We start from the raw sequence: 279,331 nt of genomic DNA on the forward strand, positions 1-279,331 counted from the left end.
AGGCAACAATCTAGGGTTACTTGAGTCACATGTCTGCAACTGGGTCTCTTTCTCTTACTGTAATGCATAAATTGTACTTTTCCTGAGATGTCCGTCACTTTGGAGAAAAGCGTCTGCTAAATGAATAAATGTAAATGTAACCATGATCTTATGTATAATATCACACAACATATCAGTTATGTAGCATTCACAGGCATCATTCTTTGAGTTTGTGTGGCAGCCTGGATGTTTAAGTGCTGTATAGTGGCACCAGGAGCCCATTATCAACAGTCCAGTTGTGTGACGTACCTCGCGCTTCTCATGTTTGTTCAGGTAAGCAACTCTAAAGGAGTAAATGAGATGCTGCTGCCTGTAGGCGCCGTCTCGCTATTTAAAAAAGCACAAGCTGCAGACAGTGCTGCTCATGAGGAAGGATGCAGCCAGGCACATGCTGCTGATTTGTCCGTCTTTCACACAAGTTGGACGGTTAAGTGCTATGCTTGACGCCAACCTGAAACAGCCCATTACACAGCTAACACCATACAGTGATGTGTGGTGGTGGCAGAATAATGCTTTGGTCATATTCCTCTGTGGCAGGGGCTGGAAAACTCATAAAAACAGGAAAAATGGATGGAGTTAAGTATAGAAAAGAACTGAAGGGAAATAAGTTCTGAGACCTCTCGAGGTTTTCAGCAGTTCTGGTCAGTAGAAAGTATTATTTCCACTACATGTAAGACAGCTAAGACTGAGAAACAATTGGTTTTTGATTTTGTAACTTTTCTGAGTGGGACCTTGATGCTGCCACAAGTGGAGGAGTACAGAATTCTTGTTGGGATGTAGACAGTGATCAGGACTATGTAGATATCGAGGTTACCATCAAGCATAGGTGTAATTTCATTACTAAGTGCACTTAATGAGGATTTCCAAAATCAGGAGACTTATTCTGTAACATCCTGCATCAGTGACGTATCCGTGTGCTAAACTATATACTGTATACCAGTTTGGTAATGTTCTCCAGTCTACACTTCAGTATTTGTTTCTTTTCTCAGAGAGAAAAGAGACACAGTGGAAAGAAACATATCTGAGCCTACTACTCAACCACGACTAAAAGTTACATAACATGGCAGGTGTTGTGTTTTACGGGTGTATTAATTACACTCGAACATGAATAAAGATAAGACACAATGGATTATGTTTTCTCTTTCTTTACTGAACCATGTGCAGCAACAATTCTTCTACACTTTCATGTACATATTACCTGGCCAACCAAACTCTAACCCACATTACTATTAAGAGTGGCTTATTAACACTTATCCCTGGGTTTATACAATATTCAATACACAACAGCAGGTAAGCAACTAAAGTGAAAAAGGTGAACACTGCCCAAGTGATTTGAAATAAACAAGGTTTTATTAATTATCTGTTCTAATTAAGTTGATTACACACATTTCAGAAGAAGATTCATTGAAGAGCTGATATTTCAAAGAAGAACCAGTGTCACATTAAATGATACATTACTCAAGAGTTCAGCACTACGGTGTTACGTGACTGCTTGGAGAGAAATGTTCATTCAATATGTCTTAAAGGCCAATTATTCAAAGCGAGACATCATCTGTATTGGTTTGCTGATCAGCACAACTCTTGCAACAACAGCTACGAGAACAGGAAATGTCCTTACACAAATACAGCATTGGCTGAATGCTGCTGCTAATGTCCATGAACCCAAAGGCGATGTAGTGAATATAACAGAGGAACACATCTTGGGGGAAGTACTCCTGGAAAGGGAAGAGGGCCACTGGAGGCAGGTAGTTGAAGACAATAATGGTCAGGATGAGTAGGACCGTCCTGAAGGCTTTTTTCTTGACCGGGTGCATCTCGTCCCGGGCAGGAGCAGACTTCCTCAGAGCCGAGAGGATGGAGAGGTTGCAGAACAACATGATGGCAAAGGTGGCAAGAATCATCACGGTGAAAGTCTTTGCAAAATTCAGGATGTTGCCCATGCATTTTGCTGCAGCGTAAGCCAGGGTGATGAGCCACACAACAGCGACGCAGACCGCACGATGCCAGCGATCCCTTAGTGCAGAGAAGGTGAGGGGGTGTACGACGGCTATATAGCGGTCCACGCAGATGCAGGAGAGGAAGAGTGGAGAGGAGTCCTTGATGCCATAGAAGAAGCGCAGCACGTACCAAGTGCTGCTGGTTGTTACGTACACGATGTTGACCAGCTCCAGAGGTGGTATGAGGCAGAAGAGGGTGTCCAGGATGGCGAGGTGTAAGATGAAGATGTCTGAGGTAGAGGAATCCCTCTTGTTCCGCAGAAGGAGCCAGAGCACCATCACGTTGCCCGGGATCCCCAGGAACATGTTGACAAACTGGAGGCCCAGGTAAAAGAGGATGATGGTGGGAATGTGTTTGCACTGCTCAAACACCGTCTGCTCCTGGCTCGTAATGTTAGATCCTTTCTGGATGAACATCACAGAGGAGTTGATGTAAAACACCTCCATGTTGATGCAGGAGGACGAAGAGGGGGTCCTCAGAGAGAGCTAGGAAGATACGAAAAAGAGCACACATAGGCATAAAAAGTTTTGAAAATAATTTAAAAAATTAAAACCATTTTGGTCTGGGCAGATTAATGTAGACACTGGTGTTATAATATTTGTTCATTTTTTGGTTTATGCTATAGAGTAACGGAAACTGACCACTATTAACTGTAATAACCAAACTGAGGCTTCGTTATGGCTGTTTTCAACATTGAAATTGAATTTGTATTGTACACCAGCAGATGCTAACTGGATTCTTCACATTTATTGTTTTGCACCAAATTAAAGGTAATTATAGGGACCATACCCCATTTCAACTATCTCCTTTCACAAGCTGTTCGTGAGAATAACTTTTTTAGGAGTTATTAAGTGTCTCATAAATCATTTTACTTTACTCATCAGTTGTAATAATAATTACAACACATTTTTAAAAAACAACACAAGGACACATATCACAAGTAAACTGACATTATTGTAATTTTACAAGTCCAAATACAAACACTATGATGTGTTAAATTAATTTTGTTTCAAAAGTTTGAGAAATATCTGTAAAGCTCAGGTACATTAAATAATAAAATATATAAAACAACAGTATGGTTCAATTTGAATTAAAAATCAAGTACAGGTTAGCTCCTTGTAAGATACATTTACTGCAAACAGTTACATGAATTCACTTTTTAGCTTTTTTAAATATATTGACCTGACACAAAGGGTGGAAGGGCACCCTGACAAAGAAAAAAATTATTGTATATTGAAGTCCATAAATTCAAATATATGAATAAGTAATGTATTATAACAGTCTTTTCTTTGACTTTAGCAAAAGTATGATTTCCACTATCCTACTTACAGCAGATTCTTGCTAAAGCAATGCAGACACAGGACTGCACTCTTAATTCCTCATAAATTTACTTCCTTGTTCAGAAAACACAAATAGTTATAAATGTTCATGCACATTAAAAAAAAAACTGTTTATCACACTGTTTATCATACCAGTTTTCTGTACTAGTACATAGTATATGCACTGGTTATATACCAATGGACTGATTAGAGAGTAAAAATTACATTAGTGCAGAGAACAAGTCCAACTGAACTTACCTGAGTAAAAGGTAAAATTTGCAATTGGCTGTAGCTGCCCTCTGTGTCACTTCAAGTCAGATCCTCTTTAACCCTTGTTCATAAGTGTGGATTGAGCCACAAGTGAAAACAAAGAGGATATGGGAGGAGTGCCACAATGGACAAGCCAGCACCACCGGGACTTTAAGCAGCCAATGAACACCAGTAGGAAGGGTTGGGAAAGTGGGGATTTTTCCACTGAAGGTCAAGACAGGGTTCTGCTTCGGTGCATACTGTCAATAAGTAATAAAGATTTTGCTTGGAAAAATTAACAAAGTTAAAATCATAGCAAATCATTTGATCTGGTGATGAATGTGAACCTTCAATGAAAACGAGCTGATAGAGGAAATCACTGGATTGTACATTTGGACAATGATAACTCAATAGCATTTGCACCAATCAGCAGTGACACAGCAGCAATCGGCGGCTGTCGGAAATTTGGCGTAAACAACTGATGCAACAGTTCAATGGGAGACTTCAGAAATTCAGTGTAACAAAGTGTAATGTATTACACAAGGCAAACATAATCTCTCTGTATCTCATGACAGGTGGTGGAAAGAAAAACCACAAGAGGGGAAAGGTTTTCACAGACCATGCAGACCATTTGGAATATTGGGAAGTATACTTTTGAACGTGAAGGATTTCACCAATTTCTTATACACTATAGTTTATGTTTAAAATGATTGTTAAAAACACAATATGTAAAAAAAGGAGGCATCTACCTGTGCTTAAATTTTGGGAACATTTACAAAGTACATAAACCAAGAAGAATCAAAAGACTGTAGCAAGGCAATTGAGTCAGTCCTAAAAAGACTACAGAATCTCCATTCAATGCACTATTGAAAGCATTAATCTAATTAAACAATGCAGATGTTTCTATAATTTCTTCAGTTAATAATTTATTAAATATTAAATGTTAAAATACAAATTTGGGAATTTTTCTGGAAATTGTATCTTTCCTTTGGGCATCTTTGACTCAAGAATTGTAGCGCTTTCTAGTGGAGATGTTGACCTTGAAGAAAAGATGTTGACTATGAAAAATTGTAATTTTTGCTGGGCTTTTTCTGTATATTGGTAGGGTTTATGTCTGTCTCAGCATTCTAAATTCTAAGTTTACATATTTTGCTTATTACAGTGGCTACTATATACTGTGAAAGAATTTTGCATTGCATAGTAAATCATTTGTTGACAGTATGCCTAATAAGTATGGCCCCTCATTATGAAAACTTGTTCTTTTTATGATGACAAAATGTTTAATATTCATTCTGCACTGCAACTCTACACATCAACATGAGTTCAGAGAATTTTCTTACAGAAATTTAAATCCCTTTTGGTTTGTCTTAAATTCATGAATATGTAAATAACAGTATTGTCTTGTCTATTGTCTGTGTCTGACATCAAAGAAATTTTGAAATGAATAAGAAATCATAAATACTTATTCATCATGTCCCACCTGCAATTCTAAATGTTCTTCACCTACATAAGACAAATGAGTTAAGCAAATATTTTTGATTAATGCAGCAGAGTCCATGAATCAAAGAGGTCACACAGTTCAATACTTTACATTATACAATATCTCAGTTTGGACATAGGAAGGTTTTCCATCTCCTTATGATTAAAAAGGCAGAAATTAAATTCATTGACAATGTTTTCAGTTATTAAACATGTATTAAATTCTTAAATATATAACTATTGAAAGTATATCTTTTCAACTATTATTAAAATGTATAAATGTGTGTTTTGCTGAGCTTTAACAGATTGTTCCAGAATCAGTCTTAACTACCCATGAAATTATCCTCTCTTTAGAACACACACACTGCCTGAAACCGCTTGTCCTGAGCGCTGTCGCGGTGAACCAGAACCTAACCTGGCAAGACAGGGCACAAGGCTGGAGGGGGAAGGGACACACCCAGGATGGGATGCCAGTCCATTGCAGGGCACCCCAAGCAGGACCTGAATCCCAGAGCCACCAGAGAGCAGGACCCAACCAAGCCCATTGCGCCACTGTATCACCACGCCACCATGCCCCCCCTCCTTAGATCACTTCTTTTCAAAATCACCCTAATATGAATTTTCATGTTATTGACATCAATATACCCTGTAAGCACACACACACACACACACACACACACACACACACACACACACACATTTTCGGAACCACTTGTCCCATACGGGGTCGCGGGGAACCGGAGCCTACCCAGCAACACAGGGCGTAAGGCCAGAGGGGGAGGGGACACACCCAGGACAGGACACCAGTCTGTCGCAAGGCACCCCAAGCAGGACTTGAACCCCAGCCCCACTGAAGAGCAGGACCTGGTCCAACCCACTGCACCACCGCGCCCCCCTCCCTGTAAGCATTCAAATAAAAATAAAAACGAACAGTTATTGAATTATCACAATCCATTCCAGTATACTCTTTTGGACTTTTTACTGCTTTGAATATGAACATAAGCATTGTTAAGCTCCAGTTACTTAGCTTAATATATTCTTCAACTCACTCTCCTTTCCGTACTCCATTGTTTCATTCACCTGTGGGTCCTAAATCGCAGAAGTAACATTATAGTTTAAGATAATCCTTTTCAACAGAACCTATAGTTTGAATAGGGATTGAGTTGAATGGATTAAGGGATTAAGTTGCATAATTAAGATTTTATTGATTGTGACGAGGGGGTGGATTCACAAAGAAATCAAGATACAAGCAGACTTCTTGTACTATTTGCTTTCCTAAACTGAGGTACAAGTGTATAGATATAATCCATTTACATTCCTGACATGAATTCATAGGTATAAGAAGACAACTAGGATGTTGCTGAGAAGGACAATTACATGTCCCTTGCCAGACAAAACCCTTGGAAACCATGGGAGCATTAGCAAGACCAAAAGGCATCACAAGAAATTTTTAATGGTCTTTGGTATTTTGAATGGTGGTCTTAAACTCATTTCATTGTCAGGTCATATTTCCTCTTTGCCAAATAAATTAATTATGTACTCCAGAGGTCACTGAGATCTTGGATTATTGAACTTCCTGTGTGGTAACAAGAATGAGAGCCAGAAGAGACTAGTTCATCATTTGAATGGTTTTGAAGCTATAGAAATTAATGCAGGATTGCTGGGCTTCATGTTTGTTTAACTGAAGTCTATTAACGTTGAAATCATTTCTATATAGGACTATTCTCAAAAAGGTTGCCTCAGAAAACCTATTATGATCAAGTGGAAAAAGTATTTTTGGTAATTTTTTTGTTATTATATTATGAGGTTCTTCACAGAAAAAAAACGATGGTATCCTGTTCTGATTCCTTTTGAGTCTGTCTCCTTTTTTCCAGGCACTGTCAAACCTGCGGAAAACTTCATCTTATTGAAATCTTTTCTGGACAGTCTTTTCAGGAGTTTGCATGTTCTCCCCGTGTCTGCGTGGGTTTCCCCCGGGTGCTCCGATTTCCACCCACAGTCCAAAGACATGTTGTTCAGGTTCCCCCATAGTGTGTGAGTGACAGAGAGAGTGTGCTGCACTGATTTATGGATGAGTGACCCATTGTAAGTAGTGTATCTAGCAGTGTAAGTCACCTTGGTGAATAAGGTGTGTTGGCTGATAACACTACATAAAGTGCACTGGAAGTTGCTTTGGGGAAGAGCATCTGTTAAATAACAAAAACATGCAAAGTACCAGGAGCTTGCAGAACAATGTTGGAGGCAAGGCTGCTGGACATACTGTGTGCTCATTGAGGTGAGCTGTAGGGAATTTGCAGGGCTCTCATTGTGCAAAGCCTTAATACTGCTGGGGATCACAGGGGAGACGAAGAGGAAGGCCATCAGATCATCTACCGAAGCTGCAGAGAGAGCCACTAGGTGGCTCTGGATTGAGAGGGCAGATCCGTGGTCAGTTGCTGCTGGGACACAAGTCGGGGCTTGATCAACCCTGGCTGGCTTGATCAACTGCAGGCAAAATTTAGACTCTAAATTTCCCTTTCTGTCGATTAATGAGTAAAAAAGTCTGTGATTACCCTGCAACGGACTGGCATCATATCCAGGCTGCACCATGTGTGGGGTAGAGGTGGCCACATGGGCAGGACAGATGCCACAGGGAGAAATTCTCAGCAATGAAAGGGGTTTTATTTAGACCCTCAGGCAATCGAAATGGTGGATGTGGCCCCTATAAGAGGAGTCTGAGTATAAACTATATAAGTGTAACTAACCCCAAAAAATCCTAAACAGGCAAACAGAAAGAACGCTGTTGAAAAAACTTGTTCTTTTTTTTAATAGTTAACATAACAGCAGCTCTGGCCTTCTCACTGGAACCCTTCTGGTCCCACCCAACACATTTTCAAAAAGTCACCCAAAAAGTCTCCTTCACTTCTCAGACCAGCTGCCTATATAAGACACTGCAGTTGAGGATTCAACTGACAGCATATGGTAATAGTTAATCCGGCAAAGCAGAGGCTGGCTATGGGGCACACTGTCCGGTAAGGTGAGCCCTGTCCTGTGCCATGGCTGCACTGCCCACCAGCAGGCACCTCCCTTGTGCCTTATGCTTTTGGGATAGGCTCCCAACCACCATGGCCCTGCACTGGGCAAACTATTAATGAGTAAAAAATAAGAAAGTTATACAGGGCCATAAATGTACTATAGGGGTAGCACATTGTACAGAGGTTAAGAATGTGAAAGCTGCTTGTTTAAACCCTGTTTTCTCCTATCGCTGTATTACCTTTGAGCAGCATATTTGCCATAAATTGCTCCAGTGGAAAAAAAAACAGTTGCATGAATAGGTCAGATACTGTAAGGTGCTTTGGATAAATGTGTCAGTAAAGCAAGAACTAAGTAAGTAAGTAAAGTAAGAATACATTAAAACTACTGTACATTTTGTTTAATCTTTATTCGTGAAAGTACTATCACAGTCCATGTTTTGTATGCAATAGCAACTACCTGGGGGGGGGGGGGGGGGTGCACAGAATGTCAGAAAGCTATATCACAGTTTTGACAGTGATCATGGTATCTGGGCCTTTGTTTTAACTTCTGCCCTTTCTGAATATCTCAGACATATACATATTTAAAAAAATTCAAACTATGTTCATAAAATCCACTTAAAAACCATTTCATACATATATAGAGAACTTAAATTGGTGCCATTTTCTCCACAACTCAACCGCAACAGCAGGGTACATTTGATAACCTCTCCTTAAACAAGTACAACATTGGCTGAATGCTACTGCTTACGTTCATGAACCCAAAGATGGTGTAAACAATATAACACTGAAACACAACCTCGACAAAGAAATTCTCAAATGGAATGAAGATCACTACAGGTAAGTAGTTGAAGACAATAATGGCCAGGATGATGAGGACCATCCTGAAGGCTTTTTTCTTGACTGGATGCATCTCATCCCGGCCTGGGCCAGACTGCATGAGGGCCCGGAGAATGGAAAGGTTGCAGAACACCATAATGATGAAGGCACCTAAGACCATTACCGTAAAGGCGTTTCCCGTGTCGGATGTATTTCCCACACACTGAATTATCGCATTGGCTAGGGCGATGAGCCATATGATGGTAGCGCACACGGTGCGGTGCCAGCAGTCTTTCAGCGCAGTGAACATGACAGGATGAATGACAGCCATGTAGTAATCAAAACAGATGCAGGTCAGGAATAAGCAGGATGAGTTCTTCAAGTTATAGAAGAAGGACAGGATGTACTCAATGGTGCTGGTGCTCTGGATCATTCTGGCAAGCTCCAGTGGTGGTATGAGGCAGAAGATTGCATCCATAATGGCCAGATTCCATACAAAGATGTCCGACGTGGAGGAGTCACCGTTGTTTTTGTGCATTAGCCAAAGAACCATGACATTGGCTGGAGCGCCCAAGAAAAAATTGATGAATTCCAGCACCAGATAAAAAAAGATAGCAGCAGGCATGTCTTTGCATCCAACAAACAAAGTCCATAGAGAACTAGTGGCGTTGGCCCCTATGATAATATACATATCGGAAGAATTGTTGCCAACTTCCATGACGATGCAACAGGAAGGACAGAAGGTTCCCAGAGAGTTAGTAAGCAATGCTGTTGGTGAAAGAAAACAATAAGGACACAATTGCCCCTCAAGGGTCAAAGACTTGTATAAGAATAAATTAAAATCTGACCGCATACTATATATCTAGTCCACAGATATGTCTTTAAAGGAGATAATCAAAGTTCATATTTATCATCATTTAGATCAATCATATTTAAGGCAAGGTGTTGGTATGATTTACAGCCTCGGCAAAACTTCCACGGACAGTTCCCTACTCTCATGGATAATTGAACTGGATTATCATACTGCAAGATATTTGGGGTGTCTAACAGGATCACATAATGACTGAGACATTCTCTTTTGATAGACAAACCTTCACAAGTAGTATGACAAACATAACTGTAATCACAAATAAAACAAATAGAATTTTTCAAACACAGTGCCAAAACTGTTAAAATCAGCAAATCACGTGATAGGATAGGATAGGATAGGAAAGGATCTTACTTTATTATTCCCAGCAGGGAAGTTCATAGTAAACAACAACACCATTAGTTGACAAAATGTTTCCAAAAACAGGTACTCATGGTTCAAGTAAAAATACTGTTGTTAAGATAAGAGTAAATAAAATGTTTATAATTAATTATCATTTGTCAGGAAACCAAAATGCAGCTATGTCTCCTTCTCTCAATGTAATGCATAAATTGTACTTTTGCTGAGATGTACGTCACTTTGGACAAAAGCATCTGCTAAATGAATAAATGTAAATGTAAATGTATATTTGGGTTCATCTAAACTTTATATGATTTATTAAGGGCTTCTTGCAATACTGTATCCCTGATCTTGGAATCTTATTCTGTGAGCCTTGGGTAATTGTTTCATATCTTTTTTCCTTAAGAAAAGTAAAAGCTGAATCCGTAACAAATGCAAAATACGTTTTATGTTTTCCGTCACCTTTTAACTCTTATAATGAAGTAAGGAGTTAGCCAAAGAGTGAAAGTTCTCTTTTCAAAATGGCTTAATATGCTTTGAAAAGGATTGTGCATGTTTTTGTGTACATCTAAACTATTGCATTTGACCCATCCGCATGTCATTGATGTAACGCAAGCTTCCTCACCAACACCAAGGCATAGTGCCATGAAGAGCACGGGATGTATTACCAAGTGTATATTATTACAAAAATCTGGAATCACAGCAAATTGTTTTTTGTCCATGTTACTGTTTGTTAACTTTCTGAATTCGTGGTGTCATAATGAAACATCCCCTCCGTGAACCGCCACTTTACTGTGGTGGACGGGTTTGAGTGCCTGAATGAATCCAGGAGCTATGTTGCCTGGGGCTATATGCCCCTGGTAGGGTCTCCCATGGCAAACAGGTCCTGGATGACAGACGAGACAAAGTGCGGTTCAAAAACCCCTTATGAAGAAAATAAAATCAAGGCTTTCGTTCACCCCGCCCGGTATGGGGTCACCGGGGCCCCACCCTGGAGCCAGGCCTGGAGGGGGGGGCTCGCATGCGAGAGCCTGGTGGCCAGGTCTATGCCCACGGGGCCTGGCCGGGCTCAGCCCGAAGCCATGACGTGGAGCCGCTCTTCGGTGGGCTCACCACCTGCCGGAGAGACCGTAAGGGGCCGGTGCATTGTGATTTGGGCGGTGGTCGGGGTCGAGTGCCCAGCCGACCCAAACCTCGGGCGCCAACTCTGGTTTTTGGGACTTGGAATGTCACCTCACTGGCGGGGAAGGAGCCTGAGTTGGTGCGGGAAGTTGAGAGATACCGTCTAGATATAGTCGGGCTCACTTCCACGCACTGCTTGGGTTCTGGAACCACTCTTCTCGACCAAGGGTGGACTCTCCACTATTCTGGCGTTGCCCAGGGTGAGAGGCGGCGGGCGGATGTGGGCTTATTAATAGCCCCCCAGTTTAGCCGCCATGTGTTGGAGTCTACCCCGGTGAATGAGAGGGTCATCTCCCTGCGCCTTCGGGTCAGGGAACGGTCTCTCACTGTCGTTTGTGCTTATGCGCCTAGTGGCAGTGTAGAGTACCCGGCCTTCTTGGAGTCCCTGGAGGGCGTGCTGGAAAGCGCTCCCACTGGGGACTCTGTCGTTCTACTGGGGGACTTTAATGCCCACGTGGGTAGCAACAGTGACACCTGGAGGGGCGTGATTGGGAGGAACGGCCTCCCTGATCTGAACCCGAGCGGTGAGTTGTTATTGGATTTCTGCGCTAGTCACGGTTTATCCATAACGAACACCATGTTCATGCATAAGGGTGTCCATCAGTGCACTTGGCACCAGGACACCCTAGGTCGGAGGTCGATGATCGACTTTGTAGTCGTTTCTTCTGACCTTCGGCCATATGTCTTGGACACTCGGGTGAAGAGAGGGGCTGAGCTGTCAACTGATCACCACCTGGTGGTGAGTTGGATTCGATGGCGGGGGAAAAAGCTGGACAGACCTGGCAGGCCCAAACGCATAGTGAGGGTCTGTTTGGAACGTTTGGCGGAGGCCCCTGTCAGAGAGGTCTTCAACTCCCACCTCCGACAGAGCTTCAACCAGGTCCCGAGGGAGGTGGAGGACATTGAGTCTGAATGGACTATGTTCCACGCCTCCATTGTTGGGGCGGCAGTTCGGAGCTGCAGCCATAAGGTCTCCGGCGCCTGTCACGGCGGCAATCCCTGAACACGGTGGTGGACACCGGAGGTAAGGGATGCTGTCAACCTGAAGAAGGAGTTCTATCGGGCTTGGCTGGCTCATGGGACTCCTGAAGCAGCTGACGGGTACCGACGGGCCAAACGGAGCGTGGCTCTGGCAGTCGCCGCGGCAAAAACTCGGGCTTGGGAGGAGTTCGGTGAGGCCATGGAGGAAGACTTTCGGTCGGCCTCAAAGAGATTCTGGCAAACCGTCCGGCGACTCAGAGGGGGGAAACAGTGTTCCACAAACACTGTTTACAGTGGAAGTGGTGCGCTGCTGACCTCAGCTGAGGATGTCCTCGGGCGGTGGAAGGAGTACTTTGAGGATCTCCTCAATCCCTCCGACACGCCTTCCGTAGAGGAAGCTGAGGCCGGGGACTTGGAGGGGGACTCGTCCATTACCCTGGCTGAAGTTGCTGAGGTAGTCAAAAAACTCCTCGGTGGCAAGGCTCCAGGGGTGGATGAGATCCGCCCCGAGTTTCTCAAGTCTCTGGATGTTGTGGGGCTGTCTTGGCTGACACGCCTCTGCAGCATCGCGTGGAGTTCGGGAACGGTGCCTCTGGACTGGCAGACCGGTGTGGTGGTCCCTCTTTTTAAGAAGGTGGACTGGAGATTGTGTTCCAACTACAGGGGGATCACACTCCCTAGCCTCCCTGGGAAAGTCTATGCCAGGGTACTGGAAAGGAGAATCCGACCGATAGTCAAACCTCGGATTCAGGAGGAGCAGTGTGGTTTTCGTCCTGGCCGTGGAACACTGGACCAGCTCTATACCCTCACTAGGGTGCTGGAGGGTTCGTGGGAGTTTGCCCAACCAGTCCATATGTGTTTTGTGGACCTGGAGAAGGCATTCGACCGTGTCCCTTGTGGCATCCTGTGGGAGGTACTTCGGGATTATGGGGTTCGGGGCTCGCTGCTACGGGCTGTTCGTTCCCTGTATGACCGGAGCAGGAGCTTGGTTCGCATTGTCGGCAGTAAGTCAGACCTGTTCCCGGTGCATGTTGGACTCCGCCAGGGCTGCCCTTTGTCACCGATTCTGTTCATTATCTTCATGGACAGAATTTCTAGGCGGAGCCAGGGAACGGAGGGTGTCTGTTTTGGTGGCCGCGAGATCTCGTCTCTGCTTTTTGCGGACGATGTGGTCCTGTTGGCTTCATCAAGTCAAGACTTGCAGCGTGCACTGGGGAGGTTTGCAGCCGAGTGCGAAGCGGCGGGGATGAGAATCAGCACCTCCAAATCCGAGGCCATGGTTCTCAGTCGGAAAAAGGTGGATTGTCCCCTCCGGGTTAGGGGGGAGTTGCTCCCTCAAGTGGAGGAGTTTAAGTATCTCGGGGTCTTGTTCACGAGTGAGGGAAAAATGGAGCGGCAGGTTGACAGACGGATCGGTGCGGTGTCCGCAGTAATGCGATCATTGTACCGGTCTGTTGTGGTGAAGAGGGAGCTGAGTCATAAGGCGAAGCTCTCAATTTACCGGTCGATCTACGTTCCTACCCTCACCTATGGTCATGAACTCTGGATCATGACCAAAAGAATGAGATCGCGGATACAAGCGGCAGAAATGAGTATCCTCCGCAGAGTGGCTGGGCGCACCCTTAGGGATAGGGTGAGGAGCTCGGTCACCCAGGAGGAGCTCGGAGTGGAGCCGCTGCTCCTCCGCATCGAGAGGAGCCAGTTGAGGTGGCTCGGGCATCTGTTCCGGATGCCTCCTGGACGCCTCCCTGGGGAGGTGTTCCGGGGTTGTCCCACTGGGAGGAGACCTCGGGGCAGACCCAGGACACGTTGGAGAGACTATGTCTCCCGGCTGACCTGAGAACACCTTGGGGTTTCCCCAGAGGAACTGGAGGAGGTGTGCGGGGAGAGGGAAGTCTGGAGGACTCTGCTCAGACTGCTGCCCCCGCGACCTGACCCCGGATAGCGGAGGAAGATGGATGGATGGATAATGAAACATAAGACAAATTGTGTCGTTCTGTAAATGACGGCCTGTTTATTTTAATATGCGTCAGTGAATAACGGACTCAACGTGCACATTAAATTTTAATGCAGCAGACTATCGTTGGTTGAGCTGATATGAATTTATGCGCTATATGTGTTGCAAATGTGACTTTCTCATTTGTATATTCCGTAACGACGTAGAAACATCCCTTTAAAATCTCCCCTGCAAACATACACTATAAATTAAAATCAAAATGTAAACTTAAGTAGGGCCCAAGTTTAGTTCGCTATAGGAGTAATGTTTAAAAGCCAAGCCCGGTTATGTTTAACCTTCCATAACTAAATAGTAATGTAAAAAAATCTTATATTTAGTTTTCAATATTTCAGACTTACTGTATAAGGCTTAAAAAAGTAAAACTTTTTCAGGTTTATGGCAGTTGAATAGGCTAATAAGAAAGGTCACTATATGTTTTACATCATTTTTATCAGCCTTTAGTGAAGGCAGTATTACTATTATTATTATTACTAGTATTATTACCTTACTATTCTTAATGGTTAAAAAATCGAACACGCTCGGGTTTAAGGGCTCATGTTGGTTTTATTACATCTCATGTCAGTACTCATAACTGGCAACCAACTTCCATCCACATAGTCAAAATTGAATTTATAGTACATTTCCATATTGACGGAAAACAAATAACTTTATACAGAGTTAAAATGATCTTACCTGAGAAAATAGCAGTTTGAGTTGAATTTTTTCAGCAATTATTCAGTCCCCTACAATCCCCCTTTTGCATCAGCAATTTATATGGCTATGTGTATGGATGTCCCGACACCAAGCAACAGCAGGATCATAACCATTGCCAGTGGCAAAGGGTGGAGCCCTTGTAAATTTGCACTGAAAGTCATGGCCTCACTGGCTTTGGTTTACCGGAAGCTGTTGACAAAGTTTTTCAAGAGACATTGCTCTTAAAGTATAGTAACAAGTCTAAAGAGAGAAACACAAACAGCAAAAAATAAGCGATTCAAGAAAGTCTTGGACCTTTCTTTAAAGACGTAGAGCCCCTCTAGATGATTTATTATTATTATTATTATTATGCTGCTAACTGATTCTGCTCTGCAGGAATTCGCAGTGTATTCTGTTGGTTCTTTCCAATTCACTGCATTTAGTACGTAGTATGTTATTCCGCTTATTGCATTATTTCACATATGCATTTAGAATATAGTATATTATTCTGCTTATTATTGGACGCCACTAACCTTTTGTTTTGGACTCTTGTCATTTGTGTTCAATGCTTTCTCTATTGAGGTTTTATTTGCCTCTGGAAATTTAAACACAAATTTTGCATATTTCGTGCACTGAAATGATTTTCATCTGCTGAGAAGAAATTCTCTGTTACATAATGTCTGGTGCCACTATGTTCAACAAGGTGTATTTATCAGAAGCCGGTTGTCAAACTGATTACTTTTTTCCTCAAAAAAGCATCTTTTCTGTTTGTTCTATACAAATATCTTGTGCAGTATAAACTGGTTAATGCCATCAGCCAAATCATACAAGATTTTTGCAGAAAACCCTGAAACATTCCCACCTACTGATTTTGATGAAACCTATAACAGCTTATTTGAAATATTCTGCAAGTGATGCAATGTCAGTGATGGCGACCTCATAATAACTGATGCAAAGTTATTATGTAATGTTCTGAATAATTTTGTATTGTTTGGTTGATAACTATATATATTTACATTTATATGCTTATATATATACATATATACACTATATATATATATATATATATACACATTTTATATATATGCATACGTTTTAGAGTTCTTTTGCGCAAATGTAAATCATAACAGCAAATCACAGCCAGAATTATGTACTTTTCTATAAAAACAGTATACTGTTAAACTGTTATAACAGGATATGTAAAATTATCTCTATTGCATTACTTTACATTTTCCTCCATAACTGTCACTATGAGCAGAACCACATATCCAGTTTCGTGCAGTAAACATCTGCTAAATAAAAATGTGCTCACTATAAAAACATTACTTATATTAAAATGTTTTCACTGAGGGGGTGCAGTGGAGCAGTGGGTTTGGCCGGGTCCTACTCCGTGGTGGGTCTGGGGTTCGAGCCCCGCTTGGGGTGCCTTGTGGTGGACTGGCGTCCCATCCTGGGTGCGTCCCCTCCCCCTCCAGCCCTGCTCCCTGTGTCGAAGGGTTAGGCTCCGATTTTCCGCGACCCCACTCGGGACAAGCAGCTGTAGACAGTGGGTGTTTTCACCAATACTTTACAAAGTGGGTGATTATTCTGTGCCATTTTACACAGAGCAAAGATACCTTGTTGAAAATCTCCACGAGCACAACTATATCCTACAAAAGCAGATAAATTAATTCAATACAGCAGCACACAAGCAGCAATATGACTGTCCCCACCTTGCATTACAATTACACTGCAGGGAACACAAAGCACAAGCACAGGAAGTATTTAAAAGAGTTTATTAAACACAGAAGACATCTTCCTGCTACATATCCGTTGACTTCCATGCCTTCCCATTTAGGACAGATTATATCCGCAACACGGGTCTGGCAGAATCCTTCTTTTGTTTACATCACCCTTGAAACCTTTTGAGAAATATGGTCACGATACATTCAGCAAACCAAGGGAAGACAGCCGGCCCAACACACAACCTGCCAATCCTGCCAATTTCCCCACTTTAGCATTATGGTTACTAAAGCTTTTTTTTTTTTTTTTCTGGCGCCGCATTCTAATTGAAGGAAGGACAAATCTCCGAACTTGCCGTTGACGATTGTAAACGAAACAACTGAAGTGTGACTTGACGGGGCGCCTGTGGAAAAAGAAAACTAGAAGGCGGCTTTTTAATTGCGCGCATCATGACATCTTCCGTTTAATACGTTAAAAGCGTTAGCTTTAGGGTGTCAAAGGGTAGCGTGCCAAGACAACGCTCCCATGTAAACACAAAACGAGTCTTGTAAATGACACATGGAAGGAGAGCGAGGGAGGTTGCGGAGCAGCTTGTTCACTCCTGGCACCTTTGGCAGAACCGCTCTTTGCTCACAGCCAAAGAGAGGCACAGGGTGTACTTCTCACCTGATTGGAAAAAAAAAAGTCACTTTTAATAACTACGAGCTTCGCGAATCAGGAGGATAAAGTGAAAAATGTGTGCTTGACGCAAGCCAGTAAAAGAACCAGAGAAGGGATGTAAACACCTGTGTGCAACAGATCCCCAAAGTACCTAAGCTACACCACAGGCTCTGATTTTTTTATTCAAATATTTTATTGGAGCGGCTACACACGTAGCGTAGGTTTCAAGCGCAGAGATTCACAGGTGCCCCGAGGGAGGCGGTGGGGTGAGGGCAGGGCTCTCTAACACAATCTGTTCATGAAATCCACGTCTCGAAACAGACGCGAGAAACCCTGATTTTGAAGGCGCGCAGCATCCGCGCCACGGAACTGCACCGGCTGGTGCCAAATTTTGCCCGATCAAAACTAAACGGTATGAAAACAGCGCGTCCCTACGGCCCTCCAACTTAAGTTTCCAAACAAGAGGAACGTCAAGGAAGGAATAATGGGACAGGGGCTGTCCAAAACGTCTACTTTCCTACAAACGAGAAACAGGGCTCACCGAAGGGCAACGGTGCCTGCTCGGCTGGACCGGTATCCCGGAACATTGCGGAACTCTGCGTTTGACAGGCATCCACGCCATCCCATCCCAGGTGAATATTAGTGGAGGAAAAGGAAAAAGCATAAATAATCTACCTCGCAGGGTTAGAATGTGCAATGTTCTGCTCAGATTCAGTCCAAACGGCCTTAGGCGGCGTGCGCCGAGCCACACCAGCACAGCAACCCGTACACAGGACGAGGGACATGTGACAAGAGCTGCGTCGCGTGCGTTCATCCATCACGCTCCACTTTCAGTCAGTCCTCCGAGGAAAAACACTTGCTCACTACAAACGACACACACTTTCCTTTCGGTCCAGGCACAGCCTCAACGTCCGTTTTGTTTGCCGCGCTGGACGGGGACCGGAGGACCCCCTTGAGCGCGACACGTCAAAACTTCAAATCCCTTCAACATGCTAGGCTCTTTCTCGTCTCTCTTTTCCCGTGCCACCCCAGCGGAAGCTACGGATCCCTTCATCGCTCGCACTCATTATGCCCCATCCTGAAAGTAATCCGTGCACTCTCCTTCTTCCACTCGATCCGAACGTCTCCAAATGGACCCGCGATGGTGACGCATCGAGGTCAGCTGGTGAGCGAGCACTTGCCAGCTCTCTTCGTCTTGCCAAAATAAAGGTTTGGCTTCCAACACCAATCAAGTTTTACAGCAGTAATTAGGTTGATTAAATGCATGGAGAATTAAATCAGTCAGTCTGGTGGGGGGGTTGGGGGGGGGGGGGGGCTTAAATCAAACCAAGTGTGAAAATACCCTCAAGAGTTTCTCATTAAAAATGTAACAAAACAGTCAAATAGGGATCAGTCCAACTTGGAAACTGGCTAATGGTTAATTAGCCTTCCTTCAGAGCAGCTTGTGTTGGGGCTCGCGGAAACGCACGACCGTGACCATGTAGACGGAGGCCCGCAGCACAGCAAACCGCGTGTGGGAGGAGTCGAGTAACGGCTATTGTGTCGGGGTCGTGGGATTGGTCGGCGGGAGGAGGAGCCGGGAGTTCAGCAGTCACCGGTCGAGTCGGGTGGAGGCGGAGCCTAACACTAATAGAGGTCAGACGTTCAAAGGTGCTGCTCTCATGGGAGTGTGCTCATGTAGGCGGAGCTTAGGGTGCCGCCACCGTGGGAAGAGGGCGAGGTGTCCGACGAAGGCGGAGCCTGAGATGCTAAAGGTAGGTCGGCTTACGCGGAACTTCCAACGTGCTGACACTGCCGGAGTGCTCGCATGTAGGCGGAGCTTAGGGTGTTGCCACCAGGCCGGAGGGGGTGGGATTTCAGATGAAGGTGGAGTCCAAAGCGCTGCTGTCGTGAGCGCTGCGAGCGCGAGCCTCGAACAGCTGCTTGATGAGCGCAGCCTTCTCCTGCTCCAGCTGGGTGATGCGCTCACTCTTCTCTGTCACCTCCTGATGGTGGGAGGGTGTTGGGAAAGAAATTAAGATGTAGATGTGCAGGAGGAAGTGCAGGCCAGGGAAGAGATGAAGGACGGACTCAGAAAGCAACGGTCAGGGGGACAACAGCAGCGTCTAACCTGAGTGAGCAGACGATTCTGCTCTTTCAGTCTCTGAATGGCTTTCGGTGCTACGGGTGGCGGCGGCGGCGGCTGAGGGTTCGAGGGAATAGCTGCAGGCGCAGCACCGTGTGATGCGAAGGGCTAGAAAAAACAAGATGATAGAAAAGGAAAGTTTTCCATGATTTTCAGAACTAAAAACGTTCTTTCCTCCGACCAGAACGGAAATGTCACCCCGTACATAACTAACACATTACTCTAGAATATTAAGCAAGTCGGAAGCAGTGTAACTGACCCAGCATAATGGTTCCTTCTATTATAAACATTCAAGTCACGAATTTTCAGAAGGTATCGTAATTTTCCAGTTTACTTTTACCTGTACCTTCACCAGAATTCCTTTTTCTACCACATCGTTCTGCTGCACGGCGAAATTTATGGCACAGGAAAGCGTGAAGCCGCGATGCTCTTGAGTTTTTCTTCGTCTTCAGCGGAGGCAGCATGCGATCGGAGTAGTTTTCAGGTGCCATTTTCACGCATCCTTCTCATGTGAACATACCCACATGTGCCTACTTGCTCTGGCACGCTACGCGACACGGACACGTGCGCTTTTAGATACGCCCGTAGTTTCAAACGCGCACACGGACACGCGCACTCACCATTCCAGAACTGGATATGAGGTCACCAAGGCAACGGTTCACTTCCTGCAGTTTAGGAAGGAGGATGTTCATGCGACTCTGACTGGATTCTGCAAAAAAATCCTAAAAGGCAAAGAGAATGAGAGCAGGTCCTGGCCATGTCACCTGTGACCGTAAGCGCTTTGCTGCTCAGACCCGTGTGGGATGCGTCATCTGGCTGGATACTCATGAAGCACAGGGTTTGAGGCTCACGGACAACGCGACCTAAAATGATTCTCCCATTCAGACAAGCGGCTCATTTTTACCGCGTCAGTTTCAAAGTACTTTACTCAAGGGTCCTGCAGCAGGTGTCGGACCGAACCCCCACTAACAGTACCCTTTCCACACAAGTACGCTACAGATGTGACCCGGTCCTCTGTTGCCGTCTCACCGTGCAGCGGCTGGCCTGGCCCACGTGCTTCTGTCTCTCGGCCACGCCGTGGATCTGGTTCTGGTACCATTCGCGGGCCCGCTCCACCACATCCAGCCCGGCAAGCAGGGAGTCCTTCTCCTGCTCGAGCTCCTTCATCTGTTTCAACTTGGCGGGAGCAAGAAACAAGAGACAGCCTCTCAGCGCCGATGACGACAGCGAGGAAACACGATCCCTCGCGCGTTCGCTTCGCCATCATCCCCCCCCATGAGGAACCTGTGAACTCAAAGCAGGGAAATACAAGGACGAATGTAACGGTTCAAACTTGCCGGAGAGAGAAAAGATGCATTCGCACCCTGGAATGCTGAGCTAAGAAACGGAAGAACCGATCCATCCGCGCTCATTTTAACCAAGACACCTCTGCTCCTGGAGGAAGGGCAGCGGATGGGTAAAGGGCTCGAAAACACACACACACACACACACGTTTTCAGAACCGCTTGTCCCATACGGGGTCGCGGGGAACTGGAGCCTACCCGGTAACACAGGGCGGAAGGCCAGAGGGGGAGGGGACACACCCAGGACGGGATGCCAGTCCATCGCAAGGCACCCCAAGCGGGACTTGAACCCCAGACCCACCGGAGAGCAGGACCCGGTCCAACCCACCGCGCCACCGTGCCCCCCTACAGCTCGAAAACAGCCCCGTTCAAACGAATGGTGACAGCAGCACTTCGATTAACGAAAATCCAGTGACGCGAGAACCCCAGTTGTTCTCCTGGAAGCAGAAACAGGGCAATAAATGCACAGAACTTGGACAGTGTGTGTGCGCGCGCGCCAATAACACACTGATGGGGGTGGGGGGAAGGGGAGCACCCGGGGAAGGTCAGCATCAGGGCAGCTATACAAAACAGAACAAAACCACAGGCCACTGCCTCCATTCCGCAGCCTCCTCTTTATACGTCCAGCTGCGCTTTTGTGCTTTTCCTCGCCGCTTTCATCGCGCCGTCACGACAGCGCGCACACACACACACACACACACACACACACACACACACACACACACACACACACACACACACACACACACACACACACACACACACACACACACACACTGCACAAACGCTACACGCTCACCGACGCGTTGGCACGTTCCTCCGCGCCGCGCAGACACCACGGCGCCCGGTAAAGCTCGGTTACAAAAGGTTACGCTTCGCTGCTCTCCCCGTTATTAAACGAAGGCGTTTGCACGCTTGGACTCTCCCCTTATTATTACACATCACACACACATTTAATTCCTTAATGAATGTGTTAAAATTAAAAATTAATTGACATTTTTGGCCTGTAACATGTTTTTTTTCTTTTTTTTTTGTCACGGAAACAATTTTAAATGCTTCGCCTACGACGGCGGGATCTCCCCGGGGACTTTCGTGACATCCCGAACCAGCTCACGCTGATATCCATGAGCCATGTTTTTATTTTGGAAATTAAGCCACAAGGTATAAAGGCGACAGTGTTGCTTGTTTACTCGGAATGAAAAGTTGCGCGAGCGACTCCCTCGCTCCCGAAGTCATTGATGCGCGCCACGCCTCCTGGAGGCAGCCCGAGCGCCGCTTCGCTCTAGGCCGTAACCATGACAACAGGAAGCCGCAATGTGTGGCGGCTCACAGCGCCCCGAGTCAGGGTGCAAAACAGCGCGGGGAGCCATGGAGCTCCGACTAACTTGGAGAGGAGAGGAGAAGAGAAGAGAAGAGAGGAGAAACCTGTTGCATGATGCCAACTCTGCTCAGAAATCACATTTACTCTTCGCTACACACACAGAGTGTGAAAGGCAGCTGGCAGAGTGAGAAGCGTGACCCACGGCGCCAGCGCGTGGGTTTGTGTGGTACGGTCACGGCGAGAGTAAAACCGCTCTCTGCACCACGAGCCACCCCCCATGAGGGTGAGGTTGGGGGAGATGCAGAAAGGGAAGGGAAGGGTTAATAGTTGACATAGGAGGAGATGTTGGGGGGGGGTGTGGAGATCCTTGCAATCATACTTCTCCTTACTTTTGTTCCTTTCTCCTCGAGAGTCAATTGAACATCCCAGAGAGCGCGGCTTACGGCGCCAAAGCGACACATCCTGTCACGCGAACGACCCGCGGCCGAAAAAGTGAGGCGCGGCAGGGCGGCGAGCGGCGCTCGAGAGCGAGACGACCGCAGAGGATTCACAGACCTCCCAGACCTCCCATTCTCTCCGGCACGTTGGACCCTAAAGCGCGAGCTGAGCAAACGATAACGACGACAGATCTCCGAAGTGACATCCGGTCCGAAAGAAAAGCGCATCCCCGCCGGAACGTGCGAGCGCAGCCGGGTTTCGGTGCTGCTATTTTTAACCGCGCATATCTGCACTGTTATCAGTGTAAGGGAGAACACACATGCCGCAAGTGAGCCCTGTTGACACTTGTTAATCTCACCCCGTGACCCCCTGTTGAAATATTGACAGGGCGACGACGCACACGAGCGCTCAACACTCCCCCCACCCCACCCCACCCCACTCCAACTCACCCAGAGGAAGAAGTGCAGCGCCCTGCTGCTGTACAGGCTGCTGCTCAGAGGGATGAACACGGTGGTGTACGCTGCCCAGACCGCCATCCAGGCAGGGCCGGCTCGCCCGGGAAAGTCCCCTGCGTCCAGGCCCCCCGGCGCGAGCCGGCGAGTTACCGCCGGGGGACGGACGGCCAGGGCGGGGGGTGTGTGGGGGGGCGCTCGGTACCGATTCAAAGCGACGGCGGAAAAGGGAGACGGGGTGCGGCGAGCCCGGGGATGGAGAGCCGGAGCGTGCGCTCACCGCGCGAGGAAGGAGAGAGGGAGGCGGCGGCAGAGAGAGGGGCGAGAGAAGGGGGCCGGAAAGTGGGAAAGCGAAGGGGTGGGAGGGAGGGGGACGGAGGGGCGGGGATGGGGGGGGTTGGGTGGGACAGCGGAGTACGCGCCGAACGCATGCTTTCCCGTGCAGCCCGTGAGCGCCTCTTTCCAAGCCGGACATTTTCTACTGATTTTTTACGCACGTTGCCCAAGGGTGCAGCACTGTCCTTCCTGGGGACTAAAGCTGGACACCACACACTCGGGGGGACGTCACCCTCGGTTTTAGCGCACGGGGCCGTGTTCCTTCTCGCTGCTCTCGGGACGAAGTAACTTAATAGCCAAAAACCAACTTGTTTCCTCATTACTATTTAGCTGATGCCTTTGTCTAAAGTACTTTACCATGGTACACACACACACACATTTTCAGAACCGCTTGTCCCATACGGGGTCACAGGGAACTGGAGCCAACCCGGTAACACAGGGCGTAAGGCCGGAGGGGGAGGGGACACACCCAGAACGGGACGCCAGTCCGTCGCAGGGCACCCCAAGCAGGACTTGAACCCCAGACCCACCGGAGAGCAGGACTGTGGTCCAACCCACTGCGCCACCACGCCCCCCCTTCACCATGGTAACCATGTATCATTCTCATCATCATCAGTGATGTCACAGAACCTTGAGGCGGAGTATATCAGGGGCTGGTACGTCACAGGGCAATCTCACTCACACACTCGCACAGTAATTGAGGCGCTCGAGGGGCAGCACGGTGGCACAGTGAGTAACACTGCGTCTCCCAGCGCCTGGTGGTGCGAGAGGACGTGGGTTCGATCCCCGCTCGGTCTGTCTAGAGTTTACACATTCTCCGTGGGTTTCCTCCCACAGTCCAAAGACATGCTGTTCAGGTTTCCCCCATAGTGTGTGAGTGACAGAGAGAGTGAGTTCTGCTGATGTACGGATGAGTAACCCCTTATAAGTAGTGTATGTAGCAGTGCAAGTTACTGTGGTGAATAAAGTTTGTGGGCTGATAACACTACATAGAATTCATTGGAAGTTGCTTTGGAGAAAAGTGCCTAACAAGTAAATGTAATGTGAAAACACATGTCTTTGCACTACAGGAGAAAACCAGACCTTTTTTTCCCCTCCTCTTAAGTTAAAATCAGGAAACATCCAAACTCATATTATTGTTTATTAAAAAAAATTAAGAAAAAGGGCAGGGGGGGTGTAAACTGACTGTGTTCTGGTACATGTGTGGAGGTGCATTCAGTACCATTCCATAGTCTACCCCATTAGTGATAGTGTGGCGCCTCTGCTCCTCCCGGCTCCGTGCGTGACGCCTCGTTGCGCACAGTCCCGCGGCGGCGGTTTCGCTCCGTGACCGGGGCAGGCCCGGCCCCTCGTCGGTACCTGCGGAGAGAGAGGGAAAGAGAGAGCCCTTCTGGTAAGCACGACGATACGGAAACCCTTACAACGGTTACCTTGTTGTACCATCAGGCACACAGAGCACCACGATTGATTGATTGATTGATCGATTGATTGAGAAGAAAGAACCAAATGGCCACAAAGGGAGAAGCTTTAATAAGTACCTTTCATACGAAACTACAGCTTTTTTAAATATGTAAGGAGTGACAAGAAGGAACAATTGAGGCTGCCTGTTTACATTAAGAAATACATGGGGGCCCGCAAGGGAAAAAGAAATGCGTAAAAATCAGATCAAATAAAGGCTGAGAGCACAGCCGTTCCCCGACCTACGTCCGAGTTCCGTTCCGAGGGGGCGATCGGATCTCAGAACAGACGCAAGTCGGACGCGTGATAGCAGGGCCCGTAAAAGTCGTACAGCTCTACAGCATTCTTTTATCCTGCTCGGTTTCTACCATGATTATCTTGTTTTCTATTAACCAGTTTTAACGGACATTTTATATGAGTGTAGTTTTTTTTTTTTTTTAACCTTTTAAGATTCTTTCATTTTTTTTCATTATTTATCTATTTTTTTGTGGGGGATGCTGTGGTGCAGCAGGTTTGGCCGGGTTCTGCTCTCTGGTGGGTCTGGGGTTCGAACCCCACTTGGGGTGCTCTGTGACAGTTTGGCACCCCATCCTGGGTGTGTCCCCTCCTCCTCCACCCTTGCGCCCTGTGGTGGCAGGTTAGGTTCCGGTTTGCCGCGACAAGTGGTTTCAGATTGTGTGTGTGTGTGTGTGCGCGCGCGCAGGTGCTTTTTTTTTTTTTTTTTTTTTTTTTTTTAAATATATATATATATATATATATATATATACACACACACACATACATACACATATACACACACGATGCAAGTTCTGTCATCATTATCTCATTTTAACTTAACCAGTTTTATGAATTCACATTTTAAACCACTCTATGGCTTATTAAAAAAAAGAAGATTCATTGTTTTTTTTTTTTTTTTTACCTTGTTAGTGTTTTATATATGTAAAATCAATATAAAAGCATGACACTGCATTTGGTTTATTGTGGTAAAGCATACAGTTCAGAGAAAAATAAATCTTATGCAATACAAAAAAAAAAAAACCATTTAATCAGATTTTTCCATCATGTGAATTTGATGCCGTAGGTGCACTTGTACTTGGCTGTGGGTTGTCACAGTCTTCCTCTCAGTAGGTTGAGAAGAACGCCTACATTTGTTTGTATTGTTTGCTTCCCCCAATAGATTTGAGAATAGCAATTTATAGCTTCTGGAATTTGTCGATCAACTATGGCGAATCTTGCGAAATTCCGGTCCATGCTTCCCAAATCTGCAAGGGCTTTATTCACTTGTGAAAACATTTGCCAACCCCTTTCCAGCGAACTCCTAGGGCTCCTCTTTTTTCCCCTCTTCTTCTTTCCTCCTCCGCAACTCTTTCCTCTTCTATTTCGATTAACTCTTCGTTGGTCAAACGGCTTTTTTGCTCTTGCTTGTCATCTTCTCTGGGGTTTAATACAACGATTTAATCCAGCACAAAAATTTGTTAGATTTACTTAAATAATGCGCGCTTACCGAATGGCAACAGAGCGAGAACAGGGAGATGCCGTGCTGTACACAGTTGCGGGATTTCGTCTGATGGTCATTATCGCACGCATGTGACCGTTGGCACTGGCAAATGTACGACCAAGCATAATTTTTATACTTGCGTATATATTTTTTTTTAATTTACACAGTTTTTTTTTCAGTGTATGTACAGATGTTCACAAGTCACATGGGTCATAAGTAGGGGAGAGACTATTTAACAAGAGGTGCCCCATTGGCCCCCTCTAGTGGCGACTTCGGGAACCTGCAAGGTTGTCGACTAGATTCGCTTGAGAGTCCAACGGCAGTCCCCTCAGACTCAGTCCAGTGGTGTCGGACAGGGTGCCCCATCGCCCCATTCTCTCGGTCCATTTGCGTCACTTATTAGGGACAGCTGGTACTGTAGAGTCTAGAGTTGCTGCCTTTGGACCTAAAGGTTACAGGTTCTAATGACAGTTCCAGCATAGTACTCTTGAGCAAAAGTATTTACCCTAAATTGCTCCAGCAAAATTGCAAAGGTAAATCACTGCAAGTAACTTATTATAAGTTGCTGGGGGTGGGGTCAACTAACTAAATAACTGTGAATGTATTAAACTTAGCTGTCGCTTTTCTCTAAAGCAACTTACAATGTTAAGTTACGTACACAGAGCAGGGTCATTTCTACCGGAGCAGTTTAAGGTAAGTGCATTTGTTCAAGGGCACTACAGTAGCGCATCCAGCTGAACCGACAACCTTCCGATGCAATGGCTGCAGCCCGACCCGCGGTCCTAACCGTACTCGGCCGTTTCAAACGGCACTGCTCCATCACTCCTCCATCACTCCTCCAACGGCCCCGTGCAGCGTCAAAGATGTCATTGATCTGGACAGTCGGCGCTTACAGAAGCGACAGGGACAGCAGCTGAGCTCGATTGGTTTAACAGACGAGCGATGCGGCATCGATCTTCACGTCCATAAATAAAGCATTTTAATTAACGCGTCGCCCACTCTTGTTCCTTTTAATTATTCGGGTACCCAGGCTTTACATTTCATGAGGACCATGTAGTGTAATCTGCCATCAGTAATTGTGCTCTGCCAGATACCTCTGTTGGAAGTTCTCTTACATTGACGAAGTAGAACACAGGAAGTGAGAAGTGTGTGTGAGCACCACTATGCAAGACCACGTGTTCTGATACTTTGTGCTGTTCAACATGGTCACGTTTATTCATTTATCAGAAATGCCATCGCAAAGCAGTCACCTTGTCCAATACCACTGTATACTATAGTATACTGCCGGCAAACATTACAGGAATTACTAGGGGTCATTGTGATAGATGGTGTGATGACCATTTACAAGCTGTTAGATCAAGAGAGAAGTGTCTGAAAGAGATGCATTTTGAGAGTCTTGAATATGGAAAGGGATTCAGCAGTTCTGAGGGGGTTCAGACCACCACACTGGAGCCAAAGCAGAGAAGCTGTACACTTTTGATTTTGGACCCCTTTGTGCAGCCGGAGGAAGAGGAGTTCAGTGCTCTTGCTGGGGTTTAGGCATCATCTCACGCCCACGGGTCACAAAGGGCCTTCGCCTCTTCGTCCACCAATCCAGTCGGTGAGATCACGTGACTCCGCCCTCATTTGTGCGGCCTGACCCTGAATGGCGTGAAAAGGGTTCTTCTGGAACGAGCTCATCACGGCTCAGAAGTTAATCCCGCACAGTCAGCAGGCTCCAAAGAGCTCACCTTCCCCTGCCAGCCAGCCGCTCCTCCCCCATACCAGCCTGTCCACACCGCCACCAACACGGGGGGGACGGCACATGCGAGCGACCCGGCGATCAAGAAAGTCCATTCTTAAATTATTTTCTTCACTTGAATGGTCATATTACCAGTATTGTCACTTTTCTGGAAGCAGAATGAAAAATGGACAGATGGTCTGGGTGGGAAATATGGCACACATGCACGTGTGTGAGAATTAGTGTGTCATTCAAGCAAAGAAAAACCAGAAGTTTTACATCGATCTCCACAGAGCCATGCGGCGCTGACTTCACTCCTACGCGCTGCCTCTGCACCCAAACTCATTTGGGTCAAGTGCTTCAGCATCCCATGTGAGTCTCAAACTCAGAACATAGCGGTCTGAGGACTGCACATGTCCACAGGCCGCTCGTCTATACCCCTCCACCCCAAGCAGGAAGGGAAAGAACAATAACTTTGCACCGGTGCCCTGTCGGAACTGTACCCAGCCTCGTACCCCATGTGTCTGGGATAGGCTCCAGACCACAGTGACCCTGCCACGGGCAAGGGGTTTATCAATAATGGACAGAAAATAACTCTGCAATCTTACATGGCACATTACCTGAAATCCACAGTGCACATCTGTAAAGCGAGGTGAGGCTCGAACCTGCGACCTCTAGGTCCAAAGGCAGTTGTTCTAACCATTATACCGGCTGGTAATTTTACTGGATGAATTTAGGGTAAGTACCTTGTGCTCAAGGGATTCAAACCTGCGACTTTCGAGGCCAAAGGCAGCAACTGTAGCCACTCTGCTACCAGCTGCCCCTTAAACGCAACAGCAGTGTTTTGAGGGAGAGGGTTCAAGGGGGGGGGGGGGCGATGGCACAGCGGGCTTGGATGGGTTCTACCTTCCAGTGGGTCTCAGGGTCGAGTCCTGCTTGGGGTTCCCTGCGATGGACTGGCGTCCCGTCCTGGGTGTGTCCCCTCCCCCTCCAGCCTTGCGCCCTATGTTGCCGGGTTAGGCTCCGGTTCCCTGCGACCCCGTATGGGATAAGTGGTTTAGAAAGTGTGTGTGTGTGTGTGTGTGTGTGTGTAGGGATTACTGCGCTTTCGTGCCTATGCTATCGGCATGCTGTAGTCCGCCCTAATCCACCCACAGCGCTTGCCAGGGAGATCACGCCACCGCTCTCCCGTCACCCGCCAGGTACCGGCAGCGTCGACACCACATTACACCCTCGGGGTGACTGGCGACATGGGCAGCCGCGCACAGCCCAGGTCAAAGGTCAGCAACGGTCACCCAGCGGACATGAGCTCCCAATATTTACAGCTTCAGAGGAGGGAGCTCCAGTTTAACTATCTTAGAGCCCATCGGACATCCGGATGGACGCTCGCCTTTCCTTTCCGATCTCTTACAATAACCCAATCTGTTCAGCTCGCATCCGAGCGCGAGGCTTTCGCCATCGAAGCCCGCGCAATTCCCAGCCACGCGTCAAAGCTGGAGGAAGAGAAGTGTTGGATTTTGAAATCCAGTCCGATTTCGGGCCACTGATCGCCGGACTGACCGTTTCTTTTCTTAAATATTTCAACTCGGAGTGACAACGCTCATCCCGCAACCTAAGTAACGCAAAAAAGTTATCTATGCACAGCTATTTCAATGGGCCACTAAAGAGTGCCCAAATAAATAAATAAATAAATAAATAAAAACCCCCGCAGATCCCTAAGACAACATGTAGAGCTCAAGGCCGGTCAATAACCTCCAATTGCATGATGGGAAAACGGAGACTCCCGGGAGGGGGGGTACCGGCAATAAAGCGGTAATAGAACTCGGACCGCGAGCTACAACACGACCGCAGACGCCCAACGCAAGATCACCACGATCCACGTAGGCGCACGCGTCTCGATGAGCACAGCAGTCACACGGGTGTAACCGATGCCCTTCATTTCTACGTCGTAGAAAATTCTAGGCACTAAAGCCACATAACACTCGTTCGGGTTTCAGCTATACGGCTTGTGGCGGTTTTCGCGGTTTAAAACAGACGGACAGCCCCAAAGCTCGAAAAAGGCGCAACCACCTGTGCACTTTCTTGTTAAAGCACAACCCAAATTCCTTTTCGATGAAACACGCACCTACAACTACTCTCACGTGCTTGGCGTGGAAACGTTTGAACGTTGCGGTCGACGCCTGAACTTTCATGTGGCTGAAGGGTCTATTTTGCCTGAAGGGAGGGAACCAACAACTCGAAGGAATTCCGCAATGTCTGGAACTTGTTAGAGCCCTACGCGATGACGCCCGTCAAACAGCAGAACCTTTCGGCCTCCCGCTCCAGCTCTACGCACGGGGACGCGCTCGCGGTTTCTCGGCGTACCGCCAGTCTGGACGTTGCCGCGAAGCAGCGCCGTTCGTAAAACTCACAAAAAGCATGTCGCTCCGGCGAGGTCCAGCATTTGACTTTTCTAGATTCCAATTTAGGGAAATCTGAAGCCAGGACCAGCTGCCTTTTTTTTCCTCCCCTTTATCGTGCCTCTAGCCGCCATCAGAAGGTCTTCATCACTCGGAGGAACTGACAGCACAACCTTCTTTCCACTTCTCGACAATCGTCGGGACTGCGCGCTGCACCACGTGGCGGCTCCGACCGCTACGCCGCCACAGCTGCCCATCTTGAACCTGGGTTTGAATCTCCGCTCCTGCTGCGATATCCTTGAAAACAGGATCCACCTCAAATTACTGCAGTAAAAAGACCCCTGCTTTACAAATAGTAAATCACTGCAAGTGATGTAATTTGCTTTAGAGAACACACACACACACACACATTTTCAGAACCGCTCGTCCCATACGGGGTCACGGGGAACCGGAGCCTAACCCGGCAACTCAGGGCGTAAGGCTGGAGGGGGAAGAGACACACCCAGGACGGGACGCCAGTCCGCCGCAAGGCACCCCAAGCGGGACTCGAACCGCAGACCCACCAGAGAGCAGGACTGCGGTCCAACCCACTGCGCCACCGCACCCCCTCCTGCTTTAGAGAACATCATCAGCTAAATAGGTAAGTGGTAAGCAGTACATCAGTTCTGGTGATAGAACCACAGAGTAGGATTTCAAGCTACAGACGGTAATCAAACCCGTGTGCTTCTCAAGCTCAAGTTTTGCATCGTCATTCTTCTACACAACTTGTACACAGAGGAACGAAATGTTTCTTCGGAGACCATGGCGGTGCAACACAGAACAGGAGTGCAGGACAATAAATAGAGGGCAAAATAAAAAAAGGGCTGTACCAAAGGCAGTTTGTATGGAGTTCTGCTGACATTCAGGCCACTGTGCACTGTCCCTTATTCAGGCATGACAGCATCACATTCTCGCATTTAATTTCTCTTTTCTATGATACTCCTAAAGTTACAAACGGCTAAATCGATGCTGTGATCCCTACCGGTCACCTAAAAGAAACTGACGTTTCAGCACAGTTAAATTCCAAGTCCAAAGTACGTAATGTACGAACTTGGTTTATGATAGAGACACTGCAGTGTTGGGGGGGGAAGACCTAGTGGTTTAACCTTGATCAAGGCATCAATCCACCGCCCGTGGGGGGAGGTCGTGTGCTTAAGGAGCGGACAAGGTGAGTCAAAGATGGTCACTCGTGTCTAAAAGAGGACTACAAGGACATTCCTATGTCTGTACGCCTCTCGCTGTGGTGTCGGGCAGCAAAGTGCCGCCTGCAGGCGGGTCACGCCCCCCACTGCAGCCTGGTCAGCATCATTATACAGAGAATCACACTTGATCAGATACCCCAGGAGGGGGGGAGGGAGAGGGAGAGGGAGAGGGAGAGAGAGAGAGAGAGAGAGAGAGAGAGAGAGAGAGAGAGAAAGCCACCCCGAATGGCCGACCGCACACCATCCCCACATCGAAACCGAACGCAGAGTTTTTAAATGCAAAGTTTCCAGAGGCAGCACCGGCTGGTAAGCGGGGCATAGCCCAGCGGATATAACGCAGCTTGGGCCACAGGCGCTGTGACAATCTGGATTAGTCTGCAGTTTACGGAACCTGCTGCAGGTGACCGTGCTGCCAGCATCCTGACCCGTGACCTCGGCCACGCGCACACCTGCCACGAGGGAAAGGTGGCGTTGCGGTTAAGGACGCGGACGGGATGCCAGATAATTGTTGGTTCGAGTCCCGCTCCTTCCTGCCGCAGCACCCACACAGGTATTTGGACAGGACTGCTCCAGGATTGCTCATAAATGGATCGAGTCCTGTAAGTGGCTTTGAGTAAAAGACTTCAGCAGATCACAGGGGGAAATCATGCATTCCTGCTTTCCTTCCTTCCCCCTCCTCCGCAGGGTCGCGGTGGATAGGAGCCAATCCCGGAAGCACGCAACGCATTAATGCCGCGTGGTGCATTAACCGGGAGCACTCGGTCGGCACGCGCGCCGGAGCTTGCTTACCTGCTGCTTTCTGCAGCTGCGGCGACTCGAGCGCGAGCGACTCTATGGTGCGCACGCGACCCTGCGGCACGCGCAGCGCCTTCCCGCCGAGGAGCTGCTCCCCTGCTCTGTACGGAGCGTCGTCGGGAGCCGCGGAAGGAATCCGCTCCAGGCTCCTGCCCGTCCTCTCGTACCCGGGACCGGTGTAGCGGGGGGGAGGATCCCCCGGCTTGGTGGCGGGGTACGCGGCTGACGCCGGCTCCGTGTGTCCGGCCCGGTTCGGGCGCGTGTTCATCGCGTTGCTGGGGCCCAGCGGACGCACTTTGCCGGGGGGCTGGTGGAGCTTCTGCTGGGGCTGCTGCTGCTTCTGCTGCTGGGGCTTCGGGGGAGCGCTGTCTTGGTTCAGCATAGAGAAGCGCAGCCCGGCCACAAAGCGCTCGAAGGAGAGGCAGCCGTGCGGCGGGGCGACCCTGCGGAGGCACTCGAGCACCCCGCGCGGCAGGTCACGCGTGTCGGCCCCCTGCCACCGGCTCTCTATCTCCGAGATGTGCACGTAACCCCGCTTGCCGTCGTCCAGGATGTCAAAGAGAGTCCGCAGGCTGTGCAGGAACGCCCTGGGCAGCCCGTCCGTGGAGAAGTGCGCGTCCGCGGGTTGCATGATCGTCCTCCTGCCCCCGCCGCCGCCGCCGCCGGGGCAGCCGCTCCGGCCGCTCTCCCTGCCCACACCCAGCCTGTCGAACGGAGCTCCGGGTAGTGGTAGTCTGCGCTCTCGATCCCCGGCGATCAGAGCCATGGAGCCCCGGCACCGATCGCAGCACTCCCTTGTTGGAGAACTTTCTGATCCCACTTAATAAATTAATGAAATCAATTTAAAAAGTGCCCCCCACGCGCCCGTGACACTCCCCACCTCCGGTACCCGTTCTTCGAGTTGGACTCTTCGAATCTTTTTTTCAACAGGACCGCCTTCGAACGTCACCGACCAGTTTTCCAACGCTTAACGTTGCCATTGGTTGCGTTTCGAAGTGATCGACTGCGATTGGTCAAGAGAAACAAAGCTTTAGTTAAACAGTTTTCTTGTACGTTAACTTTCCTATTGGTTGAGCTGTGATTTGCGCGATGCTGATTGGTCCAAACTCAATGCAGGCAGGAGTTTGAGTTTTTCCCTTTTGTTTTTTGAATTGCCCGGCGTCCGTCAGTTTTCACTCCTGTGTCCTGGGATTAAAGTTTTGACTTAACTCGATGTTTTCACAAATTACACACTAGTATTTAATGCTAAACTGATGTCCTTAGTTCAAAGTCGTCCTGAAATATTTATGCCAAGAAAGTAAACCCAAGTCCAATGGAAAATGGATGAAACAATGATCAACGGAGGATGGGATCAACAGGACATTCCCCTGAACTTCAGTACTTAACATTATTAAAAGATGAAGTAATATGCATTCTTTGAAACGTGTACATGCTGTTAAACCGGTTTACCGTTCCAGTACCCGTACACAACAAATCTTCTGTCACTCTGGCTGGATGCCTTGCAGTCCCGTTTATTTTTTGTGTATAGTGTCTTGCAAGCGTGCCACTTATTTGCATTATCAGATTGTTATAAAATTATATGAGAGTGTGCACATTTTTTTATCATTATTTACATTTATGTATTTAGCAGATGCTTTTCTCCAAAGAGACTTCCAATGAACTCTATGTAATGTTACTAGCCCACACACCTTATTCACCATGGTGACTTACACTGCTAGTTACACCACTTACACTGGGTCACTCATCCATACAGCAGTGGAACACACTCTCTCTGTCACTCACACGCTATGGGGGAACATGAACAGCATGTCTTTGGACTGGGAGGAAACCAGAGCACCGGGAGGAAACCCATGCAGAGATGGGGAGAACATGCAAACTCCACACAGACTGAGCAGGGATCGAACCCACATCCTCTCACACCACCCAGGTGCTACTTGTGCCACCCCAAAATTACGTGCTTTATTTATGCACTTAATTGTGTGTGTAGTACACTGTTATAAATACAATTATTCCATCCATTCCATCCATGCATTACCAGTAGCCACTTGTCTAAGGCAGGGTCACAGTGATCTGGATCCTATCCAAGAAACATAAAGCATGAGGCAGGGTACACCTTGGGTGGGATGCTAGCCCACTGCAGACCAATCTCTCTTTCTCCCTCTCTCCCTTGGCAATTTGGAGTCAGGGTTTCACCAGAAAATCCACAGCCCAGGAGCTGTGAGATTCCAGCTCCACCCGCTATGCCATAATGCTGCTCCAAAAACAATTAAATGCGAAAACTGAAAAAATGACAAAAATATATGTTGATTGCAGCTGTACAGATTTATGCTCAGAATGTAATTCTACGTAAAGTCAAAAATTAATACATGTAAAAATTGATTAATGATAAATGGCAGGGCATGGGGTGCACCTTCACATGAGCATATGCAATGTCCTGCTGTGACCCACCAGGATGGTCTTCACTGCCAGCATTGATTGTGGAGATGTTTCTGCCACCGAGCAAACTGCAGGGCTTATGAACAAACCCCGTTTCCTTTGGGAAGAGCCCGCTGTGTTTTTTTGTGAATGGAAAAGTTGGCCTCTTTCACATGACCCAACACCGAGCATGACCATCATACATTTAGGCAAGCAAGTGTCACCCCGATTTGGAAAATGGGCTTGTGACCATAATCGTTTTGAGTTTCTGGTCCATTTATAGCTGTACTTCCCAAGAGCAAGGTTCCTAACCTGAATTTACCTGAAAATGTACAGCTGTGATCACAATGCTTCTGAACTAGCAAACAAAGAGCAAAGCTCATTTAAAAGATGTGATTCTCAGTATTTGCTTTTCAGGAGAGTGAGAGGAAATCCTGCTGCTGCAGAATTTTACACAGGGCCCAGCAGTCTATCCTTTTCACCGAAGTTGGCAGAAGGATGAAAGTGCGCACTACTTAGTATGGACTGCACTCTCGCTCCTGAATGATTTCGCGCAGGGTCTCCACCTCTCGCTCAGACACACACACACACATACACACACACACTCTCTCTCTCTAGATTTCGCCACGTGGTGGGCTCAAGTATGCCGCCAAAATCGCGGTACCTCTCGTACTCAGGCGAGCTTCGTTGTTCATCAGATTTGCTGCGGACAAAGCGGATCGATCCTTTCTGCGGGCTGGTATCCGCCAACACACGCAATGCGCATACACACTTTTTTTTTCCCTTTTACGTTCTGAAATTCAAAATGTACTTTCATTAACTGGAGACTTCTAGTACTGCTCCAGCAATTTCGAGGAAGCACCATGTTGTTGAAATAACTCACATGCGCACACACACACACATCATCTGAAATCGCTTGTCCCATACAGGGTCATGGGGAGCTGGAGCCTAACCTGGCAGCACAGGGCATAAGGCTGGAGGGGACACACCCAGGACAGGACACCGGTCCATTGCAAGGCACCCCAAGCGGGGACTCGAACCCCAGACCCACCGGAGAGCAGGACCCAGTTCAACCCACTGCGCCACCACACCCCCCTTGAAATAACTCATTAGTTGAAAATAAGTATAATATAAATGAATGATTAGAAATAATTAGCAACCCTCCTTGTGTCTCTTGTGACACCCAAGCCGTCCACCTCCCCCCCACCCACAGCCACCCTGTCTTTCCCTTAAGATGTTTCACTGTGCATGTGACAAATGATTTGAGAATCAGCCCACCGCATTATCCCTTCGTGGGAAGCACTTCAAATCTTCAGATCTTAAGGGTTTTAATCAAAGCTGAGTTTACTCAGAACGTCGACTGCCAGGAGGATTGAGGCCAAGGAGGAGTCTGAAATTACTCAGGCTGCAGACAGAACATGCTTCTCCGGTCTCACGCTATCACGTTCCCCACACCATATGAAGATAATCTCCTCACATCTCCACCGGATACATCTGGAAAAGGGGAGCACCCGTACCCCACCAGCAACCGTGTCCCTACTTTTTCTGATTGTTTTTTTCTGTCTTTTCAATATCTGGTTGGTTTCTTTAATCAGTTTTCCGTGAGCTTCTCAGCTAAAATTGCCCAGTTCACGTAAAGGGAGAAAGAACAAGGCTGCTGGTTTCTGGGTTCCTGTGGAATTAATGTTATCTGCTGCGATAACATATCTGTTGGTCCTACATAGAGTGGTGGAACTATGACCATGTTTCTGAGATCAGTTTTGGATATAAGAAGAATTAACAAATATTAGTATTAGGAACACGCTAGATGTTATTTTGTTGTTGCATGTTTATTCTGCCCATTCATTTTTAGCTGTGTGTACATGCATAAGCTTCCATCATCTCAGTATTTCTCAACAATCACGCGGCTACGGTGTTTAGTGCAAAATGATGGCTACGTCTCTTGTGACAAAGGGAAGGTGCCCAGGAAGCCCCAAACCAGTACGACAAAGCTGTCCCAAGCTGCTTTCTCCTTCCAAGTGAGCTTCTCGGGGAATTCCTTGCACTCCAGGATCTTCTTCATCTGTGGGCCAACAAAGGCGCCGGCTTTGACCTTTGCCTCACACAGCTTAGGAAAGAAATCTTGACGGTGGTTGAAGGCTGATGACTCCTATCTAGAGCTGTGACAAATTGCTTCATAAGGCCCAATTTTACATGCAGCGGTGGCATCAACACCTCCCGGGGGTCCCACTTGACATTGTTCTTCCCCACAGTCCCACCTGTGGTAGTGCACCGCGGAGTCCCCGCTGACCAAAAGGCAAAGATAGCAGGGAAACTCGGTGCAAGGAATTCCCCAAGAAGCTCACTAGGAAGGAGTAAGCAGCTTGGGACAGCTTTGTCGTAGTGGTTTGGGGCTTCCTGGGCAATCGCAAGACTGAAGAGTATGTGGAGCTGGTTGACTCTGGTGAAGAACCATGGCAAAACGAGCTACAGGATGTCCCTCAAAGTCCATGTCCTTGACGCCCGTCTTGATAAATTCAAGGAGAGCATGGGTGCGTATTCAGAGGAGCAAGGCGAGCGCTTCCACCAGGATACACTGCACTTTGAACGCCACTATCAAGGAGCACATAACGAGAACATGATGGGAGGCTATATTTGGGGGCAGATTTGTGAAAGTGATTTACGGTATAATCGCAAATCTCAAAAAACTGCTCATTTCTAAATCTTTTGTGGTCATTTTTGTGTAACTTTCATATAAATACATTTTAATTTCAATTCATATGTTGTTTTTTTCTGACTTTGTGAACGAAAATGTGCAGATTTGCCCGTTTTCCCATTGGAAATAGGTACATTTCAAAATATTGTCCTGGTCACAAAAGCAAAGTTTGAAGGGAATTATAGCCAATTTCCATACTTTTTAGGCATAAGCGATTAGGAAATAACACTTACTACCCAGGAATGAAAATTGTGTTACATACTGATAATCGATGCACAGCTGGAATCATCCTTTCTACTGCAAATGTCACAGCACATTCTCTGACCCATTTTGCTCAGAGTCATTATCCACACAGAACAAATGTCAATCCAGTAAGCCCTCCAGCACCAGACAGCCCTCGCAACTGTACAATCCTTTGGTAGCGTATGTATTAATTAGCCTCTGATAATTGTACTATCTCCATAGCCTAAAGAAACAGTGGTACTATATTTTCCACACAACTCGCAATTCTGATTTGATAAACTGCTGAATTGCTCCTTTCCACAAACATTTGGGTTCCTTTATTGGTGAAACACACACACAGTCTGAAACCACTGATCCCAAACAGGGTCGCGGCAAACCGGAGCCTAGCTCGGCAAAATATGGTGCAAGGCTGGAGGGGGAGGGGACGCACACACGACGGGACACCAATCCATCGCAAGGCACCTCAACCTGGACTCGAACCCCAGACCCACCGGAGAGCAGGACCCGGCCAAACCCGCTGCACCACCGTGCCTCCTTTTATTAGTGAAACTCACTTCTTTATTAGTGTAAATTTAAAACCGGGCATTATGACTTATGAGCTGGGCCAGCAGTACTATTCAGAGCAGCTGCCGTGTGATTGAAAAACATGGGTTCAAATCCCACCTCCTGCTATACCCCTGAGTGAGGTACTTACCCTAATTGATAGAGTTAAAATTACCCTGCAGTGTAAAGAGTAAATCATTGGTAAGTAGCTTACTTTACAAGCCTAATTTGGTAATCTGCTTTGGAGAAAAGTGTCAGCTCGCAGAATAATCATAAATGTAATGTCATATATGAAATTTCTTGACATTACACTTACGTCTGTCACATTACAGTTAAATTAATCTTTGTGACATTTGCTCTGTGATAGCTCATTGCTCTATAATTATGTCAATTTCCCACCCCTCTAGTCAGTGTTGTCAAGCTGATACACTCTTTGAAACTGAAGGTCAACAATTCTCATTCAGGCAGCTGACTTTATAATGTGACCCCGGATGTCAACTGTTCATTAATGATCGTTGACTAAAAATAACTCTTCTGTATTTGCAGTACTTAATCGCTCAGATTTATTCTGCAAATAAGATCATGCAATAAGTGCATGAATGCCTGAAAATAATGTATTGTCCTTAATATTTTTACTGTATCACGTCAACGTCTACACTCTGCTACAAATACAAAAAAAATCTTTTTTTGAAGGAATTTAAAACACGCCGGTATTGAATTAATATGCCATTGTCTTTAAGAAAATGACAACCATATGAACTGCTCCCCTGTATTTCTGACCAAAATTGCAATGAATAAAATTTGGTTTCTGCCATGACATTTTGCAGGACATTCGTCGACCCAAATGGAGCATCGAGACCTTTGAATTAGAGAGCAGCGGCAGAGCCTTCCTATCCAGCAAACATAGTCTGTTGCACAGATCCTGCCAGCATCAGCAGGCTCTGCTGTCCCGAATGTGGGTGTCTTTCCTGTCACTGTCTAATCTGTAATCCTTACTCACTGCATCACATCATTTTTTTAAATCCACCCAGAATAAATACCCCAGAGCTGGGAAGCCCACAGGCCTGACTTTAATTCCTGTGGACATGAATGGCTTTGCAGATTATCTCCTGTGTATATACGGTACAAGTGCACCTCAGTGCACAATGAGAGATGTTACTTGGCTTAAAGTCTCAGACAACACTCGTACCCTCAGAATTTTAACAAAGCATTAGCCCTTGTTGCATGACACGTGAGCAAACGTCAATTCGAGATGATTTCTACTGGGGCAGGGCTCTCTTTCGTGGAAAACGCTCCCGTTCGTCAGAACCCGTCCTGCTGGAAAGCAAAAGACGCAAAAAAAATCAGGGTTTCAAACAAGACTTCGATGGACTAAGAAATAATGCAGGCAAGTCACATTCCCAATCCCCGCTGCCCACGATTTTTATGCACTACATTCACTCATCTAGCAGGCACTTTTCGCCAAAGCTGCATGCACCGATCATTAACTAGTATTCAGCCGATGCTTTCATGCAAGATGACTTACAGTGCATGAGACACACTCATACACTCATGGTGCTCTTATAGGGGAGAGGAATATCAGCTGTCAGTCAGCAGGTGTTGATGTGCCAGATGTTAGATCACAACGCTGTGTCTCAGACATGCTGACGCTGACATTTGACTTGCTAGCAAAAATGTAATGCAATCATACATTTTTTTTACAATAGGGATTTGGCACAGCAACTAAACAGAGAGCTGTATGACTGGATTTATTGTTTCATCCACATCTCTGAAAAATACTTTACAGTTATACATACACACTGTCGGAAATCGCTTGTCTCAAGGAGGGTCGTGGCAAACCGGAGCCTAAGCCGGCAAAACAGGATGTAAAAGGCTGGGGGACACCCAGGACAGGGCACCAGTCTGTCGGAGGGCACCCCAAGCAGGACTTGAACCCCAGACCTACCGGAGAGCAGGACCCGGTCAAACCCACCATGCCACCCCTATCTAATTATAATTATATTCATATTTTTTCAATCTGCAAGGTAATCAGACTGAATTGGTCCACTAAAAATTACCCAGCTATATAAAGGGGTAAATAATTCTATATCATTCATATCTATCTCTTTCATCTATTATATAAATAACTGTAATCATCACTTCATCTTTCAAAATGTTATTCAGGTACCCAGAGACCAAAAACATCGTTCAGAGCTCATTTTGTAAGTTTTGCAAAGGGCAAAAAAAAAGGCAGCACTATATGTTTATTCACATCTTTTACTTCTCATCATAGATTTGGCTCGGCAGAGAATAAGTTGTACATTTTTTGAATAATTTTGCTTACATCTGTGCGGAAATCAATGTATAAATAAATATGATCCCAAAAATGTAAATAAAAGGTAAATTATTATGCATCTACATTTCAGACAAATTTTACAAGTGTGGAAGATCCTGCAAATGGTTTGTGACATACTAGTTAAAATGTTTAGAAAGTTTATGGAGTAGTAACTGGAAAACTGTAATCTATCAGTAATTGCAATTAGGTATAAATAATTCATTCTGGCAAAAATACAGACTGCACAAATCTTTAATATGAGGAGCCAAAACTGTTGGTTTATATACTTGTATAACGACTTGTTTGTAATGGGGGTCAAAAAAGATGAATAACTCTTACAGGAGTTGTACACAAATACTGGGGGGACAAACAAAACTTGCTTGAATACAGGGTGAAGACATCCTTTTGCCCAACCCCGCCTTGTTACACCTACGGATACGCCATTTGCTGGGGATCTATTTGCTCAGAGAAACTTGAGCCCTACTGCTGTTCCAAACCCAAAGGTGCGAATCCACATCAAATCACTGTTTTTCAAAGTGACTCCTCCTGCACCAGTTGTACGGCAGTTTAAGGAGTTTCCCAGTATTACACATTCCTCCTCAAAAATTAAAAAAAGTACCATGTTCCTGTTCGTAACAAGTGATCAGATTATCGTGTAGTGTTTGCGGAGAGGAGAAAGAGCGATTTGTAGGTGCGTTAGCCGTTCATCTGCCATCACTCCATGACGTCTCCATATTGCGTTGTTTTAGGGCCAGGAGGCGAGGCGGTTGAAGGGGTTTCTTCTACGTCTGGAAGAGAAAAACTGGTGTCAGATTTGCAGTGATCCAACGAGAACCACCTCACTCGCTCCCACACGTCCCTCTCTGGTGTAAACATTTTAAAGAACTCTTCTCGGGAAATTTTTGGCTCTCAAGCTCAGAACTGGGATCCACTGATCACATTAATTGATCACCAGTCAAACGGTCAGTGACTTAGTCACGAAACTCTGCATGTTTCCAAAGTGATCCCATGACTATCTAAAATCCATCACACATTTGAGTTGTCGGACACTCCGTTGCCATAACTGCTTCATAGCTCAGAAAATTCTGCTCAGGAATTAAAGGAGCAACAACAGGGAGGTGCAGCGAGACGTACAAAACACGAGAGCATTTTACTGGTCCGGACAGGCTGCCATACGAGCAGGTTTTTCAAGCTTTCTCTAAGTCTTTAAGAAACTCATCACTAATACAGGAGGCTGATTTCTATCGTCATGTTAAGATATAATAAAAGCAGCTTGTCAGAGCCAGGCCTGGGGACTGGCAGGGCAGATTTTAAGAAACAAAAGAAATGCACAATAATTTGCGATCCCGTGTCAGAGACCGGCGGCTGGGTGCTCACTGGGTGCTGCTCTGCCTGGGTAGTTGCTCGTCTCCAGGTACACCCACAAGTCAGAGCACCTCTGGGTCTCCGAGCGCGTCACTGCATAGCTGCACAGCGAGCCAGCCACTAGAGCAGCGGGGCGGAGATGGAGAGAGAGGGAAAAAAACACGGTCAGTGCTGGAGAGCCCCGGTCTAGGCGATCACCACATGTTGAATAACACAGGAATTAATCAGTAACGTGCTGTTGGAGATCCCAAGTGTGAAAGTTAATCAGTTATTACAGTACTTGGAAACCCCACCAGAAAAATAATAATCTGAGCATCCTACTTAATTGTGGCATTTATGTAAACTTATAGGGACTTTCGACACTAAGTTTAAACACCCTTGCAGGTTGTTAAAGAATCTTCACTTTAAGAAATAACTAAAAAATAAAAAGGAAACAAAACTTGTTTAGCAGACAGGCTATTTTTAAATGAGAAAAAAAAAATTAGTTTTTTTTATTTCTTAATTGTTTACATTTTTTATTACTAAAGTAGGCAGGCTATTTAATTTATGCCCACTATCTCACCAACTGAGAGCAGCAGGTTCCACTGAAGCGGATACGGGAGCCTCTTCTGAAGCACTTTCTGCGTGGCAAAGAATCCCGCAGTGCCTGGGCAAGACGGACGGCCGAGGAGACATTGATCGTCACGTATTCGAAAAAGAGGGTGAAGAGAAGAGCGACACGAACGCCATCCAAGGCCATTCCCCCCACCGGCGGTGCTGTACCCAGCCGTGGTTGGGCAGAGCTCCACTCACCCAGGATGAAGGTGCCTGTTCCCTTCATGAAGGCTGCAGACTGACAGGCGGCATACTGCTGTAAGCCCTGACGCAGTGGGTACAGGTGGACCAGTATTTAGTGACTGGAACATGTGACACGTTACCATGGCAACAAGATGCTATGAGATTCATAAGGGAGGAAGCCACCTGATTTCATTCGTTTATAATCTGTGTCCAGTCACATCTTACAAATATTTCACAGTATAATGAATCATACACGTACAACATTACGATTTGTGTTTCCCACCAGCACTAGTTTATTTCATACTTCAACAATCCTGCAAAGCACACACATGACATGATTCGATTCAGACGTGTTTGCCTTGACAAGTGTTACTGTAGTCAAACAGTAAACAAAGAAAAAAACAGCACACTAAGCGATACACAGAAAGAAGTGTGTGCGCACCGGATGTTTGGAAGCGACAGCATCGTCGACCTTCGTCACCCCGAGATTGACCATTTTACTCTACGGAGCAACTCCGCTAAACTGCGCTCCAGTCTCAGGACTGAGAGACACCGGTCGGCTTCCGGCGACACATTGCGCAACTTCCGGCTTACTTCCTATTCGGTGGTAAGAAAGGCAGTGCGCAGGCGTGTTCAGTACCGCAGCGCCGCCTGCTGGAGGAACATTGTAGTACCTGCGAAATATTCCCGCACGGACAACTTCGAGCGAAAGTTTCATTTCATCATTTCATTGACATTTTTCTCCAAAACCGGCGTACACTGCTCTTACTTAGAATTATTTAAGCATTTTTTATAGCTGGGTAATATTTTACTGGACCAATTCAGTCTGATTACCTTTGCTATGGGCTCTAGCTGAGAGTGTAGTGTTAAAGTTGCTGCCTTTGGGCCCAAGGGTTGCAGGTTCAAATCCCACCTCTAGTTGTAGCACCCTTGCGCAAGGTACTGATCCTAAGCTGTTGTTGTGAAAATTTTCCACCTTTATAAATAATAGGAGGTAGTGTAACATTGTTTTAGAGGGGGGTGTGGTGGCGCAGCGGGTTGTCCCAGGTCCTGCTCTCCAGTGGGTTTGGGGTTCGAGTCCCGCTTGGGGTACCTTGCGATGGACGGGCATCCCGTCCTGGGTGTGTCCCCCTCTAGCCTTATGCCCTGAGTTGCCAGGTTAGGCTGTGGCCCCATATGGGACAAGCGGTTCATACTGTGTGTGTGTGTCTATATAATGTTGTTTTGCAGAAAAGCATAAACTAAACGGTGGGATTTAAACCCTTGAGTCCAAGGTGGCAGCTCTAATCACGATGCCTCCTGCTGCCAAAACTATTAAGAGCACACCTTTATCCAGGGTTAAGCAGCGTCACGTTTTAGTTTATACAATACAGAGGTGTTTAAACTTCATCAGTATGTGGCCAGTCGTGGACCAGAGGGGCGGGTTAGAGTTGAGGAACCAACAGGTTTTGTGCACACAAATTAACATTTTTATTGTCAACAAACAAAACTTGTGCCAAAGTTTCCAAACTAGTTTCCAAACTAAGGGAGAACCTAAGCAGGGCAAAAAAAAGCAAGAGAAACATCCTAAATGTGACACCCATCTGTGAGGGGGGTCATCATTGGCATTGTCAGTCATGCTGCTCCTCCTCCTTCTCCTCCATCTCCTTCTTTTCCTCCCCCTATCCATCATCATCATCATCATCATCATCATCTTCTCCCTCCCCCAGTCATCCAGCCAGCTGCCGTTAATACTGGCGCTCGACTGTCCTTTCAGTCCCCACCAGCTGGCCTTTGTTAGTGTAAAACTGGCCTGAGGCCCGCAGTGGGGCGGCTGTCCATCAGGTTCATCCCTGCCCCGCACCACGATTCCACCGCCAGCCAGCTTGCACGTCACTTTCCTTTTACCTCAGTAATATTCTTTAAAATGTGCTCAACATCAAAATCGAAACTTGACAAAATACAGTACCAAGCGTCAAGTTTGGACACACCTACTCGTAGAAGGGTTTTTGTTCATTTTTACTATTTGCTATATATTAGAATAGAGCGAAGACATCAAAACTATGAACTGACACGCATGGAATTATGTAGTGGCCGAAAGTGTTAAACAGATCAAATTTATCTTGTCTTTCAGATTCTCCAAAGCAACCAACCTTTGTCATGATGCTTTCCTCACTCTTAACACACACTCTGCATTCTGTCAACCAGCTTCACGAGGAGCCGCCCGGGATGCTGCTCCAACAGTCCTGACAGAGTTTCACATATGCTGAGCACTTGGCTGCTTTTCCTTCTCTCTCCAGTCGAGCTCATCCCAAACCAACTCTACTGGCTTTAGGTCAGTTGACAATTTCCAACTCCAAATCGCACTAAAGTCATAAATGGTCTGAAGTTCTAAACCAGGCGGCATGGTGCTGCTGTCTCACAGCGCCTGGATGGTGTGAGAGGACGTGGGTTTGATCCCCACTCAGTCTGTGTGGAGTTTGCATGTTCTCTTCATGCCTGGGTGCTCTGGTTTCCTCCCACACTCCAAAGACAGGCTGTTCAGGTTCCTCCATAGTGTGCGAGTGACACAGAGAGAGTGTGTTGCACTGATTTATGGATGAGTGACCCTTTGTAAGAGGTGTATCTAGCAGTGTAAATCACTGCAGTGAATAAGCCTTGGTGTGTGGGCTGATAACACTACATAGAGTTCGTTGGAAGTTGCTTTGGAGAAAAGCATCTGCTAAATGAAGTAACGTTTTCCTTTAATTACATCTACATTTATTTGTTCAACAGACACTTTTCTCCAAAAAGTGACCTTCAGCGACTAGTATGCAGTATTTATCTGACAACTTTTCATCCAATGAAAACTACTTGTCGGTGGGGAGGGACTAAAAAACTTTTTTTTAATTTTACATTTGGGAAGAAATTCATACACAGAAACCACCTTCGCTATTTATAGTTTTACTCGAAAGTATGCGAACTCCTTGTATCCCTTTACTTTTACCACAAAATGGGGTATTTAATGAGAAGTCTTACTCGTCTAACATAATAGGTGTGTAATGACCAATTCCATAAATTGGTTTAGAGGAAATTGTGTGTAGTACAATAACAGATGTGCAAGTGCAAAAATAAGTGAACCCTAAGTTGTATTTGTTAAACCAAGCAGGTAATCAGGTGTGTAAATTATAATCGCACACACACTGTCTGAAACCACTTGTCCTGAGCCCAACCCAGGACGGGACGCCAGTCCATCACAAGGCACACCAAGCAGGACTCGAACCCCAGACCCACTAGACAGGCCAAACCCGTTGCACCACCGCACCCCCTAAATCATAACCATTCATAAATTTATTTAAATCTATTAATTTAAATTCCTCATTCCCAGAGTTTGAAAAGTCGTTATTCAAAACTCAGTGTCTGGCAATGCAAACAATATAAGCCAAGGTGCCTTCACTGCCCTCTCTGTTTTCCAGGAGTGATGTCAGTCTATTTCGGGCCTCTCGTTATCAGGATCCTCGTTATAAAAAGTGGGATGAGGCACAAATGAGGGCAAGTTTAAAACGCAGAGGGCGATACCAAGCCTGTTTAATGTGAGCTTCATTGAAGAGTCTCAGAGATCTGCTTCCATAAACACCTCAGTATGAACAACCTCTTAAGTTGGGTTCTCAACTTACGGACACAATCCATAACCGTGTTTTCGTAACTCTGCGTGTTTTTAAATTCAACCATTGCATTTATTCTTTTAGCTGACACTTCTCTCCAAAGCAACTTAAAAGTCTTGAGGTTACAGTTATTTACCCATTTATGCAGCTGGGTAATTTTACTGGAGCAATTCAAGGTAAGTACCTTGCTCAAGGGTACTACAACCAGAGGTCAGATTCGAACCTGTGACCTTTGGGTCCAAAGACTCTAATCACTACGCTACCAGCTGTCCCAATGATTGTCATTGTGTAATAATGACCGAGGGGGGTGTAGTGGCACAGCGGGTTTGGCCGGGGCCCGCTCTCTGATGGGTCTGGGGTTCGAGTCCCGCTTGGGGTGCCTTGCAATGGACTGGCGTTCCGTCCTGGGTGTGTCCCCTCCCCCTCCCGCCTTGCACCCTGTGTTGCCGGGTTAGGCTCCGGCTTGCCGTGACCCCCCCCTTGGCACAAGCAGTTTCCGCCTGTGTGCGTCTGCGTATAAAACTTTTATTTCTTTACTCCTTTTTCACCAACGGCTCGCCCTGTGAATGGTCTCTGTGCCATGTCCTAGGAGACAGAGTGTGAGACAGGGTAGCAGGGTATACTGTGAACTGGAAGTTAGTCTGTCACAGAACTTTTTACCTTTTTCTAACTTGAAACAACAATGTTTGTGTAATATTTGTCAGCACCTGGAGAAAATGTAACTCGGGCATTCACTAAATGAGGACTCGGTGTATTATACTGTATGCGAATGCAATTAAAAACACAAAGTCGGAGATGTTCATATCTTCGAAAATTCATAACTTGGATGCTCATAATTCAGGTGCAGATGTACCTGCAATAGAACTCATCACAACACAGTTGCAACATGAGGATCTTATAGATGTGTACAATCAGTGGAATTATTCCTCTACTCCACGTCCTTTTTCTGGAAGTGCAGAACGGAGCTTTTGACATTGCATGGAGGTGTGTATTTTCCTCTGTAAGCTGATTGTCACACCTGAGCCTAGTGTGGTCCTTCAAGGTCCACGGAGGATTTTATGGCCTATATCTGGGTGTGCTTGCAGGGCTATAAAGCTACTGTCTTTCTTGGTTTGTTGTGGGATAATTCGTTTCTTGGCCCCCTTTCTGGCACGGCTCCATAGGATGGCAACATCGCAACCGCTCTTGGTTTCCGTAGCAACCTAATACAAACATACACAAAGGTGAATTCATAACTGTAAACCTAAGCCTCCTCTGAAACCTCTTTCACCATCTCCAACATTCTGTGGTGTGCCGCATACCTAGAATATTTCTGGGAAATATACGGCAGTTCATTTTTTAAAGATCCATGACAATATATATAGCCATTCATACGTAAAATATACCGTATGCACTCATTGAGCACTTTATTAGGAACACTATACTAATACTGGGAAGGGCTGCCATTTGCTCTCAAGACAACCTCAATTCTTCAGGGCATGGATTCCACAAGATGCTAGAAACATTCCTTTGACATTCTGGTCCATGTTGACATGATTGCATCACGCAATGTCAGCAGATTTGTCAGCTGTACATTCATGCTGCGAACCTCCCGTTCTACCACATCCTATTGGATTCAGATCCGCTGACTGGGAAGGCCGCCGAAGATCACTGAGCTCATTGTCATGTTCATGAAAGCAGGTTGAAATGACTTCCGCTTTGTGACATGGTGCATTGTCATGCTGGAAGTAACCATTAGAAGATGGGTAAATTGTGGCCATAAAGGGATGCACATGGTCAGCAACAATACTCAGATAGGCTGTGGCATTCAAGCAATGATTGATTGGCATTAATGGGCCAAAAGTGTGCCGGGAAAACATTCCCCACAACATTGCACCACCACCACCAGGCTGAACTGTTGACACAAGGCAGGTTGGGTCTATGGATTTATGTTGTCGATGCCACATTTTGATGCTACCATCTGTGTGCCTCAGCAGAAAGTGAGATTCATCAGACCAGGCTACGTTTTTCCAGTCTTCATCTGTCCAGTTTTAGTGAGCCTGTGCCCACTGCAGCCTCATCTTTCTGTTCTAGGCTGACAGGAGTGGAACCCGATGTGGTCTTCTGCTGTTGTAGCCCATCCGCCTCTAGGTTCAACATGTTGTGCATTCTTGAGATGCTTTTCTGCTCACCACAGTTATAAAGAGTGGATATCTGAGTTACCTTAGCCCTTCTGTCAGCTCAAACCAGTCTGACAATTCTCCTCTGACCTCTCTCATCAACAAGGTGTTCCCATCCGCAGAACTGCCGCTCCCTGGAAGTTTTTTATGTTTTTTGCACCATTCTGAGTAAACTCTTGAGACTGTTGCGCATGAAAATCCCAGGAGATCAGCAGTTACAGAGATACTCCAACCAGCTCGTCTGGCACCAACAATCAAGCCAATATCAGAATCCGTAGGCTTCCGCTGTTGGTGTTAACTGACTGGGGGTTTTGTTCTTCTGGATTAAACCGCGTCGTGAACTGAGTTTTAATGAGAGGCGGTCGGGTTGTTGTAGGACTGGCACGAAGACTGAGGCAAATGAGATAGAGAAGCATCTCGACAATTTCAATCGGGAGGAGGGCTTCAAACTATCAAGTGCCTAGACACCTCTCATTTCGAGTCTTCGCGCCAGTCCCGCAACAACCTGACCGCCTCTCATTAAAACTCAGTTTAGCCAGTTGTCCTGTAATACGAATGAAACGGCGCAAAGGGAAAACACAGCGGGGGCACCACCTATTAGGACCACCCACTCCATTTCACATCTAACCTTTACAAGATGTGGCTGCTCCCTGACGATGCTTCCAACAAGAGAAGCGAAACGTTGGAACCAACGTCCCACACGATGCGGTTTAATCCAGGAGAACAAAATCCCCAGTCAATCAAACCATGGTCAAAATCACTGAAAACACATTTCCCCCCCAATGTGGTGTTTGATGTGAACATTAAGTGAAGCTCCTGACCTGTATCTGCATGATTTTGTGCGGTGGACTGCTGTCAAATGATTGCCTGATCAGATAATTGCATGAATAAGCAGGTGTACATGTGTTCCTAATAAAGTGATCTGTGAGTGTGTATTTTATTCCAGGATAAACCAATATCTCTCTGTTTTTTATTACATCTACTATATATCTATTTACTAAAATTGTATCCGGCTGAGTATGTCTGAATTTATCTTCGCTTTTCTCCCTTGTTACATGTCTGCTCCAGCGATACCTCCAAACCCTGCGTTTGGTGACGGGCATAAAAAAATGTATCACAGGTGCAGATTTTAAAATGCCCTGTGTACTGTCTTTCACCCTAAAAGTGGAAAGCGCACAGCAATAGAGGAGACTCAGACTGCAGGGTTGGAGAGGGACATGATTGTACAACACCGTGTACCGCAGTACAGTGCCTTGTCTTTGTGCAGGAGGCTGGACATGGAAGCAAGAACAAGCGTCGCAAGGTCATCCGTTTCGTCAGAATCGCCACGATGTTCAGCGGAGACATCGTTTCTTCTCCACGCATCTACTACCCAGCTCTGTACCTGTCCCTCACCTGGAGGTGACCTCCAGTCCGCTCTCAAGTGTCGTGCCGATGGGGGAAGCAGTTTTGGGAGGTGCGCTCACTTCCCCCCTGGAGCTCTGGCCCAGCGGACCGTGTGCTGGAGAGAGGCTGGTAGAAACATGCAGGAGTAAAGCTGTAAAAAAAAATGAAAAACCAGGACTTGTTGACGTGCAAATCCATATTCTTCTGAGACCCAGCAAAAAATAAGGTTTTATAACACATTCCTAGGATGTCTAGGTAACAGGTGGCAGCATGGTTACAGCTGGCCTCCAGCTGAAAGACATGGGTTCAGATACCACCTCCTGCTGTAAACACTCGAGCAAGGTACTCACCTTTAACTTCCGGAAAAAGGAGCCTGTTGCATAAGTAGGTAAAACCATTTTAAGCTGACTTGGAGAAAAAGCATCAGCTCAATATGTAAATGTAAATAAGTAGATAGTTGCCCAAGCACCTCGAGTGCGGCATCATTTAAAATCATAGGCTGTCCTCTCCAAGGTACCATAAGTGTTAGTGCTCAGCATGTTAGAAGGTGCAGTTTGGGAGACACGCTTACCATATGTCTCCTCTACAGCGCACGGTATGAATAGATGGGCCTCAAGAGGATGTGTTATGAATTTTAATCACATTACGCACTTTCAGATCTCGACTCTTTACCGCTGTAATTTCTCTCTCATGACTGAATTTTGCACATTAGCCTCGTACTCCGAGCTCCTCTAGGGATGGTCTGCAATCTATCGACTTCTCATACTAAATATTGTTTTGTCTGGTTTTTTTTATTTTATGAGCTTCTCATGATTTACTGCTGGAATTTCCCAGTGCGAGTTTTATTTGAACCGCGATAACTCTAGAACTCTGTGGAAATGCTCCGTGTTAGCAGAAAAAACTTACAAAAAGGGGCATAGATATGAGGGCACTAATGTGGTGATAGGATAAAAAAGAAAAAGCAGAAAAAATTGCTAAAATAACAGACAAGCTCACTGGCAGCTGGTCTTGCACCAGCCCTAACCTGGGAGAGAGGGTGGAAAATGATGGTCAAAATGATGACGGCATCTTGAAGGAGAAAGGAAGTGTTTTCCAAACACTTTACACCGGTTTACCCACCGACACAGGTGGTTCGTTCGCATGGCATCAGTCGAGGATCAGGCTCAGATGTTTAAGAACTATGTGGAAAACTCGACTCGGACCAGGCCAAGTACGAACGAACATCGTATCAGAGAGCCCAGGCGCTGTGAGGCATCAGCACTACAAGGTGAAGCATCGTGTCACCCCAGCAATACACAGCAAAGTTGAAATCACCTTTGAATCCTGGAGCAGTGAACTAGAATGGGGCAGCAGTGCCCTCGATTGCCATGATGATGCTAATAAATCAAAGTCATAAATGTCACTCATTAGAACTCAATGAAACCGCTGCTGATCACACTCCTATGCCGCCCCGAGTACAAACTCATGACTCTGTTGCTATGGAGACGGGTAAACAATCCCTCAACTGGGCAACTCCAGCTTCTCGTCTCTGACGAAGTGGAGTGAAATCATTACCTTCAGCGAAGTGTACAGCTCTTTAGGCCCGACCTAACCCGAGACAGGGGTGTTGGTCACGGCTGCATGCGTGAGGAGGGGTCGGGAAGTCCGTATCTTTGGCTTTTTACGAGTGCTTCCATGGCAGCGTCCCAGTTTTACCACAACCCCAAGAGGAACGGCATGACTTGATAACTCTTTTTCCCCTGTGATTAAACTGGCCGATGATCAGTCTTATTTTCCCACAGTTAAACAAGAGTCCTGCTTGATTAACCAAAACGATAACTTTGGTTAAAAAAAGAGCGTTCTCCACGCTGTTTACATTTACATTTATTTATTTAGCAGACGCTTTTCTCCAAAGCGACTTCCAACGAACTCTATGTAGTGTTATCAACCCACACACCTTATTCACCGCGGTGACTCACACTGCTAGATACACTACTTACACTGGGTCACTCATCCATACATCAGTGGAACACACTCTCTCTCTCTGTCACTCACATAAGTTTATATGTTTACTCCTATTCTCCTCAGCACCGAGGGCATCATGGGCAGTTTGTGTTGCGAAATGTTTTCATGTTGTTTACTCTGGATGTCCAGATGTTTGTTTTCAGTAGAATGTGTCTGATCTGTCTGTACTGTAAACATAGCAGCTAGTGGAGTAAGACAACATGACAGCATAGCGCGTAACACTGTTCAAATGGCTCAAGCAGCAAGAATACGGTATTTATACAAGGTACCGAGCATGGAATAAAGTGCTTCCAAAAACACTGTCCCAGAACAAGGGCAGATCTCGAGATGGTAGAGTGTGACAATACACTTACTCCCGCCAGGAATTACAATCATCAGTGATACAGAGAGATTACAATATGGCTCACATTCGTGATTATCACAAAATCAAATGAGCCAGAAGTTGTACCTTCCAAGATTTAGAGTAATCACACACACACACACACACACATTCATTGGCTGAAACCGCTTATCCCAAGCGGGGTCACAGTGAACCGGAGCCTAACCCGGCAACACGGGGGGAAGGGGCACACCCAGAGCAGGACGCCAGTCTGCCGCAAGGTACCCCAAGCGGGACTCGAACCCCAGACCCACCAGAGAGTGGGACCCAGCCAAGCTCGCTGCGCCCCCCCCAATTTAGAGTAATTTCTACACATAAATCTGTTCTTAGCCGTCATGATATTCAATCATATGTGGCCAGACGGCACTGACTCAAACACCCACGGTCACTCCTGAGGACCCTTTCCACCAGCTCCTCCTCATTCTCCAGGATCCAGGGGCTGGGATTCTCTAGAAGTCCTGGTCATGTGGTGGTGCAGGGTATTTTGTGGAAATTCAGTTATGATTTTCCTGCAAAAAATATGCACTTACATTGTGCTGGTATATGAAAAAAACAAGAGAGTAAATCCAACAAAGGGTCATTCCTGAGCACAAGTCCTGTTTCTCTGTGTGCTGTAATTATATGTTCTACGTATCTTTTTTAACACGCACAACTTTTAATCCAACAGGCATCACCAACTGTCAGCTGACATGAAACAGGAAGCAGGACAGAGTGATTTAAGCAAAGACCCGAGGATGATGCTCTTTCTGGCTCCACATTGACTTCCATTCTAAAGTACCAGCTCATGGGGACTCATCACCATGGCGACACCTTGACTAAAGGTTATCTGTCTAGTCTCTCTATCAGTTTATGTATCTGTGTACCCATTCATTTATAGTACCAATTTTATCTCTGTCACGTCAGTTTAGCTACTTAATCCTATTAAAGTCTATCACTTCCTTTACTCTTCAATGTCGATCAGTTCCTTAATCCATTTAATCTGTCAGCTCCTTTAATGTGTCATTTAGCCAGTGTATCAGTTCCTTGACTGTACACATTTAATCTGCAGGCCGGTTGTTACTGTATCCATTTCATTTCCGAATCCATTCTCTTCCACCGGCGTTTAGACGTAGTAAATGACCCAATCTTATTTACTTAGAAGCGCCATTTATTTATGCACTTTTAAGATTTGTTATAGGTGACGAGAAGTCCTTGCAGATGAACAGGACACTGTCCCTTACATTACATTTATTCATTTAGCAGACACTTCTGTCCAAAGCGACGTACATCTCAGCAAAAGTACAATTTATGCATTACATTTAACAGAAAGAGACACGTCTGCAGACATATGACTCAAGTAACCCTAGATTGTTGCCTACTACTTGCTGCACCGAGGGTCATCCTTCAAGGAGGTGCATAAAACACAAGATAGACAAATCCTGATACCCTCTTACCAATTTTTTTTTTAATATAAGATACACAAGCAAGCAAATACAGTGCTGGAGTAGTAGCTGAATAAAGGCTATATCTGGGGATGCTCATGAAGTTACGGCGCATGAACATTTACACCCTACGTGAGCCGGAGAGCTCTCGGACGAAATGGGTCGGGAAAAGGCGAGTTTTCAGACCCTTCTTGAATGTAGACAGAGTTTCCGCAGCTCTGGGTGAGAGGGGGAGGTCATCCCACCACACCGGAGCCAGAACCGAGAACCTCCGCATTCACCTTTCGTGCGCGGGACCACCAAGCGAGCAGAAGTAGACGAGCGAAGGGGTCTGCCTGGGGTGTAGCGCTCGATCAAGTCCCGTAAGTAGCTGGGAGCAGTTATATTGATGCATTTGTAGACAATAACCAGGGTCTTGAATTTGATTTGGGCAGCTATAGGAAGCCAGCGTAGAGAAATGAGAAGATACATGGGAACGCGTTGGCAAATCAAACACAACTCGTGCAGCAGCATTCTGTATCAGCTGCAGAGGTTTGATGGCAGTAGCAGGAAGGCCACAAAGGAGAGAGTTGCAGTAGTCCAGACGGGAGATCACCATGGCCTTCACAAGCAGATGGACAGTCAGTAGTGAGGTAGTGACTAATGTGATAGTTCTTGCTTTGATCACTTGATTAGTTTGTTTTAGAAGTTCACGCCGAATTGTGAAATGGCAAGAAAATGAGTCAGTTGGCCTTGATACGTAACTTATTACAAGAGCTTGCGTGTGCTTTATACGTTACCTCAAAGACAATGGGAGCTTAGTTAAAATGTAAATATTTAATCGGTCCCACCTGTAACAAAATTGCGGAAATATTTTAATTCTAGCATTCAAACTGAACTAAGACTAAGAGGTTTTAACCAGACACCTCAGCTATACACTTCAGGTGAACCATTTGACAGCAGCACAACTTGACAAAATGCATTCCACATGGCAGTTGAAACATTTTTATTTTAACATAATTTTAACCTTTGCATTTTTACAGTGAATAGATGGTCAGGTCAACCACTTGTCCATTCATGTTTAAACTTTTCGCGAGAATTCTTTAATCCACAAATCTTCCAGTCCCTCAAATCCTCTCTCCCACTAGGTGACTAAGATCAGGATGAGGGAGTTGAAACAATTCAGTGCACAGTGTTTGAACCCGTCCAGATAAATTAAAAAGTAAAAAAAGAAAACAAAAAAAATAATCACCATGTTGCAGTTGTATGTATGCCTGCTTCTTGCATGCATGTCTGTGCATGCTTGTTTTGCTTCTGAGGGGGATACACAAGGATGAAGATAAACACACTGCTTGCATGAATTTAAAAAGGACTCCCTAGAAATAACTAAAAAATTTTTTTTCCTCTTTTTTTTTTTTTGTTTTTTTTAAATTAACTACACGTCCGGAGATGGTATAACAAAATGTTACCACACCTTTTGAAAGGATTCTATGATAATGGACAAGCCACATTAATACTCAGAATTAGCTTAGGCAGGTTTCTGCGGGACAGCCCTCGTATATGCAACGTAGGCATTTGTGTGTAAGCAGTGTACACAGGACCATGTGGTGGATCGGAGGTGGTGCGTTTGCATTGCGACACGAGAGGACGAACACGCAAGACGTCACACACACAATTTCTTAGCTGCTTGATCAGGCCTTCTCATCCACGCACACACTCCCACAATTCCCCATCGACATCGACCGCTTGATCCGCATCCTTCAGCCGGCAGTATCAGTGTAAACAGTACCGATAATGCTTCAATTAAATAATGCTCAAATGCTCTATCTGTTGTGCTTTAGTTTCAGAGCATAACAGGGAAGTGAATGTGTGAGCATGTGCTCCAGTGGTCCACCGGGGCGCAGTACAGTGTAGAGGTCCATATTTCATAGTGCCACCCACCTGGGGAGTGCCACACAATTCCAGAACATTTTGTAGTTAAGTGGGTGAAGGGGGGAGCAGGGTAGAGGGGATGGTGACAAAGGTCATTTTGTCAAATGCAGTCCAGGATAATAAACTCCTTTGCAGTGTCTTTTTATGCCCTCTTTTCTCCCAACCACACAAACCAATAGCAGCAGGGAAAGCTACATCTCTCCCTGAATTTTTTTAAAAAAAAAAAAAAAAAAGAAAAAAAAACCCTACATTTCCCATCATCTCCAGCAATGTGCCAAGCCAGCCTTGGAGAAATGTCAGTTCTGGGAAGTGTGGTATTAACTCCTCACTCAACTTGCTTCCAATGTCTTCCATATCTCAGATTCCCCTCCCCATCTCAAACTCCCAAAGTCTCAACCCCATCCCCTCCTCTGCCCTGCCCACCCCCATCCCACCCCAACCAGGTTGTGGGTCTAAAGATCATCGCTCTGGCTCTGACTCCAGTGCCAGGACTCTCTTCCGCTCACGGCACTGCTTCTTGTGGGCTGGCCAGTCTCTCTGCTGGCACTGGGAGCCACAGTAGCGTGCCACCTGGCAGCGGCCGCAGATGTTGAACTCCCGAAGCTGGGGAAAGACAGAAAGACCTCAGACTAAGGTGTACGCAAAATTGCAGATCGCCACCACTGCTCGCAGCATGTTTTTATCTATCGGAACAAAATGCTGGAAAATACAAACGGCGCAGCGTTAAATGAAACTGAAGTGGTTCTGAAAAAGGGCACCATTAGCTTTTGCACCACAGGGTATCATGAATTGATTGGCAAGAACATCTTCCGAATATATTGCTTCTTAAATAATGATGTGTGAAGGAGGAAACGGCCATCAAAGCCCCCCGTAACTTCTCATTTTGTGTTTCAGTGACAGATTACACATCCTGAAATCTCAATTTATAAATCAAAACAGTGATGAAATCATACACAATTATCCGCATCCTTAACTGTATCTAGTACACGAATTACTGAAAATCCAAACCTTCTACGCAAATCAGAATTTTTAGTCAAAGTGCAAACTTTGTGACATTTTGGAAAAAATCTCTACAGGATGAACTTGTTACTATTCATTTGGTGCATTTATTTTCCCTAATCTTTAAACATTAAGGAAAATTTAATTCAAAAGTAAACTTAGAACATAAGAACTGCTCTGGTCACATTTAAGCCGAGGCTGAAGACATGTTTAAAATCGCTCACACACACACACACACACACACACACACACACACACACACACACACACACACACCACATTTCCATGCTCCACTTACCACCCTCTTTTCCCATTTATTTTCCTCATTCATTTTTTGTTTTATTTTCTTCTTGAGTGCCATGAAGGCACAGCAAGTGCATCACTAGCATTCACTATAGTAAGACACACAAAGCAAGAAGGGATACAGGGGGTACTCACTCTCTTCTCAATGAGAGAGCAAGGAGGGTAGTGACACTCGTAGTAGGTGCAGGAACACTCTTCCTCCTCCACCAGCTCCCCGTTGGCATTGTAGTAGCGCGTGCGACTCAGCTCCAGGTACTGCTCTTCTACTGGGTCAGCTGGCACTTGTTGGATCGCCAGCCAGTACAGGGACTGCTCTCTGAGGGTGGGGGAACAAAATAGACGTTCAACTCAAAGTGGCGACACACCTGCTAATTCGTCTATGGTACATTTCTTTCACATCTCAAACTCTGTCAAACACGGATAAGGGTGGTAAACAATCATGAAGGGCAGGCTTCAGCACCTTTGCTTGCTGGACAGTTCCTCGGGTTTTGGGCTTCCGCCCGCTGGCACCAGGCACAGGTTATCCAGTCGGTTATCCACAGTTACAGAGTTGATGTGTACCACCTGGAAGTTCGGAGCGATGCCGCCCACATGCTTCTCCCTGGGGGAAAGTGCATATACGCACAGAGCATCAAAAGCTGCACTGTACACACGCTGGGTGTACACTACAAGGAAGTTCAAATATACAAAGAAAAAACCTTCACAAGAGAAAGAACACAGTATTTGGAGTGGAGACTTATGCTGAACTCAGCAAAATACTTGCTTGACCCTCAACTCCTGTCACCCAAATTGTCTGCAAATTAAGTTTCTCACTCAGAAAAACACTTACCAGAGTAGCTCGTGCAGCGGCCGGCCAGTCCAGCGCCCTTTGCTAATATCGAATGCGTAGGCAAAGATCTTTGCTCCATTCCCATCTGCATCAACCTCCATGCGTGCCTTAGAGTAGGCAGAGGGGACAAAAGTCAGCATCTACAACACTCAGGTTCACAACCTAAATTTATTAAAAACTTAATGTATTCATTTAGCACTTTTCTCCAAAGTGACATACATCTCATAGAAAATACAATGTGTGCATTACAATAGGAGAAAGACTAGGATGGAGATGCATGATTAAGTGCAGTTTTTCCATCATATGAACCAAAACCAAGTTTGACTGTTGAAATGATAAGTTGACACCACCCCCACCTTCACAAGTTGAGTACAAATTCACTTTTACTGCTACGCCGTGAGCAATAAAAACATTATACATCCCTGCTATGAAAAATACGAGTCTTGCAATAAAAAAAAAAAAAAAATTGCAGAGTTTAGCAGTTCCCACTCAGTTCCAGTTTTTGACCAATTCATCTAAAACACGTGCAGTGCGGTTCATCTTGTTATTGATCACCCACACCCAGAACACATTGCTGTAAACACCAGAAGAAATGTGTCCCACACTCATATTGCATTTTGGTACTCTATTGCCATCTATCTGTTCCACAGGTAAACAAGTTGTAGCCACTTGGCTACAAAACAAATATTAAGAAAACTGCAAGTGATGAAAAATTAATTTAAAAAGACCAAAAACTTAACATAATGAAATGAGCCAGAGTGCAACAATCCTTCAAGCTGTAGATTAATATCTCCTTAAAATGGGCGGATTACAGTAAAATAGGGGCTTCCCAAATCCATAAATTTAGCAACATCAGAACTGCGTCCCTCTCACGGCTCACCAGCGGCAGAGCAATGGGAACAGTGCAGGGGAAACGCTGACTGTTCAACGGAAAATGCCTTTTTGCATCATGTCTGCAATCTTCAAATCACCACTTTCTAAATTCACTCCTGCCCCCACAGGTGGAATACGTGATGTTTAAAAACACCACATGAATCTAGTCCATAATCTCCTTTAGATTAAAGCTTCCACACACATCAGTAAAAACATTGTGTGTGCGATCTGAGCACCGTCTGCATACCAACAGAAGGACCATGTTATTTATCCGGGCTTCTCTGTGGGGGACAGCGGGTAGCGCAGTGGTTAGAGCTACTGAGTTTGGACTCAAAGGTCGCATGTTCAAATCTCACCTCTCGCTGTAGTACCCTTGAGCAAGGTACCTACCCTGAAATTGCTCCAGTAACATTACCACACTGCATAAATGGGTAAATAACTGTAAAGCAGCTTAACGTTGTTTCAGCTAAATGTGTTGTCCAGGTGAGAAGCAATGCCAAGAGCAAAAACACAAGAGATGACAACTAGTAAAATGGGTGTTTGGTTACTAACAGACTGTTGTCGATCCAAAAAACAAGAAAGATTAAGCAAGCACGTCATTTACAACTCTACATCTGATGGACAAAAGGACCATGAAACTTTCCCAAATTCAGTGATGGTCCCTCAACAACTGGATCGTAAAGATTAACAGAACCGTCCGATGACTTTTCTTTTTAATGCCAGCCGGCAACCTTTGGTTTGGGAATTCTGTGCCGTGGGGGACGTTCTTTGTAGGACATTTTTAAAAAGCTGCATACTGATAGCGACAGCAGGCAGTGTAGCTGTTAAGGCCGAAGCCTTGTAACCCAAAATGACGACTCAGGTCTCAGGAAGAACCCTGCTGTTGTACCTTTAAGGCACTTAAAGTGTGCCCAGTAATGCATTCATAGGTTTAAATAAGTCTATTTATAAGCAACAAGACAAAATATAAACATGTGGCACATCAACAAATGGGGTAACAAAACAAATGCCAAAAGGCACACACTCATACAGTTTAAAAGATGCCATAATGATGTTCACTTAGGGAGGCATTACATTATGAGCATTTTATTCTCTGACCACCACTTACCTCAAAGGCATAGTTCTCCACCAGCGGTATGTCCTGTTCATCTATCAGCGTGTATTTTGTCTGAAAGGAAAGATCATTATTAATTTCCATGTGGGGCAAATTGAAGGACATGTGCAAAAGAACTACAGTAGTGGGGTTGGAGGGTGAAGCTTAAAACAGCAACTTTAACTTAAGGATATTGGCCCGTAACCACTGCACCACCTACTGGGCCGCACAGCACACAGTAGCCTATGGGCCCAGACCAACAGCACATTTCAGTCCGGATTTTAACCAAACTTGAGTTTTACAGGTGTCTGCTGTAAATTTAAGTTAGAAAAAAAGGTTTGTGATGTACAGGGGCTGCTAGGTCACACTCCATGGGCATGGCACGGTACAACACGTGCGCGAAACATGCCACCACGGACACAAGAGACACTTCACAGGTTCCGACGCCGAACAACAAACGCGTAAACACCTGTCGGATTGGCTCAGATCTAGAACTCAATTGGGGCCGCGAGGACCGTGGCGGGTGGGCGAGCGCGCGCGCCGCCGCCGCCGGCCCTGAGTCATCGCCACAGCGACCAGCAGCGCGGCAACCCGGACGCCGTTCCGCGGATATTCGGAAAAAACTGAATAAACCCGACCTAGAGTGTAAACTTTTGACCCCTGTTTTAGGTTTTTTTTTTTTTTTTTTATAGAAACAGTTTAACGTGTTCCCCCCCCCCCCCCCAAAACCTCACACGCCCCTCTCCTCTTCTGTGTTATTGTGCACGCGGCCCTGGATCCCCCCAGTCTGCACCGTTTAAACCGGTCAGCGGCGACTCTCACACTGAGCCGGATGTTCTTAGCGCCTCGGAAGAAACACATAACCACTATTTGTTGTTGGTCGCGGACGCGCTCGGCGCACAGACGCACATATTTTATTCTTTTTCAGTGCGTTCTCGTCGCGTCCGTCGCCCAGCGCCCCCTCGCTCCCCAGCAGCCGCGTGCCGGCGTGACACGTTTCACACAGGCGGTTACCGGCCGGGAAAACGCGTATAAACGCGCTTCACGTGAAGATAACTATCGAAGTGTTATTAAATTTAGCCGTACTTAAAGCTCGGTCTGTGTCTATCTGCAGTTTATGCTGGGTTTCTAAACAAAAATGCTCAGTCCGACGAACGCTAGCCGGTTAGCTCGCTATGCTACACGAGACGAGTGGTGGAAGAGCCAGGCTCGACCGCGTTTTCGGCGAACAAAGCGCCTCCTTCGCTACAACACAACCGGCATCTATGTTCCGACCCATCATCCGCACGTTTTCGTTCCCGCGTAGCCTGATACCTTAAAAAAAAAAAACCCGTTGTGGGATTTTGGTTTAAAGGTCTGACACACATCCACACCCCTCCTTCCCTGCACATGGCAGCCCCGGGGATCCGGCTCACCTTCCCGGCCACACGGCCCAACCGGACGATTCCCAGCTTGAAATCCGACATCGGGAGAGAAAAAAAAAAAAGAACCCAAGAAGAGAGAAAACAGGCGGGCAGATCCGCAAACCTGAACCTCGTCAGGGCGACCCCCTAACCTCCTTTCTACTCCCGGTTTAGTGTAAGAGGGTTATAAGGGGGCAATTTTTTTTCCCTCCCGCTGAAGCCTCCGCGACACACCGCTGGCTGAAACGGGAACGCCGGACTGCTCCGGAGGAAGGAGACGAATGCCACGACACCGGCCAATGGGATTATGGCAAGGAATATATTTTAGTCCAATCAGGAGCTCCGCGTCTGACTTCTCTTCTTCAATTCCAAGGCGATGACGCAACGGGGTGACGTAATGAGGCTTCATCATGTTCTCCAATTGTGTGGGAGGATTTGGTTGTATGGCCCGCCCATTCGTCGCTTGGTGCAATCACGTTTTGTACACAGTAGCTGTTTCCTGTGTACGATGATATGTCATTTTCGCGCCAAACTACAGTTCATCCGGGCGATTGAAAATATGGCGGTTTCTTATGTGCAACATGTGACTAAGTCAGATGTTCTTATGAGGGAGATTAGAGAGGTTACTGCTGAGCACTGGATAAAATCAATAATTGAGAAACTAAGTCCCATAAACGTAAATAAATGTATTAATTCAAGAAAATAAGATTTGGAGGATCGGAAAATAGCGCGTTGTACTTTTCGGAATCTACTACGATGCGATGGTAATCCAATTAAATAATGGAAACAAATTTTACACTAGTCACAGTAACATCAAACTTTAGTGCAGACTTTGATTCAGAGTCTGCACTAAAATACATACTCTTTTATCCGCAACACCAGGTCTGTTTGGCTGTTGGTTTGAATATACTGTGTGGAATTTGATGTTCTTTTGTTTGTGGGTTTCTTCTGACTGATCTGGTTTCCTCCAATAGTCCAAAGACCTCATTTGGGGAATCTAATCTAAATTGCACACAGTGTGCAAATGTATAAATGATTGTGTCTTGAGTACCTACCTTGGGATAGATTCAGTGGAATGTCCTGTCCAGGGTGTACTCCGATAAACCTTGTGCCGTGTGCTTCCAGGGTACACTCTGGTTTGCTGTGATAGTGACTTGGACAAGCAGGTAACAAGCGTGAGCGTTTCTACACTTCCATGACCATGGAATTTTTTTTTTTTTTTTTTTTTTTTAAATTTCAGAGACAGAAATTACACAGCCTCATTGCATCACTGAGCCTTAATGCCATAGAATGGTGATTCTCAGACATGTTGCCGGAGGGCCACAGCATATGTACATTTTTATCTGTCTTTAACCCGTAAAGATTACTCGGAAGGGAGACAAAGGCTAAATTAGATCATGATCGGTAATGATTACTCTGGCAGGGTGTTTGGATGTTCTGCTACATTGACAACCTGTGAACACAATGTACCATTTTGTCTTGAGGTTAGAATCATTATCATGGTGTGATAATTTCCCAGTCTGTTTTTGTTCCAAACACTGTTTGAACAGATCAGTTCCAGTTACATTGGTTTCATAATCATTGAAAGATGATGGTTAAGAAAATATAGTATGAATTGGTTCTGTTGTGGGGGGGCGCGGTGGCGCAGCGGGTTGGACTGGGTCCTGCTCTCTGGTGGGCCTGGGGTTCGAGTCCCGCTTGGGGTGTCTTGCAATGGACTGGCGTCCCATCCTGGGTGTGTCCCCTCCCCCTCCAGCCTTACGCCCTGTGTTGCCGGATTAGGCTCCGGCTTCCCGCGACCCCGTATGGGACAGGCAGTTCCGACGATGCGTATGTGATGTGGTTCTGTTTGCACCTAATTGGTACGATATCATGTATCCTCAGAGTGAACAAGGTAGTGATGGAGTGGAAGTGATATGCTTGAGTAACTAACATGGGCCAGGAAGGTCTGTGAGCTTTGAAGCTAAAAATTCTTAATTAACTGGTTTTACATATTTTCAGCGGTGGCCTAGGAGTTACACAAAAATCTCTACGTCGAGCTTGCATCTGTTGCATGTTTTCTCTGTGCTTTTGTGGGGTTTTAGTATGTCCCTGCTCGCGCTCTTAATCCAAATGCTGTTCAACAGAGTAGGAAACTTTACGTTGAAGTTTGTCTTGGCTGTTAGTGTGTGAGAGACTATTTATCGGTGAGTAAACTTTGGTGCTCAGACATTCCACCCAGGAAGTGCCCCTAGTTTAGGAAAATGAATGGATTCTTGTGCAGTGGCCCCCAAATTACGAACTCAGTTGGGGTGAAAGGCTTTTATGAACTCACCTCTAGACTACAATCAAAATCTTAATGATACAGTTGTTCCTCAATTTATCTGCAGGTCATATTATGTGAAATCCTTCGATATAGCAATAATAAGAAAAATACTTTTGTTTTCTTATTTTCATGAGCTACATTAAAGTTAAAACCCAATTAAAATGATTTCATCATTAATCACTTCTCCAAGTCATAGTCACGGTGGTCTGGAGCTTATGCTGGAAAAATATAGCACTAAGGTTGTGAGGATACACCGAGGGCAGGATGCCAGTCCATTGCAGAGTAGCTACCCATGAACTCACTCACTCTGGGCAGTTTCAAATCACCAATCAACCTGAAATACATGTCTTTGGAGTGTGGTAGGAAACCAGAGCACCTGAGGTAAACCTATGTGGAGAACACGCAAACTTCACATAGACTGAGGCGACTTTGAACCTGTGCTTCAACAATTCAGACACTGAAATAGCAACATTGCTGCTGCACCACCAAGCCAAATTTCAAATTTAAAATTAAAATGACGGATAATAAAAACATGTCACCACACGCTGTTTCATCTCTGCTGTTGACTTATTTACACTTTTCAAACAGTCACTTTTTCTCTTTTAAATTTTTTTTTTTTAATAGTGTGTTCTTCAGTGTTCGAGGCCCGCTTGGGGTGCCTTGTGACGGACTGGCGTCCTATCCTGGGTGTGTCCCCTCCCACCCTGCACCATGTGTTGCTGGGCTAGGCTCTGGCTCACCAGGACCCCACTTGGGACAAGTGGTTTCAGTGTCTGTGGAGCAAAGGTTACATGTGTTTGCCCATCGTGCCAACAGATGGCAGTCAAACAGGCACAACCACCACAGCAATGTGGGGCCACAATAATTCAGCTCACTTTCACATTGTGTTTACAGCTGGTGTTTTTGTAGTCTCTATGAAGAAGAGTTGTGCCGTTACCATTATTAAGCAACACATGAGAGTAAAGGTAATCACGAAAGCTGAAAGTGGCGCGAAGATGAAGAATGTTTTTGTGCGGTAACTCCAAGATTCGCAACTCGCATCATGTTTCCAGGATAGGCTCCGGAGCACCACTACCCTGCACCAGGATAAACTGAGAAAGTATGAATGAGGGGGTGGATATATATCGAATAGATTTTGTGAAGTCAGCACATTTAACTGATATTCTTTTGAAAGCACTTATTATTAGCGCTTTGAAAACATTTATTTTTTGTTAACATAACTGAGCAAAATTCAGTATAGAAGACGTACTTACTCATGATCTTCACCAGCATAAAAACTTTGTTTATATCTGATTTCTTTTATCTGAGGGAGGTGCAGTGGCGCAGTGGGTTTGGCCTATGCCTGCTCTCTGGTGGGTCTGGGGGTTGAGTCCCGCTTTGGGTTCCTTGTAAGAGACTGGCATCCCATCCCAGTGTGTCCCCTCCCCCTCCAGCCTTGTGCCCCGTGTTGCCGGGTTAGGCTCCGGCTCACCGTGACCCTGCTTGGGACAAGCGGTTTCAGTCAATGTGTGTGTGTGTGTGTGTGTGTTCTTTTATCTGATTACAGGACATAAACATAAAAGGGGGGCGGGGGGTCTCCTTACCTCAGATGTTGGAGCAAATCTTAATTCCTTTGCCATATTTGTGTATAACTCTATTGAGTCTAATGCTAATATCTTCTGCCTCTCCCCCAATTCTGATGAGTTGTTATGCTTCTCAGAAAAAGTACACTTAAAATCAATTACTTTCTGGTGCATCACTGAATAAATAAGTCATAACACTCTCATTCTTCCATGCAATTCCCGATGAAAAGTTCCAAGGTAAGACTCTCATGAGGTCTAGATGAGGTCTAGCTGGGTTAACCCAAGAGGTTAAAAATAAACCAGTAGAAAGTTAAGCATTAACCTGAGGTTCGTCACAAGTAATGAAAATACATAACATAGAGGTTTCCATGCGCCGTCCAGTTATTACAGTGATTTTATGCATATTTCATAGCGAACCCGTGACTGTATGTATCATGACATATGTTCATGGTTGCCAAACCCTCACTTCCCAAGATTGCGCAAATAAAAGAGAACCAAACGTGTGGAAAGTGTTTCATTTGCCCTCATCGGCTTCTTTTCCCGAACTTTTCAAGTCCTCTCGGGTTAAACTCGCTTTACAAGTCTGACCTTAACCGACCAAGTTCGCCACTTCCGCGTTGGCGTCTCTCCGCGCCACCTGTCACAGGTAAGGCGGCTGTTTGTTGACGCACCTGGCTGCCGCGAGCCGGACTCGTGCACGTAAGACTAGCGCTCCTCACTTCGCCTTCCTCGCGGACGGTTGGTTGCGCCATCATCGGGGACATGAGCTCGTCGTCTGAGGTGAGGAAATGCGACCTGGCGACCGTGTCGTCGCGGAACGGGGTCGGGGACTGCGCGAGGACGGGCGGCTCCGGCGGCGACACCGCGGCGGCCGACGACAGTCACCAGTGGCAGTGCGCGCAGCACGAGGCGCAGCTGGACCGGTACTGCAGCACGGACGGCAAGATGATCTGCGCGCACTGCGCCAGCGTGGGCACCTGCCGGGGGCACGGCGTCACGCCAGTGGCCAGTCGAGCTGCCGCGGTCCGGGTGGGTACCCCGTCTCGGCTGTGCGCGCGATCGCACTGCACTCCGCTGGAACCCGCGCGCTTGACCGTGGCGCCGTGGAGGGGGGCATCGGCCGCATGGACCCGTTCGGGAACCACGAATCGAAAATACTTACTTCGCGTTAACAGTCTTCAGTCTGTCTATGTTGACTTCATAAGAGCTTAAACGGGTTAGGGCTATATTCCTGTTGTCATAAAGGTTCCCGGTTCGAGTCCCTCCAGTCTGGTGCTCTAGTCTTGATCTTGATCCCGAATCGATCATATGGTAAAACGACCCAGGTGTGTAAATGGGTAAATCATTCTCAAGATCATTCTCTAACATATTACAGACAGTAAGATAAAGTTGTCCACGTTTGAAGGGTAATAATAATAATAATAATGATGATATATATATATATATATATATATATATATATATATAGTAATAATAATTCACGGGGACATTTCACTTAAGTAAGCAAGGATTTGCGGACGTTGTGTTAGTGAGTGGTAAGAACGTGGTACAAAGGTGTAGAAACCAAAGAAATGTTGTGTATTGAAGCTTTCCGTCTCGTGTCACGTGTGTATGTCCTGGCCTCAGGTGTGTTTCACTCACTGGATGCAAAACTGAATCAGGAGTTGGGAGTTTTCCCGGCTGCCTTTCATTTGAATGAGAATGAGAAAAAACTGGAAATTCTGGATTTCTTGCAGGAGGAGCGACGATACCACGTTTGCCCAGACAAAAGTCGAAGGGCGTGTGCCCATGAGACACATTCTTCAGTGAAACTTTTTTTTTTTAATTTAAATCAGCCAGACAATTAAATATAAACACCCAAGCCATTTCAGAATAATCTGACATTTATTTCTTAACCCCTTGGAAAATAATTTATGGAGGGGAAAAAAAAAGACATCCTACTTAGCAGCTCAGCCTTCAGCAAGAATAGATTGTTTTTTTTTCCTCCAAATAATACAATAAGTAATAGGCTTACTGTGGTAAATCCAGCAATAAGTGTGTCAGTAGCTTATCTCATACTTTGCGGTAATTCAATGTCTTTGTCTAATACTGTACCGGCAGAGGAAGTGCAGTGGAAGGTACGTTTTATTTATAGCAGGATAATCTAGATTATTGAGTTACCTTCATAGACTATACCGAGCAGCTTCATGCATTGCTGCCACCACAGTTTGAACCTCATTTTTAAGTAATGTGACAGAGATCAGTCAGTGTGTGTGAGTGTCTGATTGCATTTCCCCCGGTAGAACCAGCTGGTGGACGTGTGTGAGAAGATGCAGCTGCAGGCCCTGAGGATTGAGCGCTTTGTCAGCCACACCCTGGCAGCCAAGGAGCAGGCACTTCAGGTGAGCACAGAGCCTTCTGATACCATTCCCACACACACACGTGCACGTGCACACACGCACACTCGGGCCCAGTACAGACGTGAAGGCAAATGCACGATTCAGTAGCGCTCTCACAGCCATCTTTACAACCACTCTGTCTCATATCTGTAATTTAAAGCCTCTGCTCTTTCCTACCCACGTTTCCTTGTGAATTCATTCACACATACACTCGCACTGCAGAAAGGTTCATGCACTTGTCACATTTATTCTCAAAGTGATACATGGTGCCATAATAGCACCCTCTTGTACCTTTGTGGGGTGGTGCAGTGGATTTGGCCAGATCCTGCTCTCTAGTGGGTCTGGGTTCAAGTCCTCCTTGGGGTGCCTTGCGATGGACTGGTGTCCCGTCCTGGGTGTGTCGCCTCCCCCTCCAGCTTTGCGCCCTCTGTTGCCAGGTTAGGCTCCGGTTCGCTGCGACCCCACTTGGGACATGTAATTTCAGACGGTGTGTGTGTGTGTGTGTGTAAGTGGACAATAATAGGATTGCTAGATTTCATTTAACTCGCTTTAATTTCACATTTTTTATATCTGAACATGCTGGTGCACATGAATTTGGTCACTGTTTAGAACATCCTATTTACAGGAAAACAGTTCTATGTGCGTATCATTTTTACTGTTACAGGTGTAGTACAGGTACAAGTTTACATTTATTATGGCCTGGAGCTATACTTGATCTTTTTTTGCTTTACAGGATGTTAACGCAGTCACTCTCCTTCTCTCTCTCTGTCTCCCTCCAGGCGGAGGCAAGTGCGGCGCGTGAGCGTGTCGTGGCACGGGTGAACCTGGTGAGGGATGCCCTAGAGGAAGAGGAGCAGCGCCTCCTTGAGGCAGTGCAGAGAGAGGAGGAGCGGGTGCAGCAGTGCCTACTCACCCAGAGGGCGCACTGGGCACAGGCGCTGGCCGCGCTCACTCGCACACGGACATGCCTGGTACACACTCTCACGCACGAGGAGGACGCAAAGCTCGCGGTGAGAAAGATTCAATGCACCACATGGGCAGGCGGTGTGATGGGTAGTTCAGTGCCCTAGGTGATGTGATAGAGACCATAATGCACTGAGTATATGTAGATCATCAGCTAAATTTGGTACATGGGTGCTACGTAGAGGGGGTGCAGCGGTGCAGTGGGTTGGACCGGGTCCTGCTCTTCGGTAGGTCTGGGGTTCGAGTCCCGCTTGGGGTGCTTTGTTATAGATTGGCGTCCCGTCCTGGGTGTGTCCCCTCCCCCTTCAGCCTTACGCCCTGAGTTGCTGGGTTAGGCTCCAGTTCCCCGCGACCTTGTATGGGACGAGCGGTTCAGAAAGTGTGTGTGTGTGTGTGTGTGTGTGTGTGTGTGGGTGCTGTGTAAAATTGAGGCTGTTTCATTAAGGGTCAATCCAGGCGGGGCTGTAGAGTTATTTTGAGTTGTGGGCAGTTTTTGTTCCACAAAATAATGCAGGCTTTCCTTGTGTCAGTAAATAGTTAAACATGGTCACGTGTGGTAATTGAGTGAAAGTAATGATTGAATGAAATGCATGATTCTGAAAATAGTAAAACATAAGCAGACACTTCAGAAGCAGGGTTTTTTTCAAAAAAAAAAAAAAAAAAAAACATAAAGGAGAAGAGGATATAAGAGAAATCTCTGGAGAGCTGGAAGGTGGAAGAAACGAAAGGAATGTCCTGTGCAGAAACCGTAATGGAAATGAGGTGATATGGAGAGGGTGGCAACAGTGAACCTAAGGAGAGCCACGGAGAGAAGACAGCAGGGGGAAAGGGAGAGTAAAAGCGTGAGCAAAGTACAGTGTGAAAATGATGCCAAATTGTTAGTCCTGATGATGAAGATATTCAGTGCTGTTGGTTCGTCTCAACTTTTCTCTTGTATTGTATTGCAGAGTTCAGGCCAGGACCTGGCTGACAGGTCAGTATGGCTCATACGTAGCTCGATTCTCTTACTGCTAGGCCATCCTAGCAAGTTCCCTTTCCTGTAAACCACCTCTCCGACAGCCATCCACTTTAGTCAAGCCTGCCATCATACAGGCTTTCTGGCTCAGTGCTTTTTCCCGCTCGCTTGCATACAGTACATACATCCATACATACATACGTACATACTGTATACATGAGTGGAAATACCATGTTTTATGACATCAATTATCTTATGCTTAAACCTGTGCTATTTATGGCACCGTATGAAATTGTAAGACTCCTGCTCGTGCCTGCCAGCCACACAATTTGATATACTAGATGTTTCTGAATGACAAAGGTGTTGTGACTGACAATCTTAGTTTGACAACCAATAATCAATAATCAAAGTCCTGATCCGACCCCGCGTCTCAGGGTAGAGGAGGCTGAAGGGGTCGGCGAACCTCTCGACACGGAGCAGCTCAACCTGAACGCGAGCTGCAGCGACAGCAAGCTTTTGCTGGGACTCTGGGCCAGCGCTGTGCTGCTGGGCCCTGAAGGTATGCATACCTGCGGCATCCGGCTCCATTCCACCTTGCCTGTCTACGGAAAATCAATACCCAGTCGTATTTATAGGGGGATGTCAATAGCATTAGGTAGTACGTATTCTTTGTTATAGATTGACCTAATTTGCTTTGTTTCCATTGTACGTCTGCTCATTAGCGTTTCCTGGGGTGGCTGCACTATAAAAAGGAATGCAAATAGGACATAGCATACATTCTAGTAAGATGCATGTTAGATGCTACGTAAGACATGATGACTAATTGCATGAATAGTCACATGTAATGAGTCGCATACTTGTAACACATTGAGCAATGACACTTCTCCCACTCATCTTTCCTTTTACCTCTTCCAACATGTATGCCTCCTTCCTCTTCTGTCTCCGTCTTGGTCCTTTCATCTATTTCTCCCCTGCATTCACGCTGGCCGTCCGACTTCAATCCCTTCCAGGTCACAATCCGGTCAGTTTGACATTTGATGAGCGCACTGTCAGTCCACTGCTGTCCCTCTCGGAAGACCAGCGCACTCTGGCTTTCATACGCAAGAGGGCTCGTCAGTCCCTGCCCTATGACCCGGCACGCTTTGACAGCTGGCCCAATGCCCTGTGCGCGCAGTCGTTTTCCTCCGGGACGCACAGCTGGGTGCTGGAGGTGGGCCAGAGCAATGCCTTCAAGGTGGGGGTCTGCTACACCAGCTTGGAGCGCAAGGGGAGTGGCAACAAGTCCCGCCTGGGCTACAATGCCCAGTCCTGGGTGCTGTCCTGTTATGAGGGGGATTTCTCCTTCTGTCATGCCGGATGCCACGTGTCCCTGGCCCTGTTACGAAGGCCTAGACGCTTGGGGGTATTGCTGGACTGGCCGGGCCGCACCCTGCTCTTCTTCGACCCAGACTCTTGTGCCGTGCTGCACGTCGTCTGCCACCCCTTCACAGCCCCGTTGTTCCCTGCCTGCGCTGTGGCTGACCGCAGCATCACACTGGTCCCGCGCTAACACCCTGACTGCTCCCACTTAGTCCCACTGACTTCAGAGACGAATCAAGAACGCCCCCATCAAGTCCAAAAAGACTGACCTGTTATATCTTCGCGTTGTTAAGTTATTTTAATAGGACCATTTTACCTGTGTGCCAGTTTTGTGATTTGTATTAAAAGCCTGTGATAAATTTACCTTCCATTCATCATTTTCCAAAGCCAGAATTGTTTCTATAGAAAGAGACCTTGGTCGCAACACCATAGCGCATCGTGAGAAATACTGGCGCTGAGTCGTGCACAGTGTGTCTAGTGGGGGCAGGCAGGGACCAATCTAGTCTTTGCGGTGAAGACACACCAGTTTCTTGCTAATCCCAAACGAGAACATTCCCACACCCACACGTGCCTTTACATCATCCGCGAGCAATGGTTTATGTCTTGTTTTTAACTAACACCTCATCTCTCATACAGGTAACTATGGTGACTTCAAAATAACAACCAGTTTACAAGGAACGGGTATGATAGGTAAAGCTACTAGGGTCAGCCTTTTTCGAAATTTTTAGCTATTTTAGATGGGTTGGTGATTTCCTCTTGAAGGCATGATAGAGCATTAGCCATAGCAAGATTACACTAACAGACTAAATTCTTTCATTTGTAATGTTGACGTGAAAAACAGAGAAAATGAAATACTTTTGAATTACCCCCAAAAGGTAATTTTAGAAAGTTCTAGTTTATATTACGTTATTGTATCTTAGTAGGGGAGCGGTGGTGCAGCGGGCTTGGACGGGTACTGCTCTCCGGTGGGTCCGAGGTTCGAGTCCCGCTTGGGGTGCCTTGTAATGGACTGGCGTCCCGTCCTGGGTGCGTCCCCTCCCCCTCCGGCCTTACGCCCTGTGTTGCCGGGTTAGGCTCCGGCTCGCCACGACCCCACTTGGGACAAATGGTTTCAGACTGTATGTGTGTATGTATCTTACGTATATATTACATACACAGAAATTCAAGTATTTGTTTATTAGTAGTTGCCAGAAACGCTGAGCATAAAACACTATATCAAGACGAAGAGTGTTAAGGAGCCACCTAGTTCAAACAGTTGCACTTAATGGTACTTTTATGAGAACGTGAGCAACACTAACAACATACAGCAGTTTTCTACAGCTTAGCTAAGGATAAGCCTATTGTTTTTACACAAATTTACAGTGTTGCAAAACTGTAATATTAAATCCATAAAATCTCCTCCTGTAACCTTTTAACTGTGTTTCGTTCTTGTCAGGTTACCATTTGCACAATAAAGTGTCTGAGCTAACGTGCGGAAGCCAGCAGTTAATGTTACATGCTACACACCGCTGTACTGACAATGGACAGTGGTTACTATCCACTAAAATCAGTGGATGTCATGAATTTAGATTATGTACCCAGTATCCTCAATTTTTAATTTAATCTGAATTCATTTTTGTGTCTTATTTTGCTGAAACTAGTAATTTAATGCAATATGTACAGTTCTTTTCATTATTATTTGGCGAGCTATGGTAAAATACCTAAATTTGGTGAAACTTGGGACTATTAATGGAACTTCGAGGAGAGCGAAGTCTCTTTGGGCCATTAATTCATTTGGCAGTCACTTTTCTCTAAGTTGAAGCAGAAATCACAATAAACAAATGTGCATTTCACAAGAAAGAGTTTAAGATGTAGACATGCAGTTAGTCTTACCACCGTTTTTTACACAAGGAAACGGCTATAGAATTGAGTCTGAAAAGGAATTCAAAGGTGACTGTGACAAATGCCTTGATCCAAATATATGGAGTTGTTACACTGGGAGAGCAGCAGGTCCAAAAAACACCTCTTTCCTAAATTTTAAAAGCTTTTCAGAGTTCTGAGGAATAAGGGGGCTCCTTCTACCACATCGACCAAACCTGAGAACCTACTGACCTTTGGTTCCAGACCTATTATGAGTTTGATCACCAAGCAGCCAGAAGTGAAGTGCAGCGCTCCCGTTGGGAAGTAGAGCGTGATCAGCTCCTGCAGGTACTAGAGTTCAGATCCTTTGCCTGCCTTGTAGGTTGTAATCAGAGTCTTGAACTTGATATGGGCAGCTACAGGAAGCCAATGGAGAGAGACAAGGAGGTGAAACACATGGGAATGCTTTGGCAGGTTAAACAGGACTTGTCCAGCAGCATTTTGGATCAGCCGGAGAAACTGGATAGCAAAGGCCAGAAAACAGATGGAGTTGCAGTAGCTCAGGCAGGACACCAGCATGGTCTGGAAAGGAGCTGATCAGAAGCTGAAAGATATGGCTGTATCCTGTAGATATTATACAGGAGCTATCAGTTGGATCATGTTATTACGTTAGTGTGGTGAGAGAAGAAGAGACTCAAGTCAATCCTTGTTCCCAGGCTCTTGACTGATAAAGCAGGTAAAATGAGAAGTATTACCCAGTTTGAGAGATAATCCTCAATGAGGGGATGGACCTGCTGGTAAATGTATGATCTTGACCATGAAGAGACTGTTGTAGACAAGCAGAGATGTACCAGAGCATGAAAAATGATAAACTTAAGGTCAGGTGGGTCATATGTCACAAGAGGGCTGAAGATATTTTTCTCTTTGGCAGCTGTACAATTTACATTTGTTCCTTTAGCAGAGGGTTTTCTTCAAATAGATGTACATCTCAGAGAAAAATACAAGCAGTGCATTAGAAAAACAGGTATCACTTTGAAAACTTCTTGAGCCAAAGAGCAACAGAAAATGATGCTGCCTCTTTCCACCCCCGTGAGAAGGAAACAGAGTGTTGAACACATTAAAGATCTGCCACCATTATGGTATGTCTCCTGTTCTGACCTTTGAAAAGTAAATTTATGTTTATTCATTTAGCAGATGCTTTTTGCAAAGTCATATACATCTCAGAGAACAACACAAACAGTGCATTACATCAACAGAAAGAGAGATTTGAATGCAGACACAGGATTCTTAAATACAGCCCATTTGTCACATACCGTTATACAAACCAATATACATTACAAGGTAGCTGCATATAGGCATTTCCATTACTAAACAAATTAATACAAATTAATATACATAAACACATACACAAGATTCAAATCATATTTAAATTCAATTTTTTTTCACATACACAACCATACTTAGTACGACGTGCAGTGTAATGCTTTTCCGACTGTCCGTAATACATACTAATAGTAGAGATAATAAAAATAAGGCAATACAAATAAAGTAGAAATTAGAAACATACTAAATATGAGGAATATATAATGATAAAAATAGGACAAAGTAAAGTAAGATAAAAACTTAGTGGTTAAATAACAATATAGTGATCTAAAAATGTGGAATATCATAGAAATATAATAAAAAGAAAAATACAAACATGTACTCCAAGGAGATGGAGGCTGTTCTAGCCAACTGGAGAACATCTGATACCATGAGAAGAGCTGTCTCGGCGGACAGTCCCCTGAATCCAGACCGATACCCATCAAGAAGATCATTCTGGATAAGGAATGCAGACAGCTGGTCACAGGTTGTCTGTTGTAAAGTTTTTGACAGAAAAAGGCAGTAGGGAAACTGGCCTGTAGTTCTGGATTAAGTCTGGATCCAGAGAGGGTTTCTTTAACAGCAGTGAAATAAGGGCAATTTTGTAGGCAAGTGGGAAGCAGCCCGAGAAGAATGAGGAGTTGATGATCTTGGAGATAAAGGAGATAAGTTGCTGGAAAATGTCCTGTACGAAAAGCGAAGGGATAAGGTCGAGAGAGCAGGTGATGGCTCTGTTGCAACAGGAAATTGGATATTTCAGTTTCTAACAGGGGTTGAAATGCAGAGAACATCTCTTCGCAGGAAGATCCAGCATGATCGGGGCAAATGGATGATGAGAACCGTGATAGAGTTGACTTTGTATCCGAAGAACAAGGCAAAATTGTCAGTGGTGAGAGAGCAAGGAGGAGGTGGAGGCCAGAATAGGTGTGAAAAGGTGGAGAAAAGTCAGTGTGAATTAATTGCAGGCTGTTGTTTACTGGCGAAGAAGGTGTTTTTAGCCAAGGAAACAGCGGAGTGGAACGTTGCTAGGAGTTCCTTGTAAACTTCCATGTCTTCTTCGTTCTGCAGCCTGGAGTTTGGTCCTGCTGGCACCTAGTACATCTGATAGCTATGGAGTGAAACTGGCATGTGCTGGTTTGGAAGTTAGGGGACAGAGAGAGTCTAGAGAGGATAAGGCTGAGAGGAAGACAATGGTAGCATTGTCTGTGGACAGCCCAGAGCACTGTGCAGCAGAAGGGAGTGACGATAGTGCAACAGAGGAGAGGGAAGAGGGTGAGAGAGATTTCAGGTTGTGGCGGAAAGTGACAGAGGATACAGAAGCAGGAGAGGGTTAGTGGTGATGCAGGGTTGGAAGGCGATGAAGAAATGATCACAGAGGTGCAGTGGAGTAACAGAAAGGACAGCACAGCCACAGTATCGGTAGAAGATAAGGCTGAGGTGATTGTGGGCCTTGTGAGTAGCAGAGAGCTGGGACATAGAAAGGTCAGAGGACTGTGGGCTGCTTGCATGAATGTCCCTGACACGCAGGTTGAAATCACCCGGGAGAATAAACAGAGTGTTGTCCCCTGGAAGAGAGCTCAACAAGGTGTCAAGGTCATCCAGAAAGCAGCCTAGAGGGCCAAGGGGTCAACAGAGGGCAACCACCACCAGTGCGGTCGGGGCACTGATAGAGACAGCATGGAATTTAAAGGGGGAGGGGGGAACAGAATAAAAATGTAGTACTCAGACCACAATTTATGTCTTTTAACTGCACTGCAAATGCATTTACTTCACAGAGAATTTTACCATGGAAATTAACCTCTCTGGGAAATGTCATTATTAAAAGTGGAATTGGTTTGCAGATAAATAGCCTGAAGTCTGCACAAATACAAAAAAAAATAAAGTTAAAAAAATTATGTGCTAAAGTTTTTTTTTTAAACCCATTTTTAGTTAAATACAAAAATTTATTATATATATTAAAGAAACGTATTAACGGTACCACCATGCAGCCCAATTAGCGCTGATGGAGTAATTAAAACTGAAATCACTGCAGTGAGTTTCTTATCGGAAAATATACGGTATGTCTACAAACACACTGAAGTCTACTGACAGCTGCTGTCTTATGAAGGCACAAAAATTTCAAGAGCGCTATGGGGGGGGGGGGCAGTGGGTTGGACCAGGTCCTGCTCTTCGGTGGGTCTTGAGTTCAAGTCCCGCTTGGAGTGCACTGCGACGGACTGGCGTCCCGTCCTGGGTGTGTCCCCTCCCCCTCTAGCCCCTCGCTCTGTGTTGCCGGGATAGGCTCCGGCTCCCCGCGACCCCGTATGGGACAAGCGGCTTCAGATGATATGTGTATGTGTGTGTGTTATAGATGGGCGCTGCGTAAGAGAGCCGACACGGCATTAGCGAAAGGAGAACTATAACCACTAGAGGGAGAGCACGGACTTGAAGGGTGTCTCGAGGCGAACTTCAAGTGCGCGACGTCGTGCGTCTCGCGGTAAAGCGGTGCCTTTGAAGTGTTCGTAAGGGCTCCTGTACCGACAACTGCGCGCGACGGACGGGCGGAACTTTATCAACAGCGGGGTGGCATGATAAAAAAACAAGTGAAGCTTTTATTCCAAGGAAGAAAACAAACTTTCACGCCAGGTGTTTCGCGAGGACGCGTAACTTTTTTTCACATGTTTGACGAAATACAACTGCAAGTGAAGTGGGAGGAAGATGGCAGACGATGCGTCCGGAGGACTGGAGGAGCTGAGCTGAGAGCTCCTGGTGTTCAAGTCAAGACCTCCAGTGGGATGCACAGTTAGTGAATACAGGCTGAGGCGATATTTTTCTATAAATTTTATGCGGCGTCCACCTGTGCACCGCCTAGCAGGAGCATGATGGAGCCGATGCCGCATGGGAGGTCTTCCGCGGGCGAAGTGTCCGAGAACGAGGTCGAAGGACCGGCGACGAGAGGCCGTCGCCGCGTCCTCGCTCCTTGGTTCTGTGCGCAACGAGGACGTCAGCTGTGTGCTTTGGCGCCTCAACTCAAGGTGAGCCTCCTCGCGCGCGCCGCCGCCCTGCTGTGTTCCCGGATGTTCGGTGGTCTGGACACGACTCCCAAGGGAGGCTGCAGTGCTGCTGCTGCTGGTGGTGTCGTGGTTGGAACGGCTGTGTGTCTTTGGTTCCAGAGTTGCCAGTTCGATCCCCGGCTCGGGCGGTAGTAGTACCCTCGAGCAAGCTGCAAGGTACTTGCCCTGCAATTGCTCAAGTACCTTCCTCCTCAGCTGTCTGTCTGGTATAATCTATTATCTAGCTGTGGCCCTGCGATGGACTGGTGTCCTGTCCAGGGTGTGCCCTCCACTGTCCAGGGGTAGGCCCTGGACTGGTTTGCCATGACCCTGGCCCAGTGGCCTATCCGGGACAAGCGGTTCTTGAAATTGGTTGGGAAAACCACAATGAGTTCTCCTTTTTTTTTTTTTTTGTGTTTCTTTTATGGATCATGGGAAGTCCTTGGGTGCGGTGGGTCGTCTCAGTACCTCCCAACTCCAGGGTTATGGGTTCGAATCAGACTCGGCCTGTGTTCTTTTCCCTGTACTCTCTGGAGATGTGCGTTTCATGCGAGTCAGTAATTCCCAACTGCCGTTAGTCCTGTGCGCGTGTGGGTTGCGATGAAGCGGTGCCGCGTCCAGGCCGTACCCCGCCTCGCTCTCCCCAGGATTGGCTCCGGACCGCCATGAATTTGTGTAACATTGGCACTTTGCGAAAATGGATGGATGAAGACATTGTCTTTAAAATGACTACTTTTGTTGCACACGTCCCTTTGGTGTTGGACTCTGTGTCTGTCTGAACGGGGTTTCAACAAATCTGGTGAAGGTGCAGCATCCGTGCCGCTGCTCGGCATAAAGCTGAGGGATCTGGGATCGGAATATGATGCATTTTAAACTCGTGGTGATGGTGCGCTGCCATGTATTATTCATGTCTTCACTGCAGAAGACTTTTTTCCTCAGCATTACGTGCAGTTTGTACAACTTGATGGTTATTAGAGCCATTCAGCTGCTAAACTAAAACCCACTGCGTGACCATCATTGAAAAAAATTAGGCCACTTTGCTGCCTTCTAACATTCTGTGAGCATAAGTTTGGATGTTAGTTATGCAAAATCAAATGAACACTAATCAGTTTTCAAGGATGTGCAAACACATATTATATGCACTGACAGTTAATGACGTCTCGACGCTAGTAGAGAAGACACGTCCGCTCCCGAACACGCTTACTGTATGTGTCTGACATTTGCATGTTTTCATTTAGCTGAGGGTTTTTTCCAAATAGATGTACATCTCAGAGAAAAATACAATCAGTGCATTACATCAACAGGTATCACTTTGAAAACTTCCTGAGCTAAAGACCAACAGAGTGTTGGAACACGTGGAGGATCTGCCACCATTATGGCATGTCTCCTGTTCTAACATTTGAAAACTGAATTTGCATTTACATTTATTCATTTAGCGGACGCTTGTTTACAAAGTCACATCTCGGAGGGCAACGCAAACTGTGCATTACATCAGCTGAAGGAGAGTTTTGGGTGCAGACATGTGATTCTTAAATACAGTCATTTGTCACATCCCACCATATGAAACGGTATACATCACACAAGTAGTTGTATAAAGGCTTTTCCATTATTAAACAAATTATTAAAAACTACACATTTGTCATATGTGTTTAAGGGGCATCAGGTGGTGTACTGTTTAGATCCGTTGCCTAGTAATCAAAGGACCTGAGTATGAATCCCTGCTCCTCCTGTGATACCCTTGAGTGTGGCACATACCATGAATGAATACAGTGAAAATTATTCAGCTGTAGATGAATGGGTGAATAATTGTAAGTAGCTCTGTGTTAAAACCTAACATTGTAAGTTGCTTTGAAGAAACTCATACTCTAAGTGAATAATGAGGGGAGAAGGGAGCGTGAGATCGGCTGCAGACTGGGAGCAGCGGCAGCAGTAATGCGGTCGCTGTACCAGTCTGTAGTGGTGAAGGGGGAGCTGAGCCATGAGGCGAAGCTCTCCATTTACCGGTCGATCTACGTCCCTACCCTCATCTATGGTCATCATCTCTGGGTGATGACCGAAAGAATAAGATCGCAGATACAAGCGGCTGAAATGAGTTTTCTCCGCAGGGTGTTGGGATTCACTCTCCCTGATAGGGGGAGTTGTTCGGACATCCGGGAGGAACTCGGAGTAGAGCCGCTACTCCTCCACATTGAGAGGAGACAGTTGAGGTGGTTTGGGAATCTGATAAGGATGCCCCCTGGGTGCCTTCCTTTGGAGGTATACCGGACACGGCCAACTGGGACGTGAAAATGGATGGGTGGATGAATTAATAATAATAATAATAATAATAACTTATGTGTGAGCCAAGTGCAGTTGATAGCATTTCCTGAGACGAGATTAAGTTCCACCGTAAAGACAGTTCAGCTTTCTAAAGTCCATGCAAAGAATGTACAAAAAGGATGGTTTTGTGAAGAGTCATTTTGCGGTGGAGGTAGATGAGGATGAATGAACGGGAGCTGAACAGTAGGGGGCAGTATGAGCTCATCAGTCACTGCTATCATCACCAGTAACGCATCAAGAGAAGTGAGGAAGAAGCCGTTCATCCTTCAGACGTGCTTGTTCACTTCGGGGTTGCCGAGGTCCTGGAAGCATGGGGTGTGAGGCAGGATATACCCTGGATGGGACGGCAGTCTACTGCAGGACGACCGCACGCACCTGTGCATTAAGGGCCGTTTACAGTCACCTGTTCACCTGAAAAGGCGTCTTTGGACAGTAGGAGGAAACTGGAGTGCCCGAAGAAAACTCACGTGGACATGCAGGAACATACGGTCTCTGCACAGACTGAGTGTGACTCAAACCGATGTCCAAACCCACTGGTTTGGGGAACTCGCTGCTTATGGTGGTGATCACCCTTCCTGAGAACTGGGATGCAGAGTCAGCAGATGGGCTGTAGGGATGTGCTCAGTTTTGTTCTGTTTCAAAAGTTAAAGTAAGGGCTGTTTCACATCTCGTTACCTTATTGTGCCCTTAGTCTTGGTTTCGTTGCTTTGTTTGACATTATACTTATAGTCTGTCTCCTGCCGCCCATACTTGGGTGTGTATAACCTCCACTGCGCCGCTGGCTCATTCAGGGGGAAGCAAGAAAAAAAAATCATTGGTTTTTGTGAAGTTTTATAAATTGTGGGTTTCTTTTACTGTGCTGCTAGTTCTTCTTCAGCACGTATTTGTTACCGCAGTCGGTGTCTCCTTCGCTATTGTATGTTTCGTCTCTCTGGGTATGGAACTTGTCAGGGATGAGATGCTAGTTTTGGTGGTGATTCTGCTGCCTTTTCATAACTTCGGGAAGGAAATGAATAACTAGATAATTCCCGGATATGTTAGCGATGAAACAGAAAAGGGAATAACAGGATAACGGCAGCAGACAGTGTAATTGCAGGATATTTCCTCAATTAGATAAATTTGGTTAGAAAAGTTTTGTAAGTGGCGCAGAGGGTTGAGCCGGTGCCCGCTGTGTAGCAGATCTGAGGTTCGAGTCCTGCTTGGGGTGCCTTGCGACGGACTGGCTTCCCGTCCTGGGTGTGTCCCCTCCCCCTTCGGCCTTGCGCCCGTGAGGCTCCGGTTCGCTGTGATCCCACTCAGGACAAGTGGTTGTTGACGATGGATGGATGGAAGTTTCCTAAGCGCAGTCCTCCCAAGAGGATCCCTCAACCAAAAGTAATTTGGTTTTAAATTCTGTAAAAATTTTGTGAAACGTAATCTGTTTTGCCCTGGAATTTTGGATTGGTTTGGTTTATTTCCTCTACCCCTTCAAGTCCAACTCGGGAGTTCCCCCATAGGAACGTCTGAAAAAGGGGGGAAAAAAAAAATTTAAGCAAAACACCTTTGTGGGTGTGTTGTCTGCAGGGACTGTTGCTGATCCGGAAAATGATATCGGGTACAAAAAAATTTGGGCAAAATAATTTGACTTTAAACTGCGGTCGATCCAGATCCTAAGAGGGGAAACTTAAGTTTCCTTTTCCCAAGTAACTATATTGCATCTCGTGACATACTTCAGATTTGTTGCAATACCTGGAGGAAACATCTGGACATACCAAACTATAAAGTCAACTTCATTGTTGTATGGGATTTCCATATTTGAGGAGTGATGTTGCAACAAAATTGCACAATTTTTTTTTTTTATTTCTAGATAAATATACAAAACTATGAGTTGCTGAGCTCACTGTGACAGTGAATTCAGCTCTTTGAAATAAGGTTCAATTACTATCCATTGGTGAGGGCTTGAATCCTTAGTGATTTATCCCTTTAGACGGGATAGACGGCCGTTGGTATTTCTCACTCTAATACATTGTGCCGTTTGCAAAGAAGCTATGTGGAAGATCGCAGTTTATGTTGGCGTCAGTTTGCCTGTGGTCTATCTCAGCAACTTAAGTGGAAACCCTGCCCTGAAAAATACCTAAAATTTCTGTTGCCATCATAAACACAATAAATGTAAATATCAATCATGAAGCCCATGTTTACTTGGTATAGTCCCCTGGATAAGTACTCTCCGTAGTATGGAGCATACAAACAGAATACCACGCGTTAGCTGAGTCATGACTGCGACAGGGTGGAGGTGCTGAGTGTTGGTGAGATGAAGAGAAATGACTCCGTCAGGGTGGATAGTTTGTGAACAAACACAAATTTTCTGTCATTGTTTAATATCTGTGCAGACAATTTAAAAGCCCAGGAGGGAACGCCTGAAACGGAAGGATAACCTTCAGCTCTTTTAAAAAGTTGACCTGGAAGGGCAGGTGTCAGTCAAATCTCTCTGAAGCCATGCTGGAAAGTTTCCTATAATTCGCATGTACTGCTGCGCCTATTTGTAAAGGAAATGGTGTATATTTGCACGTCGGAACAAACTCGGTGCTTACGTATACTGGCCGGTGCAGTGCGATGCTATTCATGGAAAGCCGATAATTCTTTTCTCGAGCTTCGCACTTGGGTGTGGGTTTGAATCCGGATCAGGGTGTGTTGTTTACACAGCAGAGCAAAGACATACGTAGTAGAAGGTTAAAGCACTTCCGTACCCTCCCTTGCCATGAAAACTGTGTGAGTGGACTCCAAGTTACATTATTCATTATAATTAATAATAATATATAAGTTACATTATTCATTATACATTATTCTATTATGGATTATTCTTTGATTATTTATGCCATGTATTTATTTAGCTGACACCTTTCTCCAAAGCAATTTATAGCGATAGGGTCGTACATTAAGCGACATTTACATGTATCGATTTAGCAGATTCTTTTCTCCAAAGCGACGTACATCTCACGGAAAAATACGAGTGCACTACATCAACATTCATCCATGTATACAGCAGGGTAACTGCAGTGGAGTGGCATCCTGTCCATGGTGTACCCCTCCTAGCCTAGCGCCCAGCGATTCTGGGATAGGCTCTGTACCGCTGACACTCTGACAAGGAGAAGCAGTTATGGAACGTGAACGAGTGGCTAATTTTCAGCAGGATAATTTTAATTGGGGCGTTTGGTCAGAAGTGCTACAGCAGGAGGGGATTTGAACCAGTGGGTCCTTCCAATTGAAGGGCGAGAGTTGTAACCACTACGCCACCTGCTGGCTCCCTCTCTACCCCCATTATATAGTACACAAAGCATCCGGTTAAATGGAAGCCTGGAAAATGAACTTTGCAGCATCATTGTCTTTATTGGCGCCTGTGCTAGAACATTCCCAGGTGTTTTATTGCCTCTACCGCTCTGTGCAATGTCATCTTATCTTTAGTGTTTGTCATTTAAGGCAAAGTTTATGGCTGGCCTTGGCAAAGGCAAGCCTTGCTCTTTTTTTAAAAAAAAAAAAAAAAAACCTTATTTGTTTCTGTGTTAAACGTGACTGATGAATAACCGTTATCATGCCGTGAACATGCGCGCTCTTAGCCCTACGGAGAACTTGGTGAATCCCTCCCTGTGTCGCCGCCAGTTGTGTGTCGCGCTTCGCTTAATTAATGAAGTGTTTTACTTAACTGGCTGCAAAGGTCATTGTTTTCGTCCTCGTGAAAGCAATGAAAGTGTAACTCACTGTAAGCGGCCGTCGCCACTTGTCTCAGCAGCTCAGCATCATCCAAGTTACGCGAATGGCAGAGATGTAAGGGGTCACGTAACGATCGGTAAACGCAAATGAAAGGGTGAGGTGGAGCTCAAAACGAAAACGACGTTAAAACCGTAAACAGTCGCGCGGGGAACCGCTGGGGTTCACCGGACTAGCGCTCGGCTTGGTGTCGGTTTCGCCAACAGCCTGGGGAGTTCCACTTTTGGTATTTTCTGGTCTTTTTTGGACAATAAATTTAATAGCTGAACTAAGTGGCTAAATCGCCGTGTGTGGGGTGAAATCCACTAGTCGTAGTCAGCGGGCCTTCGCTGAGTTCAAATTGCGTTTGTTTCGGGTTAGAACCGAACAGTGCCAGTGGCTTCGCACAACATTTTAAGTTGCCCTATGACAAGTTATGACCAATTAGAAAAACATTTTTGTGACTTTTCGGTCGTTAGGCAGGAGTCACGTTTTCAAGTTCCCGTTCTATAAATGTAGGGACTTTCCAGTTCGGGCATTAGTGACACCCGAGTCGTATCAAGGAGACGAATGAAGAACAACCTGCTTCAAGGACTTCCGGTCATCAGGCGCACTGACATGCGCACTCGGCTCTCTAAAGGGTGACGGGTGCTGTAGTGATTGGATCGTGTTATACGTGTCACGCTGCTGTGCGCTGTCTGGACTCCGCCAGTTACTTGAAAAGAAACGTAGCTACTTCGGCAGGATGGTTATAGTTTTTTGCATTATTATTTTTGTTGGTTTGCCTGATGTCTTTGTCCAAGGCGATTTACAGTGTTATAATAATGCAGTGTGTTATGTATTTCATAAATTTTAATTTTCAGTACATTTACATTAATATAGCAGACACTTTTCTCCGAACTTCCAATGAACTCTATCATGTCTATGTAGTGTTATCTGCCCACACACCTTATTCACCAAGGTGACTTACACTGCTAGATACACTTCTTACAATGGGTCACTCATCCATACATCAGTGGAATACACACATACTCTGGAGGAACCTGAACAGCATGTCTTTGGACTGTGGGAGGAAACCGGAGGAAACCCACGCAGAGACGGGGAAAACATGCAACCTCCACACAGACTGAGCAGGGATCGAACCCACGTCCTCTCGCACCAACTAGGCGCAGAGAGATGGCAGCGCTTCTCGCTGTGTCACCGCCCCGTCCGTTTATTCCTTCATACACAAGTGCTGAAAACCGACGCTTGTACCGCAAATTGTTGAAAGAATCACCCTCTTCGATCATAAATATGTTTGATGTAAAATGTTTATTGCAGAAATGTAGGCGAGTGTATCAGTTAATATGTAAATGATCTGAGGCCACGCGCGGTCAGAAAGACTCGTTTCACAGCGGCGCTGTTACTTTGTATTGAGGAATATAGTATAGTTTGAGGCAGCGGGAAGCCTGGTGTTTCCTGACCTAAGTGATGCCGTTTGATGACACTCCAGTGGAAAAAATACCATGCTGTATAAATGTCTACATTGACTTATGTCGCTCTCGCCTTGGATCAGTCAAATGTAATGTTAAGGCTTGCGCTCGCAACGACTGCACCTGGACGGGCGGTTTTCCATAGTGGCTTCCGCTTACACACACCATCTGAAACCGCTCGTCCCATACGGGGTCGCGGGGAGCCGGAGCCTAACCCGGCAACACAGGACGTAAAGCTGGAGGGGGCGGACACACCCAGGATGGGACGCCAGTCCATCACAAGGCACCCCAAGCGGGACTCGAACCTCAGACTCACCGGAGAGCAGGAACCGGTACAACCCGCTGCACCACCGCGCCCCCCTACTTCTGCTTATATACATATTTAATACATTGGTTGACGTATTATTATATGAATTTAATATATATAAGCAGAATTATATTTATAGATCCTGATGGCCATCTAGTTGAGCTAGTTGACTTTGACCGTCATCATCTTGAGCGTATTCTCCAACATCCTTGTGAACTGTACCGTAGAAATCTGACAGTGTTGCACCATCTTGCGAAAAAGCCTCGAAACAAATAGACAGATAAATGCATTTAAGAGAAGTAGTTGCCCTGGCTGGAAAAGAGACATATATTGTGTAGCTGAACCCTGAACTGGCTGAAGAGCTCTGTTACCCAATCGCTCGTAGCACGCGCTACGGCCACGCGCCCACTGACGTGCGCGTCGCGACGTCCGTACGTAAAATACGCCGTGGAGTGTTGTTGCTGTGTGTGCGCGCGTGTGTGGGGAGTACCGTCCCGAGGTGGTTCTTAATTGATAATTTCTGAGGATTATTCGAAATGACTATATTCATAGCACATTCAAATGTTTAGGGGAAATGTCTGTTATGGAGTACAAGAAGCCTTTATAAAGGGTGGAGCTAGAGCTCCGTACAAGAGGTGGACTGGAGCACAGCGCTTCCGTTGCAGCATTGTCTAGTAAGTAACAGGCGCGCGCGCACACACAGACAGACAGAGACACGTACAGGCAGAGACTCGCAAGCTTCTTCTCGCGGCATTCAGGGACGTGTGTGTGTGTGTGTGTGAGAGAGAAAAAAAAAAATACTTTTTAAAATCCGCTTCTATGAAGTGAAGGTCCACTGAGGCGTGGTGTGAATGGAGAGTGTTTTTCTCTGGCGTTCTGCTGTACAAAACAAAAGTTATTACTCTGTGGTAGTTAAAAATGATCCTCTTTGTGTTGGTCTGTTTGCATAAAACAGTATTGTAGAGAAAGGAGGGATTGTTGTTTAGATGGGAACGTGAAGTATAGATGCATTGAAATTTGCCTCTTTTTTTTTTTGGTGATATGTTGTGTATTTTTAGTACTTTGTCTACCACCTTTAAGGTTCCTCTAGTCTATGGGACTTTTTTTTTTTTTTTTTTTTTTGGTCTGTAGGCCTTTCTGTTACTAATCTTTCTTCTTGTTTGTTCAGGAAAGTACTGCATTATGGTACAGATATTGATGGTTTTAATCACATCACCTTATTTTCTCTCAATGTTGACTGTTTCTGCTATTAGCTTGTGCTGTTTTGAGGCCCCATGAGCTAATTTAGCTATTGACATCTATAATACACTAGCATTAGAAAGCCACAGGGAGTGGTGCCATCTACAGCATTTCTGTTGGTCTTTGACCACATGGGCTCCATTTCTGCATTGTATCAAGAAATTGGTCACAAATTTTCCAGCCTTCAGTGAAACTTGAATTACTAAAGGTTAACAAATTACTGTAGCTAGCTTTCGTGCCATAATTCTCTCACAGTAAGTGAAATATTGTCTATCAGGCAAAACACAAAGCAAAGTAGCTTGCTAAGCTTTAGTTAAAGTGCCAACTATGCACTGAAGAGATAACCGAGAGTAAGTGGAACATTTGGGCTGAATGTGCAGTTTGTGTTTTTCTTGAGATGCTTAATTGTAGTAATGTTCCTATAACATGGTGACTGGTGTTTTTTGAAGCTGCACCCACAAATGGCTGTTGTTACAGTCATTAAAGCATAATGCTGGGCTTCTCCGTGAAAATAGCATGGTAACCCTTTCCTTCATTGTAAGAAGTAAACAATGGATATGGTATTGTAAGTGACTGGTCATCTCTGTGGTTTGTTCACTGGCTGATTGGGGCTGTGGTGTTGTTTTCTGCCTGCATCTTCAGGTTTAAGTCTATTAGGTCATTTTACTTTGCGGGTGCGTATGTGGCATCCACTGAGTTGTCAGATACTGGCAGTCCAAGGTATACATTCAGAATAAATATGCCTTATTTAGTCAGTGCTGCTCCTTCTGAGCAGCTTCATGTGACAAGCAGTGTGTAAAGGAGTCAGGCTAGCGTGACTGCGATTCATTGTCCTGCTTGTGCAGGCTCTGCAGCCACTATAGACAATGGGTATTACATGAACTTTAAAAGGATTACTGCAGAGTGGATGTTTCATTGTTAGTTCTTATTTTAGTTAATTGTCTTCCAAGACTTGACAGTTTTTGTGTTACAACTTGATAAAACTGTGTGCAATTTTTCATTCTGCCCAACACTTAGAGTAAAGGTCTTAAAAAAATTTTGATATAAGGTTGTAATATTATCTCCATCAGTGCATATGGTGACAGGTCAGTAAATAGCCTGTTGCTTGAATCTGAGTGTTCAGAGAGGTCTCATGTAACAGGTTAACAGCAATAAGCTGTTCTGTCAGGTAGAGCTCTCCATTTAAAAATGACCGTGCAAATAAGACGGGGATGGTTTATTACGTTCATGTTTCGTAAGTCAATTAATCTTAAGTCTTTGACCTGAATCCAGGACTTGCCCTTCGGAAAGTAGTCAGGTTGGCAACTGTGAAGGTCACTGTGTGACACGGTAGGATTTGGCTTGTTGAAGGTAGGCAGAAGTAATTAATTAATTATTAAGCCTTTGTCAAGATATAACACTGCGATTCACATAAAATAGAGATAAGGTATTTGTTATTCATATGGGTACCATGTAATAGCTTGCTTGGGACTTGCAACCTGGGGCACAACAACATGCATTAGTTAAGCAAGTGTTTAGTATTGCATTACCCTGGAATACAAGAAATCTGAGAAGAGCCAAACCCTGAATTCTCTACCTTTACTGTCACAAGAGGGGGTGCAGTTGCACAGCAGGCTTGGCCGGGTCCTGCTCTCTGGCGGGTCTGGGGTTCGAGTCCCACTTGGGGTGCCTTGTGATGGAGTGGCGTCCCATCCTGCGTGTGTACCCTCCCTCTCCAGCCTTATGCTCTGTGTTGCTGGGTTAGGCTCCAGTTCACCACGACCCCACTCAGGACAAGCGGCTTCAGACAGTGTGTGTGTGTGTGTGTGTGTGTGTGTGTGTGTGTACTGTCACAAGTGGATCACCACATGCTGTACCCATGATCTGAATATTTTACATTAGTCTGCAAGATTTGGGTTTCTTAAAATAAACATTTTTCTTCAGTTCAGTGCAGTGGCCCCTCCTAGCGTTTATGTTAGTAACTCATCACAATTTGTCAAATTATGTCTTAACAAGGACATGAATGAATAACAACACAATGCAAATCTCATTCTTTTTGAGTTCATCCAAACCAGCTACCCTGTAGTGCTTGCACAAATTAGTAGGTTTGTGTAAAGCATTGGCAAAAATAACTTGCCTCCCCATTTTGCTTGTCACCTACTGCTGGGAAAAATACATTTATACCATATGTTACAAACATTGAAGATATGTATTTTTGAACATATAAACATTTAGTACTTTTCATTTTCATCATTTAATTTTCAGAATTTTTCTTAGTTTCCAATCTAATATGGCCTGCAAATCTGTTTTTTGACATTAGAGGGCAAAAGCGCAATCATAGAATATAAAGCCAATTGGTGCTGTGGGCAGTGCTGCATCTCAACTGTACAGCTGCAAATTAACCTGGTGTATTTTTTTTTTTTTAATTTAAGTATTATTATTACATCCAAGACTTTTACAGAAACACACCAGTGAATACGTAGAGGCATGTGTCTATTATTACTCCTTTTTAACTGGAAACTTAAAATTACAGGGTACTGAATAGATGATGTGTTTAGGTGACCCATTAGTCGTTTCCTCGTGGCCACTTTTTGTAGAAGTTTATCGTTAGACGTGTGATCGGCATTTAAGGTGAAACACTTTTTAGTTAATTTTTCCCAAGAGATGCTCATTACCCTGCAACTCGCTCACCTTTGGTTCATGCTGCTGAGCTGCCTGATGTCTCGTGTGTAAAGAGGAGCAACACACTGAACAGGAGGTTGTGTAGATGATGTATTTGTTATATTCAGTTATTTTAAAGTACACTTAGTTTTTTTTTTTTTTTCATGCTAATGAAAGATTAAGATGTTAAGATTTTTTTTTCCCCCCTCTCGTAGCTGCTGGATTTACAAAGAGTTACAAACATACTTCTGGTCACAGAAGTGTAGGTTCCTGAAATGATTGTACTCAAAAAGTCACATACAGGGAATTTACGCATTGACATTGTTTCTTAATGGGTCCATTACTGTAAATGTTGCAGGAAACAAAAAGAAAAAAAGCCCATAACAAAGAAAGCAGAAATGGGTAAAATGAGGAAAGTGCAGACAGGGATGTTAGAGTAACTAGCTTTTTAATTTCTTTTCTAACTTTTCTCTTGATTGTTAGTTTATCTATAATGCTGTAGATGAGAGGATTGTGGGTTGTTTTTATGTAAAATGGAGTTAGAAACATTTTCTGTGTTTTAGTCACTGTGTTCGATCCCTTGTGAAATCTTAAATTGACTAACCAGCTTTCTTGTGAGTCATGTCATGCTACTTTGACCTGCTTTCAGGTCATCCAAGTCATTAGTTTGAATATGCAAGAAAAAATTTATTTGTAGATTAGTGTAGTTCAGTTCACTTTTACAGAAACAGAAGTGACGCTAAAGGAACTAATTGAACTGAGATGAACATGGCTTTATTTTTTGTGCAATATAGAAAAGATATTTTTTAAAATTTGTTTCTAATTTTATCAATTAATTTAATAAACCCAAAGAAAAATTAAAGTAAAAATAAGGAAACCAGTATTTTTATGTTTTAGCTGTTTGCTGCAAGCTGTACATTTTGAAGACATTAAATTTACATTTATTCATTTAGCCGAGACTTCTCTGAAGTGACATCTCACAGAAAAATGCAATGAGTGCGTTACACTAACAGAAAGAGGGGCTCAAAATGCAGACGTGTGCTTCTAAAGCACAGTTAATTTGTTACTTTCCACATCACACGAGTAGCTGCCTAAAGGTTTATCCATTAATGGACGATTTCTAACTACAAAATTGTAACAGACATAGTGCATAAAAGTTTATCCACTATTCAGCAGTTGTGATCACAAAGTTATTGAGCATAAATATTTAACGTGCACTTAAGAGATCATGGGAGAAGTAAGTCCAGTAGAGATGAGACGTGTGATTTCCGCCATCTTTCAGCTTATTGGCTAGTTTGAAAAATGCTCTTCCCGAGTTTCAGGATGTTTACTTCCTAGTACATTGGATTGCGCAAAATGAAGAAGTCCTTTTTTTTTTTTTTTTCTTTCTTTACTAGTGACTGAAAGTCTTGCAACAATGTTGCAAAAAATGTTATTTTTTTTTCCTTTCAAATGAATTACCATACCTATTGATTTACTTGCTTTTTGACATTTTACACCATCTGTTGTTCATCTTAAAATATGTCTTGCAGTGTGGCCTTCAAGGTTATGTAAATTAATGGTGTTTTTCCATTCAGTTTGTTCTTCACGTTGACACTGGCTCCTCATCTTACAGGCACAGTTGGGACCGGATGCCTGTTTGTAATTGTATTTTGTTTGTAACTACAAAGTCACTTTTACCAAGTCAGTTAAATAAGTAAAAATAATATAATCTTAATACCGACACTTATCTGCTTATTTTTTTATTCTATTATCTCTAGCTACCTTAAAGTTAACAAATTTTGAAATACTGGAAACAAATACATTATTTCCACAGTCTTTCATTTAATCCTGATTGCTGATTCATGCATGTGCAGCATTTATCTTATTACCATTTTCAGCTGTCTTTATTACCTCCATTTTGGTCTTTGTGACAGCTATAAACCATTGTCATTAGTCTCCAACACTCAGGAACATTATAAACACTGCTGAAGTTTGCTGAATTAAGTTGTTCTCCAACTATTCTGTTTCGGTGTGCTTGACTGCCAACTGCCGGCTTGGTGGGTAATCACAGATCACATTTGCTCTGCTGAAAACAGACATTCTGAAATATAGATATACAAATATCTATTTGCATTTTTGAAAAATTGGTATCTTGTAAAAGTCCTAAGTTGACCATTAATAACCCAAAAATAAAGTCTGAGTACTTTTAGTTGGAGAATACAATGATGTGAGTGTGAATGGAAGTAGGAGTACTGGCAATCCCTTTTCTTGCTTTTTTTTTTGGTCACTTTAAGAGTTGTGTAGTCCTTGCTTCAGGTTTGTTTAATCTTCAGATATTTATTCTGAAACTTCTCAGAATTCTTTTACTTTGTTCCGTTTTTGTCAGCTCTCACATTCACTTTGTCTTTTCGACTAAGCTACTGTTCTAGAGATGAGCATGGGTTTTATTCCATAAAGCCAATGACAAACAAAATGTTGTTCATTTTGCTTGTTTGTAATAATTTTTTTATTCAGTAATGTATTTATTTCTGAATGGTTAATTGAAAAGTACTAATGAAAACATTTATTTCAATATATATCCTTGATTTCATCTTAATTTCTTCCAACCTAACATGACTTACAGTATATACATATGTAATGTTAGTTCAAATGTCATATTACAGTTAATCTCCTAGTTGTACTCCCATTTTTGCTCAGCATACAAAGCATCATTGACTCAGCTATGTTAATGGTTAGCTGAGATTACGTGTTGCCCAGTTTCATTAGTTTTCCCTCACTAAGTCTTCCGAAATGCAGACATTTCTCAGTATTGATCATGAACATGTTGTGCCTGATATTCACAACAAAACTTTCTCTTTATGTTCCTTTGCTGTTCTGTTCGTTCCCACTCGCTCCCTTTTCTAGGTGAGTCACAGTGTACTTTTCTCTGATAATATAAATTCAAGGAACTAGATTTTAGAGCTGCTGATTGTTGCTTTTTAATAAAATGGAGCTACAGTGTCACTTCTGGATGAAAAGGAGATAAAATGTGCTGCAAATTCGACAGAACTAATCAAAATACACAGTCCTGTAACAATTCAACTGAATTTTACTGTCTTTTATTAATTGAAAATAGTTAACATTTTTGTGTTATCAACACAGAGGAGCATTCAGATGTTAATGATTGCAGGCAGGAAAACATCAGCAGTGAATCTCTCATATCAGCTTATTAGTCTTACTGATTGCTTGCTCTTTTACTTGATTATACACCTGAAAGTATTTACTAGAATAACATTAAATGACGGTAGGCTGCCCTTGTGATTTTAACCAGCAGATTTTAGGGTTTGAAAGAGCAGCCTGTGTGCTGGTGTATGTAGTTTCTAAGATGCGTGCTTTTTCCCAGCAGGACGACTGCGTGGCGCCTGCTGATGGAAGGCCATGGCCCGCGTGTCCCCAGCCCCAGACCCAGATCCCGCCCCAGTGGGAATGCCGCAGCAGATCCTTGCTGTTCCCATGCAGAGCAAATACCAGTGCCAGCAATGCCACGAACTGCTGAGGAGGCCTGTCCAGGCCTTGTGTGGCCATCGATTCTGTGTGCGCTGCCTAGCGCAGCTCACCAGGTACCTTTTACCTCCTCCTGCCCATGTCCATGCCCATTTCTATGCCCTGACCACTTCCCATGTTTTTTTTCCTGGCCCCCGCATACACCCACTCTCACAAGCTGAGTTGAGCTCAGCCTGGACAGGTCCAGCTTGCGTCTCTCTCTTCTTTACCTGAGAAACATGGCTTCTTCCTGCTGGATGCAAAGTTGTTAACGCAGGATGTGTGTCACTGGAGATCAGCTTGGGCCACACTGTTTCAGTAGCACAATGCGGAGCTAAGGAACACTGTAGATGATTTCCAAAGAGGATTATGGATGACTCACCAGCAAGACAACGCAACTTTTTTGGATGCTTTGCTGCCCCTGGCTCTATACGTGTGACCTTTGTCTTGCGTGTGGTCTTCCAAGCCCAAGGAAGATATAATACAAATGTTGATATTTTTCTTTTCATATTTTACATTAGCTGCTAGTACCAAATTAAAGAAAAAGAAAGAAAAATAAAACTGAAACTCCATTTGTTGTTGAGTATTGCTTACCAATTTTTGCAGTATAATTGTAATGCTGTTTTTTCGCTGTGTGGATACCTAACACTCGCACATTTTCTGTCATTTGCACACTGACTCCTCAACTGATAACGTTTCTCTGTGTCATCAGACATTAGGTTACAACTTAGGATTCTCTCATGGTTGAGTTGCTGAAACCCAGTACTTTACTGAAACAGTTTATCTGCACAAAGCAAGTAAAACAGCTGAGTAAGTTCATTTCTGCTTCTCTAGTGTTTGAGAGTTCAAATGAATGCAGTACAACTCCTAACTTGGATGTAATTGGTGATCTTAACCAGAAGAAGCACACCTACTCTTTCGTTTGGTTTAGCGTTGTTGCAAAACTCTGTTTTTACTCCTTTGCTATCTCTAAATGTTGCACAGTTGAGCAAATGGTTTTTAGATGTGGTGGCGGTTGGCTGTGTTTGGGAACACCTACACGGCTCAACTGAAAAAGCAAGATGTACAGATGCATAGCTATTGAGGAAGCTACGTGTTGCAGCAAAGAAGAAAAACGTGTAGAACATGTTCAGGATGGATTACTGCAAATGTGTTTGTGAGAGATCAGCAACTAAGCTGTCGCATAGTGAATCTGACATCTTGAAGCAATGCGATTAGCATTGTGGTTTTGGTTAACTCGGCTACTCCCCCAGTTCAACAGAAGATGCCACAAGTGATTTTCAGTAAAGCACAATCAACAGATTAAAGCTGTGTCAGCTTGCTTTTTATTATTGCTGTTTTCCTGGTGATTTTATTTCAGTTTTGTTTCAGCCAGGTCCTGGCTCAAGGCCATTACAGTTATGTCGTATTATCATAACTGAAACAGGTTTGCCGTTTTACAAATGCTGTCAGTGGTGCAGGACCCCTGTAAGTTTCTCTGCAAGTCGGTGAAAACGGTGGCTTGCCGTGCATTGAGCACAACTGTGGTCCGTTTGTTCGTCACCAAGCAGACGCTGCCATTTCGCCTTCAGTAGTAAGGGGGCCACCTGCTTCTAAAAATGTCCAGTATTTCCACCCGTAGGGTGTTTTCTTTCCACAAGTGAGACTTTTCTGATGAACGGTACTGAAAAGGAAGCGTAGGGGTATTCGGCGCTCTTTGAAATCGCGCTGCCAACAAGGATGCCATTGAACTGGAAACTGGAAGTGGGGATTGTGCTTCTAAAATGCAGAGGTTTGGGGATTTCCATTGCGGGCACCTGTCAGTAAGCAGGCCTTTTTATTTTACCCACCATGTTTACTTGTGCATTTGAATTCAGTATTTAAACAGGAAAACGGGTTCACCAGGTGTGCCTGCAAAACACATGGTTGTGATCTGGAAATCTGGCCACTGTGCAGCTTGCAAATGGGAATTCACCTGACGGTAAAGCAGAAGTTGCTTGTGCGGCTTGACCAAGGTTTTTGTTGCCTAGTTTGCAGTTTGTTTAAGGCTTACTGCTGTAAAAATTGTCAGCAAACACGAAAGTGCCATTTCTCAGCTTACATTGACGTTTAGTCATTTAGCAGATGCTTTTCTCCAAAGTGATACACGTATCGGAGAAAATACAATGCGTGCATTACATCAGCAGAAACAGACCTTTGCAGATGCATGATTCTTAAATACAGTTTGTTTCTTTCCACCATATGAACCAATAGCATATATCACACGAGTAGCTGCATAAAGGTTTACCAGAATATCGACAATACCTAATCACATTCCTAATAATTTTTTTTCTTTTTTTTTTCTTTTTCTGATCTTATGAACTGCCAACCCTTTCCTGATGTAGCGTAAACATAATTCATTCCTTCTTCAGGGCATTTAAGAATATTTTTGCAGACTTTGTAACGCTGCTATCTAATTCACTCACTATTGTTACCTGCTTGAAAAGCGCTCTAATTATATGGAAATAAAAGATCTCACATTCCAGCTCTCCTTAAATACAATAGTCTTTCTGCTTTTTGAATTAAAAGCTCAGGTATCTTATTTCTTCAGTTCTTGCTTACGTTTAACAGACGCTTTTCTCCAAAGCGGCTTACAGTGTTAAGCTACTTACAAATATTTTTCCACTTATACACCTGGGTAATTTTTGCTGAAGCAGTTCAGGGTAAGTAGCTTACTCAAGGGTATTGCAGCTGGTGGTGGGATTTGAATCTATGATCTTTGATTCTGAAAGCAGAAGCTCTAACCACTACACTATCAGCTGCCCCCAAAAACTGAAATCTGATGTTTTATATTCTGTGCATCCAGCTTGTTCACATCAGAGTGCGTATCTGTGATGTTTTTATTCTTTAGTTGTTACTGTCATATTGTGGGAGGATGGCAAGACTTCTGAACAAAATTAATGTTAGTCTGAAAAAATATGACAATCCATTATTGTTAACATCTGTCGTCTGTGTGTGTGTCGCCTATCGAATCTGCCAAGGATGTTTGTGGGAATGTGGGGGGTCCTCCTTGCTCAGAAGGTCTTTCAGTTTCCTGACCGGTGCAGTTAAAAGCACACCGTGCGTATGCCTCTCTCCTTTGCCAGCTCAGGACCCAAGCCCTGCGAAGCCTGCAGAATCGAGGAGATATTCGAAGAGCCCCTCTCCATTCTCAACAGCAGCGATGTAAGTTTAGTTAGTTGGAAAACACAACTCTTTGGCCTTGTATTTGCTGAAATGCAGATGTGGAGAAAAAGGGGGAGCTCAGAGTTTTCAGTTTCTTATTTTTACAGTTGAGTGAGAATAGTGGCAATATAAATTCAGCAGGGAAACTGAGCTAAATCAAAAAAGCTGAACTGGGGACAGACGGGGACATTTTTATAATTTTTTTTTTTCTCTCTTTCTGGAATTACAGGGTGGGGCTGTCTCTTGTGGTTCCCACCCTGCTAGTTGTTTTTGTTGAAATGAGAACCTGCTCATCAGTGCTCCAATTATCTTCTTTGTCTAAGATAGGCTAAATAGAGAGGCTGTCCAGGGGTCTACTCATGGTTTCATTGCAGGCAAGAACAGTGCAGAATTTCTATGCCACGCCCTCTTTAATCCATTGGGGTTTAAGTATGATGGTTTGATCTTTGTGGGATTTCAAAACCGTAGATTAGAGGACAGCTGCACCCTTTGCTTTGAATTATATGAATAGTCTCTGTGCTCTGCTTCCCACCCAGGCATTCCCAGACAATGCTGCAAGAAGAGAGATCGAAAGCCTCCCTGCCAACTGCCCCAATGAGGGCTGCTCCTGGAAAGGACTTGTTAAGGAATATGAGGTATATTTGTGTATGCATGTGTGTTTATACCTCCATAGGACTATTGTTCCTATTGGAATAATCACAAGAATAATGGATGCTGCTTGCTGTTTCTGTTTCATCTTCATAGTTGACTAAGACTCATTCAAAGCATATATTTTTGTCTCATTTATACAGCTGCCTGTTTTCTTGGGGTGAATAAAGTCCTTTGTTTGAGACTTTAGTGTAAGAGCTTAATTGATAGGCTTCAACATATCCCCTCTATCTTCAAAGTTCATTTCAAAAGGAAGGGAACAAACATTCAAAATATTTTAGATTACTATTCATCCGAAGTAGTTCATTCAGATCACAGACGCTGTGAGTAGGAGGATGCGGTCAGGACACATTACTCAGAAATCCCCTGTCTGCCTGCCAGCTGGAAGCTGGAAAGTACCAAGAACTCATAGCAGTTTTTTTTTTTTTTTTTTATTTTTATTTTTATAACCAGTACTCTGTTATTCTTTCAGTTCGCGGTTATTCGTGGCATCGGCATTGTGTGTTCTTTATTTTTAATTGGGCCACATAATTAAATTTTGACCATTGTGTTAGGAGCAAGTGAGAAGAATGGCGTTGCTGGGGCCATTAAGCTGGCTAAACCTTTAAAATATCTGGAAACCCCCACTAGTAAGTTTTTATGACTCAGCTGTGGTGTCTACAGGCACGGTAGTAATCATGCATGTTTGTGATCAGCATCACTGCCTGTTTGATCTCAGCATTGCTCATGATTTCCCCCCCCATAATTGCGACCGCAAACTGCATGACCTCTATCTTTAGTGATGGGATACGGTATGGTTATGGCCTGCAGCGAGAAGATAATGATAGCTAACTAACTGCAGGTAACAAATGTGGACATGGCAGCATAACAACATTCTTAATCAGTGCCTTTGCACGAAACCCTACACACCTCCAACCGCTTAAGAAAACTCTAGTTACTTTTAGACAGTTTTAGAGTACAGGCGCGCCCTGATTTACGATGACTCGACTTGCGATTTTTTCGACTTTACGATGGTGGGCTGGCAATAGACATTCAGTAAAAACCGTACTTCAGTTTTTGAGTTTAGATTTTTTTTTTTTTCCCCGGGCAAGCAATACGCAGAATGATACACGCTCACAATGCTGGGCAGCGACAGCGATCCGCATCTCCCATTCTGTCACGCGGAAGGTGTATTGAATGTATCTTCAACTTACGATGGGTTTTGGGGAACGTTACCCCATCGTAAACCGGGGACCACTTGTATTACGTGTGTGTCTTCTGTACTCATCAAATTTAAGAATTCAAATATTTGAGCCTTTTGTAAAAGTAATACTTATAAAAGTGACTTTATAAGTAAAAACATGCGAGCTGTGTAATTATTTCAATGTGTCTGCATACGCACTCAGTAACCAAATCTTCTTGTTAGATGTTTATCCTCCTGAAATGAGTGCAGCCATTCATTTTCATGCACTGTAGAGGACACACGCTTTCAGGTGTAATTCTCATGAGCTGTACATTCTCCAAAAGTAATAATGCATGTTATAGAGAACAGTCTATGCTTTTAAATGATACATGTTTTCGGGGGGGGTGTCTAGGACAGCTTCCTAGAAATCCTGGATTATATCCAGTAACTTTTTTGTTTGTTGGGTTTCAAGAAGTTAAATATTTTATGAAAAGCTCAGGTTTTCTCCTTGTCAATAAGTGGTTAGGGTATTCTTTAAAAACAGTTCAGGGAAAGTTGCTGCTCATCGTGCCCACGTTTACAGAAAGGCAGTATTCAGGTGTTAAAAACAAATTTCTTGATTACATTGAGGCAAAAGCTTTGAAGGTCACACATTTTGACGTAGGACATTTTTCGTATGCCACATACCAGCGCCAGGCGGGTGTATCCAGCAAAGACTGGAAATGTCACATGCAAGACACGGGGGAAAAGCACGTGCTCATGGACATGTTGTTTTCTTCATCAGGCTCAACACGAGGGCAAGTGTATGTTTGATCGGGTGCCGTGCAAGGCGTGCCGCCTGCTGATCCTGCGCAGCGAGCAGGAGAAGCACAGCGAGAGGGAGTGTGAGGAAAGGACCCTCAACTGCAAGTACTGCAAAGCTTCGTTCAACTTCAAGGACATCAAGGTGACAACAGCATGTCCAGCACGTTCACTGTGGAAAGCTAACAACGTGTTCTATGCTGGCGGCGTGAGGTTGAACGTGGCTCCGTCTTGTTTCTCAGAAGGCTGGTTCAAAATACGCTCCTACTGTATGGAAAAAGTAGCTCTAATCATAACCCTGTAAACAAATCTGTGTAAAGTGAACACATGGAGGCTGTAGGCAGCACACACAGTTAACCTGAAAACCTTTAATAAGGTAGCGTGGCGAATACTCTCCTTGTACCACGTTTCAGTTTCTGCGGGCATAAAGTACGTATGGAAATATATATATTTTTTTCCCTTTCCGCTTATTCACACAGAAGTGTCGCCCCCGTTTCCCTCTGAATTTGTCATTCCGCTGTGTCCCCCCCCCCCCCCCCAGGCTCATGACGAAGTTTGTCAGAAGTTTCCGATGCAGTGTAAAGACTGTGGGAAGAAAAAGATCCCACGTGAAAAGGTCAGTGGCTAACCTGTAGCTTGACCTTCAAGGACACTGCCTTCGTTTCTTACACTATCCTACCGCCCACAAACGAGATTAACTGGTTTGTGGCACGGCGTGCTTGAACAAGTTGGCATTTTTCTGTTATACAAGTAATGTTTTGTAACCTTTGTTTTCCTTGCAAAAAAAATATGTTGGCGGATATCCTGGGAAGACAGGCTTTGTTGCCACACAGAAGGTCATCTGTCAGTGCCGTCTCTGTTGCGTTGCAGGGTTTTTTTTTTTTTTTTTTAAAATTTCACCTAGACATTTACAGCACAATGGGAACAGTTGCACATTTCCTTGTGGGTCTGAAAAAAAATCCTTCCTCTCTTTCTCATTTTCACAATCAGTCTGCATGGTGAAATCTGAACTAAGATCACCTTCTGTGAAAGAGCATTGTAAAGTCAGTCATACTTATCTCACTGGGTGGTTAGCTTCGAATGATCTTGTTCTCATCCATTGTCTCACGTTTCTCTTTCAGTTTGGTTTTTACCCACACGCTTTTATGTCTGACTGGCTATTAGTTTTGCTTTTAAGTTGAAGCCATTTGAAGATTATTTACCTGGTTAGAAAGAGAGTTCATTTATTTCTTTGGGGAGGAACACGGAGGAGGGCCCTTGAGCCAAGGTACTTGTGCAGTAAAAAGAGAAAAATGCCCAACTATAAATCATGGGTAAATAATTATAAGCTGCTTTGGAGAGAAAACAACAGGCAAATATGTAAACTGACGGTTTAGCAAGTGTCAGTATGGAATCTCTGAAGTGGGAGCTATGCAGCGTAATGTATGTGAACTGTGCATATTTGTACTGGCCCAGAAGGGGTTATTTTCATAACTTGACACTTATGAACTTCTCTATCCTGTCCCCATCCCATTACTTCCACCAGTTCCCTGAGCACAGTAAGTCCTGTGTGAAGTCCAAGGTGGCCTGTCCATTCACCGCGGTGGGCTGCAGAGCGTTGGTGAGTATGTCCACGTTTTTCAGTCACTTAACGCTTTAAGATTTCAACTAAGACAGCCATATATATATAGGTGGTTTGTAAAAATGTTGTCATTGCCGTGGATATGACAAATCTGCTACTGGGTAAAATAAATGTTAAAAATGGGATTATATAGTGATGCTTGCTGAAATATTCATAAATATCTGCTTGTAAGTAAAGCTCCATTCTGTAATAAGGCTAGTGACAGTGTTAATGGCAGCTAGGTAACAATGTAATAACCCTTCGAAAGTAGTGCTCACAGAATTATACACATTTTCCTTATTACTCATTCAAGTGTAAATGTAGTGCAGGACATTAGAGCAGTGCTCTTGAGCCCTGTTAGGGCTTGTCTGTGTGGCGGCATGCTTGCTATTTAATCTATTTAATGAATGTGAAGTTTGTGGCAGGAGGGTGTGGTGGTGCACTAGGTTTGGCTGGGTCCTGGTCTCTGGTGGTTCTGGGGTTGGTGTCCCGTTTGGGGTGCCTTGCACTGGACTGGTGTCCCATCCTGGGTGTGTCCCCTCCCCCTCCAGCCTTATGCCCTGAGTTGCCGGGTTAGGCTCCGGCTCCCCGTGACCCCGTATGGGACAAGCAGCATCAGTGTGTGTGTGTGTGTGTGTGTGTGTGTGTGTGTGTGTGTGTGTGTGAGAGAGAGATGTTTCTGGCAATATCGATCTTACTCAGCTTCCTGTAGAGTGTAGGACTGCAGAATGGAGGAGGGGAGGGATTGACGCCCCTGTCGGCTCCGCAGTGGAATAAGAAACTGTGTCAACAGTATGCCGATTTAGTTATGAGTGCTGTGTAGATGCTGAGAAAGTAAGAGCTGTATTTAAATGTGGGGTAGCAGTGTAGTGGTTCTCAGTAGCCTCACCCATGTGGTAAGCCACTTAATGACTTCTGTTCTTACTTATCAGCTATATATTTTCACAGTCCAGAATCCCCGCTGTACCAAAGGTTTCACATTAAATTTGACTGTGTGGTTAGTTTCGCCCTGCTGACACACCCTCCCATAAAACATGTTCTCAGTTATTTTCCTGTGTACCATTTTGTCATGATGAAATTACTCTTCAAAGAGAGAATTGTTATGACATTTGTACATGTGGGAGTAAATGTCATGAAAAGTCAATTTTCTGCATTTCTACCCTAGATCTCAAATTCGAACTACAGAGCATTGCTTTCATTGGCCAGTTTCTTGGTGTCACACATCCAACCACAGTAGATGTTTGGACTCATGGCAGTGCTAGTAGACTGCCTGTAGACACACACACTCATTTATCATTCGCAGACTTAACCATTCATTTTTTTGTCCTCTCTAAAGGAAGTTTTAAGCATATTTCCCAAACTGTACATGTTACACTGCTGAGTCCTAGTGCACCTTATGGAGGATATTCTGTTTTTTGATATTCTAATTTCAGATGATACTACATGTTCAGATTCGTTCAGATGAATCTGAACATGTAGTATCATCTGATCATTTCACTTTCCTAGAAATCCAAGATGTGTATCCAGAATACTTCTTTTTGCTGGGACTCAGCAGGATACAGCCAGTATTAAAGTATGATTGAATGCTGTTTTCAGTGTTTCTCATTAGTGCTCTTTGGGATTTTTATTTAACAATTTATATACATTATGCACAGTGAGATAATATTGGAATGAATGAATGAATGAATGAATGAATGAACATTTGAACTGCCCCTGAATGACAAGTTATTCTTGTTCTCACCAGCGGCACCCAGTGGGGGGAATAGTGGTGCAGTGTTCAGAGACAGGGGCCTCCCGGGATGTGTCTTTGCTGAGCTGCGCACTTGTGCAATGTGCCGCAGGTTGAACATGAGAAACAAGCGGAGCATGAGCAGGCAAGCGCTCAGGAGCACCTGCGTCTCCTGTTGGATTGCCTGTGCCAGCTGCGGCGCCAGGGGGATGGTCCTGGCGAGTGGCAGGAGGACTCGGGCCCTGGACTGTACTGCGCTCCAGAGGAGCGGCCCACAGCCACTGCTGCCAGTGCCAAGCTGACCGCCACCCTGGAGCAAAAAACAACGGCACTGGAGAACATTGTTTGCGTGCTGAACCGGGAGGTAGAGAGGAGCTCTCTCACTTTGGAGGCGTTCGCCCGGCAGCACCGCTTGGACCAGGAGAAGATTGAGAACCTGACCAACAAGGTGCGAAAGTGCAGCCGGTCTCGCTCCAGGGCCGCGATGCAGACACTAGTGTTTCATTTCCGCTATTTATTGGTTTACTTTCTGAAATAAAATTGACTTATTTCTGGCTATTAAACATTTTATTATACAGTTCTTATCAACATTATTGGCACCCTTGCATTTTAGGTATATCATGTACAATACATCCTGAAAAATACAGTGAAATAGCTTGGGTCTCTCTAGAGAGCAGCTCAAGTTAAACGAGTAACAAAACAAAAAAAAAAAGGACGTATGTGAAATTAGTATAAAAACTGAGTTACCGTGGCACAATTCAGTGCTCTGTTTTTTGAACAAAGAACTGGATTCTCATTGCAGTAAAATTAGATCAATCTGTAATAAATTTCCAGTACTCGGATGATAACGATTGACCAATGAATGCAGCGCTTCCAAAAGGTCGCTTTCATTCCTTGTTCCTTTTTGGCAATGGGGAAGACGAGAGCTGTCCAAAACTATCAGAAGAACCTATCGCCAAGCATAAAAATTCTAAAGGATACAGCAACATTGGCATCCCTGTTTCCAAAGTTCCCAATGCATTCAGTTAAGAATTGAGTTTGCTTCTTGTGGAACTGTCAAGAACCTCCAAGAACATGGCGGGAAGAGGAAAAGTGATCAAAGAAGAGACGGAAGGTTGATGAGAACTCCAAAGAGCTTAAAGCTGATCTGGAGCGATCTAGAGTGATGGTTTCAACCTGAACCATACGGCGCACCGAGAAGGGCTCTATGGGCGAAGGCCAAGGAGGACCCACCGTTGAAAGAGAAACATAAAAGGCCCAACTGATCTTTGCCCAAACCAACCGAGAGAAACCCAACATTCTTGTGGGAAAATGTTCTGTGGACTGATGAAACCAAAACACAGCTCTTTGGCAATGCAAAACACCTGGTATTGGGGTCCTTGAATGTATTCAGGGAATTATTAAATGAGAGGCTTATCAGGGCATTTTAGAGTCAGAAAACTAGGTATCAGTTGAACATCATGGGCCCTCCAGCAGGACAATGATCCAAAAGTGCAAAAGAATGGTTAAAAATAAAAAACGGCCAGTGTTAACACTGGCCAGCAATGAGTCCTGATCGCAGTCTGACTGGGAACATTTGGGAAAGAGCTGAAATCAGCTATTGGCAAAAGGAATCCAGCAAACATTCAAGAGCAAGAACAAATTGCAACTGAAGAGTGGGAGAAACTACCAGCAGAAAGGTGTAAGAAGCTTACAGATGGCAACAAGAAATGGTTGGAGACTCATTACATTATTCACTTAGCAGATGCTTTTCTCCAAAGCGACTTCCAACGAACTCTATATAGTTGTAGCAGCCCACACACCTTATTCACTGCAGTGACTCACACTGCTAGATACACCACTTACACTGGCTCACTCATCTATACATCAGTGGAACACATGCAAACTCCACACAGACCAAGTGGGGATCAAACCCACATCCTCTCGCACCACACAGGCGTTGTGAGACAAAGGTGCTACTCACTGTGCCCCCTGCTGCTGCTGCTGCTGCTGCTGTCATTATTGCCAAGAGTTGTGCAACAAAGTCTTACAGAAAGGTGCCTTTAATGCTGTCTAGGTCACTTTTTTTTTTTCCTTCTCTGCAAAAAAAAAAAAAAAAAAAAAAAAATATGTGTAAGTTGAGGAGACATTTTTATTGTATAACTTAGAATATTTCTATTAAATATGCTGCTGATCAAAAGTTGGTTAATTTCCAGTTATTTCTGAAGATATTGCACATTATAAACCTAAAATACAAGGCTGCCAGTAATGTTGATCAGAAATGCACCTTTAAATATAATTGCTCTGCAAAGGATTGGTGTCTCCTCCAGGGTGTACTGTCTTGTGCCCTTGGCTTCTGGGATAGGCTCCAGACCACTGCTACCTTGCACTGGGCACATGCTTATAATAATGGATGAATAGAAGTATTTTATAATGCTCTGTGGTAACATGTTTCTTTTCTCTGGGTCAGTTGCCGCTGTCACGCACCTATCATTGATGAGTCAGCAGCTTTAAATTTCATCAGCAGTCTTGCTGAGTAACTGACAGCGTCCAATGGATCAGGGTCCCATTGCTGCGGTCTAAGGGTGTGCGATTTGTCTCCGTCATCCGTGCAGGTGCGGCAGCTGGAGCGCTCCCTGACGCTGCGGGACATGCAGCTGTCTGAGACGGAGCAGAAGCTGCGTGAGCTGGAGTACTGCACCCATGACGGCGTGTTTGTTTGGAAGATCACGGAGTTCTCACGGCGGCGACAGGAAGCTCTTGCTGGACGGGCGCCGGCCATGTTCTCCCCAGGTCAGGCTCCCGATCCTACGGTCTTCTCCAGGAGTCCTGCACAAGCATGTCTTTGTGCGGAGTCCAGTGTTTGCATGGGAATACGAAGCTGTCATTTCCACTGGCTGTTTCATAGCCACATTTGCAGTCTTTGCCCATAAACAAATAGTGTTTACCTGTGGTCTCCAGGACAAGGGATCTGCTGTTTCTTTGCTGTGTGAAAGAAAGAGCAGAGCCCTGATCCTGGAGAGCAACCATCCTCATGTTCCACTGTACTGATGTGTGAAACATAAGGATCGTTGCCTCCATACCTATAGGACATGATGGCTTCCTACACCCCGGCTAAAGAGCTGCGCTCCTCCACCTCCACTTGGTCCCATTCACAAGAGGTCCACAACTGAAACTCCATGTGATGTGGTGTAATGAGCTCCCTCTGACCCTCAGAACTGCTGAATCCCAGCTACAGTATTCAAGAAGGGTCTCAAAACACCTCTTTCAAGTTCATTTTTTCTCCCCATCTCTTCACATAGACCTGCATCGCACCACAGTGACAATCTTCATAATTCCTATTGTACTATCAATTCTGTAGACAGCTGTTTGAGTAATGCACACCAGCAAAAACACATCACATCGTTCAGAGAGACGGGTACTTGTCTTAAGGCGTTGTGAAATGCACTTTTTTTTTTTTTTTTTTTTATCGAAAGTGACAAGTCGCTTTGGAGAAAGACTTCTGTTAAATGAATAATTGTAAACATGGTTGTGTGGTTCCCTGGAGGGTGATGCTCCCTGGTCTCCAGTGAACCTGATATTTAGGGTCTCTAAAGGGCTTTAAGGACCACACTGCCTGCACTGTGTGAATGTGGTCACTGCTCTGTCCCCGGCAGCTTTCTTCTCCAGTAAATATGGCTACAAGATGTGTTTGCGGCTGTACCTGAACGGCGATGGGACGGGCCGCGGGACGCACCTTTCTCTCTTCTTCGTGGTGATGAAGGGTCGATTCGACGCTCTGCTCAAGTGGCCCTTCAGTCAGAAGGTACCCGAGCAGTGTCACCTGCTCCCATGTTTTGCCTCTTGCCCATTTCCAGCAGGAGAGGAGACCCATGTCAGTCCCTTCTTATCTTCATCCAGCTCTCTCCCTCCATGTTCCCGTTCTCCTTCCTTGCCTTGGTGTTTACAGGGCCAGCTGACATTACCAATCCGGTGCAAATTTTGAAAAAAACAGTTCTGTTAATCTGTTAAACTGCTAATAAGCAACTGGTCGTGTAGCGGTCAGAGCTGCTGTCTTTGCACCCAAAGGTTGCGGGTTTGAATCTCTTCTCCGGCTGTAGTACCCTTGAGCAATGTACTTACGCTGAATTGCTCCAGTATAATTATCCAGCTGTACAAATGGGTCAGTAATTGTATGTAGATCAACATTGTAAGTCGCTTTGCATGAAAGCATCAGCTAAATGAAGAAATGTAAATATAAATGTTAAACTAAATATAATGCTTCTTAGAGCTCTTCTATAGTTTTAAAAAAAATCTCTCTTCTGACCACATCGTCCTTCTCTTTCTTTGCGCTCAGGTGACTCTGATGCTGTTGGACCAGAACAACCGAGAGCACATCATCGACGCCTTCCGGCCGGACATCACCTCCAGCTCCTTCCAGCGGCCCGTCAGCGAGATGAACATCGCCAGCGGCTGTCCTCTCTTTTGCCCGCTGTCCAAACTGGCCGGAAAGAGCTCCTACCTGAGAGATGACACCATATTCATCAAGGCCATTGTAGATCTCTCGGGCCTCTAGCAAATACGGAACTAGCAGAACTTTAAAGCCGTGCCGCAATGGAGAGGTTCCTGTAGACGAGGGCAGAGAAGATAGTCATAGGCGTGCTGCTGCACGAGGCGATTCCACCCACCGCTAACCGTAAGTTCGTACAAAGGTTCCCTAAATGTTGGCATTTGTGGGACGCTGCAGGACGCACATCAGGGACAGCAGGTGAAGGAGTGGATAAATCGTGTACTCTGGTCTTCAAGTCCCATTAAAATTTCCAGCTGTGTTTGTCAGTAGAACTGTAAACCGTAATAACTGTAGAGGTTGTTATTATTATTATTATTAATATTGTTCTGCAGCGGATGTCCTGTGTGAAACGGGACAAGACATGTTCTGTGTGCAACGGAACATGTAAAACAACCTGCTTGAACATCTGTAGTTAAAATGGGATAGTTTCATTCAGACCTGCAGCTGGCAAATTATTTTCTCTTGCTTAAGCTACTTTGTAAAAGTAATTTTACTTATATATAATTTTATAAATATATTTTTAAATTCATATATAAATATCTTATTGATATATTGAAAACATATTAACCATACGCATAGCATAATGCTTCGTATCATGAAACATTATAATGATGCTAATAGTAATTACAATTATAATAATTGTTTAACAGGGTGGCAGTCGTGATTGTAAGTGAGGTCTGGTGTGAACCACTGGAAAACTGTACTAAACATTCAGCCTTGATCATTTCCCAAAAGTATGGCGGAATTATGACAAAGCATCATTTACATGAAAATGGGGGTAGCTGGTAGCGTAGTGGGTGGAGGTGCTGCCTTTGGACTCAAAGGTTGCAGATTTGAACCCTGCAGTTATAGCGCCCTTGAGCAAGGTACTTACCCTGAATTATTCTAGTAAAAATTCCCCAGCTGTATAAACAGCTCAATAATTGGAAGTAACTTAACACTAAGTTGCTTTGGAGAAACGTGTCCGCTGTGTAATTGGAATTCTGTCATGGTTTTGAGAAGTGGTCCTATGAATGGATGATGTAGCAACTGGGACCAGAATTTCAGGTGGATACATTCATTCAAATGGCAACACGTAGTATAATGGTTAATCTTTGCTTTGAAGTCCTGGGTTCGAAACCCACTACCCACCCCAGATTGCTCTAGTAAGAATACCCTGCTGTATAAAAGGCAGGATCACTGTCAGTTTGCCAGTTTACATACCTCACCTTTATAATAATAAAGTTTATTCACATGGAACACTGTCAGTTTGAGAAAATGTTACTAATGATAACTCTCATTTTCTCCATTCTGTCTGTCTACAGCTTATGGGTTTTGATCTCATAATGTGAATTTCTGAAAGACAATTTATTGTGTCCCAAGAGGGGATACGTATTCTTTGTTTGTAATTTGAAGACTCCCACCCTGTGTGGAGGTTTAGTCAAAAAGTCATCTGAATATATATGGGGGGCATGGTGGTGCAGCGGGTTTGGCCGGGTCCTGCTGGGTCTGGGGGGTCAAGTCCTGCTTGGGGTGCCTTGTGATGGATTGGTGTTCCATCCTGGGTGCATGCCCTCCCCCTCTAGCTTTGCGCCCTGTGTTACTGGGTTAGGCTCCGACTCACTGCAACCCCATATGGGGCAAGCGGCTTCAGCGTGTGTGTGTGTGTCTGTCTGTCTGTCTGTCTGTATTCTGAAGATATTTTACATAATTTGTTAGGACGCCGAAGGAAGGGAATTCAATGCAGAAACGTCAGGTGCGTGAGCTGCAAGTAGTGTAATAAATAATCATTGCCTTTCATGGAACAGTTTGGGTTTGAATCCCACTTGTTGCTGCAGTACCCTTGAGCAGGGAAAGTACCCTAAATTGCTCCGAACTTCCCCGCTGTATAAATGAGTATTTATTTGTAAGTTGCTTTGGAGAAAATGATCAGGTAAATGTGAGATTCCAGTGAATGAATGCTAGATGTTATCTTGTTTTTTCAGCTTCTCTCTATATTTACATTTGCATTCATTCATTTAGCAGGTGCTTTGCTCCAAAGCGATGTTCAACTGATGTACAAACCAAAAGCGTATTTCTCCGTAGGACAGAGCTGCAGATACGTGATTGACAAAGTAGTCGCTTCGTCCAAACCGCTGTTTGACCGTCATACATTACACATTATGAATAGCTGTACGTACTTTTGATTTTAACACTGTAAATGTAGCTGAAGTTTGTGGAGTGGATGGCAGATGAGAAGTGAGATTGAAAGAGATGTTTTGAGACCTTTCTTAGATGTTAACAGATCCAGCAGTTCTGAGGTGCATCTGAGGTCATAAAACGTTGAAGCAAGAACTGAGAACCTTTGGCGTTTTGATTTTGGACCTCCTGTGTGTGGAACTAACAAGGGACTGTAGTTGGAAGAGCATGACAGTCTGGTTGGTGTGTAGCAAGAGACCAGGTGCTGTTGGGGAGCAGTTTGTTTTACCATCTTGTATTCCATAACCGGAATCTTTGAGTATGATGTGAGCAGCTACAGGCAGCCAAAGGAGAGAGACAAGGAGGGGGATACATGGGAAAGCTTTGGCAGGTCAAGCACAACTCATCCAGCAGTGTTCTGTATCACCTGGAGAGGTTTGATGGTGGAAGCTGCAAGGCCACACAGTTCTCCAGGTGGGACATCACCATGGCCCGGAGCAGAAGGTTCGTAGAGTCTGTTGTGTGATACGGGTAGATCCTTCAGGTGTCACGTATGACATATCTCCAGGAGCGGGTTATGGCTTTAGCGTGTAACATGCATGTATATCTATATACAGTGCACTCAGCTATAAAAACCATGAGTATTTGAGACTGAGGAAGAAAGTCGGGAAATTATATTTGAAAAGTTTTGCTGGGGGAGGTGTTCACTAGAGGGCATGTAGACGGATTGCAATTTTCATTTGTACGTAAGTGCGGCAGAAGTAACTTCATGTGCCCATAAGTGCATGATATCACTGCAAACCCTGCAGAGTACTATTGGAATTTTGATGTGCAATTGATGCTTTTGTCCAGATGCCTCTGTTCTGACCTTATTTTTTTTCTCTTGCACTGGTATTAAAATTATCTATGATTTACTGCACATGAAACGTAAAGTGAAACAGGGGCGTGCGGTGGCACAGTGGGTTTGGCCGGGTCCCACTCTGGTGGGTCTGGGGTTCGAGTCCTGGTTGGGGTCCCTTGCAATGGACTGGCGTCCTGTCCTGGGTGTGTCCCCTCCCCCACTGGCCTTGCGCCCTGTGTTACCGGGTTAGGCTCAGACTTACCGCGACCCCACTTGGGATCAGCAGTTTCAGCCTCTCTCTGTGTGTGTGTGTGTGTGTGTGTGTGTGTGTGTGTGTGTGTGTGTGTGTGAGAGAGACGTATAGCAAAACTTTGACTGCATTAATTGTAATAACAACATACAGGTTCAGAATAGTGGTTGTTTATAGTACTCAAACATGCTAATACTTTCTGTAAATTTTTTGTGTCATGGGGCTGCTTTGGGCTTGCAGTAGCACTGTATTTTTCAAATTTTCTTAAGTTTTTGGTTTTTCTCACGTGTGAAATATAATCTTTTGACCTTCAGCAATGCTCTCTTCAGGAAGAGATGATGGAATACAGAGCAACTGCTGTTTCTGCCTGTGTGTTGCTGTAACCCAGTGCTGTGCATAAAGGTAATAAAAGTTACTTTACCTACAAGATGTTTTCTTTGTTTTGCTGCACAACAAAGCCCTTCATCTTTGTACTGCTTACAACGAACACACAAAGGTTTTGGAGCCGCTTCGCGGGATTCTTTATCGCACTGAAGGGCTGTGACAACGGCGAGACTAAGGTGAACCGGGGTGATCCGATAACCATGATGAGGCCACCTGCGGTTGCCCGCCAGCGGTCTGGTGCTCCAGATAGGTTTGAGCACGGGGGGGGGCCAGAAGCGAGCGGATGGAGATCAGCAGCAGTGTGCCGAGAGCTGGTGGACCTGCTATGCTTGCTAACAGCAGGTTGCGTCCCAGCTGGGAAGCAGGCCTACAGGTAGGATGTTGTGCTGCTTGAGGTCAATACGCTCCCCCCGTGTTCTGCCGTGTTGGCACATACGACTCATGCGCAGTGCTGTCGCCACTGGTTAAATATGGTAACTCACTGGTGCACTGGTCCACCGTCACTGCTGTTCCATTTGTCTGCACTCTTGTATCTTGTGCAGCTTTTCCTCCTAGATCAAAAGTTCATCTAATAAAGTTCACCTTGCATCCATTGGTCCTTTTTAATGAAAAGGAAGAAGTCAGGTGTCTCAGTCCAAAAAAAAGTTTATTTCAATGAAATGTACGACTGGTGAACAGCCACCCTCACAACACGCAAAGTAGTGTAACGAAAAACAACGGCAGAGACTGGCTGTGATTCAGAACGGGTGTGCGAAGAAAGGGCGCGATCACAATCAGGACATCCTCCAGACGCTGTCTTCACCTGGTGAAGACACCCAGCCTCCTGTCCTGCAGGCAACTGGCAGGAAGCAACAGGAGATCCTATATATAGTCTCCCTGTTAATGCAGCTGCCAGAAGGGAGAGTCCCCGACACACACGGTGGATGAAGGACTTCACCGCAAACCCCGCTGTGTGTGGAAGCTTTTTGTGTTGACATTTGGGCCAGGGGCGTGGTCACTGTCCTAGAGCCATGTGTTTATAACGGGGGGGGGAAGTACTGCAGGAAGGGAACACAAATGATTGTGAACCATTTGAAATTTGCACTAAGTGCATTTTAAACATTGTAACATCCAGAATGTGAAATTAATGGGAGAACTCTTCAAAGATCCACCATAACAGCTAATCTTTATGATAAATTATCAAATGGCAACATCAACTCAGTGTCAGATAAGCTTAGGTGCTGGAATCCCAAAATATACAGTAAAATAGAGAAAACAGGAGAGCACTATACACCTTGTTCATGGACAAGAAACATGAATTTTTTTTCAGTACAGTCTTGAGCCAAAATAAAGGAGCAATATTTGCTCCTTTGACTCATCACTGTACTCCGTTTAAGTAAATTCCATGAAATACATAAATTTCAAATATATAAAGTATATAATGAAATAGACTTGTATAGACTTACAATACACTTTTTCATCTTTCTGTAACATTTCCTTTTTCAGTCATTGCTTACATTACTTTGACATATCACTGTACCCAGGAAAAAGTTTCTGCTACTTTTCCATGTTACTGGTCCATGAACAGTATCACAATCTGTCATGTTCATACATGTCATTCAGTGTGTAACACACACACACACAGTACGCTAAGCAAAGCAGTTAGCAAAACATCTGTGCTGCAGATATGATTCATTTCACTGAGCTTGTGATGTTCTCCCATGTGTTTTCTCTACCTTACCATAAATGAGCAATCATCTTCAGATCTAAGACCTTCACTAGCAACAGTCCACATGAAGTCCAAAATATATACAAGATTATACCTACAACTATTTCCAACTTGCACTTCTTTCACACATCAAATGTAGCCCTATTGGACAGCCATCGAAGTGAAAAATGTTTATGAAAGCTGCTGACGACTATTTCTGGTGACAGCAGTGCCCTCTGCTGTCTGAGGCCACTAACAGCAAAGGCGCTAAAACGCCTCATTTCTGCTACAGCAGCAGCAGCAGCATTGCAGAGGGGCAGACCGAAATAGATACTGATGAAAATGTGTCATTTTTTGCACATTATTTCATCATTACTTTAATCTTCATGAATTTGTTCACTGTAACCCAACTGAGGATCAGTGGCACCCCGTGTCTTAAGATAAATGCTCCAAAGGACGGATTACCAGAACATTAAAGCCTGGAACCAAAACGCGCAGAGTGGATGACACTGTTGTGCCGAACAAGTCGAACTGTCACTCTTACTGACAGCTCAAGTTGTCCACCCACACACAGCTACCCACAGTAACAGCGTGCATTAGGAGTGGGATCCATTTTAGCCCTCGTAGTGAAGTGCAGACAGCCTAAAAACGTTGGTCGCCCCTTATTCACCTCGAACTGTGTCAAACGGGACACCTTTTGTGGCGATCCGTCATGAGCCCCCTTGACATTTAATATGTTTCTATACACACGCATGCATTATATACGTGCTGTGGCGTCACATCTTGTTAAAAGACTTTAAAACTTCGGAAAAGACGCAGGTAGGAAACGAAGCGGACAGTTAACTAGGGAAGGTAGGACACATCGACGTGGCTGTTCCACCCTGCTCGCTACTTGACTCCCTCTTGACCCATCCAAACGGTGTCCTTTCCTTCGTCTGCCTGCTTCATCCCAGTCTCTTCCTCTCCATTTTCCCCCCACCTCATTCCTCAAGACACGTTACGAATAACCTCTGAATAAAATTACAAGGACAGCCACACACATTGTCTCTGCTCTACTACCTAATCAGAAGTTCTCAGAGTGTGCAGGGGCTCCTCTGGGAGTGGTCCAAAACCACGTGAAGTGGCGCTTCCACACAGATCGAACACAGCTGGTTATAACAGCGTCAGCTTAAAAACGAGAGGGCAGGACATAGACTAAAGTGTCTCAATGGCGCCTTTGTGTCTTCGACTTGGCGCCTCCCTGTTTAGGATGCTCAAAAAGCTGACTGTTCCCAGCATGGAACAATATATTAAAAACAAAAATGTTGGCAGAGGGTGGACACAGAAGGTCAACCGGAGGTGAATAAACTTGTTTCTCAAACAAAATAAAAAGGCTCCCTTGCTTCCCTCAGCATATTAGTTAGGGTTTGCCATTGAGGAACGTAGAGTCGGTGTTCCTTCGCCCGAGCCAGGAGGGGAGCAGTTTCCGATGACGGGGAGGCCGTGGAGGGGCTTGGGCAAGGCGCACTATGCGGGGTGAGCGCCACACCTTGATGGTGGAGTCATCGCTGGCCGACAGCAGGAGCTCCTGGTCGGCGGGACTAAAGGCAACCGAGTTCACTACGTCGTCGTGTCGCAGCCGTGCCAGGCAAATATTGTAATGGCGATCCCAGATATAACCGTGCTTGTCCTCCGCACCACTAGGGGGCGAAAGAGCACGAGTGTGAAATCGACTTGAAAAAAGGAGACATTAAAGAACTGTGTACCAAACGACCTTCCACAAATTTATTCTCTGTTAATCTATTACAAAAGTTCAGCATTATTGCAAATATTGCTCTTAATTTAGTTGATGTCTTTGTCCATGGTGACTTAACCTTAGGTGTCTACAATAATCAAAGTGCTCACAAACATTTCTGTAGCTCAGTAAAATTACCATTCCACTTCATGACATCATGCTCAGAAGTGACATCTTCAGCCGACTGAAACTCTCAAACGCTTGAGGATTTTTTTCGTTACCTGGCCACAAAATCACGGCTGACGTCCAAGAAGATGAAGAAGCACTCATCATTAGGTGTGAAGGCTCGATGGGCTCTTAGGCTCCGCCTCTCCTCTCGAAGACTCTTCAAGTCGATCACGTGCATGTCAATCTCTTCAGCAATGGGTGGTGGCAGCATAGGATCTGTTATCACACAGTCTGCTGGCCACGCCCGGCTGTTTACGTACAGATACCTGGACCATGGGACAGAAAGACGCAGGTATTACCCAACTGATGGGTGTGTCTGCAGATCAACAGACCAGCTATTTTCAACTGTCAGTACAGAGGTGTATTATTTCCTGGTTTAAAAATGAGGACTGCTGAAAACCTAGTGGCCAGAATGCAGCTCTGCACTGACCGATGGTCAGGAGACAGGCCCATGCCGATGATGTGACCATGAATGTCGATCACGTAATCCAGCGAGTCGAAGAACTCCTCCGAGCTGCGCTCCTCACCCAGAACTGGCCCGCACGTGGTCATCTGATCTGGCATGATCCGCTTGATCCCTATTGGAGGGGAGGACTCATACAGCTGTAAAAAACTAAGCTGTTTGCAAACACCAGCAGCTGCCACAATCTAATGGTCATCATTTCATTTGGTTACTGTGGGATTTACAACAAAACCATACATGATGGAATGTGAACATAAAGTATATGGTGATCAAAAAAAAAAAAGACACTGGAAAGGCTGAAAAACCTTTGGTGAACTGAACTGCCATGCTGAGGTGCAGCTGCACACCACATTAGGTATGAATCCCCACTCCTGCAGTAGTAGTACCTTTTAGCAAGGCACTAACCCTTAGTAGCTCCAGTAAAAATGACCCAGCTGTTGAAACGGGTAAATCATTGTGTGTTTCGTTCACCAAGTTCCTTACAAACACTTTTTTGGAGAAAAGCATCAGCTAAATAAGCAAATGTAAAAGTACAAATCTGGGTTGGGGCTCAGTGGAAGGTAATAAGTCCATGACGAGTTCAGCTGAAGTGCACTAGGCCATTCTGGGAATGTAATAACCCACAATGGAGTGCTGCTTGGCTCAGTTGGGCCATGCTAAGGTCAGCAGATTCCACTGCTCTACCACATACCAATCTGGTGAGGGGAGTAGGTAAGGCTGCCTGTTGTGAACAACAAGTACGTCTTGTCCTCGCCCTCCTCCGGGGTGGATGGGGACATCAGGTCAGGATCAGGGGCCCGAGTGCGAGATCTACCCAGAATTCGTGCCACCTCAGCCTCAAGCTCCCGCTCCTGCTCTGTGCTGGGCTTACCCTGTTAGACACAGGAGAACACATGACTGGTGGGTTAATATGCAGAGGAACAGTATGGAACAGGTACCTGGTCCATTGAGCACAAATAAGGTGACTGTTATTCCAGAGCTGTGCTGCCATCCCGCTACTAGTTATACACTCAGATAAAGCCAATGACATTTATTTTAAAAGTCATGCCCAAAATTAAAACATGAAAGTGAGAAAAAGTGAGTGATGGGGGCAAACCAGAAATGTAACTGCTTTAGATGCACTGACCACCCTGACCTGCATCACTGTGCGATTGTGAGGCCTGTGCAGATCATATCTCAAGGGGGGGGCCTGAGGCAGCTCCTCATCACTCTCCTCCTCACTTTCACTGCCCAAGTCGAAAAACATTGGGTGGTGGGTCTGCCGTTGGTGCTGTCCGTCACCCTCCTCCCGGGCTCGCGACTGGGCCTCGTAGTCCAGGAGCAGGTCAGGCGAGTCGTGCCGCCGGCAGTGAGCCACCATCACTGTGCGGATGCTGCTGGCATTAAGGTTCTGGATCTTGAAGAGGCGCTTGACCACGTTTACATTCTCTGACTCCACATCCTGAAAACGAGGAGGCTTTTCAGTATGCCGAGGGATGACTCTGAATGAGTTTGAGTAATGAGAGCTGTGGATACGGGAGGGGAAAGGTGTTACTACACCAGCTGTTCAAGGACATGGGGCCATACCTGGAAGGCCTTGTTGAGCCACAGCACAGAGCAGGAAGTCATGTTTCCAATCCAGTGGAGGTTTCCGGAAATAAGATGAGTCTCATTCAGCCAGCAGCCAAACACATCATAGGGTTTGTTTCGCACACGGGAGAGCAGCGTGTAGTTATCTGGGACATGGATAGGAAAGGAGTCACAGCTTCATTAGAGAAGTTTGTAGATTTCATTTTTTTTTTTTTTTTTTTTTAACCCAGTAAAGCCAGTATTATGGTATGGCACTATGCTGATAAGGCCTGACCAGCCTGTTACTGGCTGCATGTTAAGATATCTTCTCAAACATATGTAACATGCAAAACTATGGAAATCCTGCTTTGCATTAAGACTTCCTCAGCTTCAATTACCAGGTAAAGTCAGATGACGTAATGGAAAACAGAGATATAGGTAACAAACAACAAAACATCTTAACATATAAGATAGACAGACATGCACCTTAGGGGATATGGGGTAAGAATCGGGTATTGGATAAATAGGGCCTAACGTAGGGCAAGGGGCACAGATGCATTAGTGTTTTGCTGCAGTCACACCACAATTAGGTAAGATTCCATTTCACTTTGTGTACTGGGATAAAATCATCAAGCTCTACTTTGATAACCATGGATCTGTATTGATCTGATAAGCCGGATCTGCAATGCTCTTCATATGTTGTAAAATATAGTTCTGGAAGCCTTGAACTGCATGTTGCTTTGGAGAAAAGCATTTTTTAAATGTATAAATATAAATGGAAGTAGCTGTAAGGAAGAGAGCATGACAAGGTGAGAGAGGCATGGGTGCTCGTACCGAGGCTAATGACGGCGATCTCCCCGGAGGAGGAGTGGTGTGGGCCCAGGTACACCCCCGAAACCAGCAGGAGGCTGTCGTCGGCATTGAACTGGGAGAACTGAGTGTATCCCCAGTTGTACGCCCGCATGCTGGAGCTGTGTAGCAGGGCGATGGAGCCATCCGGCTGCTCTGTGTCCCAGATCTGGGCAGTGACACGGTGCAGAGAGGAGGTCCGGGGAGTGGAGCGCAGGATGTGGTGGGGTTTTAACATGAGGGAAACGACACAGACCATGCATGACACCACACCACACCACACCACTTTGTTCACCACCAGTAACGGCTACTTTTCCTGCTTGACAACATGCAGCACTGAAAGCAACACAAAGTGATTATGATTGGTGCAGGTTTCTGGTTGCCAGGGAGATAACATGCAACTCCTCCAGTTAACGCTAGCAATACTGTACGTGTGATCTGAAGAATGTAAAGAAAGCAATCTACTCAGCAAATTGTGTAACATAAGGAGCAGATTCATAAAAATTACCACCAAATTGGGGACCCAACCCAAGAGAAATGCACCACTGGTGGCCGCAAGCCTATATACTTTGCCAGTAAGGGCAGGGAAGAGAATTGTGCAAAAAGGGTCCCGCCCTACTCTCCCAGATGCTTTGTGCCCTACCTTCACCGTGCAGTCCTTGGAACAGGAAGAGAAGCGGTGGCCGCGATGCGAGAAGGCCAGGTGCAGGACCTGGTCATGGTGCTCCTTCAGGGTCTGAACCTCCACACATGGGATGCAGTCAAAGAGCCGCCTGAATTCCCCATACCAGGACACAGCCGCTGCATGAGAACACACAAGGCTTCTAAGTCAGAAACGCATTAAGCCAGATCACACGGGCTGCGGAACACCCTTCTGCGATGCACATGCATGCTAAAGGAAGTGAAAGTCACTAACACGATCCTGACCTTACAAGATAAAAACGGTAAGGGCTGAAGTTCACAGTTTGTCCAACCAAACCCTTTGACCTTTCATTAGTCACTGTTCAGTATCACCATTCATTTCATTCTTGTTATTTATTAATTTAGCTTCATTAATGACATTTTTTCTCTAAAGCGACTTACAGGGTAAGGTTTTGCAGACTAGACTTTCTACAATTTCCTACATATTTATGCAGCTTGGTAAATCTGTTTTTAATGCAGCATTCAGGATAAGTTCTTTGCTCAAAGGTACTACAGCAGGAGGTAAGATTTGAACCTGGCGCCTTAGGGTGCAAGGCAAACACTAACCACTACATCACCTACTGGTTTTGTTTCTCCTTTTAGTAGCACAAATGTTTCTTCTTATTCAGCTGCGGTACAGTTTATCATCTTCACATCTGAGCTTAAGCACACATGAAGGAACTAATTTTCAAGGGTGTTTCCCTCTGTCCTGTTTGTTTTGCAAGGAAAAACTGTTCCTCTGTACCTGGGTGTCGAGGCACTGAGCGGGGGATACGGTAGTAGCTGTAAAAGAGCTCCCTCCAGAGAAACTCATCTCGGGACACAGCCAGCCACTGGCGACAGGTGAGGCCAGCATTTAGCACCGCGTTGTGGGGCAGGTGCAGGAAGATCTCAAGCACCAGGCTGTCCGGCAGAGCTGGACAACTTGCCATCCTGACATCCTGTCTGAGGGTGCAACAAAAAAAAGAAGGCCGGAATAAGCACAAGCAAATTTGCTGAATCTGCACTGCAATGATGGGCATATGATGATGATGATTATGATAAGGTTAATATAACAAGATGATGACTGCTTGAAATTTCCACTAAACTTTATAATGTGTCCTACTGGTTCTGTTCTTCTAAGATTGTTCCAGTACAGTGGGTCCTCACCTCACAAACAAAATAAATCCCTGCTCATAAATCCCTTTACATTTACTAAGTCACAGTTAATAAACACTTAATAATAAACACCTGATTTGATATATTCATTAGTTAGGTTCTGTAAGATCACAAGATAAAGCAATAATTCACTTTAAAAATTTCACTGTAAGACTTATGTCATTATTGTAAATACCTACAAACACTGAGAATGAAATTACTGGAATAAAAATCTTTCCCAAAATCTTTGATTCAATTCCAACCAATCAATTGCTGGCTGATTCATGTGCATATGAAATGTTTGTCAGCTCCTGGCAACTTTCAACTTTATTATCTACTATAAATAAAAGTTTAATATGGTTATCCCTTGAATTATTCCTGGGGAAGGTTCTCTATAAGTCTTGGTTTTACATACAAATTTTTGTGTGTGTGTACACATATATATTATATATTAGACTTAATATTGAATTTTAAGATAATTAATCCCAAAAACATGTGCAATATGTTATTCATGACCAACACTCAGGAACACGAGACACAATTTCTAAGCTTTGTCCTATATTCCTGTCCCGCTTGGGCCCATTTTACAGCAGAAAAAGGCAGGTGACTTTCACTCCACAAATTTTAGAAAATAGGTAAAGAAAGAAATGCAACTAAAAAAAACAGAAATATTTTACCTTCAAAAATCTGTAGATCAAATGTTTGAAACAGGAGGTGTGTATGATTCCTCACTCGTGATTAACTCAGCAAATTAATGTCACAGAGGGTGAATTATTGCTCTACTGCCTTGTCAATTGCTTTATCCAAAGTAAATGCTGTACCATACCAACTATGACACACAAAAAAAAAATTACTGAAACTATTTCACTAAAGGAGGGGCGCGATGGCGCAACGGGTTTGGCCGGGTCCTGCTCTCTGGTGGGTCTGGGGTTCGAGTCCCGCTTGGGGTGCCTTGAGGTGGACTGGCGTCCCGTCCTGGGTGTGTGTCCTCCCCCTCCAGCCTTGCGCCCTGTGTTGCCAGGTTAGGCTCTGGTTTTCTGCGACCCCGCTTCGGACAAGCGGTTTCAGACAGCGTGTGTGTGTGTGTTTCTATTTCACTAAAAGAAATCTTGAAGGATAAAAATGCATTTATGTTTGGTCCAAAGTGCAATATGTTAACTGTGGCCTTTTAAATCAATTCACACTTACAAATAACAACAAAGTCAAAAAAGTAAGTACTTGAAACACGATAAATATGACTAACATTTGCACTATTTTTAGTATACTGTATAGTCTTTCAATTAAGCTAATTTAGCTAAGACGAACATGCAAAATAACCATATAAAAAGCCTGTAAAGTTTCTGCTTCAATGTTAGCTTCACAGTTCAAGCAAGAGCCTTTCCCTCCCACTCGCTAAGTCTAAATTAAGCCACAACAGCTGAAGTTTTCTAACTTGTCTGTGGGGCATGTGGTCAAAACACACAGCTTACCAGTGTTAACTATGTAATAATAAGATTTCCAGAGGAGGCCGATTTTGGACATTACAGACATGCTTTAAGCACTCTAGTATAGAATGAGACTGTTCATTTAAAATTGCATACACTGCAGTCCTTTGGTACCCCTGGTAAGATAATATCTTCACTAATTGATTATTTTTACTTCACATTATCATTACTCCTAATGTTATCTTTGAATAAAAACAAAGATAACCAAAACAACAAGCAAATGGACTATCAAATTTCTAATGACTGCATACATTTACAAACATAAAGCACCGGCTTCTCAATTTATGAACAAATCCGGTCCCTGATGTTTGTTTCTAACACTTTTTGTTTGTAGTTCCCACGTCGCATTTCCCATGAATTCACAATCAATAAAAATTATACCAAAGTCACTGTTTATTCATGGGTAAGGTTCTGTAAAAATGTTTGCTAGAGCTATAATAAAATAATACCTTGTAAGACTTATTTTAATGTTTTCACCAACTTTGGGCTCCATTAAGATAACAATATGCCATCTCCACAAACTCATATTTAGCCCTGATGGCTTGACAGATTCATCCTGAAAACATGCAACATTTCTCATAATGCTACTGATCAGAGACATGAGCTGCAAACACTGGAAGTGAGATGAATCAATGTTCTGCTATCATGCTCTGCATCACACAAATTTTAGAAAAGAGACAAGAAAAAGGAATTAAAAATAAACATGTTAAAAAAATCCACAAATACTCAAAGTGAGAAGCCTGTGTACAATTTGATCGATATAAACATACATGAGAGTCAATTCAGCACAGTATCAGTATGTTCAATTTTGGTACAAGAGAAGCACCCGTGACACAAACCTAATTTTAACACACAAAAACAGTCAGGAATCCTGCATGTACAACCCCTGCTGTTAAGCTATAATGTGCTATGTTTCCATCTGTATTTGATACTAGTGAATCACAGATTGAATAACGTGTAACCAATCACTATTTATTTAACAAATAAATTCAAATAAATCAGAAGCTGGCTTTTTTTTTTTTAATAAAAACAGCCAGTGTCTTTACTTTAGCATGCAAAAATGTAGCAACGTGCTATAACAACAGCATTACTGGATTTAAATGGCTCCATAAAAGGCAGAGTGAGACAGTGTTGTTTACATTTCTTATCCCCGTAAACAAAGTAAACAAACTGTGTAACAAAAGGTGTGAACGGCTGGAGGATTTAGAACAGTAACTAACGGCGCACGATTCGAGCTGCACTAAAAGAAATCGGCGTTTTAAGCGGACAGAGCAACAGCGTATAACTAGTTAGTCTTCTTGTGGTTAATAGTCATAGTGAGTGAATTGATTATAACGACAACTCGTCACATCATCATGTTACCATCGATCTGTGGCACTCGGTCGGTCGGTGCAGACTGCTGTGGCTTCGACAACTTTAAGTAACGGTTAAATAACCGACAAGGCAAGGTGTGTAATCTTAAACAGCTGGCAGAAAATAAGGAAAGATGAGAAAAGTTCTATCACAGGTGTGTTTCTCGTTTCGTGTTTGTTTGTGTGAGGAGCTCTTACGTCTTAGCACTTAGCTAACCCGCCGGATAGACACAATTTTACCGGTTTATTTCTCTTATTTACCTCAGAAATTCCGAGATACCGCTGTAACTTACCTGCAATGTGGCTGTTCGCAATATATCTACGTTTTTAAATCGATGTTAAGGTGCAGAAACAAAACAATTATTAAACGATTACGCTCTTCCTACTCTGTCGTTTTGCCGTCTGCTAGGAACTAGAGTCAGACTCGAGCAGTCGATTTCAGATGTACTGTTTTTTTTTGTGTTAAGGCAAAACTAATCGATGTAATCTCTGTGGATTATTCTGGAAGAAAGATGTGATCCTGAAATGATAATATTTTGTAGGCGCGAAGAAGCAATGTGTTTTAATTATCATAAATGTAATACTTAATTTATAAGCAGCCAAAATACAAATTAAACTATACCTGTGGTAGTAAATGAAACAGCTTCTCCAGCAGGTTGCAGACCATCCGCCTTCGGTACACACATATGATAGGGAAAAAAATCTGCATACACACTTTCTTTGAGTCTTGCCATATTTTTGGAGGATATGTTTTCACCCAGGTGAAAAGGAATTTTTGCCAGAGATATAAACAGAGGCCTTGGCCCATCAGCACTCATCCCTCACCCAAGGCCATGGCATGTGTTGTTGTAACCCACATCTGCCAGGCACTTGTTGTAATTTTATTGTCCAAGATAATTCTGCCTTTCAAGTGGACCTTGCAGACCTAAACAGCATAATCACTAATAAAGAAAAGATACAAGTTTGCAGCTCTTTTACAGTTACTACCATATACCCCACTTGGTGCCCTACTACCCAGAAACATGAGTTCACTGTTTTACATGAGACAGACAGACAATCCAAACCACTTGTCCCAAGTGGGCTCGCGGCAAGCTGGAGCCTAACCCGCCAACACAGGGCACAAGGGTGGAGGGGACACATCCAGGAGGGGATGCCAGTCCATCACAAGGCACCCCAAGTGGGACTCGAACCCCAGACCCACCAAACAGCAGGACCTAGTCAAACTCACCGTTTTACACGATTTTAATGTAAAACATCTCACACTAAAATGTCTTGATGCTTTTTGGTAGCTGCTTCACTTGACCCAGAGATGCAACAACTTGTCAGGTAATGGTGGGACCAAAAAAAAAAAAAATTAGCAAAAAAGTACTGTGTAATATACAATATTATATTGTGTATACAAGTTATACACAAATATTTAGGGGGCTAAATTAAGCTTATTTAAACATTGTTATACCTATGACTTGACACATTATTTTACCCATTCAGACTTGATTTTGACTGGTGGCACAAAGAAACCAAGGCCATTGACAGTCAACCATGTCTCCCAAAATTATCTTGCAATTTTTAGCCTTTGGAAGAAAACAAAAATGGTTTGAGGACAATATACTGTAAGTATTGTGTGTTGCATTTCAATATCATTCACCCCATACACATTTGCACAATAAATAATTTCAACCAGGATAATAATACACTCACTGATATTCAGTGAAAAGAGTACATTTCACTTCTTAGAGTGAAAACACAGGATACTTGTGCTTATAGGTGTTTAACTGAAAAATCAATTTGCCACTGTTAACTAGTGTTTACTTGTACTTCATATCGTTGCAAATTAGTAAAGACGTTAACTTTACACACATTAGCATATGACATTACACAAATGTATCAATATCAAAGATTTTAAATACATTACACTGCTGAGACAGATTGAGAGTGATGCACAGAGAAAGGAAAAGGATGTCAGGAATACAGAGGTAGGATAGTGAACTGGAATAGTAAGTGAGACAAAGGAAATGAAATTCAGGCCTACAGAGAAGGTGGAAATCCGATAATGGGAGAAACACGATCTCTGCTCCTTTGTCAGATGGTGTTCTTAACATTGTGACTGTGATGTAAGCTGCTGATAGTAGTGATAGTATGGTCTATGCAGCAATGTTTAAGCTTTATCCTCGGACACAAAGGAAAAAGTATGTTAAAAAAAATAAACTAGACAACATTATATGAAGTCAAAAAGTAGTCTCAGACTATAAATTAGCCAGCTGGGAAACAATACATGTATTTTTAAAAAAAAAAAAAAAACCAACCAACAACAGTGGTCCAGAGTCTATTGCAGAGGTACAGGTTGTGAGGTAGGTGCACTCTGGATGCAACACCAGTCTGTTACAAGTATAATCAAAAACACAATTTCGCCAATTTAAATTCACCAGTACATCTAAAACAGGTCTTCGGGCTGTGGGAGGAAACCTACCTGGACATGGGTAAAACTTCAAAATGCCACAGTTACTGAGCCCAATTCAAACACGCAACACAAAAGCTTTGAGGTACCAGTGCCACCCTGTGCACCACTGTAACATCCAATGGGATGTATGTTCAAGGAGAGTGATGTGCCGTCCTTGCGTTTCAGCCCCTCGTGTTCCCTTTGCGTCAGTGCTGCCCTCCGTGATTGACAGTATAGTGGCCTACTATAGTCCCTCCAGGGAGATACAGTCATCTGCTGAGTTACACTATCAGCAGGACAGTATGTACATGGTTATACCGCTCATGAGTGTAACCTTCTCAAGTATACAGAGCAGTGCTGGGGCATGCTGTTTCTGTTCCCAGAAACACTGGTGTTCCAGGTATGGTTTTCAGTATACATCACTAACAATAATACAGTTTTGATCTAGGGAGCAAACATACAAATACAGGATTTTGTGTGTTATACAGTTTAAAAAGCAATATAAGGCAACTGCTCTATTACCCACTCAGGGGAAGGAGCAGCTGTAAATGAAAGCAGCACTATCACAGCTATGGCCACCCATGGTTCCCTTTTCTTCAGCGTCTCCAGGGAGCACTAAAACCAATCAGTTTCCTTAGGCTAACGCCACAATTCCTTAAAATGCCATTTCAGAATGCAGAGATCATGAATTAGCTCCTGAAGAGCCATGAATATACTGCTTTTATTCCAACACATTCCGAGTCTGCACTCATTCCAACTGTCTCAGTAATAGCCAACTACCACTATTACCTACATCAACATTCTGCCCTGCAAAAATATTTTGCATTTACAGTATAGAACATCCAGCCTATGGGATAAAACAACAAAGATTTACTCCATACAAAAATTAAACAGAAGAAACAAATGAAACCCAGTGTACAGATGGCCTTTCTGCAAATTGTTGTATTTTCTGTGTTACAATTCTTTAACAGCCTACATTGTGCCCTAACTGTGCTGTTAACAATGATGGCATGGAGATATAAAAAGAGAAAAAATATTAAAAAAATATTGGTTAATATCCAGATGAATTAGGCACATACTACATTGAATTGCTTTATATTATTTGTGTATTTCGTGTAAGTCAGTGCATTACACAATATACCACATTTAGTACATGTAAAAACTTGGGCTCATTTAAACAACTTTTCCCATAACAAGCCTCAAACCTATTTTGATCTTTTTACTGGATCAAGCACTTTTTAGAAAGATACATTCAAGTGTGTTTTGTCAAGAAGAAGTTTACATAAGATTGATTTAAATCAACACAGAAATCAGCTGCAAATGTCATCATGAACCTGACTGCAGTGATCATTGGTTTCAGAGACACATGGAAATAAGTAGATGATCATTTCTCTTTTGAAACAAAAGCAGCTTTTGTTATCCAAAATGCCCAGAAAACAGCAGACAGGTGACAATGCTGAAACATTAGCTTCCTGATTATGCTGTCGTTATATGATGCATGTGAAACAGTACTCGATGAGCCTAAATTAATTTGTAATATGACAGTTTCATCAACAGCTGATAGCATGATTGTCGATCTATACTGATTGCCTTTCTGGAAAGTTCTGGTCCCCTTTGGTTAGAAACATTTAGCTTTGATGACCAGGATATAAAGTTTATAATTACTGTTCAGACTAAGTATTGCTTTACCCCTTTACTGGCTACTCCTTCAGCCAGGTAAGCAGCTGAGGGGCATAGTAGGTAATGATGATGTCAGCACCTGCAGGAACAGAGAATTAAATTTTAACATTAAAAAGCAGGAAATCGATTTCAACAATTACCATCTACTGCAAGCCAGGGTTTGGTTGAATATCATTAAATATTTTTCTCCCCCCCCTTCCCATTCAAATCCACAGTATAATAGCCCTGTATTGCTGGGTTAGGCTCCGGCTTACCGCGACCCCACTTGGGACAAGCGGTTTCACTCAATGCGTGTGCGTGGATCATTCAACAATGGTAAATGTTGTCAAAAATCTGAGATGGATTTGAAAAATATATATATTAAAAAGTATTCAGGACTCAGAACTTCCTGAGAAACTGCTGGGTAAAGAAAATAATACAGCCAATACATTTATAGCAACTTAACATTATCGTCTTCCCCCTGCCCCATCTCACCAGCACGGCGAAAGGCAGTCATAGACTCCAATACAGCTGCACGCAGGTCGAAGGCCCCGGCCTGAGCGCCGTGCCACAGCATGGCAAACTCCCCCGACACATTGTACACAGCTAAGGGGTGAGCGGGATGCTGGGGAGGAAAGAATCAGATTGGAGAAGATGGTTAGTGATGTCAGAAAGGAGGAACATCCATTTCAAGGCAGGAGAATACTGGAGATGGTCAGGCAACCCATTTTACAATCTAACCATTTGGGCTGTGTCATGTGAATGTATTTAAGCACTGCGGTAATGCTTGAAAAAGTAGTGTTATTGGAGTAAATTACCAATTAAGCATGTGCAACAGGTGGCATAGCAGAACCGCTGCCTTGCTTTCAAAGTAATTATGTTCAAAACCCCCATTCTGCAGCAGTACCCCAGCAAGATACTAACCCTGAACTGAAACAGTAAAAATTATACAGCTGTATAAATGACCAAATCATTGTGAGCAGCTTAACAATGCAAGATGGGGGAAAAATAAATTAAAAAAAGTAAATAAATAAAATAGTAACAGTGAAAAGTACTACTGGATTGAAAGGTGAAAGCTGATGGAATTGTATGCAGACAGTACAAACCTTGTCCTTAACCTCTCTCACTATGTCAAGATACGGCAATCCTGGCTTCACCATCAGCATGTCAGCACCCTCCTTAACATCTCGATCCTGCAGGCCAACGAGAAGGAAGTTAAAACCTGTTCCTGCAACTTCAGTGAACCATACGCACGCACGCACGCACGCACCACAGCCCGAAGTGCGAGCCCCCTCGCCCCTGGGGGGAGCTGATAACACCGGCGGTCTCCAAACGCTGGCTTGGACTGGGCCGCATCTCTAGACACAGAAGACAGTCACTGTTTTACGACAACACAGCCAACAGCATGCAAGTAATAAACTGCTATAGGGTGCCCATCATCTTGAAAATAAATACAAATTTAAGTCAAAATGTACTCCAGTGTACAAAGAAAACATGTAAATGCTGTCCTTTTACAAGGCATGTGTTTATCATCGGTGAGCCAAGGGCACCTAATCCTTATTCGAAGAGTTGAAATTTACCTGAAGGGGCCGTAATAACAGGAGGCAAACTTAGCACTGTAGCTCAAAACAGACACCTAAGGGGGACAGAAGATTTCAGTGGATTCTCCAACCCCCCCAGGATTTCCTTTTGGGTAGAAATTTTTGTTCCTCTATCAATTTTTCCAAAGTAATTCAGGCTACCAGGTTAACTCAAGTTTATACTGAACTGAGAAGTACAATTATATTCACATATTTTGCACATACATGTCTTAACACTGCAATGTTTTGATTCATTAAGAGAATGGTTGGCATAAGTGCAGTCCCATCTTCTGTACCTTGTTGCCCATATCATTGGCCATCAGTGCTTGCTTGATGGCCCACACTCGACCATCCATCATATCTGATGGGGCAATAATGTGGCAGCCTGGGAGAAGAAAAATCGATTTAAAAAAAAGTTTATTATATGCACTCCCATTACAGAAGTAGATTAGTGGTATCTGGAAACACTGATTGGGACACAGCATTTTTCCCCATCCCATCATGCTGTGTATATCAGATAATTTTTTCTACTTTTGGAACAGCCAAAAAGGGATGGGTGATAAAACAGGCATGTTGGGACAGGACAGGACAGGAAAGCAAGACAGATTAAGAGAGGAAGGGAATCAGACTTGCCTGCTCGGGCATAGGCCAGGGCCACCTCTGCCAGGCGCATGCAGCTTGCTGCATTGTCCAGGGTGCCATCTTCACGCAGGATTCCTGTGCAACAGAACACAAATGCATTCCCATTAACAGAATCCAACAGCATTCTTCAGCGTGGGTAACGTTCCTTCCTAAGTGGGAAACTGTCCACCCATCCATCGATTACCCTTAACCACTTGTCCAATACAGGATGGCAGTGGGCCAGAGTACATCTTGGAAGTACAGGGTGTGAGAGAGTACAACCTGGATGTGACACCAGTCCATCATAGCATAATCTCACCTCACACAGTGCAATTTAGAGTAACCAGTTCCCATGAAACAAGACTTTTGAGAAAACCCACGTGAACATAGGAAGAACATGTACGCTCCATTCAGACTGAGCTCTTTTCAAACCCACAGGGAAGGGGCTATGAGACACTAGCATTAGATGCTATGCTACCCTGCTACCTAGTGTGAAATGGGCACATACACATTAGGTGGACTAGAGGTGGCCACAGGGGCATACACTGGTCATGGATCATGTGTGTAACAGAAGAAACGCCAAAGAAAGATCATGAAATCAGAAGAGAAACTGACCGCAATGACCATGTGAGGTGTAAGGGCACAAGCAGACGTCGCAGGCTATGAGCAGCTCAGGAAAGGTGGAACGCAGCTCCTTCACAGCCAAGACCGCAGGAGTATCATCTGCATCAGCTGCAGAGCCTCGCTCATCCTAGAGGGTTAAAAGCAGTCATTCCATACAACTGGTGAACAAACCAAAGTCAGAGAGAAAGTATAATTGCTGCATAGTTTTTCTAACTATTCAAAGCAACACTCCACAGCTAGAAGAATGTTCACGACACACATAACCTTACGTACTCTCTTCAATAATAACTGCCTGTAACCTACCTTAGGTACTTTCGCAGGGACCCCAAAAATCAGCACACACTTCAAGCCATTTTCCACATGGGGTCGTAACATGTTCTCCAATTTATTCACTCCATATCTAAGCAGAGAGTTTTCGTGAAGGTATCACACAGAGGGTCACAGTTTATGTAGATGCCTTTACAGAAGAACACAAATGAGAACAGGGCCTAAGGCAAGTCACAGTCAACATGGTGAGCAATTCAGGGCACATCCTGGGTTTTCGTGCGCGCGCGTGTGCGCGCGCACGCACACGCACACACACACACAGTTTTTCTTCACTTAAACGGAAATTTACTTCATCCGCAGAAACCCTGAACCTAGGTGGGTGTACACATCTTGATTCATCAGACCTCCCATCGATGGGGATTAGTGAGCCAGTAAGCTGCTCTTTAATTACATGAATGTATATTTTTGGATGGATCTGGTAGCAAAAATTTTTGAAAATTGATTCTGTGGCCCCGCTTCCTGCAGTGCTTACATCTGTATTATGCTTACAGGATATTCGGTAACTGACACCTGAGGCCCCACTAAAAACTGCTCCTGACCTAGCTCAGCTCAAAAAAAAAAAAAAAAAAAGCATCATTTTACCTTGTACATGTGTTATAACCCTGTGGTATCTGACAGTAACAGAGGGCAGGCTTGGAACGGGAGGTCGGCAGGAGAACAAAGAGCTATCGCACCCTTATCTCGACAAGGCCTGGTTTTGGTTCTGCCCAGCAAGACTGCATTTATCAGGGAGGAACACACCATCGCAAAGACTCCAACACCACCCCTTAAGACTGCAAATGACAGCCTTTACCATCTTCACCAGGACACAGTAATGTACTCCAGGACAGTGGTCATTGTTCCATTGTGAAATGCTTTTGGATCCTGCTACCGGAACAACTCAGCTTCCAAGGCTTAGACACTGAAAAACCACAAAACCCACTTCTCTTTCCACTTATGTCCTTTATTACCGTTGACTTACATGATGCCCTCTTCCCGAGACGTTGTGTGGAATCAGCACGTCTCCAGGAAGTCGTTTCTAGAGGAGACGAAATTAACTCCCAAGAAAACTGGTTTCTCACTTCACCACGTTACCCGTTACTCACATGGCCACCGAACAACCAGCCGAGGAAGCTCAATCCACTGAAACCAGGCACTATTGACCCATCTGCAAAATTAAATGCTCCAGACTTATGTAATGACATGGACATGGAAGGGTGAGAAAGACTGATCTCCTACCTGGCCTGCCCTGGGAGACTGGCAATGGGCTCCACCGCATCAGGAATGTCCCTGCAGTGAGATGGGGTTAAAATGTGGCAATTACCACCCGATTGCCTCCTCATACACGAAAAGCTGACTGGGAATGATGGGTTAATTGCAGAAATAAGGGAAACATGGTTCAAGAAACCCTACCTTTTCATTATCAATCCCTTTAATTGGTGGAAATAAAGTATCTCATAAGCTCAGCAAAATGGAGGAAAATATTTAAAAAAAAAAAAAAAAAAAAAAAAAAAAAAAAAAAAAAAAGGCAAGCAACTGTTCCAGCTTGCTTTCGTTCCATAAACAAGACTACAGACACACACAGGCTGAAGCCGCTTGTCCTGAGCAGGGTTGCGACAAGCCAGAGCCTAACCCAGCAACACAGGGTGCAGGGCTGGAGGGGAAGGGGACACACCCAGGACGGGACGCCAGTCCGTCGCAAGGCACCCCAAGTGCGACTCGAACCCCAGACCCACCAGAGAGCAGGACCCAGCCGAATCCACTGCGCCACCCCCCCCCAGACTGCAAAAATTCAACTCTAAATACAGAGACACACACACACACACACACAGGGCCAGAAATATTACGTGATGAAGATGGGGTAGATGAGGTTCTCCGGTCGCAGGTCCGAGGCACAGCTTTGCCAGTATCGGAGAGAGGGGTGGAAGTACCCGCTGTGCAGGACAGACTCGACAGACTGCATCGTGTCCCTACGAAGGCAAGAGCGGGAGACTGAACTGCACCAAGGACAAAGACAAAGCAGAACATTTCACACGCACAAACAACGCTATTCACGCAAACTTTGTTTCCAGCAGCAAAGTAATAACCCCTCTTTCATTCCCCACATGGGAAGGCCATCAAATAGCACCAGCAAGGAAATGCCAGCCATCTATGCAGCAAGGCATCTAAGCCCCTTTAAATGCGGTGTCATTTTTATTGCCATTATTTATTCTTAGCCGACGGCTTTCTCACAGGCAACTTCCTACGCGAGCTCTGTAAACTAAGCTACTTACGGTGATTTAGCCATTTGTACAGCCGGGAAACTTTCACTGCCTCAGTTTTCAGAAGTACCACCTCAAATCGAGGGCACTACAGCAGGAGCAGGGATTGAAACCCACTTTTCTTGTTTCCAAGGCAACAGCTCAAACCACTATGTCACCAGCTGCCCTGCAATACATCATGTGATGCTTGGTTTTGTTGAATTTTATCTTAGTTCTATAGTACAGAAAATGAATGAAACGAAATAAAAATCTCAGTCTCCATTAGTTCTTCCTGAACTGGTGAAACGAAGCTGCCCGAAAAGGGTGAGAAAGCCCGAGATGAAGAGCAGCCCCGGGGACAGAAGGGCCGGGGGGCAAGCATGCGTGTGCACTCCACGGATTAAGCGGGCCGATGATCGATTTTTTACGCCCACCTGTCAGGAAGAATAGGAGACGATGAGCAAAACGCAAGACCCGAAACCCACTTCCGCAGGGAGAAAGTGGAAAACGGCCAACTTTTCAGAGACGCTCCGAAACAGAAGGACCCGATGGAAGCCGTGCAGCAAGCAAATTAACTGAAAAATCTGCGTATTATTATGACAGTTACACACAGTGAATTAAGTTAACAAGCTCCTTCGGTACATGTGCAGTAGTGGTCGTCTACTTCTACTTGATATTTTTTACATATTAAAACGTTATGCCAGTAACGAGAGCGAATCATATTTTACAGCATACTCTCTGACGAGTAAGAAGCTCATTGTTCAGTTTGTGGAATTTACACTTCAAAAACAAAAACAAAAAATGGACCCAAAGAGCTGCGATGCATTATTCCGTATCAGAGAAAAGAGAAACCCATCCCAAGCAATAACCGCACAAGTTATTAATCAAAAAGGAAATTAAAAGAAAGGATTCGTTAACTTAAGTTTAAGCTGCACGCGCGCAAAGCACGCGAGCCAACGGATTCGAAGCGACCCGCTCAGGTCACGACTTCGCGGTCGGTGGAGTCAGCGGAGTAATTATAAGTGCAAGTTGTTACACTTACTGGACAGACAATACGGTTCCCAAAAGTGAGCTGTGCAATGCAACATGGAGAATAGCAACTACCTAAACGGTTACTCATTAATTAACTGCTACTGAACTCACCTTCTTTACAGCTCTACGCACTGCAACAAACCTTCTCGGCTACCGTACCCCCAGCATAGCCTCTTATACGACGCAGAACCCGGAAGCGGAACTCTCGCGATAACTGGACGCTGCGCGAAGACACAGCGACGGGAGCGGAGCAAATGTCCAAAAAGAGGAGCTCTCTTTGGACCCTCAAGCAGGTAACTCACGAAACCAGTTGTGTAGGAGCTTCACAGACTTAATGTGGATTGGTTTTAATTTCAATCTGAAGGTTAATCTCGTTAACTCCAGCCTGAATCTGGGCAGTTTATAATAATGTTTTCCCTTTTAGCTACTACTACGCTATGCTCAATGCTGTGTAGAATCAGAATGAGAATGGAGATGCTACAGCAGAGCTAGCCTGTTTGTTTTATGATTTTGTGGTGTTGATTTTTGTCCGGCCACAGAATTATTTCACCTGTTTTTGGAGTAACTTATTTTAACAAACGTTTGTTTGTTTTATATATATATAGTATGGAACATTTTCTGATTTCCTGGTTTGATGATCATTCATCAGTAACATTGCCAGGGCCTCACCTTTGTTTTAATAATGCCATGGTCATCATGTGACTGCTAGTAAATATGTAGATATGTGCTCTCCAGTGACCTTCTGCTCTCATGTTCTTCGTTTTGCCTTCTTTTCTCTCCCTCACAGGCTGAATGATCACCTCTGTCACGCTCTCTGTTAAGGTCCTGACTGTAAGCCAAGTGCTGAATACATTGCGTGTCAGTTAACAGCTGCCCCGGTCCTGTTCCCTTCATGGCAGCATTGTCTGCATTTCCAGGATTCCGGCTTTTAGAACTGCTTTCTGATAGTCCTCCATATAAGCCACTGCCCCTCATTTTCATTGACTCGGCTTAGTATTATCGTGCTTTGCTCCTGGACTGTCAGCCCTGGAGGAGCTCTGGACACCTTGCCAATATTTGTAGTGCAGCCTCCTGACCATCCATCCCATCAGCTATGCTGTTCTCCCTACGGGAGTTGGTTCAATGGCTGGGCTTTGCCACTTTCGAGCTCTTCCTGCACTTGGGTGCACTGCTAGTCTTCAGCCTGCTGGTAGCGCTGCAAGTCGACCTGTTTGCATCTGGGATGAGCTGGTGGCTGGTCTTCGTGCCACTTTTTGCCGCAGATGGCCTCAGCACCTACTTCACAGCCATCGTGTCAATCCGCCTATACCAGGAGGGTGAGCGGCGGCTGGCTGTACTGCGGCTGCTCTGGGTACTCACTGTGCTCAGTCTGAAGCTGGTGTGCGAGGTTCTCCTGTGCCAGAAGTTGGCTGAGGAGGAGCAGGCACGTGACCTGTGGTTCGGCCTCATCGTCTCGCCGCTCTTTATCCTCCTGCAGCTCCTCATGATCCGTGCCTGCCGTGTCAACTGAGCATCCTGCCCAAACCTAACCTCTGACAACAGGGGGGATGGAACACAAGCAAAGCTGCGCAGAGCCAACGTGTCAGACTGACCGCTGCAAGACCTGCCCCGATGGACTTGCTAGCTTATTTGCTGCCGTCCTGAGAGTGGAAGCGTTCGGAAGCGAACGTGGAATTCATATACGGCTAATGATGTAATAACCAAACGTCTGGACACTCAAGGTTTCAGCTTGCAGACGTGTCTTCTGCTGAGAGTCAAGTGGCTGGTTATAACTGTCTTCCCCTCCAGGACTGTTGGGACTCCTGTACCCATGTTTCTCCGCCCCATCTTTTGATGTTGAAAGCCTTGTCCTAAGCCCGATTTATGATGTCTGTTCTGACATTTTACATGTTCACAAACTGACACCGGAGATGTGTTCTCTTCCCAGATGCTGTATACCTTGTAATATCTGGTTGGTGCAGTCAATTCAGAAACATACATATTGCATTAGACATCTGTGGCAGTGTTTGTCTTCTTGATTATGCCTGTGCGTAGAATTTTGAAAAATCCGTATGTTCACTTACAGTGAAACTGTAAAATCGATCCATTTTATTTGGTTCTGCCTCCATCATTTGTCGTCTTACTTGTCGGCTGCCTACATTTTTTTTTTTTTTTTTTTTTTTTTTTATTTGTCATACATGTACAAATTGTAAATAAACATTGGTATTTAAGCCTACATATCTGTGCAGAAGTTGTGCAGTCATTTTTATCATTCTCTTTATTATTAGCTAATAATCTTTAAATCGGAAGCAAATGTCAGTTTTTGCTGATTTATATTGTTGGTGTTTCACTGGAGCAATTTAGGATGCCTCCTTCGAGGGTACTACAACAGTGCCTGTGTGGTACTTAAGTTAGATATGAGTTTTATACTTAGGTTCTTTGAGTCTTTTCAGACTAGTCATATTCAGATTTTTCTAGTACTGTATATTAATGCATGAAGGGAAGTAAATATTTCAATGACAAAACACATAATATTCTGTTTGGAATTGAGTTTCTGTCTGGATTTTTCATTACGTGTAACTAGGTGCTGTCAAAAGTAACAATTTGAGACCTTAAAAAGTGTGACAACTGATTTGGAATATTTATTAGAGCTGGTTAATGTCTTTTTCTGAAACTGACTTGATTGTGACAGCTTGCAGGAAATGGCAACCAAAACCTAAAGGTCTTTCCTTCTCTGATATGGATATTTTCACATACTGAACTCCACCGATTTCTTAAATATCTTTCATACAAAAACACTAACACTGAGTATTTCTATTATGTTTAAAGAAGCATAAAGCAGCAGGCAGCCCAGTGGCACAGCAAGTAGTGCTGTTGTCTCACCTGGGTGGTGCGAGAGGACGTGGGTTCGATGCCTGCTCAGTCTGTGTGGAGTTTGCATGTTCTCCCCGTGTCTGTCTGGATTTCCTCTGGGTGCTCTGGTTTCCTCCCACAGTCCAAAGACATGCTGTTCAGGTCCCCCATAGTGTGTGAGTGACAGAGAGAGTGTGTTCCACTGATGTATGGATGAGTGACCCACTGTAAGTAGTGTATCTAGCAGTATAAGTTACCTTGCTGAATAAGGTGTGTGGGCTGGTAACACTATATAGTTCATTGGAAGTCACTTTGGAGAAAAGCATCTGCTAAATTAATGTAAATGCAGTTCATTGCTTTTGTTTGTCAATCTGCAGACATTTTACGCAAAAATGCATACTTAACTCGCAGTTTTAAATTTAAAAAAAACCCCAAAAAATCAGATTAACGGTTTTTTGAAAGAGGAGAAAACGCTTGTTTTGAAGTCTTTTAGAAATCCACTTTCTTCACCACACCAATCAAAACCCGAATCGTTCCGTGCGTTAATACTGGACTCCCAACAGTGCGTGTGCGTGTGCGTGTGCGTGTGCGAGACTGTATTAGACTGCCCCTCCCCCCTCGCTTGGTCCCTCCTGCATTAGACTGAGTCTCGATCGCCATATAAAAAAGTAAGGGAGGAAAAAAAAAAAAAGAAAAAAAAAACCTTGTGCTTCCCGGCATCCACTGCGAATCATCGAAACCCTGATTGGTCAGGTGATTCGTGGGACACGGAGTGATTCACGGCGTCTCTGTGTCCTGTTTCACACAGAAAATGCAGAAAACTGACACGATTCCGGAAAACTGCACTGTCCGATATAACTTCAGTATTTATACAGCGGTCTACTTTGAACGTTTTAATAATTTATTTGGTTCTCCGCTGAAAATTGTACTAATTTTAAAGAGAAAAACAGAGTTGCCAAAACACGTTGGTCACGGAGAAAAGTGAAAGGCGGCATTTTTCTCCCAGAACTGGGGCAGCCCGTGTGTCTGTGGAGAAAGTAAACTTGGGACCGAACAGCAGCAGAAAGTGCTGTAGGCACACCAAAGCCCATTTCTACGCTAAATGCTATATTTATGCTTAATATTAATTTCTTTCAAGTGTGAGCAGGAGAAATAAGAACAACAAGCGTTATGGGCTTGGAATATAAACGAATAAAAAAAGAACGGTTTGACATCCTCACGTTTTTCGTAGCTAGAGTCGCACTGAGTTGGAGTAATTAATAAATTTATATTATACAGCATGTTAGAGAGGAACTCTTTTACACATTTTTGCTGGTTTCGTCCTTTCATTTCGTTAAAGCTGCCCTGTAACATGCGGTTGATATCCTTCAGTAGTATTACACTCTGTTTTACTACGACCCCATACACACCAGTAACTGGGGGAGGGGCAGGGGGGGCTAGTACGCAGATAAAATCACAATTCATATTCTTGACGGAATTTCAATAAACATATTTCCCTACAAATTACTTATCTCCTGTTCTACGTCACGCTGTTTTGTGTGATTCGACGTTAAAAAAAAAAAAAAAAAAAAAACTGTGTAATCTGAGGTAAACGGGAGGAAAAGGAGAGAGGAGAAGAATGATCCGTTCAGAGCGCAGAGCTCATATTCTCCACCACACTTCCTTCGTCCGCTTCGCGAACAAGATTTATTTCGACTTATTTCTCTCCTGGCCTCAGAGTGCGCGCGATTAGCATATCAAAGGCGCGGAGATATTTTATCGAAGGCTTCGTGAATATAATAAGGAAGGGACGGTGATGACGAAGCTGTGCCCCGAAAGCGGGCTCTTTCGACGGAGCGCTACGTTCAGTGAGCGCGCGGTCCTCCGCGCTGCGCGTGCAGCTCTCAGCAGCTCCTTATAATTTGCCCAGCAGTGACAGCGCGCTGATAAATCTTTGATGACGAACAGTTGTAATCCTCTCGCTGCGGGGTGCAAATGTGTTCCCGAGGCAGGGTTAAAAACAGCACGCACGAAGGGAAGCTGTTTGTTTATTCATCTGACATGGAAGCGCCTGAAACATACCTAATAACGGTGACACAGATCTACCAGATCATGTGATCTGGTAGGTGAAAGTCTCTGTTGTACCTCTCTTTTGTGCCTGCCTTTTTTTTCGTTCTATGGCGCCAAAGGAAAGGAGCGCACCGACCAACAAAACACACCATACCAAGACACATGACAGAAAACGCTATTGCCGAGGAGGGACAATACTCCTCCCTGCGAAGGCTCGCTCCTTCCACTCTGCCCTGTCTGTTCTTTGTGTTCAACCCCAAATGCATGATTCGTTCTTCTCGTTTTTCGCTATTTATCTTGATATAAACATAACAACGGTGACTTGAAACAATATACTAATAATTTGTATTAGATTTGTGCAGACGGCTTGTAAATAAAATTGGTTCAGTAGCGCTATTTAGGGTTAAAAAAAGTCTAAGGGGGTGGTGCTTCGTAGGTTTGATTGACAGTCTCTCTTTGCCTTCTCAACAATAGAAAAGGGAGGGCTTTGTTAAGTGGGCGGGATATAATGCAAATTAAGGGCGGGGTTAAAAGTGGTTTTACCAATTGCGGCGCGCTTCGAGGGTGACGTTGTACGATTACAGGTGCAGGGAGGCGGGGTCACAGCAGAAGAGAGGCAGACCGAAAGGGGATCGCCGGAGAGACGCGAGACGGGATGCGAGAGCGCGCGTAGGTGTCGGCGCCGCGGGTACAGCGAGAGACGGCGGATCGAGCGTCAAATTCCAGCCGTGGCTCATCAGATCCCGAGTTCCGGAGACACCGCGCTCTCCCCCGAGATGTCTAGCGGCGACGTGCGCGTGCTCCGCCGTGAGCCCGGCCAGGAGAGCCCGAGGATGCCGGCCTGGAAGAGGGAGATTCTGGAGCGGCGGAAGGCGAAAGGCAGCGGGGCTGCAGCAGCAGGTGCGTCGGATGCTGCTCCGTCTCCGAGTGGAGCCGCATCCCGGCTGAACGGCGAAGTTGAAGTAGCGCCGGGCGAAAACGGCGCCTCGGCGAGCAAAGAGGCCGCCGGCGCAGCCAGGAACTACACCGTCACCACGGCCGGCCAGCACTTCGCCGTGAAGCGGGGCAGCAGCAGCGCCGCCGCCTCGCCGGAGCTCTCCCCGGTGAAGACAAAGAAAGAGCCGTGGACGGAGGAGCGGGAGCGGCTCGTGCTGCAGGACAGCCTGGGCCCCCTGCAGGAGAACCCGTTCATCAAGCTGGAGAGGGAGCGCAGGCGGCGCCAGGAGCGCGAGGGCGCCGCGCGGCCCGTGCAGCACATCCTGGAGCTGTACGGCAGCGTGCCCGGCATCCGCACCATCCGCGCGGACAACATCATCATCATCGAGTCGGACCCGGATTACTTCCCGGAGGGCGGCGGCGGCGGCGGCGGGGGCAAAGCGGGGAGCAGGGGGCAGCAGAATGGCACGGTGAGCTCGTACAGCTCCCTCAACGACCTGATAGACCGCCGGGGCAGCGGCGTGACCGAGATTCGCGCCAAGGAAGTGGTCATCTACGACTCGTCCCTGAGCAAGAGCGAGGAGAACCTGAGCACGCTGGGGCGGCCCGGGCCCGACGGCTCGGGGGGTCCGGTCGAGGGCCAGGGCAGGGTGAGCCGCATGCTGCAGAAATTCGACCGCAACTTCGGCAAGCTGCAGCCCAAGTCCCGCAGCACGGAGAACCTGCTGGACCTGGACGGCGGCCCCATCCGGCCGAGACCCTGGGCCCCGCAGCAGCGGTCGCACCCGGTGCCAAAACCTGCCGGGAGCCCGGAGCGTTCGCGGTCCGCCGCGGTCTTCCAGAGCTCCGGGTCTTCCGAGGCAGATGAGCTGGGGAGAGGCAGCCCCCAGCCCGCCGGCTCCCCCCAGTCCGTGTCTTCCTTCCGGCGGCGCTTTGAGGTGTGCGGGGGGCCCGGCCCGGAGGAGGCAGACGGGCCCCGGGCCGGGACCCCGCGAGAGAGGGACGCGGAGGGCCCCTCCAAGCCCAAGGTGCCATGCTCCCCGGAGAAACGCTGCTACCGTGCCGAGTCTCCTGCCTCCTGCTCCCCCCCTGACTCGCCTCCCTCGCCCGGCTTCGAGTTCCGCCCGTCGCCACGGCCCGACCTTTCGGCCCTCCCGGCCGGAGACATCCAGGCCCGAGCGCTTGCCAACCTGCGTCTCCAGTCTCGCAACTCCTTCATGGTGATTCCCCGGCGCCGTGGGCCTGTGGCCTCCCCGGGCAACACGGCTCCCTCAAGCCCCGTGCGCTCGCCACCCTCCCCCACCCCGCTTCTGAGCATGGAGGAGGTGACCCCTGTGCCAATCCCAGCCACCCCTCCGCCCACACCGCCCGTCTCCAAGAAGCTGGAGGGCGAGAGAGCCATCAGGCAGGCCAAAGTAGAGCCCCCGGAAGCGGACCCTCCTGCCGGCGTCGAGCCGCCCGCCTCCCCGCTGCCACCCTTGCGGGGCATGCCAGAGTCCCCGGCGACCGAGCACCTACCCGTCACCAACATCGACGACGTCGAGGTGGGACCTCCTCGTCCTGCCCTAAGCCCCGTGGTGCAACGGCGATCGGGCAACACCTTCACGGTGGTTCCGAAGCGCAAACAGGAGCCGCAGCCTAACTCTCCAGAGCCCCAAGAGCCCACCTCCGGAACCCCAGGCACCTCCACACCCCCTGGGGCCCCGTACAGCCAGCTGGGGTCCCTCTTGAAGAAACGGTACCCTGCCGTGGAGGAGATCGAGGTCATCGGGGGCTACCTCTCCCTCGGCCGCTCGTGCCTCTCAAAGACCGGATCCACTGGCAAGAAGGTGAGGCTGGGTGACGCGCTCGCGCCCCACGGTGTCGGGCATCGTACCACGCTAATGCGCCGTGTCCTTGTGCGTCGTCTCCGGTCGGCCAATTAGCTTAATTTGCCCAAGGGGGCTCCGATGTGTTTTCACGGTGCGTATCGACCGCACGATTAGTACATCAAATGACGCGCGAGTGCAGTCGCGTTCCTCCCGGTCGAACCCATCCCACCCGTCACGTCCACTTTATTGCAGGTTTTATCGTTTCTGGGACAAAGTTGTTTCCTGTTAGGGAAGTGGACTGCGGCGGGTGACGTGTGGCCTCCCACTCCACGTAGGGGTGCGTACACTCCGGCACGTGTGCGACGCGATTCCGCCAAAGTGTAGAACGGCGCGGTGTTTTATTGGCCTGGGCCACGCTCGTCGATTATTGACCTGGCGGTCGCATCCACCTGTGGCTTTCTTTTTGAACCTCGCGGTTGAAAAGGAACGCGAAGGTCTCAACGCTCTGTGCGTGCGCGCGAGTCTGTTTCTCTTCAGTCCGGTGTCCATTCGGGGACACGCACCGATATTTTCCGTTCGAGATGGAGGACGTCGGTGACATCGGAGGTCATTACCCAAAAAAATCAAAAACACCTGCAAGTGCATTCAAATTTATACCAGTTTGACATTCCTTACAAAAGTGTAGTGAGAATGATATGTATAGATATTAATGTATGGAATGATGTCAGCCACGTTGCCTTGTTAGTCTGTCTTTGAAAGTAGTACAATGATCCTTCCCCCCCTCCACCAGTAATCCTTTTAATGACCCATCAGTGTATTAAACTTTGAACCTAACCGCAGTCCCGCTCTGCATCCCGGCTTCTTTTCCATTCCTTGGAAAGGATCTAAATGATCTTTCCGCTCACAGATTTCATACTCAATTCAGGCGGTCTTAAGGGCGGGAAAAGCGGACGTGAAATGAAAGCGAGGCCCTTGCTTCCTGGTCGTTCGAAATTACGACTCAAAGACACGACCGCTGGCTCCGTTTCCCAGGTGATCCCAAGGAGGCGCGAGTGACTTTAACGCCAAGCAGAAGACTCGAGAGTGTTGAAATCCTCGCTCGCAGGGCAAACGCTTGGGTCGCCCAGATGCGCGCCGGAAGTCAGAAGCGCGCGTTGCCGACGTGGACGTGTTGGAGGCGTCTATATATAGGTGCTGACTCGCCCTCAAAAGGACGAGCTTAATGTTCATAACCGTTGTGAGACAAAATGAAGATCGCGTTCAAACATTGCGGTCTGCGCCGGAGATGATGGTGATACATTTAGGAGCGCGGGTCACACGTGAAGACGCGAGGCAAGACGCGTTCCTGAAACGTATCTCGATGCCACCATCGCGTTTCCGCTGTCTCTCGCTCACGTTTCTCATGTCTTTCCCGCAGTCCCAAGCTGGCAACCCAAAAGGTAGGAGGACATATTGGGTGATGCGGGACTTGATGAAGGTTGCTGTTGTCCTTCCTCCCACGTACACTCTGTTCACGCTGCCGCCACCGTCGACACATCGCTTCCCTGCGGTCTTCCCTTTCACTTCCAAATGGTCCGTACTTGCAGCAGGTGGTGCGGTGGCTAGAGCTGCCACCTTGGACTCCGGGGGCATAGGTTCAAATCCCACATTCTGCCGTCATCCTCGAGCAAGGTACTTACCGCAGACCGATGCACTCAAAATTACCCTGCTGTATAAATACTCGACGTTCAAGTGTCCGAACTCGGTAATTCGCTTCGGATGAAAAGCAGCGGTGAACAAATGGTCATTTGCATCAAGTGGAAACGGCTTATTTTATGCAGTGTGACGGCGATGGGGGAATGTTCCGGAGCGGGGCTGGGATTAACGGATCTCCGCGCTTGTTTGGGGTCTTACGGTTATGAGGAAATGGTAGCGGGTAATTATGGGCTGCCGCTCTATCAATACAGCTTGAGCAGTGTGGTATCAAAGGCTTATCGTATCTTTTTTCGTACTTGGCAGCCTTGTGTTCCACCCTTGAACAGGATACTGATTATAAGCTTTTTTTAGGCCCGGATTTATTTTTGTATTCTTTCATTGTTTCGTTGCTCGGCTGCCGCTTTCATCCGAAGCAGCTCGTAGTTTTAGTCATTTATAGAGCCGCGTCTTTATTTTTACTCAGGGGTGACGCAGCAGGCCGTGCTGGGACTTTAACCGTCTTCCTTCAGGGTATGACAGGAAGCCGTGCAGCTCGGATGTAATTTTGGGTTGGCGGCGGAGACCGCAGGGGGCATTGCGGGAGAGTGGAGGGTTTCTGTCTAAACCGGGTAAAAATGCGGCTCCGTTGCATCTGATGAGTAGATTTGGATTTGATCTGGGTTTCGGTCCCTGTATCTTTAACCTTCCGAGACCCAACCGATACTTTTGTCCACTCCAGAGGACAACTTTTTGATGCGAATCTCTCAAACTATATATGCTACAATGGTGAGTCCTAATACATATTATAGAGAGGAATACATGCTTTTAAATGGTACCATATTTTGGAGGGGTGAGGCTTGGACAGCACCTTACTGATATCGCCAGTGATTTATTTTTGCTGGTTTTTTTGAGGGCGGTGAAGGTACTTACCCTGAATTGCTGCAGTAAAAATGCCACAGTTGTGTAAGTGGGTAAATCACTAAGTCGTTTTGAAGAAAAGCATGAGCTTAAAAATAATAATCAATCATCGAGGTGGGGATGGACCATTCAGGGAGAGGATGGAGAAGATTGACCACTCCTGCTGAACTTGTCCAACCTGTGTACAAGAAAGGCAAAATGTTTCGATGTTTAAAAAAAAACATAAACTGCAGTGGGCTCAGCTGCAGCCCTGCAGGTTCTCTTGTTTTCATGTCGCTCTGAGCACAGGCCGCACGCGCGGTCAGTCTCCCTTCCCATTGGTCATCCTCATTCCTTTCAGCGCTGCTGGGAGCGAACGGCCTTTTGCGTCAAACCCAACGGAGGTTTCGCCATTCCGCGTGACATCCGCACGGACCCGTTTAGCAGCAGCGCTGCGGCCGTAGGGGACGCATCCAGGGTTGGGAATGTTTGCCTTCGAGGTGGGTGTGTCCACCGAGCCGCTCGTACGCCGACGAGCATCTCCGCGTTCTGGGGGAATCGGCGGCCTGCGCATCATTATGTTTGCGCTCTTTATTTTCGTTTTCCTCCCTTCTGCTTGTCTCACGCAGCCGGGGGGGGGGCGGATATTATGGTCTCTGTCATGGTGATGCTACAAAATCTGACAAGTGTGTCCCTCTTGATAACACACAGTAGGGATAATCCTCTGTTGCATCAACACTAGACTAAATGCAGGACGTGCAGTGTGATGTAGGGCACAGCCCTCGAGTAAATTAATAGGCGAAGTAACTAACGGCACGTCCGTTTTTCCGCTTGCTTTTACTACGGTGAGAAATGAGTACGCAAAGGTTAGTATTGTTGGGGGGGGGGGCTGGGACGTTCAGTCGTCGGATCCGTAATCCACAGTCGCGGTAAATCCGCCGCTCCCGTGTTATTTTGGAAATCTGTTATGGGAAATTGTTAATGAATGAACCTAATAAATCTCGGTTTAATCGTTTCAGGTGTGGAAGCGACCCCTCCGCGTGAGCGTTCGCGCCGTCGGTGGCGTGGCGTGGTGTCGGTCGAATGAGGCGTCGGTCCCAGGAACGGATTATCCGAGCAGCAGCCTGTATACGCAGGACAAGCAGCCTAATCAGCTAATACTGCGTTTAACCCTAATCCCCATTAAATTCCACTCCGCTGCTTGTGCACTGACAGGCAGCCCTCGCTGTGTGTACCGCTGCTATACCACAGTGCACCTGTAACCCCTCTCGCTAGATGGATAGATCAGTTTCCATATTCTTGATAGAAATAGCATCCAGAGACTGTGTCTGGCTATTGGGGACGGACGGACGGACATGTTTAACGTTGCTCCCTCTCGTTTGCATTAGAGACCTCGTCTCGTATCGCTTCTTGTAGTAAACGGAGTTCCTGGTTCAGAATTGGTTTTTGGATGTTGCCCCGCCGCCCTGTCCAGCTCATATCTGCAGTACAAAAGTACAAGTTTCGGTTTCTCGGCAGAGGGACCGTGCGGGTGTCGTAAGGAACCGCATTCTCTGACAGCTGCCGGTGATGTCACTTGTTGGAGCCACAATTCGGGTAGTGAAAAAAAAAAACGCCGTGCTTTCAGAGTTGTCTCTGCTTCCTACCCTCCCCGGCTGGTTTTCTAGCCTCGGTGTTCGACTGATCCTCCTCATCGGACTTTTTTTGGGTTCCGTGGAACCCGAGTTCCGGAGGAGTGGCTGCCGTCTCACAGCGGAGCAACATAGTGAATGCTGTTAGATTTAAGCACCAGTAACATAATGGTAGTGAATTTTATCATTGCTTTTTTTTTTTTTTTTTTTTTTTGTTTATCATTGTTCAAACATCATTTAGCTGGTGCCTTTGTTCAAAGCAGCTTTCAAAGTTAGGCAGTACAACACACACATTGTCTGAACTGCTTGTCCCATACGGGGTCGCGGGGAGCCGGAGCCCAACCCGGCAACATAGGGCTGGAGGGGGAGGGGACACACCCAGGACGGGACGCCAGTCCATCGCAAGGCACCCCGAGCGGGACTTGAACCCCAGAGCCACCGGAGAGCAGAACCCGGTCCAACCCACTTGCGCCACCGCGGCAGTACAAAAATTTACCCATTTATACAGCATGATGGATTTTAATATAATTCAGGGATTCGAACCTGAGACTTTTGAATCTTAAGGCGATGGCTTTAACCACTGACCCATTATAACCACATAGATTCATTCAGCTCCGCTGTCGTAAAGAACGGTTCAGGAAGTCACTCCTACCGTTCGCAATAACTTTGTACAACAGCTCACCTCTGTGTGACAGATGAATTATTCAGCACTATTGTTAGTTCACTTTGTTACTACTTCATAATGATTTTATTGCCATTCTGCACTACTTGCACTACATACTGTTTTGATTTATTTATTTAAATATACTTGTTTACTATTCCTCCATCTGTATATTTAATTGTACATATTTTTATCTTGTATTTTTCTACTTGTTTTTATAATTTTTTTTTTTATATTGCAAGTATTTTCAGACTTGTGTTCTGCTGCTGTAACAATTTCCCTTGTGGATCAATAATTATCTATCTATCTATCTATCTGTAATGAGTTAAGTGAGCCACTTTTTTGGCAAAGTGAGGCTGTTTTGAATCTGAACCAGCTGCCACTTTTACAGCCATGTGTAGGGAAAAAGCGGCTCAATACCGGCCCGGTGAGAAGACCGTTGCAAACGCGGCGCGTGAGATGCGGAGAGCGAGGGTGACGCCCCTGAGCCATCCGGTTTCAGTAGCGGTAGGTGAGGCTGCGGTCGAGGTGCGGGCTCTCGGCCGGGGAGCAGCAGGGCAGAGTGAGAAAAGCGAGAAGAACGAGCGCTTTGTGTCTCGATCGGCGGCGACAATGCACGCGAGGAGAGAAAAACCAGTTTCCGTGCGTATAAATGCGCGTACAGCTGCGGTCACGACCACGCCAGGTTGAGAAGAGCGACAAGGTGCAAGCTCATCCAGTTCTGAAAAAAGGTTCGATGCCGTCGCCTCTCTATTGTGCGTGATGATTCACGTCTCGCAGACGCCCCTCTGCTGTTCCGTCCCGGTGATACTTATAACGGCCGTGACCACACCCCTCCTACCGTTGCTGTGTCACAGCTCTCTCCCGCGAGTCCTCGCCCCATCCCTGTCTCCCAAGTCTCTCCCACGTGTCCTTGCTCTCCAAGCCCCCCCAGAATTCATCAATATACACCTCCCTCCCCACCCCCCCCATGTGAAAGGCGGTGCTCTGCCAGCCGTCGTCTGTTAGGAATGCTAGGTTTACTGTGCTGCTGTCATCATGTGCAGTTTTCCCTTTCAGGTTGTGAAATCAGCAGGGTGTCGCAGTACGGTATGAGATGTGCTCCTGTCCTCTGGGTGGAGAACAGAGAAGCGAGTGAGCCTCCTCCACCCGAGTCCCACCGTTTGCGCGGTGGCCCGCGAGAGCCGCGAAGGACGGGATGTAGGGGAAGGGACTTGACTACAGTGAATGTGTTCCTTTTAATGCAGCGTTTCTTTCCGGTTCCATCCCTGTGACGGCGGTCACTCCGGCAAGGGCCCTGTCCCGGTGAGCCAGTGTAATTAGGATTCAGACAGCAAAGCGCAGCTGTCACCGTCATGTTTAATTCAGGCTGATCCCAGGGTCTGGGACACACGTGTGCGCGTGTGTGTGTGTGTGTGTCTGGGGTTCTATTGGCCAGGCAATGTATTCTTTTTAGTCTCTTTACTCAAAGGAAGTATGTAACAGGGAGTGTGTGTGTCAGCTCTGATTGTTTATTGTCATGCGGCTATTATTGGGTTCTGGGATGGATGTGTATGTGGCACAGCAAACTCCTTTGCGTTTCTGTCCAAGGACGTACCTACAGGTTTGTTACTGCGGTGTAAGTGCGACGCGTTGGGCGTCGCTCCAGGAGGGAGAGTAACGTGTAGGCGGGGCGGGGTTGCTGTTATTAAGATGTACTCTGCGTCGATCCGAGCGTTCACCTGGGCACGAAACGAATGCTATTCAAATAACCTTCTATAAAAAAAGCAGATGTAAATCAAATCCTTTAAGTAGCGTGACAAAGGAAAATGAAACGAGCTTCTTTAGCCGAGTGTGAATTTTGCGCCGCTTCTCGATCTCAGCTGTGTCCGGTGGGGTTGGATCTCCTTCCTTCGCAGGAAGTTGCAGATGGGAGCACGAGCTGTGCGGCTGTTGGGGTCGGGGGGAACGGACGGTGAGCCGCCTCCCCCGGGCCCGCTCCTATTTACGTGTGTGTCCCGCCTCGGCTCTTGTGCCCCCCGCTCTCTCACCCCCCGGCTATATCCGTGGCGTCTGTCGCCAAGCAACGCCAACACCAGCCATTCTATCCTGTCATTAGAATTCCTGGAAACACAGACTGACAAACTCTCACTCGAACACACACACACACACACACACACACACACACACACACACACACAACAGGCACAGTTACAAATAACCATGTTTACAGTTGTTATCACACATTTAGGAATGTCAATGAAGGCACGTGCCTCACATGTGAGCACACGCCCTAATTATGCAGCACACAATATACAAACACATCGCAAGGGCTGGATTAGATTCGGCGGATGGATTCGCGTCGTGTCCTGAACGCACGCACCCGCAGACCGAGCGCACAGCAGCGAGCCACTGCGTCCAGTGTGAAAAATGTATATAGTGCATTGTGGGTTGGGACCAAACCATCCCCTTTCACTCGCTGTGTTGTTCTGTTTTACTGATTTCTCCGTACCGCCATAGGACGGTCCCTTTCGTTCTTCTTCGGTTGCTCTGCTGTCCACCGAGGACCTGGAAGCGGTGGCTCTCGGTGGTGGGAGTGGAATAAAAATCGCCACGACTCTCCACCAGAAAAACGGCACCCCTTGCTTTCCTAGTTTCCTCAATTTCTCTCCGAGCAATTCCGCAAACGAGAAACCTGCGATTTTCCGGAATTCTACGGATTATATGACTTTGTCCATGATAGTTAGCAGCCTGTGATGTTTTCTGTTTGGTCCAAACTGCCGGGATTTAAACAATTTCAGCACTTTTTCCAGTCTATCGCAAGACACTCCAAGCAGGATTCGAACCCCAGACCCACCAGAGAGCAGGACCCGGCCAAACCCACTGCGCCCCCGCGCCCCCCTTCCTTATAATTATTTATCCATTTAAGCAGCTGGGTAATTTCACCGGTGCTATTTAGGGCAAGTGCCTTGCTCAAGGGTACTGCAACTGGAGGTGGGATTCGAACCTGCGACCTTTGGACACCGTACGAGTGTGTATTAGCATTCTTTTGTACATTAGAGCGTGCTGTATTTCACAAATTGCACCTGATGAGTTTATTGTACAGAAAAGAACCTGCTGCTTTAGTTACACAGTGACACAAAAGGGGTTTCCACTTGCGATACGGAGCTGAGATTCGCGTGACCTTTGCGCGTGTGGAATTGCTGGTTTTATGGGCTTCCTGGTCAGACAGACGGCGACGTCGGACGGCAGCGTCCCGCTGCACGGCAGGAAGGAATGGCGGCCGCTCGCTTTGCGTTCGCTCGTTCCTCGGTTACCGTTATCGGCCGCTGCGCGTTCCCAGATGAGTGTGCGACAATGAGGTCCACGCCCCACGTTTATGGCCGACACAAAGAACTTGAACATAACAGGAAGGAGAAAAGCCTGGAAAATGGAAACCGGAGGTTGGCTGACGCACTTTGTGAAGAGCGAGAGAGATTATGCGCTCGAGTCCTGGTTCGACCCGTGATGCTAATAGTAAACCGATCAGCTACGGATTACCTGTAATTGGGCATCTCGCCGGACAGGCCTGTGTCTTCACCGTAGCGGGAGCCCCTTAAGCGCTTCCTACGGCGGCCCAAGTTCGCATACACGCACGTGGCACTTGATCGCGGACGTGCCGAATGCCTGCCAAGCGTTGACCCTCCATCGCCAAGCTGTGACCGCCTCTCGCTGTTCGTGGGTCGAGCTAACGGAGCAGTCCGCCGTGCACCGCCCTTGATTGTCCCCCTCCGTTAACATGACTAATGTAAACCCACCGGAAATTGGACCTGCTCTCCACGCTGATTTAACGCGGAAAATCTGCGATTGTCACGGATCGGGTGTTTCCGGATCCTGTTCCCCCACTTTGAGTGGGGGGGGCAAGAGGGAGATTTAAAAAAAAAAAGTCCCTCTTCTATGTTTTATTAATACAGCTCAGTCGGAGTGTGCGCCGCTGAATGAGAGAGGAGCCGGGAGGCCTGAATTGACCCACTGTTTATTCCTCGGAGCAGAGCGACGATCCCACTTCTGACACCATAATGCGGGCTTTCACGTCCGCTGGCGAGGGAGGAAGTGCGGGAAAGAGAAGCGAAACCCTGCAGCTTGTCGGAAAGAAGCCCTCATACCTCCCGCCTCCTCCGAGGGAAGCGTGGAAAAAAAATAGCTCATCAATGCGTTCACTGTGTGCGAGTTTGCTCTTACGCAGGCTCGCAGCCTTAGGCGACACTACGGGACAATTAAGAGAATGCCGTAGGATTCGAGTAAAACTTCCAAATCCGGTTAATGCGTGCAAATGCCGTTGGAGGCAGACGAACGTTGGCGGTCTCCAAGATCCAGCGCGGGGTCTTAGTTTGCGGCGCCAAACAGCAGTCGGCCGAGCCACGGAATTGGCTGAGCGGCTTTTTAAGCTTTGACCTCAGAATGGTTCTCCTTTTTGTCCCGGTTCAAATAATTCAGTTAGCTATGGTTCTGGAAACTGCAACGAAAGCTTTTTCAATAATAAATGCAGAATTCTCTCATTTCAGGGAGGGCTTGGAAATTGTTCTTCTATTTAAATTAGATGTGAGAGGAAGGATGGCTGAGAATAATTTAGAGATTAAGAAGAGTAACCCTTCTGTATTTTAGGGTTACTCCTTTTTTGTAACAGTTCTTTGGTTTCGTTTCCTTAGTTTCTTGCATGCTTTGGGCATTTGGAAGTTCTGTTTGTGTCGTAAGAATAGGCGTATGACTTTGTGTGAACACAGTCCACTGAGCGTAGCGGACTGTGTTCACACAAAGTGGGGTGGCACAGCGAGTAGAGCTGCTGTCTCGCAGCGCCTGGGTGGTGCAAGAGGACGTGGGTTCGATCCCCGCTCAGTCTGTGTGGAGTTTGCATGTTCTCCCCGTGTCTGCGTGGGGTTCCTCCGGGTGCTCTGGTTTCCTCCCACACTCCAAAGACATGCTGTTCAGGTTCACTCAGTGCGTGAGTGACACAGAGAGAGCGTGTTTCACCGATGTATGGATGAGTGACCCTTTGTAAGTAGAGCATCTAGCAGTGAAAGTCACCCTGGTGAATAAGGTGTGTGGCCTAGTAACACTACGTAGTATCCATTGTAAGTCTCTTTAGATAAAAGCATCTGCTAAGTGAATAAATGTAAATGTAGTTGTATCGGAAAGCTTAATTGTATAAAGACAGGTTATCAGAATTCCTTTTCGCTTTCATGTTGTATGAGAGGGTTGCCGCGGATTCTCAATTGTGTCTCAGATGTTGTCCTACGACTGCAAGGTGTGTTAAGAGTTTCCAGCAATTAAAACTATTTTAATTTACCAAGATAGATTCACCTACTTGGCAGCCGATCAGCTCTCTGCTGTTAATTTAAAATGAGGAAGCTCCCCGATACCCGAATAGTCAAAAAGTGAGAAATGAGATTTAGAGACCAAATTGTAGAAATAGCATTCCGTTTCTGTACCGTGTTCTTGTTCCAGGGTTACAGGGATGTTCCCAGGAGGTTTGCCCTCCGTGCTCCTACAATGTTAACTTCTCCTGGAGGGCTGTGTGGTGGAGATATTGGAGGTTTTGGGGTGGGAGTCTCAGGAAGGGAGCAAAGGCTGAGTGACGCTGGAACAGGTGGAATCGACCTCTGTAGAACCCTGCTGACCCCTGACGCTGGCCAACGGATCGGCCGTACAGAGGGCCGCTTCCTATGAGTCAGAGTTCCCCATGGAGAGGCACTGGGGAGTGGGGGAGACCTGGTCTCCTGCTTTCAGGGCCTTCTGTGTTTTTTTTTTGGCAGCTCGCTTCCCTTTCGCCACGTCGTCGCCCGTCACGTGGCTGCCGGACCCTCGCGGATCCGTGTTCCCCGCAAACTCGATGCGATATCTTCAAAACCGCGTGCATAGTAATCCCTGCGAGAAGAAGAAGTAGGAGGAGTAGTCGGGCTGATCGGGGTGGCAAGTTTGAGATCTGAGAGCATGTGGGCGGGGGGTGTGTGTGTGTGTGTGTTCGGTTGCTAAGGGCATTCTGCGGTAAACTACTCTTTCAATGGCGCGCTTCCAGCAGTTGGTCCCGGAGGGTTAATAAAACAAACCGATGCATAAAGTATGGTTCAGCGCAAATAATATCCTATCGCGCTGGTATAAATAACCTGGCAGAATTATGACCCGAACGGCCTCTGTGGGGAATGCAAATAATCCGGACAAAAGCGGAGGAGAACGAGGGACCGAGTCCCTCCTCTGGATCCCTCGGGTTGCTGAATGGCCACGGGCTGGGCGCCTGACCGTGGTAAAGCGCAGCGAGCGACAGAGACCAGGAAAAAGCCGTTGGGGCTTAATGTTTAACCTGGAAGTGCTCGCTTTTAGATAGGACCCAGGGAGAGGGCTTGTGACCTTCATTTGCGTTATACGCGAAAGAGAAGAAATGCCAAATGGAAAGTTTGTGCGTGGGGTTAGTGCTTTCGGTCTCGCGGTACCACAACTCTTCCAAGTCCATCCTATTATTTCTGAACGTCATTCTCTGGCTGCTGTGTATAATAATCCGAATCGCATGGAAGTCACGATTTTATGACCTCCGGGTATCGGTGACGAGGAAATATGATATTGCTTACACGTCACCCTTTTGCATTACCCTTCGTTTTATTTATATTCTGACCTGTAGTTCAGAATGCAGATAAAATATTGCTGAGAAGTCTTTAAAACGGCAAGAAAATCAATAATGTCAATCAGTAAATGTGTGCGATTCATAGTCTGGGAATGGGGTGTGTTTTTATTGCCCTGTGGTCTTGCTTAAGTAGGTGAAGCAGAGAGAGGGAGTGAAAACCAGGACAATGCAGGAGGACGGTTCCTGTTCAGGCTGGCGGCTTCCCGGAAGGTTTGGACCCCAGGGCAGAACGGAGCCGGGCTCTCGGTCCCCCCCGGCAGACCCAACACATGGGCCGTTGGCAGGGCCGAGGACCCCGTAGGAGCCGCTTTGCTGCAGGGCTCGCTTATCAGAGCGTGGAGCAGGAGATGGGCCCCTGGCAAATTAAAAATAAAAAATCTGCGCTAATATGGGCTGGTATGGGTGACCAAGTTTTGCTGACTTTTTCCATTGCACGCAAAGTGGGGCACAGGGGTTTACTGAGCTAGTAACGGGTCGGGTGAGAAGCTAAAAATGAGCTGGGCTGCACACCTTCGACTCCGGGGTGGGAGAACCGTGATCTACAGTGTTGTCCTTGTCATCCCCGTAATTGATTGACTTTTTAACTTTTCCATCCGCAAAGCTTTCGTTTCACGCTTTGCAGGCTTTTGCATTGTTTTTGGAAGTGGACGTCTCAAAGAAGTCTAAACCGGACCAAATGCCATCGTTCGACAAGCGCGTTGGACTTGCTTAGAAAATGTTCAGGGCGCAACGACTGAACCTCTCCTTACCTGACCTTGTCTCAGCAGCTGAAGATCTCCTTCAACGAGACGAGCCTGTCCAGCACCTTCGAGTATCCCTCGGAGAGCAGCCTGTGGGGCGACGAGGACGACGAGGACGACGAGGAGGAAGGAGAGGAGGCCAAGGTGGAGCACGCTGCCGTTCCGCGATCCAGTTACACGAGCTCCCCTACGCAGACCACCAGCAGCGGCACTGGTGAGGAGCTAACGCAGGAACGGAGGTCAAAAAAAGGAGTTGTGACATGGTGAAACTGGAACATTTACGCTTTTTAGGAACAGAAATGTCTGTGCTTCACTGTAGAGATGGTTTGAATAAATAAGACGTAAGCAAGAATGTAACAGTGAACCACTAGTAGCTTGAGGGAGGTGGAGACACCTCGTGGTGGAAGCTGGGAGTCCACGTGGTTTTTACTCGACGGATACAGGTACGGTCCAGAAGGGGTTTTATTGTTTATGAGAAGATGGCGATGTTCCTTCATCTGCTTTTTTCGGTCATGCTCTCTCCTTTTCACCTGCCATCCCCGTTCACAGATCTGTCAAACTACACTCCGAAACACTCTGTAGACTTCAGCGTCTGGCAGGAACGCAAGATGGATGAAGCCGTTTTCCCCGGGGACTCGGATTCCAGGCAGACAGAGTCGTCCACAGAGGATGTGATGGTGAGACTTTGAGAGCGAATCTGGGCTCCGAGTCTTCCTTCTGTGTTCCGTGAAGGCGGTGTCATTTTCTGCGGATCTTAGCTCGGAAGAATGATTTGCGAACCAGGCTGCTGAGGGATGGTCACTGTTCCTGTCTCCTCTTGTCTTTTACTCGCTCAGCTCACTCCAGCAGACAGCGCGTCCCTCTCTGACTTCAGCAGCGAACCTGCTCTTTACTTCTGAAGCGAACGGCACCGCGGAGCTCCAGCCACTTCCTGCCAGCGGCAGCCCACGCGGCAGACGCGATGCCACGGGGGGAAGACCCGGACGAACCGGGACCACGGCTCGACTGCAAGGTGACCTCGAGTTAGCCGCGAAGGAAAGCACAGCTGTTCTGCAGTCCAGACCCTACCGACCCCTCCATCACTTCCCAACCTCAACGAGAGATGGAACTTTTCTTGGCCTTTGTGAACAGAGCAGTATGGTCTCCTAACAGTTGGACAGTTCAAAACGAACCCATCCATTTGAGCTGTCGTCATTACCTGACTTCCCACTGGCAGGGAAGGTTCCACCAGGATCCAGCTGTGATTTTTAGAGTCTCCCATCCAAACCTTTAATTACCTCTTTATGCAACCATGCGTGTTCTGGAAGTTCTGGCTGAAAGACTTACAAAAGGCAGCTGGTCTCCTTTGACAATGCAGAGGAGATGTGCTTTCAGACACCAACGCGGGGAATATGTAGCAGCCAAGTTCCTCAAGCAGAGCCAGAGGTGAGCACCTGGAGGTTTGCGCGGTCTGCGAATGTAAAGCAAACATTCCACGTCAAGAACGGATCAAGGGGGAAAGAGAGGAACAAACAGAAAAGCGAAGACGAAAACAGAGGACTTCAATGCTGAAACGGTGCCACAATACTAGCTGTGTTGTTTTTGTATATGCATGCTCTGATTTCTGTTCACCCCACAGCCCTACTGTACACCCTCCCGTGAGGATCTCATTTAAAAAAAAAAAAAAAAAAAACACGAATATCTATGCCGTATTTGGGAAGCTGGTGTGCCGCCCAAGGACCCAGACCCAGCCACTCTCCACCGTATCTCTGGGGTGAAGGGGGTTCCACTCCCCTCCTCAGTTTTCAGGCAGCTAAGCTAAACGTGGGCTTGCACTGACCTTGGGTTCAACCTTAAGGTGCCATTAAGACCTCGAAGATGGGTTTCGATGGCATCTGGGCTAGCGTGGGTTATGCCTATGAGTGGACACCAAGCTGTGGTATTTTTATGCTGATATTTTATGCCTGGCTGATGATGATGATGATCTCCATGTCAGAGACTTAGTTTATGAACTAGAGGTGGTCTGGGATGTTTGACCAGCCTGAAGCTATTAATGGTTTTTTTTTTTTTTTTTTTTTTTTTTTTTTGAATGTCAGAATACTGTAAAGCATACATGCAAACTCCATGGTAAAATAAGCCAAATAATAGGCAATAAATAATATAATTGTGATATATTCAAAGTTGTTAGGAGCTTCAGCCCACAACTGTAAGCATTTGTCGGAATACGCGTGAGCATTTAAAAGTGAATTGCATATTGACCTGTTCTAGGAGATAATCTCAATTTGTGCTGTTAATTACAACTCGGCTCATTTTTTTTCTCTTTTTTTTTTTTTAATCTGTGGTCCAAAGTTTGGGGAGGGGGGGACGTTAAATATTCTATCTGTAATATATAAATGTGTTTAAATCTCTTAAGTCTGACAAGGCCTGTCCCAGACCCAGACTTATGTGCTGTTGTGCCGCTAATTCCTGGTTGGTATCATGTAGTCCATTCGCCGAGGGCTCTGCTCAAACAAGTGCAGTTTGAAGTGTGACCCTTATAAAGCGAAAATAGGCCCAGCCACGGAAATAAATCAGCATGCGGGACTGAAATGGATCAAACCGATGGGGAAAGTAGATTGCCGAAGGTGTAACCCAGTTTGCGTCCACGCTCGAGTCGCAGAACCGTCAACCGTACTGTGGGGATTCTGGGAAAACTGGACTGCGCCGTTTTGACGGAGATGGGAACGTCGACGGAAAATGCTTATTAGATCGTGCGTAGGAACGAGGCCGGCGGTGATGACGGACGCCGGTTCTACCCGCAGTTGGCGGAGCCTTCGGACGCAAAGCCAAGTGACTGTCGTGTATGTTGAGCACCCCCACCTTTCGTCGTCACGCTCTTCCTCGGATGTCCGCATACGGCCAGTATTGCTGTATAGTCTGTATGCTGTGGGACAGTGTTTCTCCAAGTACTGGATCAAAGGATGAGTTCAGCAGCTCTTTTTTTTGTATATTATTATTATTTTTCATACTTTAAAGCCAACAAATGATTTTAAATGTCTCCTGTGGAAAAGGAAAAAAAAAAAAAAAAACCTTCCAACTGCTGTGCGATGGGGGACGGGGCAATTTATGGTGAAACATCAAAGGGACTTGGATTTAACACCAGAGTGGGCTTGAGAGTCTTAGTGTAGTTTTTTTTAATGGTTTTATTTCCATTTGCACTTCATTTTTGTCTCGTTGCTTTGTTTGCACTTCATGTGGGTCGTGCCCAGACTGACATGTGGGCGATGTGAGGAACATGTGGGCAGGGTTGGGGGATAAAAGCAGGAGCCCTTGGCCTTTTGGAGGATGGACTGATGATAAACACCATCCTAGAAGCCCTCTGCACACCATAGTTCTCTGCCCTTGAAAAGGGGGATATTAATTTGCAGTGAGCCCAGTGCGATGACTGTTCGCATCTTCACTTCCAGCCCTTGATCAGATGCAGAAGGCGAGGCAGAGGCATTAGGATTAGGCTGCAGATCATCGTGAGTCATAGGAGGCAGTCGGGAAAAAGAAGCTATCTGGAGGAAAATGGCACCTCTGGCAAAAGCCTTCATCCTTTGTCTTGTCCCTTGAGACTGGTGAGTCCTCCAGCAGCTGTGTCTGAGCTGTCCTCTATTGATCTGTTGCAAGAGCGGTCATGTGCAAAAGGGGTATTTGACATGCTCTCTGAAGCACCAATCACTGCTGAGCTTCATGACAGCGGCTGGAGCTTAAGTAAAGTAGAGCCAACCCAGCACTGGCCAAATGTCTGGCATGTCAAGTCAGTGTCAATTACTAGACTGTCAGTCCTTCACTGTGTTAATGGCTTTCTCAAAAGGATTCATCCCAAGGGGCGTAATGAAGTAAGTCCCATCTTTGAAATCCAGGTTCCAATCCAGCCGTTAGACAGCCAAGGCTTTTGGTATGAGGGTTCAGTCATTAGGGTTAACACACCTGATTGGCTCAGTTTAACCATAGAAAACGACGGTTCCTTCATCCTTCCTCATGCTTTCATCCCCTGCTTTACCATGTTGTCTTTACATATGTAAACCTTTTTCAGATGGCATTTTTTACTGTATTGTCTATTGTCAGTATCTGATAAATGTACTAATTCAATAATTTATACTTGTAAAAGATTTCAGGAAAAAAGGAAATAAATAGATGAATTCTAGAATTTAAATGTGTTTTTCCTAGAGATGGGGGAGTAAGGGGCAAATGACGCTTGGTATCTTGCACACTGTCAGTGGGACCACTTCAAGCCTGACGGATGAGCATCCTGCGCTCTTCTCTAGAAGCAGTCTTTTGTAATTCAGCCGTCCCACTGGGACAGAAATGTGCAGCCCCGCTACTTTGATGTCGTTCCTGTCTGAGATATCATTTATTAATCAGGCTGCTTTCTCCAGGGCAACAGAGAACTTCCTTAGACAAGTTGGAGGCATTTGCACAATATATGCAAAAGTGTGACTAAATTACTGTGCCAGTAGTAATCCAGGAATGGCTTTTCAGGAACTTAGTTTCGAAGATGTCTGGCCACTGGTAACAGTGGTTAATGGGGGGGGAGAGAGAGAGAAATGCTGGTCTCCACGCAACCCGAGGTAAACAAAAGTGCATTTCACCAGAGAGCTTTAAACAGACACCATTGAATGTGTGCTGGAGAAAATGGAGGAAAAACTTCAAGTAGCTGCCTAGAAGCTTGTCAGATAATACAGCATATAGCTCATCATGACGGATGTGTAAAAAAAAAAAAAATTTATGGAGCTGTTGGATCAGGATAGAAACAGATGTTGACTGCAGATCGGCAGTTCATATGTATTACTCCCAAGCAGCCGAAAGAGTTCCAGCTGGGGTGGATGGATCAGCTGAAAGTTTTGATACTGAATAAGTTTATTAAAATATTTCTATGTATAAAAAGATTTGAATAAAGCTTGAACAGTACACATAGGTGAGACATATATACATTTTCTGATATGGACAATCCATTTCACTCAGGTGGGAGGAAGAAAGGTGTAACACAGGCTGGGGGGGGGGGGTCCATGGACATAAGGAAGGGGGGCCTAGTGGTCCTTGTGGACCCCTCGGGGGTCGGTGGCCCTGGCAAGGTTGCCTGTCTCCTTCTTGAGTACGCTGAGTAGGGCCTGAGAGCTCTCCAGGATCTGAAACAAGTGAAACATTCTTGTAAATGGTAGAGACCAACAAAGTTGTGCAGTGTTCTAGTTCAGCCTACATCAGGGGTATCCCACCTTTTTTTGGACAAATACCACAATCATTGTGAACGACTTCAAGATACACAAAAGAAAGTGAAAAACCATGTTAAATGTCTAAACTGAAAATTGGATTATACAAATCATCAGTACTAGTTACATGAGTTGCTTTAGCAAAGGATTACACCATTTGTGATACACTGATGGATATAGGATACTTTTCTTGCAAGACAGTCTTTTCAAAAGTCCAAGAAAACTTTTCAAGTAGACACAGAAAATTAATGCACTTCACTAATGCTGCTTCAAATTTCAACTTATTTTGTGTTAATGTTTTAACATATTTCTTAAGAACTGAAACCTCACTATATGAATGAAACGGGCTTGTTCTTCATTTCGGGTTTGTCTGCCTCTGTCAAAATGCCCCACATTCACCAGAAATGTTCCTCCTCTTCTCTAGCACTTGAATTCAAATAGATGTAAATATTAAAGAGTGACTGTTGCCACTGAGGATGACAGAGGCAGCCAAACATCAGCACTCAGGCCCCAGCAGTTTTGACTGATGACAGCAGGTCCGCCACTGTCCATTACCTGCTAAGCCACACTGTGTCTGTCATGTAATTCAATAAGATTTATAGAATGTATGGTAGATACACTATGTACTCATGTGCACTTTTTTTATGGTTCATATTACATGAAATGTTGGGCTGGTGGACACATTGACCTACATATTTACAAAAAAATTCCTGACAATTTTACCCACTCATATGGCATTTAGACATTATTTCTCCAAAAGTTGGGGGGGGGGGGCTTGTCGCTAATCTTAACATGCAACCTTCGCCTCCCCTTCTGCGTATTACCAGTCACGACTGTTTTCTTTAACAAGAATGAAGAGTTTGTCTGCTGTCTCCTTTTCTCCCCATGGGCTTTCTGATTTCCACAAAACATCACGGTCGACTACCCAACACAGATTAGTGTGTTTCCAATTACCATTACTTACCACCTCCTATCCGCTCATTATGTTATCAAGTTTGACAGTTATTTCTTGTAGCTTTATCAGTTCCAGTAGTGTTGTACTGATCGGTGAAGCTGGAGTGCAACACAAAGAAGTTGTTTAGAATGCGACTGCTTGGCTACAGCCAGACTCTAACCTTCATGTAGGCGGCTTCAGTCTCTGCGATGGTGCGGTCAAGTTCGGCACGGGAGGCCAGGCGCCGGGCCAGACTCTCGTTGACCCGGCTCAGCTTTTCAGTCAGGATGCGGATGTCATGCTGCAGTCTGGCCTTCTCCTCCTCCTCCTGTTGGACCTGCCGGTTCACCTCGTCCCGTTTAGAGCACAGCTCCTCAATGCCTGCAGAGACGGGGGCAGGACAGTTATGAATCAGGGAACTGCGTGTAATAAACAAAATGTGGCATGGAGTACGTGCGAGAGAGAAGTGACAGCAGGTGAGGGTGTTAGAAAGAGATTGTGAGACAGCAGGTGAGAGTGTGTGAGAGAGAGAGAACGAGCCAGAGCAAGTGTGTGTAGCAGTGGAAGCGTGTGAGTGTGGGAGAATGAGACTGCAAGGCAGTGCGAGTGGTCCTGTGTGAGACCCAGCTGATTTGGTTCACTCCTATGTGTGATATCTTCTGAAGGCATCTGTATGCAGAAGGCTTAACACACAGTAATGGCACCCAAAAAAACATCAGAGGTCTTTGTCCAGGGTCCAGTCTCATCTACAGACTAAAATGAGTGGAAACCCACTGGACACCTGAGATCCTTTCTTCCAGCACAGTATCTGATGTGCAGCTTCTCAGTACCTTCATTACACTTCATCTCCCAGCTATTTCACATTTTTGCTTTCATCTTGGTTAAACACCCATCAGTGCCTGGAGCACACAGGTAGGAGATGGCAGCAAATTAAAACTATAACTGAGCTGAAGGCCTCATCTTGATTTAAACTTATTTAATGAAGGTTTTCCTTTGGGTCCACACTCCCCCACCAAGCTGGATGGAAACACCGCAGCCATAGTGTGTCTGCATGAGGTGTTGGCACTATCCTCGGCACGAGCAAGAGGAACCTACAAGTCCGCACAATACCGGTCTTGGATCTGCAGGTTCCGATGAACAAAAACACATGAAATATAAATTCACACTGACTCTTTGTGTTACGAATGAAACAAGTGACCTGCGTTTCTGTATCCAGCCATTAGCTGAAATCCAAACAGAAGTGAGATTACTTCCACAACATTTACACTTTGTGTCTCGTGTTCCTGAGTATTGGTAATTATAAGATGACAAATGCTGCAGATGGTTATGAGGTGATTTGAACAACTGAAATTGAATTGTGGAAATTTAAAATGGCTAAAAATTAAACTTTACAGTAGTCTGAGGTTACTAAAAAGTGTTATAGAGCTACAGACTGGCAGAACTGTGGGGTCCACTACATGTATTGGTGCACCCTGGACTGGACATCAGTCCATCGGAGGGCAGTAACACTCCATCACTCACAGATACATTAATTTAAGGTAGTTTGTGTCACCTATTCGTTTGAAACACCTCTTTGGACTGTGAGAGGAAACCGGTGCACCTGACGGAAACCCATGTGAACACGGAGAATATGCAAACTCTGCAAAATGAGGCACATATAAAGCCACAGCACAGGAACTGGAGGGCAAAACAAAATACATCTCCCAAAATTCATCCAAGATATTTTCACCAATGAAGTGGCATTTTTGTTTACACTGCTGCTAGGAATGACAGGATATAAATATATAACTAGAAATAGTCTCAAACTGAGGAGCTTTGAAATTGGGTTGTCAAAGTGTTAAATGACAAAAAGGAAAAAAAAAGTTCCTTGATCAAAAGGTGACACCTGCAGCAAATGAACAGCTACTGAAAAGGAAACATCGAAAGACGGTATACAGTCCTTCAATGTGCTGAAGTGGGTGAACTCAGTTCATCATCAGCTACCTTCTTATAGGACCATTAACTCCGATATCTGGTGACAGGTGTTTTAATTGACTGTCAGAGGTTACTGATGCTCAAAAGATTAATTTGTGTATTTGGCTGCCACTTTTCTCCAAAATAACTTTACAGCGTTAAGCTACTTACAAGGATGTATATCCATTTATACATCTAGGTATTTTTTTTATTATTATTATTATTTTTTTTTTTTTTTTTACCAGTGCAGGGTACCTTGAAGCACTTTGCACAAGGATACTACAGCAGGGAATCAAGCCCAGGTCCTTTGAGTGTAAAACAACGAACCACCACTTGTCCCCCTAACATCATGCACATCTGTGACAGTATTTGATGTGAGGTCCATGTACTGAAATCTGTAGTTGTGTTAGGAAAATCTTCACCAATTTCAATCTTAGCATGAACTAAGTATTGTCAAAATCAGAATATTCTTGACAATATACTCTCAATTTAAAGCGTAATACAACGCCAACGTGTCCTCGAACATCAAGTAGGATGAGGGGCAACAAGCTCACTCTAGACCTTTAAATATATGACTTATAGTTTAACAGCTCAAGTTCAACCGCACAAGACAACTTTAACCTAGCAAACGTTCCTAAAACATACTAGTCAACCATGTTGCTGAATAGACAAAGTAGACCAGGATCCCATGTACTCCCCAAAACACACAGATAATGAGGAGGCAGACTCAACTCTTTGTTTATTGACTTTGGACATTCTTTAGGCCGGAGGTTCTTTTCTAAGTCATGCAGACCTTTAAAAGTCTGAAGAAATTTAAGGAGATGAACTAGGAAAATGTCCATAAAGAAAGAAAACACAGCAACTGATTTCATGAAAACTTGATAAACTTTACACACAATTAAATCATTTGTAGTAATAATATAGTAATATTTTAACATTTTATTTAGTGCTATTCTCAGTATAAGCCCACACTTTGCAGACCACCTGAATCCATCCATGAACCACCAACTAGTCCAAAAGACCATAGTTTAAGAGGATATTTAGACAGAACATTAACACTGGGCTCCTCTTCCCCTCTGTTGGTCCGCCGTTTCCTTGTTATAAGATATAAAACTGATCAGGGCACAGAAGATGGCAGAGTTGTTAGCGCAGCCACCTTGCTGTTGAGAAATCCAGGTTTCAATACTGCTGTAACAGCCTTGAGAAAGGTACTCACCTGAATTGAAGTAAATCACTACACAAAACTAAGTTGTTTTTCGAAAAAAACATGTATGATAAAATAAATAATAACCTAAGGAAAACATGTAAAAAGCAGTCTTTCACCAGTCACTTGGGCACAGCAAGCCATCTGAAGATGGCAAAATTTAATTTTTACTGGAAGGCCCTTCCTAATGAGCAGCACGTTGACAGTACAGGGACGGGGCAACACAGCAAGTAGCACTGCTGTCTCACAGCGCCTGGGCGGTGCGAAACGATGTGGGTTCGATCCCCGCTCGGTCTCAGAAGAGTTTGCATGTTCTCCCCGTGTCTGTGTGGGCTTCCTCCCATGGCTGAAAGAAATGCTGTTCAGGTGGAGCGGTGACTCTAAAAATCATCCATAGTGTGTGTGTGAGAGAGCATAACAAACGGGGGGATGTTTCATTCATTGGTGTATGGATCAGTGACCAACTGTAAATTGTGTATCTAACAGTGTTAGTCACCTTGAGTAAATAAGGTGTGGGCTGATAACACTGGTGTTCATTGGAAGTCACTTTGAGAAAAGCATCATTAATGTATATACAAGTTGAACAGTCAGTCAGGGCACAAAAAATCAGGAGCCCAACACTATAAATAGAGCTGCCCAGTCTTGTGGAGTTAATCAGATCACAGCAATTCACCACCTCAGATTAACACACACACACACACACACACCTAGTAGCCACCAGAAATTAACTACCAGATTAATTACTGGATTAATACCAAAACTAAGTTTTCAGAGCCGAGACCCCCCCAACAACACAAATTTGTATTCACTACTACAAAATTAATTCACCTTCTTTTTACTCGCAAAGTTAAAGTAACGAAATCATGTCACACGTCTAGCTAGTCTTTGCAGCTGGCCATTGTTGTTTAGCTTTAGTAAGAATAAGTTACTTAGTTCGAAAATAATCTTCAGTTGCACTATATATATATATATATAAATATAAATCCTCTGTCTGTGGAATTCAGACTACTTCTGGGATACAGACTAATATTATAATTGACTACTGGTTCATTTAAAACACCACACTAGTAGCTCGGAGTTGGGGAGACCGGGAGAGTAGCTCATAAGCAAACACTGAAGCGAAGGTTCCCGAAGTCACTCACACTTGACGAGCTCGTTGTTGTAGGTCTGAAGAGCGGCGCCTTGCTTGCTCATCATGCCGAGGGACCAAAACCGCGCAGCGTTCTCTACCCCGAGCTCTCGAAGACTCTACGACGAAGACACCTAAATTCCTACACAAACACTGTAAACTTTGTCTAACAATCCACGTTCCCCGTCAGGAAAGGCAAAGAAGCAGCATTTCGACGACGTCCAACAAACGGCGATTACGCGCCTCCCGCTTAGCTCGACCCCCGGTAACTAGGATAACTAATGTGGCACACGTCATAATCTAGCGACAAGTTTACGCGCAGGCGTCATCATACCGCGCCACTATCGAAGAATACGCGCCATTGCATTTGGCTGGGTTTTGAATGCGAGTTTGTATTCGTTTAGCAGACGCGCTTTTTTTATTTTTTTTAAATGAATTCGGTTTTTAGGCTGTATCTTATGGCCGTTTCCAGCATCGGATTAGCACGCTTTTGCAGCTGATACCTTCACCTACGGAGGTTTTTCTGCGCGGTTCTGTTGTGTTAGACATGATGATGATGGACTCGCTTCCTGCAGCTTGGGATTCTGTCACGTCGGCGCTGGTGCGAATTTAGTTTTGCTCACTGACTCGACTTCAGGGCGTTAAACAGCTAAGGGCCACTGCAGTTATCATTTTTCCACTACATAATCGGTCGTCTATTGAATAATTTATAAATTTTGACCTGACACTGAGCCTCAGTGAGTGACTGCTGTCACTAGTCTGTTTGACAGAGAGAGAGAGGAGGTGGACTTGGAAGATCACATTTTTAGGATGAGTTTAATAACTTGTTTTAACTTTTAACTCGTGTCATGATGAACATTTGATGTTTGCACTGAGTATATCATAGTATATGTATTGCCTTATTGGGTTTAAAAACAACATGAAAATACAAAATATGTACGTTACTATTTGTGGTTGTTTACCATAACTTTTTCTTTATTGCCTACAGCTTTCAGCATTTCTTCACACTTTGTGTCTACTTACGCACTTAAACCCATGCGAAGAACCTTGCTGAAAAGCACAACGGTGCATCAGTACATTTTGTGAGACATCATAGGGACAGGTGGCTCAGTGGGTTGGACCGGGTCCTGCTCTCTGGTGGGTCTGGGGTTCGAGTCCCGCTTGTGGTGCCTTGTGATGAACTGGCGTCCCATCCTGGGTGTGTCCCCTCCCCCTCCAGCCTTACGCCCTGTGTTGCCAGGTAGGCTCCGGTTCCCCGCGACCCTGTATGGGACAAGCGGTTCAGAAAAAGGGAAAAAAAAAAAAAATCATAGGGACAGCTGGTGAGGTAGTGGTTGCAGGCTCGAATCTTACCTCAGGCTGTGGTACCCTTGAGCAAGGTACTTGTCCTCAGAACTGCTCCAGTAAAATTACCCAGCTAAATTAGCAAATAACTGTAGGTAGGTTAATATTGTAAGTGTAAGCTAAATGAATAAAGGTACACGGAAACCTCACCTTCCGTCCTGCAGATACTGCACATTGTCCTGCATCACGTAGGTAACAACAGGTTTCCTCAAACTCTTGTCTCCAGATGTCCCCGATGTCCTCCTGCACTCTTTCAGAGGAGGCTCTCTCAGAGGCGCTGGACCTGCTCTCGGGTCACAGCCTAGCACAGTGTGTGGAGGGCTGGCTCCTGGAGACCATGCAGGTGCGACTGACTGCTGCCGTGGCCCCCGAATTCTGGGCAGGTTTGGAGCAGCCGGAGAATGAGGTGGAGGAGAGGGACCGGGCTAGGGTGCTCCTCAGGGCATTTCGAACCCTCCTGGTCCGGCTGGAGCCTTTCCTAGGTACTGCATGGGTCTGTCACTTGTATCTCGCACTGCAATGCACACATTATAGATGTGGTCAAGCGGTGTGTGGAATTACCTCTTTTCATGTTAGTCCGAGGCATTTTTTTGGTTATTATTTGAATTTTACTGCTTTGCTCGTTGGAATGTTTTTCTTTGCATGAGATCTTTAGTTAGGAGAATTAAATTAAAAAAGGAGCTGAGACTCAGAGGAGCACTTCTCTGCACTGTAAGCAGTCACAGTTGTGCTTCTGTGTATGTAATTGAACTTTACCTGCATGAAAATCTACTCTGCCACGAATGCTGTACACAGGAGGGCTGGAGCGACTGGGGACTTGGCAGGAAGAAGGCCGGGGGGGACTGAGTGGCCCCGGGTCTCGTGGCCTCCGGGAGAGGGCCCTGTCCGTCATCCGTGCAGTCCTGCTCTTCTCACCTCCAGCTGTGCTTCAGGATCGAGTGTTGGAATTTTACAGCCGCACGTTTGCTGTGCACATGAGCCGGGAGGGTGAAACAGAAGGGGAGACCGAGGAGAGAGCCCACCCCTCAGATGGAGGCCTCTGTTCAGGGTGTGCTGTGCCAGTGGAAGAATGCTGGTGTCAGGAGGCCCTGGAACAGCTGGAGGAGCTAAGCCACATACTGTAAGTGTTCTGTATGTACCTGTGCTGAGTGCTTTATGATCATTGTAAAGTATTTCTCAGGCAATCTGTATCTATGTAGGTAAGCAGAAAGCATTCTTTCAGATCTGAAAGACAGTAAAATTTTAACTGTCAAGTTTGCCTTATTACATTGTTTGACTAGTACAAACCTATCCTAAAATGAGTTCATATACTTTAGTTTGCCCAGTTTATACATAGTAGATAAAATCTGTCTTGGTAATGGCTGTTACTCTTTGCCAATTGGTCTGTCTTCCACTTGTCCTCTGCTGTATCTCCTTCATCCTGCAGTGACATTTTTCTGTCCTGCTTTTGACCGTTTCCTTATGTGTCTGTATGTTGACTATCTGCACTGTATGTGTGATCTCCTGATGCGGAGTGATCCTTCCTTCCCTCAGCTCCAGACTGCAACTCCTGGAGAGAGTGAGCTCAGAGGCAGTCACTAATATCCTCCACCGGCTCATCGAGCAGAGGATGGAGCAGCGCTGCAGGGGAGAGTACGAGAATTCCTTCCTGTCTGACTTCCAGGAGGTATAAGAAGTTTTCTGCAGACCCGTGTTACGTTATGAGAATATTATCACATTGTGATATAAACCCCCACCATTCCTTGTGTGAAATGGAGTTTGTGTGCCAGTACATTACGTTTGTAATAGAAAAGAAAACAGAAGTGAAATAAGGACAGTGTGTCAACATTTTGCGTCCATCCCAACACCCCCTCCTCTCAGACCAAAATTCATTTCATACAGATAAATGAGCTTCAGTATTTTGAGAGGGAAAAAAGAGTTGTGCTCATGCTTTTATCTGCGTTTTTGGCCCCTCCAGTGGTTGGAACATGTGCTGGGCTGGCTGAGCAGGGTATTTGTGAGTGAGGCAGGAGGTTCAAGTGTCAGAGCTGCATTAGGCAGTCCAACAGGCCAGCCAGGCAACACGGTCCTGCAACGCTGGAGATGCCACATGCACCAGTTCTTCTGCAGGATCTATGTCAACATGCGGATCGAGGAGCTCTTCAGCATCATCCGTGGTGAGCGGACATAAGATAAGGCTCCATCCTCCGGAAGCAGTGGAGAAAAGTCCAAACTCAGTGAATGAAGTCTGACTTTGGATCTCACCTTTGAACTAATACTCTGTTGTGCAGCAGATTGATTGCTGCACAGCAAACAAAACTGTTGAAAAGAGGGGTAGAATACTGAATCCACTCTGCTTGTGTATGTGCGTGTGTGCTCATATTATGTTGGCACATATAGACAGTACTTACCGGTTCGTGAGTTCATTCAGTACAGATGTTTTTTTTTCCCCCCTTTCCATTTTTGTAATTGTAGTGTGTCTCCAACAGATTTCCCTGAATCCAAGCCCGCCATTGAAGATCTAAAGTTCTGTTTAGAACGAACCAATCAGAGACAGCAGTTGCTTACCTCTTTGAAATCCGCCTTCGAGACGCGTCTCCTTCACCCAGGTCTGTAAGTGAGGATCAAGGAACAGCAGCAGCAGAGCACAAGTATACGTAACTAACTGCTCGGATGTGTAGTTCATAAAAGGCAGTGGAACCTTCAGGACTGTGACAGTGATATGGGAAATGATTGTAGTGGAGCATCTAACTTTGGCTCTCTTTGTCCCACTTTCTGCGGCAGGGGTGCACACATCTGACATCATCACTGTGTACATCTCAGCCATCAAGGCCCTGCGGGAGCTTGACCCTTCGATGGTCATCTTGCAGGTGGCGTGTCAGCCAATCCGCAAGTACCTCAGGTACGCTTTTTAGCATCCATTCACTGATCGTGGGTGGGCCTCAATTTACAATTATTTATACACTTATACAGCTGGGTAATTGTTACTTTAATTCAAAGTAAATACCTGGTTCAAGGGTACTATAGCTGCAGTGCCATTCCAGTCCAGGCATGCCTGTGTCTTGGTCAGTATGTTATTTTGCTGGCCTGCTTTAGGAAAAATGTAGTCTGACCTGGTGGTGAGTGTCAGCAGATTTGCCCCCCACCTTCTTCCCATTTCATATTGTTGTGTCCCCGTACCATCGGCAGGACACGGGAGGACACTGTGCGCCAAATTGTGGCGAGCCTTACAGGGGACACAGAAGGGTGCAGCGACCTTGCTAACGAGCTCTCCCGCACCGATCCCGTCACCCTGGAGACGCAGGACAGCGAGGACGAAGGGAGTGACCCCGAGGAGTGGACCCCTGACCCGACAGATGCTATCACAGGTGAGCAATGGGGTTGGTTCGATACACCTGATCCTGTCAGGTCATGCCACACTAGCTCCACCCAGCCTGTCATTCCCTCTCCCTTAAGACAAAACAGGCTCAAAGCGCCGCTCGTCTGACATCATCAGTCTCCTTGTCAGCATCTATGGCAGTAAAGAGATCTTTATAGATGAATACCGGACCGTTCTGGCAGACCGGCTTCTCCATCAGCTGAACTACAACACAGCCAGGTATTTTTCAGTTTTGTACTCACCCTGGTCTTAAATTCTCATGCTTTATTTACTCGAAACAATATCAATACTCACACAAAATAGCCAATATGATGAAGATTTTGGTTCCTCTATAGTCTTGTGACATGTTTATGTGCTCCTGTTTTGATTTTCATTCTCATTTCATTCAAGAACTTTGTTCATGTTCTTGTCAGGCTAAAGTCAAATATTAGAAAGCCTACATGCACTTTAGAACTTCCCACATTTTCTGCATGCAGTCTTTACATGCAATTTAAAGTATTTACCCTATTGCGCTCAGTGGTCAGGAGGTGGCAAAGTGGTCCTGTGTTTGAATTCCAACTCTTGCTGTAGTACCCTTGAGTAAGGTACTTACCATGAGCTGAGTAAAAGTAAAAATTGCACATGAATCGGCTGTATAAATGGGTAAATCATTGTAAGTAGCATGATACTGTAAATCGCCTTAAAGCAGAGCATCAGCTCAACTAATAATTATTCAATCTTGACAACATCAGTTGCTAGATCTCAGTTTAGTTTTCACAGTGTATCACAACACCAGAGCTTTCGCTCTGTGCAAATGATTGTTTTTGTTGTAATTGCAGGTTTTTTGAATGTGCTGAGTAGAAAATGTGGCACACGTTGCCTGTTTTTTTTAGCCTCGTCTCTGTGCTCCTGTTGCCAGGGAGATCCGTAATGTGGAGCTGCTGAAGCTCAGGTTTGGCGAGTCACACATGCACTACTGCGAGGTCATGCTGAAGGTAAGATATCCCTCCATCACCCCTAAACCCCTGACACAAGTGTTTACTGGCAGCTAATCATCTGTCACCCTCGCCCATTTAGGATGTGGCAGACTCAAGGAGGATCAATGCCAACATCCGTGAGGAGGAGTCACGCCTCCCAGAGGAGGAGCAGCCACCCTTGGCCCTGTCAGCCATGATCCTCTCCTCCGAGTTCTGGCCCACGCTGAAGGAGGAGAAACTGGAACTCCCCCCACTGGCCTCAAAAGCCATGGAAGTGTACACTCACCGCTACGAGAAACTGAAGGCAGGCATGGGTGCAAACAGGAGACTGGGGTCAGGATTTTTATTTAGAGGGCAGAGAGTGAAGCCAGGAAAATGCATGGAAATGGAAAAATAATTGTTTCATCATGTTCCAAGGCTTTTGTTCAAAGTGAATTACAACCTTCCATATTTCATAGTTTTCTAACTTACTGGATCAAACTGAAGTTCCACTGCGGTGTTAGCATCTCTATATGTTAATGTGCTTTGCCTTACCCCCTCAAGGCCATGCGGACCCTCAGCTGGAAGCCTCATCTCGGATCAGTCACGCTGGACATAGAACTGGAGGACCGCACCCTAACAAATCTGTCTGTGTCGCCCATCCATGCGGCCATCATCCTACACTTTCAGGACAAGAGTGAGTTGGTTGGCCTCTTTCCCCTGTCCCAGTCCTCATGCCTCGTTTCTCTTAGTTTTCCTTCCTCTGCCTCTGCTTTATGCCCTTTCTGTCTTGCTGTGACAGTATTTGTTCCCCTTTTTTTGGTTTCCACATCCTACTAGGAATGTGATTTGATTCTGCTTTTGGGTTTCAGTCTGAACAGTGATGGCTCTTGTCATGCTTTATTGGTCAGGGTTATGTGGACAACTTGTCATTTTTTTTGTGGCACTGGCATCCCCTTGTGGCGGCTAGGCGTTATTTTTAATATGATTGTGAAGACTGCAGTGGTTCTGAACCAAGTTTTTGTGGACATTTGCAGATCATCAGAGATAACATTTTGAAATACACAACATCTGTTGGGTGTAAACAGAATATTACACAAAGATATGTGAAGGTGAGGGTACGCTATTATAGATTATTTAAAAACTGGGTGTGGCTTTGATGCAAAATGTCACCAAAGTGACAGATTGAAGCCAGTTTGTTTCATGTGACGCAATCAAGGAGTGTTTGTTTTGTGTTGTCGATAAATTTTGGGTTTCCGTTGTACATGTTTGTGCCAACATGTAGAATGGCCGTCCCTCAGTTTTAGAGACCATTCCGAGCCAGTGGTGTCGTAAGACTGACCTAGACACCACGTCTCTCTCTGCTTTGACAGGCTCCTGGTCCCTGGAGGAGCTCAGCACAGTGCTTGGTGTGCCCCAGGAAATGGTGCGCAGAAAACTGACCCTATGGCAGCAGCAAGGGGTGTTGCGGGAAGAGGCAGGGGGTCGGTACACCGTTGTCGAGACTTGTGCCTCGAGAGAGCGACCTGAGAGGAGCGTGCTGCTGATCGACAGCGATGAGGAGGGCGACTCGAACACCACCACACAATCAGAGCAGAGAGAGGAGAAGCTCCAGGTACGAGTCACTTCTAGTAACACACGATCACGGACGTATCTACTACTTCTCAGCATGTTGTTGATGCACATTGATCACCTGAGCATCTTGTATAGCCAGTGATGTCACCAGTACATCTGTTGTTTAGCGCTATGCCTCAGGCTGCTGAGAAAAGCACTCTGTAGAAATAAATTGAATCTGTGTTGAACATCAGTATTTGAGCATTAAGAACTGAAATTCCATTAATGAGAGGTGTATATCTATTTTTTTCTTGCTAATTACATTTTACATTTATTTATTTAGATGCTTTTCTCCAAAGCGACTTCCAATGAACTCTATGTAGTGTTGTCATGCCACACACCTTATTCACCAAGGTTACTTACACTGATAGATACACTACTTACACTGGGTCACTCATCCATACATGAGTGGAACACACTCTCTCTGTCGCTCACATACTATGGGTGAACCTGAAAAGCAAGTCTTTGGATTGTGGGAGGAAACCGGAGCATCCGGAGGAAACCCACGCAGACACAGGGAGAACATGCAAACTCCACACAGACTGAGCAGGGATCGAACCCATGTCCTCTCGCACCACCCAGGCACTGTGAGACAGCAGCGCTACTCGAAATACAGCAATTCTTCTTCACTCTGTAGTGGTGACTCATTACAGCGTTTTAATATGTTCTCAAGTCAAATATTAGTTTTAGTGGGATCTGAACTAATACAAATTGAAGCTTGTCCCTGCTCATCCTTCCCTGTGTGATTGTGGTGCATTCTGTCTCTGGCCTTTCACAGCTCTTCTGGGCTTACATCCAGGCCATGCTAACCAACCTGGAAACCATGACTCTGGAGCGGATCCACTCCATGCTGCGCATGTTTGTAGCCACAGGGCCTGTGGTGACTGAAATGGACGTCAATGAGCTACAGGCCTTTCTGCAGAAAAAAGTGCGAGATCACCAGCTCATTGTGTCTGGGGGTGTCTATAGGCTACCAAAGTCATCACACTGAGGGAGGAAAGATAGTAAGGTGGGAGGTTTGTGGTCAGAAATAGAAAGAATGTCAATCAAAATTTTTTGTATTCATCTGGAATTAGCATTTGGTATGTTTGCATTCTGCTGGGATCGTAACAGACATAAGGTACAGAGAAAGGGATTTTGAAGGAAATAAATAAATGTTTAAGCAGAAATTAGGACTGAAAGAAATCAGCAAATTTTTACTTGAGAATGTGGATGTTGCACAGTTGGCCAAGATGTGAGGTTTGTTTTATATGGCACTCATTTATGGCTTCATCATCCTTGTTAACAGAAAAGCCTTTTTATTTGGTCTTCAGGAATTATCCTGCGTTTCCTTTACACTGTGCCATGGTACACTGACAACACAAAGCATGTATAAAGTGGGCTTATATAAGGAATATATTAGAACATTTCCTCCTATTTTTTTCTTTGTCCAATAGTGCATCGTAGCAATGGCAAGGGTAGCCTGGAGTATTAAAACTATGTTTTTCTGCACCAGAAGATGCACTAACTAAACTACCCAACTTACTGAAGTAGATAACTGGACCAGTGTTTCTGCATTTCACCAACCAATGTTATAAATGTGAAGTACGTTGAGTGTAACTGTGGGACTGAAATCAAGTACAAGTTCAGGCAGTGCAATGGACTAATTATAAACATTTTCACTGCACAAAAGTTATACAGATGCCTTCATTTTTTATACACACACAAACTGTCTGAACCGCTTGTCCCATATGGGGTCGCGGGGAGCCAGAGCTTAACCTGGCAACACAGGGCATAAGGCTGGAGGGGGAGAGGACACACCCAGGACGGGATGCCAGTCCGCCACAAGGCACCCCAAGCGGGACTTGACCCCCAGACCCATCAGAGAGCAGGACCCAGTCCAACCCACTGCACTACCACATCCCCCCTCATTTTTTCTAATCTTATTTAATTCTGCTTTGCATATATCTTTGCATCTGAGGAGCAGTAGGTGCCTGGGCTGTGGCAAAATCTTCATTAACTGCTTCTTTGAAATTATTGCTGTTATGCCTTGCATTATATGTTATGTAAGAGATAAAGCTTTGTTCATAGGCTGTAGGTGACTTAAAATTCAGTGGTACCTGCATTAAAACCCCTTTTAATTTTATTCCCTTGCAGTCTTGACATCCTGTAAATACTGATTATATGCAATCTTTTGTTACATTGTAGTGACTAGATTTAGACATTAAACTGAGTAAACAGAAATGTATAAACACATGGATGTCTTGACTGGATAATGTTAAAAATGACAATGTTTGTAAGTATACATTTATTCATTTAGCTGACACTTTTCTCAAAACCAGTTTACAATGTCATACAGCTGGGTAATTTAATGACTTGAGGTATTACCTTGCTCAAGGGCACTACAGCTAGAGGTGGGATTTGAACCTGCAACCTTTGGGTACGAAAATGCAGGAATTCTAACCAGTACGCTACCAGCTCTCACCTTGAAGTGTGTGGCTGTTGGTTCAAGTATACGTGTTACATTTTAATTTCAGTGCTTGGTCAACTAATGATAAAACGTAGAGCTTTAGAGAAAGAAAAAATAAGAAAAGGAGGACGTGTCACACGCAGAGAAGTGGCTAGACACCCCCCGCCCCTTTTACCCAGCGTGATGACGTCAGTGGATGTCACGTGGTGCGTCAGTCAGCTGACAACGAGCTCCCGGTTGTTAGTCTCCGCCGAACGACCTCCGCTAAAGCCCGTACGGACCTGCAGAGGTACGACGGTAATTTGTCGCTTCATCCGGCCATGGCGAGTCAGTCCCAGGGAATCCAGCAGCTGCTGCAAGCCGAAAAGCGAGCGGCCGAGAAGGTGGCGGAGGCCCGTAAACGTAAGTGTAAAAAAACCAAAAAAAGTGTTTGATCATGATGATGTGACGTGTGTGAGTCGATGCCGATGGGTGTCCTGAGGCCTGCTGAAAAAGCAGAACGAACGGTGAGTCCGGTGGTGTTACAATTATAATTACATCTAATATTAATAATCACCAACCGCGGCTAGTATTTTACACTTGTCTTTACTAGCGCTACATGTTAACTACTAGGTATCTCTATACACACACAACTAATAACTGACGAACTGTCTCTCGCTCCAGTTTCGCAAATTATCATCATCATCATGCCTCCGTGTCTACATGCTAAATTTATATGAATCATGTAAGATTAAATTCGAGATGGGGGGGGGAAAAACTTCTTTCGCCCGGAAAATGAATATTGGAGGGTTTGCCCTGAAGCCTTGTCTTTCCTGACCTCGGGCACAGTTACCTACACAAAAATAATATAAATATGATCACCATAGCATGTACAATTTATAATCATAATGTAAGTCCTGACTTTTTTTTTATTTTTATTTTTTTAAAATACACTCTGTGGGGGGTGGTGTCGTGTTTGTTACCGCATTCCAGCTGCTGAAAAATCATAATATCATAAAACACATAAAAATCATAAATTATCACAACATGTCAACCGTTGGTTTTATTTCTGGGTCACTGATAGTAAGTTTGTGGATAAATAAATAACTGCGACCTGTTTCATTGTATTAACTGTGTCACAGCTGTCGTCTGTTAGATGTGTGCATCTCCGCGGGGGGGGGTGACTACATTTTCCCCTCCTGTCGAAGGCTGTGAGTAAGGTGGTGATGTTGACTCAGTGTATATATATATAAACACACACACACACACACACACACCCCCCTCCCTTTACCATCCTTTCATCTTGTTCTCTGCAGAGAGCATCTTCTTCAGATTGCTTCCATTTTCCCTTCTGCAAACATGATGCTGTTTCCCCACTTCCTCTTTTTGTTGTGCCGATATAAAAAAAAAAAAAAGGGATATATGATGGACGCTTTTTCTTTTCCTCTTCAACAGCAACAGGCCTTTGCTTACAGCAGCTTGTGTCTCGCAGGTAAGAACCGGCGTTTGAAACAGGCCAAGGAAGAGGCACAGGCTGAGATCGAGCAGTATCGTTTGCAGAGGGAGAAGGAGTTCAAGACAAAAGAGGCTGCGGTGAGTCAGATGGTGGTATTACCTGGCGCTTAGAGCCAGCGTAGTGTGTTTAACATTCATTCGCACTCCAGTCTGTCAAGTTTCTCTTTGGAAGTTCGCTCCTCGACTGGGTTGTGTTCTCGCTCTCCTTTAGGCCCTCGGTTCCCATGGTAACTCAGCAGTGGAAGTGGACAAGGACACCCATGACAAGATGAGCCGCATCCAGAAGAGCTACCAGCAGAACCGTGAGGCGGTGCTGGGAAATCTGTTGCAGATGGTGTGTGACATCAAGCCAGAGATCCACGCCAACTACCGCGTGGCTGGATAAATCAAGCCTGTAGCTCCCAACAGACACTTCTGGAAGCGCTGGAATAAAGACTCCCATTACACAGGAATCAGGGACACTGATAGCTTTATTAATCTGCACATATCCATCGCGGTCACCTGTAGCTTTTTCAAGTTTGTTTCTGTTTTCCTTGCCATCGTATGCTATTTCTTGCAATACAATATGTGCACTGATGTTAAGTTTTCCCACAACAGACAGAACTTTTATCATGAAAAGGGACCTCTTTTGTTTGAAAAATTGTGGAAAGTAGCGGTACCTGTAGTATGATTACTGAAAGGCATGTGCCTAATAAAAGGCAAACGTTTTGCCTGTTAAATAGTTTGCGTATGTATTTGAAGTTCAGTCTGAGCTGAGAAGACCATTTTGATCTGGGTAAAAGAACATTGTTGGATCTGTCATTGCCTCTATTCAGTGAATTGGGAGTCTCTGTCTGTGCTGCTTGTATAACTGTCTAGGATCGTGAAGAGTGTTATTGTGGGGGTTGTTCCGATATGTGTGTGTCTTGCTATGCAATGTCCTGTTTTTTCATTTGCATTCAGAAATTTTGGTTATATTGTTGAAAAGAACTGCAGTAGCTCCCTAATGCAATATTTCTCTGTATTGTTAGGAAACCATGAGAAGTCCCTTTTGTTGTTATAATCTAGTTTAAATGTGGTCATATTTCCACTAACATTCACTCCTCTTCAGTGTCTGGGATTATGGGTAGCTGACATTCCACTGTAGAAAACTACTGTATCCAGAAAGTAGAAAAAGTATAAATATGTAGTGGTTTGTTTTTGGAATAAATTATTGTAAACCATTGCTACATCCTCTTCACTTAAAATGAACCTCGCTCTCCTGTTGCAGTGGTGATACATATGCTGTCACGTGGTTACTTCTATGCTCACATAAAGCATTTGAGTGCATGCTAGCTCAAAATTCCATACATTTCTAAAATTCCACAAAGTCAGCTATGTCCCCCTGTCTGGTTTTGTACAGATATATAACAACAATGAGAACTGTAATTAAAAATACCCTGTACCTTATACCTTATTGGTTACAGTTCCTCATTCATGTAGTGCAGGCTTTGGCTATGCCTATCATTCTTTACATTAAGATTTGATAAGTAACTGAAATGTAAATGTTAATTCCAGTTTTTGGGTCCAAAAGGGCAGTTGATAGTGCAGTGGTTAGAGCTGCTCCCTTTGGACCCAAAAGTCACAGGTTTAAATTCCATCTCCAACCCTAAAGTAAAATTGCCCAGCTACATGAATGGGTAAATGATTGTAAGCTGCCTTGAAGAAAAGTGTGAGCTAAATCAATGATCTTGGGTAGAATTAACTGGCCTCATCATTTGCAGGCCCATAATTGCACTTATCAGTGCAGAGTATTGCCATAGCTGCATTCACCATATTCTTCATGTTCCCTGTATTACATATTTCTTGTTTTCCCATATTTGCCAAATTCACCATATTGTAAAAAATTCCCAACATCACTCTGCGTTCCCAATGTTCACCATATCCCACCCATAATAGTCACAATGTTCCCCATATTGCCATATTCCCTGTATTCCTTCCCTATTGGCCCCTATTCGCCGTATTCCCCCTATTCCCTCTAGAGGTCGCTGTAATCCTTGTACATTGTATACAAATCTCATCGTGTACATTTGTTACAATTATGCACATATAATGTACTTATTTAGAAGACGTTTTTCTCCAAAGCGACTTACAGTGTAATGTACTTACAATTATTTACCTATTATACAGGTGGGTCATTTTACTGGCGCAAGTGGTAAGTAGCTTGCACAAGGGTTCCTACAGCTGGAATACCCCTACCGCTCTATACACTGCGTTGTTTTTGGCTATTAAATAACACATTTTAATCCGCACTTAAACCTCACATTTTATATTTTCCTGCTACTGATCGATGATATTCCAATGTCATCGCAACAACTGTTTTTTTTTTTTTTTTTCTTTTAACCACATGTGCTTGGATCCAGCATCCACACAAGACGCAGTGCACGAGGTGGCACGGTGGCGCAGCGGGTGGCCCACGTGCCTCGATGTTACTGGGCTGTGCAGCCGGGCACAGATTTTCAGATCCACGTTCAGTCTGTGCAGGTTTTGCGTATTCAGTCTGCGTGCTCCGGTTTCCACCCACACTTCAAATACGTGCTTCAGGCGAACTGGCGATTCTTAGTGCAAGTGTGTGACTTTGCACCTCGGATAAAGGTGTCAGCTAAATACTTTTTAATAATCAGACGTGTGTGTGACACTTTAACGAAAAAGTGTCTGCTAATGTATAAATATAAGCAGGACAATTCAACTTTGTCAACTTTGATTTTCATCACACCAGTTAATAATTCACAATAGAAATTCTTTAAAAGGAAGAAAAAAATCACAGATTTCGGTGCGTGTTCAACTAACATTCGTACACGTTGATCCACGAGGTCCCTGCAGCAATATGACATTGTTCGTTCAATACCCATTTTTACTTGTTTTCTCCATGTTCTTCACTCGCTGAAGGAGGTTTTGGGCTGAAACGGACCTGGGTCATAATATCATTTATTTATATGCTATTATTAAATTTATCCGGCGCGTTTACAAAATGTTGTACGGTAATATTTGGCAATGTGGTCCGTTTAAATTGCACAGAAGCTCGCTGATGAGTTCCTTGGGTTCAATGGCATTACAGAACCGACGGGGAGCGCAGTTTGAACCTTCAAAGCAGCGGACCACCTGCTGCCCGACACAATGCATCGTTTATCTGTATTATTTCACACAGGACGCACACGTAGACCGGACACCGTTTTCCGTAAACTCAGACCACTCGTCTTTCCTGAATTTCGTCATTTCAGCGCTATGCCACGTGACACCGGAATGGGAGCCTCGCCAGCGCGTGGCCTTCATGCCCATTGGCCGAGGCGCTCGTCACATGGATTCTACGTCATACCTTCGGCTCCGGCCGCCTCGACTGTGTGGTACTTCACCCCACGGCTCCAAGCAAAAGTGGCGGAACGGCGGAGGACCTGCAGCAGCGTTTCTTTCTTGTCTTCTCCATCAGCCGTTATTAAAGATCGCTGGTGAAAGAGTGAAAAGGTGAAAAAGTGAAGAAATCTGCGCGGGGTCGTTGCTGTTTGCGGGGTACGTGTCAGTGCTACGCGAGCTGATGATGGCGAGAGAGAGAGAGAAGTGCGGTGGTTTGACCTCTGCGCGCCCAGCGGAGCGCCTGCCTGCCTGCCTTCCTCGGGTCGGTGTGCTCGCGCGCAGGGCCGGGCACGCGGGGTGCGCGGCGGTGGGGGGTGAACCACGTGTTACGGTAGAGATCTACGAGACAGAGTAATAAATAAACTGCTGCTTGGCTCCCCACTCTGGCCCGGGCAGTTTATTGCGGTTTGCTGGGAAACTTCTGACTGTCTGGGCTCCATAACTCGAGAGTGTGTGGATTTCATTTTCTGTGCGTTTTTTTTTTTTTTTTTTTTCTTCCCCCCTCCAGGTTTTCCCACCAAACTAACATGCAGAAGTGAATTTTCCTCCTGCTGCTGCTGCTGGGGGTGTTTTGTGTATGATGGTTGACTGGACAGTTGGTGGACTGTTGACTGTTGGGGGATGGTTGACTGGACAGGTGAGGGAGGCTTGATAGACAAGTTGGGTGGTTGACGGACCCTTGACCGGACGGTCGACGGACCTTTGATTGCAGTCAGCATGATGATGCGTCTGGGGGCTCACTTGTGTCCGTTGCCGCCCAGTTTGCTTTTTTTCTGGCACCGGGCACTTGTGAATATATATTTATTTGGTGCCACTTGCAGAAGTGTTCCCAGTGTGGACAAGCACATGGATACATGGAGAGGATGAAAGTGGGGAAAGTGCTTAAAGCTACTGCCTCTGGATCCAAAGGTCGCGGGTTCGATCGGACCCCACCCCCGTTGTAGTACTTGAGCAAGGTGCTTACCTTAAATCGCTCCAGTAAAAACTCCATAGCTGTACAAATGGGCAAATAACTGTAAGGTTGTAATAACTGTAACCTTAACGTTGTAAGTCACTTTAAAAGCTAAATGAATAAATGTAAGTTTATCAGATTGATCTCGTGAACAAACAAAAGCGGTTGAAGAGGTGACCTGGCTGGCTAGACCTGTGTATGTGTGCTGGACTTCAACCCTAATTCCATTGCTGGAGTTGCCGTTCTGGGTGGGACCGGGGTCCGTGGGTTCTTGGGTGCTATTGTCTTGCGATGGTGAGACGTCCATCGATACGGTTTACGCAGCGGAGCGAATCATGTTCAACACGACCCTGTCGTTTCTCTGCAGTAGGGAGCTCACCATTTTTCTTCTAGTATTTTTTTATTTAAATGCTACAGTTTGACTTAACAAGAATGAGACTGATATATTGAATTGTTTGTTCCGCACCGATCGTGAGTGCAAACTTTGGAGTGGGGTCTGTTTGCCTCTCTACAGGAAAGGACAAATTTGCCAGTGGAAAAAGCTTTGGCAAAAATAAGTGCACCTTGATCCTGCTCTGAACACACCAAAAATTAAATCAGTGTTTGCAGAAGGGTGCGTGTTTGCCGTACCTCTTTCATTGTTGGAGGTCAGTCGCAGCGTCCTCCACTTATGACAATTAAATTTAAAAAAAAAAAAATAATAATAAATTGCATGATTTACTTGCTTTTCTCCTTTGCTTCAAACTATTACAAAAGTACTACATTTTTTTCCACTAATCAATCAAGAGCTATAAAAATGATTCTGTTCTGTGTCTATCCAGGCACCCATTTCTCTTAACCATTTGTCCCATGTAGGGTTGCGGGGATCACTTTTCTTTTATGCTGTCTATGCATAAAGCGAAGTAGGCGACTCGGTCGTAAACATTGATACTTCCGTGTAGTCTGGCAGCAGCTGTAAATACAAAGCCTTAAAGCTTGCCAAAAACAGACTGTCAGAACAGTAGACTAATTTCATTCTCATTTAATAGTTTAAATATAGAAAAGTGCAAAGAGTTGGAGTGAGTGTTCATTGATTGATTTTGCGTTACGTAAGTATTTTGCGCCTTATTTTTATTTAGACTGGGTAATTTGAAAAGTAATTTTTTTTTTTTTTTCTCCCCATTGAAGGTTTACAGCCAAATGTGTTGATTGCCTGATTTTGCTTCCAAAGTGAGTGGACCGTTTGCATAATGGATTTTCTGATGACTGTTGCTCACATAATGGGTGTGTTTCTATGCGTCTCTATGCTCTATTTTGTCGTAGGCTTCCCTTGTAAGGAATCACTAGACTTTATAGGTCCCATTAAACAGATGTGCACTGTTGGACCTACTAACTGCTGGGGGGGGGAGAAAAACGTGCTGTTCTCTTCGCATTCATGTTCACGGGATATTTTATGGCAGCTCTTCGTGAAGGTCTTCCTACCTTGGGGATTCCTACCTACATGAGGAATAATGATTAGCATTCTTTAAGTAGATATTAAAGTCTGTCATCGAGTTCTGCTTTGGCACCATATATTGTACTGGTAAAGAAATGAGCACACCTGGGGCAATATTCGTGCGAGATGAACTAGAGGGGGAGAATGAAAGCAGACCGACATGTGAGAACTGCTGCGAGAGAGCTGGAAAGACAATGCACTTCATTTCATCGTGAAAACTGTGACCCAAATACTTTGGGCAAAAAAAGAAAAGCTTAGAGCCCTGCAAGTGTATAAAAAAAATTGGACTGGTACTGTGTGATACTCTGATGGTGCTGGAGAAGGACTCCAGACACCTTTGGAAGTCAGCAAAGTGGCACAACAGACCGAAGGTCACGGAGGTCCTAATGCCCAACGAAAGTTGTCTCACTGGGAAGAAATGCCAATTTATGGGAGCTGGGGGGGGCATAGAAAGAAGGAACGGTGGGAGAGGGGTCCGAGCCTCAGGCGATGTCATGGGCTGGATGGGGGCAGGGAATTGGAGGCGAGAGATGGATCATGCGGAGTGTGTAGTCATGAGGGAGCAGGTGACCCTGCATGGAGTCGCTGTCTTTCTCTCTCACGCATCGAAGTAAAGTATGTTCAGTGTGGTGTCTTGTCATACGCGGTATTCCATAGGCGGTCACTTTCTACCAGCTTTATGAGCGCAAGTGAAGGAAATTGACAATTGTGAGCATTCCCTTGTGCCATGGTAATCTTGTGTACTTTATGAGTGTTAAAAGGGCACGTGCACTGTGCCATATTGTACCACCGGAACATCTTATTGTTAGTTTGGTACTCATGCTATGAATATATACACACACACACCATCTGAAACCGCTTGTCCCATGCAGGATTGTGGGGGGCCGGAGCCTAACCCGGCAACTCATGGCGTGAGGGGGAGGGGACACACCCAGGACGGGATGCCAGTCCGTCACAAGGTACCCCAAGCGGGACTCGAACCCCAGACCCGCCTAAGAGCAGGACCCGGTCCAACCCACTGCGCCCCCTTGCTATGAATACAGTTATCCATTATTATGTAGTAATTATTTCTGAATATAGTGGCTACTGTGGTCACGTGTGATTTTGCTGGTTATGCTGATGAAAAGGGCTTTATTCTTTATTTATACATTCAAACTTTAAAAAAAAAAAAATATATGGCCCTTATAAGGTGGGATACAAAAGTCCAGTTAGATAAGGCACAGAGCGAGCTAATAGAATACTCCCATGTACTGTCCCACTAGAGGGATTGTCCTCTCACTGTGTTCCCCTATATATTGCTCTGCGTCCTCAGACCAGCTGCCTTAAATGTCCACATTCATTGCGCTTCAGTTGCGTGCAGCTGGACACCGTTACCTTGACTCTGTCCATCAAGATCATCCCCGCCCCATACCTTTCCTCCAACTGCTGCCAGTTCACAGGATAGTAATAATAAAAAAAAAAAAAAAAAAAATTAGGTGTCGCCTTTGTGAGTTAAATACATATGCAGTGTGAAACACACACACGCTGGCTGAAACCGCTTGTCCCGAGCGGGGTCGCGGCGAACCGGAGCCTAACCCGGCAACACGGGGCGCGAGGGGACACACCCAGGACGGGATGACAGTCCACCGCAAGGCACCCCAAGCGGGACTCGAACCCCAGACTCGCCGGAGAGCGGGACCCGGCTAAACCCACCGTGCCACCCATGTGCGAAACGCACTGATATAAAGTCTGGAGTTCAGACAGTTGAATAGGAAACTGGCATACATTTTCATATATTTCTTCATTTAATGTCTGCATCCTCGTGCCTGTGCCTCATCCTTTTCTGTTCCTTTATCCGGTTCAGGCGCCAGCCAGCAGGCCGCCTAAGGCCCTTGTCTTTAAATACGCCATTTTTGCGCCAACTTACGGGAGTAATTGCCTAATGACGGTCTGTGTTGGATTACTGCCCTCTGCATGTGGCCCGAGGACAGCATGGCATTAGATTAGCCCGGGTCTCTAAAAAACACTCACCTGGCCGCAGCTCTGGCAAGTCGCGGTGCGCTTGTTTGGTATCAAAGGTCCGATCTGCCCGTCAGGGCTCTGCCGGGTGTGTTGTGTTCTGCTTTGCCAGGGTATCGGGAGCTGTTGTCGCTTTCCAGCAGGCTTCCCCCCCCCCAGTGCTGTTTTGGCACCGTGACCTGTTTGTTTCAAATAATTGCAGGGAGGAAGGAAAGCAAGACGACCCCAAGTTCTCTAATTTGTTGTAACCCAGGGCTCTTAAGGACTGTCAGAAGACTGTAACAGGGAATAAATTTCTTTTTATATAGTTTCTTTTATTTGATGTATCTACCGCTTGCTTTACCAAAAGCTGCCTGCGGTGATTTAGCCTTGTTGTATAGATGAATAATATTTACTGCATCGATTTAGGGTACTACAGCATGAGGCGGGATTCAAACCTGGGTCCTCCAAGTTCGAGGCGCCAGCTGTAACCACTGCGTCACCTGCTGTCCCCGTTACATTTTTGTACAGCACACAAACCTTTGAAGGGCTAAGATTTGCATTCCCGAATAGAGTTTTAAAAAGACGTTTTTATACAATGGTCATACAGAGCGACCTCATTACCATATCCTGCACTGTTGTACAAGTGGAGATTAAAAAAGACAAATGCTTTAATGTGCATTTAAAATAATGTTTTAAATGAACAGTTTCCCAGTGAAAGCCCTTGCAAAATTTGAACTCGGATCTGGATAGGATCACTGAGGAGGAGGAGGAGGCAGGCCACTCGTGGTGGTGTCCTTACATGTCCACACTAATTCAGCTTGCTGGATTACCAAGGCGTTCTACCTCACCTTGCTGTGATTCTTTCAGATGAGGAAGGATGAACCTGTCCGAGTGCTGTCCCCTTCAAGGGCATTAGCATTTATTTTTTGGCAATAAGCATGATAAATTGATCCCTAATAGTATTCCTGGGGTGTCCAATTTATTGGGGGGTGGGGTGCGGTGGCACAGCAAGTTTGGCTTGTGCCTGCTCTCTGGTCAGTCTGGGGTTCGAGTCCCGCTTGGGGTGCCTTGTGATGGACTGGCGTCCCGTCCTGGTTGTGTCCCCTCCCCTTCCAGCCTTGCGCCCTGTGTTGCCGGGTAGGCTTCGGTTCCCCACGACCCCACTTGGGACAAGCTGTTTCAGACACTGTGCGTGTAATTGGTATTGTAAGGAATTTGTGTGACCAAGGCTGCTTGGATCACATGGCTGTAATGTCCCCGGTCCCTCCTCCACCCACATCTGTAAGAAAATGAGATAATACTGCCTTTTTCCATTATAATAATGGGTGCTGTATGTATCGGTTGTTTTTTGAAACATAGTATAATTAGGTTACATTGTCTTTCTCAGGTACGCAGTAAGATATGTCAGATCACCATGGCCACCACCACGACCACATGGCCACTATGGATCCTTCCATCACCAGCTCCCACGGAGGGGACCACGGAGGGGACCACAATATGGGGGGTAGTGGTGAACAACACATGATGATGGTGAGTGCGCCTGAGAGTTCACTGTCCACACTGTTTCGGGGAGAGGTTCTGCGTCACCTCTTTCCATAGACGGAGCGCATCGGAGCCGAGAACCTGAGCTCCTCAGCTTTCAGTACCACCACTTTGAAACCCTGTTCCAGTTTTTGCATTTGTTGCACTCTGGCTCCTCAACTTACAAACACAGCTGGGAGCTGGAATCTGATCGTATGTCCAAAATCACTTTTTTCCACTGGGTTGCGATCAATGAAAGCTTAACAGTGCAGATGTCTTTGCTTATTTATGAGTTAAGTTGTGTAAAAGTCTCACATTTTGCTATAATAAATGACACACACACACACACACTGTCTAAAACTGCTGTTCCTGAGTGGGGTTGCGGTGAACCGGAGCCCAACCCGGCAACACAGGGCGCAAGGCTGGAGGAGGAGGGGTCACACCCAAGACAGGACGCCAGTCCATTGCAAGGCACCCCAAGTGGGACTTGAACCCCAGACTCACCAGAGAGCAGGACCCAGCCGAATCCACTGCGCCACCGCGCCTCCCTCTAATAAGACATTTTTTGCAAAATGTTTTTATTGTAATATTTCTAAAAAGAAAAAAAAACCCAGAAACATTAAAAGGTTTTAAAATGACTCGAGAAGAGTTAGATTCCTATTCTCAGTGTGTTCACTGCCAACTAATAGCGCTGCCCTCCCCCCAAGAAAAATAAACACAGCTCATGTTCGCTCTGCAACGGGCAGGTATTTCAGAAAACAGATTAATGAAGGAAATGCAACTGAAAATGAAAATGTCCATGTCTCTGAAAATTATATTTCTGACGTTACTAGTTATCACTAATAGTCTAGGGTTCAGGAATGAGTTTTAAGGACAACGAGCAATTTCTAGTATTTCCCCGACTAGATGCGACAGCAGGGCTTCGGTGAGCAAGATTGCGCTCATATCTATTTGTTAACCGCACGTTATCTGCTGCCTCTAGTTAGATTTGGAGAAACACAATGACATTTTTCAACGCAGATCTATAACTGCTGCCTGATTTCTCCTCCGCGGTGTAACTCGACAGAAGCGTTCGCGTTCCCTGCTTTGAAACTTGTGCTTTTTCTTTGCAGCAAATGACGTTTTACTTCGGAACAAACGTAGAGCTCCTCTTCTCTGGACTTGTCATCGAGACCCCTCTAGGTGAGCGAGCTTTCGAGGGCGCGTTGGCGGATGCGCTCGAGCGCGTCTGCGTGCTTTGCCGATGAACGGGAACCCCGACGTTCCGGGATTTTGTCGCTGAAATCAGCTTTTCGTACGTTTTCGCTTTTGGTGGGCTTGGGGTTAATGAATCTTCTTTTTGCACCCGTGCAACACGCGGGGCTGAGACCAAAAAACAAAATCCGCTGTTTTATTTCTCTCTATTCTTTGTACATATCGTACATACATAGTTTGTTTTTCATTCATTCATTTATGTTTCTGTTGTATATTTTGCGAATACAATTTGTACATATACTGTGTTTTAACGTAACTTATGACATACTCTCAACACCGCATTTTCTGGAGCTGCACCGAAGATTTTCACTCTTCTCTACATGTTATGTTGACGGTGATGTGACGACAGAGCCCGGTTATGTCGATTGTGTCCGCATGGATCGCCGACCGAAACGCGCGTTCAAAAAGCGTTGCGTTTCGAAGGGGGAGTTCGCCGCCTTGCCTGCGAAGACACCGAGAGCGGTGTGGTGTGATGTTCCCGCATGTGACGGGAGGGACCCTTTCTGTGAATCTTCCCCAGAAATGGTGGGCGCCTGCTTCGTCATTTTCCTCCTAGCGGTCTTCTACGAGGGTCTGAAAATCGGCCGGGAGGTCCTGCTGCGTCGGAACCAGGTCAACGTGCGCTACAACTCTATGCCTGTGCCCGGCAATGACGGCACCATGCTCATGGAAACGCACAAGACTGTGGGGTGAGTGTGTGTGTGTGTGTGCCTGGAGGCCTGGGTAGAACCCGGGGTAGCTAGTGGTGGTACCAAATGTGCCACTCGTCGGTGATCTCCGTTAAAGAGGATCTTAGGAAATTTGGATGTATAACACTAATTGTAATTCAGCGCGTTAACCTTTTTAGAACCCATCAGATTAAGCCTTTAACGGGCGGACGTTTTAAAGATCTCGTCTAACGCTCTTCTTGTCATTTAATTTGGAGTAGAGCTCAGTGAACAGCAGACATCCTGGTCATTCGCGGGAGCCGTAGCCTGCGGACGTATCAATTGCGTGTCCCTGTATTTAATTTCTTCCCGGGCGGATGTCGGCTAAGCGGATTAAAGTAAACTTTTTCAGCCCGAACCCAATAAGTGTGTCCGTCTGCAGCGAAGAATTGCTTCGGGATCGAATGCTAACCTTTTTTTCTGAAGAGAGTTAATAGGAAAAAAAATGTACGTTGATGCGTTTTCTAGCTGGATTCTCCATGGTTTTCTGCGGGTGTGTGACGAGAGCCAGGTACGCAACCGTGTGTGTTCCACGTGTCTCCATGTGTCTCCCTCTGCCCTCCCAGCCAGCGGATGCTGAGCCTGCCCCACCTGTTTCAGACGGTGCTGCACATCATCCAAGTGGTGGTCAGCTACTTCCTCATGCTGGTCTTCATGACCTTCAACGGCTACCTGTGCATCGCCGTGGCTGCTGGGGCGGGTGTCGGCTACTTCCTGTTCAGCTGGAAGAAGGCAGTGGTTGTGGACATTACGGAGCATTGTCACTGACCCTCTCCAGAGGCGGTACACGTGTGTATGTATATATACACACACACACACACACACACACCCCTAGTCAGAGACAATGCTTCGTCTGTTTATTCCCCCACATGCAAAGCTGGAGCTTTGCATAAGCACCCCTCAATATAAAATTAGCCCCAGTCTTAACTGGGACTAATGAAAAACGATTTTATCGCAAAGATGCTCAGATACGATGCAGTATATCTTCTGCATGGCCATGGTGAAGAACTCTGGCTTGTGTTGTTTTAATGAAGTCACCAGTGCTATAGCGTTCTGCCCGTAATTTCAAATGTCCTGATGTCACTTTGAGAATGGGGGCCAAACTTTCTGAACACCCTGTCCTCCTTCCGCAGGATGCAGCTCTCGATTTATGTCCTCGAGCCTCTCTTCTGTTGCCCTCTGCCTCTTTTTCAGTTCTATCTACATGTCCCCGGAGCCAAACTTTAGTCTTTTGTAAGCCTACTGTGCCATCCCTGGCCTCTTGACTTATTTTTAATTTTTTTATTTAATTTTATTATTGCAACATAGTGCCATTGTACATCAAATGTATATTCTATCATTGAATTAAATGTTTTTTTACGTACACTAAAGTACATTACTCACAAGTGTGGCAGCTGCCGACTGCTTACAGGTGAGCATCCTGTGCCCATCACCGTCGTCTCGCATTTTCGGCGTGTTCCGCTGTCTATAGGGTCTCAAAGGGGACGGGGTTAGTCGACGTTGCGCCTTACTGAATCCTTTGCCTTAAATAAGGGAGCACCTTGGCCAAGTGTAGTGTTGAAGACCTCGCTTTTCAATCAATGCGAATATGTCATCGCTAAGGAAATATAACTGTTTATCGTCGTAATTATGATTATCTATGGGTGGGCCGGTAGTCCAAAATATGATTTTAAGAGCATTATTTTCACCAGCGGTTCTACGTTTGTACGACGCCGCGCAGCAAACATGAGAAGTTGAGTAAAGAAAGGTGGCTTTTTGAAAGTGTTGCTTGTGGTTTAGAGCAATTCTTCCATAGGTTTGCGAATAGTCCCGAAGAAGTGTAAACGGCAGAGAGGCTCTGGATCGATCAGTGTTCGTCAGCTTAATATTATGCTTCAAAAGCATAAGGGAACATCTAGATCACTGTTGGCCCATCTTGATGAAGTAAAAGTCTCTCTACAGTCTGCTCTTTGGTGCTGAGGTCATGTAACTCCAAAATAGCTGACACACTTATACAAAGGCATTTATACTACGCATGCACTCGGACAGTGTGAGGTGTGTAAGACACCTGTATTATCCCGATTTTGACTAACTGGAGAATTGTTCAAGGTGGAATGTGCGGGTTCTTAAATATATTTTGAAATTGTTGTTGTGCCCAGCAGAGCAAATTCATATCTGTAATTAGGAGAAAAAGTTTGATTGGGGACAGTTTGATTTAAAAAAAAAAAAAAAAAAAAGTCAGTAAGGGCAGTACTGCTGAACAGAAGTATTAAAAGTAAAAGTGGCAGAGGTAATGGATCAGTATCTCACACTTGAGGGTGGATGCATGGGTGGTGATGAGATTCGCAGCATGTATCTTCAGTCTGGATACTTAAGAATGGAGTCTGCACCTCTTTTGTCACAGGACTGGGAGTTAGAAGGTAAATTTTTGTCTAAGTTGAACTCGGACAAAAGGTGTTCTTTTTAGCTTTGCTCTTTTAGTTTAGCCGTAATACATATTTTAAATTTGGTAAATATCTCAGCTGATTTTTTTTTTTTTTTTTTTCCTCCCCTTCCCCCCCCACATGCTGGAGTAGAACTCAGTTCCCATTCAGATAATTGTAGTTTCATTTTTATCATTAAAAAGTAGCTGTTGTATTAAAGTGTTCATAACATGAGTCTAGTAGGGAAAGGACATTGTAAGACTGGATCAGAAGGAAAAATTAAGGCCCGAAGTAACTCCTACCTCCGAGTACATTCGCAGTTGAGGCAAACGGCCTGAACTGCCAAGAGAAGCTCACCACTCAAGCTACTGGTCAGTGTGAGAGGGCTGAGGAATTGTTTACAGCTAATACTGATGTTTGTGTACTTACTTCAGATTCAGAATGTTGTCCTCAAATGTATAATAAATAAGATGTAACATTTCTGTGGTTTTTCCTTCTAAGCGCAGCCTCATTGCAATCGGCCATCTAAGCATTCTGCGCCTTCCTAAATGGGATGTCATCTTTTGTGTATATTAAGTGAGCCTAATAATTGACCTAAATGCATAATTGGATGCAGTGAAGCAGAGAGTGTGTTTTTGGGTCAAACCTGACACCTCTGTGGATAACAGTTTATGCAGGTCCCGTAGTTAGTACGCACTACAGAATCATGGATCATTTCAAATTGACAAGCCGTGTCTATTGCAGTTATTCTAAACAAATCATGAAACCTGTATTCAGAACAGTTTGGCTAGGAAATAAACATTGGCACTGCTAAATTAAGTTTGATCAGAGATTAGTAGTACATTATAAAATAGGAATATGGCTGGGTGATTGATGGGAACAATTGAGGGTAATTACATTTATCAAGGGTACTAGAGCAAGATGTTAGTTTTGAACCCTAGTCATTTTGATTGCAAGGGTGCTATACTGACTACTGTAACCTACTGCAAACAACAGGCAACAGAGCCTCACAGTAAAGTGCAAAATGAGAAGGCAAAGCACTTGTTTTGTTTTAATAATTTAAAAACATGAAAGTCTGACATATGTACATTCACTGTGCATTGCTGGGTTTTGTGACAATCCAGAACACCCAGACTCTTGGTCAATTCTAACTACTCACACTGACAAGAAAAACAGGATTAAAACAGAGGAAGTTGACATTCAAATACCACCCCAGCGCTGCTCCCACATCCTGCTTGTTTTGTTGGCAATAGAACAGAAGAGTCCAGGCTATGTGCCCAAAGAAAGGGAAAGGCTGCTGCTGTTCAACGCTGTCCATAAAGCACCTAAAACTGCAGATTTCCGAAGAGCGACGGCAAGGTGTTTGGCTTTGGGTGTGGTTTGTAACCAATGCGCTCATTGATCATCTGCTCTCGAGTTTTCGCATCGCTGCCTCCACCTGTGGCCCCTCCCATTTCACCTGCTGTTGCCACACCCACAACGTCCACCTCGTCTCGCTGTTTTTTTCGGCTCTGATGTCCACCAGAAACGGAAAAAGAAATGATCACACACTGCCCAACTATATAACGAGGCAAATGAAGCCACGTCCTTTAATGTGATTAAAATTCTTCCAAAAATGCAGCTTCCACAACAGTATTCAAATATTTAAATGAATCTTTACACTCCTTCCAGAGCCAAATTATGGCACTGAAGGGAGTATAATGCAAAAGTGCAGCAAAAAGCAGATGTGCTATGATTTGTCCTACCTCAAGCTCCTTCCTGACACTTTCAAACTCATCAATGTCATCGAGCTTCAGCTCCAGGCGGGTCGGCTTGCGACGCAGCATTGTAACTCGGGCCCTCGGCGATGTTCTTATGGCACCTGGCACAGCTTAGCAGTTGATTGACAGCTGTCAAATTGCAACAGCAGCAATTGCATTCAAGCCAAGGGGATGCATTTCTCCAAAGTGACTTATAATGCAAAGGTAATTATTACAAGCTAAAAAGTTATTTACCCATTATACAGCTGGGTAATTTCACTGCAGCAATTTTTATGTCAGCAGCTACAAACTTGTTTCTCACAGTCAAATGAAGAGCAAAGTACAAACTGATACTCACCTTCACCTCTACTGTTTTTAAAAAAAGTTTTTGAAACTACAGAAGTACTCTGAAGATGATTAATAAAAGAAATTGCTCCACACAATAACACGTTCCAGTTTCTACTCCCCGACTGCCACCGTAAATAAAGTAATTTTATGGTGTCCACCACCCCCCCCCCATGGTGGTTTTATAGTATTTACAAACACAATTTGTATTTGTAAAAACCGTGCATCGTCCTGTTTGTGTGTGTAGTTCTCCTTGGTACGATTATTTATTCATTGAATACTGGATCTAACTACATACTTAATATTTTACACTGAAATTGAAAACAATTGAATGAACATGATGATGAATCATGATCACAGTGAGTGAGTGGGTCTACATACTAGGACCCGTTTGCAGACAGCTGGACTAATAATAGCCAATGAACCAGAAGGTTGCTCCCAAATACTTACTTTAACAGTATTCTGAGAGTAAAATTACAACAGTTGTAGATACAAGGAACACTCAAAAACACAGGTTTCAAGAGAAACGACGACGTCACGTGCACGGGGATGGTCCACACATTTAATGTGACATTATTAATTTACACAACAACAGGCGCAGCGAACGCAAGGCACGGTTAATGCGAGACACTTAGTAAACTATGTTCTTTCTGCTACCGTCTACATCTGTCGTCAGAAACAGATATCATATGCACCATGCATTTACATTCAAGAAGATATCGCCTCACCTTTCGAAAACCGCTGCCAGCGAAGCGCCATGAAACGAACTCCTCCCCTTGCATTGTGGGAAATGAGGTTCGACGTTTCGGGCATTCTGGCATATGTAGTTTTTTAATTTAAGCGGCATTTCGGGGAGGGAAATGTAGTTTACAGTGAATGGCATTCTGGGAAAGGCACTTTGGAACGAAGCGCGAGTGCCAGTTTGTGTGACCTATAGAAACTTCTGTTCGGTTTACCGGCCATATATACTACATGTTTATTTGCAAAACAACTAAATGCTTCTTTAAGATAGCTAGTATCACACATCACACGGAACCTGTTGGTTAGAGCTTTGTAAGCTTTGCAATTTGTTACGTGGTTTAAACGCACCTTGTTGTGCAATAAGCTTAACTTAACCAGCTAGCCAAACTTTAAACCGACCTCCTGTACAATAGGGGGCGATATTTGGGCTTGCGGCGGTCCTCCGAGCCGGCAGGGGGAAGCAGTAAACCTGCAGGACGTACATTTTCAATTCAGTCCAGAAAAGAGCACGAGTGCGGCATCGATTTCATACTAGCGGTATGTTTCAATAACTCATATTTTTGTTACGTGTGCTCTGTTGAGCAGTTGCGTCTAAGAGTTGACCTGGTCACGTCGAACGTTACCTTTGGCTCCTGGCTGGGTTTATTATTTGTTTTGAACGTAAACGTAAAGAGAGTTTTTTTTTTTGGCTTTATCCGTTGCTCGCGCGGCGGCTCGCGGCGCCAGGCACAGGCAGCCTAATCAACTGTCGAATGAACAGCGGAGTCCAGATTCGCTTCGACACTCGTAACTCGATGTTTTTTTTTTTAGCAGTAAAAGTCACAGCTTATCCCAGTTAGTAGTGGAACCACCGAATGAATAGTTTAGATACGCCGGTGTGTGAGAAGGTATGGCCGTTACGTACGCTTCAGTAGTCGGGAATTCGTGTATTTTTAATACGTCTACACAGCGATGGATTGAGTGAGGCGAAACTAGGGCCTCTGAGAGACTCTAACCACAGCGCCACCTGCTGCTGCCCACATCTAGTAAACGTGTCCCATGATGAGTCGTGGCTGGGGATGAAACTTGGATGTAATATTGTTATAATGTTTCTTCTGTAAAGGTTTAGTGTCACTTGTTTCTCCACATCTAATCATGCTCCACTCTGCACTGAGTTGTGTTTTAAGGGATCAGGGTGGGGCGAATTCAGCTCCCTGACATTGAAAGTGATCTCCTGATCCGTTTTAGGCCTTTCCGTTACGGGTGAGGTGAACGACGACGACGACGAAGATGTCTGACGAAGAGGAGCCCCCCATGGTGAAGAAGCCCCGGATTTTCTATGGCAGCCTGGAGGAGAAGGAGCGTGAGCGACTGGCCCAGGATGGAAGCGCTACCTCCATGAAGGATGCGGTGAAGGCGGGCATCGAGGCCGGCAACATCAACATCTCCAGTGGTTGGTGTCCCGCTTGTAACTAACTAGGGTTTTGAAGCATTTTATAAAATGTCCTTAAAGATATATGTTGGAAACAAGAGGTTTCAAAACTTTAATCTTGAGCTTCATGTGGGTTTGTAATAGTTTCCAGCCCACCAGTTAACTCCACCTGATTCGCTGTGAGGGTGGGTGAATTTTACGTTTCTACGTTACGTTACTTCTTTTAGCAGACGCTCTTCTCCAAAGCAACTTCCAATGAACTCTGTGTAGTGTTATGAGCCCACACACCTTATTCACCACGGTGACTTACACTGCTAGATACACAACTTACAATGGGTCACTCATCCATACATCAGTGGAACACACTCTCTGTGTCACTCGTCTATCAGGTTTGGATAATGGCCTAGGTGTATCTCTTGATATATGGTAATACCTTTCAGCAGCCCTTTTCTCTGATCTGTGATGGATTTACTGTTGTCTTTCACTGTTGATCTGCTCTCAAAATTCCCATGATGCCCCTCTCCCAGGGGAATCGATGGAGCTGGAGGATAGAGTGAGTGAACGACAGGCAGAGGTGCTGGCAGAGTTTGAGCGCAGGAAGAGGGCGCGTCAGATTACCGTGTCCACTGATGATGCGGAGGTGAAAGCCTCCCTGCGGGCTCTTGGAGAGCCGATCACTCTGTTTGGGGAGGGACCCGCTGAGAGGCGGGAGAGGTGTGTGTCACTCAGTCTTCACCGTTTTATCCATCGTTTGTCTCCTCTGTTCTGCCAAACCCTTCAAAGAGATGTGGAGAATTTTATCTCGACTTTGACATTTTAATTTCCTATTCTGAAATTTATGCTTAGTACAGTATAATCACTTAGGTTCCCAAAATAGTCTTATGAAATATTTAATGACCATGTTTCTGTTGACACTTTTTTTTTTTTTAAAAAAACCTTTGTAAGAAGGAAAATTGGCTGTTTGAGAGACAATTGTTTGTACTCCAGGTTTTAATTACTCATAGCTTTTTTCTTTTCTTTAAGAGGGTTAATACTTTCTTTTGCTTCCCAAATCAGGCTACGGAACATCCTGTCGGTGGTGGGCCCAGATGCTTTGAAAAAGTCCAAAAAAGAGGATGAGAAGGCTAAACGCTCCCAGGAAGAAGTAAGGTGACATTCTTCGTTTGCGTTTCTTCAGCACAAATTCAGAACAGAGATGTTATATGTGCCTTTGCGCTCTCTCTCTCTGTCTTTCTAGTACCAACAGACTTGGTACCACGAGGGTCCAGCCTTGCTCAAAGATGCCCGTCTGTGGTTAGCCCGCTACTCCCTGCCTAGGTAAAGCGTGATCCAGAACTTTGCCCCCAGTTCTGTTAATGCCAGTTGCCTGGGACCAGTTGGAACTTTGCAGTGTGGTTTGTTGGTGGTTTGTCATATTTTGTGTTTATGACAAACTAGATGTCACAACTACAATGGTGCTTGAGAGCAGTTTTCATTAATAGAACAATGCATGGCATGTGTTTAACTGAGCTTTGCTCCTGAACCTGGCTCTGTTTGCATACCTGTAGTGCCTCTGAAACTTAAATTTTGTGATGCGTGTTGTGCTCAATCAGGGCTGTGAAGAGGTTAGACAATGCGCGAGTTTACAAGGAAATCCCAGAATCCACACGCACAGTACGACAGCAGGAGCTGCACAAGACGCTGAGGGTGAGCAGATCACCACAGGCCACCAGGAGATGCTCATGGCTTCTTTGCAGTATATTCTGTTTGCCCTGTTGGAGTAAGGCAACTTGTGAGCATGCATGTTTCTCTTTCCGCTTAGAATCTGAATAACTTCTGCAGCCAGATTGGAGATGACCGGCCAATATCATACTGCCAATTCAGCCCCAACTCTAAACTGCTGGTAACCGCATCCTGGTTAGTAACATCAGACACAGCTGGTTGTCATAATTTAATCAGTTAGACTGTTCATCTCACAATGTGTCTGTTGCCCTACCAATCAGGAGCGGTTTATGTAAACTGTGGGCAGTCCCCGACTGCAGCCTCATCCGCACTTTGAGGGGTACGTGTCATTGCACCAGTTTTCACATTAAAATTTGGATTCCTCTAATCCAGGAGGATTTGAGTTTACTTCTGAGGAGTACACTATAGAGATAGTGTTAGTGCTTCTGAACCAAACACAAAATTCTAGGTATTCAAAGGTCAGTTTAGATTTGTAATGATGGTAAATGTGCAAAGAATTAAAAACATTAATTCTGATTTTTTAAATGAAATGTTCTTTAAATTATTTAAAATTTATAGTAAAAGTTGGTTTTGTTTTCAGTTAATGTGTTTCTCATTTCTGTTTACTTGGATACATATCAGGTATGGTGTGTCACTCTAAAAGACTGATTTATCAGAACAGTCATCCTGTTTTCCTCAGGCCACAACACCAATGTGGGAGCCATCAGTTTCCATCCACAAGCGACATTGTCTTTGGAAGAATCAGACGTCAACCTGGCTTCCTGTGCCGCCGATGGATCCGTCAAGCTTTGGAGCCTAGAAAGGTAATTGTGCGCAGGGTGTGTCCTGCCGTTTTTGCATTTATCCTGGGAACACGACTGTGTCTGGTGTGTATTCTTTTGTAACCACTGCCCCTTACAACTCGCCATCTGTAGTGATGAGCCCGTTGCAGACATCGAAGGGCACTCCATGCGGGTGGCTCGTGTGGCTTGGCACCCTTCCGGACGCTTTCTGGGGACCACCTGGTGAGTGAGCGCAAAGTCTGGGAGGCTAGGAAACAGTGGTGTGGTTCCCAGCATGTTCAGCTGTTTGGTTTTTCCAGGATTCCATGTAAACTTTTCTTTTTCATGATGGGCCCTCTGTAGCATGACAGAAACTTCATGTGATTTCTTTAATAATTTTAACATTGAAATAATAATTTTGTATTACAGACGGTAAATAGCATAAGACCATCACATGGCCATAAAACCAACAGAAGGGTAGATGGTCAGGTAAATATCACGGGTTTCTCTTTCTCCCCGAGCAGCTATGACCACTCGTGGCGTCTGTGGGACCTCGAGGCCCAGGAGGAGATCCTGCACCAGGAGGGCCACAGCAAGGGGGTGCACGACCTCCACTTCCACCCTGACGGCTCTCTTGCAGGAACAGGGTATGAGGCTATCCCTCTTGCCCATAGTGCCATTGCCACTGCTTTCACAGCCGACTCACATATGGTCACTGTAGTTTAACAGACATACCTCTTCACAGCTCGGGCTTTGAAGGTGCACTTGCCTCATCCTGCTTTCATTGCCATCTTTAGGGTTCTGTAGTTTATGCATTAAATGTTTCAATGAATTTTCACAGGGACATCAAACGTATAGTTGTACTGAAAGTTAATGCTAACTAAGAAGGTGATGGAATTTTTGTTTCCGTTAAGTTTTGATGGTACATTGCAGGCTTGGTTTGGAATTAAGCCATTGATGGAGAAACGGTGAGCTGTTTGTCTAGGGTTTCAATGGGAGGCCATGTGGAAATGCCTTTATTAGCAAAGCAGCACGTGGTGGCCGAATTTAGTTTTCTTTAGCATGCAGTGAGCAGTGTTTGTTGTTTGATGTCTCCAGACTTCTGAATATGCGCTTTTCTCCCTACTGTTGTTTCGTGTGTGAGAATGACATTCTGAGACTTCGATATGCGTTTGTTAACTTGGAAAAAAAACATACACACTTCTGACAGTGTCCTGTATTTAAAGTACAGTGATGTGCTCTGCAGGAAGGGCTTTCCAGTGAGAGTTGTCTGTCCTGCTCTCATCAGGTTCTCCTCTCTCCTCTAGGGGACTAGATGCATTTGGTCGAGTGTGGGATCTCCGCACTGGACGCTGTGTCATGTTCCTGGAGGGCCACCTCAAGGAGATCTACGGCATCAACTTCTCTCCTAATGGGTAAAAAGCATTTGAGGGCTGGTGTAGAGAATATTTGGAGCATTTGTGGGATTTTTTTTTTTTAAGGAACTTCCTCTGGGAGAGAAAAAAAAATGATTTTCCTTCCAAACATTCTATTCTGTAGTTATCACGTGGCAACAGGTAGTGGAGACAACACATGCAAGGTGTGGGATTTGCGTCAGAGGAAGTGCATCTACACAATCCCCGCCCACCAGAACCTGCTGTCTTCAGTCAAGTTCCAGCGTAAGTACTTCCAGTTCCCACCTTGTGTGTAGGGATGCTACACAGAGAACATTCAGGCAGGCGAAACACCTATGCGGTAATGCACAGCACAACCCCTTCATGTTGATGTTTTCACCCACCAGCTACGGATGGGCACTACTTATTGACGGGGGCTTACGACAACACGGCCAAAGTGTGGACACACCCTGGATGGTCTCCTCTCAAGACTCTAGCTGGCCATGAGGGCAAAGTGATGGGGCTGGACATCTCGGCGGATGGGCTGCTCATCGCCACCTGCTCCTATGATCGTACCTTCAAGCTCTGGATATCTGAATGAGGGGGCGTTGCTGAGTAAGCGCCTCTGCTGGCCCACCCATCACACTGGTTGCTCTGTGACTGGCTGATGCTCGTGAACTAAGATGTTTGCAGAAATTCTGGATGGTCAGCTTGTGCCGCTTAACATCGTGGTACCTTTAATGGTCGGTTTAAATTCAAAAAACCCGTCAAAATGAATAAAATGGGACAAATCTCGCAGAATACTCGTCTAAGGAATCAGAATTGAGCAGGACACAATGAAGATGGTGATGGTATTTGAATGCTTGCAGAAAAATTTAGTTTCTTTTTAAGTGCTCTGGATTAACCTTCCACCCATGTTGTGCTGCCTTTGTTTACCAACAATGTCAGGTATCTTGTTTTTATACCATGCCATTGGAATTAAAAAGGAAAAATATTTCTTATGAGCCACGTTGCAGAGTTCCTTATCTTCTTGTTTAAAAATCTTATCCATCTTCATTTCTTGAATGACACAGTGATGTAGCAAGTAGAGGTGGAGCCACCTTAGTGTGTGTGCGAGTGCATGCCGTTCAATGGACTGGTGTCCCATCTGGCTGTTCCTGTGCTTCCAAGACAGGCTCTGGACCACTGCAGTCTTTCAAGTTATTGATAATGGATGTATAAAAAGTTAATTTCTTGCATTAACATATCCCTATTGGTACCTCATGCATCTCACTGTTTTATTTGAAAACTGGTTTAAAAAGTACATAATATATACACAGCCAGTCATATACAACAACATGAATGCAGCAAGTGTGTGAAAAGAGCAAGTCTGAGTTAAATTCCACTAATTTGGTGGTAGTTTGTCCATCTCGTCATATGTTGGAAAATGTAGTCCAACTGGAGCAAACTCACAGGAAGAAACGGAGTTAAAACACTCAAGTTCTGAAACAAAACATTTCTGAGAATCAGTTCACACTAATCTGTCCCTCATTGTTTCACGCTGGCCCAAGACTGATGTGGCACCTTCTAGTCTCGGCCATTCCGGTGTTGTGAAGCTGACTCGGCCACCCCAGCCCGGCTAAATTTTTCAGATCGGCTACTCGGATTTTGGGCACCGCGGTGGCACAGTGCGTATTGCTGTTCCTGAGCTGTGCATTTGGAGGAGGGTTCGAATCCTTCTCTGTGTGTGTAGTTTGTGTGTTCTCCACGTGTTGTTCTGGGTTTCCTCCCACAGTCTAAAGAAATGTTCCAGGGAACTGGTGAACAAATTGCCCTCGGTGTGTGAATGAGTGTTTGCGTTTGCCTGTAGTTGACGTGCGTCCCACCCTGGGTGTACCCTACCTCACATCCTGTGCTCCCAGGATAAGTTGCGGACCACTGCGACAAAGCATGGGACCAGTGGTTGATGGATGGATGGTCAAATGTAGGAAAAGAAATGTGCAACAAATCATGTTGGAAAAGCATCAGTGATCATGTGGTCTTTCAAACAACATGGAACTGAAAGCATGTCTATATATAAAAAAAGCATCTCTCTATGTCTATAAAGCATCCAACTTTGAGAACTCATGCACTGACAGATGTCAACAGTTCCAGGTCCCTCCCCATTGGTTGTTGAAGCTGCTGACGCCTTTGCAGGATGGCGACTGTCGCCCGCCGCACCTTCTCAAGTGGGAGGAGCGGGAGGCAACTAACAGCAGCAGCGGAACATGCACCACCGGCAGCACGGACTCAAGCGGAAAGGCTGCTCCCCCAGCATGCCGTGTGCCCAGGCGGACGCAGGCTGTTCCACGATTGGCTGCTTTCCGAAGGAGGGCGTGTGCTCCGCTTGGGCTCCGCCCCCATGCAGCGTGCTGATTCGCTGGTTGTCAGCTTCCGCTTTGACGCCCAGGAAGGCGGCCAAGTCCAGGTCCAGCACAGTGGCGCCTCCCCGCGGCAGGGGTGTGTTCTGTCGGCACTGCGGGCAGGGAATCCACAGCTGCTGGGAACGGGTGGGAACAGGGACAGGAAGGCTACTCAACATCACCTGGAATTGGTTTGTACCTTAAACTTATCTCAGCTACCGAGTACGATGGGTTTCCATCAGTGCAAATTTACTCAGTCATTCATCGCTCACGTGGTGAATGCTTCGAATTTTAACAGCAAATTTCAAAACACGTCAAGCATATGTATTAGAGACCTCCGATATTTATTTTCTAAATATTTGTTTGATAGAATAAAACTCGCTCTCTCTTCTGTCTCTTGATAGAATGTTTGGGCTTCTCCTTTACTGTGACCCATACATGCTGCAGTGTGATTGGTTCACGTGTCGCTAGGGGTGTGGCAGTGCAGAAACTAATTTGCCTGTTGCTAGGAGGCCATGGCTGACCCACCTGCTCGTTGATGACAATGTGGAGCCGGCGGAGGCAGGCCTGGCAGAAGGTGTGTCCGCAGTAGAGCTTCCGTGGCAGCCTCTCGCTCAGGTTGTAGGCGCAGTAGCAGATGATGCAGTCCAGCTTGCGGCTGTCCCTGGATGGCTGCTCCCCTGGCTCTGCGGCGCCTCCTGCTGGTGTCTTCCCCGCTTGCACTTCCTCCTTCCACATTTTGCCCGATGTGGGAAGCGCTCAGATTACCACATGGACATCTCACCCACAGCAGGGAACACGTTTGTGAGCGTTCCAGCTCCAGTGGATCCCTCGCAGAAACCCACAGGAGATGCCAAGGGTCCGAGTAGAGGCATGGCTAAGGCTACCATAGACAGACAGCAATTCTTACTGTCACTTACTCTCAAACACAGAACTCAAGCTGTATTGCAGGGCCATCTTGTGGCTGGTCTCACACACAAAGGGCTTGGAAAAAAAAGTGTAGTGTGACCCTGTAAGTGGAGACAACGGTGTCCGTTTTCTACCAAGAACCGCGCTTATAGGGGAAAGGGCAGATGGCCATCAAACCCACGTTCGCAGGGTTCAGCGCCTCCCTGCAGCCGTCACAACAATGCTGCATTGTTCTTGCGTGCAGCACGGGGCGAACCGTGAAATTTACTGTAAGATTCAATATTTATAATCCTCCAGTTACGTCACCCTGTGTGAATTATTAATGTGAAGCAACGCTGGATCAGATTAATATTGAGTTTGGCTCGACTGACGTGGAAACACGCAGTTTAAAAAAAATAGCCCTTAAACTCGAAAGCCCTCATTAAAAATGCTAAATAGCTGAATATTTCTGAGAGTTGGAGCAGCTATTTCACAGGCATGCTCTAAGGAATTCCACGCATTTGAACATAATGAGCAGCGCTCTGTTCCGAAAACAGTGTTTCATTTACCAGTTCTGCAGAACTTCAGATGAATAACTGCAACGCTATTCCTGGCAGGGTCTACACAAAATGTAAATGTGAATATAAGCTACATTTTTATTGTACTTGTAGAAACATTAAATTAATGTTACTGTAAATGCACAGTGCATTGATTATTATGTGCAAGAAATGAGTCATTAATATAGTACAGCACAGTATGAGAGGTGTAATATAAAAATTTCTTTCCGAAAATCAGACTGTCGAAGTTACCCACCTTTGCTGCGGAAATGTACAGTGTTTACGCTGCAGACGTTATGTTCTGAGAAGGAGGGAAAACCAAGCCATGGGGGCAGCAGGTAAAGTAGCAGTTAGCCCTCTCTCTTTGTAATTAAAGGACCTGGGTTCAAATCCCACCTTCTGCTGCAGCACCCTTGGACAAGGTACGTACCCTGACCCGATGCAGTAAAAATTAGCCAGCAGCGTAGTGAAGTAGTGTACAAGCCTCATGTTGTAAGCTGCTTTGGAGAAACGCGTCAGATAAATGAATAGCTAATAATAATGTTAGACTAATAACTAATGTCAGCACAGATGGCATGCAGGTGTTTCTGTACCCTGTGGTCTCCTGTGGAATTGTTCTCAGTGCTCCTGCGGTTCAGCTCTGGCTCCTGTTCTCAAGACGACACCCATCCCGGTGTCAGGGAGACGCCGTCGGTGCCGGTACTCCGAGTGTCAGCGCGTCATCGTTCAGCAGAGCTCCCGCCACGCACGGCCTGCTTGCCCTGTGAAACTCCTAGACCATCCCCCGCAGGCGAGCATGAGAGCTCGGTCCAGTCTGATCCGGGACAGCACCGAAAACCACTTTTTTGTCTGGTGCAGCCGCTGGTCCCTCCCAGTACCTCGCCCCCTACGCCCCTCCCCAACCCAACACTTCTGACGCCCAAGATTCCTCCTCCCCCTGCTAATCCACCGCAATACTGTTGTGTACTAGGCTGCCAGAGATGAAGGTGGCCGTCCGACCGTTTGAAAAGCGAGACCGGCTCACGTTCCTTTTGTAAGAGGTCGGGCAGCGGGGATATCGATTTTCCGCGTACACAAAGAGCCCGGGAAACCCAAGCACCCGCACACCCCAAGAGGCTTGCTACAAGCACAAGCTGGCTGTCAACACTGAAGACCAGCTGGACGGAGCCAAGGGACCTCTCTGCTGCACCTGGGAACATACTGCTTACCTTCTGTTGTGTTTTTTTTTTATTGTTGTTTTGCTTACTGGGCATTTTTATATAGGGAGGATAACGCAGCTTAAAGTTACACGGCCGGAAAAATTTCAGCCTCGGTGTCCGGCTCTGAGGATTCAATGCCGTGTCTTTTTTAGGGCCTTGGATGCGGAACCTTTCGGTTACCACACCGGTTCCTTATCTGGCTGCACCCCGTACTGCTCCGCATGGCTGTTTTCACACATCCACTTTCTACTGCCTTCAAATATTCAGGAACAAAAAAAGAAGTCTTTTTCCTAGAATGCAAACCGACCCAGGCCAGTGCTGTCGGCAATCATTTATTTCGCTCCACGATCCGCACTTGAGGTCGCATAGCAGCCGCAGCGTTCTTGACGCGCAGCATTTCAAATCCGGGTACAGAATACGGACAACTGTGCGCCTGTGGGCAGTGCGTGAATTCGGCTGCTCTGGGGCATCACGCATGGTAGCGCTGAGTCTTTTTCTCCTTCATCACTGTGGCCTGCTGAAGAGATCTAAAGGCACAGATTGCCTGGCAAAGAGGTGAAAGGTCAGCTATACTGACAGCTTCTCTACTGGGCTCGGCAATTGTGTGCTTGTAATAACTGCTCTTGGCCACAAGGTGGCAGTAAAGAGCTAAAGACTCGGTGATGCTTCTACAGAAACTGTTGTGGTCGGAACTGAATTGTTTGTACAAAAGTCAAGAAGTATAAAGAGGGTCTTTGATCGCCGCAGTTTATTGATCACTATAAATATGTACTGCAGCATTTCCATGGAAACTGCTACTTGTGGCAACTATACCCCGCAGAGGACTTCTGATCAGAGAGTAGTGAACAGTGAGATGTAGTTAAGGCACCGCACCCTTACATTTACATTTATATTCATTTATTTAGCAGACACTTGGCAAGCTCCCGAAGTGTGTTGTGATAGTCGTGCTGGTTGACGTTTCCATGGACTTGCTAAAGATCTCCAGCCGTGTCCCGAGCAAAGCAGCCCCACAGCATCACACTGCCACCTCCATGCTGGAAAGTGGGAACGACAGAGACGGAATTCACACCCTCACCTCATCTGTGCCCTACAAATACTGTCCCACAAATACCAAATATTTCAAGTTTGGACTTGGCCGTGCATAAGACTGCCTTCCGATCCTTGGAAAGTCCAGTTTTTTGTGTTTTTCTTTCCCAAGGAGGTGTACTTGAAACAGAGGAGTACTTTAACGACAAAAATCACAAAGCCCTGCAATTCAGCAGGACGGGAGGAAGAAGAAAGCGGTAAAGATAATCTTTCAGACCAGTTCTGCGCCTGCAAATATCGGAATGTTAATATATCGACACGTGATAATGAACCAAGAATGACTCCGATTCACATGAGCAGCACTTTGATCGGCTGACAAGGAAATTCCAGCAGCACATCCTTTTGTGTGAACTGGTTGTTTTGAAAAGCGCTGAAATAAATAAACAACGAGCTATGATTCAGCAAAGTATGTATGACCAGAGAAGGCGGATTGGAACCGACAGATTTTAGAGATTTCTTTTTTGATCACCTTTTCTGGTGACAGAACAGAACACAACTTTGCTTGACAGAACTAAGGCATGTGTTCACCTTTGTTTACTCTCAGGTCTCCATGTCCTAATTCACCCACATCTCCTTGCTTTTCATTGTATCAACTAAAAGCTGATTTCTTCTCGCTCAAAATTTTGCTGCAATTTTACCACAACCATTTAATCAGGAATTATGTTCTCCACAACAGAGCCCTTAAAAAGTTAATTGGCAGTGATTTTACAGTTACTGGTTTCCTGCTTCCTTAGCAGCACTGAGATTTTTGAAACCGAGTCTCACCTTACTGCTTGTGTGAATTCAGATGAAAGTCTGTTTACGTCACATGTTCGGAAAGGCCTCCGGAAGAAGATGCCGTGATGCAGGTGGATAAGCGGGCGCCCTAGGAACCAGAGGCTGAGTGTACGTGCAACCATTGCTGGCACAGTGAAATGATGGCTATGGTGCCGGGAAGCACATGGCAACAGGAATGCTGTTCTGCCACTATGTCCATCGTCGTGGCAACGCCGTCCATTCCCTCGGGGAAATGGTGCTCGGATAAAGACATTAGCAACATACGAGCAAAAAGCTCCACAGTCCTCAGAACGCGAGCGTCCGGCCCCCAGCGTGTATCCCTGCCGTAGCGAGTTTGCCGCTGCAGGATCGGTTTCTCATTTTGCGTAAATGGCAAAGGGGCACTTCTGGTACTCATAATCTCTAGATTTTATATACTGATATAACTTGTTTATGTCTTGGTGGAGCACAAGGATCATTTGCAGTGCCATTCTCTGAAGGAGGTGTGGTGTGGTGACACACATGTCCAAACACACCTGTTGTCTGGGACTGAAATAGGACACTTATTATCTGTATGCAAAAAAGGTCACGTGTCCGTGTGAAATGAGTTCCCGCTGTCGCTCGTGAGTCGCCGCCTCGTGTGCGACACGCAACCGCTGCCTGCGTGTGAAATATGTCATTATTGACCGCGCCCGTGTCAGATGTGTTCCTGCTGTCATTTACGAGGACAGCCACCACCGCAGGCGTGTCGAACAAGCCACCCGCGTTCGTGTGCGAGACGAGTCCCTGCTTCACGTGTGCGAAAGCACTCACTTTTGATGAATTAATGAAATAAATCATGCTTTTAAATGTTATATAGTGCTTTGCTGGAGAGGAGGGGAACGCGAGTGACGTTGGGCCTCGGGAAAGACATTCGGGCCCGAATTCAGCCAAAGGGGCTCGACAACAGGCTGCAGGGTTTAAACTGGCAGTGCCTCCACGAAAGACTACCCGTAATGGAGAAACTTTATAGGTACGGGTTGACCGGACGTCCCGACTGCCCGCGACCCCATTGTTTGGGTGCGGAAACGATGAAATACGTTTTTTGAGATTGCGGTTATGCCAGGACGGTCTGGTCGCCGGTCGAGCCCTTGTGCGGGGAGTTAGACGGCGAGATGGCATTGACTTTTGATGATATCGTGAAGCGACTGTCCCCTAAGGTTAACAAAGCAACCTCCGGTAGGATTTGGTCGATTGTGAGTTTGACAGAGAGAATTGCGGAACGCACGCATTAACCTTGTCCGAAAGGGGTTGAAAACGGGAGCCTATGGTGTTTTTTTTGAAAATTCCGAGCTGAACTGAAGTTCGGGATAAAGGGGGATGTGGTCGCCTGCGGCTGCCGCGAGGCAAAGGACAGATGGAAAGGCCTCGTGGAAAAATGTGCCTGAAGCTCTGAGGACGGACGTCTGCTCGATGGAACCGCATCTTTTCAAAACATATTGTATCCCCTTGTGTATCTATATTTCCCTTTTATATTTATTTTTTTAATTCGTGTGGATTTTATCTGTATAGTATTTCATTCACAGTTTTCAGTCGTCCGTACCGCTCACAGTGGCTTTGTTTTATTAGGTTACTTTGTGTGCTTTAAACTGTTTTATATTGATGACTAATTTATCATATGTGTATGTCTGCTTTTGATTTATTAGTCTGATTTTAGGTTTTAGGAGGTGTGGTAAATGGGGGGGGGGGCGCAGTGGGTTGGACCAGGGTCCTGCTCTCTGGTGGTTCTGGGGTTCGAGTCCCACTTGGGGTGCCTTGTGATGGACTGGCGTCCCGTCCGGGGTGTGTCCCCTCCCCCTCCAGCCTTGTGCCCTGTGTTGGCGGGTTAGGCTCCAGCTTGCTGCGAGCCCACTTGGGACAAGTGGTTTGGATGATGTGTGTGTGTGGGGTACAGTTTTATGTTGTAATTTATAAGTATTTTGTGTGTTTTGGAAGATGCATGTATGTGATATAGGGGGTGCGGTGGCGCAGTGGGTTGGACCGCAGTCCTGCTCTCCGGTGGGTCTGAGGTTCAAGTCCCGCTTGGGGTGCCTTGCGACGGACTGGCGTCCCGTCCTGGGTGTGTCCCCTCCCCCTCTGGCCTTACGCCCTGTGTTGCCGGGTTAGGCTCCGGTTCCCCGTGACCCCGTATGGGACAAGCGGTTCAGAAAGTGTGTGTGTGTGTGTGTGTGTGTGTGTGTGTGTGTGTGTGTGTGATATGATGACACAGGTTCGACTGCTATTGGGGGACAGTCAGTCCTTTCGTGGGTATGTTGGTGTGGGGAAGATGTAGGTCAGTTATATATTTTGAAGCCACAAAGGGGGATTGTTTTTTTTTTATGGGTTTTGAATATGTTACTGGAGAGAGACTTTGCAACTGTATTGACAATGGTTTTTTAGTAGGCTTTGTTCACCAACTGTAGGGAATGGAATTTTTTAAAAATTTGTATGGTTGTAAATTTGATAATTGTTTCTGATTGTGTATTATATTAATAACTTTTTTAAAGAAAAAAATCATGCTTTTCTGTGCGGCCACTGTTGGGTTTTCTTTTTTTGCGACAACCCAGTCACTACCCCCCACCCCCACCCCCGCTGTGGAACAATGCACCGAGGGTTGGTCACGACCGTCTGTGTGAGAAATAGGCCACGTTTATTCGCTTGCAATATGGGTCACTGCTGTCTGCGAAGCAGGATCGGATTCGGATGGTTCTGTCGGGCGGTCCGTGTGTCTGGCCGGCGTGCAAGTAAGTGCGTGATTCCATATCTCACGAAGACCTTCGAAGGTATTCGAAGCAAACGCTTTTGCGGTCACCATGAATTACTGCGCTGAGCAGTGACCGACCCCGGTTACAAATGTCGCCGTGTGGATTCTGTGCCCATCTTGTGTCAACATCGCTAAGGAGCGGAGCCCTTCCGCTCGATTCGGATCCGTGGGAGGGCCGTTTCGTGAAACGCGGACTTCGGTACGGCGCACTGGGTTAGTCGACCTGGATAAGGGTGTTTGGTCAGCAAACACATCGATAATGACGAGGAGAGCAACAAAAGCCAACCTCGACCGCTGCTTTGTTCACATACACGCCCTCCATTTGGCGGTATGTTTTAGAAAAAAGCACAGGATGTACAAATACACACACGCATTGTCTGAAACCGCTTGTCCCCTGCGGGGTTGCAGCCTAACCCAGGGCGTAAGGCCGGAGGGGGGAGGGGACACACCCAGGACGGGACGCCAGCCCATCGCAAGGCAGCCCTAGCGGGACTCGAACCCCGGACCCACCGGAGAGTAGAACTTGGCCAAACCCACTGCGCCACCCCACCCCCATACAAACACCCCCTCGTAGTTCATCAGTGCAACTCTGAGTTTATACAGTGTATCTGTGCTCAGATGAATGGAGATTTGTGCTTTTCGCCGATCCCCACAGGGATAACCTGCTTTGTGCAAACGGCTGTTTTCTCACAGCGCGACACCTCACGTGGCCTTTTAGTTTAAATCGGGAATGAATCCTGCGATAGCAGGAGCAGGGCGGGCCCCCTCTCATGTAAAACGTGGTGGTTAAGGCTGAGCGGAGTGCACCGCAGCCTAACTAGCTCTCGTTTGCATCTCTATTCCTTTTCTGGGTAACGATTGACGACGCTATGTCACCGCCGGGTTTCTGCGGGGACGCGGGCCGCTCTCGGCGTCCTCGGGCGTTCCGCAAGGACGCCTTCCGGTCGCTTCGCCGAGCGTGTCGAGCGGCCCCGGCGGCTCTAATGGCGGGCAGGGCGGGTCGCTTTTCCGAGTTCCCGTCCGACGAGAACGCCGCGGTGGCCTCCCCCTCCCCGGGAGAGAAACCGGACTGCCCCCGCGCCGCAGCCCAGCCTGTCGAACCGGACGGCGGAGCGACGCCGCCCCGCAAGGCCGTGTCTCTCGCGCTGCTCTTCTGCTCCTAAAAGAGGAACCACTGGTGCCATTATTGCTCCTGCCGTCTCCAGCTAATATTGACTTCGGACTTGCTTTCACTCTCCTGGATGTTTTTTAGTGCTACACTTTTACACCCATTTCATTATGATCAAGTAGTAATCAGTGACTTTGAAACCAGGGAAATCACGGTGTAGGCTGATGTATGTCCTTACATACTGCTAAGTAGCCTATGAAATTTTACCTATGCAAGTGTGTCGGAGGCTTTAGTTTAAGGTTGACATAAAATATGGCTGATGTTAGCACACAATTTGCAGTAATAATGTGGTAATATTTATAAGGGCAAATACATGTGTTGGTGTCATGTATCGCATCCACCCAACCAATGTCTATAACCACTCATCCCAAGCGGGGGTCACGGCAAACCGGAGCCTAACCCGGCAACACAGGGCGCGGGGCTGGAGGGGGAGGGGACGCACCCAGGACGGGACGCCAGTCCATCTCAAGGCACCCCAAGCAGGACTCGAACCCCGGACCCGCCTCACGGCGGGCAAAGGCCAAACACACCGATGTATCATATCCATCAATTCATTATCGATAACTACCTGTCCAGTACAGGGTCACGGTTGTTCGGAGACTATCCTGGAAGCGCAGGGCACCCTGGATGGGAGCCCAGTGTCGTGATAAAGTTTTTAACAAATTTAGAGAACTGAAAAACGATAAATTGGTAAAGAGGCGAGTTTATTCAGAGTAATTATTAGACTATTTTAGATTGGACAGTGTTGCTTGAAAGTACGCGAACCCTATAGGGATGGTAATTATTCTTACACAGAATATTAAAATAAACGTATAAAATCTCAATCTTAGATCTTAAACATAAAACGAATAGATAATTATGATTTACACATCCAATTCCACTTACCTACTTGGTTTAACCAAGGCAGCTCGGGGTTCACATTTTTGCACTACCCATGATTTCCTCTAGACCAACATATGGAATCGGTCATAACGCACCTATTGCGTCAGATGAGAAAGACCGGTTCTCATTAAATAGTGATTGTGTGGTAAAAGTAAGGGACACGGGGGTTCACATGCTTCCGAGCAGCTGCACGGTACATATCCTTTGAGTAAAAAAACTGCGCAACGACTGCGCTTTAACCCAGGAGTCGTGCAGTGACTCACAAAGAAGCAGGAGTGGCCACTGAAACTCGGCGACCGGCAGCGGAACCTGTTCGTCTCCACGCCGTGCGTCGGCGCGTCGGCTGCCCACTTCCGTCCCTGAAACCAGTCTGCCGTCCCCGGGTACCCGCGCCGTTCGCCCCGGAGCCGCGAGCGGCCGTCCAGACCGCGAAAGTGCGTTTTTGGAGCCGTGTCCCTTTTTCACGACGGTGACCCCGCGATGACAAGGAAGCCCGACACTTCAGTGCATTTGAAACACGCTCCTTTTATTTTTGACAAAGCCTGTTACACATCTGGGACAACGATACTTGAATGATACTTGAACTAAATGCCAGCTGCTTGCAGTCCTTCTCCAGTTGCTCCCGCGATCCGGGATCGGCCGCGGACACTTGTGCTCTTCCGTTCGATCTTACGACCAAGCGCCTCGATACCGACGGTTCCGTTCCAGTGAACATCTTGTGTACTTTGAGGTGAGACCATGGAACCCAAAGCAGATCCCCAACGATCTCTCCAATGCAAGAGACCTCTTTGAGGGCTGCAGGATGTTTCGGTTTCCACTCAGCGCTCCGTGGCTCCGATGATGGATATTTTAGATACTATCATCACCATCCGGAGCGGTTTATATGTCAGCGGTACGTTTATTAAAACGATAAATGCGTCGCTCTGCTCCTTGGAGACGAAGGCCTTTGGGGGGTGGGGTTATGACACCCGAAGGGGAAGCGGACACCATCCCCAGCATTCCAGGACACAAGAGCGGCGGCTATTATAGAAGAATGCTTTTCATAATAAACCACACTGGTGTTTACTGTCCCCACCCTGGGCTTTAGCCAGAGAATACCGCACCCCCCTCGACACCCTAAGCAATGCGATGCTCCGCGCGGATGAAACGCAGCGCTCGGTGGCGACTTCCCGCCGGCTGTACCGATGCCCGCTTTGGGCCGTTCCCCCGCCGAGTCGAGAAACACCGTCACGTTCGGCCTGTTATCGGACACGGCGGCGGAGCCCGGCGTCGCGACCCAGTTCGGACCTCTCGCAACAACGCGGAGGGTGCGGTTTCAGGCGACGGCCAGCAGCTGCGGTCCGCAGAAACTCCCCATGGTGATGCTTGTTAACCCTCCCGAGATCTCACCTCCAGCCTTTCGTCCGCAGCCGATAAGGCGCCTTTTCTGATGCGCTGACAGGCAAATGATGCAGGGAAAAAATATGAGCGCCTAATGTGGTCGAACGCAGATAGCGGTGGGGTTACGACTCCGGGCCTCGTGAGTCGGCGGGCTGTTACTATGGCAACAATATGGTCCATCTCTGCGGTCCCACCCAGTCATGTAAAACGTCACTTTTAGTTTACAAGGCAAACATGGAGCGATTTTTGTAAAAAAGACCGCGAAAGGGCCTTGCTGTTGCCCTCCCCCGCAAAAGGCAGAGCGGAACTGTCCGGCTGCGCAGCTGGACAACGTTGCAGGTCAGTTTTTGCGTAAAAGCATCCACCGAACAACGAAGGGAAAACGAAAACAGTAGCGATAGTAAAACAGCCTGCGGTCGAAGGATCCAGTACCGAATGGTTCTGTGTGTCATTTGCTGGGACGGAGCTGGCACGAGACGGACCGTCACGCTTTCTGCCTTGGGTCCTTGGATCGTCCCAGGACGAAGAGCAACCGTTCAGCTCACTTCTTCTTCCTCCGACAGCGGCAGCAGCACGCGTAGCAGCGGCTCACCTCCTCCTCCGATTCCTTGACGGCGTAGGCGCTCTGGACCTGGTAGGGTGCCGAGTTCTGGCCGACGGGGACCCGGGACGCCCCCTGCCCCTGCTCGCCTTGCGTCTTGAAGCTGCTGTAGGGGTTGAGGGAGGAGGCGCGGCCCTGCTCCGTGCCGCCGATGGCCAGCGGGTTGATGATGACCGTGCCGCTGTCTTCAGCGGAGCGGAGCTTGGCACGCGGGATGCTCACGTTGCTGTACGGATTTTCCAGGGAAAGGTTCAGGGTGTTGCTCATGGTGGCGATCGGGTGTGCGGAACAGGGTAAGGCGGAGAAAAGCGGGACGAGCACGACCTGTGGAAACAAGCGGCAGGAGAGCCGTGACGTCAGGTTAGTTCGCGCTGGAGTCGCTCTGAACGTCATCGGGTCGCCATTCTGAGCGTGAAGAACCTCTTCCCTCAGAGCTACGTTCGGTCACATCTATAAATAGTGTTCTTCTCAAGAACACCCTGACAGACTAAAATAGAGCACTGTAGACCCCGTCACCACTCTCATTAAAGACTTTAAAATGTACACTTCCTCAGAAGAGCACCATGGAAAGGAGGATCTCGACTCAGCTCAAGAATGACTTCAGGATCCTGGTTTTTTGTTGGTTTTGTTACTGTATTGAGCTGCAGCAGCTTACGGTCTTCAAGTATGACACTTATTCGGGAAACGCTGTCGTTCACAGTGAAGCTCTTACACGATTTGTGTTTCAGCAGTCTGTAAATCAGTGTTACCTCACTTCCTCAGTTTGGAAAACCCAAAATGAGGATGTCCTTGAAAAATGATCTCGCGATCTAACGAGGACTCTTCCCTCACGTCAGGAGTTTAGCGCTTACCTTGGCACGGGTTGGATAATTTCTCCCCGGCTGAGAAATCGGGCACTTTGCATTCCAGGGATCAGCGGGCGTTTCGAGGCATCGCTCCGCACCCTCGGCCTTCTCGCACGTCCTCGCTTCTGCTGGATCGGCAGGATTGTGAGGTGGAGGCGAGCCGCACCTGCGAGCCCTGTGTCGGAGCTGGATTCCAGCACACGTGAGGGACGCCTGGCCCCGCCTCCTGCACGCACCTGAGCGCAAGGCTCCACCCCCCAAGCGCAAATTCCAGCCCCGAACAGGGCACGGCAGGCAGGAGGCCAGCTCTGGAATGCAGTGCCTTTTGTCACCGAACACCAGCGCTCTCACTACCCTTCGGCGCCTCACTCTGCCACGTACAAGTCCCCCAGAAGGCGAATGCGAGCAGGCTGTCCGGATGGAAAGTCCCAGGTTCGACCGCTTCAGAAGTGGATTTGCGTGCTCTCGACAGACAGGCGCGAGCGCTATGACTGTAAAATGTATCGTTCCGCATTTTGAAAGAACATAACCATAGAGACGTACTGTTCTTATTAGTGCTACACTACACTGCAATAATAATTAACCACATTTTTATTGACATTTCCAAAGGTCACAGCTATAGGCACTACAGGATCGTGTTTTTTCTCCCTTTGATGTAACACCCTCTCGATTTTTGGAAGCGGCCAGCCACATGGCCAGTTTGCTCAGATCGTTCACGGCGAAACGGTTGATGCATTGAATAAAACGCTCAGCTGGTTCTAATAGCTGGGGGAAAATGCACTCGGGCTCTACGATGCCTAACGAAGCCCGATTGATTAGTCGATCACCAGGAGCAGGACGACCCGCATAGCTTCAGGTGACGAAGAGAGACGGTATCGCAAAGGAGCCAGATTCCTGACCCCTTGCAATGTGCACCGGTGAGTCCTCCTCGCCACCGAGTTACCTATTGTTTAGACATGCGAAACTACCCAGCCTCCCCACAGCCGCCTTCGCCATCTCATAGTGAAGGAATGCAACCCGAGGTGCAGCGATGGAGGACCTGCATTCCTCGCAGAGATCCCTTAGGCTCCTTTAATGATTGAGCGTAAATAAAGTGCGGAAAAATACAAGGTGCTGTGCAAATTACGAAGGGAAAATCACATCCAGGAAAAAATAATCATGGGTACAAGGTGCCGGCACTCTTTTTTTGTTTTTTCTGGAGTCGGTTCAAGATCTGGGATATAGATCAAAGTAATGATATCCGGTCATAACTTTATAAGCAAACGATGAAACTGCCCCCGTGACTGGAATGTTCATGCCCATCAAGGAAAATCTTGGGTGTAGAGAGTTACTATAGTATTATTACTTTTTACATTATGTATTATGCATTTACAAGATAGTTGTGTGAACTCGGTACTAATATTAATTCCAACATTCCTCGCGGAGAAATCGCAGTTTGAAAAATTGTTATTGCACTGTACTTATGGCACTGAGCAGCAGGTAGTGCTGTAGTTCTGGGCGCGGGTGTGGAGCCTGAAGGTTTCTGCTTCGATCTCGCTTCCCGCTGCTGTACGTTTACATTTACAGTACGTTTATGCATATGGCGGACACTTTCTTCAAAAGCAATGTACAGCTTAGTGGGTTTCAGAAAGAGCTTGACAACGAGCTTGATGTTCCAACACACAGCTGTTGAAATACAGCCTGTTTGATTGCTAATGCTACCAATTTCCTTTTTCCCCTCATTTTTTCCTTTTTTGCACATAGAAATGGCTTGTCAGATAGCAAATCCATATATAAAAGGTGGGGGGAAGAACTCATTTACAAGGCTGTCACAAGATCGGGAGAAAATTAGCCCAATAGAGGATTGTTTTGGAGGGATTCAGCAGTTCTGAGACGGAGGTAGGTGGTCTGTACCACCGCACTGAAGCCAAAAACCGAGAACCTACTGGCTTTAGACATCTTCTGCATGGGACCATCAAGCAGCCAGGTGTGGGCGAGTGTAGAATTAGGTGATCAGGTTCTCTAGATATCAGGATGCAGATCCTTTGATGGCTTTATAGCCCATTACCAGTCTTGAACTTGATACGGGCAGCTACGGGAAGCCGACTGAGAAAAATGAGGAGGGGAGGCCCGTGGGAACACTTTGGCAGCTTGATGGTCGAGGCCCCAAGACCAGAAAGGAGGGTCTTGTAGTAGTCCAGGCAGGATATCATCACAACCTGGAGCAGAAGCTGCATGGTGTGTGGTGTGAGGTACTTCTGGCTGACTGTTCAGGAAATATCTGCAAGACTAGGGTATGGCTCTAATGTTTTACAAGAAGCAGGAATTTGTGTTGTTACTCAGATGTTTTTGACTGACAGCATAGAGTAGATAAGCAAGTTGCTCACATACACTGAAACCGCTTGTCCCAAGGAGGGTTGCAGCAAACCAGAGTCTAACCTGGCAACACAGAGTGCAAGGCTGGAGGGGGAGGGGACACACCCAGGACAGGATGCTAGTCCACCACAAGACACCACAAGCAGGACTTGAACCCCAGACCCACCAGAGAGCAGGCACAGGCCAAACTGCTGCACCACTGCACCAGCACACCCCTTGCAAATTGTTCAGTGAGATACAAAGCTCTCAAAAGGTGGAAGGACCAGCAAGAAAACAGACAATCTGATCTTGGAGAGGCTGAATTGTAGTAGTTGATGGTGATCAGTGATCGTAGTAGAGATGTAGGAAAACAAGCTGTGATGCGTGAGGATATGTGTTGGCTGAGGGAAAAGACATGAAGAGCTGTGTCATCTGCATAGCAATGATAGGAACAGCTGTGATAGGTAATAACAGAACCAAGGGAAGCAGTATGATGAAAAAGAGTAGGGGGCTAAGTACCAAGTCCTGTGGAACACCTCATGAGAAAGGCTGAAAGGTAGAGAGGAATCCATGCCAAACTCCCTAGTAAGAGCTACCTCGGTCTACGATTCAAACCTCTTCTAGCAGAGTAAGGAGTGGTTGACAGTGTCAAATGTTGTGGAGAAGTCAAGGGGAACAAGGACTGTGGAAGGGAAGGGCACTTGACCAGACTGAGGGAGCTTTGGACACTGCGAGAAGGAGTCTCGGAAGTGACCGATCTTGAATACAGACCGATATCTATCGAGGAGATCATTCTGGGCACGAAATGTGGATAATTACCGCAATCAGCGTAGTGAAGGGGTTTGGGAAGGAAACAAAGGAAGGCGACCAGTCTATAACTCTGTAGTAAATTTCGGTGGAGAGGGTTCTTTAACAATTGTGAGCAGTTTTCAAGATGAATGACAAGCAACCAGAGGAAGAAACTGAACAGATAGATGAAGATAAGCAAATTAAAAGGAAGTAGTTACAAGGAAGGAGGGTGTGGTGGTGCAGTGGGTTTTGCTGTGGCCTGTCATGTGGAAGGTCTAAGCTTCAAGTCCTACTTGGGGTGCCTTGTGGCAGACTAGTGTCCCCACCAGCCTTCTGCCCTGTATTTCTGGGATAGGCTCTGGTTTGCGGCGACCCTGCTTGGGACAAGCGGTTGTTGATATTAGACAGTAGTTGCAAGGAGGTGGTCTGTAAAGGCAGCAGGGAACAGGCTCATGATGGCAGGTGGGGCTTGGTGTCACTGCAGGTCTGAGATGTTGGTTTTAGACAGAAGTTATGTGGGGAACATGTCCTTGCTCTGGGTCTTGGCATGGAGGGAGGAGGAGAAGGAAGCAGGGGATGGCATTGGTTTTTGTCTCTAAAGTTTGAGTAAAGAGGAGCAAGAACAGAAGAAAAAAAATGCAAAAAGGTTGCAGGGGTTATTTCATGCTAAATGGCATGAAAAGATTGTTTACATGTCCTGCAAAATCATTCAACTCTGAAAAGAGAAAAAAAAAAAAAAACTACTAGGAAGGCGATTAGGAATCGGCGATATTCCGGTAGTTCTATGCAACTACTTGTGTGATGAACGTTGGTGCATATGGTGAAGGAAATAAACTCACTGTACTTAAGAATCACACATCTACAGCTATGTCTCGTTCTCGTAATGTAATACACACACTGTATTTTCTATGAGATGTACGTCGCTTTGGAAAAAAGCGTCTGCTAAATGAATACATGTAAATGTAACGTAAATGAAATGCCGGCGGCTAAAGCCACTTTCAGTGTAACGTGCTCTGGTCACCACTAGAGGGAAGAGTCACCTGAGACATGCTACAGAAGGGCAGGTTTACGCACATCCTGTTAACTACTTGCCCCATTTGTCCTTCATGTACTCCTGTAAAAACATAGAACTGTATGAGACGGCTGGCGAGACCAGTTTAGCGGTAAATTCTCTCAGCGAAATGGCAACAACTGCTCGAAAAAGGAGAAATGGAACAAAAACCTGCCCCTATCACCCTGAACCGGGTGGTGCAACGGTTAAAATCAACTTGTCAAAAGGAGGGAACAAAACTATGCAGTGCCAGCAAATACCCAGCTGTGTAAATGCACTGCTGATGCATTTTTTCTGGTTCATAAACAAAGATGCATAACTGCATATAACTTATGAGAGTCATTTATAGAAGTACTAGCTAAGCAAATTGGGGGGAAAAAATTATAAATACATAAAAACATATAGAGGGGCACGGCAGCAGACCGTAGTGCTCAAAGCTCAGGGGTTTGGTATCAGCTGAATCCAGCTCTCCATGTTCATGTGGGTTTCCTCCAAGCGTACCAGTCTCATCACACGGTCCTCGGGTGAACTGGTGACTCTAAATTGCTCTTACATTTACGTGTTCATTCACCAGATGCTTTTCTCCAAAGCGATGCACATCTCATGGAAAATACGACGAGAGCATTACGTCAACAGAAAGAGAGACTTGGATGCAGACTCTTAGCGTGTGTGAGACTGCCTGCAACAAACCGGTGTCTTGTCCACAGTGACCCGTCTCACAACCTGTTTCTGGGACAAGCTCCACACCACCGTGACCCAGTAGAGCGATAGTTAATAATGAATGGAACTATACATTTTTCCATATATTTCTATTCCTTACGCCGTACTTCATTAAAACATGTCTTTACCAAAGCACAATTCCCAAAGATGAAGGGGAGCTGGACTCACAAATCTGACACTATTATTTAAAGAATAGGCAAAAATTTATTAATGACATTTTCATTGGTTTCTTTTTTTTTCCTCTGCAGCTTTAAAATTAATAGTCTATGCAGTGTTAAATGGGTCAAATGATTCAAGTATCTTATCTATAAAAACAAGTGCAGCTCTCTCTGGTCAGGGAAGACAGCCCACCTCCCGTCCTCATAGTTTGAATTCTGTGTATAACACCTTGGGCAGTGACCCCCCCCCCCTCCACTATTGTCCAGCACCCAATCACTGCCCTCCAATGGACACAACTGAGTTTCCCGCTGTTTCGCAGAATGACACGGCCTGCTTTACATGTACACACAGTAATGCAGTTACCTTTGCAACAGTGCATAATACAAAAGGAAGGAACCAAAATGACGGCTTCCATTTGTTTGGCACTACGATAGAAAAAGAAAACATACAGTTATAAAATATCTGCATGTACAGGCTCAGTCCATGGGTATTCGCACCTCTATCCTAACTCATAATTTATCATCGTCGACATTTACATCAATATTACAGTGATATCAGGGGGCTTTGTTTTCACTGAAAACAACCATTGCCACCACGAACGTATAGTGAACAAGTTTGAGACTCAGCTGCACATCAAAGTATCCCTCACTGAAACACTTTATAACAAACAAACAAACAAACAAACAAAGAAGAAAGTGAAAGGTTAGTTGTGACTGTCCAGTTATGGTCGGGATGTCATATGGACGGACTCACACACGCTCACTACACACCTTTGCAAATGACAAACCAGGAAAAAATATATAGTTCTCAAAAACAAAATGTTAATTGGCACTGATTTCTTGTACAGCTGAACTGTAATTGTTTAGTACTGCAGTAAACAACTGGTAATATCCACAATCTACCGCGCTTGCAGTGAAAGGTGCGCACTGGGAGTCATGGCAATTCCATCTATGATATCCTCTCTTTGAGAGCAAAAACCCAGGTTCTAATAAGTCACGCGACTGAACTTGCAGCGGCCACCAATGAGGGTGACACAGAACGTGAAGCAGACAACCAGGACTGTTGCATGTATCTGCAGGAGCACCTGCAGTGTTAGCTGATGCCAGCACACCTCTGAGTCTATGACGAAAAGGTCTAACGTGACCAAGACAACAATATTAAAGCTAATAGTACATGGCAGTGATGTGATGGTAACATGTTTTTTTTTTTTTTTAACAACACAGGTTTGTTCTGTTACGCATTACTGTGATTTACCGCACCAGGGGAGGAGTGACTTCTGCTTTGTCCTGGTTCTTTACTGGCTGCTCAGTCCAACACAAAGAAGCCGGGAAGTCAGTGCTTGAGCGAGAAGCAAGTGGAGAGAACCAGACTGGACTGGGGGAAGAAAAAAAAAAAAAAAAAAAAAAACATAGAAATCCCACACAGTGAAGAGAAGGCGGAGAGAAGTAGAAGTGCAGCATAGCATGAAGTTTGGTGGTACATTCATCCCTTGCTTCTGGACCCCGAAAGCTCCCCATCGTGGGCATGCCAGGGATCACCGTACACACGCCGGGGGGAACGTGTGCGAGTCTACGGGCGCACCACAGTTCTGCGCGTGTTCATGTCTGGGTCCCATAGAGTCTCACCAAAGACAGAGTAATCTCGACAAAGGCATTGTGGATTTAAAAAACAAAAACAAAAACCCGACACCAACGACAAACACTGACAAAAATCAATAACGGCTATTATGGCATTTTGTGCTAAGTCTGTGTAAAAAGACGACTCCTACTGTTAATGTACTGGACTGGTACAGGGTGATTAAGGAAACAACACTGAACATAAAACCTTCAGGAAACGGTGGGAAGTTCCAGGTGATAATGCAGCAGTGGCAAAGCGTTTTGGAAATCGGTTAGCCGGGTACTGCCGTAACTGCGTCGGTGTGCGCGTGCGCCCGCTCTCCGGGGCGCCCGGGTTTCCGCACCGTGCGCGTTTCGGTCTGCGCGCGTCAGCCGGACGCCTCCCCCCCCCAGCCCCCCGGGGCGTCAGTCCGCGTCTTTCCCCGAGCACCCCCCTCATATGGTGCCCAGCGCCTCGCCGAAACGGATCTTCTGGCCCGGCTTCAGGCTGAAGTTGAAGTCACGCGGGGCTTCGAAGAGCAGCACAATGGTGGAGCCCAGGTTGAACTCGCCCAGGTGCTCGCCCTTGCGCATGTTCACGCCCTCCTGGTTGAGGGTGGAGACATAGCTGAAGTCGTTGTAGGAGCCTTTGCTGTAGCGGGGGCTGTTGGTGTGCAGCTCCTGCGAAAAGAGGGGCGAAATAAAATAACCGAAAGGTCGTTCCTCCGGCAGTCTGCGTCAATCTCTACCTCGCAGCCCAGGATCATGCGATTTGGCAGCGAAGCCCTCACGGCAGAGCGCGCGCTCATAAGCGTCCGCTAGACCCGCTCGCGATATGACCTGAAAATGGTCCCCGGCGGGCCGGGGTTCAGACACTAAGCTCTGCCATTACATTATGAGCAGCGGCTGCGGAATGAGGTCAGACGACCCTGCAGGAAACGCTGCTGGGGGACCGAGAGCCGACCAGGCCGAGGAAGACAAGTCGGGCCGGGCGGGGCGGGGGGAGGGGGGGGGGTGTTTCCTAACCAACCGTTTCTCCAAAATACACAAACACAAGCGCACACAGGCAGACGTGCACACCTGTTGATGTCGATCCCTCCAAACGTGCTCGCATTTACACTCAGCTCCTGCATATTTTTGTCCACAAAGAGCAGTATCGTTTTGCCATGACACGTGCTACCTGAAACTGACAGAATGCAACATTTTGCTTATAGATTTCTCACTTCGAATGGTCACTTTACCGGTATTCTCTGCACTGAGGGCCCGTCCAATCTACACGTTTCGGGTAGCACGCATAACACCGTTCTCTCAGCTTTACAGAGCATATTCATGAACCTCGTTCTTTCTCTCTGCTGTCCGTGGAGACCGAAAGACCCTGTCGCACATAAACTGGCTCCGTGATGCAAGATTATAGCAATCTGGGGCATGTTTCACTCCTCGGCTGAACAATTTCACTGCCCACACTTGGCAGAGAAGGAAACGACGAGCTTGCAGTTGTCCCTCGACAACCCAGGCATCTCTCTGACTCCTGCAAACTTGTTCTTGGGGTTCTTCGATGGGAAGTATGCTGTTAGAGCCATAACCTTGCAACAGGAGGATCTGGATTCAAATCCCCGCTCCTGCTGTAGTACCTTCGATGAAGATATTTACCAGAATCGGTATAGTAAAAATTATTCTGCTGTAAAGAGGGTAAATCATTGTAAGCGCCTTCGTGTACAAAGCTAACATTGTAAGTTGCCTTGGACACAGGCATCAACACAATTACGGTTAGTACTGACGAGTAAGGATTGGTCAACTGGAAACGCAAGGCAGGATTATTCCTGTTGCACAAACTTCACCTTTGTCAACACCTTCAGGGAAGTCTCGAAGAAAGACAGGGATCACGGTACACACGCCAGGGGAACGTGCGCGAGTCTATGGGCGCACCAGAGTTCTGTGTGTGTTCATCTTTGGGTCCCATAAAGTCTCACCAAAGACAGAGTAATCTCGACAAAGGCATTGTGAATTCAAAAAAAAACCTCTTTTTTAAAAAAAGCACTCATTACTCATACCTGATCATACGCAGATTTTTAAGGAAAACTCAGAATGCACAAGAAGAGGAAGAAGGGGACGGACCTTGTCGAAGTAGATGCGGATGGAGCCCACGTTGGTGGCTCCAACAGCTGTTAGGGAGAAGAAGCCGTAGGTCCACTCGCCACTCAGAACTACGCGCTCGTTGTGACAGAAGAGCTCCTTAATCCATCGAGCCACGCCTGGGTTCACAGACATCAAGGAACCTGGGAGGGCGGACACAAGTAAATACACACGCACACACACACACACACACGTGTGTCTATACAGACCTGGAAAAAAGACCGGAAAGGCAAACTGCTGCTGTAACCTCGAGATAACCGGTTAACGTTGACCGGCTCAGAAAAGACCCAGTTATTTAATTCGGTTAGAGTTACAAAACTGTAAGACATGTGAGAGCTACAAACAAGGAAGTTCTGGTCTCTGTTTCAAGCGTGATACCACTGCAGATTGAATGGTGACTGAGAGGAAGAGGTGTAACAGGAAGCACTGTTTATTCTACACAATTCTTCACATCAAGTCGAAAAGCAGCAGACCGCTTCAATATCATCTTTCCGTCTCGACTAAAATTAGACTATTCTCTGCACAGGATGTGGTTACTGAATGGAGCGTGCTAAATTATTAGTGAGAGGTGCGGAATAATGAGTTAGAGGGAGAAAATGGAGAGTGGGAGAGATTGTGCAAGTGAGTAAATGAGGGAGAGATTAAGTGACGGAATGAGATTAGGAGAGAGAACAGGACAGAGTCAAACAGAGGGATAGAGAGCAGCTTAGAAAAAGGCCAAGAGGAGAAAGCAACACAGGCACTTGGCGCGGGAATGACCTGGGAAGTGGCGTCGGTGGGCCACCCTCCAGTCAGTGGGCGAGTGGAAGCAGTGGTAGTCCCCAGGCGCCAAGTAGACCACGCAGTGAAAGAGCTCATTCCCCTCTTTGGTCACCAGCAGATCCTGGAAGGACGTCAGGTCCTCCTCTTCTAGAAACAGGGTAAAAGGGGGTAGACCACGTATCAGTGTCACACAGGCACGGTGAGAGAAATGGAGAACTACCACATCCCCACCACGATCCCAGATAAACGCAGAGCCTTACTCTTCTTGGGGGCCAGTCTTTCCGTCCACGTCTGTGGGCCCAGGAAGGTCTCCAGGGAGTAGGTCACACCCTTCACCTGCTCCACTTCACAGTTGCGCACCTTCCCAAAGTGGAGGATCTTCCCATCGGCTGGGCTGATCTGAGCAAACAGAGACACGCCCGGAATTACCTCTGCAAACATCATACACATCCACCCAGAGAAACAAACATCATCATCTTGATCTTGAGCTACCAGTCCAATGGGACAAACAACATTCATACACCCCACCTCTTACATTTATCCATTTAGCCAACACTTTCCTCCAATGTGGCCTGCAATGTCACGCTACTTACAGCAATTCATCCATTTGTGCAGCTGACTACATTTTACTGTATCAGTGTAGGATAAGTACCTTGATCAAGAGAGTATTACAGCAAAAGGTGGGATTCACACATGGTCCTTCACATCCAAGGGTGGCGGCTCTAACCAATAAGCTAGCTGCTTCTAGAAATTTTTCCCACTATTGCAGGAACAACGAAGTGATCATCTCAGCTCACAATGACCTAATGAGCTACTACCGTGTGGGGTGGGATGGAGGGCCTGCAGGATGTGCAATGAGGCGCACGCAGTCTCACACGCGCATACACGCAAACTGACCACGCAGTGCGAGTCGCAGACGGGCCGGGCCTGGGGCTTCAGCTTACGCCGGAAGAATTCGTTGAGATTCCTGTAGTGATGAAGGTCTTCTACGGCCGCCTCCTTCATGTTCACCCCGAAGGTCCAGATGTAGAGGCTGTAGATGGGCTTTCGCAGCCAAGTGGGCAGGTCCACCTGGTTGAGGCGGCCCCAGGCGCGCGACAGCAGCCGTGTTGGGATGGACTTATACAGAGCGACCTGCGTGCGTGGGCGAGGGGAGAGGCCTTTGATTGCTGGGCCTGGCGAAGAACCACAGCTCCCTGGTGCTGACATCTTACATAAAAGCATATCGCAAAGTAACAGTTGGTGCAGGTAGGGTTTCTTAACGCACAGGTTTGGAAACAACCCAAGGCATCAAATAAGACTGAGTCACTTCTCAGGATCTAGCCACTCATTGGAAGGAAGGAAGAGAAAATTACACACAACACGAGGAGAAAGCGTGCAGGCTCGTTCTTCGTGCGAGCCACTCTTTCTTCATCTCAAACCAGACGTCTCAGCTTTTACCACACGAATCCGCTCGGAATTTGGGGATGTTGACTAACCGAACCAACAGTCTACGGCAATGCAACCCCAACATGTTTACACTTCTGAGGTTCAAACTGTAATAATTACAAAGCTGAAAATACTGTGGAGACAGAAAAATTACACATCCAGAATTCTACCGATACATAAATAACTAAACTTTTCTACGGAGCAGGAAACCGGAATGTCACCCGTGGATCGAAATTTGAACTGAGAAAAACGTAGAGCATTCATGAGGGCTGAGGGAGGACCGTGCTATGAGACGGGGGAGCAGAAGCGCTGGAACACTGTATGATAGTGCCCTCTTCACTGCACCACTGTTCTCATACAACGAACTCGGTCACCCCAGCTTGGACACAAAGAGCTTTTTAATGGGGCTTCTACCGGGGCGTGGGTTGGCAGCCATCCTGTTTGTACAGAACATGCTGTCAGTGCCAGAGGGTTCATCTTGCCCATGTCAATGCTTCCTGATCGAGACGGCAGAGATGACCCTGGCTACGCACAATAGGAAGTGGCTCGCTTACCCCGTCTGCGTAAAACCTGCATTACCCTGACGACCCTGGATGCTGAGATCACAGAAGCGCACGGAACATCCTTCGCTCGCTCGCTCACACCCACGCACAGAATGTATCCTGCGGCACAACAATGACGTTCGCCACTACCGAGGCCCCGCACAAAAGCACAAGACTCCGGCTCCTTCGTGAGGCCGTGTTCTCCGGTACTCACCCTGCTGGTTGGCCTCCAACCCGCCTTGGCCAGAGGCTTGAGGGCACCGAAGGGCAGGAAGTAGTAGAGGAAGGAGAGCGGCCATGAGCGCAGCCGCAAGGCCGGCCGGGACATGCAGCTCAGCTGACCGAGACGCCGTCGCAAGGCCAGCTGGGGGAACTGCAACCTACACACGTGTGTAGGCACACACACACACACACACACATATACATGCACACAGACACAGATCGCATGCACACAAGGAGAGAGGTGTGCACAGGTAGGAAGGACAGACGTATAAGCAGCGGTTAAAGAGCGGAGACGTACATTGATTAACATAAAATGACAGGTTAACACACAAACACACACACGAGCACAGACAGAGAAAGAGAAATAGAGGCATTTAGATCCAAGCCTTTTTCCACTCTTCACCTAAATTCTCCTGCACTGCCCACCCCTCCCTCTCCAGCTGTCTATACAGGGACGGACACACAAAGATGCCCCGGGCTGCAGAGACGCTTGACTTAGAACGGCAGCACTTTGCTTTTTCAGAAGTGCCACGTGCAGTAAAAGGCACGGTGGACAAACGTCCACGCAAGACAAAACTAGATCTCAAGCGACCGCATCGACATGCCCTAGATATCAGGAGAGGTCACTTGAGGATCTCTTTTCCAGCACGTTTTGCGTTTAGTTGCTTGAAACTGCAGCGGTCAGGCCATGGGCTGGCCTTTCTGAGTACAAGTGCTTCCATCGCGATTGGTGGGACGGAGGAGAAATCATTCACAACGTATTAATATTAGTCCCAGCGATTTGCTTTGAGAAGCTGCCGTCTTACTGCGCTGATTTTCTGTGCAATGAGATATCCGGTTTACTGCTCGGATGACTGGTGATGTTTTTACTGCTTTACCGCGCACAGTGCACTATAGAGCAATGGCTAAAAATTAAAGAATAAAAAAAATTCCTCCCATTTTTAAAAGCAAAGACAGTCGATCCTGCTTTGCAATGTGCCGAAAGCAAAACAAGCTCAAATGCCTTCACACCCGTAATGTCAACAGGTGCAATGAAACAATGTCCCAAATGTGTCTTAAAATAATAGCCGCAAGCAATTAAGGCACACAATATGATTAGGGCGCAATCCAATCGCTTCGCTCGCTGGCGACACTCTTATGTCCTCTACGGGAGACAACATCCGGTAAGGCCACGCGGTCAAGTTGCGCACCCCGGCTCTTCACGCGCAAAGCACGTTCCGCATCCGACACGAGGGAAACTTCTGGAAAGGCCCTCAAAAGGGACAACAGCAGAACGCGGAAAAATGAGGGCGGCGTACCCCACGACAATTACACAACATTACGCGCTGTCAGCCTTGGCCCTGTCATCAGAATTGCTGCTGACAAGAGCGCCGCAAATCCAGCGGATTTGAGCGTACCCACACAAGGTGATACTGCATCCTGCCAAAGCTGGATTAGCTTTTGTGTGTCAGGGAAGTGGGTCATATTTGCCCCTGAAAACGCTAAGCCAGCGGACGGGGGGGCTGGCTGGTCGTGCTGCGCTGGTCAAGGCTATCTTTAGGAAGAGGAAGAAAAAAGGGCTGGGACACAACCTAGCGAAGCCTGCTCGGGAAGGGGGGTGGGCTTTGATGAGGTCGGGTCAACCTGTCCGCACGAGGAGGTATCTCAATGAACTGAGGTGATGATGAAAAAGGGCTGTCCGCTACTCAAGCGCAGTCATCGCGTGACGGCGGAAGGAGGCGACAATGCAGGGGTAACTCCTGCCCTGCGTCCAGAAGCAGCCAGAGAGGCTGTACTTTCCACAACTACTATTGCATTAAAGCATGCACACGATACACAGAAATACGGCAAACGCTTCCAGGGGTAAACGCCCTACACCTCAGTAACAGCTCTGTGCTAGTCCACCTCCGGCTGCTCGGCAGTCGGTCTCCGGAGAGGTCCGGAATCGAAATTCTGCCGGTTTTCGGATTTGATTCCGATGGAGTCGATGAGCCCCCGCTGTCCCTCGGAACGGCTGAATCCCTTTCAGCATGCAAGAAGGATCTCAAAACACATCTCATCCATTCCAAATCCCAATTCTCTCCCGATCTACTGGTAGCTCCACAAATTTGCATCACGCCACCTATCACGACCGCCTGTGTGCTTTTCATCAGTCTCAATTCTATAACCAGCTACTCACGTAACGCGTGCCAGTAAAAACAGAGGTATTGGACATTCCCGAACTGTGCTTTCACAACCTCGTTTGTATCTAAAGTTCTTCAACTGCTGCGAAACACATTTTTTTTTAACTCTGATTTCCGCAACAATTTGGAGAAAAGAAGAAGCCAAACGCACGAATGCAAAACCGTAGGAACGAGACAAACCGCCCAAATGCTACACTTGTTCCACGGAAAAGGCCGTTTTATCCCTTTGAAATCAAACGGAACATCTTGCCATTTGTTTTCAGTCAATGAGAAAACATCGCCGTTGCTATGTGACAATGTTAATGTTTGGCCTTTCGAGTTAGCGCTCTTCCCGTTTGAAGGGGAAGCGTCTCTGGCGTGCCTTTCGGTCATCCCGGGAGAGCGGCAGCGACAACTCCGCGTGACGCTCGACGGGTCACAGCAAAGCGCGACGCCTGCAAGTTCTCTTAACGGCTTCTGTCAGGCTGCAACAGCAGCTTAAGTCACTTATCTGTACCTTAAGCTGTTTGGAAGGAGAAAACGGTCAGCCGGCTCGTAGCGATGTTGTCAACGCGGCTTTTTTTCCCCCATGCCGTTCCCGCTTTATCGCCCAAAGTAAACAAAATCTGGCGATAACCCTAACCAAGGTACCGCTCATGTGGCGGAGACAAAATGACACGTCCATCCATCGAAGTATAGCAAGCAAGTTAACGTAGAGAAACTTCGTTTCCTGTTTGCAGCTCTGACCCTCCATCAATTTGCGCAGCGTTGAAATACTACAAATTGCTCGGTTTGAATGTAACTTAAATTTCAGCATTTGAGAGATGCTAAACGGACAGAGGTGCCTTTCGGTCTCCCATCTACCCGTTCGAACGTGTTAAAACACGGTGGAGATGTGGAAGAAAATCCTTTCACGTGACGTACCTTAATAATGAAATTTAGTCCAGATTTTTTCCCCCAATTCTCTTTCCTCAGTTTTAAAAGTGTTGAAAACTTAATACACTTGATTAAGATTTATTTGACATACAGTGCTGCTCGGAAGTAACGGAACCCCTTGCGTCCCTTACGTTCACCGCAAAATTAGAATTTAATGAAAAGAGGCCTTTCTCATCTGAAATAATGTGTCGGATTAGAAGAAATCGTGCGTGTGGTAGAAAAACAGAAGTAGTATCATGCGTAAAAATAAATGAAGCCCAAATTCCATCAGTTAAACCAAGTGGGTATGTAGAGTCAGGTGTTTTAATCATAATCACTTATTCCGAAGTTTAAATTTTAGATAAGTTTATTTTAATATTTCATACAAGAGCAATGACCATCCCTATAGGGTTCACATAGGTTCAAGCTGCACTGTGTGTGTAGACACACACGTATTCACACAATAAATAAGTGTTTTAAAACGAAAACACCAAACTCAGACTATTAATGACTACACGTAGGAGGTTACGGAATAAATTCTGCCTTTAATGATGCGATCGATACAAAAGCAGGCAAATGATACGGGAAAGGCCCAAGCCGAGCGAAACCTGTATCAAGAAGGAAAAAGACAATCTAACCACAAAAGGAAGCGGATGATGCTAATTATAGAGCGGTGTGACTCAGTGCTGCTCGACTACATGGATGCAACCCAAACGTACGACGCCGAAAGCGCCTTCGGCCCGACGTCGCACGGTGGTCTCCTCGTCACCGGTGTGCCGGCCCGCCGCGGCGGTGCCGCGAGCCGGCACGCGTCGGACTGCTGTCTCACCCTTGTTTCAAAGAACGTGGCTGTTTTTCCACTGGAGCAAAGCCAGCCAGCATCATGACGATGACACCCCGCGGGATGAAAACCGCTCAGCTAAGCCTCCCTTTTGCCGTGTCCTTGCTGCCCTAGTTGCATTACCGTGCTGTGCCCTCCCAGACGCCAGACCCCCTGTCTCTGGTCCCAACGCGCCCTTCGAGGGGGTACACGCAGGCTGACTGAACAGCGATGCTCAGAACGGACCTGTTTTACTTGTTGAAAGTGCTCAGATTTTACGAAGACCTACATCCCAGGGTTCTGAAAGATGCGTTATCAAAATCCCTGCAATTCCTTGCCGGGGGTATGAATCGATCCGAAGAGCAATGTCACCCTCAAAAACGTAAGACGGAGATAAATGGCACAAACACAAAGCAAATCTTGTTCTTATTCTACACTGAGGTCTGTCCTTTTCTCCATCTCTCTCTCGCTCGCTCTCTATCTCGACCACTCTCCCTCATATCCAACCCCCCCTTACACTTTCAATGCAGGCAAACACTGGCCAATCAGTGGCTGTTAAAGAACTCTTTCTTGGTTGTCCCTCTCCCGTACCGTCCAGCATCCAAGCGATGTCCAACACGAAGCAGTCTGCACGCACCGTGTTGACCGGACAGTCTGGGAGTCAGCGTTTTCACTTTTGACCGTTTTCGCAGGCCCGGTGGCCCTTGTTCCCCTTGTTCCCCTAGGATGCCGGCCTAGCGGGGTCTTAAACGGCACTGTGCCGCAGCTACGGCAGGCAGCGGGGATTCGAGGCACGGAGCACGGTAAAGCCCTACGATTCTCTCTGCAACCCCCTTCTCCTGTCCCAGCAACTATAAGAAAACACATCAAAGCTGTGCGGGAGAATGGAGATGGCAGGCAGTGCAGCTAACAATTACGCGCGCACGCACGCACGCACACCGAAATGCTCCCCTCTCCTTCCTCACATTAACCCTTGCTAACCTGACGTCCTCCTCTCTGTATCGCACTCCTTTGCTTGCTTAGCTCCTAGCTGCTTTTTGCCTCCTTAGCAGAGTATCCCCCCCCCCCCCTCGCTCTCCCCCCCTTGGCGCCCCGAGACCCGCCGTACCTGAATCGGGTCCTCTGGCTGAGCACGGGGGCCCCCGGGGCGCCTCGGCCGGGCCCAGCGGTGCCGCTGTCGGCCCCCTGCTCCCCAGCAGCCCTGCGGCCCTGCAGCCGCAGTCTACGCACATCAACTCTCACTCTGTGCAGATTGTAGCAAGACGAAGGGCTGTGCAAAGACCTGCAGCATCTCACCATTTCCCCGAGCTCCACGGAGGCCGCTGCAGGCTCGACTGACACATGATCACTGGGCTTAAGCACGAGGAGCTGCCTCTCTATCTCGCTCGGTTTCGCCCCGCCTGGTTCGCTCGCTCGCTCTCTCTCTCTCTCTCTCTCTCTCTCTCTTCAGGGGCTGCTCCGCTCTTCTTCTCAGACTCCACCCCCTTCAGCAGCAGCGGGAAGTGACGCCGGGACCGAGTTCTTCACTAGGCTCGTCGTGTTGCCTCGGCTCCTCCTCCTCAGTCCACGCCGTCGGGACTCTTTTGTCCAACTGGCCGTGCGGCAGCTGCGAGATGCGGGTAACGAGAGTATCCTCCGCCTTGGCTCGGTCTGAGGCCCAGCGCAGCTGGATGGGGGAGGTGCTGGGACTGGCCTTTGTGGAGAGAAAGAATCCTATCAAGCAGACTGTCCGGGCAGATCACCGGCGCGGCGTAGCGGCACAAGAGGAGTGCCGGACAAAACGACAGCGACAAGAAACGGCAGAGGAATTTCCATCAAACTTCCGCATTAATCCCACCCCGACGCTTTATAGCCGTTTTATCAGTATATCAACATCCAGCAGAGTCACCTGTCAAAAGGTCAAAGTCTGTTCTTACCGAATACATTTTGGAGAGTTCGCAATCACATCTTTATTGCATCTACAGTCATTTAATGTTTTGCAACATCCTCACAACATTAGTGCTACTAATTGAAAATGCAACAATGGTCAACTAATCTGAGCGCACCTTGGTTTTAGTTTTTTTTTTTTTTTGAGTCTGTTGATGTATCAGTAAGCTTCTGATGTCAAACTGCTTTGTAAGAATTTAGGATTTTTTTTAAATCATTTTAAACTTGATACCACAGGCAGTGATGGTAGAATGTAAAGTTCTACGTTTTTTGTAAAAAACCTTCCGTTACCATACTATTTTCCTAATTGCGGCCGAACGGAATTGTAGATAAACAAAGAATATTCAAAAACAACACCGACCGTTTTCACCTACTTTTACTACATCGCATATGCGGCTCCCGGCAGCATTCGGATTAGACAGCCAGCCGTCAAAACGGGAACAAAGGATATTAAATTTCGCTTAATCCAGAATAATGGTCTGCAGGACATTAGAGTTCCAAAAAATAAAAAAAAAAGCGAGCGTATTAACTGTATTCGTATGTGGTGTTGTCAAATAAAACGAAAAAAAAGCAGTTTGAGGAGCACCGTAACGTCTGGCCCACCACTCACAATTTTGCACCAACAGGAAACTGAAAGCGACAGGAAACACAATGTGAATATGTAACATGTAATGGCAATATTAAATTAGGACAACTTGGCTGTTGGCTATGTGCACCATGGAGAGCGCAGAGATGACGTTTGGCTGTTTTCCCTCCCCGCGATCGGGGTTTGGCCGGCCAGCTCTCCGCCGAACTCTTACGTAACGACACATGTGGGACGTTACTCGCTGGCTTGAAGTAAGAGCAGGGAAATCGCATCCTCGGATCGTGCCGCTTTCCCACAGCCCAAAATTCAACATCATCGCACCATCCCACTCACACTTCCCTCGTACGACAGGGAAAGTTCTAGAACGCACATCGTGTCAAGCCCACCCAATGAATGGAGGCATACGGGAGGGGTGAGGAAACAGGCGGTTATCTCAGGTCCGTCGGAGCCACATCCAGAGGATGGATTTCGGTGGCAATGACATCAAGAGGACAAAGTGATTTCATTCGTGTACTATAACATAATTTACTTAGCGAACTATAAACTTTCATTTCAAACTTACTGATGACCCCAAAAGAGATTTTCAGCAGAGCTTGGGGTTAGGGTGTAAAACGAGAAAAAAAAAAAAAAATCACTCACCTTTAGCCTTTGATCGGTAAAACAGAACACAGAAACAAATCACTCTAGGAGACAGTGACACGAAAACTGAGAAAACGTTCTTCCTCACGTCTCTCAGACAAAGTGAAGGGGTAACGGAACTAACTGGAACTTTTTTAATCTTTCAAAAAGGCTTTTAAAGGTGCAGGCGCCACGCCGCCCTTTGTCTGAAAGGGAAGTCCATAGGAGGGACGCGCAGCCCCTTTAAGAGGGTGGGGCAGCCGATGGCACAATACGGAGACAAAGCCCCCCGGCGGCGAAGGCGTACGGCGCCACAGTGGTGTGTTTCTGGGAAACTGATCAACCCCCCACCTCAGACTCATAAACGCATACACACGTCTAATTCAACTCCCTCGATTGCAGATCGCTTATCATTTTGAGCTCTTTCTGCAGGGGAAAAGACCATCTTCACGATTCATAAAGCGCTGCACGCTATTTAACTCAAGCTTGCCTATTAAAAATGAATGCAAAACAAAAATACAAATGCACTGATATTTACATGTGTATGCGGACTGTATGCTTGTCTACACACTACATACAACAAGTACATTTTTAAGTTGTGTACATAGAAGAATACCTACATTTTTAAGCCAAATGTCAGAAACTGAAATGAAGGCTTTTTTTGAGAGACATCAGAGCACTATAACAAACATCCCTCCTACATCTGTTATTTATCTTTTAAATTATGAATTAAGCAATTATTTTCCCACCGAGTGATGTGCAAATGTCCAAAAAGACTTGCAACGCTAGACATGCAGTATTGGAGTACTTACACACTCACACAATGGGAAATGCAGGGTCGCAAAGTGACCCCAAACACACAATGGATGAAATGCCAGTCCATCGCAGTTTAATGTCACACACACACTTGTTCAGTTACACATACACACACGGAACATCGTTAATTTCCATCTGCAAATCTAAAACTAATCTCATGGAAGTCTACCCAGATTTGCCCTTGTCGCAAACTCGCTGCCTTCGCGAGGCTGTATGTGTATCGTACTCCCTTTAAAACAGCTCGTCCGGTGAAGGCTCCAGAGCCCGTCCCTGAAGCTTAGCGCACTGTATGGGTACGTGGACAGTATGCCAGTCCATTGCGAGGCTTTTACCCAGACCCACATACATACACACGTTGAAGGCAATTTACGGTCATCAATTCACCTGAAACACATGTGCATGGACCATGGGAAGACACTCACCAAGAGACAACATGCAGCCCCCTCAAAGGCTAAGCCAGAATCAACCCCATATCTCAACCACCAGTCCTGACAATGTCACGCACCCAGAACTGCCTGCTATAACACCACGACACAGAGTCGTAAGAATCAACACCATCACCCCACACTCAATGACACGGGTCAGAGGTCAGTGCCACGTCGACAAGCACACACAGGCTACACAGTCACGGTGACCACCCCCGCTGTACGCAACTTTCTGCTGAACACGATGAGTGTGACCACCAGGACACTAACAAATCATAAAGGTTCCTCAGTGGACTTTGACACGTTCATGGTGGAATGTCGCTACTCTACAAGCAGAGGTTGAAACTGTGGGTCAAGGTTCAAGATGACATTTCTAACAAAGAGCCAGCAGACCTGCTGGAACCAGCAACCACCTCCCCTAATAACAGGTCTATCCACCATCGTCAGCATAGGTGGTGCTGCAGCAGGTGAGAAAAAAAATACAAGAAACCACAGGCACTGGTGCCTTTTCATACTGCAGCATCACTTTCTATACGCCCCTCCCTCCCCCCTTTCTGCTGATCGCATCAGGATATAACAAACAGACCACTGCAACACCACACACAAGCAAAAGCTCAGAAAGGTCCTCAACAGCTAAATATGCGTCACTGGGAAATATTAATACAAATTCAGACATACGTGTATGTAGGTGCGGACGCATAGGTGCAGCAAGAAGACACAGAAACGGACAGACACAGCAACCATAAGAGCACCGTTACAGCCCAGGACACACAAGGTCAGTTACACGCAGACACGCACACACGACTTCCTGTGTCCTCAGCTTCCAGGTCCTCAATCCGCATCACACTTTCCGTGTCAGCATCCAGGGTTTTTCAGTCCCTTCTTTCTAAGCTGCCTTCCCACACCCTACGAGCGACGTTTCAAACGATTTTCTTTTTATTACAGGTACAAACACATTTCCATTTTTCGCAATACAAGCCGTTAATGGTGCCTGGATGGAGGAACAGGTCAGGCAGGGAAAACGGGGAGTGGCCACCCACACACGGTACCTTGCAGGGCGCTTCCTTCTCTCTGCAGCCGTAGCCCTACCTGGTACTCGTTGGCGAGGCGCGGGGGCACCTCAATACCCAGTTTCTCCAGCTGTCGGTCTTTGTACCGGCCGTATTGGTCGTAGCCCAAGTAGCCACCACCGGTGGCCAGCAGGAGGGGCAGCGGGCGTACCCGAGCCCCGAAGCCAAGGGAGGCTGCGCTCAGGAACCGACGCCCTGTGGCACATAAGCAGAAAACCGGCAGCGCTCCAAATTACACCAATTCCAAACCAGGAGAAACCCTTCAGTGTGTATTAAAAAAAAAAAAAAAAAAAAAGCAGAGCCTGTATATACATATTATACATGGAAACAGCCTCAAGCATCCTAACAGTTAATTACAGACAATCAATGCTTTTCAGGAGGCACGAAAACACAAAAACACCTACAGTGTGTAAATAAAATTTTATGCAAATGTTTGTGCACCCCTGGCCAAATTATATATTTAGTTAATTTTGAAAGTGAGAACTAGTAAACAACCGCTGCAGGAAACAGTGTGTTAAAAAACAACATATTTGCAAATTTTAAAGCTCATGAAACAAGTAACTGTGGATTAACAACTGCAAAGATGCTGTTCCTTAACACTTTCCTGCAGCAGCTGTTTACTACTTTTCACTAACAAAATTAACTAAGATCAATTAAAATTAAACAGAGCAACAGCATATTTATATCACGGTTTGTTCAGAAACCTTGTGTGCAAATAAAGTTCTCTCCATCAATGCCATTTTTTCCCAAAAACAGTTAAAAGCTGTGTGCTGCTACAGTAAATATGAAGTGTTCCTATTAATTCACTGCAAAGGGTGGTACGTAAACATTACATATGACAGCATGGGGGGGTGCGGTGGCACAGCGGGTTTGACTGGGTCCTGCTCTCCGGTGGGTCTGTGGTTCGAGTCCCGCTTGGGGTGCCCTGCGACGGACTGGCATCCCGTCCTGGGTGCGTCCCCTCTGGCCTTGCGCCCTGCGTTGCCGGGTTAGGCTCCGGTCGGCCGCGACCCCACTCGGGGCAGGCGGTTTCAGACAATGCGTGCGTGTATGATAGCATATTGGCAACATAGAGTACCAGTGAAAAATGCGAGTACGCTCACTGGGAACGAATTTGTTTTAACGAGACGTTTCGTTAACATCTTTGATCAAGAAACGAGGTGCCATCCCTTCCCAGCTCTTCGGCAGCAGGTCCCAGAGATGCGGGACGCTGGCGGATTTCACTCTTCTGCCCAGATCTTCCCACACAGGTGTTCCCCAGGTATACTCATAGTTTCCCACCAGTAGTGCAAGTCTCCCCACGAACAGAGGGGAGGTGCACTGTCTGCTGCTGGTCACATGTGCTGAATATCATAGTCGCACTTTGAATGCACTAATGATGTCAGCAAAAGTTAGTTGACATGATGAAACAGGGCATCTGGCAGAGGATAAATTAATGAGGACAACGAACCCGTGAACAGCAGAACACAAGGGTCTCACTCACCACCCGATAAGGCTCGCCATGACCCAGCGTGTCCTAGTGGGACCCTCTGGTGTCCAGCAACAAACAAGGTGCTGAGGAGAAGACAAGCGATGAGTTAATCAATCACACAAAAATATCACGATATCTTAAAGAATAACAAAAGCCACTTCTAACAAACTGATGTTGTTTGCATCGCTGAAATATAAATGAACCTTTTGCACAAATAGAAATCTATGTGGCAGTTCATTGAAAATCAGTCATTGCTGGGGTCACCAGGAAGTGGACTGCTGGCCTGGAACATCACCTTGCTGTAGTACCCTAGATCGAGGTACTTCACCCGAACTGATACGGGAACAGAACCCTGCTGCATGAAGGGGGAAACTGCGGTATGATGCCTGGGCAGCAGCTAAATACCGTACGCTCATTTCTTTTAAAACGGCATCCCGCACAACGAGTTACCATTGCTTAAAAAAAACATACTTTAAATACCCTTTTTCGTACAACAAACCGATTACATGTACAACTCACTGTAAATGTACCACCTGCTCCTTTAAGAGCCTTTGTGAAAGATTAAAAATATTTTGCCTGTTGCCCGGTCCTCCACAACAGGTATTTTACTTTGTAAAACAGCTTGTATAAGATGCTTTGGGACAGAAATACAAAGCGTGGTGTCAATCTAGCTAAATATTCATCTCGACATTACCCTGGAACCAATGATTCTTCGGGAGTAAAGCCAATATTTTGCAATAAAATAAAGAATCTAACAATCGTTCACGCGTAAGACAACTGAGCACCTTTCACGGAATGCAGAGTCCACAGGACGCACGGAATTTGCTTTGTAGAGGTGAGGAATACATCATGTAAAGCTTACATTAAAAGGTAAGCAAGAAAAAAAAATTTTTATTGTAAATATAAAATGTTGGTGTCATTGTCATGCATGGAAACACCAACCTTTTTTTTTCCCCCCCCACAAGGAAAACCCAACGGGGAATGGCTGTAGCGTATAACACCTTAGGACAGAAGACGTGCTCGGGCCGGGGCTGGCATGGCTGGTTACGGGGGGTGTCCGGCCTTATAGCTCTGGACTAAACACGGTAGAGAGCAGGACATCACTGTGACTGGAGTCGTCTCCATTTCTGACTGCTTTACGTTCATTTCTTGTCCAGTACGTCCCCAACCCTGCCACTGCCAGTTCATGACACAGCACTGCCGGGGATTCCTGCCGTATCACATCAGAGAAACAATCCTCATGGACACGGGAAAAAAAAAAAAAAAAAAAAAAAAAAAAAAAAAAAAAAAAAAAGACACTGGTGCACCTGAAGAACATGTCTGTGGGAGGAAACCGCCGCAAACACGTGGTGCTGCTGCTGCTGGTGGAAAAACATGATGATGCAGACTCCACACACAGGAGGAAGAGCGGGCATCGAACCTACGCCCCTCGCGCCGCACCTGTGTGATTGACTGTGCGCGTATTACCGGTTACCCTGCCATGTACTGCCGTCTCATGATCTGAGGTGTGCCCTGCCTGCCTAGCTTAGGCCCTACGCTTTTGGGACAGTCACCGGACTCACGAAAACACATTTTTGCTGTTCCGTCACAGTCCCTAGCTCCTCCAAAAAAAAAAAAAAATTACCTGCCACTGCGTCCCGCTGTCACTGACAGGCGAGACACGCACACCTTCAGCAGGATCGCCGACATCTTGGATGCGCGAGTCACCCTTTCCGACAGCCAATCAACGAGCGAGCTTTGTGTTGCCTTTAGAAAAGCCAATCGGGGTGCAGCGAGCGCTGGTTTCGTCCTCGACGTAAACTGGAAGCAAACGGCGTAGCCACACCCACAAGAGCGTGCCGAGCGCGTGCTTCAGCGGACCGCGATCGCTGAAATTTTTCCAAAAAAAGACTCAAATCCTTCAGGGAACTTCCGGTATTGCAGTCAGATTGCTATGAGGTCATTGTTAGACTTCTGATGCAACTTGCGGTCAGAGACGTCGACACAAACCTCGGAAGCCTTTCCGCTGTCGGACCCTTGAGGTAGATAAATTTTTATAAAAAAAAAAAAAAAAAAAAAAGTTGAATGATTTGGGAAATAATGAAAACTTCACTCTGACGCTACTGTATTAATTTCTGGGAGTAATAAAAACATTCATATAGAAAAAACAGCTATGAGACTTTTACATTTTAGTGTTGTAGAATTACACATAACATGCAATTTCAAGGCCTTCTTACCACTTTTTCCCACAAATCCAACTGAGAACAGAATCATCGGAACATTTAGTTCTCACTGCTATTTTATTGGTAAAATATATTAAAATTAAAATCACAATTATTAACAATACTAATATTTAATGTAGCTCTGTGTCAATTAAAAAAAATGTTCAGATGTCAATTTAAAGCGCAGAACTAAAAGAAATACAAAAAAAACAGCAATTCAAAAATCAAAATTCATATAAAATGTCCAATTCAGGTCTTTTTCCCCCCCAAATATGTCACTAGGTCATATATATTCTGTCTCTCACACAACACATTCCACTCATTATTACAACAAAGTACAATAATATATCATCAATATACAACAACTAAAACCCGAAGTGGCATTCACATCACATGTACATCATTGCATCCTGAACCCTGTCCTGCCATCAGAGGACGACGACAGCACTGGGGTTTACTGCAGGATCTGGGATCTTTGGGAACAGTGTGGCTGCACAGTACTGACAACTGCAATCCACAGGGTTGCTTCAAACAACTTCTGCACAAAAAAAGTGACTTGATTCAGGACCATAGCATCTGAGAGTGAACATAGTTAACCTGTAACTTGGACTAAAGGTAAATAGTACTCGACTCCTCTGTAAACTGTGGCACAGATGTATTATGGAGGCTAAAACTATTTTTTTTATAATATATATTATAAAAAGACATTTCTGTCCCAAGTTGTTTGAAATACACTAATTACTATGTTAATCCAACTCTCTTCATGCAGACTTATGTGGCAAGTACTCAGAACTTAAATCTGAATCTTGCTCATACTTTTCTCTTGGCATATACTCTTGATTAATTTTTCAAAACACACACCTAGTTCACATTGCAAGCACCAAACAAACAAATATACCAGAACAGTCTCCCCCTTTTTATACCACATTTGTATCGTACAACCATGTTCGTTGCACATAAACACAGGAATCCAAAGGGTCCATCTTGTAAAAGAACCAGGTCTTTCTTGTACAGACTTCATGCTCAATATGTCAATGAGAAGATTTATCAGGGTCTCTGTGTGCCCATAGTCAATGTTTGCAGACATAACCCACAACACAGTCATATAACACAACAAGGATGGTGGTAGCAGCATAAGTAAGGTAGCTATGGGTGACCATTCTCATAGAAACAGATCAAACACTGTTCTGCAAGCAGGGGATCACAGTCTAATTAGCTTTCTATGACATTTGGGATCTTCTTGCAGGAGGTTGGCAGGAACTAATGATGAGAAGAGTGCAGATAATCACATTATAACAACCTCCACATATTGTCATATCTGCCTTTCAGCTTTGTAAGGGCAGGCAGTGACACACTGTGTACAACCTAATATTTTGACACTTATATAAGACTAGTTACCATGACAACTCAGATCAAAACATTATTTAGAGGCTGGGCAAATCAGAGTCCACTTTTTCCTAAACTACACTGCTGGGAAAAGAGAATTCACATTGTGTTGTCTAAAATCCTTGGTAGCTACAAGTCAATTATTCCATAATTTGCTGGATTTCTTTCAGACATTACTGGGAATCTGAAAACCTGTCCTAAGCCTGGTTGCCATCCACAAGAGAAGCTAACCTGATACTACACATTGCTGAGAGTCAAAAAATATCTGCACTAGCACCAACTCCAGTTTTTCTTCATTTGTAAACAAAACTGCATTGGCAAGAAAGGCACATGTGTATCCCCTGCTGGCAAACAGAAGTATCTGCAACACCACAAACAGATCTACATATAGCACACTTCATGTTTCAAGGGGGGGGATACCATAATGGGGGGGGGGGGGCAACAAAAAAAAAATAATTTTAACAGCATGAATGTGGCTTTCCAAAGGGGTAGCTTTTACAGCTGTCATAGGCATAAGTTTGTGGATTGAGCTCATTTGTTTGTACACCTTAAGGATCTTCATTATCACCATAATCAATAGGCAGTGGCTCAGAAATAGCACAGAACTACAGACTGGAATAAATTAAGATCACACTTCTGTACTAACAGAGAAGCTCTAAAAATAAATACCCTTCCTTCTGCCTTTTGGACTTTTCTGAGATCATGCTTGTGTGATGTGCAGCTCAATAAAGACCTCCACTAAAAAGGCAGAGTGTTAAGGCAGATGCTCAAGACAGTGTCTCTTTTTAAATTTGCACTCTGCTAGAACAGAGCCAAAGTCTAGTTAGTGAAGAGATGTGCAACACAACCACCAAACGATTGCTATGTTCCTCAGGACTCCTCAGATGTGGCTATGTAGAAAGTAGGTTCTAGCACACATCTGTGTCAACCGGTGTAATCTAACATTCTCAGGGCTCATGGAAACACTAGCAAAATACTTTGTGAAATGTCCCATTCCAAATAAGTATGTCAAGGATAATATACAAGACAAGCTAAATGAAGGAAAGTGCACAGATAAGATACTCTGTTGTCCTTCCTGTGCTTGTCATGTAACAGTGGTGTTCATAAACGCAAATCTGAAGATTGAACAGCATATCTGTATATTCTTTCTCAGCTCCAGTTTCAGCTGATAAAATTCTTGATTTCAAACTGAGAATTAAAAAAAGATTCACAGGTTCCCTAATGTTTAGGATAACAGTGTGATAAAGTCCTTTTTTTAGCCTCACACAGAGATCCTCCTGCAGTCCCAAAGTGTGCAATTATTCAGCGTAACGAGTTAGTGTTAAAAAAAAAAAAAAAAAAAAAAGTACCCTTTGTGCTGCCAAGTAAATACTGCAATATTTGTATACTTTTTTCACTGAATATGAAGTGCTTGTGTAGTATTTCAAAAAACCAACATACACACATAGATTCAGCAGCACACAAACAGATTTTTATGCAAAATGATAAAATGCCACTGTATTTCTCCTCTTTCAAACCAGATTTGGGAGTTGAAATCTAAAAGCCTTCTTCCTTGTGCCAGGCAGTGGCTCTCAGTCCTCTAGACCTTCACGGGAAAAGTAGTCCTCAAGTTCACTTAGTCTCTCAATCAGCATGACATCAAGATCAGCGTCATCTGGTTGACCCCTGCGACCTCGCACACGGGGCCCCTTGACGCGCACCTGCCCGACACCAGCCCGTGCCCTCCGTTTCCGCGGCAATGTGAAGTCAGGAAAATCCAGCACGCGCTTGCGCTTTTGTTGCCCAATGCACACCAGGGCTCCATTCTTCTCCTTGGGCTCCTCAAATATAGTCTCTAGGCTCCTGATGAAGACAGGTCACACATGAGGCAACATCAATATATCAAGCAATACAGGAGTCAGGTGCACAGAGAAGGAAATCTATTAGTACCTTACTTTTGGGTACTTTTAGTGTAACGCAGCAATTAAAAGCTTTCGGCTTTCAACGGAAACACCTGCATTAGAAAGATCCCACTCCTGGTGTAGTACCCTTGATTAAGGGACTCATCCTTAACTGATACAGTAAAAACTACCAACACTGTATGTAGGTCACAATACAAAGCTAACACTAAGCCACTTTTGAGAAAGGCATCAAGTAAATGTCAATGTATGATGGCTAAATTATGGTTAAACCACAAGCTATCACAATTCAATATATTCAATGTTCAAAACTAAACTCATCAGTTCCATTCTCTAACCTATGGTTCTGGAACAGACTCTGGACCATCACTACACTGATTTAGACAAACTGTTAATCATAGGGACTGATTATGTTCTGTTTTTAAAGAACGTAGTACGTGAATAAATTGAGAGACATCCATATTATGATGCTTTTACTGACTATGATATAGCAGTTACATTTACAAATGAATCAAGTTACCAACAGCCACCCAGTCCCTATTGCGTTTGTAAGGTGAGGACCCAGCATAAACTGAATATATCCGAAAAGCAATACAATACTCTGTTAAAATTCTCTTTGAACAAAGCACAGAACACAAACCTGTTGGGAGTTGGTGAGCGGTAATTTTTGTTGGTATAAATCTCTTCCAAGCTGAACTCCTTCTTCTTTAATCTGTATGAAAAACAGTAATACTTTGAAAGGAATATACAGTAATGTTACATTTTCCAAAAATGGGCATATAACTGATGACTTGATTATAAATAATTTTTAAACCATTTGGCTGACAATCTTGTCCAAAGTAACTGAACTCTTACTTGACAGAATACTGGAGACAGACGGGATGGATGGATCTGTCTTGTGTCTTTTCTGGTTTCCACAAATATATGAAACTCACCTCTTTGGTTTAGGGAGCCCCATGGGGGTGAGGTTATTGTCTGGTCTGGGAACGGTCTTGCGGATGCGAATTTGAGAGACCCTTTTAGAATGCTGGCCTGGCTGAGCCCCCACATTCTTCTCAAACAGCTCCCCCTGACAAATACAATGCCATAAAGTCATGAAGTACAAAGCCATGTATATGAAACTTAATTTCCCCTATAGTGATACCAAGAAAACAGCATGTAAGGACAAGACTTAAGCAGTGTGGGGACAGTTTGTAAGGAGCAGGAGAACTAAAAAGCAGCAAGTTTAGAGGCTCACCTCTCTGTGCAGTCCAGGGTATTTTACATTAGCATTGGTGATGGCAAAGCTGGGCGCTGCCTGGCTGGTATTGCTGTCCAGATGACTTGACTCGGAGGTGGAACTGGCAGGTGGGTCTAGAACAGCAGGAGGTGTGGACTGCTCAGTCAAGAGCCTGGCTTTGGATGTGCACTGAGAAGGGGGGACGGGACCACTAGCAATAAAGGAGACAAAATGCATAGTTCAGGAGCATCCAAACACCACACGTTCCAGAAAGCAGTCATCTAAACCTAACAAAAGTTGTCACAATCCTATCAACTGACCCTAATTGAGAACTGACAATTGTCAATTGACACTGACAATTTTTAAAAATTCTAATCACCTCGGCTACATTATGTTAAAGTGAATTTGTATCGGGGGGGGGGGGGAATTAAGAAATTGTCCTTGGTCCATTTTTTCCATATGATGTTAGTTATTTAATAATTTCTGAAACAACAAAAATAAATCTGCAGCCTATTAAACTAGGAGGTATGGTGGGTTTGGCCAGTGCCCGCTGTGTGGCGGGTCTGGGGTTTGAGCCCTGCTTGAGGTGCCTTGCAGTGGACTGGCGTCCTGTTCTGGGTGTGTTCACTCCCCCTTCGGCCTTGCACCTCGCGTTGCCGCGTAGTCTCCGGCTCACCGCGACCCCATTCAGGACAAGCAGTTGTGGACATTGGTTGGCTATTGAACTAAATGTTCACATTTTCAAGACAAAAGTAAACATTTACACTTGTTTTTCTATGAAGCTTTTTTTTTTTTTTTTTTTTTAAAAAGTTGACAAGAAAAAGGATGGGGAAACCCCAATTTATAGCAAACATAGGACACTCTCAATGTAGCTAAATTCCACACACAAACAGAATAACTGAAAGCTAAAGCCAGAGAAAAATCCAACACACTACCCTAATGAATAAAAGTATAAAATACCATAATAAGAAAAACTAAAAATAAAAGCTAGACATTATCTTATGTAGTGAACACAACATTGCTCAGTCTTCACAGATGAAAATTAGCTGCTGCCAACTGCCAGATAGGCAGGACTAATGAGATACAGCAGTGGAGAACAGTCAGATGTTTTGTGGAGTCTATGTCTGCTCACCTGGATGATGAGGCTACTGTGCTGGTGCTGCCATCTTGACTGGACTGCTGAGCATAGCTACAGGTGGAAAAAACAGAATAAGAAGCCAGACAAACTAGGGAGGAAGATCTACGACAGAGTGAAAAAGTAGTGCAACACGGGTGTTCAGCTCATCTCCTAGATCTGTTCAACTGAAACCAAGAGAAAAACTTGACATACATTTTATCGCCGCAGTTAAAAATGATTATGTCTTTATTTAGACAATGCCTTTGCTTAAGATGACTGACAATAGGTTTATACAAGGTAGGAGTAATTACATGGATGCAAAATAAATCAGCTGATGACAGTCAATAGTGAGATACTGTATCTTAACTACCAATCAACCAAGCACAGAAAGTCATTTAACATTACAGGTTTCATAATTCTCTGTTCAAAAGTGTTAACTGCATGTGCTGGGTCAATGTAATAGGAAGAAAAGTAGACCTAGATGATGACCTGTATATTTGCAATGTTAATTTCAATGAGAATCTGATAACATAAGACATCCATTAGTGCCAAGGTTGCATAGCCCTGTGCACATATGTTAGGAGCAAGGACACCTACCTGTGATCATTTCCCAGGCCAGGAGGGGCTGTGTGGTCAGGAAGTGGCACAAGAGGAGGAAGCTTGCTCTGGGAGGCCAAAATCTGGCCCAGCATGCAGTGCAGGGCAGAGTACTCAAGGGGTGTGACAGAGGGAAGCCTCCAGTGCCGTGCCCCCAGGCACAGAGCGGATGGTGAGGACAGTGCCATCTCTGTGTGCATGCCGGTTTTTGGGAAGCTACCCTTGCCCAGCAGGGGCACTGGAGATAAGGCAGAGGGAATAGCAGTGGCAGCTCGGAACAACTGACACAGGCTTGGGGGAAGATGAACCTCAATATCTAACAGCTGGCTCAAGGGGGCACTATGTGGGATGAGTGGGGCATGGGGTCCAAGTTCCAGGGGTGCAAGGGGCAGCAGGGGGCTTCCAAGCACCAAGAGTGGCTTCCATAGACGAGACACTCCACCCTCAAGCTCGGGGAGAGCCCCCACTTGAGTCTGATTGGCCCCTTTCAGTTGGGGCCTCTTGGGGGCTTGCAAGTCTTTTGCCCAGCGCTGCTTCATCTTGAAGCTAGAGGGCTGTGGCAAATTGCCTGGCTTTCGGGAAATGTTCCGGAATGACGCAAACAGTCCATCTGACACCTGGGCAAAGGGCATCAGCCGGGCAGCCACCTCAGACAGCTGCCTTAGGAGCAGTTGGCTCTCAAGTGGGACGGTCTTGAGGGCGAGACGGAGGTGCCTGGACAAGCCATTGGCAGGAGTGGTAACTTTGGTAAGCGGCAGGTTAGAGCATGACAACCAGTCGAGCACAGAGACTCCTGTTGCACCAACTGGTTGCACACGTAGCAAAGGGGAAGATGAACCGTACTTCAGTGTGGAAATGCAGGATGACTCAGCACTACTGGGTTTTAGTGACCAGTTGGTTTGCATGGGTTGACGAACAAGATCGGCCCTAGAAGACAACAGCCTGCTACCATGATCACTGCAATGTGCTTTTGGACTGCTGAGAATGTCTGTGCATAGCAGAATTTCTCTACCAATTTTCATCCTCTCCACATCCTCTTCTTCCTTGCAGCTAGACTGAGAGGTGCTTTCATGTTCCTCTCTCCATTGTGGGTCTCTTGTTTCGGTTGTCCTGTAGTCCCTCTTGGTGGGGGGTGACTGGGAAAGGTGGCTGGCGATTGATGGGGTCCAACAAGGGGCCAGAGATAGCTCCAAGGGCAGGATGGGGTCTTCCATGGAAACAGAGTTGGACATATCACTCCATGAACTTCCATTCTCTCCGGTATGAACAGAAAGCGGATGCAATCCGGGGCTGTCAGGTGCTTTCTCTGAATAAACAGATGATGAACATGAAAGACCCATGCCACTTGATAGGCTTCCCTTGTTAGTGAAAGGCTCAGTATAGGTGGAGCTCTCAGGAGCCTCAGTGTTGGAGGAAACCTGGAATTCTGGTGAAAAAGCATGTGAATCCAGTTTCTCCATACAGAGCTTGGGCTGTCCTGTAGAAGTCTCTCCCTCAGGACCACCCTGGGGCTGAAGACAGCTGCTGGCTTCTGTGATCTCAGTCCTAGGGCTCGCTGTCCATCCCACAGAATCCTGTACCTCCAGGCTTCCCATCTCAACATCGAGGTCCTCAAAATCTGATACTGGAGAGTAATTTCCTGGCAGGCATGTCTCAGTTTCTCCCATCACTAAATCCTTGCTGCCACAGCCCTCATGCTCAGTCTCTTCAGCAACACTTGTCTTGACTGAAAAATGGGTGACGGGAGCAAGAGTTTGCCAAGGGTGCTCACAAATGCCTTGCTCATCCGTGCCTGTTTCCACAGCAACTGGATTGCCAGAGGGATGTGATCTCCATGATGATAGCTCAGCACTGACCATCTTTTCACCCTCCCACACACCTGCAGATAGATGTGGAGGGGTGTCTGAAACGTACACTGTTCAAACATTCACATTAAAACAGTTTAAGCAATGAGTTCAATGGCTAAACCTTTTTACTGAGGTAGCGTGCAACGACTATTTAAGTGTAAAAGTATTTAAACGAAACATTAAAGAGAAAAAACTAAAGTCAAGGAGAACGCATTACAGAATTTCAATATTCAAGAGGAATTAGACATCAGACTGAGCATGAGGGCAATATAAAATTGAAAAATACTGGATAATCCTTGATTAGAAACTTCAGATAATACTTCTTAAACAATTACTGTATTGAATCTAGGTTACTTGTGAATTCCAAACAACTGTTCATTAATCACTAAACACTGCATTTTCTATAGACTTTCAGTTATCCACATTTCAATATTTTACAATAATTACCATAGATAAAAGTGCAAGCATTTAAAAACGTGGCATTATTAAGTAAAGGGTAATCTGTACCCTGACCACTGGTGTTCCACATAACACAGAAGAAATTCCGAACAGGGACTAGATGTATGTATCAAGGAAGGAACACAACGTGGCCTTACAGTGACTTTTTTCTGCCACACAAGTACAGGAAATAGTTGGATACCTGCAGACTCACCTTTACTCAGTTCAGGTGACACCGTGGAGTCTACAGGGATGCTAGTACCACCTGCACTGCTAGCCTCCACCTGGCCACTCAGCTTCTGGTACAAAACCTCTACCTGGCTGCTCATCATGGCCAGGCTGCTTCCATGGGCAGCGCTCTGCTCGCAGAGCTGCCCTACCCGCCGCTCCACTGCCTCCAGCCGCTGGCAGAGTGGGCCAAGGCCCCCTGTCAGCAGACTTCTCAGCTCTGCTTGGTGGGTTGACAAGAGTCGCTCCAGCAGCCCAAACTGTGCTCCTGTTGCGCCCGTAGGGGGTTGCAAGGAGTCCTTGACAGAGGGTGCTTGGTGTGGGCTGAGGAGCATGCTCTCTGGAGGTATGACATCAAAAACCCGATACTTGTGAAAAGCTAGCAGTTTAGTCATCTGCACAGTACTAACTGTGACATGAATCTGGGAATCAGAACCCTGTTTAGACTCTTTTTCAGCTTTACCAATTTGCTACCCCATGGGGCGGGGGGACCATCTGATCTCAGTATGATTCCTTACCTTGGCAGTTCTTCTGCATGCCGTGACACTCTATGCCAACAACCTGGAAGGAAAGAAGCTGTCAGCTCAGGTTGCCACTCTTGACCTTAGAGCACAAAACGAAAAACCACAAAAGGGGGGGGGGGGGGGGGGGGGGGGCAGGAAATCCGATATCCAGATTTCCAGCTCGTACCTGAGCCTCTGGTATCTCTCTGGTTGTTGGTCCAGTTGCTCCAATACTGGTGTTTAAGCAGAGGGCCTGAGGTAGTCTACCTGGCTTCCCAGTGCTCATGACCGCAGGCAGAGGGCCAGCCATAGTTGCTCTTAGTCCACTCTCCAGACTGGGGGAACCTCTCCCATCCACTGTCCTGCAGGACTCTGCACCCAGGCTCCCACCATCCATTTGGCCCTCCCCCCAGTGGGGCTCTTTAAGGCCCCTGGGTATGCAGTCCTGGTAAAGCAGTGGCAGGGGCAGTGGCTGGGCCCCCCTGAGGTCAGCTGGGGCAGCAGTCAACATCACACAGGCCTGCAGACCTGGAGCAGAGATCCAGTTAGTCTTTCTTCAATGTCTGGCATTTAAAAAAAATAAATAAAATAAATAAGCAAAACAGTCCAGTCCCTTTTCCACTGAGCCCTTACTAGAAAACATTATTTTCAAGTAGTTAAATATTAGTGTTTTGTACAGCTGACATAAGTTTAACAGCAGGTGATATAGGAGTACAGGAATCCATAGATTCACAAACTTTCGTCATCTGAAATTTCAGTGTAATGCCTCCTGGCATTTAATACCCTATTTCAGTTTCTGTAACAAAAAAAATCTGTTCAATGTAATTTAAGTCAAGCGCGTCCAAAAAAAATTTGACAGTTGCACAAGTGAAACAAAAGTGCAGTAATGTACTATAGTTGGCACTAGTATGCCATCACCTGCTTCCTCTTGGTTGTCCGTGTCGTGTTTGCTATGGTTTGACGGGTTTGTGCAGCGGCAAAGCACCAATGAGTGCCAAGCCTCCACAACTTACAATCAACTGTTCTCTTCTCTCTGTGAGCACAGTAACAGTAAATTGCCTTGTTTATTTTAAAACTGTCTGCACTGAAGATACATTTCCACTGGATATGAGGAAGACCATTTGTTTCCAAAATGTACTGCCTACAAATATACAGATCAATGACCTTAAGTGTTGAACAAGACAGTCATGAATCATACTGAAATCAAATACTGACAGTTAAATGGGTGTTTTGTGTTTAGATATATAGACCTATTACAGTGTTTTAGTGATCTGAGAAAATTTGAGGTTTTCCTAATGCACTGGGAATGCATTTATTATTATTTACTTTTCTTGTTAAAAATAATGGGAAACAGGCTTTTGGTATCTGCAGTTTTCAGGACTGGATTAATTTAATAAATCTAGTATTTGCAGTAATAAGAAAAACGTGAGATTTGTAGAGTCTTTGTTTTAAAAAGAGTTTGTTGCAATTACAGACTGGGTGAAAATTAGATAGGTAAACTGTGGACCATAAGTGAAGATTAATATAATAGTGAGGTATTCCTTTTTAAAAGTTTGATACTTTCAAGTACATTTAAAAAAGAAAAAAGTAAAGCTTATATCTGAACACTACTCATATACCAAGAGAACATAAGAATTTAAAATAGCTACATATGGTGTGTATAATGAATGCAAATAATTCAAGTGCAAACTAAGCTACACTTAGGAAAACTGCCTTTTTATGTTGTTTACAGAACTAAATCAAGTATGAGTTTTTGTTTTAAAATACTTAATGTTATGTATTTATACAATGAACATTGTGCATTTTAAGCTGTAAATAATAGTATGTTGCACTAATTTTCTTTATTGGAAAAATCACAAAGTAATTTGTTTTTGAATTCTTATTTGACCCACTTCCTTTGCAGTACCACTCCAAGGTGTGATCCATTTATTTTTTACTACGCTACAAACCTTCCCTCAAAAGAATGGTATCAGCCGTAAGCAAGCAAGCCATCTGTTCCACCAAGAAACTTTTGGCAGAATCTGCACACAAACTCACTTTTGTGATACCACATAATTCCTTGCATTTCAAAGCAAAAAACAGTAAACCAAGCTCCTGCAAAGTGCAAAGCAAAAAGCAAAGCAAAAAGCATGGGGTAATTATGAATAGTTCACAGCGTCAGTAAAATCAAGTCAAGGCATTTCAAAGCTTCGTATGTTATTTAAATGTTCTAATAAAAACAATGAGCAGCCAGCTGGCTTTGACTTACATATATTCACATCACACTAATAAATCAGCCCATTTTCCCACACCATTATGAAAAAAAGAGAATGTGAAACACCTTGCCAACTGGTGATCACACTGCATAGAGAAAACTCAAAACTCAATTACCACAACCACAGAAAAACCAAGCTTCTCAGTGAGTGAGAGGGAGAGACAGAGTCCACCGCTCTACTCCTGTCCAATATGCAGAGCTATGATGTTGCTGACATTTACATTACATTTTCTCCAAAGCGACATACAACTCGAGAGTAAACAGTGCATTTCACCAACAAATAGAGATACACAGATCTCCAAGGTCGCTCAGTACACCACCACCATTTTTCACCTGGTCGTAATACATGAATAGTTGCACATGCAATTAGTACAGAAAATAATTACAGAATTTATTAGAAGCCCTTGGACCACTCCAAGTAACAATCTAAAATCTTGGTCCCGATTAAGTTGAGAAAATTAAAAATAAACAAAATTAAAAAAAAAAATAAAAAAATTTAAAGAAGCTTTTTTTGGGGGGGGGGGGTTATTGGGTTAGAGTAACAGGAAGTTGTGGAAATGTCATTCATGAAGGGTCTCAAGTATATAAAATGAAAAAATAATGAGTAAACTTACCATGATAGCATGCATGGACTGGCTTGAGTACAATGAAGGCCATGTGTCACATATAAAAATATGAATAATTAGGAAATTAAATCAAAACACAAGTACGATAGAGACTGTAGAGGGCCAGACCACAACTGAGATTGTGAGAGCATGGGTACCCAGTTACAATGTCACTTGGTTCAATTTTCAAATGCAGTCTCGGTTTATTGCGCTACACCAATTGTCATGGGCACAGCCCCGATGCTGCAGATTGTATCAAGTCCCACTGTTCGCCGTAGTACCCTTCTGCCCTATACTTGCAACAAAATGACACAGTATAATAAAAATTTTAGACTCACTTCTCCCCTGATCTCTTAAGTGAATGATAAATGTATAAGTGTTTATGTTTAATAATTTCTGGATAAGAAATGTTGAATAATGGATAAACCTTTACGCAGCTACTCGTGTGATGTATACCGGTTCATATGGTGGAATGTGACAAATAGACTGTATTTAAGAATCATGTGTCTGCATTCAAATCTCTTTAACAGCTGATGTAATGCACTCTTCTTTTCTCTGAGATATACATCCCTTTCGGTGGTGCAGTGGGTTAGACCACAGTCCTGCTCTCCGGTGGGTCTGGGGTTCGAGTCCCGCTTGGGGTGCCTTGCGGCGGACTGGCGTCCCGCCCTAGGTGTGTCCCCTCCCCCTCTGGCCTTACGCCCTGTGTTACCGGGATGGCTCCGGTTCCCTGCGACCCCGTATGGGACGAGCGGTTCTGAAAATGTGCGTGTGTGAATCGACGCCTTATGAACGAGCAACTCATAGTAAAATGGCTTAAGTGTACAAACCTAAGGATCATGTTAGTCACTGTGGGAAAGGAATTAGTTTAATAAAGTTTAACTAATGTAGATGTATTTTGTTCAGAAGATGGCTCAAAACAGTGGGAACACTGAATGCAACACCTGCTTCTATAATAAAATGTGACCGATGCTGCTGTTCCATGGAAATATATTTATGTATATTCATTTAGCAGATGCTTTTCTCCAAAAGCAACATACATCTCATGGAAAATACAATTTGTGCATGATTAAATGCACGTTAAGGACAAGGCTGTCTGTAAGGGTAACCCAAAGTGACACTGCTCAGTGGTGAAACCTGGGGAAAAACAAAAAAAAAAAAAAAAAAAAAAAATCCTCTGCATGGAAATGTGTCAAATCACCTGGGGCGTCACTCATTCTCTCTCTGTGGTTCATCTATTCAACACCTACCCACACCGGTCCGGAGGCACGGACAGCAGGCTCATTTAACATTTTTAAAAGACGAGCCACAAGAAGCTGTTATGTGTTGTTTTTTTTTTGTGGGGGGGGGTTCGCTGCCTTAACTTTTCCATGAATGATCTTAGTTACCATCATCATCACCATCATCGTCGTCGTCGTCGTCGTCGTCGTCATTACCCACCCGCCGCACACGCCACAGCAGAGAGAGTCTAAGACGTGTCATTAGCTAAAAGAGACACCAATTGGCAATATATTTAGCTGAACTAATATTAGATAGTTAGCAGAAGTTTAGTAAGGAGACGGAAATTGAAGTATTTTAGAGAAAAAGATCCAGTTGGCGGGTGTATGCCTACTAGTATGCGCGAGCAGAATCCCGAGACGAAGTGTGCCAGCAGTGCTGCACTCACTTGAGCGGCAATCTCTGGTAGCTACTCTCCGACTCGGTACCGGCCCCCTCCCCCCGCGTCCACAAATTATCTGCAGCCCAGGTTTTTTTTTTTTTCCACCCAAATACAAAATATACTACCTTTGTCTCCAGTCCGAAGTCTTGATTATGAGCCAGTCTGTCCGCGCTTCTACTCAACGGCTCAGCACCACCCGCAATTTCATTCCGTCGTCAGATGAGGTCCTCAGACGTGCGACTGCCGCTTCCGGTACGTAATAGGCTCTTGCGAAGGAGGTGGAGTGTTATGATTGACAGGCAGATCTACCTATTAACCCATTGAAGGTTTTGCTCCATCCAATCGAAAGTGTACAGGCCTACGACCGGAAACAGCTTCCTTCGCTTGGTGTGTGACTGACAGAGATATTTGCATATTAGGATTCGCTACACTTCTGTCTCAGCCAATCGATTACGAGGAAACGTCCCCATTTTTCTCCGGTCGAATGTGTCGATAATCCGGTATTAATAATAGCGCCCACTTTTTAACAGATAGTTACTTCTCACTTTTAAAAAAGTGTTCTGATGCTGTGCTCTCTCTCTCATAAGTGGCACAACCTTTAAAATAGTTTAGTAGATGAAAGCACATACATAGATACCCTCTTTCGGGCTAGATTGCAAACCGGTTTCATGCTCTCGAATTTGCGACAATTAAATAAAACTTTTTTGGAAAAGTGGATTAAATATGGAATGCGAATGGAGTTTGTTCCATTTCCAGTATATAATTTGCAAAAGAGCCATTAATTTTTTTATGTTTATTAATTTTTTTAGTTTTATTAATTACAGTGTAGGTAACAAACTTGTAAAATACAGCGAAACCCGTTATAACCATTATTCCTCTCCTCAGATGTCTCACATCTTATTTTTTTTTACTAAAAATGTTTTGCATTCCTTAAAATGCCATAAAGCTTTCCAGACCCCAGAAGCAAATTGTCCTTGACATGTTTTTTATTCTTGCAGAATGAAAACGTAAAAACGTGTGATACATTGACATTAACTCACTCTGCGACATTCAATTCAAGGTATAGAAGACGATTGTTACAATCTTTCTGTTAAACTTAAGACGAGGCTGTTCAACAAACTTCACATACTTATATTGTAAGGTTTTAGGCCAGAGCCCTTGAAGAGTGCTCCCCGAAAGCTTACGAAAGAGCCTGAAAATACTCACACGCACACTTCTTCTGACCCCTTGCATGTGCTAAACAGCAAATACCCGGCGATGCCTTCAAACTAACGGTATAAAACCCCAAGGTGTGGACTCAGCAGGGTAAAGAGCTCTTTTATTCCGCAATCAAATCCACTTCTCCATCAGGACAGTGGGCCACATTAGCGAGTGCCTTTGCAGTCCCATGTGCAATAAAAACTGCTCATGAAAGGACAACAAGTGAAACACACACACGCGCACACACAGTCTGAAACCACTTGTCCCAAGCAGGGTCATGGCAAGCCGGAGCCTATCCCAGTAACACAGGGCGCAAGGCTGGAGAGGTGTAGGGAACGCACCCAGGATGGGAGGGCAGTCTGCCACAAGGCACCTCAAGCAGGACTCAAACCCCCCACCCACCAGAGAGCAGGACCTGGCTAAACCTGCTTCGCCACCGCACTCCCGCACGAGTGAAATAGCTGCGCAACATTCTGTGAAACATGTGTCCTGTTCTTTGCAAAAGGTTTGTGTTTATCTGCTCTTTTTCCCCCTTATATCTGTGTGTTTTTACTTTCGATGTGTAAATTTCATTGTCCTTGAAGGATAGACCTGCTATGATGCAAAGCAAATTTCGGAGAAACCCGACAATGAAGTTCAATCATATTGTATTTATAATAACATCCTTTTCCGCCATTGCTTAACGTGGGTCAGGCCATGGTGCTTTTTTTTCCTTAAAGAGGGAGCCAGCAGGTTCTAAAAGGATAACACTAGTATGTTGAACCCAGATATAAATATAATAGTTTTATCAGGATGAAGGGAGTATTTTAACTGTGTAATACATTCATAACTAGGCCATCATCTGTACAGGATATTTTTTTATTGAATTTATTTTGCAGAGGTAACAGGATCCAGCTGGAGACAGCTGACAGTGCATTGGTTAGTGCTGCTGCTTTTAGCCCCAAAAGCTGCAGGTTTGAATCCTGTCCCCAGCTGTAGTACTCTAGCAATGTGCTTATCTTAGTATTATTCTAGGAAATATTACCCAGCTGTATAAATGGGTGAATAATTGTAAATTTCTTTTTAGAAAAGTGTGAGCTCAATGAATAAATATTGTATTTTTCCTCCAAAAAACACTTCCCTACATTAAGAGTTGGTAACTAGGTGACAGTGGCATGGGAGTCAGTCACTATCCTCAGAATGATGCTCATGATTACATACACACCATCTGAAACCGCTGGTCCCATACGGGGTCGCGGGGAACCGGAGCCGACCCGGCAACACAGGGCATAAGGCCAGAGGGGGAAGGGGACACACCCAGGACGGGACACCAGTCCGCTGCAAGGCACCCCAAGCGGGACTCGAACCCCAGACCCACCAGAGAGCAGAACTGTGGTCCAACCTACTGTGCCACCACACCACCTTCTTATGATTACATATTTACCTGCATATGTATTAATAATCAGGGGGTGCGGTGGAGCAGTGGGAATGGCTGGGTCTTGCTCTCTGGTGGGTCTGGGGTTCGAGTCCCGCTTGGGGTGCCCTGCGATGGACTGGCATCCCTTCCTGGGTGTGTCCTCTCCCCCTCGGGCCTTACGCCCTGTGTTGCCGGGTTAGGCTCCGGCTCCCCGCGACCCCGTATGGGACAAGCGGTTCAGATAGTGTGTGTGTGTGTGTGTGTGTGTGTGTGTGTGTGTGTGTCTTAATAATCTGTATTCTGTTACGATATCATATGGGAAGAGAAGATGCACACTACGACTACCGGATCCGAATGAGTCAAATCTTAGTAGTCCTACAGAAACGAGTACTATATACAGACGTACACAAATTCCGAATTTACTGGATCTAAAACTGCAGTAATTAATTATGGTTCAGTAAATAATGTCATGAGCAAAAAATTGGCAGCGCGGTGGTAGTGGTTCGAACTGCTGCCTGGACTTGGGGTCGCGGGTTTTGATCGCATCTCCGTCTGTAGTACCTTGAGCAAGGTACTTATTTGCTCCAGTAAAAATTACCCAGCAGTGTAAATCAGTAAATGACTCTAAGTGCGTCAGTGTTGTAAGTCTCTTTGGAGAAAAGGGCCAGCTAAGTAAATAAATGTAAAACACGCCGCCGACTTTTAAAGACACCGAGGGCACTGCGCCCCCTATCGGCCACGTATTGTCAGCTGACAGCCGCGCGGAGTTAAAGCCACTTGTTCGGGTGACGCGGTTAAGGTGACAGGAGGGACTTAAATCAGAGCACAAGACACAATGGTAAGTACTTCAAAACAGGGCAAATGTGTCATTAGAGTTCAACATTCCGCTCACTTTATACTAAGTCCAGTCAAACTGTATAGACCGGTGTGTGTTTTAAATCTGGACGGAATCATGGTTTCATCCAGCCGTTTTGTACGCAGAACTTAACAGTTTACTTTCACTATCTCACCTCCTCCTCCTGGTGTGTGTGTGTGTGTGTTTTCGAGCTGTTTGGCGTGCGAAACGTAGTTTGGATTCAGTGACGAAATGTCACTGTCTGTCACTGGCCCTCCAGACCCGCCAGCACATGTTGCAGCGCAGCTCCTCTCTCTTTTCAGGCCCGAAATGACTCATGAGAATCTTCTTGGCATTCACTGTCCCTTCTTTGTACTGCAGGGTCTTGGGGGGGGTCGTGTTCGTGCCTACTGCCATCACAAGTGGCTCTGAATCTGACCCCGCGTTTGCATTTACGTTCGTTCATTTAGCTGACACTTTTCTCCGAATCGACTTACAATGTTAAGGTACCTACAGTTTTTTTTTACCCATTAGGTAATTTTACTGGAACAATTTTAGGGCGAGTACCTTGCTCTAGGGTACTACAGTTGGGATTCGAAGAGGTCGGTTATTTATCTGGTATTTAGCAGACACGTTTCTCAGAAGACAGTACAAAAGTTCAAACTACAGGTGGGATTTGAACCAGCAACCCATGGGTCTAAAGGCCAGAGCATTAATCACTATGCAGCCAACTGCTCTAAGGAACTAGTACTATTTAGTAATAGCTCATTTGGTATTTTGCAGACACTTTTTCTCAGGAAACGATACAAAAGTACATTACACTAGCAAGGAGAGATACAGATACTTGATTCTTGAGTGAGCCAATATAGAGCAGTATACGTTTCACACACACACCATCTGAAACCGCTCGTCCCGTACGGGGTCGCGGGGAAACGGAGCCGAACCCGGCAACACAGGGCGTAAGGCTGGAGGGGAGAGGACACACCCAGGACGGGATCCCAGTGTGTCACAAGGCACCCCAAGCGGGACTCGAACCCCAGACCCACCAGACAGCAGGACCCAGCCAAACCCCCAGCACCCCCCGCACTCCCCTCTACACATTACACAAGTGGCTGTATATAGGGGTTCTTTTAAAGTGGTTAATGTAGACACTTATGGAGGAGATTAGCTGGATTAATGACACCGAAAGAGTCGTTTTGAGACCCTTCTTGAATGTTGAGAGAAAGGCGTGTTTCAAGCAGTTTGCTGATTCTAAATTGCCCCCAGTATGTGTTTGTGAGGACAAATGAGTGTGTGTGAGACTGCCCTGGAGTCATGGACTGGCATCCCATTCAGTGTGCTCCCTGATAGACCACTACAACAATCAGTTACTTTTCATGGATGGATGATGGAGGGATGGATGACCTTTAGTATGCATTTGTTAATTTTAACATGTTAAAAGTGTGTTGCAGATGATGCACCTAGGTCACATACAGTAAACTCCAGAGTAAAAGACCCCACTATAACATCACTACATGCTTGTGTGGTTTTCATTCCACAGTCTGGCTGCCCTCTAACACCCAGCTGTACAACATTCTGTATCCAGAAATCTGGCTGTGAACATCTCTTACTTACCTCTACTTTAGTCATGCTTTACCTTTTTCTCAACACGCATTTGGTGTTCTTTGCATCGGGAAGCGTGGAGGTTACGTACGTGGACTTACAAGCGGAATGCGATGAGTGTATATAACCGCATTGCTCCTTTGCTGCCAGGCGAGTGGAAGCAGCCGTTTGGAGCAGGCAAAGTGTGGGGCAGAGGAAGTGATGCACATCATGCTGAAGAACATCGACAGGAGTCAGGAGCGGTCAGAAAATCTGGACGACCTGATGGATCGCGCAAACAATCTAAGGAACACGGTGGGACTCAGCCGTCGTGAGATCACACTAAACAGTCAAACAACTTGATGTCTCTAGAGATGGCACGATAAAGCACGTAGAGCTGTACTGTTTCTTCAACCGTAGGATGGATGTTTGTGTGAATATTACTGTGTCTTACAGGTGTTTATAGGAGTATTTTGATCTATACTATTATTTACCCATTTATAAAGCTGGGTAATTTTTAATACTGTTAGAAAAGGGGAGTGTGAAGAAAATACTGTACAATTAAAAATAAATAAGCTCCATCTTAAAAAAACACAGTTTGTATAATGTAAAATTAATGAATTGCACATTAGCTCTACTGTGTCGAGGTCCAAACAAGTGGGCGATGTGCAAAGATCATTGTCACAATTATGAATATGCTTGTACGATCGTTTAATTGCTTGCAGTCTCTGGTTTTCAGGTTGATTTTTAGGTCCATGACTGCATTATTTTTTTAAATTAAAAAAATTATTGTACTAGGTTGATCCCCGTAAAACATTTTCCAGCTCGCAAGGTTGTTTTTCACTTTGTCTCACCAGAGCGATATCTTCAGAAGGACTTCGGTGAAGGTTACGCAGAAGACCCAACCTAAGACCAGGAAGAGGAAGATCCTGCTTATCACCATCGTGGTGGGGGTCATCGCGCTGATGCTCACTGTTGTAGGGATTGCCCTGCTGAGCAGCGGCAGCTCTGACTCTGAGAAGGACACCTCGGATGGAGCACTTGCTCTCACCACCACAGCACCTACTAAGAACTAGTGAACACAGTGTGGGAGAAGTGCTTCTACCACTGTAGGCGAGAGACACGGTACTTTTGGATGAACACAAGGGTGGCTTTGGGGGCTCTTCATATTTTTTCTCTCCGGAGGAATGAGGGAGAGATGCGTCCCTTGTTCAAGGACGAAATAGTACAGTTGCCTTGATGGCTCTACCGACAATCATTCTGCCCTCTTCCTGTTTTCTTACTTTTATTTTTGACTCTGCCAGTCAGACGTCCAATGAGGTCCAGAAGAAAGGGCAGAAATATTTTCTTTAGTCTTAACAATCTTAATTTCAGCTGGTGAAAAACTTCAGTGCAAATTTTCTTTTGTGTCACTTGAATTGGCATGGGGGATAGGGTGGTGCAGTGGGTTTAACCAGGTCCTCTTCTCTGGTGGGTCTGGGGTTTGAGTCCCGCTTGGGGTGCCTCGCAATGGACTGGCGTCCCGTCCTGGGTGTGTCCCCTCCCCCTCCAGCCTTGTGCTCTGTGTTGCTGAGTTAGGCTCCGGTTTGCTGCAACCTCGCTGAGGACAAGTGGTTTCAGACAGTGTGTGTGTGTGTGTGTGTGTGTGTGTGTCTGAATTGGTATGGAGTGTGAAAGTGTGTGTGAATGACAGTAACTGTTTCCCTGGTGTACAGATGAGTGATTCATTCTAAAGAGTGTATCTAGCAGTACAAGTCATCTTGGGGAGTAAGGTGTGGGGTGATAACACTAATTAGTGTTCATTGGAAGTCACTTTTTGAGAAAAAGTGTCTGCTGAATGGTTAAACATAAATGTTCCCCTGCGTAAAAAATGTTAATCTTATGTAAGTGTATGTAAATATTTCATGTAACACCTGTGTCTGAATGAGCAGATCTGTTTTACCCAGTATAAAATGTTCTCATTATGTTTGGACCTAAAGGTGGGTCAGGTTAGGATGCTTCATTTTTGTGGGCTACCAGGAGATTTTTCATGCGTTCTAAAATAATGTCTATTGTACATTGGATGGGGGGGTGCGGTAGCGCAGTGGGTTGAACTGGGTCCTGCTCTCCGGTGGGTCCATGGTTCGAGTCCTGCTAGGGGTGCCTTGCGGTGGACTGGCGTCCTGTCCTGGGTGTGTCCCTCCCACCCTGTGTTGCCAGGTTAGGCTCTGGCTCCCTGCGACCCTGTATGGGACAAGCGGTTCAGAAAATGTGTATGTTGGACCTCAGTTGTAATACAACTTAATAAAAATATGAAAATTTTATCTTGTATTAATTATCTGTCTGGGATAATTTTTCAGAAATACTTGCTTTGGAGTGGTGGGGTGTGATTTGGAGGTCGGAGCTCTAGAGTATTTTTAAATAACTAGGGGATCTCCCACCTGCAGAAAACTGCTTCCCTTCATCAAGTGTGGACCAACATCTCAGAACAGGGCTTCGACACAGATCCTTTTCCTTCTGTTACTGGTAACTTGTTTACTTGTCTGCTTAATGATTGTGCTGTAATTGATATGCATTAGGAAATACCATTTGATAATGTATCTTGAAGGTTAAAATGTGCCAGATTTGATATCCTAGAGCATTCCCGCACACAGAAAAGATATGGAATTCAAGAGTCAAGAGAGGCTTTATTGTCATTTCAACGTATACGACAGTACGCAGTGAAACGAAACAACGTTCCCCCAGGACCATCATGGTGCCACATAAAACAACACAGTTAGTGACGCAGACTACATAAAGTGCATGCGTGCAAGACTTGTGCAGACAGTGCTAGACACTGCAACAATTACTAGAACAGGACAATAATTACTAAACCAGGACAACAGTTGCAGTGTCAGTCCTGAGTGTTGAGGAGTCTGATGGTTTTGGGGAAGAAACTGTTACACGGTATGGTCGTGAGGCCCGAATGCTTCGGTACCTTTCGCCAGATGAAAGGAGGGTGAAGAGTTTGTATGAGGGGTGTGTGGGGTCATCCACAATGCTGGTGGCTTTGCAGATGCAGGGTGTGGTGTAAATGTCTATGATGGAGGGAAGAGAGACGCCGATGATCTTCTCCGCTGTCCTCGCTATCCGCTGCAAGGTCTTGCGATCTGAAACGATGCAATTTCCAAACCAGGCAATGATGCAGCTGCTCGGGATGCTCTCGATAGACCCTCTGTACAATGTGGTGAGGATAGGGGTGGGAGATGGGCTTTTCTCAACCTTCACAGAAAGCAGAGACGTTGCTGGGCTTTCTTGGCTATGGAGCCAGTGTTGAGGGACCAGGTGAGGTTTTCCGCCAGGTGAACACCAAGGAATTTGGTGCTCTTGACGATCTCCACGGAAGAGCCGTTGATGTTCAGCGGAGAGTGGTCGCTCTATGCTTTCTTGAAGTCAACAACCATCTCTTTTGTTTTGTCCACTTTCAGGGACAGGTTGTTGGCTCTGCACCAGTCCGTTAGCCGCCGCACCTCCTCGCTGTATGCTGACTCGTCGTTCTTGCCGATGAGGCCCACCACGGTCGTGTCATCGGCGAACTCGATGATGTGGTTCGAGCTGTGCATTGCTACACAGTCATGAGTCAGCAGAGTGAACAACAGTGGACTGAGCACGCAGCCCTGGGGGCCCCAGTCCTCAGTGTGGTGGTGTTGGAGATGTTGTTCCCGATCCAGACTGACTGAGATCTCCCAGTCAGGAAGTCTAGGATCCAGTTGCAGAGGGAGGTGTTCAGGACTAGCAGGCTCAGCTTTCCAATTAGGTGCTGAGGAATGATTGTATTGAATGCTGAACTGAAGTCTATTCGAACGTACGTGTCCTTTTTGTCCAGGTGTGTGAGGGCCAGATGGTGGCGATGATGTCATCATTTGAACATTTGGGACGATACGCAAACTGCAGGGGGTTCAGTGAGAGGGGCAGCAGAGTCTTGATGTGCTTCATGATGAGCCTCTCGAAGCACTTTATGACGACGGGTGTGAGTGCGACAAGATGGTATAGTCGTTGAGGCAGGACACCGAAGACATCTTCAGCACGGGGACGATAGTGGTGCCCTTGAAGCATGTTGGAACAACGGTGCTACTCAGGGAGATGTTGAAGCTGTCAGTGAGAACATCTGCCAGCTGGTCTGCACATCTTCTGAGCACTTTGCCAGGAAGGTTGTCTGGTCCAGCAGCCTTCCGTGGGTCGACTCTACGTGGAGTTTTCCTCACGCCGGCCATGGTAAGACGCAGAACCTGGTCGCTGAGAGGAGGGGTGGTCTTCCTTGCCGCCTCGTCATTCTGCGCCTCAAACCCGGCGTAGAAGTCGTTCAGCGCATCTGGAAGGGAGGGATCACTGTCGCAGACAGGTGGTGTGGTCCTGTAGTTGGTGATGGCCTGAATGCCCGTCCGCATTCACCTTGTGTCACCGCCGTTCAGGAAATGGTTGTGGATTCTCTGGCCGTGTGCGCTTTGCCTCTCTGATGGCCCGGGACAGTTTGGCCCTCGCTGCTCTTAGGGCCGCCTTGCCGCCTGCTCTGAAGGCGGACTCTCGGGTCTTCAGCAGCGTACGCACCTCCGTGATCATCCAGGGTTTCCGATCGGGGCGTGTGATGATAGACTTGGAGACAGTGATGTCATTGATGCATGAATTTCACATCTCATTACCTCGGAAGAACTAATGTCATCTCTTAACATCATTTTCAGTGTTTCACTAATATGGAACATGAACATAATTGTAAATGCATCACTGCAGTGTTTCATTAATAGCGCAGTTCCGTACTTTTTTCAAAGGCGGTTGGAAGCAGTGCGCCCCCTATCGTCAGTGCGCTGTAATTACAGCGAGTCAAATCCGAGTCACTCGCTCAGGTGAAGTGGTTAAGGTGACATCTGGGGAAGGACGCGACTCGGAGCGCAGGACACAATGGTAAGCAAGTTGAAAAACGGACAATGTGTGATTAAAGCGAGACGTTTCGCTCAGTCGGCAGCATAACTACCATTTTACGGGTCCGGCCGTCTGTGTTTAGAACCTGAATTTGGGATTTTTCTACCTGAGCGCCCGACTGACGCATGATCATGATTTACTTTCACTATCACCTGTGTGTTTGGGTGTCTATTGTTTAGGGTTTGAAACATGTTTAGGAGCTTTTCTGTCTGAACTGACTGTATAGTTTAACTTTTCGTCAAGGCCGTTGGGCTTAATTTGGCCATAATTATATAGCCAGGATTATGAATGTGCAAATAGGGGAAAATAACATTATAGCACGTTTTTCTCACACACATGTGACATGCCATGACAAGAAGTATTCCACAAACACGATTCGGAATGATGATTAGACTTTTGCATAAGCGGATATGTACACGCATATTTTCATAAACTTACCAAATTCATTGAAATAAAACTTAATTTTTTGTTTAATATACTGTAGTTCTAAGAAAATAATTCATACTAGCTCAATCAGTGTCTCTTGCGGGAGTATAAATTAAATCACATTTCGGAAGTTTTGATAACGTGCATGCCAGTTTGAGTTTCTTCACTTATTCACACAATTCATGAATATATTATTTGTGTTCAGACATTTGATTTGTCTATGTATTTAAAACTCGTGAAGTTCTAATCAGCGGTAGTACAAAACTAGTAATTTATTATCGCTAATATTTATATTTGGTTAATTCATTTTACTTATATGGCTTTTACATTTTCCGTTTTCCAGGGTGTCATGTGAGTCAGCTTGTTTCATTGATTTAATCAAAAGTAATTTACGGTTTTAAACGCGAATCTGAACGCTGCGCTCAACCAGTTTAAGACCTCGCAGCCAAGGGTACAGAAGTTGGACGCCGTTCGCGCATGCGCCTCATTTCTGACTAGCAGCGTTGGGGAACCTTGTGCGCATGCGCCCTTTTCCAGGCTAGTAACTATAGGTATACATAGATAGGCCCTTCGCAATGATAAGTTCTGCGCTGCAACGGGAACGTCGTGCGCCATATTTGGAAAACGACTCACGCTTGTAAACAAAAGCACGAGGCTTTGGATGGATGCCGCAAAGAGTTTTTTATCTTGGGCAATTCTCAACCGATTTCCATTAAATATATTTTATTTTAAAGCTAAATACATTTTTTTTTTATCAGTTCAAACCAGGCATGTAATGTAAACTGGACAAAAACCTGAATGACACCAGGAAGTTTAGTGATACTGATAGTACTTTTGCAGAAGTCTTAGGCACTTAGGTGTCTCACAAAAATATTTGTTTTAAACGGTTATTTAATATCTTTTGCATTAGTGTTAATGGGAAAGAGTACATTATAGATTTCCAAGCATTCCTTTTGCAAAAAGTTACAGTATTACAGTAAGGGTTTTGTATGTCGTTGAAAAAAGAAAGTCCACACACTCACACTCACACACACACACACACACTAAAACCACTTGTCCCAAGCAGGGTCGCAGTGAACCGGAGCCAAATCCGGCAACACAGGGCAAAAAACTGGAAGGGGAGAGAATGCACCCAGGACGGGACGCCAGTCCATTGCAAGGCACCCCAAGCGGGACTCAAACCTAAGACCCACTGGAGAGCAGGACCCAACCAAACCCCCTACAATCCCACTCGGAACAAGTGGTTTTTGACGATGGATGGCTACTAAGCTTTGTAGGAAGTTTATTAATTAAGAGCATTATTTTTGGAAGCATTCTCAAAAGACTCATTCTCCTTCTCAAAAAAAAACAGCCTTATGACCGGCAACCGTGTAACATGGTATGTTCATCTTCAATGATATTTATAAATGTATTGTTCTTGCTGATTTTATAGATCTAAATGTAGCCACCTTCATATCACACAAGTAAAGTTATGAAAAATACAAATGTCCTGTCATGTATATTAACACCATTATCAAAAGTCTCGGAAACAATGTCTAAATTATAACATTTGAACGGAATGGCATAAAATTTCAGGAAAACTGTTCCGTTCTTAAACTCAGTCCAGTCAGGCAAAATTGTTTCAGTAACATTGATTTCAGTTTGAGCATTTGTATTATCTACATATGAATGCAGTGTCCTTCCTTTGATTCCATATAAGCTTAATTTGACATTTGTATCGTACGCATATATAAATAAATGGAACTGAACCATTTCCCTAAAATTTTACTATTTATTGGTACAAGTCTGGGAGGTGCGGTGACGCAGTGGGTTAGACCGGGTCCTGCTCTCTGGTGGGTCTGGGGTTCGAGTCCCGCTTGGGGTGCCTTGCGATGGACTGGCGTCCCGTCCTGGGTGCGTCCCGTCCTGGGTGTGTCCCCTCCGGCCTTGCCCCCTGTGTTGCCGGGTAGGCTCTGGTTCCCCGCGACCCCGTATGGGACAAGCGGTTCAGAAAATGTGTGTGTGTGTGTGGTACAAGTCTTTTTTGCCTCATTACATTATTGTCCTTTAAACTTTGCAGCCTTTGCATAATTATGTCCAACAATGCGTCTCTTCAGCACAGTTTTCCCTCCTGAAGATCAGCTTACTTAAATATTTTAACATTTGTTTGCTAATCCACACTGTACAAACTCGTGACACAAACAATATCTGCATAAAATATTCATTCTTGCAGTGGATTCAGTTGCGGCACGGATGTACAACCTCATTTAGTTGCTTTAAAATGAGACTTAAGATATCTGAGATCGCGTGCCGAAAGGCCGAACCTGTTTCCCATGGAAGGAGCAGCTGAGTTCCACAGATTCCCCAGAGGTCTAGAATAAACCACTAGCAGTCCACTTCAGTGACCCTGTTGTAAAAGCGCAGGAGCGACATCCGAATAAGGTTGCTGCCGGCAGCTCACCTGAGCGCTGTTACGGCAATGAAATAATGCCCCTAATTCTTCCGTTCTCTCACTTTCCTTAACTGCATGTTGTTCTCAGGGTCGTGGCACCTAGTGCTTCCACTCAAGGACTTTATTCCGTGCTCATCCATTTCAATGTCTCTTTCACTAGTTGTTGTTAGCAGCAAGAAGTGTGTAGGTTAACTGCACTGGCTCGTGAGCTCAGTTTTTTGAGTTTAATAAATAACTGCATTGTTCTGTTGCTGCTAGACGAGTGGAAACAGCCGTTTGGAGAAGGTACACCAGGAGGTGGATGAGGTGAAGACCATCATGCTGGACAACATCAACAAGAATGAGGAGCGGTCTGGAAAGCTGAAAGAGCTGGAGGACCGGGCTGACCAAGTGTGTGTTAAGGTGAGGGTCAATCATTGTGACTAGGTCAGGTAAAGACGAAAAATAAAAAAGTATTTGTACAGCGGGAGCAATACACCACATAATGCTCTACTGTCTGTTCAACCATGGTTTTCCGTTTTGTTCTTTTGGGTTTGGTTCAGTGTGCATTTACATTTATTCACTTAGCAGACGCTTTTCTCCAAAGCGACTTCCAGTGAACTCAATGTAGTGTTATGAGCCCACACACCTTATTCACCAAGGTGACTTACAGTGCTAAATACACTACTTACACTGGGTCACTCATCCATACATCAGTGAAACATACTCTCTCTGTGGCACTCACACACTACAGGGGAACCTGAACAGCATGTCTTTGGACTGTGGGAGGAAACCCACTCAGACATGGGGAGAACATGCAAACTCCAACTTACACTGCTAGATACACTACTTACAATGGGTCACTCATGTAAAAGATGAAATGATTGTTTGCATACTGATACTACTGTACAGGTGTAGGATTGGAAAAATATTTTAGTGCAAGATGAACAAGATAGCCATGCATGAGTTCATATAACGAGGGGGTGTGGTGGCGCAGTGGGTTGGCCCACAGTCCTGCTCTCCGGTGGGTCTGGGGTTCGAGTCCCGCTTGGGGCGCCTTGCGGCGGACTGGTGTCCCGTCCTGGGTGTGTCCCCTCCCCTTCTGGCCTTACGCCCTGTGTTACCGGGATGGCTCCAGTTCCCCGCGACCTTGTGTGGGACAAGTGGTTCTGAAAATGTGTGTGTGTGTGAGTTCATATAACTTGTCTAAAACTCATTCTAAAATTGAGAGAGACAAAACCATGGTTTCAAAAGCACAAATGGAATGTTTTTTGTTAGTGCTGTTTGTAAGGGGGCCAGTTTCATGGAGCGAGGTGATCTCATGTGCATTTAATCATTTATACCTAAAAACATTAGGGACAGAACGACGGTTTAGCACAAACATAGCACTAAAGGATGAGCCCAGGTCTAAGGTCTATGGTGTTGGGGGGGACTTGGTGACATCACATGACATGTGAACAACCTTCATTACTTCCAAAAGTAAAAGAGATGATGCAGTTTGAATGACACAAACGTAGCACAAACTAATGAGCCCGTATCTGAGCATCTATGCCGCTGTAGGGGGGGGGCTGGGTGATGTCACATCCCGGAAAAAATAAACATTAATATCTCAAAAACAACAATCGCACAAATTCTCATGGCATAAAACAGCACAAATGTGGAGCACTAATGACTCATGGGATTTTTTTCATTTGTGCTGTTTTGGGGGCGGGGGGAGGGGGCAGCTTCATGGAGTTCAACAGTGTTGTACCTACAAGAAAAATCTTGTATAGTATTTGTACTCAAATATTTTATTTCTATAATTCCCCTGAGACTGACTTGAAACAAAAATATAACCTACAACATAAAGATCTATGGGCCAGCCTGGGTCTTCTCTCTTTCATTGTTCAGGCCACTGCTACTTTCTGTATCTCTAAGTACATTTACATTTATTCATTTAACAGATGCTTTTCTCCAAAGCGACGTACATCTCGTAGAAAATGCAATGTGTACATTAGGAGAAAGACTTAGATGCAGACATGATTCTCAAGTGCAGTTAGTTACTTTCCACCATATGAACCAACGTTCCTCGCATGAGTAGCTGCGTAAAACTTCATCCTAATATCCATGATTCCAAATCACCTTCCTAGTAATATATATTTTTTTGAAATATAAACATTAACATAACATTACAGGAGTAGCTGTGTAAAGGTTTATCCAGGCATGATCTTAAAGTCACAATCTTAAAAAAAAATTCTTAAAACGATCTCAATCTAAAGTGATCTTGATCTTAAGGTAAACAATATTTTAATAACCACAACAGCTAAGACGAGCAACATCTAACATGAATCTTTATGTATGCAACATGTGCATGCATTTGTGTAAGAGAAGACTTCAGGTTCTTATTTCTGTAATAACAGGTCAACAGACTGTTTGTATACAGGATTGGCATGTTGACCACTGAAGGTTGAATTACAAGGTGTCACTTTTCCCCCACCAGAGCAAGTCTTTCAGGCGGACTACAGTGAGGGTGAAGCAGCAGAGCCAGTGGAAGAACAGGAAGATGAAGATCCTGCTCATTGCTATCGTAGCAGGGGTGGTACTGGTTTTCATTATTATAGTGATTGTATTTCTGAGTGGGAGCAAGAGCTCCAGCTCTGAGGTGGCCATCTCAGACCCAGCGATTGCTCTCACTACCACACCACCCAGAGGCAACTAGTGCAAGACTAGCTAAATACAAAATGAGGGAGACATCTGGATGAAGACATAGGTTTGAAGGCCATTATCTGCCATTAATATGTCCTCCAAGGGCCAGTGAAAAGGACAATATTATGATCTTCCGTCTAAACTGGTGTGAACTTCAGTTCAAGCTGTCAGCTGTGTGATTTTAATTAGCATGGCATCAAATTAAAAGTTCCCATGTACAAAGTAGTTCTAAAGTATGTACATATTTCTTGTAGCATTCTAAAAGCATATACTTATTTTCTTTGACAGACAAGTTTTGTTCAGTTTTCTTCCATAACTTTGAGTCAAATATTGTTTTGAACATTAACATTTGTATCTCTAAATAATGATTCTGTTCAATAAATGTGTCTTAACTTATCTTAAAGTGCAGTTATCGCTTGGCATTTAAGTGCAATGAAGGTAATTACATTCAACAATAAGTACATTTTTATACAAGCATGGGTCATTTATATATTTGTACCCAAAAATGCTGTCAGTTCTGCCATCTCATTGATCTGTGATCACACAGATATTGTATTTCAAGATGTACGAGAGTAGTTGGGAACATGCAACCAGTTTTAAAATTTAACAGAAGTTAATGAAAGCCTGACGAGTCATCTTTTGTTTGGCAGAGAAATGAAAAGCTACACCTCACCCAGATGCTTTCTTAAAAAAACAGGACATAAGACAGGAGCATGTGCAGATCAACCTCTCTCCACACTCAGTGATATGTTGAAGCAGACTCCTTACAATCAGCTAGCAGATATTGAAATGAGGATACTCATATAAAAAAACATGAGTATTTACTGTACATACAACATTGGTATGATAAGCTAACACTCGGGAATCTTGCGCAGTCATGTCTACAAAGGAATTCAGTGTCAGCTGATGTCATTGTTTGTACATGTAAAGGTAAAAACTCAGACATCTGAATTAATGTTCATCTCTTTATATTTGAATAGAAATTTGACAACAGAAATATTACTAAAATACATAAATCATACTTAGAAGTGATTATAAAAGCATAGTTCTCTGAACCGAAAAAAAATCCCAGCATATATGTACTCGTATGTTTTACATTTGGTACATGACTGAACTCTACACCAAAACCAGCTTAGGAGATAAAGTTTAAAAGACCAAAAAAAAAAAAAAAAAAAGTACTTTTAAAATCTTGATTAAGGTACAAATTCATGAGGTACAGGCAGAAATTGCATTTGAGATACAAGGGGTGGGGTTTTTTTCTAAAAAAAAAAAAAAAAGGCAGTAATTCAAAAGGACAGTCCTTCACTCAATATTAGTGGCAATCATCTTCAACAGCAGCAACACCTCTTCACTTTATTCTCCATGTGCATGCATACATCCTCAAAAGAGCTCAAAATGCAGCATATGGTCTTCAGCTGTGACAACTAATGCACAGTTTTCCTCACAATCAGGTGGAAATATGGGCTTCTGAACTACGATTAAAAGTGTTTTTCAGCAAAAGGGAGGAAAAAAAAAAAAAAAAAAAAAAAACTGGCAGGACACCTCAAAACATAAAATATACCACACCTTAGCAGTCAATATTGCTTATTCTGTGTCACCTGTTCATACAGCTGCCAATTTTCTTGGAGCAATTCAGATTAAGAGTTTTGCTCTCGGGTACTATCATGCAACTAATCTGTGCCCTTGACACAATCAGGTGCATGAACATGAAATGTGACTGGCTGAGACAATCTTAGGTCAAATAACCACTCAGAATGCCTGCTACTAATACCCTTTTCCAACAGTGTGGAGAACAACCTTGAAGGGCCTGTCACAGTGGACAGCCTGGCGTTAACTAAAATACGACTGTTGGTGCAAAAAAAAAAAAAAAAAGCTACACTGCAACTGAAGACATGACACAGGCTCATCTCCACAGTGAACGATGCCAAGACATTTCAGTCCAAGAGAAATACACTGTCAACGGCAGAAAAAAAAATTTAGGGTTAAATTTTACCAAGCAGAAGATCTTTTGCTTAAGATTTATTACATGCAAGAGATGTTCAAGGAAGTCAGCCAACAGGGTTGTTCTGCTTGTTGAATTACCCTTCCCTAGCTGGGTAATCTGAATCTGAACACTCCCCGCTTTCCAAAGGAGAGGGAAGGGGGGGGGGGGAGTCAGAAACTCATTTCATACCCAACTGAATGAAATGGCCATCCAAGCTAATGGACTATGTTTTATTATCCAATCACAGAAAAACCAAAGCAGTGTCACTGCCACCAACTGGCAAATGTACAGGGAGGAATTTTGAGCCTACAGAAAAACAAACATTGAGTCAGTCAATACTTTAGCACTGTATGGTAGATCTTAGACCGTAACAATGCATATAAATAGCTTAATCTTTAACTGACGGGAGTCAATGTCAATTTCAGTGAAAATAAACTTGGGGCAATGGAAAACAAAAACAAAAAAAACCCACAAATCAATGACGACTTCATCCAAACGCGGAGGTAGACCGAACTCCAAGACATTGACAATTGACTGATACTATTTTGCATTTATTTATTATATATGCATTTTGTGACATCCAGAAATTTTATGAATGAACATGACCTCCTGACTCTCAACCAGCTGGCAAAGGAACTTGCAGTGAAATAATCCCCACCCCCTCCACCTAGCCTGAAGGGCACTTGGCCTTCCTCTTATTGGCAAACGGGAACCTCAGGGTGGCACTAAAATGGTGCAAAGGCCTGCACTGTTAATTCTACATCACCCTTCACAGCCTCACTGCACCTCCAGTCACAGTGGATGAGGTCTATAAAAATGGTCAGTTAATACCACAAAATAAAGTCCCAAACTATACTCTTCCAAGGAACCAGCCTTGGGTTTGAAAGTTTCTGCAACTAATGATTAATGTGTGAAATTTTTCTGACGAGTAGAACAGGTAGTAAATATTGCTGATTCAAGAGGTACAAATACAGTTATGGCCCAAACACACAGAAGCCTGGTTAGTTCCCTTGTGTTACCCATGACAGTTGTAATAAATGTAGTTCTTCAGAAATGTTTTACTAGCAGACCTCTTACTGAGTCATGGCACTAAAAATTCAATGCATGAATACATGGTAGAGCTGGCAGTTTCCTGGATTAGGATGGTGCACCAAACACTCAAGTGAGAATAACTAAATTTATATATATATTTTTTTTTAAAAAAAACTGAATTAGGTTACGCATTAAGCACCCAGTGAAAGAAAATTAGTGGTAATGAACATTTCAAAACAATCCCCAACCATTCAACATGCAATGCATACAATATCCATTCTGTATTTGAGAGCAGAGGGGAGGAGGAGAAAAAGAAGAAAAAAAAAAAAAAAAAAAAAAGTGTTCCAGCAGAAGATGTGACCCACAATGATCCCCATGTGGCATTCTGACATTTTTAGCTGTAACATCCAAATGTTCTGGCTGATAAGAGACCAAAACACTCAACATGTATCCTATCTAAATGGTTGAGCACAGAAAGTTTTTCTCAACACAATGGCTGTCCTGCATGACTCAAACAGGAATTGCCCATCAATAATGGCATTACAATACATTCAGCTACATGGATTACTTACAGGAGCTCTGCTTCTGGAAATGTGGAGAAACACTGAAACACTTCAGATCGCCCCATATTAATTATGCTAGGGATTTAAAAAACACTTTTCCTTTCTGCAACTGCAGTTTAGCAGGAAATATTTCCAAACAGTATAAAAGTCTGCATTTCATGAACTGCTTATTGGAGTGATAGTGATTTTAAAACACGTAAATTTGAAGAAAAAAGAAGAAACTTTAAAACAAATTCTTAAACCGGACTGTTTCAACATCTAACTCTAAATGATTACATGTAACTATGAAATGAAGCAGTTTCCATTTCCCTCCAGAAGGCCAGTGACTATAATCATAAATACTCCTTATGTAACCCTAACTTCTGCTTGCTTGAGAAGCAAACTATACTGCTCTGTGTATGCAAAACATGAAAAAAATATAAGATGCACAAAACGGGACTGCAGCTACTATCCAGTGTCATTTGTAACCTGTGCCTACCATAAGAACACACCATACTGTGCCACCCAGGGGGTTGCCTGCTGCCCCATCCACCTAACAGGGCCTCAGCCCATGTGGTAACCAGGGGACAGTCCTACAGCATGGCAATGCTCTCTGGGTTGCAGTTGAGGTGGGTGGATGTACTGCTGCCGCCAGGGGACTTGAGGGCCTTGGCTCCACCCAGGGAGCTGCCGCTCAGCGCCCCACCCCTGCTGCCAGCCCCAATGATGACACCAGAGCTTCGATGGCGAGAGCTCTGCAGCGCAGCCACCATCGTATCATTGTTGACAGCACCAAACTCGTAGGTGAATGTGCCATAGAAGACCAGAATGTCCACCGTGAAGACCCACTCACAGATGGCGGCTGCGTGCTGCAGAACAAAACTCTCATGTATGAAGAAGATGCCACCTTAGAGGAGAGTGTTAAGTACAACAATCCAAAGCAGTACAAACAAGGAAATCATAATAAGCAGAAAAGCATAGAGCTGCAAATAAGACCAGCTGCCAAAAATGGTATTAGCTGCATGTGACCAGAAGACAATTTTTCCCTCAACTTGAAACAGCCTGAAGTAGCTTCAGACGGCTGGAGGTAGATCTTAGAGTAGGTGTTATTCCTACAGACATGACAGAGTGGAATATATATTTAACTTACAAATGATCTACGTTTAATAATTTACCTAATAAAACAGAACCCAGACACGACAGCAATAGATGCTAATCATGTTTTTTCCAGGAAATGAATTAAGCCAGTTCCACAGATTTTCGCTGTGAAGACTTCATACTGTAGATACAGTTAATTTTACTGAGTAAAGCAGAGAATGCTGGCGGCCTGTGCCACATCCAACACTATTACATCCCCCATCTCCCTTTGAAACCCACCTCAAAACAGCTGTTCTATGAGCAGTCATAAATAGCTACATGCTCCTGTCCACTGAACCCAACCCCATAAAATTTAACTTGGCATTCTCACTGAAGTAGGACAGTCCCTCGCTCTCCAGAGTATACGAACACCCACTTCACTGAAGGCTCGCATAAGGCTATGTAAGAGCTCTCACAGGCTGTCTCTCTGGAGTGGGACTAATTATAGACATGTGACACAAGCGAATATCATTATGCATCATGCCTGGCCAAACCACACAAAGCAAAGCCTTGTGATTCCTCCCCTTGCATTTACATCACTTGCATTTATTGCTAATCTCTTTAAGCAATACAATAACAAATCATGTAGCCGAGTAAAACACAGACAGAGCAAAGGATACTAAGTACAAGAGACACCAGGGCACCAGCAGCAAGGGCCACCCGCACATGAGCCATCCAGTAGTCAAGTGCGGTGACTGCCACGCGATACGTCAACACGCACTGCAGGCACACAAAGAGCAAGCCAGCAGGGAAGGCCACACCTGCACCCACATAGTGCAGAGACCTTGCATGGTCCACCTATGGGAAGAAGCAAAAACTATTGTTAGTTGTGTCTCCAGTTGTTCGTGAACATTGCTTTGAAACCGAGACTATACTCCAACTATACACACACACAAACATAAACCCTGTATGTGACCTACAGTGACACTGCAGAAACATGCAGTGTATACTTGCACACATTCAGACCAATGACAAGCCGTAGACATACCACCCTCATGAACAGTACAACCCACTGCTTAAGGCCATGATGATCTTTGGAAAGGGGGGGGGGGGGGGTGTATATAACAATGTTCGCTGCTGCAAGCGATGCAATATTTTTTGTCACGTCACAGAATCATTTTCAACTGTGAACCAGACATCTGGGAAGAGGGCATTTCAGCGGCTAAAGAATTTCTGGAGAAAACAGCAGGCATTTTGTCATTTTCAAAGACATACAAAAAACAAGAGAGGCTCTTGGGAGGGAAAGAATGTAAGACTGCAAAACTGAGTCTCAGTTTGCTCCCTTGTTAGAAAACTCCTACAGGACATTCAGCTGATTTGAATGTTCATAGAAGCCATTTCCCCCTGCAGCTGTCTCAAGCAGGCCATGGTAAAAGAACAGATACATTATTACCTCATCAGTTCACACACCTTGAAAACACCAGTGTTTACACCATACAGGTCACTTAACCCCACTTACATGTATTCATTTAGCAGATGCTTTTCTCCAAAGCAACGTACATCTCATAGAAAATATGACTTGTGTATTACATTAGGAGAAAGACATCGTTACAGATGTGTGATTCTTATATACAGTTAGTTTCTTTCCACCATACGCGCTTCCTTGTGAGATCGTTCCTTGCTGCATGCACACACCTGAAAGTTTCCCACCATGACCAGGCCAAGAGCGTTGGTGCACCCGGACACGAGGGCACTAGTGTTGACCCAGCAGCGATGACTGTGTTCGATCACCTGGGCATAGCGGAGCAGGCACACCATGACCACTGCAGGAGATTTGAGCAGAAAACCATTAGTGATGACAAATGTTTTACAAAGAGTCCCGGGAGGATTTCTGCAATTAAGCGAGTTTTTAGTTTAGCTCTAGAGAAGGCAAAAATAGAATAAGATTTAATACACATCAATTCCTCGTTTGGGCCAATTCTTAAGCGCTTTAACAGTACCAGAAATATCTCCAAATGATTACAGGACTTTTGGGAATTTATTTCAGTAAAGGACAGAGCCACATTAACATCTGTCTAGTAACAGTCTGACATGAAAGAACCAATCTGGCAAAAACAGCCCTGTCACTAACTTTTTAAAACTACAGGTTGCATATTGGGAGCTGCCTTCAGTGCAGGTTTTCCTTGCAAGTAGGGTGTGTGAAGAGAAAGTGAGTAAATCATACCCATGAATGCTCCCACATTGCCTATGAGGCTGAAGAGGCAGCTCTCAGGGGGGAATGAACCACACTTACTGCATGAGAACAAAGACAAAAAAAGGGAACTGAATTTCAAAACCAGAACAAACAAAAACAGTGGAATCTTCCGTCTCTGAAGTTCCTCACCTAAATGACACTAGCTCTGTCATCCTTTTTACTCCTATCCCGGCTGATGTAGAACGGTATTAATGAGCAAAAGCATTCACAAGTATTATCCAAACTGAAAATATGGCAGCATCTGAACTACACCAGCATCAAACGCTGATACTCCTGTTTGTGTTCATAATTAGCTTCTCTAAACAGCATTTCATTCCACAGTTACTTACTTGATATATTTGGATGGACCACTGACACACATTTGCTGACTGTCATACATTTAAACTGATTTTTTTCCCCCCTCCTTGCTCGTTTAGCAATACAATCTTGTTTGCGCATCCCGGCATAATGCTGCACATGACCAAAGCAAGAGACATTCTGCAATCAAATGCAAACAAGATAAAATCTAAATCTGATTTTTTCAGTCCTGCCTATCAGTTTGTTCCCTCACACCATCCCTTGCTATACCTTCTTCCTCATTTTAGTGATAGGCTTCACATCACCACACTCCTGCACTGGGAAAGCAGCTATGACTATTGAATGGATGAAATAAAGAAACCATATACAAAACGGCAGACCTGATGAGAGGGACATCCTCCAGAGTACAGCAGGTTTTGGGGAAGCCCTGCTTGGCTGTCTCCTCTGTGCAGGTCACATTGTAAGTCCTGGATGCAGCAAAGGCAAACATGTAAAAATGCCGATTTCACAACTGCAGTGTCACATCTGTTACATGCATATTTAACAAATGCCCTTTAGCTATATTTTAAATAGTTCTCTTCATGGATGCAATAACAGCAAAACACAAACATACCAGTTCTCTACAGGGCAGACATGATGATTCATAACTGCCATTGCGTAGCTGCGAAGACCACAAAATACATATTACGGACATACAATTACACACGTGTTGGAGAATGTATTATATCCTAGCAAAAAATTTCATATTACTGTTTTTTTTTCTACTCTGCAGTACAAACAGAACTGGTTTACTCAGTAATGTAGCTCTTTAAACAAGCCATACTCATTTACTTATAACTAAGGACTGGGAAACTAGCTTACATACAAGCAGGTCTGACAGTGCCCTACAGATGCTCTAACACAAAGTGTACCACGCTCACTACCCATCATACTCACACGATCCATATTCCCGTGATGGAGAAGGCTGAGAGACTGACAGGGAGGACAATCCAGGCAGTCATTGGGCGGCTGGTGAGGGATTGTTGTCCAAAGCATGGGGGAGCAAAGATCTTGAGGGCAGGGAGGCAGGGCAGGAAGGTGCGACAGGGACACAAGTTGCCCAGGACTCGCAGGGAGGAGACATGAAAGAATGGGAAGGGACAGCGGGGGAGGGGGGCGCGTCTGCTCTATCCTACTGCCGGCACCATCGGACACCTGCCACTTCCCAACCTGGAGAGAGAGAGAGAGAGAGAGAGAGAGAGAGAGAGAGGGGGAAGATTCATGGAAGAGGTCAGGGGGTGATGGTGAAAGAGGTGTAACGAAAGCAATGGAGAAATGAAAGAGGAAAAAATAAACATAAAAAAAAAAATTCACGTATCATGGACCATATCATGGCATATGGCATAAGTTATTTCTAATTTATTAAACACAGCAGACACACAATAATTGAATAACTGAAATAAACTTTGAACCTGAGAAAAATAGAAAAACAAATGCATTAAAAAAAAATGCTTGTTGTTGTTGGAGTCTGTCCTGAAAAACTGAGAGAACAATTTCAGAATGATTCGGAGCTTAATGATAGTGTTTGCAAACACTCAGAAAGGTTTTATGATCATAATAAGTTACGCTTATGTAGTGTAGAAAGTTATGACTCGCCTGCCGAACGGCTACCTGTGCACACGTGTTAGTCACCAAAATCACGTAAAATACATTTAAAAATGTCAGCAAGAGCACCGGAGAGTTAAGGTACAAAAAAAGAATAATTACAACAGAGCTCGTTACCAACGCATTACATGACAGGAAGTAACATTTTTTTACCACCACCAGTTTAGCAATGAGGCTAAATTACGAATTAACGTAACATACACCACATAAACCTGTAGACTGTTAGTCTAATATCAGCTTTTTAAAAAAAAAAAAATACGAGAGAAAGCTAGTAACTTGGCAACAAAGATGAAAGCGCGGACTGTTTGCATACAACATACCCCCAAATCCTGCTTTTCCTTCTCCAAACCTGAACAACCTTGATATTCCCGTTTAAAAAAAATCCCTTAGATGAAGGGACCGCTGCCACTGACCTCTTGCACAGCCTGGCGGTACATGTAGTTTTTGCCGTGTGTCGCAACACCACAGAGAGAACTGACTAGAGTGCGCGGAAATCTTAAAGTTGAACTACATTTCCCAGCAGCTTTTGAACAGAAGAGGGTTGACAAAGCGATAGATAATTGTGACGTTAACCAATGAAAAGTTGATTAATACATTACAGGATATGAGAGAACCGGCAAGCGCCGTTTATTTGTAGCAGGAACGCTGCCAATTGGAGGTCGCCTATAAACGGATAAGTCTATCTGAAGTACCTTACATTCGAAATATCGTTAAATAAATTTTCAATTAAGTGAATGCAATGTTATTTCCGTTGAAATTAAAGTTGTAGTAGACTAATTTGTCTGATTTAAGTTGTGAGTTTCCATTTTACTAGTACTAGCAGGCGCGTTTTCTAGACTAGTCTTAGTCTAAGTTGTATCATATTCACCTCATCCCATAAAACCTGCTATTTTAGTTGTTTTTACAACTTACAATATTTAAATAATCGCTATGAATTATGAATCATTAATATAATTATGTGCACATGCGTGTGACATTTTCAAATGGAGACGAACACGTTACTTAGGTTTTGACGAAGTCCAGTTCCATCATCCGGGCGCAAAGATGTTTTGACGTCAGGAACGACCAGCTGAGCGCCGCCAGATCAAGGCTGGAACCCTTGTTTGGAATCCACGCAGGCAACATTTTTCTTCAGATGAGATGAGCCCTACAGTGTAATGATGCAGGATGGCAGGGCACACGTTTTGGTAGTGCTACAGTGCCACCTGATGCTCATAGTCAGCACCAACAACTGAAATCTGACCTTAAGCCACATGAAGAAATGATCTTCCATGTAAAATCTGTAGGAAGCCAGTGCAGAGAAATCATCTAAGATCATTTCTTAGATGATTTCTCTGCACTGACTTCCTATAGCTGCCCGGATCAAATTTAAGACCCTGTTTATGGCCTGCAAATGTATGAACAGAACTGCTCCCAGCTATTTACAGGACTTGATCAACTGCTACACCCCAGCCAGACCCCTTTGCTCATCTACTTCTGCTCGCTTGGTAGTCCCGCGCACGAAAGGTGAAGTGCGGAGGTTCTCGGTTCTGACTCCGTTGTGGTGGAATGACCTCCCCCTCTCACTCAGAACTGCTGAAACTCTGTCCACGTTTAAAAAGGGTCCGAAAACTCACCTTTTCCAGACTCGCTTCGCCAATGATCTCTTAGGCTCATGTGAGGTGTAAATGTTCGTGCGCCCTAACTTTATGATCATGCCCGAATAAGCATTTACACAGCCGCTACTCCTGTATTGTACGTAAATGTTTGCGTATCTCCAAAAATAACTGTAGGAAGGTGATCAGGAATCATCTATTTTGAGTTTTCTGCGGCTACTCGTGTGATAAACATTGGTGCATATGATGGAAAGAAACAAATTAACTGTACTTAAGAACCACATGTCTGCAACTATGTTTCTCACACATACACATTGCCTGAAACCGCTTGTCCCAAGCAAGGTCATGGTGAACCGAAGCCTAGCTCAGCAACACAGGGCGCAAGGCTGGAGGGGACACACCCAGGACAGGATGCCACTCTGTCACAGGGCACCCCAAGCAGGACTTGAACCCCAGACCCACCAGGGAGCAGGATGGGGTCAAGCCCACCGCACCGCCATGCCACCACACCCCATTGTTTCTCTTTCTCCTAATGTAATGCATGAATTTTATTGTCTGAGATGTACGTCGCTTTGGAGAGAAGCATCTGCTGAATGAAGACGTGTAAATGTAAACGTAAACATTTTATTCTGCCACACCGAGCACAGAAAAAAGGTTTTGTACATTTTTCTAGTTTCTCTAGATTGTACTGCTTTAAGTGTTTTGTGGAGCTGTGTATGTGGTGTTTTTTAAACACTATATCAAAATGTTAGAAAATTACTGGGGAAAAATGTCTAGGAAGTTGTCCAAGCCCCACCCTGGGAAACATGGTGTCATTTAAAAACAAGGAATTTCCCATATTAGGTACAGGAGCTACTTATGCAATTCTACTCTGCATTCATCCAGTCTGTCCTCTGCACTTCTATAACTGTCTGGTTCGGCTCAGCTACGAAATCAGACATCAGAAGACTACAGCAGATAGTTCGGACTGCTGGAAGAATCTTCGGCGCACCCCCCCCAGCTCTCCAAGAACTGCACTCGTCCAGAGTCAATAAAAGGGCTAGCAAAATCATTCTAGACCCCTCACATCCAGGCCACTTCCTCTTCGAACCTTTGCCATCTGGCCGGCGCTACAGAGCACCGAGCACCAGGACATCCAGGCACAAGAAAAGTTTCTTTCCTCAGGCCATCTACCTCATGAACAGCTAAATCCCCCTTAGAGAGTAAACCAGCGCAATACACAACACTATTTATATGTTTATCTATTTATCACATCATATGTCTTACTCACATTCCCTTGCATTTGTATAGAACATACCTGTACATACATATAATGTCTAGTGACTGTTTTTGTATATTGGGTACTTTATATTTGTATATATTTTTTATCCTTCATTCACATATTCTATCTTCTCATCTGTGTCTTGTCACTGTCATTCTGTCTGCGCTGTGGAAGTTTCTGTCACCAAGACAAATTCCTTGTATGTGTGAACATACTTGGCAATAAAGCTGATTCTGATTCTGATATAAGTGCTCAGCACTGTAGCATGCAGTTTGGGAGATAAACTTGTACTCTTTCTGAAGTGGGCTTCAATGAATCATGGCATCTGAGGCTCTACATATGAAAATATACTTGTTAATAGAACACAGTCAACGTTCACACAAGGCTTTCATCGTGTTAACTTAAAGGCATTAACATTACCAGCAATCTGATTCTAAGCACTGTGTCTCATTTTTATTTCTGCATTCGAAATTGTTCCATTCGTTGGGATACCAGGATTAAAAGAGGGAGTTTAGGGGTAGACATTGGATGGCACATACATATTTTCCCAGAAGGATGGTGTGGTAGTGCAGTGGGTTTGGCCTGTGCCCGATGTCTGGTGGGTCTGGGATTCGAGCCCTGCTTGGGGTGCCCTGTGATGGAGCGGCGTCCCATCCTGGGCATGTCCCCTCCCCCTGTGCCCTGTGCTGCCGGGTTTGGCTCTGGCTTGCCGCAACCCTGCTCAGGACAAGTGGTTTTAGACTGTGCGTATGCATTTTCACATGATCGCTACCTGCAAAGAAACATTCTGCGATCACCGTTCCTCCTTCAAAAGGGACAGAGTAGAACTTTCTTTGTGTTAAACAACGAATATCTGTTTCCCCCTCTTTCTACCAGTGCGTTCCTAATCCCCGGAGTGGTTTGAAGAAATAAGAACAGACATGAGCCGTCACGCCACCGTTATCCATGCGTGACTAAACTCCTATGCAGCCTGTTCCTGCACACATCCTCTCCGAGCTCCTCTCCCTTCCCGCCCACTCTCTCCTTGTCCATTTCCAGCTGCAGCACAGGACAGTGGAGCAGCATGGCCCCGCATGTCCCCGCCTGGCCCCGCACGGACACTCACGTACCCACAATGCCCCTCGACAGGACCAAGCACAGTACCTGTGGTAATGTAGTTTGGGCTTCTTAACTCGGGCGCCGTGGGAAGGGCATCCGGAATTACGTGAAGCCCAGGGCTGCGTAAAACAAAACTGCCTGTGTCTGATTTAATGTTAATAAGAAATTATATGATGACACAGTTCTGTGTGATGGTAATTAAATTGCCACGTTTTCTCCGGGTTTATTTGCGGACTTTGCTGTAGGGGTTATTATCTTATCTTAGCCAAGAGAAATTTGCCCATTTCCAGCAGGTCTTTGTAACAACTACTTGAACCACACATTTTGTTTTCTCCCCAGCTAAAACTCCGATCACAGTGTATTGAAATACATTTGCATAGAATTAAAATTGCATTTGATACACCTAAGGTGTAAAGACGAGATTAAACGTCTTCCATATGTACTACAAAACTTTTGCGCTCATTCACTATAGAAACTGAAGGAGGATTACGTGTATCAGCGCCGCTGGTGTAGTGGTATCATGCAAGATTCCCATTCTTGCGACCCGGGTTCGATTCCCGGGCGGCGCACGATGTTTTTACAGAGTCATCTCTTTACAGCTGACGTATTTGTGGTATGAGCGAACATCTCTCGTCACAAATTCACGTTTTAGTATGCCAAATTGGAACGACAACAGCCCAACCCCCCCCCGGCCTCCGAATACCGAGAAACTGAAACCGCTTCACTTTTTTTTAATTTCCAAAAGCCCTGCGCAAGCCCATTGCGCACGCGCAGTCGCATATCCGCTCTGATTCCTCCGCCATCTTATGTCGCCTTTCCATTGTTCGGAAACGGAGCAGGCGAACGAAGGTGGTGGGACTTGAACCGTGCGCTTTTGACCAACTATTTCGAAGACGACAGTTCGACGAACGGTACAGGAGGCGTCGCGGCGCGCGAGCAGCCCCACGAGGACGGGAACGGAGCGGAACGGCACGCGACGGTCACTGGAGGAATTCGAGTCGCGCGGATTTCTCTCTCTCTCAGGGTTCGATTTCTCGCACGGTCGGAGCAACACGATGGAAGACGAACAGCCCAAAACCTTGTACGTTTCTGCCTAAAAAAACAAAAAAACTTGATTAATGTTATCTTTGGTTTATCCTGAATTCTTACCGTCCCTGAATGGTTTGATTTTTCTGTGGTAGTAAAATTCTCGACGCGGTGGTGGCCGTAATTTTGCCGTGCCGCTGAGAGGGGGGGATAACGCCAGATTCAGATTGACGTGTCCATTTTTAACCAGAAACCAGCAAGCGGCTTTCTGACGGGATCCGAGAATTTTCTGTGTGGAATATATTGAAATTGTGTGTAAACCCGGCTTAGTACTTCACGAAATGTCTTTTAATCTTGTTTCTGTTTCGGTCGGAGTGCGAAAGAGGCCGTGTTCCGGCCACTGGGCCCGACCGACGGCCCGCATGACTCCTCCGCTCTCTCTGAGTTTTGTTCCGCGGCCCATTTTCGAAGTGGCTTCGCGGAGTGTGGCAGTGTGTATATGCGCGTTCGGATCGCCCGTTTCTCTCATCGTAATGGCCGCATACCCGCACTTTGGGCCTCCAGTCAACCAGGGGGGTATTTCGAGCCAGCAGCGGGCCACACGTTACACCACTTCCTCAGCGGCCTCGCTGCAAACGTGGCACCACCATTTCGGCGGAAAGTGAAGAATACACACAAATACACAGCTCTCGCACTCAGTTTCGGTGTTTGCGCTCCGTTGACGTGCCTCCCTTGTTATTAAAACTTATGTTGTGGTTCCCTGAACGCTTTTTTTTTTTTTCTACGTAGTATATAATTTATTATCGTTTAATAACAGCAACTTTGTTTTCATGTTCTCATTCTGCGCTTTTTAACGCTCTGGAGTTGTTGCCGCGCGCAGAACGTGTGGTGTGACGTCTCGCGCCGATGAATGCCGCTCCGAACTCCCGGGTAACCACGTAAACAGTGCGTACGCCCGTGTGGCCTCGGGGCGCCCCTCGCGCCCAGGCCGACGCCATCGGCGGCTTTTCCGGGTTCCTGAGAGTGCTGCGGGCAGTCATTTACGGTCCTCACAGCGCCCCCCTCCCCGTTTGTCTTTCTCGACTACGTAAAAATCTGAAGTTGTTTCAGTATCTTTTGAATAGGATAATGAGATTTCGACCCGTTGCGTAGGACTCAACAATGGAACCCGCCACACACATAATATTGATTCTGCATAATAATCCATTTTGAAAATTGAGTTTTTTTTTTTTTGTACTTTTGGGAGATATAACCCAGGAAACTCTCATCTGATGTTGATCATGGTAGTGCATGTGTGTTTGTACGTCACCTGACCAACTTCTCTCCTGATATGCCAGGTACGTGGGTAACCTGTCCCGCGATGTGACGGAGGCCCTCATCCTTCAGCTCTTCAGCCAGATTGGGCCTTGCAAGAGCTGCAAAATGATTGTAGATGTGAGTAGTATTTTATTTACTATGAAGTTCTTCCACCACAGGTGTTGTGAATTTCCTGGATAGGGTCCTGCAGAGACCCTTGAACCAAAGGACTTCTTTGCTACTCTTATTCTTCATACAGAAGAATTGATACAATTAAGTTCCTTTTGGTAATAGTGTAAACTTAGTAAACGATACGATGGACACCAATTAATATCTGACCTTACGCGTCACCATTTCTACACAAATAAATATATCTTGAAAGTGGTGCAGTTTCTTCATTTGGGAGCTGTGTAAATTCACGCCTGGCTGCGGGTCTTAACTCTCTTTCCTCTCTCAGACGGCAGGCAATGACCCTTACTGCTTTGTGGAGTTCTATGAGCACAGGCACGCTGCAGCGTCTTTAGCTGCCATGAATGGACGTAAAATAATGGGTAAGGTAAGCTATCGTATCTAAAGGGTGAGTCGCGTCGAGTGGGGAGAACTATCAATGCAGTGGAAAATTCTTAAGTGGCTTAAGACTCCAATTTATGGTAACATTACTTTTCTTTGTATGTGTGATATTTGGGAACGTTTCTCTCCATTGCATGTGGCCAAATGACACTGGTGGTAAATTGAAACATTCTGAATCTGTTCGTAAACCAGATGAAATCAATAATTTGAATGGTGTTTTTCAAAGTTGTTAGAAGTGAAATATACCTTTTAATTGAAAAGTATCAAAACAATGTCCAAATAAGCCGAAAGGACATAGAAACATGAGAATCAACTGTAGCGTGTACGGAACCTATGTTTAATTTTTAAATATTTGAATTCACATACAATACCTGACTAAAATTGGATTGAAATGGTAAGTAGAGCAAAAGTAATGGTTAAGTTTTGTATTTTTCAAAATGATTTCTTCCATTTTTAAGTAGGTTTTTTTTTTTTTTTTTTTTTTTTGTGCAAAGCTTCTCTGTTTACTTTAAAGAATAAATGCATGACTTTTTATTGTTGGGTTTAAGTGAACTAGCACAATGTAAATTTTGTAATTCATAGGAAATTTTGTCATGCCAGCTGTATAGTATGTTATTCAGCACATTTGTACCCTATGGAAGTCGTGGGACACCTGTGATTTATTTCCTTATAACTAGTTGTAATCGTCTGTACTTCTGAGTCACAGTCTGATCAGGAATGACTGAAGTCTTTGACTCAAACACTAGGTCATTCAAACCCTTGGTGCCTTTTTTTAAAAAGGGGTTGGGGGGGGCAGTGTTCTTTGATTTGCAGAACTCCAAATTTTTGGGATTTTGAGGAATT

General features: G+C 45.5%; 24 protein-coding genes and 1 non-coding gene across 46 annotated transcripts in view; 12 read left to right on the top strand and 13 right to left on the bottom strand.

The window, feature by feature from the left end:
- Positions 1-1,574: 1,574 nt before the first annotated feature.
- LOC108929885 (uracil nucleotide/cysteinyl leukotriene receptor-like) lies at positions 1,575-2,483 on the bottom strand. Its single transcript, XM_018744718.2, has one exon. It carries the CDS (start codon positions 2,481-2,483, stop codon positions 1,575-1,577), a length of 909 nt encoding a protein of 302 aa, XP_018600234.2.
- Positions 2,484-8,771: 6,288 nt separating this feature from the next.
- LOC108929884 (proteinase-activated receptor 3-like) lies at positions 8,772-9,632 on the bottom strand. Its single transcript, XM_018744716.2, has one exon. It carries the CDS (start codon positions 9,630-9,632, stop codon positions 8,772-8,774), a length of 861 nt encoding a protein of 286 aa, XP_018600232.1.
- A 7,134-nt stretch (positions 9,633-16,766) lies between these two features.
- Positions 16,767-33,851, bottom strand: sapcd2 (suppressor APC domain containing 2). The gene is made up of 6 exons (XM_018744715.2): positions 32,476-33,851; positions 24,593-24,729; positions 20,510-20,656; positions 20,101-20,202; positions 19,466-19,588; positions 16,767-19,340 (listed from the first exon to the last, which is right to left on the bottom strand). The coding sequence occupies exons 1-6, from the start codon at positions 33,245-33,247 to the stop codon at positions 19,212-19,214; spliced, it is 1,410 nt and encodes a 469-aa protein (XP_018600231.2). The 5' UTR covers positions 33,248-33,851; the 3' UTR covers positions 16,767-19,211.
- Positions 33,852-40,828: 6,977 nt separating this feature from the next.
- On the bottom strand, positions 40,829-43,393 carry tmem141 (transmembrane protein 141). The gene is made up of 5 exons (XM_018744736.2): positions 43,276-43,393; positions 42,849-42,915; positions 42,619-42,702; positions 42,069-42,176; positions 40,829-41,479 (listed from the first exon to the last, which is right to left on the bottom strand). Exons 1-5 carry the CDS (start codon positions 43,327-43,329, stop codon positions 41,406-41,408), a joined length of 387 nt encoding a protein of 128 aa, XP_018600252.2. The 5' UTR covers positions 43,330-43,393; the 3' UTR covers positions 40,829-41,405.
- An 11,401-nt stretch (positions 43,394-54,794) lies between these two features.
- Positions 54,795-61,581, bottom strand: zmynd19 (zinc finger, MYND-type containing 19). Its single transcript, XM_018744695.2, has 6 exons — positions 61,229-61,581; positions 59,829-59,888; positions 57,848-57,954; positions 57,479-57,619; positions 57,154-57,334; positions 54,795-56,319 (listed from the first exon to the last, which is right to left on the bottom strand). The coding sequence occupies exons 1-6, from the start codon at positions 61,277-61,279 to the stop codon at positions 56,176-56,178; spliced, it is 684 nt and encodes a 227-aa protein (XP_018600211.1). The 5' UTR covers positions 61,280-61,581; the 3' UTR covers positions 54,795-56,175.
- Positions 61,582-65,577: 3,996 nt separating this feature from the next.
- bspry (B-box and SPRY domain containing) lies at positions 65,578-71,720 on the top strand. Its single transcript, XM_029252652.1, has 6 exons — positions 65,578-66,112; positions 67,366-67,464; positions 68,241-68,471; positions 69,372-69,397; positions 69,814-69,938; positions 70,390-71,720. The coding sequence occupies exons 1-6, from the start codon at positions 65,846-65,848 to the stop codon at positions 70,926-70,928; spliced, it is 1,287 nt and encodes a 428-aa protein (XP_029108485.1). The 5' UTR covers positions 65,578-65,845; the 3' UTR covers positions 70,929-71,720.
- Positions 71,721-76,272: 4,552 nt separating this feature from the next.
- Positions 76,273-106,271, top strand: traf2b (Tnf receptor-associated factor 2b). 9 transcript variants are annotated; one of them, XM_018744831.2, is made up of 11 exons: positions 76,273-76,953; positions 92,036-92,252; positions 95,280-95,358; positions 95,895-95,993; positions 97,953-98,114; positions 98,511-98,585; positions 99,495-99,569; positions 101,411-101,746; positions 103,893-104,070; positions 104,934-105,082; positions 105,614-106,271. In XM_018744831.2, exons 2-11 carry the CDS (start codon positions 92,071-92,073, stop codon positions 105,830-105,832), a joined length of 1,554 nt encoding a protein of 517 aa, XP_018600347.1. In that variant the 5' UTR covers positions 76,273-76,953; positions 92,036-92,070; the 3' UTR covers positions 105,833-106,271. The 9 variants fall into 9 exon arrangements, with proteins under 9 accessions (XP_018600347.1, XP_018600350.1, XP_018600351.1 ...); XM_018744834.2 differs by having other exon boundaries at positions 92,039-92,252; XM_018744835.2 differs by lacking the exon at positions 76,273-76,953 and adding an exon at positions 84,962-85,223 and having other exon boundaries at positions 92,039-92,252.
- A 5,099-nt stretch (positions 106,272-111,370) lies between these two features.
- fbxw5 (F-box and WD repeat domain containing 5) lies at positions 111,371-121,013 on the bottom strand. The gene is made up of 10 exons (XM_018744936.2): positions 120,895-121,013; positions 117,374-117,573; positions 116,591-116,748; positions 115,933-116,116; positions 115,117-115,265; positions 114,686-114,991; positions 114,242-114,422; positions 113,518-113,665; positions 113,141-113,353; positions 111,371-112,824 (listed from the first exon to the last, which is right to left on the bottom strand). The coding sequence occupies exons 2-10, from the start codon at positions 117,558-117,560 to the stop codon at positions 112,545-112,547; spliced, it is 1,806 nt and encodes a 601-aa protein (XP_018600452.1). The 5' UTR covers positions 117,561-117,573; positions 120,895-121,013; the 3' UTR covers positions 111,371-112,544.
- A 1,873-nt stretch (positions 121,014-122,886) lies between these two features.
- alad (aminolevulinate dehydratase) lies at positions 122,887-131,285 on the bottom strand. 6 transcript variants are annotated; one of them, XM_018744664.2, is made up of 12 exons: positions 131,212-131,285; positions 129,676-129,798; positions 129,068-129,118; positions 127,826-127,922; positions 127,514-127,649; positions 126,911-126,994; positions 126,574-126,662; positions 126,278-126,333; positions 125,968-126,055; positions 125,804-125,890; positions 125,193-125,322; positions 122,887-124,797 (listed from the first exon to the last, which is right to left on the bottom strand). In XM_018744664.2, the coding sequence occupies exons 2-12, from the start codon at positions 129,789-129,791 to the stop codon at positions 124,739-124,741; spliced, it is 993 nt and encodes a 330-aa protein (XP_018600180.1). In that variant the 5' UTR covers positions 129,792-129,798; positions 131,212-131,285; the 3' UTR covers positions 122,887-124,738. The 6 variants fall into 6 exon arrangements, with proteins under 6 accessions (XP_018600180.1, XP_018600181.1, XP_018600184.1 ...); XM_018744665.2 differs by having other exon boundaries at positions 129,676-129,825; positions 131,212-131,253; XM_018744668.2 differs by lacking the exon at positions 131,212-131,285 and adding an exon at positions 131,111-131,205.
- Positions 131,286-131,318: 33 nt separating this feature from the next.
- On the top strand, positions 131,319-133,228 carry tmem203 (transmembrane protein 203). Its single transcript, XM_018744732.2, has 2 exons — positions 131,319-131,393; positions 131,888-133,228. The coding sequence occupies exon 2, from the start codon at positions 132,194-132,196 to the stop codon at positions 132,608-132,610; it is 417 nt and encodes a 138-aa protein (XP_018600248.1). The 5' UTR covers positions 131,319-131,393; positions 131,888-132,193; the 3' UTR covers positions 132,611-133,228.
- Positions 133,229-136,609: 3,381 nt separating this feature from the next.
- Positions 136,610-152,637, top strand: tprn (taperin). Of its 2 annotated transcripts, none has more exons than XM_029252718.1 (4): positions 136,610-138,746; positions 150,990-151,179; positions 151,515-151,642; positions 151,802-152,637. In XM_029252718.1, exons 1-4 carry the CDS (start codon positions 136,758-136,760, stop codon positions 151,862-151,864), a joined length of 2,370 nt encoding a protein of 789 aa, XP_029108551.1. In that variant the 5' UTR covers positions 136,610-136,757; the 3' UTR covers positions 151,865-152,637. The 2 variants fall into 2 exon arrangements, with proteins under 2 accessions (XP_029108551.1, XP_029108552.1); XM_029252719.1 differs by having other exon boundaries at positions 150,993-151,179.
- Positions 152,638-155,873: 3,236 nt separating this feature from the next.
- Positions 155,874-161,672, bottom strand: ssna1 (Sjogren syndrome nuclear autoantigen 1). The gene is made up of 3 exons (XM_018744729.2): positions 161,412-161,672; positions 157,294-157,493; positions 155,874-156,097 (listed from the first exon to the last, which is right to left on the bottom strand). The coding sequence occupies exons 1-3, from the start codon at positions 161,464-161,466 to the stop codon at positions 155,999-156,001; spliced, it is 354 nt and encodes a 117-aa protein (XP_018600245.1). The 5' UTR covers positions 161,467-161,672; the 3' UTR covers positions 155,874-155,998.
- A 75-nt stretch (positions 161,673-161,747) lies between these two features.
- Positions 161,748-169,818, top strand: anapc2 (anaphase promoting complex subunit 2). The gene is made up of 14 exons (XM_018744693.2): positions 161,748-161,999; positions 162,969-163,224; positions 163,538-163,862; positions 164,276-164,408; positions 164,700-164,898; positions 165,211-165,330; positions 165,506-165,623; positions 165,911-166,089; positions 166,178-166,319; positions 166,999-167,074; positions 167,157-167,360; positions 167,600-167,732; positions 168,409-168,650; positions 169,428-169,818. Exons 1-14 carry the CDS (start codon positions 161,946-161,948, stop codon positions 169,638-169,640), a joined length of 2,394 nt encoding a protein of 797 aa, XP_018600209.1. The 5' UTR covers positions 161,748-161,945; the 3' UTR covers positions 169,641-169,818.
- A 1,478-nt stretch (positions 169,819-171,296) lies between these two features.
- On the top strand, positions 171,297-174,032 carry atp6v1g1 (ATPase H+ transporting V1 subunit G1). The gene is made up of 3 exons (XM_018744721.2): positions 171,297-171,500; positions 172,570-172,670; positions 172,804-174,032. Exons 1-3 carry the CDS (start codon positions 171,419-171,421, stop codon positions 172,975-172,977), a joined length of 357 nt encoding a protein of 118 aa, XP_018600237.1. The 5' UTR covers positions 171,297-171,418; the 3' UTR covers positions 172,978-174,032.
- A 1,901-nt stretch (positions 174,033-175,933) lies between these two features.
- Positions 175,934-185,151, top strand: slc31a1 (solute carrier family 31 member 1). Of its 2 annotated transcripts, none has more exons than XM_018744680.2 (5): positions 175,934-176,117; positions 181,755-181,897; positions 183,001-183,070; positions 183,663-183,831; positions 184,416-185,151. In XM_018744680.2, exons 2-5 carry the CDS (start codon positions 181,769-181,771, stop codon positions 184,615-184,617), a joined length of 570 nt encoding a protein of 189 aa, XP_018600196.1. In that variant the 5' UTR covers positions 175,934-176,117; positions 181,755-181,768; the 3' UTR covers positions 184,618-185,151. The 2 variants fall into 2 exon arrangements, with proteins under 2 accessions (XP_018600196.1, XP_018600198.1); XM_018744682.2 differs by having other exon boundaries at positions 175,934-176,072.
- A 2,145-nt stretch (positions 185,152-187,296) lies between these two features.
- On the bottom strand, positions 187,297-189,115 carry cdc26 (cell division cycle 26 homolog). Its single transcript, XM_018744691.1, has 3 exons — positions 189,064-189,115; positions 187,997-188,140; positions 187,297-187,762 (listed from the first exon to the last, which is right to left on the bottom strand). Exons 2-3 carry the CDS (start codon positions 188,075-188,077, stop codon positions 187,577-187,579), a joined length of 267 nt encoding a protein of 88 aa, XP_018600207.1. The 5' UTR covers positions 188,078-188,140; positions 189,064-189,115; the 3' UTR covers positions 187,297-187,576.
- A 217-nt stretch (positions 189,116-189,332) lies between these two features.
- Positions 189,333-195,346, top strand: prpf4 (pre-mRNA splicing tri-snRNP complex factor PRPF4). Of its 2 annotated transcripts, none has more exons than XM_018744688.2 (14): positions 189,333-189,613; positions 190,304-190,508; positions 191,015-191,201; positions 191,544-191,631; positions 191,725-191,804; positions 192,080-192,173; positions 192,289-192,383; positions 192,470-192,528; positions 192,889-193,012; positions 193,124-193,213; positions 193,495-193,617; positions 194,278-194,385; positions 194,510-194,628; positions 194,751-195,346. In XM_018744688.2, exons 2-14 carry the CDS (start codon positions 190,346-190,348, stop codon positions 194,942-194,944), a joined length of 1,524 nt encoding a protein of 507 aa, XP_018600204.1. In that variant the 5' UTR covers positions 189,333-189,613; positions 190,304-190,345; the 3' UTR covers positions 194,945-195,346. The 2 variants fall into 2 exon arrangements, with proteins under 2 accessions (XP_018600204.1, XP_018600205.1); XM_018744689.2 differs by lacking the exon at positions 189,333-189,613 and adding an exon at positions 189,831-189,963.
- A 1,102-nt stretch (positions 195,347-196,448) lies between these two features.
- On the bottom strand, positions 196,449-197,591 carry rnf224 (ring finger protein 224). 2 transcript variants are annotated; one of them, XM_018744727.2, is made up of 2 exons: positions 197,253-197,591; positions 196,449-196,858 (listed from the first exon to the last, which is right to left on the bottom strand). In XM_018744727.2, exons 1-2 carry the CDS (start codon positions 197,460-197,462, stop codon positions 196,571-196,573), a joined length of 498 nt encoding a protein of 165 aa, XP_018600243.2. In that variant the 5' UTR covers positions 197,463-197,591; the 3' UTR covers positions 196,449-196,570. The 2 variants fall into 2 exon arrangements, with proteins under 2 accessions (XP_018600243.2, XP_018600242.2); XM_018744726.2 differs by having other exon boundaries at positions 196,449-196,861.
- A 16,137-nt stretch (positions 197,592-213,728) lies between these two features.
- Positions 213,729-233,086, bottom strand: pisd (phosphatidylserine decarboxylase). 4 transcript variants are annotated; one of them, XM_018744797.2, is made up of 8 exons: positions 233,016-233,086; positions 231,404-231,474; positions 229,940-230,115; positions 219,309-219,545; positions 218,672-218,810; positions 218,409-218,558; positions 217,632-217,792; positions 213,729-216,197 (listed from the first exon to the last, which is right to left on the bottom strand). In XM_018744797.2, the coding sequence occupies exons 1-8, from the start codon at positions 233,078-233,080 to the stop codon at positions 215,973-215,975; spliced, it is 1,224 nt and encodes a 407-aa protein (XP_018600313.1). In that variant the 5' UTR covers positions 233,081-233,086; the 3' UTR covers positions 213,729-215,972. The 4 variants fall into 4 exon arrangements, with proteins under 4 accessions (XP_018600313.1, XP_029108440.1, XP_018600314.1 ...); XM_029252607.1 differs by lacking the exons at positions 229,940-230,115; positions 231,404-231,474; positions 233,016-233,086 and adding exons at positions 220,596-220,761; positions 225,588-226,172; positions 227,631-228,544 and having other exon boundaries at positions 213,731-216,197; XM_018744798.2 differs by lacking the exons at positions 229,940-230,115; positions 231,404-231,474; positions 233,016-233,086 and adding exons at positions 220,596-220,761; positions 225,776-226,172; positions 227,631-228,541 and having other exon boundaries at positions 213,733-216,197.
- Positions 233,087-236,329: 3,243 nt separating this feature from the next.
- On the bottom strand, positions 236,330-247,575 carry LOC108929956 (uncharacterized). Its single transcript, XM_018744911.2, has 10 exons — positions 247,470-247,575; positions 243,013-243,353; positions 242,841-242,883; positions 242,309-242,662; positions 239,810-241,688; positions 239,228-239,284; positions 238,114-238,306; positions 237,812-237,945; positions 237,517-237,588; positions 236,330-236,820 (listed from the first exon to the last, which is right to left on the bottom strand). Exons 2-10 carry the CDS (start codon positions 243,334-243,336, stop codon positions 236,550-236,552), a joined length of 3,327 nt encoding a protein of 1,108 aa, XP_018600427.2. The 5' UTR covers positions 243,337-243,353; positions 247,470-247,575; the 3' UTR covers positions 236,330-236,549.
- A 3,131-nt stretch (positions 247,576-250,706) lies between these two features.
- On the top strand, positions 250,707-253,722 carry LOC108929905 (vesicle-associated membrane protein 721-like). Its single transcript, XM_018744740.2, has 3 exons — positions 250,707-250,778; positions 252,528-252,671; positions 253,214-253,722. Exons 1-3 carry the CDS (start codon positions 250,776-250,778, stop codon positions 253,430-253,432), a joined length of 366 nt encoding a protein of 121 aa, XP_018600256.2. The 5' UTR covers positions 250,707-250,775; the 3' UTR covers positions 253,433-253,722.
- Positions 253,723-257,198: 3,476 nt separating this feature from the next.
- LOC108929902 (vesicle-associated membrane protein 5-like) lies at positions 257,199-263,076 on the top strand. The gene is made up of 3 exons (XM_018744737.1): positions 257,199-257,273; positions 260,407-260,550; positions 262,607-263,076. The coding sequence occupies exons 1-3, from the start codon at positions 257,271-257,273 to the stop codon at positions 262,823-262,825; spliced, it is 366 nt and encodes a 121-aa protein (XP_018600253.1). The 5' UTR covers positions 257,199-257,270; the 3' UTR covers positions 262,826-263,076.
- A 3,056-nt stretch (positions 263,077-266,132) lies between these two features.
- Positions 266,133-272,038, bottom strand: LOC108929887 (transmembrane protein 150A-like). Its single transcript, XM_018744720.2, has 8 exons — positions 271,963-272,038; positions 270,935-271,207; positions 270,612-270,659; positions 270,379-270,465; positions 269,672-269,739; positions 269,143-269,270; positions 268,128-268,305; positions 266,133-267,277 (listed from the first exon to the last, which is right to left on the bottom strand). The coding sequence occupies exons 2-8, from the start codon at positions 270,997-270,999 to the stop codon at positions 266,964-266,966; spliced, it is 888 nt and encodes a 295-aa protein (XP_018600236.1). The 5' UTR covers positions 271,000-271,207; positions 271,963-272,038; the 3' UTR covers positions 266,133-266,963.
- Positions 272,039-276,094: 4,056 nt separating this feature from the next.
- trnag-ccc (transfer RNA glycine (anticodon CCC)) lies at positions 276,095-276,165 on the top strand. Its single transcript has one exon. It is a non-coding gene; the product is annotated as a tRNA-Gly (tRNA).
- A 212-nt stretch (positions 276,166-276,377) lies between these two features.
- The window catches only part of tia1 (TIA1 cytotoxic granule-associated RNA binding protein), an 8,172-nt gene continuing 5,218 nt past the window's right edge, over positions 276,378-279,331 (top strand). For both annotated transcript variants that reach the window (XM_018744915.2, XM_018744916.2), the window contains exons 1-3: positions 276,378-276,677; positions 277,960-278,056; positions 278,376-278,474. In XM_018744915.2, coding sequence (XP_018600431.1) covers positions 276,652-276,677; positions 277,960-278,056; positions 278,376-278,474 — 222 coding nt within the window. In that variant the 5' untranslated portion in view covers positions 276,378-276,651. The remainder of the gene's footprint in view (positions 276,678-277,959; positions 278,057-278,375; positions 278,475-279,331) is intronic.

The sequence above is a fragment of the Scleropages formosus genome, chromosome 6, assembly GCF_900964775.1.
Source record: "Scleropages formosus chromosome 6, fSclFor1.1, whole genome shotgun sequence".
Classification (NCBI taxonomy): Eukaryota; Metazoa; Chordata; class Actinopteri; order Osteoglossiformes; family Osteoglossidae; genus Scleropages; species Scleropages formosus.

Bases quoted from the DNA above. Each gene is read 5' to 3' on its own strand.
- anapc2 (XM_018744693.2), top strand. From the start codon at position 161,946: ATGATGATGATGGACTCGCTTCCTGCAGCTTGGGATTCTGTCACGTCG. The intron at 163,225-163,537 runs GTACTGCATGGG...TGCTGTACACAG, and splicing joins CCGGCTGGAGCCTTTCCTAG to GAGGGCTGGAGCGACTGGGG. The intron at 167,075-167,156 runs GTAAGATATCCC...TCGCCCATTTAG, and splicing joins ACTGCGAGGTCATGCTGAAG to GATGTGGCAGACTCAAGGAG.
- LOC108929885 (XM_018744718.2), bottom strand. From the start codon at position 2,483: ATGGAGGTGTTTTACATCAACTCCTCTGTGATGTTCATCCAGAAAGGA.
- tmem141 (XM_018744736.2), bottom strand. From the start codon at position 43,329: ATGGTCAATCTCGGGGTGACGAAGGTCGACGATGCTGTCGCTTCCAAA. The intron at 42,703-42,848 runs GTGAGTGGAGCT...CGTCTTGCCCAG, and splicing joins AACAGGCACCTTCATCCTGG to GCACTGCGGGATTCTTTGCC. The intron at 41,480-42,068 runs GTGAGCACCCAG...TTTCTCTTCCAG, and splicing joins CCCAGGCAGAGCAGCACCCA to ACGTAGAAGAAACCCCTTCA.
- cdc26 (XM_018744691.1), bottom strand. From the start codon at position 188,077: ATGCTGCGTCGCAAGCCGACCCGCCTGGAGCTGAAGCTCGATGACATT. The intron at 187,763-187,996 runs GTAGGACAAATC...GGTGGACATCAG, and splicing joins GTGTCAGGAAGGAGCTTGAG to AGCCGAAAAAAACAGCGAGA.
- bspry (XM_029252652.1), top strand. From the start codon at position 65,846: ATGAGCTCGTCGTCTGAGGTGAGGAAATGCGACCTGGCGACCGTGTCG. The intron at 67,465-68,240 runs GTGAGCACAGAG...GTCTCCCTCCAG, and splicing joins CCAAGGAGCAGGCACTTCAG to GCGGAGGCAAGTGCGGCGCG. The intron at 69,398-69,813 runs GTCAGTATGGCT...CCCGCGTCTCAG, and splicing joins GGCCAGGACCTGGCTGACAG to GGTAGAGGAGGCTGAAGGGG.
- traf2b (XM_018744831.2), top strand. From the start codon at position 92,071: ATGGCCCGCGTGTCCCCAGCCCCAGACCCAGATCCCGCCCCAGTGGGA. The intron at 98,586-99,494 runs GTCAGTGGCTAA...TACTTCCACCAG, and splicing joins AAAAGATCCCACGTGAAAAG to TTCCCTGAGCACAGTAAGTC. The intron at 105,083-105,613 runs GTACCCGAGCAG...CTTTGCGCTCAG, and splicing joins AGTGGCCCTTCAGTCAGAAG to GTGACTCTGATGCTGTTGGA.
- prpf4 (XM_018744688.2), top strand. From the start codon at position 190,346: ATGTCTGACGAAGAGGAGCCCCCCATGGTGAAGAAGCCCCGGATTTTC. The intron at 191,202-191,543 runs GTGTGTGTCACT...TTCCCAAATCAG, and splicing joins CCCGCTGAGAGGCGGGAGAG to GCTACGGAACATCCTGTCGG. The intron at 192,174-192,288 runs GTGAGCAGATCA...CTTTCCGCTTAG, and splicing joins AGCTGCACAAGACGCTGAGG to AATCTGAATAACTTCTGCAG.
- atp6v1g1 (XM_018744721.2), top strand. From the start codon at position 171,419: ATGGCGAGTCAGTCCCAGGGAATCCAGCAGCTGCTGCAAGCCGAAAAG. The intron at 171,501-172,569 runs GTAAGTGTAAAA...TGTGTCTCGCAG, and splicing joins GGTGGCGGAGGCCCGTAAAC to GTAAGAACCGGCGTTTGAAA. The intron at 172,671-172,803 runs GTGAGTCAGATG...GCTCTCCTTTAG, and splicing joins TCAAGACAAAAGAGGCTGCG to GCCCTCGGTTCCCATGGTAA.
- LOC108929887 (XM_018744720.2), bottom strand. From the start codon at position 270,999: ATGACTGCCTGGATTGTCCTCCCTGTCAGTCTCTCAGCCTTCTCCATC. The intron at 268,306-269,142 runs GTGTGTGCATGC...TTCTTCCCATAG, and splicing joins TCATGGTGGGAAACTTTCAG to GTGGACCATGCAAGGTCTCT. The intron at 267,278-268,127 runs GTATCCTTTGCT...CTCTCCTCTAAG, and splicing joins CCTGGTGTCTCTTGTACTTA to GTGGCATCTTCTTCATACAT.
- LOC108929956 (XM_018744911.2), bottom strand. From the start codon at position 243,336: ATGTTGACTGCTGCCCCAGCTGACCTCAGGGGGGCCCAGCCACTGCCC. The intron at 238,307-239,227 runs GTGAGCAGACAT...CTTTATTGCTAG, and splicing joins ACAGTAGCCTCATCATCCAG to TGGTCCCGTCCCCCCTTCTC. The intron at 236,821-237,516 runs GTTTGTGTTCTG...TGTCTTCATCAG, and splicing joins CGCTCACCAACTCCCAACAG to GAGCCTAGAGACTATATTTG.
- zmynd19 (XM_018744695.2), bottom strand. From the start codon at position 61,279: ATGTCGGATTTCAAGCTGGGAATCGTCCGGTTGGGCCGTGTGGCCGGG. The intron at 57,955-59,828 runs GTAAGTGGTGGT...GCCTACTCTAAG, and splicing joins TGGAGAACTATGCCTTTGAG to GCACGCATGGAGGTTGATGC. The intron at 57,335-57,478 runs GTGCTGAAGCCT...CCCCACCCTCAG, and splicing joins GAACTGTCCAGCAAGCAAAG to AGAGCAGTCCCTGTACTGGC.
- sapcd2 (XM_018744715.2), bottom strand. From the start codon at position 33,247: ATGGCTCTGATCGCCGGGGATCGAGAGCGCAGACTACCACTACCCGGA. The intron at 20,203-20,509 runs GTGAGACGGCAA...TTTGCCTTTTAG, and splicing joins GCCAGGCCAGCCGCTGCACG to GATTTTTTTGCAGAATCCAG. The intron at 19,589-20,100 runs GTGAGTGCGCGT...TGTTTTTTCTAG, and splicing joins TCATATCCAGTTCTGGAATG to CCCTTCGCATCACACGGTGC.
- LOC108929884 (XM_018744716.2), bottom strand. From the start codon at position 9,632: ATGGAAGTTGGCAACAATTCTTCCGATATGTATATTATCATAGGGGCC.
- pisd (XM_029252607.1), bottom strand. From the start codon at position 225,778: ATGGTGAGATGCTGCAGGTCTTTGCACAGCCCTTCGTCTTGCTACAAT. The intron at 218,559-218,671 runs GTAAGGCTCTGC...CCCTGTTTCTAG, and splicing joins AAGACTGGCCCCCAAGAAGA to AAGAGGAGGACCTGACGTCC. The intron at 216,198-217,631 runs GTCCGTCCCCTT...CTCTTTTCGCAG, and splicing joins TCCGCATCTACTTCGACAAG to GAGCTGCACACCAACAGCCC.
- tprn (XM_029252718.1), top strand. From the start codon at position 136,758: ATGTCTAGCGGCGACGTGCGCGTGCTCCGCCGTGAGCCCGGCCAGGAG. The intron at 151,180-151,514 runs GTGAGGAGCTAA...CCCCGTTCACAG, and splicing joins GACCACCAGCAGCGGCACTG to ATCTGTCAAACTACACTCCG. The intron at 151,643-151,801 runs GTGAGACTTTGA...TTACTCGCTCAG, and splicing joins CGTCCACAGAGGATGTGATG to CTCACTCCAGCAGACAGCGC.
- tmem203 (XM_018744732.2), top strand. From the start codon at position 132,194: ATGCTGTTCTCCCTACGGGAGTTGGTTCAATGGCTGGGCTTTGCCACT.
- alad (XM_018744662.2), bottom strand. The intron at 127,650-127,825 runs GTAGGTTACAGG...TTAACCCTCTAG, and splicing joins TCCCTGCGAAAGTACCTAAG to GATGAGCGAGGCTCTGCAGC. The intron at 126,056-126,277 runs GTAAATTTCAAC...TTCTGTGTCTAG, and splicing joins TGTTATTACGGCCCCTTCAG to AGATGCGGCCCAGTCCAAGC.
- LOC108929902 (XM_018744737.1), top strand. The intron at 260,551-262,606 runs GTGAGGGTCAAT...TTCCCCCACCAG, and splicing joins CTGACCAAGTGTGTGTTAAG to AGCAAGTCTTTCAGGCGGAC.
- rnf224 (XM_018744726.2), bottom strand. From the start codon at position 197,462: ATGTGGAAGGAGGAAGTGCAAGCGGGGAAGACACCAGCAGGAGGCGCC. The intron at 196,862-197,252 runs GTGGGTCAGCCA...ACCCGTTCCCAG, and splicing joins ACATTGTCATCAACGAGCAG to CAGCTGTGGATTCCCTGCCC.
- slc31a1 (XM_018744680.2), top strand. From the start codon at position 181,769: ATGTCAGATCACCATGGCCACCACCACGACCACATGGCCACTATGGAT. The intron at 181,898-183,000 runs GTGAGTGCGCCT...TTTTCTTTGCAG, and splicing joins GTGAACAACACATGATGATG to CAAATGACGTTTTACTTCGG. The intron at 183,832-184,415 runs GTGAGTGTGTGT...CTGCCCTCCCAG, and splicing joins GAAACGCACAAGACTGTGGG to CCAGCGGATGCTGAGCCTGC.
- ssna1 (XM_018744729.2), bottom strand. From the start codon at position 161,466: ATGATGAGCAAGCAAGGCGCCGCTCTTCAGACCTACAACAACGAGCTC. The intron at 157,494-161,411 runs GTGAGTGACTTC...CCGTCTCTGCAG, and splicing joins CAACAACGAGCTCGTCAAGT to GCATTGAGGAGCTGTGCTCT. The intron at 156,098-157,293 runs GTTAGAGTCTGG...CACTTGTTTCAG, and splicing joins CTGAAGCCGCCTACATGAAG to ATCCTGGAGAGCTCTCAGGC.
- LOC108929905 (XM_018744740.2), top strand. The intron at 252,672-253,213 runs GTGGGACTCAGC...TTGTCTCACCAG, and splicing joins CAAACAATCTAAGGAACACG to AGCGATATCTTCAGAAGGAC.
- fbxw5 (XM_018744936.2), bottom strand. From the start codon at position 117,560: ATGGCAAGTTGTCCAGCTCTGCCGGACAGCCTGGTGCTTGAGATCTTC. The intron at 116,749-117,373 runs GTACAGAGGAAC...GTTCTCATGCAG, and splicing joins CTCAGTGCCTCGACACCCAG to CGGCTGTGTCCTGGTATGGG. The intron at 113,354-113,517 runs GTCAGTGCAGAG...CCCATGGTCCAG, and splicing joins GGCCTGTCTCCTGACCATCG to GTATCTGTACGTAAACAGCC.